The 253,719-nt window shown below is 40.0% G+C and overlaps 4 protein-coding genes and 2 long non-coding RNA genes across 12 annotated transcripts; 3 read left to right on the top strand and 3 right to left on the bottom strand.

Annotated features, from left to right (window-relative positions):
• Window positions 1-24,108: 24,108 nt before the first annotated feature.
• Window positions 24,109-156,740, bottom strand: samd12 (sterile alpha motif domain containing 12). Of its 7 annotated transcripts, none has more exons than XM_068333862.1 (6): window positions 154,118-156,740; window positions 153,414-153,513; window positions 129,747-129,955; window positions 113,335-113,464; window positions 101,034-101,174; window positions 24,109-25,816 (listed from the first exon to the last, which is right to left on the bottom strand). In XM_068333862.1, the coding sequence occupies exons 3-6, from the start codon at window positions 129,912-129,914 to the stop codon at window positions 25,785-25,787; spliced, it is 471 nt and encodes a 156-aa protein (XP_068189963.1). In that variant the 5' UTR covers window positions 129,915-129,955; window positions 153,414-153,513; window positions 154,118-156,740; the 3' UTR covers window positions 24,109-25,784. The 7 variants fall into 7 exon arrangements, with proteins under 7 accessions (XP_068189963.1, XP_068189962.1, XP_068189959.1 ...); XM_068333861.1 differs by lacking the exon at window positions 153,414-153,513 and adding an exon at window positions 137,875-137,925; XM_068333858.1 differs by having other exon boundaries at window positions 153,333-153,513; window positions 154,118-156,739.
• LOC137607845 (uncharacterized) lies at window positions 26,290-50,875 on the top strand. Its single transcript, XR_011038047.1, has 3 exons — window positions 26,290-26,354; window positions 48,027-48,066; window positions 50,742-50,875. It is a non-coding gene; the product is annotated as an uncharacterized lncRNA (long non-coding RNA).
• LOC137607698 (uncharacterized) lies at window positions 67,943-69,529 on the top strand. The gene is made up of 2 exons (XR_011038025.1): window positions 67,943-68,482; window positions 68,651-69,529. It is a non-coding gene; the product is annotated as an uncharacterized lncRNA (long non-coding RNA).
• Window positions 156,741-159,221: 2,481 nt separating the features above from the next.
• On the bottom strand, window positions 159,222-164,009 carry abrab (actin binding Rho activating protein b). Its single transcript, XM_068333339.1, has 2 exons — window positions 163,139-164,009; window positions 159,222-161,460 (listed from the first exon to the last, which is right to left on the bottom strand). The coding sequence occupies exons 1-2, from the start codon at window positions 163,867-163,869 to the stop codon at window positions 160,977-160,979; spliced, it is 1,215 nt and encodes a 404-aa protein (XP_068189440.1). The 5' UTR covers window positions 163,870-164,009; the 3' UTR covers window positions 159,222-160,976.
• Window positions 164,010-179,086: 15,077 nt separating this feature from the next.
• Window positions 179,087-233,381, bottom strand: angpt1 (angiopoietin 1). The gene is made up of 10 exons (XM_068333670.1): window positions 233,271-233,381; window positions 232,540-233,156; window positions 210,129-210,284; window positions 209,348-209,469; window positions 208,289-208,521; window positions 202,685-202,812; window positions 201,438-201,539; window positions 197,863-198,029; window positions 184,915-185,045; window positions 179,087-181,224 (listed from the first exon to the last, which is right to left on the bottom strand). The coding sequence occupies exons 2-10, from the start codon at window positions 232,924-232,926 to the stop codon at window positions 181,061-181,063; spliced, it is 1,590 nt and encodes a 529-aa protein (XP_068189771.1). The 5' UTR covers window positions 232,927-233,156; window positions 233,271-233,381; the 3' UTR covers window positions 179,087-181,060.
• A 2,931-nt stretch (window positions 233,382-236,312) lies between these two features.
• LOC137607682 (kelch-like protein 10) lies at window positions 236,313-248,538 on the top strand. The gene is made up of 5 exons (XM_068333599.1): window positions 236,313-236,413; window positions 243,992-244,472; window positions 244,598-245,212; window positions 246,269-246,418; window positions 246,896-248,538. The coding sequence occupies exons 1-5, from the start codon at window positions 236,394-236,396 to the stop codon at window positions 247,226-247,228; spliced, it is 1,599 nt and encodes a 532-aa protein (XP_068189700.1). The 5' UTR covers window positions 236,313-236,393; the 3' UTR covers window positions 247,229-248,538.
• Window positions 248,539-253,719: the final 5,181 nt, after the last annotated feature.

The following is a 253,719-nucleotide window of genomic DNA, read 5'->3' as shown; positions in this document are numbered from 1 at the left end:
TTCCTGGGACTTCCAGATGCTGTTGATATGACAGTGATTATAATAAACCGAAAGAGGGTCCCAACAATTTCAGTTTCCTGCTTTGTGGAGTGTGAATATCAATACTTAGAATATAGATTGTCATGGCCAAATTTCGTTGCTGCAAATCCATTTTTATAAAGACTAAAAAAGAAAACAATGTAGGCAAGATGGAAGGAAGGGCTGCAAATTCCTGCCTCATTTTATCATCTCCACATTGATATATAGTGCTTTGTATTGAGATGAGTTTATGAACCGCACAGTGCAGTTATTTTTCTTGCTAAAAAACATTGTAGCTAAGCAGTGGTTGAGTCAATCTCTCCTGTGCCTGTCAGATCATACAAACAAGATCTTTAAATAGCATTAAAACGTCAATGTTCAAACCACAAGAAAGACAATTCACAGCAGAAAAATAAACACAATAGATGGGATACAGTGGTTTATTTCTTTATATGTTAGAAATATACTAGAGCAGTGGTCCCCAACCCCCGGGCCGTGGACCGGTACCGGTCCGTGGGTCATTTGGTACCGGGCCGCTCAGAAGGAAGAACTTATTTACATTACTTCTGTGTTATTAATATCGTATTCTGAAAGACGTTAAATTTGAAAAGTGACGTCTGTGTGGAATGACGCACTGACAAATTCATGCGTCTGTCCCGCTTGACGGGTCTCGGTCACGTGACAGGTTATCAACACACACACAATGAAGCGCCCATAAACGCACCAGTGTTCTGGATTAAAGTCAAGGCAGATTATCCTGAGATCGCCCAAAAAGTATAGAAAACCCTGCTTCCATTTCCAACCTCCTGTCTTTGTGAAGCGATTTTCTGCTGTGACCGAAAACCAAACCAAACTGCGGAGTAGACCAGACATATGGTACACACTTCAGGGGTCATTGTCTCCCGTTACCCCTAGATCAGCGGTCCCCATCCACCAATTCTCATTATTGTAATTACTATTATTTGATTGACTTGTTCACCTTTCTATTGGAAATGATCAATATTTCTCCTACGTTGAATGAACTGATTGTAAGTCGCGAAATTTCAAAATAAACCTCATCAGTGCAGTCACTTGAATCGAGTTTTTAATGTAATTATTTCTTATAATTATTTCGTTTACAGAGACGAAATAGAGATGTTGATTATCAATTTATGAAAAAAAGTTTGTTTATTGTCTGTTGATGTCTACATTTTACATAAAACCACTGCGGACGATTTATTATTAGACTACAGCTGTCCTGGCGTCATTAACGATTATCGAGCAAATGAAGACCGGTCCGTGGCGCAAAAAAGGTTGGGGACCACTGTACTAGAGCATAAAGTAATGCTTATGACAAAGGTTATTATAGGGAGTGAGTTCATTGTAAGCTGGCACTTAAACCGACTGATGATGATGTAGTTTTGCAGGATTCCTTATTCAACATGCAGTAAGTTCTGTTTCGTGTGGGTCACCATTTCTTTTGACCAACAAGACATCTGAAGTGCTTCACCTTCAACGTTTCGTTTCAGTTCAGCACATTTGGAACCTTGAACGAGATGAGACCATAAATATATCAGATATTATTAACAACAGAAAAAGGAAAACAATAAATGACTGGGGTACCATTCAGTGAAATCATGACTCTTCTCTCCAACTGCCCTGCTACCAATTCAGCTGCCCTTGATAAGGGATGACTCGAAGCATTTATGCTGAGCACAACACATAAAGTATATAAGAAAGTGAAGGACTGCTGGCCTTGTGACTGCTACCTTGGTTTATTAGAGCCCAGAGGCACACAGATCAGGCTCTTGCTCTTGTGAGTATTTAGTTTCCACTCATTAACACCAAAAGCATTGACATCAAACCAATGGTTGTATTTTCTGTTCCATGAAACAAAAGTAGGGGAAATGTGTATTCCCACTGTAAATCATCTGGCCTTGGACTGCTATAAACTCATCCAACTTAGAGAATTTGGTGTTTCCTTTTATATAAATGCCAGATGAAAATAGAGCAGAAGAAGGGGTGAGAGAAAGCAAAAAATAATAAAGATGAAAGAGGTGAGAAAAGACAGAATAAAAAGGAGAGCGGGAAAAAAAGAGGAGCAGTGAAGTTGGACAAAATTTATCTCCAGCTGTCAGGCCTGAGTTTGAGAGCTGACATCTGTGTACACACACTGTCAAACTGCAATAAATTTACAGTGGAATCTGAACAGTATTCTGCTCTATTAGTGTCATCCAGTGATGCAGAAAGTGGTGATGCAATGCGAGAGAAAGGTTACTCAATCACAGCATGAATACCGCAATGACATAAACTTAAGTGCAAACAGGAGAGAATCTTTGGAAGGGGAAATAAAATGGAACAAAATTTTCAGAATGAAACAAACATGGTATGATGTTCTCAGACCTGTGACACACACATACACACATGTCCAGAGCTGCATTTATATGGCAACTTTGACAGAGTAATACATTTCACTGTAGGCCTCCATGTTTGTTAATCATGCCCCCAAGACATAGGACTGTTCATCTGCCTGTCCAACAGTCAATATAGAAGAAGTCTGACAGGAGGCAAGATCTATTCACATATTTTCATAGCCAGAGGACAGATTTCAATTGAATTTTACTTTAACTTAAGCAGTTTTCATGTCATTCCGCTATGATAGAGGTTAATGTCTACCCACATGAGCACAAATTGTTTTTTTCCAGCAGTAGGGGCTCTGTGTCCTCGGACTCAGAGACTTTTGTTCTCCATCAACGATTTAGTTGTTTGGTTTTTACATCCGTCCATTTGTCTGTTCGTTTGTCCGTCCGTAAGTTAGCCCACCAAATATCTTCACAACCGTTGCTGATAGAAAGATGAAACAAAAAGCACATTACTTGGGCGATAAAGGGGATGAAAACTAGATGATGACCTTGACCTTGAGAAAACTAGGTCAAGGTCAAATTTGAACTTTTGTACACTTAGGAACCGACAGAATGATGAGGGAGAAGTCCAGTGTGAGTAAGACCACAGATAAAAGCTAGTGTTTTGATCTATGAAAGTAGGTCAGAGCACTAGCTTTGATCTTTGACCTATGCAAGTACGTCAGGGTAAAATTTTGAATTCAAGTGTGTTGCATTCTGTGACTGCATTGGTTCTAGTTATTATTAGTGTCAGGTTCAAACAACCTAGAACAGTGAAAACACAGACACAAAAAGGAGAAGACATCAGCTGTATTTTTTACTTGCGAGGAGAACGGACAGAGATATGCTCAGTTACAGATCTCCAGCCCGCTCTGAAGTGTGGCTCTGCCGAATCCTTTTATTTTCTTGGGGCGTTCCCTGTTTACATTATTTTTCTAAAGGATGGGGGATAGAAAACAATGGTAATGCAACACATATGGCATGATGTCATAACAGAGTAATAATTTCTTCTTGTTATGGCATTCACTCATATAAAAGCAAGGCACATGGACATCCTACATCCTTCAGCACTTCAGAGGTGACCTTCTGTTATCACTCTGGTACTCCCATCGTTAATGTCATCTTCCTGAAAAATAACTCAATGCATAGCAAGACACTCACACACACACACATAAACATTTATATGGTCATGCTATGCAGTACAAAGAATAAAGAATGTAAAAGAGTAAATATGGGATAACTTAGAGACATTATTCTAACAATTAGAATTGCTAGTTCATCATTCATTGATTCGTCTTATTTAAGACAAGACAATTATAGTCTTCTTGTCTTCAGCTGTTCCTATCACAGGGACATAGAAAGACAAACAAACATTGTTGATCAATTTATACCCATGATATATATACACACACACACACACACACACACACACACACACACACACACACACACACACACACACACACACACACACACACACACACACACACACACACACACACACACACACACACACACACACACACACACACAGATTAGTGGGTTCAATTCACCTAAGTTCCATGGTTTTGGAGGTGAGGGGCAGCCAGAGAACCTGGAGGGAACCCATAGAGACATTGAGACACTGCACAGTAATGCCCAAGAAGGAACTGAACTCTGAACCTTCTTTTTGTGACAACTCTGCTGCCCACTATGCTACCATGTTATTGCTAGTTAGCTATTATTAATTATTTGGTTGATCATACACTTATTGATAGGTTGGTGTACCCTGGCTTCAGACATCTTCCATCAGTCTGCAAATGATTATGTTAATTTTTATCATTCCACATGAGCATGTGGTCTGTGTGAATACTACCATTATGTATCACATTTCACAGCATATCATATATCACATCACATCAAATCACTCATATCATATACAGTATGTATATTGCAGATTCCAATGCAGTTAACTTACAAGATACAGTAAATTGCGACTGACTGACGACAACACAATAAGAACATGTCTAAAAACAAAACAAAACATGAGCTCCTTTCATGTGAGGGTGCTGCCACTGAATTACTGCAAATTTACTGTGAAAAGATAGAAAGAGAGGAAACTGAAGAGACAACTGGGATATTTTCTGTCAGCTGACAAATTTCTCGACTTTTGGTTGTTAACTGTCTGATCTGGACTATATTTATTTTGCAAATAATAATGCTTATATGAACTTATAGTGTCAGACACAAGTCTGATTCCTCTCTAATTTGAGTTAGCAAGTGTGTTTTGTCCAAACCTTTGGCTTATATTGGATATATTAACATACTACAGTGGTAGAATGCCATCAAAACCTGATGACATAAAACCAAAAAAATCCACAGAGACAAGTCATTTCAAGTCAAGCCAGTTGTTTATTTAAGTAATGCCTACAAGACTCATCCAGATGAGTTTGCTATGTGTGTTAAGGGCTACCTGTAATCCTACTTCCTCTTCCACTTCTACATCAAACGCTCTAGGGGGTGACCTTCAGACTGAAGAGGTTGGAGATCCCCCTGGTTCTTTCCTCGAAAATCATCTCAACTGAATTGGGAGTCCAGCTGTTCGAGCAAATGTGTTGTTCCTGTTTCAGCCACTGGCTGTGACAACAATATCTCAGAACATACCAGTAGTCCTGCTGCTATGAACAATGTCAGCACTATAATCAGGAAATCTTTAAAAGTTTGTGTACCACACACTACTGAGTTTGAAAGTAAGAAAATGTTCTGTAAAGTAAACTCTTTGTGAGCATTCCCATCCACCCTTAATTTTAGACATGTAACTTAATCTAAAGCACATTTGCTGAGGCAAGTCTGTTGGAATTTCTCCATCCTGGTGTTTTTCTGATCCTCTATCCCCTCTGAGTTCCAGCTTGTCTAAACAGCTTGCTAAGTATTGTTATAATACATGACAGCCATCACATTTCAAGGATTTCCAGGCTGAATATTGCAAATGTTTAAAACTGAAGGAATGTAAAGAGGACGCAGATTTCAACTAAATCTTCTCTGTTGATGCAGTGCATCAAATTATGGATATTAGTCATATAGGCTCTCCCTTGGTAGGAAATTTGAATGTGCATGAAATGTGGAGCCCTTTTATTTTTAACTTACACTGGGAGTAATTGGGGGAAACAAGCTGAATCTTTAGGTGAAGGATGAGACTCTTCAAATAAGAGGAACTGAAATGCTGCTTTTCCTGACTATGCGTGACCAGATCAGCTACAAGAATAACAATGGAGAAACTCAAGGTTATAGTTTATAACAGAATCATTGTGTGAAAGTTCAGAGAGTGTGTTTGCCTGAAGCAGGAGGGGGATTCCACCGGAGGAAATGAAGCTGACTCTACTCGCACTCAAGGACACAAACATAATACAAAACCATCATGTAACTGACAGAGGGTGGATTAAATGCAGTGCAGGGATACACTGAAATGGATGCATTAAAAAATGTTCAGTATTTGTTATGTTTTAACATCCCAAATGGAAATCTCATGGCGGTAAAATGGTGAAAATGAAATGTAAATTAAGCTTAGTAATGAGGTTGGAGTGTGAGATGATTATAAAACCGTCCTAGAATTAAATTACATGGTCTTTGCTATAAAAACATCCAGTCTGTGCTTGCATCATAATGCTGTTATTTCTGCCAAAGTCAAATTCTGCTCTCCAGCTGGAACATTTTAAGTCCAAAATAGGATTGATCAGGAGAATTCACAAAGCTCAACCAACATATTTATAGACATATCTTTTTATAACACACTGACATTGCTTCAGCTGAACCCAAGATACTTTAATAAGGTGATCATCTATTATTTAACTTTCTAATATATGCAAATCTTTAAAGGCTTATAACACCGTAGATACATTTTTGTGTCTGGTTAGGCTCTAGGTGTGACATCGCCCCATTATGTCTCACTGTTAGTACCCTCAAAGTAAACTTCTACACATTTTGGACACATCAAGGCTTTTACCACTTAATAGTTAAGCAGGTACAACTTGCCCTACATGCAGTAAATAGAGCAGTTCTTTGTATCTGCAATTAATCAAAGTGAGATGTAACAAAGTGCTGCTGTCCCGGCCACTCAGATAACGGAATGCACAGGCAATTATGAAAGGCGTTGTATGCATCATGACAGGATTATGCTCCCTCTGAGGTTTTCTGCATTTGCATGCTGAAGGTAGGGCGATGTTCACCGTGATTTCACAGTGCAATCGGAGGATAAAGCGATGGGTTAAAAATGGATGTGCCTTCCTGGCAATTTTCATATGGCATCTTTTAGACAGCCTGTCTGTGAGTCTAGCCACCTGCTGTCCTGGCTCAGCTACAGCAGAAGCAGTTTTTCAGAAACTGCATTGCATGTGTTCTCACCTATTGTGCACATTTAACATCAAACTGGCTGACTGTTGCATTACTGTCTTACTGTGTTATTTTTTTTTAGGGCTGCTTTGGAATGGTAGAAATGTTGTCACAAGGCATGAGAGTCACTCAAAGTGAGTGCGTGGGAGGGCGTGTGAAAAATGCATGACTGCTATTTGAGTATGTATGAAGGTCTGAAATGTTGATCTAACCTTGTGCCCCTGCTGTTTTCATCCCATATTCAGTAGACTTTAATATAGACGGGCTCTCTGCTGTCACAAACATATTAGAATGATAATGTATATTATTGTACAATGTGTCCAATTCCCAAATGAATCACCCTTTCTTTATGCTGAGACATAAATTGTTGTTGATATCTCCCACCAGGTGAATATTTGGAAAGATCCAAGGTTAGTTCTATATCTGACCAAACACATGATCACATGTAGCTTTTCTCTTGTTTGTCCTCCTCTTCCTATTTTTAATCACACCCAGCATCTCGATTTCCTGTCTGTATAGAAACTGCCATTGAACATAGACAGGCTTGTAATTTTTCTACTTGTGATACAACTAGACCATCAACATTCAACCTCATGTAGACCTAGTTTTAATTTTCAGACTTCAGCCATCTTGCATCATGCAGATAAGATCAGAGCATTAAAATATCTACCCAACATTTAATAATAATAATATTGCTGGAGTTTTCCTTTAACTGATGACTTCTTAGACGCTCATGTTCAAAACTCTAAAATCAACAATGTCTAGACAATGAAACTAGCTAAAATGAGAGCTGAATGTAAGAATGGAGAACTACTGTATATCAGGTCTTTCCAATTCAAATTGTTGCTGAGGAACCAGCCGTTACTGACAAATAAGTTAAGTTGGACATCCAGCAGAATCGAAGGTTCCACCTCACCTCTACCGTTCACTGATTTACTCATATTATCCTCCCTCCATCCCTCGCTGGCTCGCGGCGGTTTTCAACCTCGATGACTTCTGCCTTCTTCTTTCTAAAAACCATGTCCTCATTTTCAGCTCCCTGATGCCTGGAACCACAACCTGTGAAACTGGTGCCTGTAAGGCAACACATTTCCTTTGTGAGCTTTGACTTACAATATTTAAATGACCACACATTTTAGATTAAAGGAATAACATTGTCATTGTATGTATTTTTGATGTTTGGAAAGCCTTTTTTTTTTTTTTTAATCAGGAACAAATAAGATGCAGAAATAAGTAGTGTTTAATCAAGTGAAAATATAAAGCCTGGACTTTACATTAAACATTAATCTGTGCCTGAGCATAGTTAACACTAAGTAAAGAAAATTGTCTTTTTCCAAAAGGGAATTGAAGTTAATTCCTTTTCTTATTCACACACTTATGCACCACCCACTTACATCAGGGTAGGAGTGCAATAAGGGAGCTGGTTTAACCGCAACAAAATATTAATAACATAGGCTGATTACAAATTTCTCAAAATGCATGACATTTCATGGTATGAAATTGAAGTTTTCCCCATCTGCAGTCCAATCTCTGCACATGAGGGACATGTACAAAAACCACTACCGAACAACAGTGGAAACCATGGACAGTCCAGTTTGTTTCCAGCTCAAATGTCTAAATCTTGAACTTGAGTGAAGTTCTGAAGAAGCAAGTGAAAAAAAATTTGGTGGTTATTTATCTGCATTTTGAAAAACTTACCTTTAAGTCTTTCTGAAGATGCTCACACATTATAAACACATCTGTGTGAAAAGGATAAAAACTTTAAGTGTGAAAACATTTTCTGTATAAGAGTAGAAAAAGTTGCAGATAATTCAAGCCTAATTTAAGGCCATAAAAAGATATGCAACTTCCAATCTGACATCTTTCCCAAAATTACACAACATCATTTTGCTTCCTATCCAATCCTGTGTCATCCTGCTGTGTGTGTGTGTGTGTGTGTGTGTGTGTGTGTGTGTGTGTGTGTGTGTGTGTGTGTGTGTGTGTGTGTGTGTGTGTGTGTGTGTGTGTGTAATTGTGTGTGTGTCACTGGGTGTTTGTTAGTTGTGTCTTGGTTGATACCCACGTTCCAGCTGTCACAGTAGAGTGAATTTGCGCCAAGCTGGATACCCACAGGGCACACTGGAGCCAGAGGCTGCCAGCTGGCCCCGCGCTATCCCCTCGACCTTCTCTGATACACACACACACACACACACACACACACACACACACACACACACACACACACACACACACACACACACACACACACACACACACACACACACACACACACACACACACACACACACACACACACACACACACGCAATCCTGTCTCTATCTCCAAAATTCAACTCTCATATTTGACCCCCCCCCCTACACACATCTAGATACAGTCAGGGTGGGCACACGTCCAAGTCTCGGCATGTCTGAGTTGTAAAGGAGACAGAAGTGTCAACAGCATCACACTGCTGCTACATAATCCATCTCATCCCCAGAGCATGGCAGCACAGACACACGACCTCAATCAATAAATCAGTCCACTCACTCAACATGTCTCAAAACGGAGGCGGGTTGGAGCGTTTTAGTAATTGCTGCATGGAACCAAATGATGCCATCCCTAATTTTAGGGGACTATTTATTATAGTAATGCCGGATTATAAAGTGTGACATTAAGAGGCTGCTTTAAAGATAAATGTTTGAAAAGTAAGGTTGGAGAGAGAATGAAGGCAAAGACATTTCAATGTGGCAGAGGGATTGGAGCTGATAGTGACTTTTGTTTCTTTTGTTTATTCATTGTTTTGCTGCCACAGATCTTAAACTGGCCATTCATGTTGAAACGGTTATTGTTCTGCGTTATTTCAGCCCACACATTATGCAAATCGCATCCAAGTCAATCAGCTGCAAAATGCTCCACTGTGCTGGTTCTTAGAAACAGAAGAATACTTGTCATTCTTTTTTATTGTACTGATGGAACAGAGAAAATCCAGTGTGTCTTATTTTGTTGTTTCTGAGTTCATCCTCAGAAGTTTAGATGAGATGTCAGCTCTTTTGTTGAACTGGTGTCACTTTTCATGCCAGTATATGATCTGAAGGTTACCCATACACATACAGACTCTCACAGTTCAGCTCCAGTGCAACATTAGGTTACTTGCTGCAATGGTCATAGTGGGATCCATTTACTTCATTATGGGACATCACTTTAGCTTCATAAATCAAACATCAATGCCACAAATATGTGTTGGTTGTTGTCACAAACCTGCCTCTATTACTCTGTGTGATGCTGCATGGAGGTAAACTGTTTTAGTACTAAACCTTCTAATAAAGTGCAACAGTCTTAGTTGTTTTTCCAGGACGATTCATGTGAGCAAAGGTTTTGATTTGTTGGTGAAAATTTGGATAATGTCACATTAAATGTTTAAAGCTATTCAACTACAGAGAGGTACAGCTGTACTTGGGGCTCAATGGTGGTAATGTTTAAGAGGTCCAATATTTACCATTGCTCTTGTGTCTTGCAGTTTTAAAGGTAGTTGGTCAAACACTCAAACAACTATAATGAAGGTATGGCCCAATCCGACCCGACCCAAATGTCTGACACTTTCTAATCCGATGGCAAATTCACAGCAGGATGTCGAGGTTTCAACAATTCTTCCTTAATCCATCCATTCACGAAAGATCTGTGATTTATCTAAGCAAATAAAAATGAAACAAAATGCCTGATGGGTAATCAGATTTGCATAATACTGTTTGGAAATGATTGTTGAATAATTGTAAGATTTTTATCAAAGCCCACACACAGGAGGTTGCACACAGGAGTTGGAGATTGGTTCTATTTGTTCCAGCCACCAAGCTATTACCTGCAGCTGTCATGAATTTAGAATAAAACCATTTTGTAAGGGTCCAATTTTCTCTGAAAATAGGATGTAATTGTACAACAGATTACGGAAGGCCCTGGATTAAAAGTTTCTCTCATATTGCTGAGGGTAAACGTTTCTATTGATGATCAAACTATTAGGCAAGCATGACTCGTGGAAAACAAACATCCTCTTTTTCAACATACTTCTTATCAGGGATTTAGGATAATAAGTATTATTTAGATTTAGATTTAGATGTAGGACACTGATGTTAATCATTCACCAAGGCTGTGGAAATACCCTGACATCGAAAATCATCTGACCTGGTGGGGAAATAAAATGAATGAAAAGCTTCTAAATCAATATTGACTCATGCACTGTGTGGATGAAAGTGAGGAGACAATCAAACAGGCCTGTACTTAAACCCCTGTGGGTACCAGTACCACCAAATGTTCTGCTGTCCCAGTTTTGTGCAACAATGAACGAGGCTAGATGATTTCACACCAAAGGCACGGTGTTACATCATTTCTTCTGTTCTTGGTTTTTTTTCATGTTTATTGTCTACATGGTATCATTCTACCATGAAAACATTGAGCCATCACTCACAAACCAGGCAGATCAAGAGCCCAGCAGTGTGAAATGTGTCTGCCATTTTGGCTCTGCTGGAGCTAGCGGCATACAGAGCAACTGCTCATTAGAAGGCAAGTGTGACAGAGGCTTTCTCTCCCTTCCACCAGACTGACTCCCTCACCCAAAGGTTGGGAGGTGAGAGGCAGATGGTGGTGGCAAATGAAACGGTAGAGAAATCAAGAGCGGGACGAAGGCTGGGGTGAGAGTGAAAGTGAAAACAGAGCAGAGATGGGAGTGAGGGTGGGGGATAGAGTACAAGGAAGGTTGAGGAGGGCTGGAGAGAGGAAATGTGGCGTTGGATATCATTAGGGTTGGCACATGGCTTTTTAACGAGCGAGCGCACAGCACCCCTCCATCCTCGGTGGCGCCTGCTGGCTGGAGGCCACCGGGTTCCCACTCCACCGTCAGGCCTACCGTCTGGTCCGTCACCGTTGAGAAGCTGAGGGTGAAGTTTTATTTTCTCACCCTACCTGTAGAGCAATCAGACTTTAAAGCAACCCAAGAAATACTTACTTTAGCCTTAGGGACGAGACGTGTTTCGTTCCCCCTCCTCCTCCTCTCAGAGGTATTATTGAGTCTGCCTGACTCGTAAACACAGAGGTAATAACCTGGCCTCCCCTTCATGTCGAGCTGCGGAGCACAGAGCTGTTCAGAGCGCTGGAGAAAGCTACTGGGCAGAGGCACTGCTGGCTTGTCGCATCCCTAACATTGCATGCCCCACTATGAGCCTGTGCTGATGTCATTTCTCTGGGTTGAAGATTCTTATTTGAATCCATAATTGAACAGAAGGGGACAGACAGAGAGAGAGAGAGGGTGAAATAACAAGGCTGAGAGGTTATATGTGTTTCACAGACAGAAATAACAAGAATTATCAAAAGAATAATGGCTTCACCGCCTTTTTAACTCGTTGCTCACGTGAGAATAACCTGACATATTGTGTCCGTATTAAGCGCAACTGTTCTTAATATATTGTCAAAACAAAGTCTTCTATATATTTTGTAATTATCAAGAAATCACATAAAAAGAGAAAAACATTGTGTGTCCAGTGATTTAACATATTCATCTGAGGAAATGTCCATTCTAGTCCGGAAACTACTAAAACCACATTAAAGGGTCGTGTTTGGCCCTGACTAGTTGTTGGAAACTGAGGTTTATGAGGATCTTCTGCTGTAAATACGCACTTGAACAGTAAGGCTTGAAACTGTTGCCATAAAATGAACAATTTAGTCCTGTTTCTCTTACAGTTGCTGAAAAAGATGATAATGAGATGTTACAGGAAATTATTTCAGCTTCATAAAATATTAACTACACATTTGAAACTTGTTTTAAGGTCATTTTTTCATGCCATGCAATGTCATTCAGTTTCCTCTCATACAGGTCTCTATTTGACCTTGCCCTCTAATACCCCACTACCTCTTTCATTGTGACACTCCCTCACACACTTTTCACTCTACATATTTTGGACTGACCTCTGTCCCCTACACCCAGCTAAAATCCTGCTGACAGAGCCTTGAGTTTAAAGTTTACAGCGGCAAATGTGGATTAATCAGTATGTTTTGCTAAAACAGCAGTTGTCTGTTAAGCCTAGAAAAAAGTCTCAGAGTAGTTAAATGAACCGAAACTTCATGGTCTCAAACGGCAAAGCCAAACCTACGGTAATAAAGACTAAAACAAGGGGAAATGCTGGCTCAGGGGAACGGCTTGGATCATTTTTCATAGATTAATTGGTCCAGCAACAAGTGATGACATCAGGATTATGCATGAAAGGGGCATCAGACAAGACTCGATCATTGACAGAAAGATATTCACCACAGTCCAGCAGCTTAAGTTAATTTGGCGGCCGTGGCATGAGTAACTTGGCACATCTGGGAGGGCACCATTTATTGTACAATAATATAGATAAAGACAGGTTTAGGAACGATCCAAATGATACCTTCTTTGGGGGCGAAAAGCCTATGATGTAACACTATGCAATCAACAAGACTTTAGAATAAAAGAGTCTTGAGATTTCAAGATTAAATGTCCTTACTGTATAAGAAGACAAATGTCTTCACTCTGCATTGACGTTAATTTGGTTTTAAAAGTATTAGCAAATGATTACGTTCTTTTTTTATTGACATTTTACACGATGTGTCAAATTTTCAGGAAATAGCAATGTATAAGGATCATTTTAGGAGAGAGCAGGACCGAATCTGAAAGTTTTCAAACAAATTGTTCCATTTTTCAGACCCATTATCTGGGTCTGCGTTTATCCAATTGAACATTTTTTGCAGCCTTCTCATTTGAGCTGGAAAAAAAAAAAAACCCCGTTAAACTTTGAAAGGTCGCTCCAGTAAATCAGTGTAACAGAAGTGTACATTATCCTGTGCACCGCTGACAGCAGTTGTGACAAAGCTGGTGAGATAAAACCTCGTAAAAAGTGGCTGTTGGAGATGAAAGTGTAGCCGGGCACCCGAGAGCGAGGACTGGGAGTTCACGACTGGATGGTTGTCAGTTTGATCTGTACTGAATCAACACACAGAGACAGTTGATAACAAGGCTTAGCTGCCTCATCTGGTGGAGAGGCTCCCCTGATGGCCATTTACATGCATAAACACTTTTTGGAAAGATAGCATATATACATAACACACAGGAAAGTTTCCACTTGCAGATAGTAATGCATGTAGAGATAGTAACACACACAGCGCACTGAGACCGAATATGATTTGAGGAACATTAGTTACTTTTGAAGCTTCTCTCATCTGTCAGAAAGGTGATATGAAGGGTAGGTTGTAGAAGAGAGACTATAGAATGCTAAAAAAGCAAAAGCTTCAAAGAATCAGGAGTATAAAATAGGTTTGAAAGCAACACATGTTGAGAAATCAAGCAAGATAAGAAAAGAAGGAGACACAAGCGTATGAATAAGTTTGAGAAAAGAAAGCGAAACTTTTTTCCTGTCAAAGTGGTGAAGCTTTTCCACTAAAGAAATCCTCTAGTTCTCCCTCGACAATCAAACATGAAGAGAAACAGATGTGATAACCCCTTGTTGCTGAATGCAATAGTGTCACACACTGAGTAATACACATCTCAAGTACCAACATACACAGAGGGACAAACTGCCACCGTGTGTGTGGCCAGAGTCCCACTCAGAGTTCCAGCGCTCATCCTGACACTCCAAAGGGGCTCAGTATGAGTACTGTCTAAGATGTTTAATTCATACGGCTGCCCGCTTGTGCTTAACATGAATATGTGACGGAGGAGGAAGGGAATGCATCAGCAAGGCTGTGGAGAGGCACAAGAGCCAGGCTATGTAAATATAGACAAGGGAAGAGGTGACTTAAGGAATGAGAACTAAAAGAGTACTGTAGGAGTATCCAAGGCAACGAACAAAACAACAGAGAGAGAAAATGATTGAAGCACCACAGAGCGAGGGAGAAGATGAGAAAACAAATGTTTGAGATGCACAAAATAAGAAATGGATAAAATTAGAGCAAGACATGTGAAAAACAGAAAAGAGGGATGGTGAGAAGTGCAAAAATGGAGGACATTTTCCAGACACACTAAAAACCCCTGCAGATTTCATTCAGTCAGGCAGACAGAGCCCATGCATGGAGGGCGAGTGTTGCAGGCCTCAGGAGAGGCAGACAAGGGACTGTCTGTTAGTGATTTTCTGTCATATCTCTCTTTCTGTTCATCCCTCACACCTGTTTTCCGTCACCTCCACCTCCTCCCTCGCACCACCCTTTACGCTGCAGCACATGTAAAGCAAATGGACTACAGGCTGTGTAGCTTTTCTAGGCATCAATTCCAATTCACCCCGTGATCGATTTTAACGTGGGATTAATTTTTTAATTCGTTTTTCAGAGAATGTCCTTCCTGTCATAAAAAGGACATTGGAGGCAGTCTCCTCCATTTTTTATTTCTGCCAAGAAGTTTATATGTTTTAATTAAAGGTTTTTTTTTAATCATTCACTAATCAATCATTACTTTGAGAGTTTTCTGGGATTTAGCAAAATTTCACTTTATTCGATTTGCATTTATCATAATTAGCCTCTTTGGCTGGATCACGATAACTATTTGTTTTCTTGCTGGGCAGCACAGTGGCACAGTGGGTAGCGCTGTCGCCGCACAACAAAGCCGGCCCGGGTTTAAGTTCTGCGTTTGCATGCTCTCCCCGTGTCTGCATGGGTTCTCTCCGAGTTCTCTGGCTTCCTCCCACCTCCAGAAAAATATGCACTTCAGGTTAAATGGCCGTTCCAAATTGCCCGTGAGTGTGAGTGAGTGTGTGTGTGCATGTTTATATGTCTCGGTGTACTGGCGTCGTGCACGGAGTTTCCCCCGCCTCACGCCCTATCTCAGCTGAGATAGGTAGGTTCCAGCTCTCCGTGAACCTCACAAGCAGATGAAGCGGTCAGGAAAATGAATGAATAAATGAATGAATGTTTACCTGCCAAGGTTTGTTGAAAAAGATAATACTGTGAATGTGGAACCACTAACACCTAAAAATTTTACCGTTTCATATGCAATATCTAAGTTATTTAATTATACAACTGGTAGCAAATGAGTGACAGTGACTAATACTGAGGACATTCCTGTTTATTATGCTTCCACAAACATGTATAATTAGCAAATGTCTTTTTTTAAATTGCAGTTTTAAGTCAAATCCGTTTTCTTCCACTTAACTAGTTGATTTGCCAGATACTGGGAGTATACTGTGTGCCCCTGCGCGGATTTTTGGTTGGCAGTCATGTGATACCGTATGCACATTCTATTGGCTGTTGGCATCCTGAAGTGCGCTTGGTTCCGTCAGTCTCGGACTTAAGTGAGACACAAAAGTGCTTTCAACAGACTATGAGAGTGTGGGAAAAGGTAATATAGATAGAAGGTGGTTTAATATCAATATAGGGATGGTTCATAAATATTTAAATTACCGTAAATAATAAGCTAAATAGTTTGTCGCTCAATCGCGGATTCCTCAATCGCGAGTGGTTCCTGGAACGCATTAATCACAAACAACGAGGGCGCACTGTATGCCAGACTCTCTCCTCAACAACATATTCAAGCTGCACGTGTAGGATCTAGAGGCATTTCCGGTTCAAATGAGATGTGTAATTTATCCCGTTTCAGATCAACTCTAGGCTCTCCTCCCAGTTAGAAAACCTCCACAGGGAAGAACTCTAGAATTATCCCAATCAAATGTGAAAACTATGTCAGCTGGATTCTTTCCTCATGAACTTCTCTCTCTATTCAGCCCCAACCTGGAGGAAGCAAAACACAATTTTTTGGCAGAAAAATGAAATAAATAAATCAATGAAAATAAAAACAAAACAAGGCCTCAGAGTTGAAGGTGAGGATTCTCATGCCGGTCACGTCACATTCTGACACAAACTGCACCAATGAATGGGCAAACTTGCAGGCTGACCCACAGTTGGAGTCTCATATCTGTGGAACTGCACTGTCTGTGGCTGAAAAGTGTGATATATGGACAACTGGAGCACACACTATCGTGTGATAAGGTAGTTATATTAACGCACTAAAACGCTTGCACTAAATTCCCAGTGATAATTTTAACACCACATATTTGGGTAAGTGTATTTGTTTATAATGTACATATGCTCTTGCTAAAATATGGTTCTGAATGCATAATTTCCACTTCTTTTTTAAGTTCAATAACACCTAAAAATTTTACCGTTTCATATGCAATATCTAAGTTATTTAATTATACAACTGGTAGCAAATGAGTGACAGTGACTAATACTGAGGACATTCCTGTTTATTATGCTTCCACAAACATGTATAATTAGCAAATGTCTTTTTTTAAATTGCAGTTTTAAGTGGAGGTGTCAGCTCACCTCCGGGGAACTTCTGAGTCTCACTTGCGTAAGGCACCATCCCCCTCACAAGATGCTCATTTGGGTGCCTCACAAAGGGGCTGCCCACTACTCTACCTCCAATTGCATGTTTACCGGCCCCTTTGTGTGTCTTTGTGTGTATTACACGGGCCTAGACACTAATATGTATGATTGTGATTGACTAACATGCTAGAGTGTGCATTCTTAATTTCTCTTCTGGGATTTTAACAGTATAAAATTAAAAGAAGACAAACTCCTCTGTCACACCTACAGCACACCTCACCACTATCTTACAATCCTCATACATGTCCTGCACCGCTCTAACATATTTCTCTGCCACTCCAGACTTCCTCATACAATACCACAGTTCCTCTCTGGGCACCCTGTCATAAGCTTTCTCCAGATCTACAAAAACACAATGCAGCTCCCTCTGGCCTTCTCGGTTCTTCTCTATCAACATCCTCAGAGCAAATACTGCATCTGTAGTACTCTTTTTTGGCATGAAACCATACTGCTGCTCACAAATGCTCACTTCTGCCCTTAGTCTAGCTTCAACTACTCTCTCCCATAACTTCATTGTATGGCTCATCAGCTTTATTCCTCTGTAGTTGCCACAACTCTGCACATCTCCCTTGTTCTTAAAAATGGGCACCAGCACACTTCTCCTCCATTCCTCAGGCATCTTCTCGCTATCTAAGATCCTGTTGAACAACCCAGTCAGAAACTCTACTGCCACCTCTCCTAGACACTTCCATACCTCTACAGGTATATCATCAGGACCGACTGCCTTTCCACTCTTCATCCTCTTCAATGCCCTCCTCACTTCATCCTGATCTTTGCTACTTCCTGGTCCACAACAGTCACCTTCCCATCACACTACTGGCACCTGTCAATAGACTTCCATCCCTATCCTTAATCAGCCTAACCTGCTGCATGTTCTTCCCATCTCTGTCTCTCTGTCTTGCCAACCTGTGTAGATCAGTCTCTCCCTCCTTACAGTCCAACCTAGCATACAAGTCATCATAAGCCCCTTATTTGGCCTTTGCTACCTCTACCTTCACCTTACGCTGCATCTCCCTGTACTACTGTTGGGTCTAAATCTCGAACATTCACTCAAAAACTGTTCTAAGCTAGACCAGGGTCATCAGACAAAGGCACCCAGAGAGGTTTTAAAGTTTTACCAGCTGCAGCAGGGAGAGACACAGAAGAGATGCACTTGACTTGGTGCAATTCAAAGTAGACTCTGACTCTGTCCCACCCGGCTGCTTTCTTTTATTAAAAAATGGATAGAGCAGGGTTAGATAAAGACGCGCGCAGGCGTCGTAACAGTTTAGATCACACACAAGGTCGAGAACAATAAGACGTTTTTCTACATGTTGGGAGTTAACTTGTGGTTATCTATGTTGGAACATTCTAATCGTCATCAAGGTTGTAGCTGTCTGCAGTAGGTGATTAACTGGAACAGGATGTGTTTGTTAGTACATTCGGGTGCAGCACTTCTAAATGTAGATTATGACATTTTAGAAACACACATATACTTCATTTAAATTTTAGCTTATCTTACAACTACGTTCGACTCTCCTCAGTCCTCTCAGTGTCCCACTTTTTCTTAGATAAACTCTTTCTCTGTATACACTCCTGTACCTCATCATTCCACCACCAAGTCTCCTTATCTACTTTCCTTCCAGATGACACACCAAGTACTCTCCTGCCTGTCTCCCTGATCACATTAGCTGTAGTTGTCCAGTCATCTGAAAGTACCTTCTGACCACCCAGAGCCTGTCTTAACTCCTTCCTAAAAGTCATGCAACACTCTTCCTTTTTCAGCTTCCACCATTTTGTCCTCTGCTCTGTCTTTGTCCTCTTCATCTTCCTCACCACCAGAGTCATCCTACACACCACCATCCTATGCTGTTTGGCTACGCTCTCACCTACCACTACTTTACAGTCACTGGTCTCCTTCAGGTTACACCGTCTACACAAGATGTAGTCTACCTGTGTGCTCCTACCTCTTCTCTTATAGGTCACCCTATGTGCCTGCCTCTTTTGGAAGAAAGTATTCACTACAGCCATTTCCATCCTTTTTGCAAAGTCAACTACCATCTGTCCTTCTGCATTCCTCTCCTGAATACCAAACCTGCCCATCACCTCCTCATCACCTCTGTTTCCTGCACCAACATGTCCATTGGAGTCTGCACCAATGTCAACTCTCTCACTTCTAGGTACGCTCTGCATCACTTCATCAAAGTCCGACCAGAATTTCTCCTTCTCCTCCAGCTCACATCCTACCTGTGGAGCATACCCGCTAACAACATTGAATATCACACCTTCTATTTCTAGCTTCAGACTCATCACTCTGTCTGACACTCTTTTTACCTCCATGACATTTCTAACAAACACCTCCTTCAAGATAACTCCTGCTCCATTTCTCTTCCCATCTACACCATGATAGAACAATCACAACCCTGCACCTAAACTTCTAGCCTTACTAACTCTCCACCTGGTCTCCTGGACACACAGTATGTCTACTTTCCTCCTCTGCATCATGTCAATCAACTCTCTACCTTTTCCTGTCATAGTTCCAACATTCAACGTCCCTATTCTCAGTCCTATACTCTTGGTGTTCCTCTTCTCTCTCTTCCTACGAACATACTTTCCTCCTCTCCTTCTTTGACCAACAGTAGTCGAATTTCCACCTGCACCCTATAGGTGAACAGCACCCAAGGCGGTGGTTGTTAACCCGGGCCTCGACCGATCGTATGGAAGTCATAGATTTGATTTGCATGTTTGATTTAGCAAAAGTGTTACGTCGGATGCCCTTCCTGACACAACCCTCTGTATTTATTCGGGCTTGGCACCGGCACAATAAGACACTGGCTTATGCTGTCTTGCTGCTACGTTAAAGCTACTCAAACATTGTGCTGTGTAAATTTGAGATGTAACTTCCAATCCAATTCAAATCCTGTACAGAGAGCTGAACCATCTTGCATAAGTTTCTTTGTCATGTTTCTACATCGTCATCCACCCCAGAATGCCCAGTCTTAAATTACCTCTGGACAGTCGCCTTAATTGTCAGCTGGATTGGACTCAGCTCAAATGGCTAGAGGAGAATTCATGTGGTGACAATTACATCTTGTGATCCGGAATGTTTTATCAGTCTCTGAGATTTTTACTACTGTAAGAATGACAGATAATTGAACAGACTTGAACCAAGCTCAGATTGCATTAGAAACTGCTGATTTAAATAGATCTTCAAAATCTCAGTAGCTGAAGTAGCTTCGTAGGGTGCAGTCAGCCATCGTCCTGTTGTTGATGACTGTTCAAATCACAGTCCTTCTTTTTGCATAAAAAGGTAAGAGAATGAAACGACAAATAAATAGCAATGATACAACATGTAAGTTACACTTATCTTTATGTGAGCTGCACATAATTATCCATAATTATCCACTAATGCCTGCTGCTAGAGATCATGAGCCACACATGAAAGAGAAAAAGTACATTTTTATCCAATCTAAATAGACATCACTTTGACATGGAAGAGTGACGTGGAGTTGACTGCAGAAAAATAGAGTGACGTCTGCCAGTCTAGTCTCACTGATAAAAAGATCTTTACTGGGTAAAGAACCAGCTGTTCACAGAAAAAGGAAAGGATTAGGGGAGAAAAGGAAGATGTAGACTGATGAGACTTTGTTTACCTGCCTGGGATAGAATACATCACAATACTTATCCCTCACCTTCACAGCATATCTCACCTCATCATAGATGATGCCTAGATGTCCGGGGTTCAGAGCCGGCATGCACACTACTCCCAGGTGAATGCTGAGAGTGGGTGTTAAATGTAAGGTAGGCTGGGACACGAGGGATGGATCTGTCTTCCAACATGTCGCAGATGGATGACTGAGGAATGTAGATTACCGTGATGTTTAATTTTAAGCTGCTTTCCTGGTGAGAGTCTTTATGTTTAAGGGTGTAAATGGAGTATTATTACTTCTACTGAAGTCCCTGACAATTCTTTGCCCACTGCGCCAGTGGTTCTTGACTTTTAAAGATTAAGCCATTAGCCAACATTAGAAATAATGTTCAAACAATTCTTGCAGTTAAAAAGAAAAAGTTCTGAAAAATGTTTTTGCTGGCCTTGAAGCTTCTTAAAATACACTAAAATCAATACAAAAATAAATAAAAATATTTCATTCATTGAACTGTACCCTAAGTTTCAGTATACATGTAACTTGTGAGGTAAAAAATGGAAAGATGTCTTTAAAGTCTTTGTCTTCAGGGTACAAACTGAAAGTCTTATTTAAAGGAATGTTTTTAGTCAGTACGAGCCTTACCCTAACCTTACCCTGCAAAAAAAAATAAAAAAAAATGACATGGCTCAGGTGACAGTTGCCAGGTAACAGCCAATAAAAGATTAGTAATGTCTGTGGCTGCTGTAGAAGCCCCTCACTTTCAGCTGCTTTTGAAAATATTGCTTTTTGAAGAAGTGAAAATGAACAGCAGGATTAAAACATTAATGCTGTGTGTGCATTAGACACGAGAGACGGCCCTAAATGTGTCATTTCCAGTTGCTCTGATACCGAAACTGCAACTCTGCAATTCTCTAACCACAAAATCTGTCACAGCTGTCAGGCCACTCCCCCCCCCCTTTTTTTTTTCAAACTAATATAATAGATGTAGCAATAACATCTCAAATACAGAACAGAGAATGAATGGACAACAAATTGTACATGATTAAGCTGTTTATTACGTATACACTCATCATGATATCAACATCATCATTAATATCCATCATTAGGCACGTTATATGGAGATATCTTGGTCTGCATGCCTGATGGTTGCAAAACACTTAGAATCATTACATGCTGTCAACATGACAGGAAGAACACCCATAGATATGTCATCATCTGTCTGGATTGTGTTTGAGGCATTTAAATGTTTATATAATTTTTTATTTTTAACTGATGGGAAACTTGTGAGAGGCTGTGACTTTGTTTACTGCTAAGTCTTTGCAAAATGTGTGTATATAGTGTCACTGTGTGTGTGTGTGTGTGTGTGTGTGTGTGTGTGTGTGCTTGTACATTTGTACTTTAAACACCATGTCTTGAAGTGTGTACACTTTTATGTGTGTGCATGTGTCCAAGTTGTTGTGCAATAATAACATAAAGTGAGGTTTAGTTTGGTATTTTGTCGCGGTGCACTTTGTCTCAGTGTCTGTGAGCTTGTGCCAGACAGATGCTTGTAGACGACTAACATGAGCCAGTTCAGGCAAGTCCTCGGACACCTTAGGACACCTGCCAGATCCCGGGCTTGTTGAACCGGGATATGAGAGCCAGGCACGCCACGCATGCACACGTGCACGCACATACACATGCACGCGCGCGCACACACACACACACACACACACACACACACACACACACACACACACACACACACACACACACACACACACACACACACACACACACACAGAAACCTGCAAAAGAGGAGCGAAACACTCTGGAGAGTAAAAACAAAGAATCAATATTTTAGTGCCTACACCCAGGGTTACAACAGCTTTGCAGTCTGGGTAGGATCACTAAAAACAGACTGCTGTGTTTGTTAATATTTGACCTAGAGGTTCAGATTGTCTGTATCAGATTGGTAAAAACTAAATTCAATGAGGCACTGAAAGAAAAAAGATCACACTTTCAATATTCCCTCACTGACCTTCTTTACGGGAACATAATCAAAAACATGATGCAATTCAATGCAAGTGTTTTATATATTGTGAGATCACAAGATGGGTGTTTTTTTTCCTCTCTGGATTCGTTTCTTCCAAAGACCTATGGTGAGAAAATACCCCACTGAAGACTGTCAGCAGTAAGGTCTCAGACACCATGGAAACACTCAACGTATGTATAAAATCGGATCTTCCTGCATTTTCCTAATAAACGCCTTAAATCAAATTTGTTATTTACACTCTTACAGGAGTTGCTGTACAGTTCTAGCTGAGTTAATGGGTGGATTTTGTTCCCCTGGATAGCTGATTTTTTCCCCTCTCCAGTTCCACTCTGTATGCTAGTTTAAACTAACTACATGACTATTGGATGCATTTTTACTCTATATGAACATTGGATTGGTAATGCTCATAACTTCTAAATCACTCCAAATAAGGAAAAGAAAGGACTTTTGAGCAATATAATTCTTGTTTGGATATGGTTAGAAACAAAATTCTATATAATAATTTGATTTGATAGCAGTTGTTTCCACTATTTCCAATATTTCTGTTATGATAGGATAATGCCTTAGATAAGTTACATCTTTTTTAGTATTATTAAGTGCATTTTCCCAAATAACATCACTCAATAATAGTAAGTTATGATTTCTTTAATCTATTTAATCAATATCAACTCATGAAATCAATAAAAATAGTTATAGTTAATAGTTAACAGTGGAACTTCCACCAAATGTAATTTTCATAAATTACCCCAGATCACAAGCACATTTCCCCACTAACCAGTCTTCCTAGTTCCAATTTTGATAGTTTTCCAATTGGAAACTGAAGAATGGATGAATTCCAAACTCATTAGAAGCTTCATTGCTCAACTTCCTGCTGTGGCCTTGATGGACATGGACACAACATCTCCATCGGACTGTGAAATAGCCACTTGTGTTTTAACCCGAACGACTGCATTCCTATGTGACTGTCAGCAAGCAAACACACACGCACACACACACACACACACACACACACACACACACACACACACACACACACACACACACACACACACACACACACACACTCCTTGAGACATTTGTAATCCTGGAGGAATGACTGTATGTCCTGAAGACGTGATCAATACTATTCAATCTGCACACGGGTCTTTGCCTCATTAGGCTGAAGCTGCTATCCCAACAATGAATGACTGGACACATGGGGACCCTTGTACAAATGGAATCCCATTAAAACTCAATGACTCTCAGGGGCCAATGTTGACCCCACCCCCCACACCCACATTTTTTTTGTCTCTGCCACTGCAGCTGATATTTTATGCTTCCCTGATTGACAGGTCCTATCCAGGAGAGGAAAGATGTTGTTACCATGACGACCACTCATGCTACACCAGAATAGATAAAGAGCATTTGATAAATCATCACTCGCTAATATTAAGAGGTCATAATTGTGGCTACAGGCTTGTATAATATATTTACACTCATAGACACAGTGGAGGAAACAACAACGGTTCGAGTTACAGATGCTTTGATCGTTGCAGCACATGGTTTTTAAGTGCAGTTGAAATGTGTATAATATCAACAGTGAGTGGCCGTTATTCACACTGACAGATCTGAGTTCCTTACAGGGGGTAAATAAAATACAGCTTCTCTTCCTAATGGGCTGACAGACATGAATTCCATAACGAGCTTTTGCACAGAGCGCTGCTTGTTCTACACTATTTTCAATATATGTCATCTAAAAATATTTTCAAGCAGTGAGATGAAGAGTAGACAGAGCAATAAAAAGTCAGTGAAACAGAGGAGAGGAGATGAAGAAGGCTTTCTTTTTGTTATTTGTGATTCCTCGTTTTTCTTTCCTCATTAGCAAGGAAGAGCTTCAAGTCTCTCAGTTCTCAAAGCCCTTTTTACTATTCCTGGTCCTTCATTTTTTCTCTCAGGCACTCCCTTCCCTTTGTTTTTCTTTACCTACTGGCTCAGGATGCCGAGGGAATCTCCTGCATGCCCGCTTTTCTTTTCCCTCATATCCTGCTTCATCTCCCTTAGAGGGCTCCCCCCCCCCGCTTTTTTCCACGATCGTGTCATTAATTTTCATGGAACCAGCTTAAATGTGCTGAACCAGGTTCAGTTTTTTTATTCCATGCTGTTGATCATTTTGGCAGTGACGTTTCTGTCTGGCTTTCTTTCTATTCTAAGAGAGCGATCAACAAAAACGAGAGGGCAAGAAGTGAAGAGAGATGTGGACACTTCACTCTATGAACAAATTGAGAGAACGACCTCTTTATCAGTCACGGAACTACAAGGAAGAATCAGCGAGGATGTGTATAGTAGTGGTTGTGCAGACAGTCTTTATGTTTCCTTACACAGAGTCTCATGTGTGCTCTCGAAAAGTGCACATGAGAGAAAAATGATATTTAAGTGCTAGGATGCAGGAGCTAATGTGTCACAGAGTATAGGTGTCACACTTTACTGGAAGGGTAGGTGAGATCCCCAACAGCAAATCATCACACACACAGACAGGATAGTCCAATCACAAGGCAATGGTGCAGAGATTATCTTTGTATTCCAATACTTACTCCAATACTGTGGAAACCCGGCTAAGAGAGTGTTAAATTCTGGCCCAATGACAAACAGGAGGGCTTGAGTGTTGGAGCAGTTCTTGGGGGAGAGGGAGTGTAAAGAAACAGAATGAGAGTTGTAGCACAAGGGGTCTGGTGGAGGTTGGGCCAAAATGACAGGAAATGGGCTGCCTGTAATGGAAACTATTGGTCAGATTCCAGGAAACTGCGAGGAATCTTTGGATGGAAAGGAAGCAGCAAGTCAGAACTTGTGGAAGCTTCTCAGGAGTGGCTGGGAAGAGGGTGTTTTTCAGTTCGTTTTCTGGAGAAGGCGAAGAAGGAGACCAGATGTTTGGATGGAGAGTTGAGGTTGCTCGCCTACAGATGATGTTGGAAAGGGTACATCTACATCCTTGTGTGACGATTGGTTAGTCCTGATCCATCAGGCTATGGTGAAGATGGAGCACACTCCAAAGAGGCTGCAGGCATAAAACAGAAGATTGGAAAAAGGTCAATGACAACAAGGTCAGAATGGGGGGAGTGGAGAGTTGTAACACATCTTCTGTTGGCAAGAGGAGGAGGTTGAGGAAAGAATGAGAAAAGATGAAGACATGAGAGCATAAAGACAAACAATGACATCCACAACAGTAAAAGTGAGGAGGAGGGGGGAATACAAATGAAATAGAAGGGAGTGACGCAGATGAGAGAGGAAATTAAGAAGTTGAGATCAAACAGAAAAAAGACAGAAAGGCCTAAGATAACAAGCATGGGCACAGCGAGGCATAAAAATGGATCAGGGGATGGAATTAGAAAAATAGAAGCGCGAGGGTGGAGATAAGAGAGACAGGATAAAGAGAGAAAGACGGAGAGAGGGGGGAAGAATAAAAGGAGGGGAGACATAATTATAAAATGGTATGAAAAAATCAATGCACTGAACCTCTTGTGCTTGCAGGCACCGTACAAAGCAGGAGGTGGAGAAGAGTGGTGTGTCCATCAAATGTATACACACCGCCACATGTCAGTGTGACACACACACACACACACGCACGCACGCACGCACGCACGCACGCACACACACACACACACACACACACACAAACAAAATGAGTCAGGCAGACGAAGGGTAGAGAGAGAAGTGACATTTAGAGTTGATTCAGAGCATGAAATGTGACACTAAGATGCATGCAGGCTCTGTCAACAGTGTGTGTGTGTGTGTGTGTGTGTGTGTGTGTGTGTGTGTGTGTGTGTGTGTGTGTGTTTGTGTGTGTGTGTGTGTGTGTATGTGTGTGTGTTTTGTGTGTGTAAATGCATGATCAAAAGCACTCTCTCTGCTTAAAACTCTTAGAAATCATTCTTATTTACAAAAATTTCTTTTGGTTACACTTTGCCCACCAAAACAACTTGCTTAGACATATAAAAGGTAAATGTAGCATTTGTTTGTTTGTTTGTTGATTAGAAACCATCTGTAATAGTAAACATATCATTCCCTGCATTGTATCCTGAGGCTAGTCCCTGTGACTAGACAGTGGTAGATGAGACAGACAAAGCAGCACAGTGTCACAAAACAACATATAATTATACAACACACACACACACACACACACACACACACACACACACACACACACACACACACACACACACACACACACACACACACACACACACACACACACACACACACACCTGCTTTGAACACGAGCAACGCAGAACCCAGGATATCCCACAGTATCCTCTAACCCCTGGATGAATGAAAGAACACTTTGAAAGTTGGAAATGAGAACCATAACCTTGTGAAACGCTGTATCATATCTAGAAAAAATGTAAGCCTACTTTATTCCTCTGGATTTAATTAACTCTATTAAATGTAAGGTAGCTGTTTCACTGGAGAGACTCTGAGGCCAAACTGCATATGGTCAGCAAAAATGTCCTATACTGAGAGCCCTGCTTAAATGCTTACAGGTCTATCACGGCTGTCATCATTTAAAAAAGGAAGGATGAGGAGGAGGGAGGAGTATTAGTGTCTTTATATTGTTTTTCTCATTGATTAGCATTGTGTCCAACTGAAAACTATCTCTCAATTTAGGACTTCGAAAGCTTGGATGACTTTCTTCACCTGTATTTCACTCTTCTTCTTCTCCTTTCGGCTTTTCCCTTCAGGGGTCGCCAAAGCGAATCAGTTGCCTCCATCTAACCCTGTCTTCTGCATCCTCTTCTCTCACACCAACTACCTTCATGTCCTCTTTCACTACATCCATAAACCTCCACTTTGGTCTTCCTCTAGGCCTCCTGCCTGGCCGTTCAAAACTCAGCATCCTTCTACCAATATATTCACTATCTCTCCTCTGGACATGTCCAAACCATCTCAGTCTGGCCTCTCTGACTTTATCTCCAAAACCTCTAACATGTGCTGTAAATAATAATAATAATAATAATAATTTTATTTTATTGAAAGGCGCCTTTTGACACTCAAGGTCATCGTACAAGAATACACAAAGTCCATTTTACAATCAACAAAATAAAAATAAATTAAATCAATACAAAGAACAATATATTTCAGCTGGAATATGCAGTCTTAAATAAATGTGTTTTCAGTTGTGATTTGAAATGGGCGAGTGAATCGTTGTCCCTCTGATGTACTCATTCCTGATCCTATCCATCCTGGTCACCCCCAAAGAGAACCTCAGCATCTTCATCTCTGCTACCTCCAGCTCTGTCTCCTGTCTTTTCTTCAGTGACACTGTCTCTAGACCAAACAACACCACTGGTCTCACCACAGTTTTGTACACTTTTCCTTTCATTTTAGCTGAAACTCTTGTATCACACATCACACCTGACACTTTTCTCCACCCGATCCATCCTGACAGTATACGCTTCTCCACCTCTTTTTCCCACAATCCTTTACTCTGGACGGTTGACGCTCAGTACTTAAAATCCTCCACCTTCTTGATCTCTTCTCCCTGTAACCTCACTCTCCCACTGGGTCCCTCTCATTCACACACATGTATTCTGTCTTACTGTGGCTAACCTTCATTCCTCTCCTTTCAAGGACAAACCCCCAACTCTGTAGTTTCTCCCCCACCTGTTCCCTACTCTCACTACGGATCACAATGTCATCTGCAAACATCATAGTCCATGAGAGATTCCTGTCTAACCTCGTCTGTCCGCCTGTCCATCACCATAGCGAACAAGAAGGGGCTCAGAGCTGATCCCTGATGCAGTCCCACCTCCACCTTGAACTCCTCTGTCACATCTACAGCACACCTCACTACTGTCTTACAGTCCTTATACATGTCCTGCACCACTCTAACATACTTCTCTGCCACTCCAGACTTCCTCATACAATACCACAGTTCCTCTCTGGGCACCCTGTCATAAGCTTTCTCCAGATCTGCAAAAACACAATGCAGCTCTGTTTGGCCTTCTCTGTACTTCTCTATCAACATCCTCAAAGCAAATACTGCATCTGTAGTACTCTTTTTTGGTGTGAAACCATACTGCTGCTCACAAATGCTCACTTCTGCCCTTAGTCTAACTTCAACTACTCTTTCCTATAACTTCATTGTATGGCTGATCAGCTTTATTCCACTGTAGTTGCCACAACTCTGCACATCTCCCTTGTTCTTAAAAATGGGCACCAGTACACTTCTCCACTCCTCAGGCATCTTCTCACTATGTAAGGTCCTGTTAAACAACCCAGTCAGAAACTCTACTGCCACCTCTCCTAGACACTTCCATACCTCTACAGGTATATCATCAGGACCGACTGCCTTTTCACTCTTCATCCTCTTCAATGCCCTCCTCACTTCATCCTGACTAATCTTTGCTACTTCCTGGTCCACAAAAATCACCTTTTCTAGTCTTTGTTCTCTCTCATTTTCCACATTCATCTTCCCATCACACTACTGGCACCTGTCAATAGACTTCCATCCCTATCCTTTATCACCCTAACCTACTGCTCATCCTTCCCATCTCTGTCTCTTTGTCTTGTCAACCTGTATAGATCAGTCTCTCCCTCCTTACTGTCCAAACTAGCATACAAGTCATCATAAGCCCCTTGTTTGGCCTTTGCTACCTCTAGCTTCACCTTAAGTTGCATCTCCCTGTACTCCTGTCTACTCTCCTCGGTCCTCTCAGTGTCCCACTTTTTCTTAGATAACCTCTTTCTCTGTACCTCCTCATTCCACCACCAAGTCTCCTTATCTTCTTTCCTTCCAGATGACACACCAAGTACTCTCCTACCTGTCTCCCTGATCACATTAGCTGTAGTTGTCCAGTCATCTGAAAGTACCTCCTGACCACCCAGAGCCTGTCTTAACTCCTTCCTAAAAGTCATGCAAAACTCTTCCTTTTTTAGCTTCCACCATTTCTCCCTCTGCTCTGTCTTTGTCCTCTTCATCTTCCTCACCACCAGAGTCATCCTACAAACCACCATCCTATGTCGTTTGGCTACACTATCGCCTACCACTACTTTACAGTCACTGGTCCCCTTCAGATTACACCATCTATACAAGATGTAGTCTACCTGTGTGCTCCTACCTCCACTCTTATAGGTCACTCTATGTACCTGCCTCTTTTGGAAGAAAGTATTCACTATAGCCATTTCTATCCTTCTTGCAAAGTCAACTACCATCTGTCCTTCTGCGTTCCTCTCCTGGATACCAAACCTGCCCATCACCTCCTCATCACCTCTGTTTCCTGCACCAACATGTCCATTGAAGTCTGCTCCAATGACAACTCTCTCACTTCTAGGTATGCTCTGCATTACTTCATCAAAGTCCGACCAGAATTTCTCCTTCTCCTCCAGCTCACATCCTACCTGTGGAGCATACCCACTAACAACATTGAACATCACACCTTCTATTTCTAGCTTCAGACTTTTCACTCTACCTGACACTCTTTTTACCTCCATGACATTTCTAACAAACACTTCCTTTAAGACACACCACAAAAGGCAGATTTCAGTCATCGGAGGACCGATGATTCAAATCAGTATGTTACAAAGATCCCTCTGAGCCCCCCTATCTTGGTCACAGTGGTTAGAAACTCATACACATTTATAAATGTATACATACTCACCAACACACACACACACACACACACACACACACACACACACACACACACACACACACACACACACACACACACACACACACACACACACACACACACACACACACACACACACACACACACACAGACACACACACACACACACACACACTGAGTTATACACACATTCATCCTGAACAATGTCTTATTTTCAAGGACAGTTTGCACACATAGATAGAAACATCCACATTCCTATCGTCACACAGATGACTCTGTCCTGTCTTAATTTCATGGGTAGTTTACATTGAATCTCCCATCACACCCACACACGTACACACACACACACGTACACACACACACACACACACACACACACACACACACACACACACACACACACACACACACACACACACACACACACACACACACACACACACACACACACACACACAGAGTCTGGAAGAGCAGCGTACTCAGAGGTGCGGTTCAATGACAGACTTGGTGTTTCCAATTTATGTCGGTAACATTATGCTCCTCTCGAATGCCATCCACACATACTCTTCAGGGTGGTGTGTTGTTATGGCTGCAGTCGCATCAATAGCGAAAAATTTCCAAGCAATCAAAGAGCTTATTGTCACCATAAGACAATGCAGGATAATAAAACCCAGGAAACCTTCACAAACTTTATGAAAACATATACAGTATTCCAATCTAGTTTTACTGTTTAGTTGGAGGTGAATAGAAGAAACACGTAGGCCCTTCATCCAGTCCTGTTTCAGCCTTCAAGGACAAAAAAAGGGCAAATTACTGTGGAAAATCTTTTATTCAACATAATTACTATAATCTGACAAGCCTAAATTAAACAGACCAGCGTGTGAATGCCTCTCTGACACAAGTGTGGAGTGTGTGCATTAGTGTCTGACAGAGAATTTACAATTTTGACATGTTTCTGTGGATTTTGAGTGTGTGTGTGTGCGCGTGTATGTGTGTGTGTGTGTGTATGTGTGTGTGTGTGTGTGAGAGTCTAAAGCAGAAGCACTCTTTGTCATGAATCTAACCAGGCCCACTCATCATGTTAATGTACTGTTCCACATTATAATTCACATATGGAGTCTCATTCTCACACATGAATGCATCACACACACCCACACACAACAATATTGCTCCTGCAGTAGCTCAGTCTCATGTCTCAGGTATTTACAGATGAGCAGCTTTCCAGAGAGAGGTAGTAAAATGCCTGGATCATCAAAACCTGTCTTTTGGCATGTCCCACACCTGGCCTCAGATCTCTTTATTTCACTCTCTCCCTTTTCATAACTCACCCATGCATTTGTAATCAGACCTGTCTTGCTTGTTTAATATGAGCAAGCTTCACTGTGCAGCAGCATCTGGCTGCTTTCTGCTGTGCACCATGTGTTGTAGTTTCAATGCACCACAGACTATTTGCACTGATTCTGTCCGACCGGCTTATTCAAGAGGCTGCATCCAAGCTTTAACCGTGACAGCACTATCGCAGGATGGAGGGGGGTAGTTGTAGTATACTTTATAAATGAAGAGACTGGTGAAATATATTTATTGTTGCACATGAATTTCATTACAAAAAACCCCACCTCATTTTTTTGGACCCCAGCTGGACCGGACATGAGTTGTGCTAAATGCTAACATTAGGATGCACAATCAATTAATGTATTCAGCTATGGATAACAGGTTTGAAGTTAACGGCAATCCATGTAATAGTCATTGGTAGACATCACCACTTCTAGACCCGTGGCTACTAAAATAATATGACATAATACACACAAAAAATAATAGTGCACACATTTAAGCCTCTAGAGCAGGGGTGTAAAACTAATTTTCACTGAGGGCCACATCAACGGCTGTCCACAAAGGGCCAAATGTAACTAATAAATGTTACTAAATATAACTCAAAAGTAATGTAAAATAAATGTAACTAATCCTCTATGTGAAAAAACTGAATGTATTGCTTATTCATGTTACAAATATAAACATGTTTGCTTGTTGCTCTGTTATAACATAAATTCTTTTAATGGTCAGGTTATGAAACCCACATTACTCCATCAATCAAGGTCAATCAATCAATCAGTCAATCAGTCAATCAATCAATCAACCATCAATCAATCAATCAATCAATCAATCAATCAATCAATCAATCAATCAATCAATCATTCAATCCAAATGAATAAAGAAAAATAACATCAACCACAAGTTTGAACATTAACTTGGTTTATGCGTCAAAGTTAAATTAGGCCTAAATGTCTAGTTTTTTTTATTTTAAGACACTCTGACCTTTGCCCTCGCGGGCCACATAAAATGATGTGGCGGGCCACATTTGGCCCCCGGGCCTTGAGTTTGACACATGTGCTCTACAGGTTTCCTCAAACGAAATTCATGAGGTGCTCATCCCATGCCATCCTATCTCACAAAAGATTCAGACTTGCCCGTAACAGTCAGGTCAATGCTGATTTAATCCAGAAATTCAATGATTCAAAACACTGAGTTTTAGCGAAAAGTTTTCATGGAGAAGCAAGCAGAGCACACTCTTGTCACTCTTGTCCAAATTATTGTACATTCTTTACTTGAGAGGGGATTTCTAGTGAGAGTATGGTATTGGATGGTGGGATACACTCATCATAAAAGAATGCTGTAGAAAGTTAAATATTACAGATTCTCACCAGCATTAATGAGCATATCACTAATCCACAAAATTATAAGAACAAAACAGATGTTGGCAAAAAGTATGTGTTTCCAAAATGTTAAATAAATCATATGACCACAAATTGCAGTCTATTCCATTAGTGCTGACATGAGCTTTCAACATCTCGAATAAAGATGTTGTTTTTCTTGTTGTACCTTTATGTTTTGGAGCCTGTACCATGTGCGTTAGGTTTAACGTGCTACTACTGTTATGCTAATGATAAAGCAACACGCTGCCAAGGAAGATTCACCTTGCTTGTTTTGTATACACAAGTTTGGTTGGCACTCAAATCAGTATTTCCTGCATTACCTATGACATAGATTGCAGTCTTTAAAGTGTGGAATCATTCACTGTAAGAAATCAATCCAGGACTGGCCGTTATAGGTTAAAGATATTCTAGCACAGTCTCATTATTAGACAATACAATTTGTAATTTGGGCTGGATTCGAAAATGTGCGACACCAATTAACTATAATACAAAGTCTAAAGGAATCATTTGGTATTGATGGGTGCCACATCATTGTCCAACAATATGTTATTACTAAACTAACCAGCGTCTGGGAAAGATCTAATTGAATGGGGAATATATTTGTCCAACGGCCTCTTTGCTGGAAAACAAGAATAAACTTTTCTATGAATACTTGTTGCTACTGAAATATTTGCTCTGCACGCACTTGTTAGTTCAGCAACTGACAAACCCATTGGTGTAACACTAAATAAGCAGCCCCAACTTTCAAATTAATAGACACAAATATATTGAAGGAAAAAATCCCAGGAAAAGTGCGCATGCAGCAACAGACTCTTGGAGACCCCAATTTTGGAATAGCGTGAAGCCTAAAAATCTAATAATTGACTAATAATCATGTTTTAGTTTGCTTCATGACTTATGATATACGTAGTCTGTTGGTCTGATTTGCTGCAGACATAACATTAATCTAAATGAGAGTTTTGGTTAGGAGGGGCCACTGATACATGTATGTACACACAAGCATATGTGCCAACTAATTATATACAGTATGTAGACTTTTGAAGCTCTGTCGTGCTCTGATAAGGTTTAGAGAACCCCGTCTTCCAGTGTGTGTTGAAAATAGGTCATCTTTTTCTGTGACTTCTTTCCCTTGCCCTGATTCCAACAACATAAACAACTAATAGGAAGTTTTCAACTCTGCCTCCATCCATCTCTTTAAGAGCCTAGCTCTACATCAGAGTAACACAGCGAGGTTAAGGAACTCAAGTCTATTTTATGCAGAGCAGAAGACACAGCTCGTGTTTTGGTATCCTAACTTGTGTCAAGTCGGATTTGTTTGTTACCGTGCATTTTCCTGTGCCACCTGCCGCTGCCACCGACGGAAACAGAGATGCATATAAATTTTACACACATACACAAACACACACGCACACACACACACACACACACAAGCATCTTGCTTCCATGCCTCAGCTTCCCTTAGTTCCACAGCGGGGGACTGTCAAACGGAGCTTCGCACTGCTTCTTTACTGTGCTGCTCTATCATGCAAGATATCTCTCCTGACACAGAGCTGTCACGGCCTTCAGGGCTTCGAGATGGCAATGTGAAGGAGCAAAAAAGTGGAACAGTAAAAACAAGCCCCTCATTTATCCCACTGCATGTATGCTGATGTGTGCATGCATCTATATTTGTACGTCCGTCGATGTGGGTAAAAGCATGGCTGTGCTTGTTAAATTTCTGTATGTATTCCTTTAAACAATTCAGCCTTTTAAACATATATGGTCTAGCCTATTTTACTCTGTTGCCATTGTAGGTGGCATAGTGGGAAGGACCGTTGCCTCACAACAAGAAGGTTCTGAGTTCGAGTCCTTTCTGTGCAGTTTTTATATTCTGCGTGATGCCTTCAGGCCAACATCACAGTGTGCTCAAAAACACATCTTCACTCTTTCTGCTACTAAAGTGATGAAGGCAGACAAAACTTATTTTAAATGACTGATATTTCTAATTAACTTATTTTTATTGACTTGTTTATTAGATTTGTAAATTCTTTTGATCTATTGCTTTTAATTCATTTTATATTGTCCTTTATGCTGCCCCATACTTGTTAATCCGTCATCTGTGACATTTAAATTTGTCTTGTTGTCTGTTGAGATTGAAGGTACTGTTGAATGGTCTGACTAACCTACAATGAATTGCCCTTTTGGGATAAACAAAGTCATCTGAATCTGAACTATGACTGATGTTAGAGTTACAGCTCCAACACAACGTTTTATATTCAAGCTCTTAAAGTAGTTTGTGAATGAGAGGGACCCAAGTGGAAGAGTGAGGTTACAGGGAGAAGAGATCAAAAAGGTAGAGGATTTTAAGTACTTAGGCTCAACAGTCCAGAGCAATGGAGAGTGTGGAAAAGAGGTGAAGAAGCGTGTCCAGGCAGGATGGAACGGGTGGAGAAAAGTGTCAGGTGTGATGTGCGATAGAAGAGTTTCAGCTAAAATGAAAGGAAAGGTGTACAAAACTGTGGTGAGACCAGCGATGTTGTTTGGTCTAGAGACAGTGTCACTGAGGAAAAGACAGGAGACAGAGCTGGAGGTAGCAGAGATGAAGATGCTGAGGTTCTCTCTGGGAGTGACCAGGATGGATAGGATCAGGAATGAGTACATCAGAGGGACAGCACATGTTAGAGGTTTTGGAGATAAAGTCAGAGAGGCCAGACTGAGATGGTTTGGACATGTCCAGAGGAGAGATAGTGAATATATTGGTAGAAGGATGCTGAGTTTTGAACTGCCAGGCAGGAGGCCTAGAGGAAGACCACAGAGGAGGTTTATGGATGTAGTGAAAGAGGACATGAAGGTAGTTGATGTGAGAGAAGAGGATTCAAAGGACAGGGCTAGATGGAGGAAATTGATTCGCTGTGGCGACCCCTGAAGGGAAAAGCCGAAAGGAAAAGAAGAAGAAGAAAGTAGTTTCTTTGGACTCAATGTACTACTCCACTGTAGTCCAAATTTTGAGGAATGGGTTTTCTTTCTGTGAGTTCACTGACCAGTATCACACCATTAAACAGCTACATGCGATGCAACCACTAATCGTGGAGTTGAGGGATGATAAGTGGATAAGGCTGTTTCTTAGTTTATGATTGTAATGCTACGCCCTGCTAGCAGGCTACTGACCATGGATTCTTTACTGAACTGCAAATGAAACCAACCAAAATTCTAACTTTCCATCAATGTTTCTAGAGAGTAACGGATGATACACATGCAATAATGGCTATGGCTACATGAATATTAATTAAGGAAACTTAAACATGTTATATACGTACTGTGCACTACAGTTAAATGTATTACCTTTACATCTATAATGGCACAAGGACATAACAGTTTATATTCAGATCACTGAGCTACTCTTTCTTATGTCAATGCTGTTTTCAGAGAACTGTTGCATCATGGAAACAGAGTCATGCACTGAAAGTCATTGCCTGCCAGTGGCTTGATATGCAACAATGGAAATGTACGAAGTGCACTGAAGCCATTGTGTCTTCTTCTTCATTTCCTTTCAGTTTCTCCCGTTTGGGGTCGCCACAGCATCTCATCCTTTTTCATGTCAGCCTATCCTCTGCATCCTCCTCTGTAACACCAACTGCCCTCATGTCTTCCCTCACTACATACATCCACCTTGTCTTTGGTCTTCCTCGTGTCCTCTTGCCTGGTAGCTCCATCATCAACACCCTTTTACAAACGTGCTCACCATTTCTCCTTTGGACGTGTCCAAACCATCGAAGTCTGCTCTCTCTAACTTAGTCTCCAGAACATCTCACCTTGGCTGGTCCTCTGATGAGCTCATTTCTGATTCTATCATGGTCAAGTTCATGGTCATGGATGGAAGTCAGTTTTTCAGGATGGTAATCACAAACAGGCAGGGTCAGAACCCAGAAAGCAATCAATCAATGCTGGAAAGTCTTGCATGAGAAATAAAGAGCAATCTGAAATAAAGTATAAATGGAGGGTTAATTGCAAAGCTGAGACGGCTGTGGCAGCAGGTGATTGGAAATGGACCTGATGATTGAAGAGCTAGTAAACAGCTGGGGATGGACACTTGAGAGTGCAGGCTGTAACAATTACAGTTTCTAGTTGAGTTTATTAGAAATCAAAAAGGACATGTATCCAATTTATTCCCAGAAACACATTATAAAAATCTTGTTGAGGGTCCTTTAAGCTAATGGTAGTGCTTCCCATCACACAGCAGCTTTCAGGCATTTTTTTTTATAACCAGAAATAAATGATAAGGAGGAACGTTCATGTGAAAAGTCAATGGATTCAGTTGTTTTCCTCTGTGTTGTGGGTGGTGGGTCACTGTGCTCTATCTAAAATGATAGACATTTTGATTTCCCTCCTACTGAACTGATTCAAAACCAGCGATCCCCAATAGTCATTACTGACCTTGGAAATACTTTGTCAAAACATCCTTCGGCGCAATCCTGGAATAAATTACATCAAGATGTAAACAGTCCATTATTCATCACTTACAAAACTAATGCCACTCTCAGGATAACCCCCCCCCCCGCCCGCTCCTGCCACGCACGCATGCACGCACGCACGCACACACACACACACACACACACACACACACACACACACACACACACACACACACACACACATACACACACACACACACACACACAAAACCTCACATGTCTACACAATAAAGCTAAAATACACATGACAACATCAATAGCTCATGATTGCGCCCCAAAAAATTAGCATGTTCTACTGTTTCCCTGTGTTGCTGTCTTTGTGTGCACTTGCTCTGCAGTCAGACGTGTATTGTTTAAATAAGTGACCTATTTGGGACAATAAATTCTAAATGTAGAGCTCTGATTCATGTTTTGTGAACTTCATGAGTTCTGGTGTATATTCAATTCTACACACAGGTCACAAAAACACATCTATATAGCCTAACAAGTGTCGTGCGAGGTCACAAGACACTGCTGGAAAAAAAAGGCAAATTTACAATAATAGTTTTGAACTGCGCTATATCTCATTTTTCATATTCCCGTGACGCCATGGCGACACATCCTAGGCATACTCCGCCTCTCACCCATAGGCAGCTGGGATAGGCTCCAGCAACACATGTGACCTGCAAGATGAGAAAAACAGCTGAAGATGAGACGATCGCATTCATCTTGTCTTCAAGAAAATGGATGGGTGGATATTTTTGACATTCATATAAACTACAAAACGGTGATGGACAGATGTGACAACTCTTACATTTCTATTACAAAAAGATTATGTTTAAGCCCAAAATATAAAGAATGAAATAATTGTGAATCCCTCACTCTTAACATAAACTCTCAGCTGCTGCACATCTAGAGATCATTAAATAGGTAATAAAAGAGGAGTTGAAATGTTCGTTGTATAAGTGCATTAAATATCCATCGAGGTGAGAGAGCATAGAGGGGTGAAGTAAGACGAATCATTCGGACACAATGAATGGGAAAATCATGAACGGACATCCGCTCCCAGGTTTCTGCTGACCCCACTGACACATACCTGAGGAATTGGACACAGTTGGGAGCCTGGCTACACCATCATTAACCTTGTGAAACCTCAGCCTATGCCAGCGATTAACGACATCCCATTATGTGCTATTAAAAAGCAACGGAGGAGGGTTCTGCTCTCCCACACCAAAACTGCACAATAATGAAACCACAGCTTTCTCAGACAAATCTTCCTTGGGCCTGACAACAGTCTCCCTCAGGGGCTGAAGTATAAAGAAATTCAGACCCTAACATAATACATCCACTGAGAGAGAGATTTGTCCGCAAGTTGTAGAATGACCCACTGTGGCCTAATATACAGTGACTGCTGCTGCTTTCCGTGCCACTTACATGTTTCCCCTCCCTGTCTTGTTCAAAGGTCTGTTATTGTTTATTACAATAGAACCCAGTGGAGTCCCCATAGAGGGCTCAGCGATAAGCAAAGTGCTCCAGCACAGAAAAGGAGGCTTTTACCATATGAAAGGTAGGGGGAGAAAAGAAGACGGCAATGGAAAATGGATAAAGCGAGAAAAATACAGAGGGATACAGCGAGTGGAAGGTGTGTGGGTGAGAGAGAGGGAAGAGGGAAGAGAGGCTGGGGTGGGTAGAAGGGTGAGATAAAGGCAGAGCTGTATTCCCTGATGTGGCTGCTGTGTGTTGGCTCTTCGCAGCTCCTGCTCCAAGGATTACTGCATTTACACTTCAGCTTAAAAATAGCCCCGTGATAATTTATTTAGATGGAGCGCGCCATGCACTATTGTGTTCCCGGAGAATACTTCCCCCCTGTCTAAACTTTCCATATGAATTGTCCCCTCTCTCATTTTCTCTCCACATACTTTATCAGTGATACTCTACTTCTTGGTATCTCATATAGCCCATAATCTCTCAAAGAACCTCGCATTTTCCTGAAAAAAAAACCAACACCAAAAAAAAACGAGCATCTGTGTTTACCTGCACAAACATGGCTGCAGGATATGTTCCTTCCATAATCTCTTTTGTACTTTTAAATAGGTTGCATGAACCGGCAAACCACTTTGACTGTTTCTCATAATCCATAACACAGAACAACCAAAGCATTTCGTTACGATATTGCTTATATATTCTTCGATACATCAGGATTTATGAATTTAACTTTGCACAAGCAGAAAACAACAAAGAGAGCATGACGTCAGTATGATAAAATAATCCCTTTATTAGAATAAAGCAGTCTAATCTCATCCTGCGTGACACACAACCAAAAATAAATGCACAAAGCACACATTTGCATCCACTCTTCTCCATCATATTTATAAACCTATTTGTATTCATGATTCTGTTATAAATATAGATATGAAACTGAATATTCAGTTTCGTGTTGATGGCATGTGGGTGGAAGTGGATTCCTTTGCAGATATGCAAAAAAATCACATATCCTGCATGACCAACAGCCATTTACACAATAGTCTGTTTGCATTCATCCATACCTTTCTCCGCTCCATCCGTATAGAGATGTGAGGAAAAAGAAAAAAATGACGTGCTGACTTGACAGGCTGTCATTATTAATGACTGTTTTTAGTAAAGCTTCTGCACATCAAATTCTGGCCTTGGAAACTCAAAACCACCTCAATTTAAGTGAAGATGCAACACCATTGGCCTTTCTCCAGAGCAAATTGCTTTTTCCTGGAAGCAGGTTTTAAATGCATGGTAGAGTGATAGGGCCACATTGAGAGGGGAAAAAAAGGGTTTAAACATACAAGTTGTAATTTTAAATTGTAATTAATAAAAGTCATAGTGTTACAGAGGAATAATAGTAAGAATAAAATGAGAATTTTTCTCGACAAAGTCTCAATATTGCAAGAATAAGGTAATTTTACACATGTGCAGATACATTGTCAGTGTTCTACTTCCCGGTTCAAAGGTTATTCTCATTGCTTCTTGTGAAACTTCGTATCCCCTCTGACTGGCACACCGATGACAACAATGATAACCCAATCAATTTCCCCAGGCATAGATGGAGCTTTTTTCTTCACCATCCAGGAAAACCTTTACCTACTAAAATACTAATTTTTCTGCTGGGGAAACATTTTGATATTTCCCTTCAAAGCATTTTTTTCACAAGTGTACGGAATTCTTATGACACTATAATTTTATCTCGCTCTATCTTTCAGGAGTTACACACTCATCCACAGTAAGTTAAGACTTTCACAGATAAGACTGTCATAATGTTAAAACTCAACAAATATTCTTAATTTTAAAAGTTTTTCCTTTTAGCATTCTCTCTTTTGGATCCATGACCTGGAATGCTTTTCAAAAAGTCTTGAAGAAGTCTCACACAACACATTCATTCATTCATTCATTTTCCGAACCACTTTTATCTGCCGTAGCAGGTCGCGGGAAGCTGGAGCCTATCCCAGCCGACTGGGGGCGTGAGGCGGGGCAAACTCTGGGCGCACTGCCAGTGCGCCACGGAGCCACACAAAGACAGACAACCATGCATGCTCACACTCACACACAACGGGAAATTTGGAACAGCCTATTAACCCAAAGCGCATGTTTTTGGAGGTGGGAGGAAACCAGAGAGCCAGGAGATAACCCACGCAGACATGGGGAGAACATGCAAACTCCAGCGCTACCCACTGCGCCACTGTGCCACCCTCATACAACACATGTTCGCCATATTTTTATTTCATACCAAGCCATCACAGTCAGGTTTGCGTGGATGGTTATGGAGGTGAGCTTTACTCTCTGTCATGATTAAATGTCCCTTCCATAGCCTGGAGGTGTCTTTTAGATCACTGCCCTTGTGTAAAACAGATGATGGTCAAACTCAACACAGTCCAACTTGGACAGAACGTTGAGGCAGAATGTTGTGGCAGTGATGCTGATTAAGTGTGCCTTCCATTTTGAATAAATCTGTAACAGTGTCACCAGCAAAGCACCACCACACCTCCTCTTCAGTGCTTCATGGATGGAGCCACACACGTTTTCTGTTCCCCTTTTTTTCCCATATCTTGGATCTCTTATTAAGACTCAGATTTCAGTTGGTATACTGTCTGTTTTTTTTAAAAATATTTCTTGGCACTCAGTTCTAGATTCTATGCAGCTATTCAACCATGAAGACCTAACCAGCTGATGTTATTAATATGTGTCTGAATCTTGAACTCTGTGAAGCATTCATGTAGGGTTTGATGTGAGGTGTTACTTGGTAGGGATAGTAAATATGATAAACTTCGCCACAAGATGATCTCCCTCTCATGAAACAGACTCCATTCTAACCATTTTCATCATAATGTTTGATGGTTTTTGTAACTGTACTTGACACTGCATTAAAAGTTCTTACAACTGCCTGGACTGACCTTCACGTCTTGAATGAAGACTGAAATATACTTCCAATGAGAATCCCTGAACACAAGCAGCGGTCTAAATGAGAAATGAAACCCTTCAACAATTATTTCTATATAACTTCAGATTGCTAAACTTTTGGTCTAAATGAGACCCCTGAAGTACAAAAACCATATCTCAGTTATTCTCACAAAAGTTCTCATAGTGGTTTATAGAGTAAAGTACACATAAAGTGTGTAATGATTTAGGGGATAAAATAACGTGTCCCATATTAACATAAATTATATAACTGTGAGAAAAAATGAAGCCTTTGATATATATATATATATATATATATATATATATATATATATATATATATATATATATATATATATATATATTATATATATATATATATATATATATATAATAGAACAGAATAACAAAAAATTCAGATATTAAGTAATATAATGTGTAATTTAAGATATCTCAGTACCAGGGCATGTGTTGAAGGCATTTACTGCGATTGTGTTATCACAGTCAGACATGAAGTGTCCTACATGAATGAAAGTCGCTTTAACCACAACACTCCGGAATTGAGATGAGCTCCTAAGACATTAACGTACAGCTCAAGTGAAGAAAAAACATCTATTAACACAACTCTGTTCAGTTTGATCTTGGGATACACTTGTTGATTGCACTCTGAGGATACTTGAAGTAAACGATTCGCCAACAAAATGTCATTGCTGATTTGTTGAAGTATTGAGATGGGTCACGTTCAAAGGGCAATGTTCAAAGTCAATAGTACTTACATACAAGATATGAGAGGCCTTAGATATGAGAGCGTTTCTTGTGAATCTCATTTTCTGGAGAAATGTGATGACTCAACCACAGTGAGGACAGCAGGATGGTAGACCAAGGTACAGGGGAGTCGGGGATCACAACATGGAATGGATCCCAATGTATTTCACTCAGCTTCTGCCTGTCTCATGCTCCATGTCTCTCACAACAGCCATCCTGATAGCTATTGGTGAATAATAATGACCTCACACGGTGCCGCGGCTCACCAACGCTGACAATTCCTCTTTCCTTTTGCCAGAGTAGTAATGGGATCTTATTCCTCTCTATCAGGTTTGTACCCTTCTACCAACTGTGAACAGTTGTGTGGTGAGGGTGGCACTGCATGGAGTCGTCTGTCCATGCAGTGAGATCATTTACCAAAAAGTTGGTTTTAAAAGAAACCATGAGATTCAGTGGGCCAAAAATGGGGTGTTATTTCAATGATTTAAGAACACTCATGCAGAGTTAAAAGTAACTTGTTAGAGACTGCAGCTAAGCTAATTTTAATGTAGCAATGCATGTAATGATATCTATAGCACATTAAGCACTCAGAAACAATGGGTCAATGATTTAATAATAATTATTGACAGGAAAGCCCCATACTGTATTTCATTTCAAGATCATGGATTTTGTTGCTGAAATAATCGGCTACAAAAGCTCCTTTTTGCTCTATGAGCAGATGGAATAAACTAGGATGGAATTCATTTTTGAGGGGTTGTCTGAGGTCCTAACTAGTGTATGCACATGTATTTTTCTGTACTAAACAGTAAACAGGACTAATTATACAGTTTCTATGCTATGTCTGCTTTATTTACCGTTGACAGCGGCATAATGGAGGCCAATAGGATATTTTCCATTAAAGTGTTGGGCTATTTAGTTCTTAAAGCATTCTTCCTTCTTTTATCCAGCTAGTGCAGCTGTACCCAAATCTACGTCACAGGAAACATCAACAACAAACCATTAGGTTCATGCTGGAAATGGCATGTGATACAGTAGTAACTAGAGTCTAAAAAGCAGTGAGCAGCCTTTTGCATTTCTTGGCCATTTTAATACCAGGGTTGATCTCCTTGGCCAACTTCACTGCTTTCTTGGCTTAGCACCATGACTGGGATTGGTGTGAAGAAATACACAAAGCTAGAATTATGTAATGGGTGAAGGCAGACCTCTCTGCAGTGCTGACACAATACTGTGATGTCCAGCAACAAAGGGCTACCAAGTAAGCGTTTTTAACACTTACACCAGTAGTGGGAATAAAGAGGTACCCGGTTTGTTTTGAAGAGGCAGTAAAAAGAGCCATCTAGAAAAATCACTTAAAAGTACCACAAAACGTATTTGGGCGGTTAAATCTTTATTTAATGTGATTGCAAACTTTTACAGTTGGGAGCACGGTGGCATCTTCAGAAAACAATAAAATGACTTTGGCAGAATCATTATGAGCAAACCACTGGGAAAGAAAACCCAAGATATTTTGTGTTTTCCTCAGTTTCCATTTAAACCGACTCATGGTTTCATTCTGCGCCTCAAGGCATTGTTGCCACTGATAGTATCATTATCCTCTTTCACACAGTAATAACTTAAGGAAGCAGCTCACGGTATTTGAATGTAGTTGCCGATGCTGCAGTATTGAAAATATATCTGTTCTCAATCTAACCTGTGCAAGAGATGCAGGAAGAAGTTATGATGCCCTCACAATGTGTAAAAAATGTGGAAAGCCTTCCTCTCAGGGATATTAGCAATCACTTGAAAAGGAAATATAATTTTCTCCCCTACTGAAAACTTTTTGAAACAATTTATTTTCCATTGAGCGCCAGCGATTTCAACTGTATTTTCTCTCTTGTAATAAAAGTCAACTCAGGAACAAACTGGCTCTGCCAAAGCATGCAGCCCATGTTTGCAGGTGTAATATTAGCCCTGGAAGCCATCCTGTGCGTACATGTAGTGTGCACATGTGATCAGGAACATTGCAGAGTGTGTTTGATATGTGGGTGTGCTTTGGGATGGATTGCAAATATTTTACTTATACTTTAATGTGAAAAACATGGTCTAAAACAAAATGAATCAGGAATAATGAAGAAATATTTGATTATAACATGATCAAGTGAGCTAAATGGATGTTTAGTCCTTATAGAAACTTAAATTAAATAAATTTTACACACACTGCTGCTTTGACATAATTTCCAACCAATTCAGACTGTATTGAGCTACTCTGCAAGTTGAATATATTTTCAAACTAAACTTTAAATTTGGTAGAAGAAAATTCCTCCTTTTTTTTGGTGATAGTATTTTGATAACTTCAAACAGATAAAAATAACTGGAAGTTAAATCTTGAATATTTGTGGTGTTTAAACTCTTCTTACCTTGGACGAACATATTATTTGTGACATTAAATGCAACCTTTTGGTTCTTTGTACAAAGTACGTACATTTATATAATATCCACTTTCAAACCAACCACCTTATCTACCTCTACCCTGCTTTTCCCATAGATTTCCCACAATGCATTAAAAAAACCCCTCAGAGAACACGAGACAACTTGTTGCATTCAATTTGTGTGGGAGGAAAGTGCAATACATTTAATGATGGCAGCAGCAACATACGGTAGAGCGGGTATCCCCGGGCAATAAATGGGGAGAATTATTCCCCTCCCCCAATAACGTTTTGTGACAGCAGTGCTAAAAGATATGTTGTGGATTCTCTGTGTGAAAATTGTTGTCTGCTTATCTTGTAGAGTTCGCCGTGCATGACGGTTGAAATTTGGCACAAAATGCTGACTCTACAACAGTGCTTTTGACCCTAAGGCAGCACGTATTAATACTTTTATATGAAAAATAAAAAAATAACTATCTAATCAAAGGGAAAGAGGATTTATGCAGCGACAAACCCACTCATTAATAAAATACAGACTTTGGAGTCTTTAAGCTCATTGCTTTAGTTTTTAATTGCACACAAGTCACTCGCTGTTCTCATCTGTCATTTCCAGCCACAGCAGATATTAAAAAAAAAATCCACAGTGCTTCCTGTTAAGCTGAAGTGCAGTGACAAGCAGGTGAACTTAATGAAAAATTAAGAATTCATCTGAAGAATGGATTTGATGAAGAACCAAAACAGAAATTAAATGAGGACACAAATCTGAATTATATTCATCAGATGGATTTCTCCATAAAAGTATGTTGCTTTGTCAGCTGGATATCTGAAAAGCCAGCTAAGAATTTAAACTGAAAATAAGTTGCTGTTTACTATACAGTGGTACCTCTACTTACGAATGTCTCTACATACGAAATTTTCTAGTTACGAAAGAAATTTCGAGTTACGAAACGTAAAAATACAGTATGGGCTGCTACTTGCAGCTCTCAAAGGTTCCTGAACGCAACATTCTTATAGCTGCTCTGCCATTGGCTATTACCTAGAATCGTGGCATCCCATTGGCTAAGGGGGAGCTCCGTGTGTAGAAGATAGGTGTCTATGCGGCGACCTCGTCATTCGGCCCTTGGTCCATGACGACAAAACGTCATGCTGCTGTCATGACGTGTTCTGATAGTTTTACGCAAATATATTAACTTTTAGAATATTCACTATGGATCCCAAGAAAGTGACGGAGAAAAGAGGAAAAGAAAAGACAAAGAAAAGAGTTTTTTTGTCCATACAAACAAAGCAAGAGATCATAGAAAAGCATGAAAAAGGGATGCGTTTGGTTGATCTCACCAAAGAATATGGCCGTAATGTATCTACAATCACCACATTATTAAAACAACAGGAAGTTTAAGGAGTTTAAGGCATTGCGTGGGTGGTTGGAGAAGTTCAAAAGGAGGACTGGAATTCACTCTGTTGTTCCACGTGGTGAGGCAAGAGCGCATGAACCAAAGAGGGCAAAAAACAATAGGACAGCAGTTAAAAAGGTAAATGACACATCATTATTATTCTTTACTCTATTCTTTGTTTTTTTTTACATTATTCACAACTCACATTTATTGTGTAATAATCTAATTTTAACATGTATTTGTTACATGTTTTGATGCATTTTTATGCTTTATGAAACATTTATGTTTGAATTTTGGGGGGCTTGGAACGGATTAGGGCATTTGCATGGAAAATGCGTCTCTACTTACAAAATTTTCTACTTTGGAAATTTCTTCCAGAACAATTAATTTCATAAGTAGAGGTACCACTGTATTTTTATATTACTGGACAGTTCATTTAATTTCAGGGCAAAACATGGGCTCTTGTATAGATACCAATGTTGGTTAATTTGTTAATTTGTAATGTATTTGCATTATAATTTTTGCAATATACACTTACAGTATGTCAGAAAATATCCTTGTTATTGCTGTGTACTGGCATTGATTGTGACCCTACATTAATAAAGCATCATTAACATATTATTCATTCGACTGCTTTGGGGAAATTCTTGCAGCCCCCATTGTCTGTGATGCCATAAACATATATTTACCAGCTGGGGGTCTGAATGCAAGAAAAGGCTCTGAATTCCCAGATAGATCATACGTGCTACCTTTGCACTGCATCACCCTTGAGCTAGACACCTCAACCTTACAGCTCACATCTGAATGTGCATTGCGTATGTAAATGGATATAATGTTAGTGTCAGGGTGTGTACGTCCCAGCGGATACACAGAAGGCATCCGCAGGCAATGAAGTAGGATGAATATTAATAATCACATATGCTGAACATCTAGGGAGAAACATGTAGTGAAGCATTTCCAAGGTGGAATCTGCTATATATTCATTAGCAATTGATAGATATCTGCTGCTGTCATAGGGCACCATGTCTCAGCATGCCCTCAAATCGAAGCACTGGTTAGGACTTTATGTGGGTCTACATGTGTGTTTAAATTATACACACATAATTATGTGAACACATATTTTCATACAAGGGCGTGAAGGCAGCTCCTACTGTGACAGAACGATGCTCCTGGGTGTGTATCTTCGCTTGTCTCCCGATAACAAATTGTCAAGTTGCTACATATAGGTGTCTATCGTCTGCTTCAGCAGATATTGGAAACACAGAGGGAGGTTGATGTGAAGAAGATAGTGAGTCTGTATCGCTGCTGGCACGCATCAGTTTTGTTTGCTTGCTGCATTAGGAACACCGCCAGCGAACAACGCTAGCTGCAGAATTGTATTCATTTATTTTCAGATGTCTGACACCACTGAGATGTGATCTGTTTGACTTTTGCATGATATTTCAGGAGACATAATATATTATAATCAAAACCCATTTTTCTGTGTCTTTTCTTGTTTTTCCTCAAATTTCAGGTAATTTGCTAGGTTGCAGCAGCACAGCGGGTTTAACAAGGTAAGTCCACAGCCTGATCTACCTGTGAATTGTGTCCGATGCGTAATACATAATTCTGACTTTGTTCTGGTTAGAGAAGCAATCAACCAAGCAATCAGAAGTGTAATGAGGTGACATGGCACCAGTATGGCAACAGAAGATTTACCAAAATAACAAAAAAAGAAAGAAAGAAAAACAATTGAAATAAGCTAATAAGCAAACAAAAAAATGTTATCTTTTCTCCACGGCAATTTTCAGGAAAAAAAACAAAAAACCTTAATCTGCCAATGCATGGGGAAACTTGTGGACCAACTGGCAGACAGATGGACAGAGCTGATAGCTTATAGAGCTGATGGTCACAGCTATTAAAAGAAAAAAACAATTTCAGTATCTAATGTTTTTCTCAGCTAATTTATCTATAAATGTCACATCAACATTTTAAAGTGCCCATCAAAATTTTCAGAGCTGAAACTCTTTTTAGCCAAGAGCTAGAAGTCCAAACAATGTTCAATTTGCAATCACATAGATCCATCAAAATACAGTATGTGTGTGTGTGTGTGTGTGTGTGTGTGTGTGTGTGTGTGTGTGTGTGTGTGTGTGTGCGTGCGTGTGACGAAAGGTGTAACCGCAACAAAAAGTCTCGCTGCCCGATGCCTTATCCCATATTGTTCGCGTGAATCCTTCTGGCAGATGTGCCGTGATTGGTTGGGCGGTAGTGGGTGGAGTTAAAACGTGACACAGTGAGGTTTTCAAGAGCTTATTCAAATATATAGGTGGGGAGATACAGTAGATCCATAAACGTATATACACAAGTTGCCTTTATTTTAAAACTATTTTTTTAAAGTTTTTCCCTTTTAGAGATAATTTGGTTTTCGTGATGCTCTATAGGAAGGAATAATAAAGAACATCTATTTTACATCAAAAATTAAACGAGGCATAATTACAAGAGAAAATAGTGTTCTGAATAAAAGAAAAAAACCCTGAGATTTTGATTAGACATGCAGACAAAAGGAGTTCTGCAGAAGTATGCCAAAAATAAAGTTCTTATTTGAGGCATGCTGCTAAACTGTAAACATCATATGAAAAATGAATTGAGCCACAAGCTAAAGAAAACTCCATGAAGAACAATTTAACTTTTGAACTGACATAAATCGTTTAACTGCTATTCTTCAATATGCTAAACACCTACCCTCCCCCCAGAACTATTACTGTACTACTGTACATGATATGAAGTTTGTCCAGATCTCTTTTGTATCTCATTCAAGGCAGTATTATTAGAAACATGTTCCCAGTAAATAGTCCCATTCAGATTCACTATTAATGTGGAAGCCATGCATACAGACCACAAAGAAGCAGCAGAAGCACTCTCTCACTGCGTAAATGGGCGCTGCATGGGAGGTATGCCCTATATGTCTTAATGTGATTGCACATTAAGACCTACTCAATGGACCCTTTAAAATAAAGTTTTTCTTTTCAGCATGATCAATATCAGCTGACACACAGAGCTCTGGTAGTTTGTTACGCTCTGAGCCTATGAAATCAATTCATGCCCTTATGGAAGAATAGCATCTGTATTCTTCCCACAAGCAGGTCTGAGATAAGATCGATTTTTATGGCCAATGCATAGATGAGTTTATATTTATTTCATCAGGTACTGAAAAAATAGCATTGGCATTCCATGAATGTTTGAATACTATAAATGATGACCTAAAGGTGAGTTTGCAGGAGGACTTTGAAAAAAATAGATTTTTTGGACCTCACCATAAAAAAAACATTTGGAAAAAACATTTGACATTTTGGATACAATTGGGTTTCAAACTGAAACACATTGCTTCCGGAGTGTAAATAGTAAATAAATTGCCTTTATAGTGCTTTTCTAGTTCGACTGAAAGGAAGTACACAAAACCTGGGGTGACTCTAATAAAATTGTCTATCTTCAAGCTGCATCATCATTATTAGGCTAAAGCCAGTGGGCTGCTGAGTAAAGAAACAACCAGTCTTAGACTTGTGGCACATTGCAATACAAAATAAAATAAAAGAAGGCCAGTGATCATCAATAACTAAAGATTAAAGAATGTTGTCTACATCTGAAAGACACATTTTGCTCTGCACAAGCTGTCACTTTGCTATAGCAGGTAAATTGGTCTATAATCTGTTAGGCTACAAGATGTTATCAAAAACGATGACCACAAAGCTTCTTCTAGCACAGCAAATGTAATCACTGTCATGCCAGAGAGAAACATAGCAACCTGAAGGACGTGCAATCACATAAAAGATATAATAAGACACGATTCATCAATACAACTCACAGAGTGTTCCACCTACTTCACCACCTGCAGCACAATGCTATTTTTATGTGAGGAAAATGAAAAAAGAAAAGGAGAAAAATTATGTGTCTCTTGGAAGTTAAGACACATCCATGGTTAAACATGATGAACAAAACAATTGATGTAATCCATTGTAGCTCTACACAATAAGTGAAGGTCATATACAGTACTGTACCTGTGTAAGCAGGGAGCGGAAAAAGTAAATGAACTACAACAAACAAGAGCATTTTGAATCAAGATAATGAAAGTGAATGAAGGATTGGACTCTTCAATGCCTCCGTTTCTCTTTCCTATTTGCAGGTGCTCAGTCATAGTGAGGAATTGAAGCCAATGCTGAAATATAATCAATATTGTTTTTTGAAATTTCAGACCGAGACATTGATACCTTTCTTGACTGCAATGAGTACCCAGCAACAACCTTAGTATGTCGGTAACCTGCTGTTTTTCTTCGCATGCCTGTGAACACTAAAAGCTTTTATAAACTAAAAGAAATTTAACTATAGTATTATACTGTGTGTGTGTGTGTGTGTGTGTATGTGTGTATGTGTGTATGTGTATATATATATATATAATCATTGATTTTTGACTACGTTTGGTGCGCTTGTTTTATAGTACCAATACATTTGTTTCATATGTTTGGTATGAAGTCTTATATTATTGTTTTATCATGAAACTTACACAAGTTCCCGCTAGTGTGTGTGTATGTGTATATATATATATATATATATATATATATATATATATATATATATATATATATATATATATATATATATATATATATACACAAACACACATACGTATATATATATGTATATATGTGTGTGTGTGTATATATATATATATATATATATATATATATATATATACGTATGTGTGTGTGTGTATATATATATATATATATATATATACACACACACACACACACACACACAACCACATATATATATATATATATATAAATAAAGAGAATAAAGAGGTTTGTTTTATGATTTTTAAAATTACATTTATTAATGAAGGCCAAATTACAAGATAATCACATTGACACAATATTTTTGTGGACAACTCACCGTTCTCCACAATAATCTTTTATAATTTTGTCTAATCAGGAACTCCATTTCAAAAAACAAACCATATGAAATATAGGAACATGAGCAAAAAATATGTGAATTAGATCAACCACTGACTGAACACAAGTTCTTCATTCAACACAGAACATAAGACACCATTGGCACACCATAGGTTTGTAAAAGTGTCTAAATAAATCATAGCTCTGAAATAGTTAAAATCAATTCTTATCCTTGCTTGACACATTATTCTTAAAATAGCTTCTGCACTGTAGTCAGATTAACCTTCAACCTTTTACTTTCTGCTAAGATAAATTCCAACCTTTGCTTGGCCCAGAAGAAAACCTTTTGCGATTCTTCCTATATTTCAAACCTATAATGTATACCTGTTTGTCGAAAATATGACTGAATGAGAGAAAGATACTCTCCCAAAAACGGAAAAGATTGTTGAGTCTCTGACAGTCTAGAAACCAGTGAAAGCAGAATGCGAGAGCAGAATGCACAATTCTTCGATATATTTGGATTCATATTTGTAACAAAAGTGTAGACGGTCACAGCGCCGTGTAAAATTTTCCATTGGAGATCCCCAACTTGTTTTGTTAATGGTGGCTTGTAGAAAGACTCCTAAGAAGGGCTCACACCTGCCGCCAGACCAAGGTGAGACCTCCAAGGTGTGTCCAACGATTCTTAAGTTTATCATTATTTAAAATATTTACCATCAATTTATACAACGTAGCCGCAAGAGGACACAAGCCAGTGTCTTATTGTACTGGTCCCAAGCCCAGATAAATACAGAGGGTTGGAAGGAAGGGCATCCGACGTAAAACGTTTTCCAAATCAAACATGAGAATCAAATCTATGATTGGTCAAGGCCCGGGTTAACACTATCAAGGAATATCACCACAATGCTGTTCATCCAGGAGGCTGACTTTATGCTGCAGTATCCCGACCTTCTCTCCCACCACTTAACTCACCTCTTCCACCGAGCAGCTGACTGCCGGGGAGAGAGAGAGAGAGAGAGAGAGAGAGAGAGAGAGGAGAGAGAGAGAGAGCGAGAGAGAGAGAGAGAGAGAGAGAGAGAGAGAGAGAGAGAGAGAGAGAGAGAGAGAGAGAGAGAGAGAGAGAGAGAGAGAGAGAGAGAGAGAGAGAGAGAGAGAGAGAGAGAGAGAGAGAGAGAGAGAGAGAGAGAGAGAGAGAGAGAGAGAGAGAGAGAGAGAGAGAGAGAGAGAGAGAGAGAGAGAGAGAGAGAGAGAGAGAGGTGACTGAGACTGTCCTCCACAGGTGAAAGCAGCACTGGAGCAGAACAGTTTGCTGTAGTGTTAAATGAGAACACAATGTATTTCCAAATGGTTTTATATTGTAGAGTCAAAAGCATGAAGGAAAATAAATATTCTATCTCCAACGTGACAGGAAGGCTTTATAGATAAAATAACTATGTAGGACAGTCTACTACTGTGAGAGTAACACTGACTTCTTTGGCCAAAATACTTGAATGTAATGTGCAAGCAACAATATTTAGTTTTAACTACAATGATATCTTCCTGAAATGAAAATGAAGAGGGAGAAAATTTGCAGAAAATGATGACTAATTCTCAAAGCTTTCCCCACAAAGCACACCCCACAAATAAACGTGTCACCTGTTTTCACCGCCTACTTGACAATGACTAATCACACAGTGAGAGATATCTGCCATGCTGCTGGATGGCAGCGTTGCTCCTGTAGCCAACAAAGTCAATTGGGAGGGAAGGACCGGAGTGCCACAGGAAGCATTAAAATATCAGGCATGACCCTTGGAAAGCCAAAGAATGAAGACCTGGAACTGAAGTGTTTGTGTGAAGACAGTTGAATAACTTTGCAGTAGAGGTAAAAGTGGCCCATCTATCTTTACTGCAATTGATTAAGCAGCGTAATCCTGAATGGCTGTTAATATAATACAATTAAAGATGGTAACCGTACAGAACACGTAGTCTGGGCATATAGTATCTAACGTGTACAACTGTAAATAAGTAGGAATAGGAGGAGGTTAAAGAAAGACAGAGTAGCCTTTGGACAGAAAAACAGTCATCAGGACAAAGAAACAAAAAGTGCAAAACAGACAGACAGATGGAAGCAAAGGAGGAGAGAAGGACCTTGAGACATGGCGAAATAAAAAGAAGCCTGGATGAAACAAAGTAAAAAACACTGAAGCATCTAAAGCATTAGAAGAGACGTGGGAGACATCCAAAGCATAAGATGAGAGTAGACTCAGTACACAACTGAACATTTGTTTAGTTACTATGAGCTTTGAATGGTTGTAGAAAAAATACACGCATAAAGAGAAGCAAAGAAAAATAGCTTTCAGTGTTGTCACAGCAAACCTGCCCATCTAGTTGTCTATGTCCTTTAAAATAAATACTGATAGTTTACAAGTGCTATTTGACCCTCGTTTTCAGGAGAGTAAGTTATATCAATTATATTGGACGGAATTTAGATACACTGGACATGAGCCAGAGCTATAACGAAGGTCTGTTACATATCCTTCTGTTAACAACTCCAGCTTCCCTGTTTCTCCCACTATAAGGGTGATTCTGGAGAAAGCTGACTGAAATACAGAAAGCACTGCTAATCTTTTTTTTCTTTTTCTCAAGAACCCACTGCAAGAACCAATTGCTGCCAGAAATGAGGTGATTGTAGAAAACCACAGAATGTTTAATTGCTAATCTGAGGAGAAGGAGAAGTAAATTGCAGCAGCCAGAAGCTTATGTATGAAGAGGCACAAATGAACCAGGTTAAATATTTAAATTCCTGTGAAGTCAAAAATGTACAGTGTATATTTTTTGGTAGTGTGAAGAGAGTTTTTTTTTTAATCATTTACTCAGTTTTCATTGTTCCGCATGAGCAATGACAAATACCAAAACCTTGTGGTGAGATGAAGAAAACAGTGTCACTACAAACGAAGCTCATTTGAACTCATTCATTAGTGGTTGTAATTTATTTTCCTCTCCTTGTAAACATAGCAATATTGAAAAGGTACACATGTAATACCCAACCGTGAAGATGTTTTGTCAAAACATTAAAAATGTTTTAATAAATCTACCTCAAAAACAAAAAACCACAAATAGAAATTCTCCCTTAAACACTAGATAGGTAATTTTTTCCCAGAAAACTTCAATAAATATGTGAATGAATATGGTGCTTTGAAGAAGTCTGAACAAATAGCATAGTGCAATTTGCACTGGTTATTACAAGAACAGTGTATTTGAATTATGACTTATTTATTCAACTATTCATTTATATGTATCAAGGAGAGAATGTACATAAAACACGAGTGTACCTGTATGTGAGTGGGATCCACGAGGATGAAAGCTAATAATATACAGTATGTTTGAATGTCTCTTTAAATGAATCATCTGTCTCCGAAAGGGAAACTCAAAATCATCCTGGCCTCCTCTAGGTGGAAACAGAAGCAGAGACAACGATGTGCTAGCCTCTCACTGTTAAATAAAAGGATTTCACTCTTCATTACTAGTGGAATGAGTTTGTCTTCATGGATCAGCGGCTGCAAGGCAAGCAGGTAGCGTGCAAACTGCCTCACACTGGCCTCTGAAAACAAAGTAACCAGAACCGAAGAACTTCATCCTACACAGCTCAAAGCCATCATTGGCAAGCTAATGGTGACTCAGTTAGGGGAGTTGATGGACAAATAAATGTTACAACCTTCGCCTCTTTATGTCCTTGTTAAAGACTTCAGCTGTGTGATTGATGAGTGAACACAAGCCTGGATTTGTAGGAGGGGAAGAGATGGGAGCAACAATGCCGAACAAACCAGGAACAATGGAAGAGGGTGTCGTTAGAAGGGAGGAGGGGAGAGGAGATGTGGGGAGCCATTATACAGTCTTGACAGAGATGTGCTGATATTTCATGGTGTAGCAGCTCGGCATTAACGCTGGTGTCTGCCTGAACACCAAGGGTACAGATGATATTTGACATGATTGAAGACAAAATTGAAGACCGACTGACACGTTCAGATGCTTTGAGTCTTCCACGCAATGAAACACACTTTCAAATCCTTCCTTTAACTTTTAAGAATTTAGTCTAAGCTGCAAGGTAGTTTGAGTTCTCGTTTATGCCTTAAAGTGTGCAGACAATTTTCAGGTCTTCTTCATAACGTGACATCATGGCTTCGTGTGAGACTAACATGTCAAAAGGAACTGCTTGTTTGGCTTCAAGGTCAACACCAAAGTGTGTCTGCACTTCGGATTTCCCCCAGCCCTTGTTTCTACTAACACTCCAGCTGCAATGTAATGCAATGCTGCAATGTTTCCTCTCTCTCTCTCTCTCTCTCTTTCTTTCTTTCTTTCTTTCTTTCTTTCTTTCTTTCCTCCTGAAACTTCCCCTCATCCCTCCCCGGGGTCTGCAGCGTCTTCACAGGTAATTGCTGTCACCGCCTACAGATCTCAATCAAGGTGTGGATGTGATTGAGTCAAAAGGAAGCCTGGCTTTTTAAGCATCATTTATAGCACTGCACCACGAGTATCAATTGCAAGCACTTGAAAGATTATGCACAAGTTGTGTGTACTTAAGTGAAGTCATTAACACATACACAAAATAGTGTGCACTCTGCTTCAACCCACAATTACAGACGCAGACACTTCAGGCAATTTGGAGGCATTTGCTATAAACTGATGTGTTTACACCATCAAAACAGTGCTACATATGCAGTAGAGAAGAAGAGGGGAAATAGCGCTGTTTGTCACATCTCAAGCATAAAGAGTGCTGACTTGAGTAAACCGTCTAATAAATGTGACACTGATGGATCTCCTCTACGGAACAAGGGATGGCTTTGGTTTGCCTTACATGACAGATCAGCTAAGAGAAACAAGATTGGAAGGCTTTGGACAAGCACAGGATTTATGTTTCTTCAGGTCTAAAGTACATCACCTGAGATTCACTGTGAATAAATACATCAAGAACAAAACTGTTTCGTTCATACCATTAACCCTGAATGAATGATGCTTTGTGAGAACCCACTGTTCTGTATCCCTCTGGACCATCTACAACCACATGACCAAAAATCAAAAGTCTAGTGCAGTCTATATACTGTTATGTGACAGACCATTCCTGGTTCCAGAAGACTACTGAAGTTTGAACCAGATTCATTTTTGGCCCCGACCACATCCGTTCACAAAGTTTTGAGGAAATGAGGTCGGTATTTTTAGATTACTTTCAGAACATGTTGACAGATAATCTGACAATGTAAAGAAAGAACCAAAAACAACTGCTGAGTCGGTCTCGTTTTCCTGAATCTCAACCAAACAAACGGGTCCTTTCCTGACCCATGTCTGGTTCTTTTCCTGTGTTAGTAGAAATCTGACCAATAGATTTTGTTTCATGTGACTGAAAAACAAACCCACCAATGGAGGCGCTAACAACATAACCTGTTTCACAGGTTTTATTTGGTTTCTCCCCATTTTGGTTTTGTTTCTCCTCATTTTAAAAATACTGTTGCCTTATAAAGTACTTATTCGTCTATTTCCATTCCTCTTGGCCTTGTAACAAAATACATTTCAGCATCAACAAATGTTGCCTGTTTACACATCCAGGAGATTTATTTTTCTAGCTGTTTTCAGTTTCCATCAACTCCTGAGGGCAATATCTGACTCTTTAGCGGCTAATCGCTCCACTATGTTCACCAGCTATCAGTAATTATGTCTGACTCCTGTCTGGTGCTGAGCAGGTAGCTTACAGTGGCTTTTAATCGTTTCTTCACTGAAAACAACTGCCTGCTGGGGCTGAAAATCACACTGATGAGTGATGAGACTGAGCCAAAACAGTAGAATTGTGAGCTGGAACAAACTGAAAGAATCAGAACACCGAGGTAATAATTCTCTGTTTACTCACCATGATCCTTTATTCCTTCGCTTTGTCTTTCAAATATCATTTGTGATGTCATCATTGTCTTACGTTAGCTACCATATATCTCTGCTCTGTTTGGAGATAATATTGTTAATACAGCTTTTAATAATCAGAAGCTGATGACCACATTGCCTTGACAGCAAAGCCTTGGAACCTGAACTGTAACCCACTGAGACTTATTCCACTTATGTCTTCATGCATAGCCATAAACATTTAGATTCTGCTATTGACCTCAGGAGAGAAAGACTCAGCGTTGCTGCCATGTAAGAGTCGCATACGCTTTCAGCCTAAGCACTTTAATTCCCCAGGAGGTGGTGAGCTGATGTTGTACGACATGGACATGTCGCACACTCTCTGAGGAATAAGTCTATAAAAAATGATATGCCACTATGATAAATAACGATAAAAATATGCACATACACTTGACTTGAAATGACAACAATCTAGTTTCCATGGAGCAAACGATGACAAATTTTAGCAATTTCTGTTCCAGTGGTGCAGACATTCACATCACATGGGGCCGTTTTTTTTTTTTTTTTTTTTTACAGAATGTAATTTTCTGCAGTGTACAATATTCAGGTATCCTGGAGTTCCAGTAATTATGCAGAAAGAATTCTGAAATTTGTGCAAGTGAGTAATTTGTGTCAGTCATTTGTGACTGTGGTGTAGCGCATGCCTGCCTCCTTCACTATTTTCTATCAGGCAGTGTGCTGTCAAGCGGTGTTATATGGCGTGAACCATTCGATCAGTCACAGGGAATAGAGTGTGTGTCTGCAGTATGGCGGCTGGCCACCGCCACTCTCCCAGGAGCCAGTTCACTTTAATTGAAGCTGCACTGAAACACAAGCCCAGACAGTACAGTAAGTCACACAACACTATTATCCCAGCATCTATGTCTGCCACAGAAATGGAATTAGATTGACAGTCAGTGGTGGGACAAGCACACACAAATAGATGTACACATACACAAAAGTTTAAAATAAAGAATAGCACCTCATGAAGGCATTGTCATCGAGAGGCTGTGGCTCTTTATCTACCAAGAAATTTCATGTTGGTTCTCCTTATATTGTCCAGAACTGGTGAAGGATAGACAGACTAAGCTGGTGTGGAAGAATGAGAGGAGGGGAATGAGGAGAATAAAAAGAGGAGTGAGTGAAGAAAATGGGAGAAGCGAAAAAGAGGAAAAACTGTTTGAAAGAGATGGAGAAAAGTGTATGAACAGAAAATGAATAGTTATCCATCCTGGTAGTTATCATTCTCACTTTAAGGTTGATAAGTACATCATTATTTAAGTCTGTTAACGATGGAAGCATCTTCTTGTTTTTTGTTGAAGTGTTTGTGTTGACAGATTAGAGCAGCCGTATCTCTTGTGTTAGCAGAGCGGCTCGAGTGAAGATGAAGATCATCATCATGGTTTCTCATCAAAAACAGACCCAAGATCAATTGGTCTGATGGTCATATCGACTTCACACTCACAGTTCACGGTGGTTTCAGTTGCTTTATCTGCGGCGTATACCACATATGTGGAAAAATCACACGGAAAAATAATGTTGCTTTGCGCCGAACAGAATTTACTGTAATTGGCTTTAAAATGACAAGTAATAAAACTTTCTTGCCACATTTTTTATTTCTCATACTGCTGACATTTTCTAACTGGCTGTCCAAGATCAACACGTGATATGTCTCTTCTGTCTGTCATGTGATTCATTCATTCATTCATTCATTTTCCTTAACTGCTTCATGAAATTACATTTTTTGGATTCCGTCCAATTGCATGTTGCGGAAGTCTCGCTCTGCACTGGGTTTTATGATGGGCAATTTTAATTATTTTCTGAAAGCACGAATGATTAATCAAGAACGAATGTTGACTTGTTGGCTGCTCCTGATAATAGTTGTATCCTTTGATTTTAAGAAGAAAAAGTCGATGAAAGAAGGGTTCTGATAAACGGTAATGTTTCCTGTCTTTGAGGTAACTTCAGTGACATCAGTAATATCTACAGCACTTCAGAGGTCTAACAGCTTTTGGCTCATAACAGACCTGATGCTCCTGATCTGCACACTACCATACGCATCACAAAGATGCACTGAATTATTAAGAGGCCTCCAAACTCTCAATCGTTACCTTTTTTCTAGACCGTGATCTTAGTTCCTGCACACAAAGGTCACCTGGTATTAACCAGCTAAGTAGTAACGTGACATGTTTCATATTCCTCCTGCATATTTAAAATCCCGCATCATTAGCCGATACATTCCCACTATTAAAGTCTGCATAATGAGCAGCATGCACTGTTTAGTATGCAGTAAACATCTGCTCAGCCCCAAGTCATGTTTCAGTCTTTGTTGCCGTCAGCAGGTTTTCCAGTGGATAGTGTAGGAGTTCGGTTGGGCCCAAAAAGGGGCTATTTGTATTCCCCTAATCCTCAAGTACAGTGCTACAAAGGGTAATGGGGGTTAACAGGAGTTTCCCTTAAAGACACGCTGAGCTCCCAGCTTTCAGCAACCCCCCGAGTACGCCCTCTTCCATCAACCCACTCACCCAAGACAGCTTGGGCTCTCTGATGGGGTTATAGAGGTTAGACTGCAGGATGAGGCGAGAGTGAAGATGATGAGGATGATGGTGAGTGAAGATGCAACATTGGTGAAGGGGTACATGTGATTGAGGTAAATCACACTATTGTGTATCACTGCATGTGTACGTGTGTGTGTGGTGCTTTTTGTAAAGACGCTTGAGGGTTCACACACACACACACACACACACACACACACACACACACACACACACACACACACACACACACACACATACTCACTTATACTACCTTACCGGGTCTCACTCATCTTTGCTACTTTGTGGGGTCCACCCTTTCCACTGGTGCTACAACTTTGTAAAAAATCAGGCAAGCTGGAAAAAAAATCTATTTCACAAATATCACTTGAGTTTAACATATTTCCAAACTTTTGTCTCCAAGTAAGTTTTTTGCTACATTGTGAGGCCCAATTTCTAGCATTTACTACCTTAGACGCCCTTTTTTACACACCTGCACACACATTTCTAGCTTTTATATCGTAGCGTGGTACAAGACATGTGACAAAGACATGAATGCTTTACATTAACCCAACTTTATCAACAAACAAGAAAAAACTTAAATAAATATGGCCTCATCACAACAAAATGCAAAATAAAAAACAGGCAGTGACAAAAACATACAAAACCTTACTGCCTTGCTCTCCACTGGGTTTTTTTTCCAAAAAGGCCTTCTTTTGAGCTTAGATCACCATAACTTTATAAAAGAAAAAACAAGTGGGCTTCATTTCAAAAATATAAAATCAAAAACAGGCAGTGAAAAACATAAAACAAAAACTTTCTACCCTGAGGCCTTCTTTTAGCCTTAGTTCAATTAAAAAAAAAAAAAACTTAAAGAAAGATAACTTTATAAAAGAAAAAACTGAAAATAAAGTGGGCCACATCTCCATCCATCCATTTTCTGCCACTGTGTCCACCGTGGCGGGTCACAGGGTGCTGAAGCCTATCCCATGCTGGCGTAGGGCGTGAGGCGGGGGACACTGCGGCTGTTGGAGTGGGAGGCTGCTTGTTTATCACCTATGAATTCAGATCAAAACAATCATTTGCAAGCTGGTAAAGATAAAATCTGCTATTTTTAGATATTTCTGTCTTAAAAGCACTAGTTCAAGTGAAAGCAGCTTCTGAAATGACATGTGAACTCAAAAATAACAGCATTGTTCAGTCTATACTAGAGGAACAAGGAAATAAAACAACAAATGAAAGAGTAACATGGGTTACATTCAACATAGCCATGTCAAACCTCTAATACTTAATAAAGTGCTATTTTATGACAGTAATGACTTGACTTGGTTGTTGACAGGTGTTGCCAATTGTTTATAAAGTAATATATTATAAGTTACAGACGGAAGGGCCCCACAAGGATAAGACTAGAAACGGAGTGTGTAAAGGTTAACTGGCTGCAACAAAAGAGAAAACTGTGTCCAGGATTTCAAGACCCCACAAGGACAAGACCAGGGACACATGAGTGTGTAAATGCATAGAGGTGAATGTAGACAGAACTAGAAATATGACTAAGGTCAAGTCTGTTACTTCAAATAGGACACAAATCCAGGCAGTAACCATTAGTGAAACACAAGCAGCACTAGCCCTTCTTATTCTGGTTAATGTACAAGTTAAAATAACTGGGAATGATGGCTTCAGCATTGCTACTTTACCTGTATGCTGTCACAGGCGCTGATGTAATCAGTCTGAGATTGTAGATCCAAGGGTACCATCTCTGGTGCGGATGTTGGAATGGGAGGCTGCTTGTTTATCACCTGTGAATTCAGATCAAAACAATCGTTTGCAAGCTGGTAAACATAAAACCTGCTATTTGTAGATATTTCTGTCTTAAAAGCACTAGTTCAAGTGAAAGCAGCTTCTGAAATGACATGTAAACTCAAAAATAACAGCATTGTTCAGTCTATACCAGAGGAACAAGGAAATAAAACAACAAATGAAGGAGTAACATGGGTTACATTCAACATAGCCATGTCAAACCTCTAATACTTAATAAAGTGCTATTTTATGACAGTAATGACTTGACTTGGTTGTTGACAGGTGTTGCCAATTGTTTATAAAGTAATATATTATAAGTTACAGACGGAAGGGCCCCACAAGGATAAGACTAGAAACGGAGTGTGTAAAGTTAACTGGCTGCAACAAAAGAGAAAACTGTGTGTCCAGGATTTCAAGACCCCACAAGGACAAGACCAGGGACACATGAGTGTGTAAATGCATAGAGGTGAATGTAGACAGAACTAGAAATATGACTAAGGTCAAGTCTGTTACTTCAAATAGGACACAAATCCAGGCAGTAACCATTAGTGAAACACAAGCAGCACTAGCCCTTCTTATTCTGGTTAATGTACAAGTTAAAATAACTGAGAATGATGGCTTCTGCATTGCTACTTTACCTGTTTGTTGTCACAGGCGCTGATGTAATCAGTCTGAGATTGTAGATCTAAGGTTACCATCTCAGGTGCGGATGTTGGAATGGGAGGCTGCTTGTTTATCACCTGTGAATTCAGATCAAAACAATCGTTTGCAAGCTGGTAAACATAAAACCTGCTATTTGTAGATATGTCTGTCTTAAAAGCACTAGTTCAAGTGAAAGCAGCTTCTGAAATGACATGTAAACTCAAAAATAACAGCATTGTTCAGTCTATACCTGAGGAACAAGGAAATAAAACAACAAATGAAGGAGTAACATGGGTTACATTCAACATAGCCATGTCAAACCTCTAATACTTAATAAAGTGCTATTTTATGACAGTAATGACTTCACTTGGTTGTTGACAGGTGTTGCCAATTGTTTATAAAGTAATATATTATAAGTTACAGACGGAAGGGCCCCACAAGGATAAGACTAGAAACGGAGTGTGTAAAGTTAACTGGCTGCAACAAAAGAGAAAACTGTGTGTCCAGGATTTCAAGACCCCACAAGGACAAGACCAGGGACACATGAGTGTGTAAATGCATAGAGGTGAATGTAGACAGAACTAGAAATATGACTAAGGTCAAGTCTGTTACTTCAAATAGGACACAAATCCAGGCAGTAACCATTAGTGAAACACAAGCAGCACTAGCCCTTCTTATTCTGGTTAATGTACAAGTTAAAATAACTGGGAATGATGGCTTCTGCATTGCTACTTTACCTGTTTGTTGTCACAGGCGCTGATGTAATCAGTCTGAGATTGTAGATCCAAGGGTACCAATTTCAGGTGCGGCTGGTGGAATGGGAGGCTGCTTGTTTATCACCTGTGAATTCAGATCAAAACAATCGTTTGCAAGCTGGTAAAGATAAAACCTGCTATTTGTAGATATTTCTGTGTTAAAAGCACTAGTTCGAGTGAAAGCAGCTTCTGAAATGACATGTGAACTCAAAAATAACAGCATTGTTCAGTCTATGCTAGAGGAACAAGGAAATAAAACAACAAATGAAAGAGTAACATGGGTTACATTCAACATAGCCATGTCAAACCTCTAATACTTAATAAAGTGCTATTTTATGACAGTAATGACTTGACTTGGTTGTTGACAGGTGTTGCCAATTGTTTATAAAGTAATATATTATAAGTTACAGACGGAAGGGCCCCACAAGGATAAGACTAGAAACGGAGTGTGTAAAGGTTAACTGGCTGCAACAAGAGAAAACTGTGTGACCAGGATTTCAAGACCCCACAAGGACAAGACCAGGGACACATGAGTGTGTAAATGCATAGAAGTGAATGTAGACAGAACTAGAAATATGACTAAGGTCAAGTCTGTTACTTCAAATAGGACACAAATCCAGGCAGTAACCATTAGTGAAACACAAGCAGCACTAGCCCTTCTTATTCTGGTTAATGTACAAGTTAAAATAACTGGGAATGATGGCTTCAGCATTGCTACTTTACCTGTATGCTGTCACAGGCGCTGATGTAATCAGTCTGAGATTGTAGATCCAAGGGTACCATCTCTGGTGCGGATGTTGGAATGGGAGGCTGCTTGTTTATCACCTGTGAATTCAGATCAAAACAATCGTTTGCAAGCTGGTAAACATAAAACCTGCTATTTGTAGATATTTCTGTCTTAAAAGCACTAGTTCAAGTGAAAGCAGCTTCTGAAATGACATGTAAACTCAAAAATAACAGCATTGTTCAGTCTATACTAGTGGAACAAGGAAATAAAACAACAAATGAAGGAGTAACATGGGTTACATTCAACATAGCCATGTCAAACCTCTAATACTTAATAAAGTGCTATTTTATGACAGTAATGACTTCACTTGGTTGTTGACAGGTGTTGCCAATTGTTTATAAAGTAATATATTATAAGTTACAGACGGAAGGGCCCCACAAGGATAAGACTAGAAACGGAGTGTGTAAAGGTTAACTGGCTGCAACAAAAGAGAAAACTGTGTCCAGGATTTCAAGACCCCACAAGGACAAGACCAGGGACACATGAGTGTGTAAATGCATAGAGGTGAATGTAGACAGAACTAGAAATATGACTAAGGTCAAGTCTGTTACTTCAAATAGGACACAAATCCAGGCAGTAACCATTAGTGAAACACAAGCAGCACTAGCCCTTCTTATTCTGGTTAATGTACAAGTTAAAATAACTGGGAATGATGGCTTCAGCATTGCTACTTTACCTGTATGCTGTCACAGGCGCTGATGTAATCAGTCTGAGATTGTAGATCCAAGGGTACCAATTTCAGGTGCGGCTGGTGGAATGGGAGGCTGCTTGTTTATCACCTGTGAATTCAGATCAAAACAATCGTTTGCAAGCTGGTAAAGATAAAACCTGCTATTTGTAGATAAATAAAGTAATATATTATAAGTTACAGACGGAAGGGCCCCACAAGGATAAGACTAGAAACGGAGTGTGTAAAGTTAACTGGCTGCAACAAAAGAGAAAACTGTGTGTCCAGGATTTCAAGACCCCACAAGGACAAGACCAGGGACACATGAGTGTGTAAATGCATAGAGGTGAATGTAGACAGAACTAGAAATATGACTGTAAGGTAAAGAACTTAATTATTTTACATTGAATAATTAGCAGTTGAAATGAAGTTTGTTCCCAAAGATATGTTTTTGCTATGCATCCTAAATATCAACTTTATAACAGTGTATTGTGCACCCAAATAATGCCCTGTACCTTTATTGGCGTCAATATGTCATTCAATAAATGCTGGTTTGTCCCTCGCAGACAGAATGTATGATTTTGCATCATCTGCAGGCCCTAATCCTGGTTCTCCTTGTTGACATTAGGCCTCTGTGAAAATATTGTTAAATTGTTTCAAATGTATCCAACAACACAAACAACATCCTTCCAAACTAATAACTGATTTCAAAGACATATTCATAATCATAGTTCATAATCATCTGGAATAGTCATGTTGATGTATACTTGGAAGTTGCACAAATTTTAAGGTACTGTGATAGAGCCAGCCTGTCCTTACCACAATTTTTTCCAATCTCCTACATTCATTACTATTAGTTTAGTGTATTCTAATTCATTTGAACATTTTTTATATCAACATGACCTTGTATTACAACGCGTACACTACAACATCCAATTTAAGTCCTAATTATTTCAGTAGGTTGCTCCACATGGTCAGCACCTCACCAAACATTTGTTTGCTCCACATGGCACACCCTGAACATTTGATGCTGCTAGGCCAGTTATGTATTACATTTTTTTCAGTTTGTCCCAATTTTTATTATGTTACAGGTATACCAAAGTATACCTGGCCCTCATCAAAAGAACTTTACAGGCACTGTCCTTTATAATGGTTAAATATTTGTTTTGTCAAGGTGCAGACACAGGGAGACACAAATGTAAACACATTCCAGCTTCAATAGATCAATATTCAGAACTGGATTCACTCAACCCATAACCAGATATAGTACATTCCCTGATAAACATTTCTACTTATCCCCCAAAAGAGAAGGCAATACATGTTCTTGTTGATTGCTCATATCCATTTTGTCAAGCAAAGATCAATATACTTTTATAGGAATTTCCACCTCAATGCTTCTCACAAGCAAAATGCCACATCATCTACAAATTCTATTGTTGTCACCAGAGCATCTGTATTCACCCAAAACCACAATTTAAAGCAAAATGAATATTTTATTTTTTTCCAAAACTGCACTGTAACTCAAAGTACAGTTAGAGAAAAGTCAGCTATATATATAATCAAATGATGTCATTCAAAAAGCATTCGTAAGTTGAGAAGTGCTCCTTTGGGGTAAAAACATGCATGTAGAAGGGTTGCTGAATCAACCATTCTGAAATCACCACAAACTCAAATTTACATTTCTGCAGTTTGTATGATGGGCTGTATCACACACAAATGGACAGTATCCAAACACCCTGAATGCATCACTAACATTGCATACGGCCTCAAGTCAGTAAATTAAATTACTACAATCACTTTCTGCATATCTCCAAGAAACTACAGATGTATCCAGTAGGATCAGTCACCTGAACATCAGCCTCAGACTCTGGATGAGTGTGAGCTACGTTGACACGCCTTCCAAAACGAGCGTTACATGCATGCTAGCATATACGTGCACGGCACGTGCACGCAGGTTAAATATATAAAAATAGCATTAATATTTGTATTATTCTGGCTATCAGTCAAAAATAATGTGTAATTACACACATATACGACCAAATACCACACACAAAAACTTTTAAAACGTGATTTACGCACACGGGTACATACACTCATCGCGCACAAAAACTAGCATCAGTACTGGTTATTATTCTTGCTGTCAAAAACCGTGCAGTGACGCATCGCCTGTCTGACAACTTTCTGTTAAAGCCATGTTAGATTCGTGACGTATTAACACACTTACCTCGGATTTCACCACAGGAATGTGCTTTCAGCCACAACAGAAACAGAACTTCCGTGTCCGCTGCTCTTCATCCAACTTCTCTCCGTGACTCTAATGAGATGCGGACGTCTGAGGAGTTGACTGGCAGCGCCGGCAGTCGCGCGCGTCTGAGCGTCACGTGCCTGTCACGTGTCAGCGGACTGGCTCCCTGCAGCCACACTGATCACGTGACAGCGGACTGGCTCCCTGCAGCCACACTGATCACGTGACAGCGGACTGGCTCCCTGCAGCCACACTGATCACGTGACAGCGGACTGGCTCCCTGCAGCCACACTGATCACGTGACAGCGGACTGGCTCCCTGCAGCCACACTGACGCCTTGAATACATGAAGGAGTTCAGGAGGGAAACCAGGTCTGGTAGCCCAACAGCTACATGACCTCTGAATGTATGCTCACAAGTTAAACGCGGTCTTGTGGTCTGTGTAATATTGTAAATTCTGTGATTGTATGACAGCAGATAGTAGATAATTTCTGCCCAGGATTAATAAAGTAAATTTATATACTTTATTAATCCCTGTAGGAAAATTATTAGTAGCACAGTATAGACCCCACTATTAGTTCTGGTGTTATGCATACAGGCCCGTAACACTCAGAGACACACAAGGGGCCTTCCTGCATTCAGTGACATCTCCCGCTGTCAGCTCACACTCAGAAGTGACCGCCAGTCTCTCACAGCGGAGGGGGGGGAGCGGGGGTGGGGGAGGGGCGGCGGCAGCTCCACACAGCAGGTCAGGACAGCAGAGTCAGGGGAGGCCAGACAGAGGAGCAACAGGGAGGGACAAGGATATTCCTAAACACGGTAAAAAGTAGTGCTGTCAGGCGATTACAAAAATAATCTCATTAAAACTAGGATTTGTAATTAATCTAATTAATCACATTTTAATCTCATACCTGCTAAAGGCCCCCAAATAAAGAATTTGAATTCTAGGACATTATAAAATTGTAGCGCATGACTAATCAATAGAATACACCAAGAAGAGATCACGTGTACAACATTCCAAGCATGAAAACCCTCTCTCAAAAAAATCATCCCTGCAAGAGAGGGTTAATAAAGCCCTCTCTAACAACCAACAGCTGGACATCCTGAACCCCCACATCCTTCTCGTCAGTTACCTGTCACTTTATTGAAGACGATAAAATGGTGTCCTGCCTTCTGAATTGTTTTGAGTTCAGTGACAGACACACATCTGAGAACTTAGCAGGGGAACTGCTCAGAGTGGCAAAAGAGTGGAATGTTATAAACAAAGTAGGTGGTTGTGTTATTGACAATGCAGCGAACATAACCAAAGCAGTTAAAACCCTGAAATGAACCCAGCACAATTATGAAATGTCTTGCACACACAATTAACCTGATTGTGAGAGATGCTCTGAAGGTGATGAAGCCTGCTGTGGAGAAAGTCAATAGTGGAATATTTCCACAGGAGCACAACAGCCACACACAGGCTCAAAATAACACAACGACAGATGGACATGCCTGAGCTGAAGCTCAGAGAAGATTGTGTGATAAGGTGGAACTCCACCTTTCATATGATAAAACGGATTCTGGAGTCCAAGGATGCAGTCATCTCTAACCTAGCTGTTATCAATGTACCGGTCGATCCTCCGAGCCAAGAGGAATGGGAGGTACTGCAGGAGGCATGCACTGTTCTGGAGCAATTTGAGGAGGTCGCTGTGGAGATCAGTGCAGACAGGTGCAGTATACAAATGTTGTTACATTATTATTAGTATTATTATTATTAGTAGTAGTAATTGTTGTTGCATTACTGGAATAAAAGGCTGAGTAGACATGAAATAATTTTAATACACCTGCACATAAAACAAAGCGTAATATTAACACCCATTGTTTTATTCTTTTTCAGCTATGTTACAGCCTCCAAAATGTTAATCCTGCGCAGGGTTCTGCAGAGAGTGACAGCTCAGAACCAGACCAGCGTAACCACAGCATGTGAAAGAGCTAGTAGCTCCCTGTGCATCCATGGACAGAAAGTTCCATAGAATGGAATATAACACTGTTCTGTCAGAAACCAACATTCTTTATCCAAGATTCAAGAAGCTGACCTTCAATGACACTAAAGCAGTTGATGAAGCTATTCAGAGAATAACTGCAGCAGCAGCAAGGTTCAACCAGCCAACTCCACTTCCAGGGGGCCAAGATGGAGCAGAGGATGAGCAAGAGGGGCCACAAGCATCTGCTGTTTGGAGATTCTTTGAAGAAAGAGCAAGTGAAGACACTACAAGAAGGAAGCCTTCAGCAGATGCAATACTGGACGTGAGACCCTACCTTGAGGAGCCCCTTTGCCAGTTACGTGCAGATCCACTAAACTGGTGGGAAAACAAGGCTTCACTTTGCCCACACCTCACACACGTGATGACATGGAGACTGTGCATTGGTGCAACGTCATTTCCCTCCCAGAGAATTTTCTCCAAAACCAGGCAGATCATGACTGACAGAAGAAGCCGAATCAGTCCCTCAAAGCGGACACACATGGTGTTTCTGAATGCCAATCTTCACTAAACACATTATTTGGATGCTGATCTTTTTCTTTTGTTTTACATATTTTCATTTATATTTTGTTGTGTTACGAGTTTTTAAGGGATTCTGTGTTGTTTGACTGTCGATTTGTTTTATATAAAATAAGTTTTAAGTTTAAATTCATTTAAAGTGCACTGTAGAGTGAAAAAAATAAAGGCATACTTATATAATAAACATATATAAATAAAAAGTATAACGAGATTTTTACATTATTAATTCATTTGTACATAATTTTACATTATAATTTTATATTATTGGTATAATATATTGATGAAAGCAACAAAAAAAGAGCTGGAATTCCCATCACTTAAAGGGACAGTAAAGTTAATTTTAAGTGACATATATGTTATTCATCATTATGAAAAATAGAAGAACATTTTTTATATCTGTATCATCATCCGTTTGGTCAAAAAAAGCTTAAAATCTGCACTGCAGCAGCTTCCGCATTCAGTGGTCACGTGGGCGTCATACGTCACTGGGGCCAAACATAGCTTAGCAGTCATAAGAAACAATGCAATCCACGTCGCAATTAACTCCAAAAATATCATGGTTACCTGCATGGTGAATGGTTGTGTCAACAGACTTGACACAACAGACGCGACTTTCGAATAAATTCACTGTGGAATGAGTAACAACTAGAGTTGTTATTCATTCCACACAGTCCAATAGTAATAAATGCAGTTAGCTCAATGCTATCATAATATGTACAATCTCATTGATGGGCTAGCGCATTAGCATTTTTAGCGCGATACCTTCCCAGAAGGTATTCTAAAGAACGACAGGTCCTTGTCTTCGCGTCTTTTTGCTGTTCTGTTGACACAACTGTTCACTGCGCAGGTAATCATGATATTTTTGGAGTTAACCGCGACGTGGATTGTATTGTTTCTTATGGCCGCTAAGCTATGTTCGGCCCCAGTGACGCCCACGTGACCACTGAATGCGGGAGCTGCTGCGGTGCAGATTTTAAGCTTTTTTGACCAAACTGATGATGCTACACATTTAAAATTTATTTTTTCTTCTATTTTTCATTATGATAAATAACATATATGTCATTTAAAATTAACTTTACTGTCCTTTAATAACTTTCATTTTCTGGCGCTGGTTGTGAGCTCTTATAAGTTGACACTAGTTTAACAAGTTAAGAAAGTTTTAGATATTGAAACAGCAAAATTATAACTTCTAACCATTAATGTACCTGCAGCGTTTGTCTGTCTCCCCATGTCCCCTCTCGCGTTGCCCGACTGACTTTCTGTAACACCACTTTAGGGAGACAGATAGGCTGCGCGCGGTTCACAGATAGGCTGTGCGCCTATTTACAATCAGGTCCTTTCGAAACTCCAAAAAAGATTGTCTCAGCAGATTAACCCAGGTGATGTGTCTCATGCTAATGACCCTCAATAGCATACAAAGGCTCGGTGAAACTAGCATTTCAACATTTTTGTTTATTTATCATCTATCCATCCATCTATCCATCCATTGGTCTGTGTCTGTTTCAACAATGTCTGCATTTTATATAAAACCACTGCGGAGGATTTATTATTAGACAACAGTTGTCCTGGCAACATTAACAATTATCGAGCAAATGAAGACCGGTCTGTGAAAATATTGTCTTAGATGAAACCGGTCAGTGGCGCAAAAAAGGTTGGGGACCGCTGCTCTAAAGCATAAGCAAGAGATCCATGTATTGTGGTTTTGGGGCAGCAGTTGCTCAGTGGTAAAGCAAGCGGTAGAGCGGGTCGTCCAATGTTCTGAGATGGGGGTTCAGATTCCCGCTCGTGCCCAAAAACACCCAAAGTGTGAGCTGATGGTGGGAGGTGTTAGCTCACGTCTGGAGCACTGCCGAGGTGCCTTTGAGCAAGGCGCCATCATCTTAGAAGTTGCGCATTGGATGCGCACCACGACGGAGCTGCCCGCCACTCTACCTCCCTCTCACCTGCATGCCCAAAGGCCCCTTGTGTGTGTTACAGGCCTGTACACACTATTTAGATGCATGTAACTACTAACCTGTGTGTAGAGTGGAGTCTTAATTTCCCTTTGGGGATTAATACACTTAATAAAAACTTCTTTTTTTTTAATTAAAATGAAAACCTTTTCATGAGAGTTCTAATGAAACATTCAACCAGCTATCCACCCATCTATCTATCATCTGCCCATTTATCTATAATCCATTCATCCATCCATGTATTTGTTTTAAAAATCATGATCATCATGCCCGGCAGTTAACAAAAGAAAGCGAGCCAACCTTAGCTTGTAGCTAGCTAAAAAGCTCTGAAGCACAGGCAATAGATCCATTTGAAGTTGTGGTTAAACATGTGCTGCAGAGGTTTATTGAAATATCCATCCATCAATCCATCCATCAGTCTATCATTGTCATTTAACAATCATCATCATGACCAGCAGTTAGCAATACAAGCTAATGCTAACGCTAGCTAACGTTAGTTAACATTAGCTAACATTAACATTTGCTTCAGAGTTGGATTAAACACAATGGCATAGAAAAACTATCAATGTACAAATGTCATCCATCCATTCATCCATCTTCTGTTTATCTATCATCCATCCATCTATCAATCCATCCATCCATTCATCCATCCATCCAATGATCATCAAGACCAGCAGTTAACAATAGAGTGCTAACACTAGCTTGTAGCTAGCTAACATAAAGCATAAACAAGAGATCCATGTATTGTGGTTAAAACATTTGCATGAGAGTTCTATTGAAATCCATCCATCTTTCCACCCATCCATCTCTACATTTCTACTGAAATATCCATCCATCCATCTGTTTATTTTTATGTCATTTAACTATCATCATTATGACCAGCAGTTAGCAATAAAAGCTAATACTAATGTTAGCTATTTCTAGCTAACGCTAACGCTAGCTAACGCTATTTAACGCTAACGCTAGCGCTAGCTAACGCTCGTTAGCTAGCGTTAGCATTAATGTTGGCGTTAGCTACCGTTAGCATTAGCTAACATTATCTAACATTAACATTTGCTGTAGAGTTGGATTAAACACAATGGCATTGAAAAAATATGTCCATATATGCAGCTCAGCAGCACTTCCTGCTTTTCCTGCTCTTGCAGGAAGTTGGGATACACACTTCCTGGAGTGTGTGTGCGATGCAGTACCATTTCCTACCACCAGGGTGAAAATGCACACACACCTGTACCCAACTTTTGCTACCTTATGGGACATGTCAAAAAAAAGGCAGGGGGCATATCAGGAGTGTCCCCTGAGCCTTTTGCAATGAAAAACCTTGTGGGGCCCACCATTTTGGGGTGCCTAAGGTCTTTGGGCCCCACAACGTTGGTCTAATCCAGGTCTGAAATCACCCTAAGGTAATATAAGTTAGTTCACACACACACACACACACACACACACACACACACACACACACACACACACACACACACTCATGTAACTACTTCAATGACCTCAAAGCACAAGTGCCACAAAATTATATCAAGGCAATATACTTAAGAAAAACAACAGCAGATGTTTCAGCAAATGCCCCCAAACCACAAGAGTTTACACTTCTACAGACACTCAGACTTTTGAATTATGAAGGAGGACGTAATGTAAGCTGTAAGTGAATGGACGGGTCAACAAAAAGATGGAGCGGAAAGATGCAGCCCACTGTTGGCTTCTTTTCAAATCCATCAGTATCAGAACAAGTAATTAATACAAATCAAAAAGGTAGTCAAGAACTGCAAAATCCCGCGACGCCCCTGAATTCAAAATTTTACCCTGACCTACTTGCATAGGTCAAAATTCAAAGCTAGTGCTCTGACCTACTTTCATGGATCAAAGCCCTAACTTGACCCACGGTCTTAGATTAGTCTTCTCCCTTGTCTTTCTATCTGAGTGTACAAAAGTTTAAATTTGACCTTGACCCAGTTTACTCAAGGTCAAATTATCTCATTTTCATCCCCTTTGCTGCCCAAGTAATGCGATTTTTGTTTCATCTTTCCATCTGCAACGGTTGCAAAGATATTTGGTGGACTAACGAATGGACGGACGAACACACGAACACCGACAATCACAATACATCACCGCTTTGAAGAGGGATGTAATCAGAATCTCTCCCTAACCACATTTACTTCAACCACACTTTACTCAGATTTGGACCAATAGAAGGTTTCTGAATTGAATTTTCTGATTTCTCTTCTTCTTTTTTTCACCATTAGTCAGGAGCACCTACTCAGTTTAACTCTCTGCCATAGCAACCCTGTGTGAAACTGCAGTGATGCGTGCCAGGAAGTAATATCCAAATGACGCTCAAACTATTCCCTCTGACCAACCAGTGGTTTGGAGGGTTTCAAATGACTTTTCAGTATCTGCTTAGTCCTCTTGGAACTGCAACACACCTGGTACTATGAAAGCTTAGTTACCGAATACTTTTTACCTAATGGAAGACCAAAAAGGGCCAGTTGAGATGACGACACAGCACTTGTGCCGTAGAAATAGAGTGTGGTCTTCTCCTTTCACCGCTGCTAATGTCTAGCCCTTGGTGGCTTCCTCTTCTATTCATACACTCTGCAGTTACACAGTGATTTATGTACTAATTAGTCATTTATTTCACCCTTTCTAAACATACCTGCAGGGACCTACCAGCATGCAGCGTTTACTAATGCGTGTTACACCTCAGACAAGTCACAACATAAAACAGGTTTTTTTCACTTACACAGCACCTAATCTGCTTTGTCCAAGAAGAAACAGTACCAGACAGAGGTTTGGACAACCTTCCAATAATGCATTTTCTCTGTAGCGTACACTGATATGCAGACTAATGCAGACATTAATAAAACCAAACTATACAATAGTGAACACAGCTGCATCTTTTTTGGGGGAAATTATTCATCCTAGATGTATAGAACATCCCTGCTCTAAATCAATTAGTCTTACATTTGCACGTTCTATTTACTGGTCATGTAGTGGATTTGGATTATGAATTAATTGAGGAGAAATGATTTCACCCGAGGCTAGTGATACAGCCATAAGGCCCATAAAGAGAATATTAGCTCTCAGAGAATATGAACTCCTAGAGGCACCAGCGATGCCGCAGTGATAAAAATTGTATATAATTTTTTAACAAGATATCAAAATTAATAAAGTTTTATATTTTGCAATCAAACATTTTTTCTTTGTTATTCAAAATATTTTCAACAAAATCACTTGTAATTTGTATATTATAGTGTGAAAAGAATTTATAGCACCTTGGAAAATAAGCTGCTGTGGTATATGTTTTAAACCTGAGCTCATGTCTAATCCTTTAAACTTTTTTTTCTACTCTTTTACTCTAAGTGGTGGATGGAATGGAAAAAAGACATTCATTTGAAATCCATAGTATCCAGTGTACGTGGGAGGGAATGTGGCACAGCACAAGCCTGCATTGCTCTCAATGATTTAAGCACTGACATTTGTAAGTGATCACCCTGTTGATGTGTGTTTGAGCCAAACAGAATCTGGTTATCAGCTATTTCCTGTTACCCTTGTTATGCTTTCACATTTTTGTCCTCTGGCTGAAATAAATATTACCAATAATAACAACTAAAAACTGTGTGTTTTCTACATTAAATACGTATGCAATTAGATATCCTTCTCATTAGCATAGCTTTTTATAAATGGAAATGTTTGGCTCTTCATTTGTAAAGTTAACCTTTGACCTGGGCAGATGGGGTTGGGTGCACTGGTATATAGTAAAGCATGACAGCTATGTGCTGTAACCCCAGCAAATACAGATAGGTCAACAACTGTGTTTGACTCTACATCCTAAAACACACAGTTAAATGCCTGATTATAGCACCAGGCACAAAATACTTGAACTGATTACACATTATTTGCACAATTCTAATTAGAGTCAAGTTGTCTATTCAGTAATTACTCTTGTTTTCATAAGCATGGAGCTAAACTTAATTCACGTTTCAGATTGCAAAATTGCCACTAGCTCTGAGTAAGAACCCCCTTTTTTTACTTCAGTCTGAAATAACACTCAGAAATTACGAAGAATTTCAAGGCTTAACTCTCCCTATGATACATCTGGGTAGATTCAATTTGAAAACAGAAAGCATCTCTTCAGCACAGGTAATGAGGGGTTGTACTGGAAATAGTTTTAGTCTTGGATCATTTCTTAAACAACGTCTGTTCCTGTAGTTTGTCTGCAAATCTGAGCTTGTTTGCACACACAAAATTACACAGTGATGGGAACACTCAAGTTTTTTAATCATGCCCTCAATTTGGCTCTGCACATCGCTGAATGTCACTGCTGTGAGAGACTCGGGAGTTTGATATTCAGTTCTCTTTGTCTTGGGAGGCACTAATCGACGTTGTACCTGTCACACAAATGGAGATGAAGAACATTTTAAGCTTGTCTCTCAACTCAAAACACAGTGACAAAACTTTTCCCTCTTGACACTGCAGCTATTGCACTTCAGCGTGGAGTAATGATGTTAAATGATCACCTTGCCATGAACTCATTTATAGTATTCCTACTGTATCATTCACTGCTTCAGTCAGGTTGTCAGACATCCCCTTGAAACCACATGGTGGCAACACACACGCGCGCACGCACACACACACACACACACACACAAACCCACACACACGCACAAGCGCAAAAAGACGGAATCCACTGTGTGCATACGTGTGTATGTTTCAGTGTGAATAGACAGAAAGAGCATATGAGCAGAAGTGAGAGAATGCTCTCAAAACATTACATCTAATTGTTCTCTGTGGCAAATAGAAATATCAACTTCATTTTAGTGGTTCAAAGTTGCAGTTGTGGTTTTTGAATGGAAAATACCCCTTCCCCAAAAAGCCCCCAATGCGCTCAATCATCAAAATGATAATGAATTTCAAACAACAGGTGTGTAATTACTTTTTGTACCCCCTAGATCAATCCACATACCCTCAAGGGTACTGTATGTATATCTCATTGGGACACACATGTCCTAGGTAAAAGAGGGCTGTCCACTCGCCAATAGGTAGATCAGGTTAGCCGCAGTCAGTATGACCTATTGGCACATTGAGAGGCACATGGTTACTGAGAGTGTGCGTACAAAGGTAGAAGATAAGTAAACCCATAATTTAAGTGTTGTCAAAAGTAATTCCGCCCTCAACTGATGTATTCTGGTGCTTGATTGCTACTACTGTACTGCGGAAAGTTGAAGTGAAGACAATGGTAAATAACAGACTTTCAAGATGAGTGTAGTGAGGCTTCTCAATATAACATGAGCTGTGGACATTCATTAAAATGAAGGCAATGTCAAATGAACAAGGTAAGTGACATGACTTTCAGAAAGAAACAATTGTTTTTACAGCACCAGGGAGATATACAGTTTAAAAAATATTAAGCTTAAGACTGGTCTACATGTGAAACTCAGAAATCTGTCCCTCTGCTCCCACCGAACAAAGAGAAAATGAAAAAAATAGAGAAAGTTTTTCCTTACAGCTACAGACTGCACATAAGAGACAAGAACCAACATCTCTGATGAATGGCATGAAATTTCAAAAAACATGAACTCCCCATATGGAGCATTTTATTCTCACTGTCTGCCACCTAGAGTGCTGACGCCACCTAAATCCTGCAGGTATTTTCCCCAGTGTTTCATGAGCCTGATTCATTTTACGCACTACAATATTTTATCTCTGTTCTGGTGAAACCCTGAAGGTGCACAAAAGTACTTGTACAGCTTGCTATTTCCCAAAAGTACCCACCCACAGGTACTTTATCTGCAAGACAAAGACTTGATGATAATCTTGCACCTCAGACGCTGCATTTATTATAATCTTTTGAAAGTACTACCCTGTCTTGTTGGTTTGATTGGTGGTAAAATAAGAAAATTTAACTTTGTCAATCCTGAACAGACATACACAGCTTTCAGCAAAAAAACAAACAAGAATGACAAACTCAATTGCAATTTTTCTTTTATATGTATTACAGCTTGGTCTCTTTGTTCCTACTTTCAGAGTTTTTGTCAAACTTAATGTGTTAAAAATAACCAAAAATTACATCATAAAAATATATAAAAGTAAAACGACCATGAAACTGCTCCCTTTTGCTGGCTATATTACCTGAATGTATTTTTTTTTACGTGAAAAACATAACTCCGTGGAGGTCCATGGCAGGAATTGTACACTACAATGATAATTTGAGATTTAAATTCTATTCTATTTTTATTTTATCATTCATTTTTTCTATTCATTGTACATCTGACTATAAAACAAATTGACAATTTATTAAAAATAATGACAAATCTGTTTGTGTTTTTTCAGCTGTATCTAAAAAGAGGAAGGGAGTGAGTGAGACAGATGCAATCCCACAAAGCTGACATAAGTTGGTCCCCTAGATTTAATTTACTGAAAGATCTGAAGAAAGAACATGTTAAAGGCTATGTTACAATTCCTGAACATATTATACACATTGGCTCTCTGTGTGACAAAACAGAGTTAAGGTGCAGGAGACTAACATGAAGAAATGTGTTTTAGAAGTACTGTACAAGTCAGAATCTTACTTTTATAGTCCATAGTCTTACAATTTTTGGCAGAGAACCATCACATCTTGAGGTGACTGTGAGGCCATCTGCCTCACAGTTGGAATCAAACCACTCCAGCATGTTATGAATTTCATGGACCTATGAAGCAGAGCAGGAATTCTGAGGTCCCTAAATGGACACTCCACCTTGAAAACCTGTCCATGAATGTCAACAACAGGAGTGAAAGCAAGGGACAGCATTGATGGAGTCCAATGGCAAAGACTTGTTCCATTGTTTCATGGTCATTGATAGAATCAGCACTGGTCTGTATAAAGTTTGAAAGTCTGAGGCTCCTTGCTGGAGTGAACTTTTACAGAAATGCTGAGCAGCGTGATACCCTGCAATTAGAAAACACCCTACATTTCCAATCACCTAACTGTATCATTTAGTTGAAGAGTCAGTTTACTGCATACAACAAACATCAATTTCTCTTTCAGATCATGAAAAAAAAACAAAAAAAAAACTTTCTTCTGCCATTTAGATGATCAGATCAGTAATTTGTCTTTTCGTCATCCAGCCCTTATTCACTAAAGCAGTTCTTTTCCACCCTATTTAATGTCACCGACAAGCCATTCAAGAGGTTGTATGGAAGTAAAGGTCACCTTTTCAAAATGTGTCCCATCTCAGGTAAGAAAATAAGCCTCTCAGTCACGTCCTATGTTGTCTCTCCTGGACTAAACACATTCTGACTGTTTGCCTGGTCTGTCTGAGTCCATGGCCTCTCTTTTCAATAAGTCAGTGTTAATGCCATTTTTGGTACTTTTATATAAAATCAAGTTCTAGCTGGGTACACACATCTACAGAAATAGCAAGGGATCTGTGCTTAATATCTTTTTCAGATAGTATTGTAATTGTGTGGGGCTGAGGTGGCAGGAGCAGAGCGCCTTGGTTTAGATATTGCCTGGTTAGATTTCCCTCGAGTCTGATGCAGTGCAAGTATTCTCTCTAGGTCTCTGTTTGTCCCCTCCTTTGTCTGAACCTGTCTTTATGACTCTTCCTTGCACTTTTCACAGGAAAACAAATCCCGCCTCCTCACACATATCAGATGAAACATTTTATCATCTGAATATTGATGAGTTAATGCATAGACTTTTGAAGAGGAACATACAGAAACCACATTAAATAATCAGTTCTCAAGTTCTCAACACCCAATGAAAAAATAAAATGTTCACTACTTCCTGTAACTAGACACTATGGTTGACATCTATGAAAAGTATAAATATTGGAAAAGGGAGAAAATAAAATCTTAAAACCTTAATAATTAATTTAGGAGATGCTGGGAGGTGGATTTTGTGATGTTTGTACAGACTCAGACTTGATTTTTCTTCCATTTCAACTCGTTATGCTATGCTAAGCTTACCATCTGCTGCCTGTGGCTACATATACTGTAATTACCTCATGGATAAAAGAAAGGTATTATAGTTCTCATCTAAACTGCAGTATCAGCAATAATCTTTCCTAAAACATTGTGGTCATTGTTAAAACCATGCTGATGTCTAGTAAGGGATCGGATGTGAGCCATTGTCTCAGCTGATCAAGTTAGTTGAAAACACTCAACTACTTATTTGACCTCATTCCATAGATGTTTTAAGGTAATGCAATTACGCTCTTTCCTCTTTTCAGGAAAGTATTCACTCACTCATACGAGGTTCCTTGTCCAAAACAGTTTAAAAAGACATTTGAATAAATAATACATTGGCTTTTGTCCTGATAGGGATGGTCCTCCTTTATACACATCAGATACAGGCACCTCTTAATTCAGGCTTGTAATAACATGTCAGATTGAACAAATGAATTAGACCCCTTGGCCACATGAAATAGAGGCGAGGCATCTGTGGCACATATTAACAATAAGGCCAAAAGAACAAAACAATGACATGCCAAATCTGAATGTTACGAAGCAGGCAGTAGCTATCCAGTCCATTGACAATAATGTCAGCCCTGTAATCAACTTAATTATTCCCTTCTCATACCTTCCTCTTTAATGGTCTTTGCATATTTGGTAGCAGTTTTTCTCCTCCAAACCCTTCCCTCTTTCTCTGCCTGTTCTGTTCAGTTACTCTTGGTTGGAAACCAAACGGCTTTCCTTTAATTCTCCCACTGCAGCTCGGATGTGCTGGCTAAAGACACAAGGCCATTTTAGGAAATAGGATTAAAGGGGGAAAAAGTTCAGGGGAATAAGACAGCAGCAGGGACAGGGAGAGAGGAAAAAAAGCACAGAAAGGATTATGAAAGAGATGGAATGTGTGGGAAGGAGTCTGACACGTCATCTCATGTTCTTTTGCAGAAGGAGAAAAATGTGTGAATATGGTCTCTGTATATGGTCTGGGCTGTAAATATGGAGCTGATGAATAAGTCAGTGTTGTTGCCTGCTTTTAAGAGCCAAGTATGGAGATGCATGATTGCCTGTAAAAGACAGTATATTTTAAAAAGGTCACATCTTGATGGTTGTTTCAAATGACAAATTTGCAAAAGGGCTTTAACCTACCTAATGCATCTTTAAGGCATCAATAAAAGGTTCTGGATGATGTAGTTTCATGCATTTGCACGCAGGGCAGTGTATGTGCCCATACATATAAATGATGGGCTCTTGTCATAAAATGGTCCATTGTGATGAACTTTAAAGCATTTCTGTGACATTTGCCCAGGGTTCCCATGTGATGGTAAACAAGGATTGATAGCATCTAGAGAGGAGAACATAATACAAGCGGATGACCATCATCTTTCTTTGTGTAGTGTGAAAAAATGTGCCTTTCTCTTGTGTAATTTGTTACTCGATAGTGTTGTCTTTCTAAAGGAAGGCACAGAAGAGTTTATGAGGAAAAAAGTTAGTAAATTGTCCTCAGATGTTTATATATATATATGTATATATATATATATATGTATATATATATATATATACTGTATATACTGTATATATAATACACAGTGTGCCGTCGTAATGTAGTTGAGGATAGATAGATAGATAGATAGATAGATAGATAGATAGATAGATAGATAGATAGATAGATAGATAGATAGATAGATAGATAGATAGATAGATAGATAGATAGATAGATAGATAGATAGATAGATAGATAGATATACGACTGGACAAACCACTGAGCTTTCCATATGGTAGTCATCACTCAATATACAAACATACGTTTTAACAAATATGTTTTAAATACCTGTGTAACAGGGTAATGCACCCAAACTGCAAAATATCACTTTTTTTCATTGACTAATTTGGCAAACCACCGAGTGTGTGTGAAGCAAAGCAGAGATAATAGCTCATGCAGCTACTATCATTACATAAGTAATGACAATTACACTGCACACTTTAATTTTGAATAACAATAAACCTGCCAGGGATTCTCACCTTTTGATAACCTGGGAAATTATGACAGAGAAGCATAATCAGCTCTTCAGTCCAATACTTTAATTACACCAGTCTTGATTTGTGTCTGTTAGAACCTCCCAGAGGACGCAAATGAGAGGCAGAACGAAGCCTGTGACTAGACTCCTGGGTGAAGTGTCTAAGAATAGCACCAGGGTTGTGAAATATGCTGCATTGCAGGATGCCTGTTTATCAAATGTGAATGTCATTAAAATAAGAAATCACATGTATACATATGCTACCTATTATCAAGAATGCTAAATTCACAAGGAATTCTCAAGAGAAGCAGCAGCAGCAAACCAGAGTCGGTGCTGACATAATCATATCAATTTAGCAATGCCCCCCCCTACAAAAAAATTACAAAAACCCCCCAAAAAAGAGATTGGATCTTTACATCCAAAACGGTTCTTCTGCAGACCTAAAGTTGACTCATCCTTGTTGTGGGTTTTGCCATTATTTCTGTATCTTTGGAAACTTTTTGTACAGCTCACTCTGCTGATTTGCAGCCATGCTAGTGACAAACAGAAACCGTATATATGAGCAGACAAACTGACGGTGAATCACTTTGTCTTTCATACAGTATTAAGACTCTTTATTGGCAAACAATCAAGCTCACGTTTTGTTCATGATATGGCCAGGTTTTCAGTTTTCAGGTTTCAGACAGGAAACAAACAATAACTGGATTGTAACCATTTACTAAAACAGATGCAAGGCGAAGACAGAGCAAAAAATACATACATAAAATGAAAGTAACAATACAAAAAACAGGTCCAGTATATAAGCCCAGTATATTACTTTTTAAGCAACAGAGCAAAATGTGTTGCTAAATTCTGGTTAGCTTATATTCACTGGATATTTAATGTAGATATGTGTTGAAGATCACATTTCAAATTATAAATCATGATCACCCCTACAAGAGACTTGATATCACCACATGTAGAAGATACTGAGGGAAACAACAAAAACAATATTCACGTTGTCATTCTGGGAAACTAAATGCATCGTCCTGTGGGTCGAACCATCACTGATCAGCCATTCAATCATCTAACAGTGATTCAGCCAAAACTACTTGTCTCTATTACCTTTGTTCTGACAGGTTCAAGGAGTTGTGTGATGGTGAAGAAATGTTCTGCTGTGGCGCCAGAACCTTTAACTCTGAGAACGCCACTCAGTGCAAGTGGAGTATAGATGAGCTGCAGTGCTGAATTCATGTCACACATTTAGCAAACAGGGCATCTCCTATTCATATCAATATCACATGGTACATAGATTAATTTGTTGTTAGGAGATACCTTTGTAATCAAACAAAGAAAACCACTCAACCTGTTTTTCCCATTAAACAGGACTAAGGTATTATTAGAACCAATAAGGAATAACCAATATGGAAACTGCTGGTTAACTGTAAAGACATCCATGTAGATTTTGTTCCTTTCCTATACCCCTCCCAGGTGCATAAGTCACATAAGAAGTAGAACATCCCATAAAAGATCACATAATGACTTTATTCTCAAAGAACTGCTCACTGTCCACTAGGAAACTGGTTAAGTAGCAATCTGTGCTGCATCTATCAGAGTCAGACAGTGTTGGAGTTAAAGGTACTCAAAAGTGAGCTACTTCCACATCACTGCGATAATGGGCAAATAAAATAATAAAATTCTAAACAAAAGGCAATCTTTGCAAATGTTTTTTAAATATCTAGAAAGAGGTCATGCAGAAAAAATCCACTGTGTTAAGGTTGTTTGTGTCTGGACCCCAGGGGGCAGAGACTGAGTCAAATAAAAAAAACAAAAAAGTTTTATTGCTTAGGCTGAAAAACGCAAGTGAGCTAAGATAACCAAAAGCAGCAGAGCAAAAATGACTAAAACTCCACAAACAACTGGTGGCTGAGAGAAAACTAAGAACACTCGCATTACTGGAACAGGACAGAATTATCTGGCACTGTCCTAAGAGACGGCCAGGCCTTTTGAGCAGAGGCTGATGAGCAGTGAGAAGTGGTGTGCCTCGTCAGCTGCTAAGAGCCAGCCACACCCTCTGCCACGGCTTGACCTGTCAGAAGAAAAGGAGTTCAACACAAACACACCTGCCGAGCATACAAAAGAACAGAACCACGGCACATTGTCTACTATTTAAACTGATGATTTAATATGTGCATAATGAAAAATAACATGTCCTTCATAAATATCTAGTGGGTAGATTTCTTGTCATGCGTCCCTAGTGGGCTCTATATAGTGTTATTGCTGTGCCAGGGCAGTAAATGCCTGCAGCAGAGCTTGGCCTGCCTGCCTCATTCTACTTCTTATGGTTTCTCTGTGCCCATTTTATAGTAGCAGCACTTAAAATACTGACATACCATAATTCTACACGTTCTGCAGCCAAATGCTGTAACTTTGATAGTCTAGAATAGATGGAGGTGGAGGTGAAACTGGGAAAAGTTAAAGGAGGGGAGGTAAATTGTGTGAAGAATCAGGGAGACGTCAAATAGAGTTGAGTGTGTGTTTGAATACATGTGTGTTATACATTTGTTTTACAGCCAAATGCCTTTGTTATGAGTCATTGCCTGAGGCGGAACAAATTGCTATAAAATGAAACTATTAGTGAAACATGAAGGGAGAAAGGAGGAATTCAAATTAAAGCCACTTACTTTCTCTTCATCTGCATAATTATGGTTAGGACACCAATAGCTGTGTGTGTGTGTGTGTTTGTGTGTGTGTGTGGGAGTGTATTTGTGTGACTATCCAACTGAATATCAGAGGTCACAGAGGTTCCCTTTGATATGCTGAGGTTATAAACACCAGACATGTTTCCCCAATCAGCATACACACAATGAGCCATTTTAATTTCAGAGAAACACGCACGCATGCACGCATGCACGCACGCACACACACACGCACGCACACACGCACGCACGCACGCACACACACACACAAACGAAAGAACCACGGAATTAAGCACTGATCATATTTAGGTTTGAACTGACTGCAGCTCTAAAGCTTCACGTCTATCATCAGAGGGCAGGTCATTAGCATCACTAGGTGTGTGTACGTGGATCTGTGCTACTGTCTGCTTCAGAGATGTGTGTTGGTGTGCTGCTGTGGTTGTACTGAGAGCCAAAAGGGTCTCATGGTTTATCAGTCCGGTTGACCTTTTCCTTAAAGGCTAATATCTTATAAGTATATCAAGAAAATCACATGAGGGCCGATGTCAGACACATAACCTAACCTATTACTACTTCTACTACTACTATTACTCCTACTTCTACTTCTACTACTACTGTTACTACTACTACTACTACTATTACTCCCACTATGAATACTACTATTACTACTACTACTACCCCCACTAGTACTACTACTACTACTACTACTACTACTATTAGTCCTACTACTACTACTATTACTACTACTGCTACTACTACTACTACTACTACTGTTACTACTATTACTGCTATTACTACTACTATTATTATTGCTACTACTACTACTACTAATACTGCTACTACTACTATTATTAATACTGCCAATACTACTACTACTCTTACTACTACTACCACTGCTACTACTACTACTGCTACCAGTACTATTACTACTACAAATGCTAATACTAATTCTGCTACTACTATGACTACTACTTACACTAAAACGACCACTCACTGCTACTAATACAATTACTATTACTACTACGAATACTAATACTGCTACCACTGCTTCTACTATGACTACTACTAACATTAACACTAATACTACCACTACTACTACTAGTACTATTACTACTACTAATAATGCCACTACTACTGCTACTACTTCTATTACTACTACTACTACTACTATTACTACTACTACTACTACTACTACTACTGCTGCTACTACTACGACAATGACTACTACTAATGCTATCACTACTACTAGTACTACTGCTACTACTATTTCTATTGCTAATACAGTACTAAACTGCCACTACCACTACTACTACTACTACTACTACTACTACTACTACTACTACTACTACGGCTACTGCAAAGTGAGGAAGACATTTTGTCTTTCTGTCTGGTGGTCCTGTGTGAACTACAGGATGAGAAGTTGCAGAAAAGCTATATAATAGCCACAACAACAACAGCAATAACAACAACAACAACAGCAACAACAACAAATTCCATCAATCCATCCATTTTCCTGTGGAGGAGACGAGTATAACGATCTCATCTTAAGCTGCTTTTCTGCTTTGCGGGTCACGGGGGTTGCTGGAGCTAACTCCAGCCGGCTACAGACGACAGGCGGGGTATGCTCTGGACCTGTCACCAGTGCATCGCAACACAACACAAACTACAACAACAACGACAATAAAATAATAACGACAATAAAATCATCAAAAATCGCCTTCTGGGTGAGCATGAACCAACATTACCATCAGGCCAGCTCACTTCATGCTGTCTTGACTGGTAAAGTGGAATCTTTCCATCATGTCAAAAAGCTTCCCGACCAAGATGAACTTCTCTTGTCATAGAGATTTGACCCGCTGGCCACCAGTTTGGTTACTCATCTACTGCATACTTTGATGTTCGAAAAAATGCCTTCTGCACACTCTCAGCTGTTGAAATGTGTGATATCATGAAGGTTACCAGAATATACAGTATACATATTCTGTTAGGAATGGCAGTTATGGCCTTGGGGATGTAAGCATCTGCTTTGTGCAGAATCTGTAAAGAATAATTCATATGACTATTCTTCTGTGAAGCATGTGGGGGTTTCAGTCAGCAGCTTCTGATTAATAAATGTTAATAGACATAAACATACAGCATACACCTCTATTCAACAAAGCCAAAGTTACATCCCGCTTCAAAGCAGTAATGTATTGTAATTGTCAGTGTTCGTCCGTTCATCCTTCCGTCCATTCGTTCATTAGTCCACCAAATATCTTCACAACCGTTGCAGATAGAAAGATAAAACAAAAATCACATTACTCCGGCGGAAAAGGGGATGAAAATAAGATGATGACCTTCACCTTGAGAAAGCTAGGTCAAGGTCAAATTTAAACTTTTGTACTCTCAGGAACCGGATAAGATAGAAAGACGAGGGAGAAGGCTAGCGTGAATAAGACCGTAGATCAAAGCTAGTGTTTTGATCTATGAATGTTGGTCAGACCATTAGCTTTGATCTTTTACCCATGCAAGTAGGTCACGGTAAACTTTTGAATTCAGGGGTGTTGCAGTCTGAGACTGCCTTGGTTTCTAGTTTCAAATTGCTTCCTGTCAAGTGATTACCTGTTCCGCACTAATGTTTTGCACCTACCCTCTTGCTACCTACCCTCTGTGTCAGTTCATGTTTGTCTTTACTGCAAGCAATCCATTATTACTCCTAGTGACAGCTTCCCAATGTTTGATTTGGTTTTTGGACTTACCCTCTGCCTTCTCCCTTTTGGATCTGTTTGCCTCACTGACTGACTTCTTGTGCATCAAATATCTTCCTGAACATTACAGACTGTTTTTTTGGAAATCCAATTTGCCTTAGAGTTGTGTGTTTTGGTGTTTTCCTAGTGCTTGTCAGAAATCTTGAAGTAAGTATTGGCATGTTTCTTCAATACAGTAAAGGAAAGAAAAGAGGAAAATATAGAAAAAAAACATACATTGTTTTGGTGAGTTTTAACCAGTTTACCATCTCAGCCAGTCACTCTAGGAGAGAATATGTGTCCATTGGTGCAGCTGGTGATAAAATGTTTTCTTTAAAATATTACATACAATTTTTATTTATTTACAATAAAAATTTTAAACTCTACCCAACCCAACAACAAGAGATGAGAAATTTCTTTAATGATTATGTTTTGATTGATTGATTGTCTCTATTGTGATGCAGGCCATAAGTTAATTGTATTAGGGTGAATATTACATCAGCGCTTGAAAGAAAAATGGAAACAAAAAACATTTTAAAGTGGCATTGAGATATTTTTGTAAAATTAATATAATTGAATAAATCGGTCCACAAATATGACTATACGATCATATGACTATTATCACATCTTAGCGTAACTTTAAGATAATGATCCAAAGGTCATGGGTATTGAAGTGGGTGCAGGCTGAAATGAGTCCCAGGTTCTAATTATGCGTTATATGCTGTCTGATGTTGCAGTGTGAGAGTGTGGTCATTTCCACAGATATGTGTTATTTACCATCGGCTTACTTGTCTACAAAACGCCACAGACTGGGTACATCTGTCTCAAACTAAATTATTTCATTATTAACTGCTTTCTAATACACAGGAATGCAGCCTCAGATATGAACTGAGTGAAACAATAAATCAAGTAGTCGTGAAGCAATGGAAAACTCTCAGTGTCCCTCATTAGCTATAACAGTGGAGGCAGCTGCCAGACTGGCGCTGCATCAGGGAAAGGCATTCCTGTATTAAATCTTGAGGATAATCAAAAGCTGTAATTATATTAGCAATGTCCCTTAAGCACAGAGACTGGTATGGGCTATCTGACCAGTGTCAGATGCACAACATGGAAAACTTATTGACACAATGAGACAAACATTGAAGGAACGCGAGAAGACACAAAATAAACATGAAAGAAACTATGAAAGACATGCAAACAGATAAAACTGGACACAAACTAGAGGCAAAAGAAAAAATCAAGAGCTAGAGGGATAGTAAAGGAGACCAGTTTGTCATTCCTAACTGGCAAATAAAAGAGGAATGGGGTGGAGGTAGGTAGAAGAAGATCAATTAAGTGGAACAGCAGAAAAAAAAACTTCAACAAAATGGCTTTAATCTTTTGACAAAGCAACAAACTGGTCCTGATGTGAAACTTCTTTGTGAGGAGCAGGGGCCTCTGCCGCTAATAACTCCCCTCTGTGAACAAGGTAAATCTTTAATGGAGGGCAAGTTCAGCCCCAAACTTCTGTCCTGCAGCACGAACATATCAAGTAGAAGTAGAAGGCATGGGAAAGTTAAAGAACAAGGGTAACTATTGTGAATACATTTATACTTGAACATTGCTGATTGGCTGAAACGAAAATCATTCATATTTTAACATTAAACTGTAAAATTTTCATTGGATGAGCTTAGAGCTCAAATAAAACTAAAACTTTATTCAGTAAGACTCACCATAACCACTGTTTATAAAACTAGAAGGTAATCTAAACTGAAAAAAAAAAAAGAAAACAACTACATCAACCATAAAAAGTTGTTAGTCAAAGCTCAATGAAACAAAATATATCGTAGTGTTGGGGAACAGGTAGGTGTGATTTCCAGCATGTCTTGAGCCAATGTTGTGTGAAGACCAATTGCAACGAGGTTGAATTTGTCACATGATCAGTGGAGGAGTAGAGGAGCATTATGCCCAAATAATTTCCTCCAATTCATGTGTTTTGCAAGCCAGTAGGGGCACAACCAGTTTACCTTTCACATTGTTAATCTGGGTTATGATATGCATTCTAGTTGTCTAGAACAGGGTCAGCTGTAGCCGAGTATTCCATGAATTCCTGAGCTTTTTTAAAAAAATATAATGCTTTGATCCCCGTAGGGAAATTAGAGGCACACTCCACTTAGTTGAAACACATCAACTGATGATCATTATTATCAAATAATTATAAAAAAATGCTCCTTTGGTCACCATTCCACTCTACACATTCATTCATTCATTCATTCATTCATTCATTCATTCATTCATTCATTCATCTTCTTATCCACTTCTTCCATAAATCTACACATGAATTTTCTGTAGCCAAACAACAGACTGGAAGAAAGATCGACAGAAAGACAAATACATGCAAGAAAAAAAGTTTTATTTGCATTTTTCAAATATAAGTGTGAGAGTTTACTGCTATATAGTAATTTTCAGAAAACTGCATCCTTTGTTTATTAAAATATTGAACTACTCTTGACATACTGTTGTTCCTCAGATGTGTTTAACTGCTTTCATTTTAAACCAATACATAGTGAGAAAAGCGTTGAATTGCACAAAGAGAAGAATACCTTCGCCAAGTTGGTGCTCTGCAATAACAAGCATTGCTTTCACCAACTTTAACCACAAGTCAACAATGAACATTAAAAAACACATTTTCCTTTTCTGGTTTTAATTTACATTTTATTTCTTAATTTCTGACACCAGAAAAAAAATAATGCAACAAAATAAAAGATATGCATGGACTTACATTGTGGAAATCAATAAAACATTGAAACTAATATTGCCAATTCCAACCGATGTAGGTGGGTTGATCTGTTTTTTGAGCACATCTTACTTTTTAAATTTTCTCTAGATAAAATAGTATTTAGTTAGTCTTTTGTTTAACATGGAATCCCTGCAATGAACTTAATTTAAGAGATGGTGAGAGGGCAGCCATTAAAATGTACAAACGTTTAATCACATTGATTTGTATAGTAATCCATGGATAGTAGAAATGACAAGATTTCCTCATATTCTGTATAACTAAGTGAAAATAAAACTATTATTTATAAGTACTTATAAGCTTTAACCCAAAATGTGTAGCCTAGACTCCATGTCGAACAAGCAAATGAAGAAATGAGAGAAAAAAAATTCTGAGTAAAAAACACTCAAGGGCCACCAAACACATGACATTTGTTGGCCCTCGATATCATACAAAGCCATCAGACCAAGACAAATGCTGTCTCCTTCGTCTGATCTAAATACACACTGCTGAATAAAATCAGATTAAACTGGAGAAGTGAGGGGTGCTAAACAAGCACAAAACCATTTCTTGTCTCAAATGTTTTCGGAAATGCGCTGTTAAGCTGTTATACATTCACAACCTCATATGCTTAAACTTCAAGAAATTGATTGCCGTAAAAATTTAAAGCGGAAGTTTATTAATTATTTAATGTTGGTATCCCCATGGTAGAACACTTAATAATCTCTTTCTTCGTTCTTTGATCTATTTTTTTTCCACACTACTCACTGACAAATAACACACTTTGGTCAATGTACAGTTGCAAATGGTACTTTTTAAAATACTGCGTGACACCTGTGTGATAAGGACAAATTCTAAAGTAATTAACAGCCCCCCATCAATCACACTCAGCTTGATGGTGAGAGATGTTACAATAATAATGGATGATCATGCGTGGTGCTATGCTGTTACTACATACACCCCCATAAATCTCCTAGTACACAAAGCATGATCCTGGACTTGCGTTATATACATCATTTCCTTTTATGTACCCACTCGTTGCACCCCATTTCCCTTAACTGTCCTTGATATCCATCTCTTCTTTCTGCTCAACACCTTTCTCTCACCATCCTTTATGCATCTATGGTTCTCAGCATTCTGAGGTGATTCATTGAGATTCTTTTCTGTTGCTCGGGCCAGTGGCTTAGCCAGTTTAGTGTCTGCATTTACATAAATAACTTAAAAAAGAGTGATTTTTTTATTTTTTATAGTTTTAGTTTTTTTTAAATTTTATTAAGATTGACACATTTATAACTTCTCAGTTTTGGGTTGTATGGTTATGTATATCCAAATGAAAGATTGGTTTTGAAAGTAAATGAGAACCTGCAAAAACATTTTGAAAGTAATCCCTACCTGTTGTTGTCGCAAAAATAAGAGGTGTAATATTAAATTTGGTGGCATCATCTTGCTCTCATTCCAAGTAAGAAGCAGGGTACCATATTAACACACTGCGGTGGGCTGGACATGCATTAACTGATTATGTCAGAACAGTTGTCCTTGTAAAAAAGCTGGCAAAACAACTTCTTGAGTGCCATCTTTCTCCTCTCCATTACTCGTACGTACAAATAGTCTGGAGCCAGTGCTCAGGCATGTTTATGGGGTAATGACTGGCCTTAGAGTGCAATAAGAGTCCTATGGCTATTGATCCAGTTTGGTAAGACCATGAGCGAATGCTGGGAAGCCAGAGTGCTCAGGAGTCTGGCCTGTCCGTTTCGTCTGGGCTCCTGGATGTCCGGAGGTGGTCAGAGACGCTGGAGACGGCAGCAGACTGAGCGGAACCAGCCGTGCTGCCAGGCCACTGGTACAATGACTTTTTAATGGCATCTCATTTCACTATAAATTAATGAATGTGGCTCTGTGCAGCGAAACCTTACCCGCCGTCTCGGATTTAAAAAGCCATAAAAGAGCAAAGTATTGAGTGGTTGGGTTTCATCGACCAGAGGAGTAGTTTTTTCTCACATATTATTCAGGTTGTGATTTCACACCAACATGCCATTTATAGAGCTCTGTTCTGCAAGATGAATGAACTTCATTAAGTTTACATGACTGGCGGGACCCAAGCTCTGCCAACAGTTAGCCTTTGTGGTGAGAGATCAAATCTATATAAACAGTATATTGATTGCTCACTGCAAATTTCTCTGTACAGCAGTCACATAATAGCACACAAGACACTGTACTGCTGCAAAATTTGTTGGACATTTTGCAGCCAAGGACTCTCCAGAGACTCTGATCAGGGGCAGACGATTGCATGTGATGTCAGCAGACCTGTCAAAGCAATCTGCTATCTTCCGCCATGGGTCAGAGACCAGAGCCCTGAGACGATGCTTTGCCTCAAGCTATTCCACCTGTCCAAGTCTTCTTCCCTTGCCTCTTTGTTCATCCTTCTTAATTACCATGCTTTGTTCATTTCCATTTTTCCTCTTTCCGCTCCTGCACATTGTTCTGAATTCAGGTACTGCCCTCTTTTCCTCGGCTTCATTACGAGAACTGCACAGGTTGTTCATCCTACTCCACAATGTCCTTGAGAGCAGGAGTTGGAGGTAAGACTGGGTTTGTTGTATTCATGCATCTGTTGCTTCTCCCCGGGTAAAACTAGATGAAATGTGCTTCGCCTAACCTTGGCATTGCTCATCTCCCTTTCTACTGTTTTTCCCTGAGAGAAAAAAGAAGAAGAATATGGCCGACTAGAAGGCCAGCGTGAAAGTGTTTTGTGAGTGAGGCCAAAATCTGTAATTGGGGGCCCTTAACAGGGAGCATTCATTGCATGTCAAGGAGAATTATAGCTTGAGGTTATAAAACAGTATTTTGGGGAAAAGGGAAATCTTTTCAATATGGTAAATTGCTTGTGCATTCTATTTTCCATTCCTCCCTAATTTCAAAATACAACTGGAGTACATTTGCTGAGTGAATAAGGACAAAGCATCTATGGGGCATCTGCTCTGCCTTCATTACAAAAATCGAATCATGTTTCAATGAAAGGAGCATTTTCTTTCACAACAGGGGGTGCAATTACTCTCAGTATTTCATAGCATTATTATAATCACAGATGCAGCTATATTGTGGTTGTCTGCATTTAGGTGTTCAGTGCCTCAGAGACCAGCGACATTAATGAGGACCTTTACAGCACACTGTGTGGAGCCATTTTCCCCTAAATAACATTTACTTTGTAAGAAAGAGCCCTTATTAGCTCTAAATGTGGAGAGCCATCCAAGACAGCTGCATTGAATTCATATTCAAAGAAGAGTAAAAATGAAACTGCGGGAGACATTATTAAATGACTGTGCATATGACTGTGCGTCATATACAGATATGGATAAGGAAAAAAAAACCATTCACTTTGTCAGTCACAGGTATTCAAAGTCTTCTTCACCTTAATCACATCTTTCAGGCTCTGTTGATGGAGTCTCCAAGGAGGAAAATCTAGCTGATGAGAAATTATGAAAGGAATAATTTGACCTTTGCTTGCAGGGAAAAAGAGCGAAAGGGGAGAGGAGGTAGAGGGGAAGGGAGGCAGAGTCAAGGGAGGTTTAAGGGGGACGCAGAGGGATGGATTCTGAGGACTTGGATAATTCAGATAATGAGACCTCTCAGCTCCCCCCCTCACTGAAGCAAGACATCTGATTGACTGATAAGACCAAAGGAAGGACAGTAGACACCCTGAGCCCCTTTAGTCTTATGAGGGAATAGTTTCAATAAGAACTTTGGAGGAAATATACTCCTTTCACGCATGGCCGTGACAGGAAACATTTTTCTAATTTGCTCAGCAAACAGTAAAAATGGGTGCCTTCCTTCACCAAAAGCCACAGCCACATTGACACTACCTGGCTGAAGCAACTGGATAAAGATAAATTATTTCTACAACAGCGATAGATCAAATAGCATCTGGCCAGCAGAGACCTACAGAGGGGTAAGGTGGTAAAAAAAAAAAGGGGTGAGTGGAACGAGATTTTTTAAAACATCATATGCCAACGTAACTTAACATCTTATCCTGCTGGATTGATACAATCCAAATTCAATAAATAATCACAATCCAAATTCAAACAGTATGTTGTATTTAACAATCACTTTGCAATCATTGTCCTCCACCCAAAGACAAGGGTTTCATATTTAAAAAAAAAATATATAGAGAAGTTGCAAAACTCCACATAGACGAGTCCCTGGTAAATTTGAACCCAGGACCTTCTAGCTGTAATGCAACAATGCTCCCCACTGTGTTACCATGCTGTCCACAATAGTAATTTTGTTTTCTAATCAAGAAATTAAAATGATCAAAGGAAACTTTGACCAAACATGGTGAAGTGGTGGAATAATTCTTCAATATGCACAGAGATCAAATTACTGATAAGTTCTTTCTACAGGCCATTTAAAAGTTACTGTTTTGTGTGCTTGAGATCAGGTGCTAATCTACTAACATCAGTGAGCATTTTTTTTAAAAATTTGTGCTTAGCTCAGTTGAGTTTAAATATTTAATAAAATTTACATGTTGAATTGGTTGAGAACTAAGAGAAAAGACAAAAGAGAACATCTTTTTCATCTCTGACTGATGAGGTTTATTCTATGATGTCATGAAGCAAAGGGAGATCATTCATTACAGCGTCTGGAGCAGAGGAATCGAGTTTCACCAATGCGCAACAGGAAACCTTCCTTTATTTACCGCCGCAGGGACACAGAATCTGTTCTGAACCTCTTCACCCTGGAACCCAAGTGAGCAATTTCGTCTCCTGTATCTGACACACCCTTTGGAAAAGAGGTCAAAGGCCATGTTCATTGATTCAAATCAAGAACATAGACTTTTTAACACACATGTACATACTAAAAGAATGTCTTCTATTTACTTATATTGCATGTTTGGTATGATGTTTAAATAATGGGATGAGGCAAAGAAAATTCTCAAAAACAAAAATACAGTTTCACTTGTTAGATGCTAAGAGTCACAGCTGAAAAAGTGAACCGTCTCAGTCTAATTTCCTCTAAAGTTGCCTTCGTCTCCTCTTTAAAATGAGACTCTGTTACAGTAAATGAAGCATAAACAGCGGGCCTGTGTCTACATTCACAGATTAGCACTGAAATCCACTTTTATACAGCTCTGTCAGCTGTGTAATTCAAGTTTCTTTTGAGTGTGATGATTTCACGAGCCAGTAATAGCATATTTACAGGCACAGGGTTGTTATTAAAAACTCAAAAATGGTTTTAAGCATGAAATTGAATACTGGAGAAGAACTAAAGCAAGATTTCTTTGGAGGATGGGAGAAACATGACAGCTTAATGGTTTCCTATCTTTACATTACAGTTAATTCAGGGAGATCTGATGCAGTCACTTGAGGTTTTTTGTCAAAACAATTAGAACGATTAAATATCATTGTCAACCAAATTAATCATTCTCATTCTCCTCTTCAGTTTTTTGTATATTTTGACTTTTTAGGGTGGCAGAGAGTTTAGTAGAAAGCTATAACTCATTTTCATTGGCCAGTGGAAAGTCAGATGCTGCAGGTTAACACTCTTCTGCTGCAGAAAGATCTTTATTTGCTTTTATGGTTACACACTCTTTCATCTTCTTCAGCAAGACGGGTCTTCAGTCGTTCATTGAAATTAGATCATGGGTCACGCTGGAGCCTATCCCCGCTGGTTATAGGTGAGAGGCGAGGTATACCCTGGTCAACTCGCCAGTTCATCACCCGGCTATGGTTACAGGTGAAATCATTCATCTTATCTGAAGTAAGGGATGTGGATGTCGCTGGAGCCTATCTTAGCTGACTATGGTCGAGTGGCGGGGTTCAATGTGGATCAGATATAGATTAAAGCTAAATATAAATAGAACTCGGCAGCTTCTGAGACAGACCTGAGATGTAGAAAAAGTGAACTGTACAAAAAGTAATTTTGTCCTTGGGGATCCCTAACGTATTATGATTCTGATTCTTATTTTGATTACGTGACTGTGTAGAATCTGTTAGACAAACAAACTTGTCTCATGCTTAAATCACTTTGTAAAAACTGTGTTTTTGATCTTTGGTTAACTTGTCTTTTTTTTCCTCATATTTAACTTGTTTTCTAAAATGTGCTGACACTTCCTCCTCCTTGAAGTACACCTGTAAAAATGTCTTATGACTAACTGACAAAACACATGTTTACATTTTGCATACCTTGTCATTTTCTAGAAAAAAAAGACTAAATATTGATGATTATCAAGTGTCAAGGAGGGCCTCCAGGATTCAGCATGAGCCATAAATTCTGTGAATTACTTATGTTGGGGAGGTCTGTCCTGAAACAAGTCCAGTTAAATAAGGAAGGTGTACTCATTTCCTTTCACTGATATCAGAAATGTTTTGTTGTAAAAATATAAGCTCATTCACAGGTATTAAATTAAATTAAAATTAAATTAAATTAAATTATGTCAAGATCATATGCTGCTTAATTTTTCATTTATTCTGTATCCTGTCTATATTTTTCGGTGCTTGTCTTTGTATTTTCTGCTAGGACTGCATTGATTGGGATATTCTTCAATAATGTATAACCTGGTCTGAGTCTTGAATCTTGGTCTTGGAAATTTGGTTCTGATAATTTGTGGACATTTTGGAGTTGTTTTTCTTTTCCATGGGGTTTGTTTGACCATAACATATTCTCCTGTGTTTTTTTGTTTGTGGTCATTTTTAGTATTCTTATATTCTCTACATCTTCAATCAAATGCACTGCAGCTTCCCTCTCAGGCCTTGAAATCACACTTTACTTTTGCTGAAACATAACAATCTTGTCACTTCCGAATTTGATGACTTTATACAGTAAGTGCATACATTTTCTGCAAGGATCGGGACAAAGTTTGTTGAGTTGACAAAGTCAGCAAGCCTTTCACTTTATTCCATCAAGTTCTCTTTTCATTCTTCTCACAGCATGTGTAGGCGGATGCTGGATGTATGTACCCTTTGTTTTTCACCCTGCAGTGGCTCCAAAGTGCTACAATCAGGCTGTCCACTCAACACTGAGGCAGTTGATGTTTGGGTATCGGTTTCTATTTTGGAGTGTGCCAGTCTGTCTCTGTTGGCTGTAAGCAATAAGTGATGAGCCTCCATTCTCTGCTGTCCCCATGGCAAAGAGAGAGGAGGGAAATCTAATTATTTCTCTCCCATGGCCCAGGAAGCCTTAAAGGTTAATCACTGCCCGTCTAGCTAATTCTGTCTGGGTACACTGCAGTAATTACAACACCTCGCTCCCTCTCCTCTGCTCTCCTGTCTTTCTATTGTGTACATTGCTCGCTCCAGCGCTTTCCTCTGCACCCGCTCTCTTCATAGATAGTTGGTGTCCCTCACTCAGTTTTTTGGTGAGACACTGATATATATATATATATATATATATATATATATATATATATATATATATATATATATATATATATATATATATATATATATATATATATATATGTATTTATACAGTGCGCCCTCGTTCTTTGCGTTCTCTTCATCTTCTTTGCAGACTGCGCTAATGTGCTGTTGAAACTTTTAGATGATGGTCTGAAATCAACATGTGGTTCTAATCCAATGATTAAGCCAAACTTCTTCTGTTCTTTTAAGTTCCACTGTTCAGTCTGACATTGTGTTTGTGCTAGCTGATTTATTGCTGGAAAGATGAAGCCATATTGTTTTCCTTGCCCAAACCAAACAGGAATGGATATCCAACAACCCCTACAGCTGCGACAACGCTGTCACCTGTGATTGTGCCAGTGCCAGTTTACAGTACTTGTCTGCCTGTAAAGAAGATAATCAAAAAACATTATGGACAGATTTTTTGTTTTTGTTTATTTTGGTGCTGATCCAGATCATCACAGGTTCAGAATGTGATGTTCATTATTGGCTGCCTGTTCAAAATGTTCATCAGGGAGATGAGTGAAGAAGCCCTGGACCTGCACCAAGCCCTCATGGAGGCAAGCGCCATTACAGACTGGTTTAGACAAAAAAAAATAAAAAAGATTTAGGTTCAGCAAATTGCATTAATAAATTTGAACTTCCTATGGGGATACTGCACAGCCTATGTTGAAGCAAGCGTTCCTTGACAGCTGTCTAGTATCGGGATACAAGTAAGTGGCCACCAGGTGTAGAAGTTGTCCATAGATATGGAACTAAAAGTCTTCTTTTGGCACTAGAGGACAGATTATCATAAATCTAACACTGTAAGAACCCTGAGGGCAGCCACTGTGATGAACGTGTCTGGACTGTTGGGTTTCCTCGTCCTGTTGTCAACGAATGTGAAACATGGACATGTTTCTTAGTAGTTCATGTGTGATAAAGCCTGATACGCTTTTAATCTGAAGTTACTTTTGGGAAGTGTCCAATTAACTGGTTTCAAGGTCGAGAATTTTTTTGTAAAAGTGAAAAAAGTATTCTGTAAACAGAGGTATACTCTTCAGCAGATTCCTTAGTCCTGTAGTGTGTTGTTATTAATCCTTCTTTTATTTAAAACCAGCCATGAGTTGAATCCTAGATTTTTTATTATATAAATACAAAGACTTTTTATATTTCAAAATTTAAGTTTTCTTCTTCTAGGGAGCAAGGGGTTCCCTTTCTCACCTGCTCTCTTTATCACATTCCTCATTCCCCTTTTCTTTACCTTCTCACTGCTACTCTCTATTTTTGTCCGTCTTCCTACCTTCTTGTCACCTTTCCTCTCCCTTCTCATGTTCCTCTACAGCTTTCTTTTCATCGTCTCATCACCATTCACCACCATCTTCGTATGTCATTTCTTGTTCAGCTCCACAATGGTCACAATTGCATTTCCCTTGAGCAACAGCTTGAGGAGGCCTATAATCACTCACCATCACTTCTCCCACCAATTTTTACCAAGTTACCAGATGCAACTAAAAGAAGCAAAACTTATGAGACTTATGATACTTATGAGGTTTTTTGTCCTTTTCTAGCCATTACAATTTTTTTTTGCCAATCATTCGCAAATAATGCTTTGTTACTCTTTAGACAATGGCTTTATTTCATGATTCTATTATATTGCTGTGTGAAGCTAAACAACTTGTCCTCCCAATTTTTACTAAAATTCTTCTCCACAACTAATTTTTTTTTTTTACAATTCTTCACTTTCTAGATCCACCACTTTTTTTTCATGCTGGTTTGACATTGTCCAGAGAATTCCAAATTGTGGTTTCCACTAAGATGCTTCCTGCTGAGGCAAGTGGTCAGTCACTGATGGGTAAGGTGGGCTGTTGAAGAAGAGAGCGTAGGAGAAGGGAGAGGAGATGAGAACAAAAAACAAGACAGGAACAATGAGGGTGGGAGACTGAGAGTCGCCCTGAGCAAACTGTCATTACTCAGATAAACTATTTCCCTTGGACTTTCTCTTTCTCTTTCTGTTTTCCACTTGATCGTGGATCAGAACAGTAGCAAGGGATGGATGCTGCTTTATTACCCTCCAAATGTTTTCTGAGGGTTTTTCAGAGTGGCAAAGATCCCTAGAATTCATTTCTCAACCCCTCCGGCAAAGCTCTGCTGGAGAGTCTGTGGGCAGATGGGTGCTGATGGGAAGTAGCGGTGGTGATGTGAGGGGCTGCTGCTGTTAGCAGTGAGAGGAGAGAGCAGCTGCTACAATAACTGAGGAAAAGAGAAAGGAAGCTGAATATGATGAGGGAGGAAGAGTAGGCAAGGAGATGATGGAAGACAACAATGCTTGGATGCACTTATGAAACATACAAAGGATGAGACATGCAAGGCGAAACTTGAATTGTGTAGAAGGTAAAGAAAAAAAAGGTTTAAAGTGAGAAACGGCAGGCTGCAGTATGTAGAATAAAGATGAGAAGGAAATGCTGTTGATGGGCATCAGTTGTCTTTGTTCAAATCAATTTCACAAAAAAATAAAAAACTTGATCAGAATGATGGATATACAGTATTTTTATTCATTTGAACGCATTACATCAGCCGTTCTGATTAGTTACCGTGTAGGAATACAGAAATGTGATTAAGGTCACATCTATTTATTTATGCACTTATTTATTTATTTATGTTGAATGCAATTTGAGAAAAATGGAAAATGAGTCATTTTGTTTAGTTAAAATTGAATAGTTAACACACTCGTCTGAAGCTGAGATTTGAAGTGAAAATTAAGCTGAATGTATAATTTGAGAGTGAGCTTAAGTCCCCTCCACCTAATAATTTTATCTTATATAAAATTTGAGTATAGCACTACAACATCTGCTCCACAAATTACTACTATTGTGATTTATTTAAATTGTAAATCATGATGCATTTATCTGATATGAATGAAACATATTTTGGTTGATTAATTAACAGAGCGTACAGCTACATAACTTCTCAACAGCTATGAATCCTCATCTATAGAGGCTGGCACCATCTCTGATCTTACACAATAGTTAATAGTCTTCAAGAGGCTGACTGATTTCTGAATGGTTTCATAAATATGTGTGAAAATGCTTTTGTTTTCTTTCTGAGATGAAAGTTGTGTGAAAATTTGGCTCACAAAATGTGGAGGTAGCTGCTGCCTGGTCACAACAACAGCACTGTTTTCCCTTGTTTTTTTGGCAATGGAGTGAAATATCATTCATTAATAGGGTTCAAATTTGTGTCTTAAATTGTCTCTGGATTCAACAATTGTCCTGAGACAGCTTTACATCATAATTTAAAGGTTTACCACGAGCAGTGCAGACAAACCAACAATGTTGATTGATCATTGAGATTTCAAAAGGCGACTGATGATTACAAAGTGAGGTTTCTTGTAAATGTTTTTCATGACAGCATTGAGGGCTTTCATTAAAACTCAGGGTGCATTGTGGTGACTAACACAGGATGTAAGAATTAGTTTGTTGACATGAAACTCCAAAAAGTCTTAGAGTGGCAATTTCACCAGTGCTCACAAAAAATAAGTGTTCTTGGTGACACAGTGACTAATCACAGCACTCTGAGTGAATAGATGTTGCTGACAGGAATAGTGTGCTAGCTGGCTTGGTTGGGATAGTCATGATAGCTCCAGTAGCTTAATTTCACAAAAACTCATTCAATAGAACAGTGTTGAAAAGAGACAATGACATTATACCCTTGGATCAATGGCTCTTTTATAATAAGGGTCTCCTGACATTTGCACTTTAACAAAGAAAAAAGAAAAAAGAAAGATTTGATGGTGCATCACAACTACTAAGCTGAGAGCTACCTCTAATATGCCTCCAAAAGGTCAGCACTGTCAACTATTAGTTAAGAGCACCAAGCTTAAATCTGCAGGTAACATTTGAGCAAGTATGGTTGACCATCTGATCGTGTTTGTTCCATCAGTATCAACTAATCTGTGATTTAAGTCCTGTCCTTAAAGATGTCACCGTTCGCTTTACAGAAGACAGCAAAATAGAACATTCGAGCATGACTTCTGTTGCATAATCAGTCTCGATTCATCACTTCCTGCCAATTTCAAAATCTGCAGTGATTGCCATGACTACCGATGGTATGCATATAAGTGCTGAGCAATAAATGATTTGAATATTCATCAAAATGTGAGATGTTAAATCTTACCCCGGAGAGATGCAGATACAAGACCTGATGTCTGGGGTATTAGGTTGTGTGTTTTATATGATCAATGTTAGATTCAAAAGGTGACAACAGATGCATGGAAATCTACCTTGTGTGAGCAGTTGAAGGGTCCTGACTTCCTCCCGCACACGAAGCTGCAGGACTTGCTGCAAAATGTGTTGCCTCTGGACTTCATGAATGATACCCATCCTTTCCAGCTTTCTGTCTGTCAATCTCATCAAAGCTCGCCCTAAACAGGAAAAAAAAAGGTAGAAGGATAAGAGGCAGTGGGAAACAATTCAATATGCCCAACATGAGCATATGTGAGGTCGAGCAGGGAACAAACTAATGTTGACAGCAAATTAAATTAATTAAAAAGAGCGTTGGGAGGTTGCCACACCACGTTAAAAATAAAAACTGATTGTTTTTAAGAGCCTTTGTTTTATATGTCAGTGTCAATTAGTCTGCTAATAAGCCGTACGTAACTCACTGTGAAACAGTCTTCTGAAACGCAGGTCACGTTTTTCATGAAAATCAGCCTATATCCCTAGAGCTGGAAACCCTCACCCTTAATTGCAAATCCTTGTATAAAAATCCATAATTTAATCAAACCAACCGGTTTCTATGGAGGGATTTGAGCTGCTGGTAAGACAAGAGCAGAATGTGGTGTAATTATTAATGTTTGTTATGAATGCCTTTGTAGCATGTGGAGCAGTAAAAATGCAGGATGATAATTCACAGTAATTATTCAGCTGGATCCCGAGAGCATCCTTTGCTTTCTGGGTCTGAAAGTGGCTATGACTGGTCAGAGTACTAAAGATCAGTCCTCTGAGGGTTGTGAGGGTTAGACCATCATATTCTACTCCTTGTTTTGTTTCTCGTTTCATCCTCTCTGGTTTTTTAAAATGAGCAGAAATGATGACTTATTCTTCACTGATGTGAGGTTGAATTTTCATTTTAAAATCTTTAGTTTAAAATCTCAAGAAAACAAGAAGCGCAGCACAGCCTCTTTACTACTGTAGCACAGTCGGGAGCATTTTGGAAGTGTAACTTGTCTCAAGTATTAGTGGTGTGATGTTGACTGTTAGGCCAATTTTCTCCTTTCTTAACAAAACAAGCTCTTCCTCCGCATTGTGGCCAGCTGAGAGTAAAATAACACAGATAAGATGCTTCTCTGTGAAATGATGCCACAAGTACCCATTACATAAACACTGGGGAGCTAAGTAGTCCTAGGATATTAGGAGTGAATTAAGCTAAAAGATAGGAAATACAAAGATTAGTGAGGTGGAGAAAAAAATCTGATGAATAAAAGGTGGGGTGCTGACAGGAAGAGGAGGAGGGAGGGATAGGAATAGACAAAAAAAAGTGACATGAACATGAAGCATGCTGTTATGAGTCTATAAATATTGACCAACTACCTTTTGGCAACTCATGATATAATCAAGATGGATCAGCACGGCAACAGAGGCTCTCTGCCTCAAACATGTCTAACTTAAATAATGGCAGATAGAGCACAGCACTCAGCTCAGAATATTTTCTTAAGATTTTTAGTTATTGAAGTTCCACATGTTGACACAAGAGAGGATTTCTTTAAAATTCTGTGTTTTGTTTTCAATGATCACAACCTGTTTGCTATATGTATGAATTATTATTATTATTATTATTATTATTATTATTATTATTATTAATAATAATAATAATAATAACAATAATAATAATAATAATAATAATAATTGCCAGAAGCAAACAAGCTTTATTTTCTCATTTACAATGCGCACTCGCGCATTCGTGCATCAATGCTTGAGACTTCGCCTCATTGCGGATTTTTGGTAGGCAGTCACGTGATACCGTACGCGAATTCTATCGGCTGACGGCATCCGGAAGTGCGCTATTTCCCTTGAGTCTCAGACTTACGTGAGACATAAAAGTGCTTTTAAGTCTAAGTGTGGGAAAAGGTAATACAGATAGAAGGTGGTTTAATATCAGTAAGGGGAGAGTTCATAAACATTTAAATTATCATAAATAATAAGATAAATAGTTTGTCGCCGAATCGCGGAATTGGTTAATTGCGTGTGGTTATTTATTTTACTATTAAAAGATAAAAACCCCACCATTTTCTGAGATAAACCTCTAAAAGATAGCATTTCCAATCCAAAATAAATGTTCTAATAAAATCAGACAAAGTGGTGAAGTAGACCGGTGATAAAACATACTAATTAATAGCTTTTGTCAGTTGTTAATGTGATCTGGGCCTCCAAAACCCAAAACACAACAAAAGGTATCATGAACCTTTGTACTCATGTTTCAGAATTGGCCATTAAAATCATTTAGCATCAATGTATAATTCCAAAAAGGGATTTCTGCTGGGTTTTTAATACATTGTAGGTCTGATTTCCTCTGACACGTCTTTTAACCATAAGTGTATTAATGTCTGCAAGTGGAAGGTTGAATATGTTTGGAATAAGAGAAGCTTCTAGATGAGTTTGAATAAATGACCTGTTCTAGATGGAGAATGCCATTGCGAGACGTTATCAGCAGGAGCAGCTTTTGAGAGGAGCCCAAGCGTTCACTCTCTCACCATGCAGACCTGAGTCATTGGTTTCGATGATCCCACCAAGCCCCAGCTGGGAATTTTTCAAATCACAATTAATGCACTCAGCATGGCCTTCAGAAGAGGAGGACGACAGAAGTGGGAGTGGGCCAAAGCGAAATAAATGAGGTGAAACAGGAACTGATGCATGAATTTGTGGAAGTAATGAAAGAAAACAGATCCTAGAATACAAGGCATCGCAGATGTAAAGGCGGGGAGACAAATACTTTTTGTAGTGATGCAAACAATATCTTGCTGCTGTGTTGCGTGGAGCTTCAGGATGGATGACTATGCACAGTCTCACTTCATTTGGTGGATCCAGATGAAAAGATGAAGGCAAGAATGATGCAAAGGGTCAAAATCCTGAACTCTTGATCCAGAGCATCTTTTTAATGGTCAGACACACAGTAAAAGCATCCGGCACTGAATGACTGAATGGGATAAACTCCAGCAGACTCATGACCCGCGAAGCGTATCTGTCGGTTTCATAGCCTCATTGTGAAAAAGGAAATCCCTCTGGTAAAAATGTGACTGATTGTCACAATTTAAACTGTCTTTACCTCTGGCTGTAAAGTCAGAACCAAACAGAAAGCTCACATCCTCCACAAAGGGATTGATGTATTCCCATGAGGTTGGAGAATTACCAGATGCGGTACAAACTGATACTAGATGCCTGAAATTTTTAAAATAAAGTTTAGTTTAGCCTTTTACACAGCTGTGTAACAGACTGTTCTATGGCTATTGCTTCAGTTATAATTAGAGTGTATGAATATTAATTTTACCTATCTCTTTAATTTTCATTATTGTTCACAGCCAGTTGTCCTTCTTTGGGGCATTGAAAGTTTTTTTTCCCCTCGCCTCTTAATTAATTGAGCACAGAAACTTTCTAATATATTACTGTGTTCACTACTCTTGAACAATTGAAATTAATGCATTTGTAGTCTCTCACCAATATGTACCCCACAGTACTTTTAATTAGGGAACTGAATTCAGACTGTGGACGCTGTAGTTACTATGCTCTTTTATTTCATTTGGATGGTTTTCCATTGAATTGGTGGTGGCTCTGTACAGACGCATGAGCTGAATGCTTATTTGCAGTATTGGGAGCAGCAACCTTATACTGCAATGTCAAGATGTACTATGGAAATCTGTGTGTATCACCTTCATGAAATCTCTTTTTTAATATCTTTTCCAGCTCAGGTTCTATTTTAAAACTTTATGTGGAACTTTTTAAATATGTAGAGAAACTTAATGGTGTAAAACCTCTGTCTTAACTAAACATTTAATTTCTCTCGGCCGGGTGTACTAAACTAAACGCCCCCTCGTCCACATAGCTTTGATGCTTTTTGTTTGGTCATTCGTATCACATTTATCTGTAACTCATCCAGGAGTCTCTATTGCATTACACCACAGCTATGTATATTATAACCAAGTTTTAAAAAATGTATGATGAGCTAAAATGAATTCAGTTTTACACACCAACCAAGTATGGGTGCACCTGTTTACACACAGACATCACAGAAACACACAAACATTGTCCCTGGGAATTAGATTAATGAGTGGTGGCTGAGCAGCAGTATTGGGCAGATTAATCTGCAGCAATAGCCTGGCACATCAACCGTGGCTTAGATGAATGGGAGCTTAAAGTGCATCTGTACACACACACACACACACACACACACACATACACACACACACACACACACACACACACACACACACACACACACACACACACACGGAAAGACGTCTAAAGCATATCTATACGGGGAAGCGTTTGCCAACCACTCACATACACACACACACACACACACACACACACACACACACACACACACACACACACACACACACACACACACACACACACACACACACACGCGCACACACACACACACACACACGGAAAGACGTCTAAAGCATATCTATACGGGGAAGCGTTTGGCAACCACTCACATACACACATACACACACACACACACACACACACACTCACACACACACACACACACACACACACACACACACACACACACACACACACACATTTGCAAACAGAGGATGATCTTGCAGCAGTCTACTTCATTTTAAGCTAAAATGCCATGCTATTTGTGGCAGTGCATGCGTCAGCTAGGGGTGAGGACAGCGGCACAATGGCAGCAAAAATTAACTCTTCCTTCTTACACTTGAAACCTCACATTTCATCCTTAACATGTTTTGGCACCTGTGCAAGATTGTATTCTGGGGGCGACTTCTCTTCAGGTAAATCTTCCACAGCAGTCACACATTTTTTAAAACTACCACGCAGCTGTGTGTCCATATGTATGTCCTCTGGGGATGAATGTCACTGAGCTTCATCTGGCAAACTGCTCTCCAAACTGGCACTACAGTCTATCAAGTGCAGAATAACAAGTGACGTGAGTGTTGTGATCTGGTTAGTAAGTAATGTTTTTGCTACTATTTGATCAACCTTTCTCAAGTGGCATCACTGTTTCTGGATCTAATAAGGGCAAAAAACATAGCAGGACCGGGCAGATTCTTCACTGTTGTTCGCTTTGATGTGTCACAGCTTGAAGTACTTAAATGAAGGCTGATTGTTCCAGTCACAGAGCTGCTTGTAGCCCTGCAGCTAAAAGACGAGTGCAGCCACTAAGCACCTGTGATTCAGTGATAATATCAGTCCTGACTGTGGGAGAGGAGGTCGGTTATGGTCCTGGAGACACAGCGTTCGCTCCATTAATGAAGCTAACAAAGCTGGGCAGAGAAAGAGATAGAGACCCACACAAACACACACCAATGCACAGGTAACATGAGCCACCTCCATTCCCACTTGACAAAACTGCAGGAGCTTCACGTTGACTTGACCACCACTGACCTATTTCACTTTGCTCATCATTATACCAAACTTCTGTTGGGTAAACACAACTAACCACCTGTGGACTGCTCACTAAGACTGCAACACTGTGCAGTTATTATAAATGAATGAGATCACCTTCAGGTTCACTGTGGAGCTAAACAGCTACCCCGGATTACTCTGAATATCACAGTCATTATGGAGGGACTGGTGACTGCTTTGAGAGAGCTAACACCCTGTCACAGGAGAAGGAGATCACAAAGAACTAATGTGTACACTTATTGTGTGCCACAAGATGTCCTGACTAAGTTGTGATGGGAGCGAGCCTACCTTTATAGCACGGGAGACTTGAGTTTCTGTCACTCCCAGATTACATGTCACACCACCCGGCATTAAGTAAGATGTATGGTTGGATGATAATTCAATGTCATGTTATTGTGTCTGTATGTTATGATCCTACTGTGTTATTGATCATGATCATTTTGGGGCGGTAGTGCCTCAGCGGTTGAGTGGACGTCTTATGATGGACATCGCCCAGACATCGACGGTTCGATTCCCGCTCCCGCCAGACATCATCAGAGTGGTTGAGCTGACTGTGGGAGGTGTCAGCTCACCTCCTGGCCACTGCTGAGGCGCCCTTGAGCAAGGCACCATCCCCTTACAAGCTTCACAATTGGGGCGCTGCCTGTCACTCTGCCTCCCCATGCACTGTTGTGTTACTAACTGCATGCTTGCAGGCCCCTTGTGTGTTTTGGTTCAGGGGCCTGTCCAAAAATCCTGTATCTAACACAAAGATATGTAAAGTGTAAAGAGTATTTTCCCTGTTAGGGGATTACAAAAGTGGATCTTCTTCTTCTTCTTCTTCTTCTTCTTCATGTTGTGATTACAAACTCTTCTGTCGTCAGCTGTGCCTTTAGTTGATGGATTTCTCAACTCTCTTATGGGGTTCATTGGCTTCCAGGAATCTAGGAACAACACTGCGAGTTCAATATAACTGTAATTTCTTGTATCTTATTTCATGCGATTGTTTGCCTGGAGCTAAGGCAGTTTTAAAATCTACGATATACAAAAAATACTTCTAGTTTTACACATTTCCTATATAAACAGTATTTAAAACTCGTGTAAGTCAGTCACAAGTTTTGTGTACTATTCATTTAGTTTAACATTCCACTCATTTTAATAAGCAGACACATCCTCCTGGGATTTGTGTTCAGAAAAATAAGAGAATTGCAAAAGAAACATTAAAAATTAATGCTTAAAATGGAAAATATTCCCTGTAAAGCAATTTTCACATTTGAGGCTGACTATGTCGACATGGTGGACAAGGCCGAGCCATGGCCACGTCCAGGAAGGGGTGTGACTAGCTTCAACCCATTCGCATTTTAAGCCATGCTGTCACGGGGAGCAGGAGTAGGACCCAAATGCAGGAAACGGGGAGAGAAGCTTTCTTCCATGGTTTAATCAAAACAAAGCGAACAGCAAGGAAACACAAGAAACGCAAAAGTGCAAAAACAACCTGGCAACAAACCAAAAGAACGAACTGGCTTACAAAGCCTCTGGCAAGTCAGCCCAATCCGGTCCAGGTGTGGAGACAAGCAGCAGGTGTGGAGACGAGGCTCCGCCCACAAGTTCGGCCTCTCTTCCTGCCACGCCCCAGCACAGCGGAGCAGCAACACTGAACCGTGACACAGATGGTCTATCAACAGAGGGTTGACATAGAAATACAAGAATCCTATTATACATGAACCGAGCCATGATTGAGGAGAAGAAACATCGAACATATGTTCTGGGGCCAATAATAATGTATATACAGATACTAAGGATATAAAGGTTGATATAAGGGTATAATTTTGGATATTTAAGTTAAAAAAAACAACCCCAAAACAAAACTGGTAAAAAAATACCCCCTTAACTAGAAAGATGTCCTGAGAATAGAGACACAGCAGGACTGTGAAACAGACCCACTTAAAAATCTTATCATCTCTTCCCCAATCAAGGATCTCTTCTTTACAAAAGTGAAATGGGAAGAATTGTTAAGTAGTCCTCTAATATATAGAACTCATATATATATAATTCAAATATAACAGACATAATAAGCCTACTATATCATGCAAAGTTGAATATTCGCAAATAGTTGTCTGGAGGTAGATTGTGGGTTTTACATAATTTCACTCATTACAGGCCTCACAGAAAAAACACTCGGTTTTAGCTTTTTCTGTACTGCCCAGCCCCACTGGTAGAATTCTGGTGGGAGGCATCGTTAGATTACTGTGATTTAGACTGTAATCATATGACCACTCGCAGTGATAAAATGGATTGTCTTTGTCTAAAGCTGTCATTTCCATCTTCATAAAATTAAAAAAAAATAAAATGAAAATGAAAAATGTGATTACAAAAGATGGAGAGAATGGTGCTTTTGTTTCCTGTACATAAACAGAATCAGTTCTACATTGAAATTATCCTGCATAACATCCCAAATTTTGCTTTTTGGAGTGCTCCCTGAGGATTGATTTCCAAACTCTCCATATGGAAAAGATAAGATAGCATTTACAAAATATACAATTGGCAGAACATTAATTATTTTTATATTACACAATGCCATATAATCATTTTACCAATGGAATCATTAAACACAATTCCTGTGTCTGCAGATCAAATTGTCCCACAAACAGCTACCGAGCTGTTCCAATTAAAATCACACAAAACAATGGCCACCAGTGGAGCCATTGTGTAGCTTGGGCCTTGATAACCGGCCCTGTCGGTACCTTCAACGCATTCCCTCTATTAACCAGCAGCACTTTTATGACAGCAGTCTGTGGTGCCTGCAGGATTCATTATCACATCGCTCAAGTGCAGTTGAGGCCTCTTGCTGAGTGTCCTCATCAGGTTTTAAAATAGCTATTGGCTCCTCTCATCTTTATTTTTTCTTTCTCTTTCCTGTGGCTCATCAAATATACATTGTTTACTCAGTGTGAGACCTTCCAGTGGGCTAAAAGATCCTGACTGGAGTGACTGAAGGCTGCTGTTATTTTCAAAGTGGAGAGATAGATGATGGACGGGAGTGAAAACAGAGCATGTAGTCCAGTTTCAGCTGCTGGAAACAAGCTTCCCTTAATCCAACCACAGATATTATAATCTATTAATTATTCATAGTAAGGCCCTATGACAACATACATCAACTAGAAATTATGAGGCAGCTTTAATTATAGGAATATTCCAGTGAGAGGGAAAAACATTTGATTGGTGATAGGAGTGGTAAACTTTAGGTCCCAAATCACTACTGTTTCTGTTTGCCACTTTTGTGGAGATGCTAGAAACCTACTAACAAATTACATATAGTATGTTTTTTTATGTTAGTGTAGTCATTTATATCATTTTAAGGCATATTCTTCCACAGTGGATATGATAATTTCATCTGCATATTTTTTTGCTGTCACAAGTTCACTGAGCTGAAATACAATAGCCTGAATCTGGTGAGAATGTTGGCCTTCGGCAGAGGTGTGTGCCACAATCGTATTACCATTATAGTGAACATTGGAAGAATAGTGGAGAAAAAGATAAGAAACATAGTTACTAAGAAGAACAAACCTTTAAAAAAGTATCTTTTACCAATGTGACCCACTCAGATGCTTGTGGAGCCAAAAACTACATCTGCTTCTAATTCTCTCTTCATACGCCTTTAGAGAGGTAATGTAATGATCTTCTTTGACAGAAACTATAACTTACAATCGTAACCTATCCTTTCCTCCCCTTCTCCCACCCTCGTGGGTTTGATTATCTATATCATCACACCTTTTGCACTGATCACATCTGAGGTATTGGAGACAGTGTGTCTAACTAATTTATCGTGCCGAGATACTCTCACCAAAAGAGCTTTGTCCTTGTAATTACAACGGATTAGGGACTAATATCTAATTATGCCGTAATATGCTTTAATGCATTTTTAATGGCAGCTGGGTGTTAAAGTCAAACCCAGTGCTGTCTCTGTCGAGGGTGGGAGGTGAAGATTGAGGGAGGCAAAGGGTTTCTTGGCAGTATGGGCTGCAGGGAGGATGAGAAACATTGATTTCTTTGGCTGAGGTTATGGGAGCCTAGCAGGGAGGCGGCTAATGCACACTGAAGCCATTTGACGTTACAAATATTGCACCATCCTCTGGTATGTGGTAAAATGAACTTCCTTTGCTGCTGCTTTACGTCAAGAAAGGGAGGATCTAAATGCCTGCTTTGAAGTATGATCAGAGAGATCATACTCCCTGTTTATTGATTAACGTCAATAAACATGGCCAAAACAAGTGAGATTGAGCACCTCATGACAACATTGAGTGTTCTCCTATAGATGCATTGGACAGAAAATACAGTAAAGAAACACTAAAGTCTGCAGAAACTGATGTTCTCATGATCTGCAATCAGGACAACTCATGCAGACACACACACACACACACACACACACACACACACACACACACACACACACACACACACACACACACACACACACACACACACACCCCCCAGAAAACACACCCAGTCTTTAAGGGTCAAAGCGGGTATGAAAAGCACCCTGCACAAATATTCACAGATGCTCGCTCGCATGCATGAACAAACATATTCAGTCACTGTTTGTTTGTCTGCACATGATTGTTTCCCACAACATATTCCAGTCATCATTTGCTTCCCTCTCATTTATTCTAATAGGATGCAAAAACAGAATAAAATATCTGCATAATATTTCAAGGATTGATTGGAATGCAAATTGCCTTTTGTGCGCAATTGGTGTGACTTGGTGTGTTTTAATTGGATTCTGTTAATTAATGCTTGATGCAAAGACAAACTGAACTTGTTGTGGGTTTCGTGCATGTCATTATCTGTTAATTGTGCTAGTAGTGTGGCATGTGCTCTATCTGATCATGCGTGTTTAGTTGAGCAGTTACTCTTTTGCGTGATACTGTAAAAATCGTTGCACCTTGATGAAAAATAGGTTAATACACTATTATGAAATTAAGATTTAATGTGTTATTCAGTGGAATACTGATGAGAAAATCTATTATCTTTTTACAGGTTACAAAGGGTTGTTATGAACACAGACTTTTATATTTGAACGGAATTCCCTAAATTAGACTTTTTGAGAAATGTCTGGCAAATTAAATAATAAAAACAATTCATCTTTCATGTAATAACAAAGACTTATTTTCCAGACAAACTCTGTTTATAATGGGGATAAAGAAAAAAAACTTTGCTGTACTTGGAAAGAAGTAAAAACAACAATAATATCCAAAATGTTGCATGCTGAAGATGGTTCCACGATATAGCAGCAGTTCAGCAAGCACGCAATGAACCGTGGGTTATCTGTGGGACCTCTGTGTCGCTGGTGAGAAATGTGCATGGTTCCAACCACAGAGCAGAAAGATTCATATCTTCACACCATTAACCAGAGGATGCTAAATCTCGAAACACCCCATGTGCACATATAACAGTCAAAAAGCATCAAAGACTACGATGGGTGTGTGAGTCATTACACCACTCATCACAATTGCTGAGGGATTTATCCTGCCAGAGAGCCCCTGAAACGAGGAGGTGCTTGACGGAAACAAATAAGCATAATAATGTGATCGGCGGGCTCTGAAGGAAGGAGTGCATGCCAATTATCGGTCATCTGAGATGATAGACATGAAAAGACTGATGGTGGAAAGGAAGGGATGGGTGGACGGTCAGGCTGAGGGGCAGGGCTGCAGGTGGAAAACGTCAGGTAGGAGAGTGTCTGTGCTGTTATGAGTGAGGTCAGGTTGTGTTGCTTTCACTGTCCTGTCACGAGAGAAGATGGTTTTGTCTTCCTTGATTGTTTCAATTTTGACTGTTTTTCACAAATTCTTCTATAATTTCAATACGATCGCTTTATTTATGCATCCAATTAATGCAGTTTTTTTTTTCCTTAATTTTGTTCAAAGCGGTCATGGATTGATAACAATGTGAATTGTAGCATCAATCCAAGCAGCAGCTCAAGGACAACATCCAGAGCAATTGGAGACTGTAAAACTTCATCAAGCCTGAGCGTTCCCTCAAATGTCCGTTTTCCTACAAGTTATGTTTCATTACAAAATTTAAACCATGAAATAATCTGGAGTTTGGATCCACATATATAACTGGCCTAGTAATACATGTCCTCCTTGTTTCATATTCAAGTCTGGGGATAATATTTAAATTTAAAGTCATGGTCGATGCTCTGAACCTTTTTTTTCTTCTTTTTTTTAGTTACTGTCTTGACTTGCCTGATTTCTGGATTTAAATTCGGCATTGTGATTTGAATTAGTTTCTTTGTATTTTAATTTGTGAGTCAAGAATTGGACTTGGCTCCACGGTCCACCGGCGTCACACCCGGACTTTGCCCCACCTCACGCCCTAAGACAGCTGGGATAGCCTCCAGTTCCCCGTGACCCGCTCAGGTGGATAAAGCGGTTCGGAAGATGAATGGATGAATGAATGAATGAATGAAGAATTTGGCTTGGAATTATATGTCTTTGTCTTCAACACATTCTGAACTGCTTAGAATGTTATCAAATGACAGCCAGAGTTCTCACAGTGCAAATGAAAGAAATTAAAGAAACAAAATATCATGGTTCAATCCTCTTTTGGGATCTGTTTTAAAATCCAATGTTTCCTTCCATGCCCAGCATAGTTTAAGCACAATTGATCAAAAGATCCTGTCTCTTAATGTTCAAAAAAGTGGAAAATATTCCTGACCAGTGCTTTAAATCTGAATCCACTTTAATGGGCTGTTTTCTGCTACATGTTCAACCCTAATACCAGGTTTCTGACAGTCTGTCCTGTAGTTCTAGTGATATTCTAACAGAAAGACAAGCCAGACTGATCACTTCAACTCCTTGACAGAGGTAATGAAACCAAACTACCGAGCAAATGTGTGACGGATAGATCCTCAACAAGAGGTCAGCACTTGCAGTAGCATAGTACCTGTGATGTCATGCTGTTTGAAGGAGCTGCTGTAGATCTGGTGTTGAGTGGGGCAATGTTTCTTCAGCCATTTGCAAACATCCTGCTGCGTCCACAGGGCCACCGGCTTGGAGAGCTTCACATATCCTGGCTGAAACAAACCAAGATCAACTGTCATTAACATGTCATAACCAATAATCTTGGCTGTACTTTCATGAAGCACTGCCACAAGTCTTTGGGAGCATTTTAACCTGTGACTCTGTGTTTTTAGAGTTCAAAATCCCTTATGTACAGTATGTGAATGGAACAGAGACACAAGTTCTGCTCATTTTTAGAACCCTGTGAACGTTGATACAACCCAGTGACTTTAATCCATGATCATAAATCATCATTAACATGGAAAACATAAAGTGAAGCCCTGTAGATGATGTTTATCTATGAAGTGAAGGTGTCCATATTCAGGCTGATTTAAACTTTTTATGTTACAAATAGGTTAGTGATTTAACTGAAGTGCATTTATTAAATTTAGTCTGATATTAAATTGTATGTAATGGTACATATAGTGTACATTTCAGATACATTTATCTGTATTAAGCTGCACCCTGGTTACAATAAGCCACTCTTAAATACCTTGTAGCTACAATGTACCAAAGGCTCATTCAAGAATGCCTCTGATTTTGATTGAGGGGCTACTATAACTACAAAGAGACAGAGGTGATTAAAATTTCACATTTCACCACCCCCCTCCACTTCAGCAGCCTCCCTGGTTGCTGTGTGGTGTGGCATAGCAATGGAGGCCCCTCTCCCTCCACCCAGGAGGAGCAGAATAACAGGTACTGGCAGCAGATCCGCTTTGCCTCTTCGTTCCTTTTCCCCATCCATCTCTCATCTCTCCCCCGTATCCAGTCTTCCTTCTGGGTCCCTGTCAGATCTATCACGCTGTCTTCCTCACTTCCTCTCCTCGCACACTGCAGCTCTCATCTTTCCCATCTCCCTCTCGCCCATTCCTTATTATATGGTGTTACCTCGCTCTCTCTCTACAGCTCCTTCCCACTCACTCTAAATCTGGCATCCTGGAGAAAAACGAGATATTGGGGGAGATGTACGAGCTGGTTTTGGTAACTAGATCTCCCTGCATGTAGGAGAGATGACAAGATGGCAAGAGCAGGTATGCAGGTATGCAAGGCCACAGCTCTAAATGCAATTACTTGGCAGCCCACTAGGATAGATGCTGAATCTGCAGGAAGGGAAGGGAACGATATCACAAGAAGAAACCACATTAACCACTAAACACAGCTCAACTCAATGCTAATTAAACCTGACAAGGAGCCTGAGGCGACAAGACCCGAATGGAGAAAGTGAGGGAGGGCATTCAAGGAAAAGGGAGAGGAGTGTGTGCCGTAAAACACACGCAAGGAGGGAGACTATGAGAGAGTTGAAGCAGAAGTAGGAGGGGGTGTGGAGGATGGTTAGACTGACAGACGAAGCAGAAAAAAAAAATTCAGTGGATTTTGTGGAACTTGACACAGAAGACTCATTTTCCATGAACCCATTTGTGAGTCAATGGCCATCTGTGTTTTACATTATCCACTGATTTAGCTGGTAGCTGTGTTTTCTAGGTCTGGTACAATAGGTGAGACGGTGTCTTCCTGCCTGCCAGCCAGAGGACAGAAGGAGGTGAGCAGACAGAGAGAGAGAGAGAGAAGGAAAACTGGAGGACAATTGTTATCAAAGAGATGCGTTCAAGGAACTCTGGGCCAATTAGAGATTTGAGTGACAGCGCAGGGGGTGAGAGAAGTCTGATTTATTTCTAACTGCAGTACATCCAGGAGCAGGTATACACAAACATATTGTGTATAAAATCACAGATGTAACATCTATACCAACCATCTGATCATCAAGTTCGCTAAAAATCATTCAGAGATATGCCCTTGACTTTGATTAATAATTGATAGCCTGGTGCAGCTCCCAGTGTTCTTCATGTTACCTTAGCAACAGAGCAAGGACAACCTCAAAAACAAAAAACAATAATTAAGAGTTAAAAAAAAAAACCTTCAGGGAAAACCTGAACTTAAACTAGAGTGTGAGATAAACATCCACACATTAGCAACCACAGTGGAAAACTATTACTTACATAATGAAGCATGTTATCGCAGCAACACTGATATGAATCAGATAAATTAATCAAAAGGCAACCATATGATGGCCGCCTTTTGTGGGGATAATATTAAAATACATAAAGAGCTAAGCATGAAAAGCATCTAGACACAATCATTGTGCAATACAGAATTTGGCAACTGGGTTAGTTGTTTTCGTTCTATGACAATTTCCATTTTTGCTCCACAATCAGAAATGTTGTTTATGGCAGCAATTAGCACGGATAATGGATAATTGTTCTGTCAATAGTCTCTTGTATTTAGTATAAAAATGACCACAAAGACCTGATGTCAAACACATGTCAGTTTTTTAGTTTGTTTACTTCACCAGAATAACTCAAATTGAAGCTCAGCCGTGGATACTTCCCCAGACAAAAGAAGTGGGCAGAGTTCATTTATTGAGCAAACTGCATGCAAGGGCAAAAACAAATATTCAATAGCTCCTTGACAGCACAAGAGTGGGTACTTTTATCCAGAATTATTACAGCTGTCTAACAGTCTTCATTAGTAGCGATATGGTTTGCTGGATGAAGCATAGCTGTGTCCAAAACAACACATTTTCTTTCATTGTCAAATCAGGTTTTGAAAAACACAATATGAAACAACATGCTGCGAATTATGGCCACAACAAAGGGTGGAGAAGCTGAGTGTCCCCATACATGAAACCCAGATCAATTAGGTTTACATTTATGTTTGTATGTTTATTAATTTTATGTCCATAAGAATATTTGTGTTTTCAGACTCTTTTTTTTTTTAATTAGAAGAGGTGAGCCTAATTATGTTAACAATTTGACATTTCAGTCTCTCAGCAGTTTTTTTTCATGCTGTCTTTCATAAGTAACTATTGGGATACAATCTTTTATTTAGCCATCCTGAGTGGTTCTGTACACAATGACAAATACTAAAGTTGTATCCGTATAGACTTCCAAGCTGTACTAATAACCTATCTTTCATAGACTTCACTTCACATTTTAGGGTGGCACAATGGCGCAGTGGGTAGCGCTGTCGCCGTACAACAAGGTGGGTCCGGGTTTGAGTCCTGCTCTGTGCGGAGTTTGCATGTTCTCCCCGTGTCTGCGTGGGTTCTGTCCGAGTTCTCTGGCTTCCTCCCATCTCTAGAACATGTGCTTCAGGTTAATCGGCCGGTCCAAATTGCCCATAGGAGTGAGTGTATGTGTATGTGTGTGTGTGTGTGTGTGTGTGTGTGTGTGTGTGTGTGTGCGTGTGTGTATGTGTGCGTGTTTGTATGTCTTCTGTGTAGCTCCGCTGCACTGGCGTGCACACCCGGAAATTTGCCCCACCTCACGCCCTATGTCAGCTCGGATAGCCTCCAGCACCCCGTGACCCACACAAGAGGATGAAACTGGTAGGAAAATGAATGAACTTCACAATTTTATCTCTCTTTCTCTTTCAACTTGTAATTACATCATAATAAGAATTTATTAAATGTTTATGCTGCTTTTAAATGCTGAATATGGGGGTAGACCTAATATATGTTGCTTGATAATTGTAATGGTTGATTTGACGCACTTATTTGATCAGTTTTTCAGAATTCCCGAATCTACAATGTGGCTTACTTACATTAAACATGCTAAAGTTACACTTGTCTCATCTACTGTTGCATACTGCTCTCTAGCGGTGAAACTGAACCCTGCAGTCACTGCTAAAGTTCAACTACAGAGAAGGTTTGAGCAGGAGGAGGGTTGCTGCCATTAGTGTCATGTAGGATGAGTGAATAGCTGTTTGAGACACAGAGCCCCGTGTCGTCGGCCCTATCTCCACAGCTAATTAACAGCTCTGCCTTGCTCTGCTTCTCCCTGCTTTGCTCCATTTCTCCAGGCCAGGGCTGGCAGGAGATGAAAACCCCCCATATTAATTAATCTCTCACATAGAGGAAAAGAGAGGAAACTATATATTCGTGCGTACCTGTGTGTTCATGTGTGTCCCCTGACACCTGACCACATAACATGCTATTCTAATAATAAGCCTTCATCAGGAACCACTGTTGTTAACAGGCAGTGCCAATTTTACCCCTTTAGATCTTAGAAAGTACACAAGATCCCTTGACAGTGTTTGACCTTGGGATTCGGCAGGGTCTACAAAGCATTTCAAGGCATGTTAATGCCAAACGAGAGACTCACCTTGGGCTTGATATTGATTTCGCCTGATTTGAGCTGATTTGCTATGGATGTTACAACCATCCACTGTGTCTAAATGGCTGTTTGATCCCTCGTGTTTAATCCACTGCTAAGCCTCAGCTCAGTTACAAATACCACCATTTTACAGGATAGAGCGTCAGCCTAAGATTTAAAACAGAACACTGACATGATGAATTTTATAGAATCTACTGGAGGCAACTGGCTATTCAATAATGATTAATGATTATTAAAAATAGTCATTTATAAATCAATAATTCATTATATCTGCTAAATTTAATCATTCTACAGAGCACCAGTACTTGGGCTAAATTAAGGTACTTCTGCTTGCTATTAAGGGTAGCACAGGGAGGCAATGGGTAGCGCAGTCGCCGCATAGCAATGCAGTTCCAGGCTCTAGTCCCGCTCTGTGCTCTGTTTTCCCCGTGTCTGCGTTGGTTCTCTTAGGGTTCTCCGGCTGCCTCCCACCTCTAAAAACATGCACTTCAGGTGAATTGATGATACCAAATTGCCCATAGGTGTGAGTGTGTGCATGTTTGTCTGTCTACATGTGGCTCCATGGTGCACTGGCAATGAACCCGGCGTTTACCATGCCTCACCCGTTTAAGAAATAAGTTTTATTACATCCCCCTTCAAAGTGGTGATGTATTGTAATTGACAGTGTTTGTGTGTTTGTCCGTTGGTCCGTCCGTTCGTTTGTTCGTATGTCCACCAAATATCTTCACAACTGTTGCAGATAGAAAGATGAAACAAAAAGCACATTACTCAGGCGGCAATGGGGATGAAAATGAGATGATGACCTTGACCTTGAGAAAACTAGGTGAAGGTCAAACTTCAACTTTTGTACACCCAGGAACCAGATAAGATAGAAAGACGAGGGAGGAGACCAGTGTGAAAAAGACCATAGATCAAAGCTACTGCTTTGATCTACCTATGCACTTACTTTGATCTATCAGGCTCTTCCCTTCAGGGGTCGCCACAGCGAATCAGTTGCCTCCATCTAACCCTGTCTTCTGCATCCTCTTCTCTCACACCAACTACCTTCATGTCATATTTCACTACATCCATAAACCTCCTCTTTGGTCTTCCTCTAGGTCTCCTGCCTGGCAGTTCAAAATTCAGCATCCTTCTACCAATATATTCACTATCTCTCCTCTGGACATGTCCAAACCATCTTAGCAGGGCTCGAAATTAACTTTTTTTCTTGGTAGCACTGGTGCTCCCAAATTTAGAAGTTAGTAGCACCAGCAAAGACTTTAGGAGCACCTACCCAAAAGTAAGGCAGTGACAGAGCGATAGAGACGCTCTGTCCATCTCCGTTCCGCACGCCTCTCTCCCTCGCCCAGGAGAGCAGCCGCAGTTGCGCTCTCATTGTTTCCTGGCAGGACCGCAGGAGCGCGGTCTCACAAAAAAAGGCGCACCAGATTTTTTTCCCTAGTCGCACCGGTGCTCCCAAATATATTAAATAGTCGCACTGATAAAAGTTTGGGCGCATATGTGACCAAAATGGGCGCAATTTCGAGCCCTGTTTAGTCTGGTTTTTGTAATTTTATCTCCAAAACCTTTAACATGTGCTGTCCCTCAAGATCCTCATATGTGGGGGCGGCAGTGGCTCACCGGTAGAGCAGATGTCTTAAGACCAGACATCGCCCAGACATCGGTGGTTCGATTCCCGCTCCCACCAGACATCCTCGGAGTGTTTGCTGACAGTGTGTCAGCTCACCTCCCGGCCACTGCCGAGGCACCCTTGAGCAAGGCGCTGTCCCCCTTACAAGCTGTTCACTTGGGGCACACCCCTAAGTTGCGACCCTTCACTCTGCCTCCCGGTTGTTGCTGTACTAATTGCATACCTACAGGCCCCTAGTGTGTTGTGTTTGTTCAGGGGCCTGTACACAACATTGTATGCATGGTTTGACATATGTGCATGTACAAGTGTAAAGATAATTTCCCCGTAGGGGATCAATAAAGTTGACTTTCTTCTTTCTTCTTCTTCTTCACTCCTGATCCTATCCATCCTGGTCACTCCCAAAGTGATCCTTAGCATCTCCATCTCTTTTACCTCCAGCTCTGTCGTGTCTTTTCCTCAGTGATACTCTTAATAATTTTAATTACATCCAACACTCATATGCATGTACCAAAAACAGTAGTGTGTGTGTAGGAGGATATGTATTTGTGTGCCCATGCGTGTGAATCGATATATATGTGTGAGGTAGGTAATATAGGTAAAGTGGAATGTCCCACACAAAGGGTAGGGTAAAGGTGTCTCGTGAGAGGTGGGCTCAGAAAGAACTAGTTTTAGACACAGAAAATTGGTGCTGGTCCTCAATATGTACTGTACATGCATATGTTTGCAAGTGTGTGTGTTTACATGTGTGCATTTTTGTATGTGTGGATGTGTGGATGAGTGAGTGAAGAAGAAAATAGGGAAGAGAGAAAGACAAAGAAAGAAGCAAGTGCAAAGAAGAAGACAAGGTATCCCACTAGTTGTTTGGAGTTGTGTGTGTTTGTGATACCAGCAATTGACAGCAATGAATTTAAACACAGCTTACTATTTGGAGGTGGCTGGTGAAACGATTCTTTCATCTTTTATTCTTTCATTCCTTTCCCGAATTAATGTAGTCGCAAGAAGACACAAGCCAGTGTCTTATTGCCTGGATAAATAGAGGGTTGCTTCAGGAAGGGCATCCGGTGTAAAACTTTTTGCCAAATCAAACATGCGCACTTGCTTCTGTAGGTGTTTAAAACTGTGGTGAGACCAGCGATGTTGTTTGGTCTAGAGACAGTGTCACTGAGGAAAAGACAGGTGACAGAGCTGGAGGTAGCAGAGATGAAGATGCTGAGGTTCACTTTGAGAGTGACCAGGAAGGATAGGATCAGGAATGGGTACATCAGAGGGACAGCACATGTTAGAGGTTTTGGAGATAAAGTCAGAGAGGCCAGACTGAGATGGTTTGGACATGTCCAGAGGAGATATAGTGAATATTGGTAGAAGGATGCTGAGTTTTGACTGCCAGGCAGGAGGCCTAGAGGAAGACCAAAGAGGAGGTTTAGGGATGTAATGAAAGAGGACATGAAGGTAGTTGGTGTGAGAGAAGAGGATGCAGAAGACAGGGTTAGATGGAGGCAACTGATTCGCTGTGGCGACCCCTGAAGGGAAAAGGGGGAAAAAAAAGAAGAAGATTATTTTCCCAACTTCATCTTCTGGGTTGTGGTTCTTGAAGAAGTGTGTTGTTGGGTTGATTAGAAAGGAGTTAGTCTATGGCATGCATTGAGAGTGGCGTCGCTAGTTGAATGCTAAAGTTAGTTGGACTGCAGTGAGGGTAGCTGAATTGGAGTGGCGACTTCATATTTTGCCAAGGTGAGGGAATCAGCTGATCCTTGGTGTGCGTTATAAGCACATACATTACTACCTCCAACAGGCTGCAACCATAGTATCAATGCTACTTTGGCCTGAAGACGACAAGCTTATCTGTTAATAAATCAATCAAGTTTTATTTATATAGCGCTTAATCATGGCAACAGACATTTCAAAGCGCTTTAACAGACAGAGAAACCCAACTGAACCCTCCAGAGCAAGCATAAGTGACAGTGGCGGGGAAAAACCCCCTTGATGAGGAAGAACATCGAGGGAGGGCACATTAATATGGCCTTTGTGAAGGACTTTATGGTCACATGACTGAAGTGCAGCTGTGGGACAGACATCTGCTCAAGGGATTAAAGTGGGAAAAAAAGAGGGCATCTTTTAGGGGTCTCCTGTTTTTAAACCCTGGCTGACTCTATCGGGGGGAAGAGGGGACCCTTGTGAATTTGTGTGTTCCTCACCCAAGGAGAGTAGATAATCTGCAAGAGGAATCCATAACCTAGGTGCCAGTCTCCCTGGTACTCGCATTGCTTTCTGGCCTTATTAGATTTTATATCTTACACAAAGGCCTCTAAGGCCCAGTGAAACAGTCTAGGTCTTTCTTTGTTTCAAACCTTGGACCATGTGACACCCCCCCCCCCCCCCCCTTGGTATGAAGATTAGGTGTCAGACAATTTTCTGGGAAACTCTAGTGCAGAACTGTTCTGTCTATTAACTTAAGAATGTCCAAAGGCTTACATGATCCATGGTGTCCTAGAAAGCGAGAGGCAGTTCACAACATCCTTAGGAGTACAGTGAAGATACTTCAATGTCTGGACAGAGAGTAAGGCATAGTCTGGGAGAAAACTGCTAATTCTTAATGGATGATGGATCATTTTGTAATGGAAATTTGTATTGTGTGTGTCCTGATTTGACTCTCATCATGTCATTACTGAGAACATGCTTCAATATATATATATATACTGTATATATATATATATATAGATAGATAGATAGATAGATAGATAGATAGATAGATAGATAGATAGATAGATAGATAGATAGATAGATAGATAGATAGATAGATAGATAGATAGATAGATAGATAGATAGATAGATAGATAGATAGATAGATAGATAGATAGATAGATAGATAGATACTTTATTAATCCCGGAGGAAATTGCATATATCCACTGCTCAGGCATTAAATAACAAATAATACTGGATAAACACCAGGAGAAAAAGGAAACATTGACATCACAGGACATACCACAAGACATACATTACACTAACAGACAGACACATGCAGCACTAACAGGACTTATGTACTTAACTATAACTAAAATATAATCAGTATAAAATAAAATCTAAACAGTATAAAATTGAATTAAAATATAAAACAGTATAAAAAATAAATAAATTATATATATATATATATACAACAGTATAAAATTAAATTTAAATTAAATTAAATTAAATCCATATTCAACCCCGTGCTGACCTCGCCACCTCCCCCCCGCTCCTCCTGAGAGAGTCATTGTACCCCCTGATGGCACGGGGCACGAAGGAGGACCTCAGCCTCTCTGTGGAGGCGCTGTGTGACAGCAGTCTGCCGCTGAAGGTGCTTCTCTGCTGGGAGAAGGTGGTGTGTAGGTGTGTAGGGCATTCACAACAGCATTCCTGTATATACATGGTATGTACTGCAACTATTGTCTCACTACCGAACCATCAAAGAGTAGATTGCAGCCAAATTGACTGACTAGATGTCCATCTTTAAGAATGTCTAGCAAATGTGGTGGATAGCACAGTAGGTTTTAGGATTAACTTTGTAAATTTTGTTCCTTCGGCCAGTCAATGCCCATAACCCTGATGGACGAGTCTGGGTTTTGGCAGTTGCCAAAACTGCGATACTTGTTGGATTACATTGTGCAAAGTGAAAAATTTGGTGGAGGGGAGATTATCGTGTTGGATTGTTTTTGAGGAGCTAAACTTGACCCCTTGATTCCAGTGAAAGGAACTCTGGATGCTTCAGCATAACAAGACATTTTGGAAAACTCTGTCCTCCCAACTTTGTGAGAACAGTTTGGAGCTGGCCCCTTCCTCTTACAACATGGCTGTGCACCAGTGCACAAAGAAAGGCCAATAAAGACATGGACGATAGAGTCGGGTGTGGATGAGCTTGAGTGGCTTGCGGAGTTTTGACCTTAATCCGATAGAACACCTTTGGGATGAATTAGACAGGAGACTGAGAGACAGACCTTGCTGTCCAACATCATAGTGTGACCCCATAAATTTGTTTCTGGAAGAATGGTCAAAGATTCCATAAACATATTCCTAAACTTTGTGGACAGGTATCCCAGAAGTGCTGAAGCTGTTATAGCCATATAGGGTGGGCTGACATCATATTGAACCCTATGGTCTGGGAATGAGATGTCACTCACATTCATATGCAAGTCACGGCAGGTGTGCAAATATTTTTGGCAATATAGTGTACCATTCTTTACTTAAATGCTGAATAATCAGGAAGGTGACCGGCTGGTGACAGGTCTCAATGACAACTTTCTGCAATCTGACACAACAGCAGAATTGTTCCACAGTCCATACAGTGGCACGGAAGACTTTATAGCAATTTGATCATTTTGGCTTAACACTGCTCAGTGGTTGGCTTGCAACAAACCGATGGGCTCTGCCATATTTCTGGGACAGAGCAGTAGTTAGGTAGTTTAATGAAAATTTTGCCCCCAGATAAAACCCTTTGTTCTTGTCTGGGTAGGCCAGGCATGGAGCTGAACATAATTTTCTTTCATGCAGCGGAGTGCCATCACTTGATGTTCTGCACAGTCGAAACACCTGGCAATATACAAGTGTTCTGTGAGGAGTCTGGCTATTTCCATATATTCCTCGACAAAATGCGAGGACTAGTTAATGATCGCAAGGAAGCTCCTGAGCTCTGAAACATTAATTGTAGTTTTGAGATCATGAATGGCTGTGATTCTCCCTGCTTGGGATTCAATGCTCTTAGCACCTAATTGCTACTAATTTACTTTGTAAATGGCCTTTACAAAGTGTAACTTTGGCTATCGCTATTGAAAGTTGGTTGAGCACAAATTTCAAACAGGTATTCATCAAAAGTTTGACTCCTCATATTGATGTCATCCACATAGATGAAGTTTCCACGAGTTTACATGCTCATGGATTTATAGATGAATATAAGAAATTCGGACTGACAGTTTGAATAGCCAAATGGGAAACAATTCCAGGTATACTGACACTTGATAAAGGAAAAGGCTAGCTTTTAATGATCAGATCGGTCAACACTCATAGCCCAGAAACTGTAAAGTACTTAGCTTCTGTTCTACAGATAACATAAGAAGGACTGATGGATTTGTCTTCTCAGACTATGGCAACTGTATTTCCCTTTGTTTTCTATAGCTTGCTTGACTAGTTGCACATACATTTGAGTTCTCTTCTTGCAGTTGGGCAAGTCAAACCACATGCTGTGCATTTTGTAACTCAGTCCTGCATTGGAATAGCAAAACATGTTATCCACAAAAGTTGGAATTGTTTGTTCTAGCTTTCCAGCAGGCTTATGAGCATAGTCAACCAGATCTCGTAGCCTGCTGTCATAGCTGTCAGTATTTCAGCAGTAAATTTTTCTCACCTCCACTATAGAAATACAGAGAAGGCCAGAGACAACATCCTGAATTTCAGTGGTACTTGGCCTTATCGGAGTGGTACTGGCCTTATCGGAGTCACCTGGGGTGTCTGACAAGCTGATGCTAATTACTACTATGAGTGCTCAATGCCTCAGGCCCCATCCACACGATAACGGATATTTTAAAAACGCAACTTTTTTGTTGCGTTTACACCTTCCGTCCACACGACAACGCAGATATCCGGAACGAAAACGCAACTTTTTAAAAACGCTGGCCGAGGTGGATTTTTAAAAAAACGTTGGGTCTGCGTTGTCGTGTGGACGGTGTATCCGCGACTTTTCAAAAACGCTGACGTCTTGCCTGCGACGAAAACCGCTGTGACGTCATATTTATGGGCCTGTGTGTTGTGACAACACAACACGGAGGATTCCTATTGGATAAAAATTTGACTCAATACTGCCACCACATGGTTTGGCATGCTTATAGCGGTCTTCGAAAACGCACTGGTGTGTTTACGTGTGGAAGGAGATTTTTTTAAAAACGCTGTCGTGTGGAGGGGAATCGTTTTTTGATGCGTTTTTAAAAAGTTCCGTTTTTAAAACAATCCGTCATCGTGTGGACGGGGCCTCAGAGTAACAGCTTTGTTATTGGGAAGGAATGTAACGATTGATACTTAGGACTGAGAGCTGAATAAAATAATTGACCAAAACTCCACTGGCAGAAGAAGAAACATCCCTCATCAATCCGCTTGGGGAAAATATTGCATTTTGCCCTGGAACACACATACAAGGGGCCTGTAAGCATGCAAATGGTGCCCAATGAGCAGCTTGTGTGGTGAAAATGCCTTGCTCAAGGGCACATTGGCAGTGCTTGGGAAGTGAACTGGCATCTCTCCACTGCCAGTTCACACTCCAAACCTTTTGGTCTACGTGGGTCATGAGCCAGTCACTCTCCGGTCCCCAGCCCAAAATTCAGTGGACTGAGCAACAGCAGCCCCTAAACACTGTAAATTTTGTCAGCTCACAAGCACAAATGCATATATGCTTTGCATGCAAAAGTAGTGTTAAAAGAAATCAGAAAGACAAAAAGAGAAATATTACTGCAATAGAATTCTAACATACTAATTCCACAATCAAACTTGAATTATTAAACATAAATACTCCAATAAAGCACTTTTATCAGAACCTCACACTGGGCACCAAAATATTGAGTCAATTGGTTATTCAAATATGATTAATGATTAATTATGATTATTAATAATAATCATTTACCATTCAATAATCTAGAATTTGTCTTCAGTTTAATAATTTTACAGTGCACTAATTAGAGGCTTCTGTGTAAGATCAGCTTCAACACCAGACATCTCATTTTCTTGATGTTGCACCTGAAACATGCTGATCAAAATTCTTAGAAACCTGCACCATATCCACTCTGAACACAATTGCGATGTTCAGCTCTTCATCGGTCTTTTTAGGGACCATCAGAACTTTTCTCCTGCCGGCTGCCCAGGACAGCTGGCGGTATGCGGAGGTTGGCTGCCTCTGGTCGGCTTTCCTCTGTGGGCGGCGGCATGGGGGGGCTTGCGGCCCGCAGGGGATCTCTGCCATATCTAGAGGGTTGGTGGGGCCCTTATCTCTGGTCTGCCCGTGCTTGCGGGAGGCATGACGGGCATGTGGGGTTGCAAGACCCCATGCCCAGGGGGTCACATGTCGCCTGGTCACTGCGGCTGACCCCTGGGGCTGCGGGGGGCATTCCTGTCTCCTGGGGTTGGGGGATTGGGCAGGATGTGGGCGTGGTGGATGGGGGTGGGGGGTTGGGGGGTGTGGCGGGGGTAGTGGGGTGGGGGTGGTGGTGGGCCTCCCTGCCCTGTGCCCCTTGGGCCTGTCCCGTGCGCCCTGGCGGTGACGGCTGTTGCCTGTTTTGGGTCCCTGGGTCTACGTGGTTCTCGGTGCCCCCGGTGGCTCTTCGGATGATGGCTTCTGGATGCTCCTGGCTGCCGGGGTTGGGAGTGCTCGGGTGGCGTGGCCCTGTTGAGTTCTGGTAGCCTATCTGGGTGTTGGTTTCATCACACATGCATGTTGGGTCAGGGTTTACCAGCTCCTGTCGAGTCCAATTATTGAGAAGCATTGGGTCCCGTCAGAATGTGATGAGTCTCACTTCAGTCATCACAATCTTATGCCCTCTATCTTCCTCCTACACTGGTTTCCTCTGGTGGCCTATTCTATACTGTCAGGACCTCCACTAATCTGGTGTTTTGTAACATTGGTGTTGAGATATCAGTTCTAAGATAAAATAAAACAACCTAAACATTTTTCACTCCAGCAGCACTGCCTGTCTATCCACTACCTTGTTTGTGTTTTCTCTCCCTGTCTCCTTTTGCTTTCCCCCTTAACTCACAAGGGTGCAGCACTTCCCTCTCTGGTTCACAACAGGAAATTCTAATAAAGACTGACAGATTTAGTTCTCAGAGAGGAGTGGTGACAGTCACATGCATGCATTAAAATGTATAAAAGGTTTTGCTGCAAGAGTAAAGGTTGACCCCCTTTATGGGGTTAAACTATGAGAATACATGCAGACAAGGAAAAGAAAATTAAAAAAAAACAACTTGTTTCCCCAATAAGACAATATGCTTCAAGTGGGGACTTTTGCATCCGAGCGGGATCATTTTGATAGGAGACAGGAGTTGACCATGTCAGGACAAGTCCTTCTCCAGGACCCCGATGCTGATGAATGGTGATGCGTTCGATATAATGACCTTCTTAATGGGGTTCGTTAGGGTGAGGACGGGGCGAAAGTGTTCTGAATCACCACACCGCTCTCAACTACCAGGTTCACCTAAACAACGCTGTCAAGGAATATCACCAGTGAGCTGTTCATCCGGGAGGCTGACTTTTTGCTGCCATACCCGACCGACACTCCCACCACTAAACTGCCTCTTCCACCAAGCACGTGACTGCCGGTGCCAGTTTAATGGTATGCCAACGTGTCAGCTGCTCAAACCTGGAGCTCACCAACATGTGGCCCCGGTGGGCTGCTAGATTGCCCCCTAATCTCCCCAAAACACCCACAAACTCCCAAATGTAACTGTGATCAAACTATATTAACAGAAATGTGAATACACATACGAAATAACAGAATGAAAAACGCACTCAGACGCCACACACTCCTCACACGTCCTTTCCCAACATGCACCGAGAGAGAGACAGAGACAGAGACAGAGGCAGCGAGACAGAGAGAGAATGTGTGATGTCTCCTCCAATAGTCCTGACCACGCTCTATTTTTTTGGGAGGAAATGAGTTTATTCAGCATATCTGATGATGGGTTCTTTGATCTTTTATCACAGATGCTGAGGAAAAGTTGAAGCAGCCTGGAAAAACAGGATAAATGATTTGTAATGATAAGGTGGATGTGTCGAAAGAAGATTATTTTATTTAGATGGGTGGGCAGTTGATTTGTGTGTGGCAAGCACTTACAATACAGCACAAGGCTATTTTTGGGCACAAATATACCTTAACAATGAATAACATCAATTTTGTGTCAAGGAAATGTGCCAGAAAACAGATAAAATAAAATTTTTGTGATATACAAAAATGGCTTATGTCTGGATATGTAGTCCTCAAGATACAAACATTGTAGATACAAACAACAGTGCACCACCATATCCAACTACTATATTTCTCCTTTCCCGCCACAACCCATGCCAGGCAGCTTAACATCCAATAGATTAAGATTTCACAAGCCAAACTAACTCAGACTAAAGTGAACAGTTTTGAAAAACAGGGTAAGTGAACAGACTTAGTGAACAGTTAACTCTGATATCAGACTTTAATGTGGCCTTTTTCGCTTTCCTGTTGGTATGTCATCTGCAGCGTGTCCTCCTTCTTTTATCCACATCTCTGTGAACTTCTGAGCAGGGGGCGAACGCACAAATTATGTTTATGGGGATGTTCACAGGCATTGAGACAGTCGGGTCAGGTTGATGAAGCAACTGCAGGTTCTGCCAGCAATGAAGAGTATAGGCTTCCTGCAAAAAACCTCTTTATTACTGATGGAGTTGTCTCCCTGTAGGAGCTAAATGATGTAGGAACCAATGTTGGCCAGTTGAGGTTTCTGCCTGGCAGAATTAACTGATGGTAACGCTGAATTCTGAATGTTTTACTATTTTGTCTGTTAACTATCAGTTGAGTTAACTGAGAAACTTAATGGAAATAAAACCAGAGTAATCAAGCATAAAGTGGCGTGACTTTTGATTACCAGGAAGTGCATCAATGCATCATTCTCATAAGTGCAGTAGAATATCTCAGTGTATTAAAGCTTGGCTCGGCCTCTGGAGGAAAAAAATAATTCAGACAAGGTAGAGATGTTAAAGTTACATCACGGTACTACAGTATTTTATTTTGTTAATGTCTTGTTTTATTCTTAGGGAATAGTACTTTGTATGTAGAGTAGTAATAGCATTTAAATGACCTCAAACTGAAATTATATTGAAATGTATTTAAAAATGACAGGAACAATTGGGCTTATGAGCAGCCTCTGGAAACCACTTGTGCTTGTAGGTTGAGGACTACCTGTATTGACAGCAGCTCTTCCAGCAGTACCTGAGTTAAGCTCAGCATTAGTACGAAGGCTTTGGATGCTGGATACCTTGTCTGGATGACATGCAGACGAAGTGACAAGCTGGTGGGAGAATGTGCTCCTCCTTATAAACTAATTTCGCTAATGGTCTTGCTTTAATATTTATTCAGTGTCATTTCTAAAATACTGGTGAAATCATATCAAATCAGAGCTAGCGAGCAGGTGCAGAACACAGAGGAGCAAAGAACCAGGTGTTCCTTCAGAGAGTGGTGGAGAGAATCAAGATTATCTGATATTCAGACTAAAATCTTCATTTCCTGTCTGAAAAATAGGGCATGGTCAGTCAGTACTAGTATCACTGGGAGTACTGAAAAGAATGGGTGGATTTGAAAATTTTCAACAAAGTGACATCAAAAAAACTTATATGAATTCTGCATTAAAATGAATAAACAGACATTGTGGCCTTGAGCAGCAACTTGAAGAATTAAACAGCTAAATATTTCTTGATATGTGAGGATTGCACTCATTAAACAGACGCCAACACTTACCCGTGTCAGCTCGGACTCTGAGACAGAGCGATGTGGCGGCGAACGCCGCTGGTAAATGGGAGGTGTGACATCATGATAGCTCGAGCTGTTGTCGTCCAGCAGCACAGCCCCAGCATCCACTAACTCCTCCTCTTCCTCCAGCTGTGACGTCATGTCCTCTTGACACATCTGGTGGTCGATGCCATTTTGGTTCAGATTGCAGTGAACAGCTGTGTGGAAAAGTAAAGGCAAGGATGAGGCTGCAGTCTGGTCTACTGTAGGAAAGTATGACACAAGGGCTACTTAAGGAGTACGCCATCTGTATAGCTAGAAGTATTTGAACTATGAACACAGCTTTAATCGCTGTACTGTAATCAAAGCTATACCTGCTGGTATTTAGCTGCATCTATGTTGATTTCCGTTTTTGTTCTCTGTGTCTATGACCACTGCTGTTATTTAAATTTACGTTAAAAAATGTCAGTCCATCAGTCCATTCACACCATCATATCACCACTAGATGGAAGCAGAGCACTAATGATGACTGGAGATGAGTCAGTTAATTCAACATACTAATGCCACTAAGGTTTTAATTATAGTGTAGCTGCAGATAATATATAAGAATGTATTAAATCACACCAGGAAACAATAAAAAATACTCCACTTCAAACAGGCATGAAAGAAACTGAAATTATAAGGTTTAAATGTAACTTTCGATATTCTTCCTGTTACAAATTAGAGGTTTAATTCAAAAACAATTTAAAAAAACACATTTGAAGGAAAACAATATTACAGATTCAGTTGGGCTCATTACTTTTTTATTTACTTGTGCTACTGTAAACCTGTCTTCTGGTATCTACCTTTATCCAGGCATTGTGACCTATATATAGCCACGTCTATTGCTCTTTGGCTAAACTCCTTCACAACCACAGGTGAGTTGTTGTTTTTTTAATGTTTTTTTTTTTAATCAAAGGCTCTAACAGAAATGTAATTAGAAAATAACCACTCTGTTTTTCAAAATGAACACAATTATTTACTCATAACAGTGTATTTTTATTAAATAATTAGAAAGTCTTGTGATGAGCTCACATTCGCATGGAGCTTTGTGCTGTCACACAATCAGATATCCCGTGTACTCTTTTGACTTCATGCATTGATGCTTCAAACTCAAATTTGACATTCTTTATGGATTTGGGACATACAGTGGCTTGACTTAAACACTAGACATTCCTCCAGTATGTTTAGATGAATGGTGATGATATTAGACTTGTAATGGGCTTCTGATTAATTACTGACCGTGGCAACAGCAGCCAAAGAAGCATCTATTCTGTCAACGTGATTGCTGTTGTATTTTGTTGGAATGAAATTTCATGCAAAAAGAATAACAAAATATAACAAAAAAGCACCCATTAAATTAGTTCCTTTTCATGTAAGATTTTTTTTTTTCAATGCAGGCTGGACATTAAAAACAGGTGTTTTCTGGAAAAAGCCACACATTTCAGTGATTTTATTTAATAAATGTGTATGCTACCACTTTCCTCCCTGACATGTTTATTTTTAGTTTTGTTTTTCTCAGGGTGAGTCAGGCTTAGGGACTATTTTCATCACATCACTCAGTGATGCAGGCGCAGAAGCGACAGCTCGCGGTGAGCTGTGAGGTGTCGCTGAAATAAGCCTTTTGTCATTATGCAATCTGCCCACTTGTTGTAAAAAACAGGCAGCTCATCTCAGTGGAGCTGAAGACCTCCCTGATCACACCCAAAGCCCTGCCTCATGAAGGTCAAAGTTAAGTATTCAGGAAGGCTGTAAATTTTGCTTTTCCTGAATGACGTTAGAGCCGTGACATTTGTAACAGGATGCAGATGATACATACATAGAAAGGCTATGCATCGGGCAGATGGGTGTGTTGAATGACTGTGTTTTGGACAAATTGGTGTTGGCTGGGATTAAAGAGATGACATTTATATGTCAGCCAAAGAAAAATGTCTGTTTGCTGGCAGAAACAAGTCCAGGAAAACAGCCAATTAGCGACCAGTGTCAGAGCGCTGTCACTGAGCAATTACAGCAACTTTGACACAGATGAGGATGATGGGAACAAGACTACAACAGCAGCAACATCTGCCGCTGTCATTCAACATAACAAGAGGCGTATGAAAACTACTGCAGGTGGTCCCCTCCCTGGCCACGTGTGATGTGTAAAAAAAAAGAAGAGAATTTTTAGCGCATCCTCTCAGAATTGCATTAATTAATCCGTTTAAAAAAATATTCTCTAAGCTTTATCAGTAACTGTGTTGTCAGAGAGCATCCTGAATAGGATTCTGTTGGATGACTCACATGGGAGTTGCAGTAAAATATCAAAAATAAAAGAAATATGCAATGAATTGGAGACTACACTGTTTTTTTTTGTTGTTGTCTTAAATTGCTAGTTCTACTATTCCTACTCTGATTATTATTGTTCATGTGAAATATTTCAAAATAAAGTAGTGCACTTTTTACTCCACTGTATTTATTTTAAAGAATTATTTTTTTCACATGAAGATTTTTACCTCATAAAAACATAAAATACATAAAAGCCTTATTATATCATCAGATTATAGGTCTGCGATACTGAAGGAAACAACAGCACATTTTACCAGATCCATAACATTTATAATAAATCTCTCCTTTTCCAACATAACAAACCTGCTTTCAGATTGTTTCCACAGTTGCTACAGTTCTCTGCCACATCTTAACATTCACATGTTCAGTTTGACATTATCAAGCTTGGGGGAAACAGGATTTGGATTTGCACATAAATAAACCTGGACTGGCTACTAGCAGGGTTGTGTCATTGAGACGTATTTTTCCATTCCCAACAGTGTTAACTTTATTTAATTATCAGTGGGAGGTTTTGCCTATCCCTCCATTTTGCCACATAGAGTGGACATCATCAACAGCTACACAGATTTTGATTCTTCATAACCAGAAATAATTGTTTGTCATGGAATAATCAATATCAATACATTAATGCGTTATTATAGGGGACATTAAATCATAAAAAAGAAAAAAAATATACCTTGGAATTTGTTACCTCTTTTTATTAATCAAATCATTGTTAACTAATAATAATAACAACGAAAATAACTAAATAGAACTTTGCAATGTGCTAGAAGTAGTTTGTTTTAACCAGCATCTGTTCATGAATTCATGACAAAAATAAAGACTTGTATTCCATGTTAGTTCTTCTATACTATAATAATATACAGTATAGGACATCATGGATCTGAGCTCTGTGTTTCTCACTGTTGTCCAAGCTCACATCTGATTCACACACTGATTGATGACATCAACAGGAGTCCCAATTCAGATGTACGACTGTAGCCACATGTAGACTGTGAAATGATAGATACACACAATTCTGGTTGATCATATGAAGGCAGAGGTGAGACGATGCAAATCTTCGACATCACTAACATCACATGTACCAATGGAAGAAAACGACCTATAGACGCCATTCAAAACACTGACCATCGGAAGCAGCCTCACTCTTCTGGGTTGTATTGCAATGTCATCACTGAGACATGCATTATGCAACCTTAGAATAGCTGAAAGTTGAAAACAAGTTTTCAATATTACTGATCTTTGGCAAAGGTACTAAACAAAGACGTCAGCTCTGTTACCTGCAGTCGTAATACAATACTGAGCAGATGCTCAGTCTCAGGAGCTATGTTTGGATGAAATGATTTCTTTTACTCTGACACCTACCGTATATTTTGATGAGTCAGATCTGAACTCCAACTTCAAATGGAGTCTAATTCAAAGTGGTTTACTCCGACTTAGAATGAAAATGAGGCATCAGGGACCCAGACAGCAGTTTCTGCAGCCTCGTATTTGTGGCAGTTCTGTATTATATCACACTGTGGTGCATCCATCTACTGTTTCTGACTCTCAACAACTAAACAGTTAAAATTATTCTTTATATTGTTTCCACCTCGCATAGAAACGTCAGATTTGGACCACAGGTGGAACAAGCACGCAGACCATTAAATCTCAGGGAACATACATGAGTGGGCCTCAATTTCAATGAAGCCAACTTAAGATGCGGGGCACGAAGCATTGCTCCCTCTCACTGCCTCCACTCCTCCCTCCTTGCCTCCCAGCCCCCACCCCCCACGCCCTCCTCCTCACCCAGACTCAACACATGACTGCTGTGCAACAACTCTGGAGGAAGAAATGAATTATACATCCTCCACTAAAAGCACATAAACAATAGTGAAAGCAGGCTACAGGGATAGACGGATGACAAGATGATGAGGGGGGTTAGCAAAGTGGAGGAACGCAACACACAGAGGGAGGACAGTTGCATTCCTCCCTGTCCTTTTCAGAGAGAAAGAGTGAGTGGGTAGGGGGCATGGAATGCTTTTTTCTTTTTTTTTAAGGTGACAGTTACTATAAATAGCTCCATTCTCCCCTCTCTCCTCCCTGACATGCGCTGTGCATGCATAGTGAGGGAAGGGAGATAGATGGGGGAGCATGGCTGCCTCCCTTCTCCCCCCTTCTTCTTTCTCTCAATGAGATTCAGTGAAACAGGGAGGGAGAATGAATGGACCACAAGTAAATGTGAAGGAAGGATGTGAAGTTCCATCCCAGCACAAAAGAGGAAGATGAGAGAGGAATTGGATTAGATTTATATAACTCTATTCCTCCTAATCAGATTTTCAAACAGGATCATTATCAATATGTGGTGTTTGAAAAAAATCCGACCAGAATATTGTGCTTAGTCATTTTACCTCAGTGTTATTTCACTGAGATTCTAGACCAGATGAGGGCTGCTGAAGAAATGCACACGCAGTCACATATGCTGATTGGTAGAGATATCTGAAGCCTTTTTATTTATTTATTTTTAAGTGGAAGGTTTATTGAGATGTTTAATTCTCTATTTTCTCACCCTGTCTGTTTGGATTTCCGTTATTCCGCCATGACTGTCAGGATTTTCATCATATCATCACAGAGCAGTCAGATGGAGTTCACATCACAATAACATCCATCCATTCATACACACACACACACACACACACACACACACACACACACACACACACACACACACACACACACACACACACACACACACACACACACACACACACACACACACACACACACACACACACACACTCATAACTATGAACAATTTACAACGACCTCTTCACTAAAATTGCATTTATCGCGTCTGAAGAAATGTAAAACTGAAGAAATGAAAATACAACACAATATTACCACGACAACGGCCTGATCTTCTGACAACAACCTGTTGATGTATTTTGTTTAAAACTATGAATTTGGACTTCTCCCCTGGTGTACTGCATGTGGGTCCTAACCTCACCCGTGACAATATGCCACAATATGCCAATATGCCGTCAGTTTTTCTCTACCATAGAGAAAAACTTTTTGTTTTTATTCAGAAAATGTAATATTATTTTCTAACTTACAGAAAAGAGAAGTCATAAATGTTTTACTACTGACGCATCAATACGTTTCCATTTGGAGTGTTCAAGTCACGTGTGACTGCATGTATGTGTGCTAGATTTCAAGAAAGAACGGTTTTCAACACAGCCGGTCAAAACAACAAGAATTCGACACAACAAAATAATCTGAAAGTTAAGCAGCTGTTAAACAGATCTTGAATGAAGTATTTTCTGGTGCAGAACAAAGATCTTCATCCATCCATCTTCTAATCATCGCTTTATCCGCCATAGCAGGTCAAGGGGAGCTGGAGCCTATCCCAGCTGGCTTAGGGCACAAACAATCACTGATTAACACCTATTAGAACGTTAAATATCTGGTGACGTCTCACTCAGTGTAAGTAAGCAATGATCAAGTAACGCTTTTAATTGAATGCTTCATCAGGAGGGAGATTACTGAAACAGAATAGTTTGGTCATCTCTCATTATCCATGCACTAAGTCCCCTGTGCTGAACGTAAATGTCTCAGATCGGTGCTATTAGAGAAACAACACGTAGTTTAAGCGTACAGAGTCCAAGCCTGCTTCACAGCCTTCACAGCCTGTACTGGTTCAAAGTGAAACCAGCAGTGGGTCTATGATCAAAAGTGAAATTTGCTCTGTGTGTGCAGTCAGGCGTACAGTGATTGCTTTCTCATTGGCTGATTCTCAAACAGGAGCAGAATGAAATGTTTGTGAATAAAATCAACTGTATGACCCAGAAACAAAGGCTGGAGACAGAGGCCATGCTAAGCCAGGTCAGACAAAATTGAAAAATGAAAAAGCACTGAACCCCACCTTTGAAACTGCTGCCTTTTACTGTTTGGATGCTTAGTGAAAAACTGGACACTTCACAATACTCACAATCTTCTATAACAGTCATGTGCATACCCAAAAAATGTGGGTGCTTTCATTCCTAAAGCAACTACTGCAGCAGAGCTGGCCAAGCACCAAACCGGCAGGATCTCATCAAACGAACGGCTCCATCACCCATGCAGCTGCTCTTGTGTTGCATGAATCACAAATCAGTACAACTGGGATAATAGCCATGCAATTCAGTGACTGGCACATATTATCAGAGATTCTCAGCTTCTAACGCTTGTCCCTGCCGGCCACACACACGCACACACACAAAAAGACAGACGTTTGCATGCACCCTAAATTATTTTTAATACAATCCTGCACATGAAAAAGGTACACACACACACACACACACACACACACACACACACACACACACACACCAAATAGCCAAAATATGTTCAGTGTAGAGACAGTTATAGTAATGCTTCATGCATTGCTGATTCTCCACTGGGCTGAACTGGGAAAGCAAACAAACTGTAAATATACATGAGATGTCTGCTCTATGAAACCTTACTTGAGATGCAAGAGTCAGTGAATGTTTGAGGAGAGTGAGCCTCAAGAACCTGGAAAGAGTTTCCTTTGGGGACAGGATCACACTATAGATTCTTGTCACACTTACAAAGATTCCAATTAGAATATCTTTGAAGGATAGAGAGAGAGAGTTGGGCATAGAAGCAAACTGGCATCAGTATCGGATGTTAACGGGCTGGAGGTTGCTACTCAGTGGAATGCAACACAAGACAAAGAGAAGATGTTCATATATAATGATATCTAAACTGGAATGAATGCACATAAAGATCATGACTTTTGAAATTATGTTCTTTGGACAGATGAGTCAAAAATTGATTTAAACATTAGAACAGAGGACATTCCAGTAAAAGAACTTCATACCAATCAACATGAAGGTGGAAGTGCCATGATTAGGGAATGGTTCGCTGCAAGAGAACCCAACCAGCTCACCATCATAGAATCCACCATGAATTCTCCTGTGTATAAGAGGGTGCTTGAGGAACATTTTAGAACATTGAAGTTAAACTTGACCCCACGACATGACAAGGGCCCAAAACCAATAAATCCACCAAGACCTGGTTGAAAACTATGAAATGTAGAGTCCTACTTCGGTTGAAAGCATTTGCAATTGAAATTGAAAGCACAAATCACAATCCTGTTTAGATAATGTGAGGTGACATGTAACAGTCTGTACATGTAAGAAGACCCCTGAAACATCTCACAGTTGACAGAGTTAACAAAATTCTGATTGAGTCATCCTGTTTTGGTGCTCGTTGTGTTTTTAGGGCAAACATAGAAATACATTGTAGTGGACACTTGGGAGAGCTGTCTCACACCAGGCAGGCACAAGGGAGGTGTGACGTCACGGGGTTAAAGGGTGTGACAGGGGAAGCGGGTATAAAAAGGAACTGTGTTGGTTGTTGAGAGACACTTGTGAATAAATACACTGAACTCACCCGTACCCTTGCCTCGTTCCTGCAGACCTCCACAACATAATTAAAGATTTGAAATGTACTCATACAGTAGAGTCTTTCTTGTAAATGAGACAATAGCGATTGCCTTCCACCTACTGACTCACAAACAGACGAGTATTGTTGACTGACTTTTGACTTATGAAACATTTTATTTATGAGACACATTGTACATGTTGCATATATATGCTTTTTCATAAAGAACATCTTGACATGAGAAGATATAGTTTGAACGATTTAGTCTTCAACTACTGCACTGTCACTGATCTGTTTACTCACAATTAAAGTGACCATTCACAGTTTTGTCCTATTTGCTAATAAGTACCTTATTGGACCAATAAAGAGTTGCTTCTGCTGCTCATTGGCACCTCAGTCTCTGATGGAGTTACAGACACAAAAGAGAGAATTAATGACAAGAACGCTCAGTGCTTTTTTCTCTGCAACAATTTTGAAGTGTATTTCAGTGAGAGACACAGAATTGGTGCTTTTAGAGGGATGCTTGTCTATGTAAGCTATCTGATGTATGTATTACACATCAGATGGTGAAAGTGTTTCTAATATACTGTATGTTGGAATACTTGAGGATTTAGTGACCCTCTTGTATTCATAAGTAATTAAAGGACATTTTGTTTCCCCTCTGATACACAGGCAGACTAAGATAACATTCAGTGGGTTGATACTGAACACATATTTGAATTAATCTGCTGTCGTGATGTGCTTCATTGGTGGGCTTTAAATTAAGTAATCCCTGGGTTAAATACACATTATTAGACTTAATTTTAGTTTCCACATGTTTGTATTTGACTGTTTTATGTCAGCGTAACAGGTCAGTGCAGCAAGGGTTAAATCCAAGAGTGTTGCATAAGCGTATCTATGTAATATATATGTAACAATTATCCATTACTAATGAGACATGACATATGAATGAATGAATTATTTTAACGTTTGTGCAGGTTTCAGTGCTCTTATTAGAACTGACACAAGGAGCTCACCAGTCTGAGCTGAGATTCAGGCAAAACTAGCACAATAACCTGATGAATAAAAAGCAATAAAAAGTGAGACATCGTGTTTTGAAATCAGCAACATGCAGCATTCACCTTTTGGTGTTGGTGTGTAGCCCTTTTTTACTGACACACATACACACACACACACACTCCTTAGATACCTTTGTATTCATATGCCAGCTATGAAGACAAGAACAATTGCCTCCATACCTTTGAAAGTGTAGCCATGTGAGAAGTTATCCAGCCAGATAGACTCTTTGTGAGGCTGTTAATTCACCATGACATCCTATCTAAAGTTAACTGCACAAACTTCACAGACGGCCCTCTTCAACCCCGGGGCTAGATTACCTATGATCGCTTGGTCCTGCGTCAGGCAGGAGCAGATGAGCTCGGCTTTGAAACTGTCTCAGCCAGCTGCAGTGAGCGTGGAGAGGGTGAAATAAGAAAAGTGTGGGAGAGATGAAGTGAAAGAGGAAGAAAGTTGTAAGGAGTAACAGAATGTTAGAAAAAGAAAGAAAATGTGTCAGAGAGACGGAGCCGGAAAGAAAAAGACAGAGTAGTGTGACCCAGTTTACAGCAGAAACACATAGAAGCTAAATATAACCATGGTTCACTTTGGCTCACCATGAAGCATGTATCTGAGGCAAAACACCCTCTGGTTCAAAGGCAGGGAGGGAAACGGTGACAAAAATATGTATTGTGTTAATTTAGAGCAAAGTAAACTTTATGAATATTCAATGAGAGATGCAAACTACCTCTTTCTGATGACAGAAGGGACTATTGCAGGGAAGGGAAGTTTTTCTGGGTCATACTTGCAAGACAATGTGCAAAGTTCCCAGAACTCCAAAAACAGCTGCAGACTACCATATATCTATATCTGTATATGTGTATGTGTATGTGTGTGTGTGTACACATACCTGTCTATACACATATATATATATATATATATATATATATATATATATATATATATATATATACAGGTATAAATATACAGTATATGTATATATGTGTGTGTGTGTGTGTGTGTGTGTGTGTGTGTATATATGTATGTATGTATGTATGTATGTATATATATATATATATATATATATATATATATATATATATATATATATATATATATATATATATATATATATACACATATACATATACATATATACACATACACACACACACTGTACATGGTTTTTACATCTCCACCCCTGCTGAATGAACGTTATCCTCGGGGAGATAAAAAAAAAAGTCCAGCTGCCCAGCTGTGACAAAGTTTTCTTGCAAGAACCCTCCAGTCTATAATGCTGTCACAAACTTTCAACCTGAATTGCCTTCAGTCCCGATGTTTGTGAACATCCCCATGCACATAAATGCATTGTGGGTTCTTTTCCTGCTCTGAAGTTCGCAGAAATGTTGATTAAAGAAGGACAAAACACTGTGGATGGTGCGTCAACAGGAAAGAAGAAAAGACCACATGAAGTCTGACATGAGAACGAACTGTTTACTTAATCGTATACAGTATTTGCTGAGTCATTTCAACACGATGTGAAATCTGAATTAAGCAGCGTTAATGTTGGGTTTTACAGAGCACTCATGTTAAGCTAAATCCTCTTTCTATGTTCACGTGTTTGGCCCTTATCCGTGGTCCTAAAGCTTACACACCTTCTTCTACATTGTGCCAGACACAGAAAATTAAATGATTCATGGCTTTTTAAGTCTGTATTAAATATGAATGTTAAACTGGTTGAGCCTCCTTGTCATCACCCTGATCTTTAGCACTCTCCACAGACTATACATTTGGTTCAAGTCAGGATTCTGACTGGGCCACTGTAAAACATTAATGTTTTCATCCACTAACCATTTTGTCACTATTCTTGCTGTGTGTTTTAGTTTGGTGTGTCGAAATGCCCAAGGACAAGTTCCTCTGCTTTTTTCACATGCTGTTTATTGTAATTGGCTTCTCTGGTACATTGGCTGAAACAAGATTCATGAGGATGGCCAAGGTGGTGACTTGATTCTTTTTCACCGCTACAACTATCCTCATCACAAATGTAGCCACAAGAGGACACAAGCCAATGTCTTATTGTGCTGGTCCCAAGCCTGGAGAAATACAGAAGGTTGCATCAGGAAGGGCATCGGGGTAAAACTTTTGCCAAATCAAACATGCAAATCAAACTAATGACTTCCATACCGGATCAGCCGAGGCCCGGGTTAACAACGACCGCCATCTGTGCTGTTGACCTACAGAGTGCCGGTGGAAATTGGACTACTGTAGCTCGAAGAAGGAGAAGAGGAAAGTGTGTTCGTAGGAAGAGAGAGAAGAGGAACGCCAAGAGTATAGGACTGAGAATAGGGACGTTGAATGTTGGAACTATGACAGGAAAAGGTAGAGAGTTGGTTGACATGATGCAGAAGAGGAAGGTAGACATACTGTGTGTCCAGGTGACCAGGTGGAAAGGTAGCAAGGCTAGAAGTTTAGGAGCAGGGTTCAAGTGTAAATAGGGAGAGAAATGGAGTAGGAGTTATGTTGAAGGAGGAGTTTTTTAAGAATGTCCTGGAGGTAAAAAGAGTGCTAGAAATAGAAGGTGTGATGTTCAATGTACAAGGATAAATTCTGGTTGGACTTTGATGAAGTGATGCAGAGCATACCTAGAAGTGAAAGAGTTGTCATTGGTGCAGACTTCAATGGACATGTTGGTGCAGGAAACAGGTGGTGAGGAGGTGATGGGCAGTTTTGGTATCCAGGAGAGGAATGCAGAAGGACGGATGGTGGTTGACTTTGCAAAAAAGGATGGAAATGACTATAGTGAAGACTTTCAAAAGAGGCAGGAACATAGGGTGACCTATAAGGGTGGAGGTAGGAGCACACAGGTAGACTACATCTTGTGTAGATGATGTAATCTGAAGGAGATCGGTGACTGCAAAGTAGTGGTAGGTGAGAGTGTAGCCAAACAGCATAGGATGGTGGTGTGTAGGATTTCACTGGTGGTGAGGAAGATGAAGAGGACAAAGGCAGAGCAGAGGACGCAATGGTGGAAGCTAAAAAAGGAAAAGTGTTGCAGGACTTTTAAGAAGGAGTTAAGACAGGCTCTGGGTGGTCAGGAGGTGCTTCCAGATTGATTGATTGATTTTTATATACTGATTATAATCCCCACAGGGAAATTAGTAGCACACTCTAGTTAGTTCAAATCATGCATATACTGTATATGTGTGTACAGACCCTGAACACACAAACACACACACATGGGGCCTGTACGCATGCAGAGGAGGTAGAGTGGCGGGTAGCTCCTTTGTGGTGCGCTCCAATGAGCAAGTTGTAAGGGGGACGGCACATTGCTCAAGGGTGCCTCGCTCAAGGGCGCCTCGCTCAAGGGCGCCTCGGCAGTGCTCCACAGGGGAGCTGACACCTCCCACTGTCAGCTAACCTCCGGGTGTTGTTTCTTGGCGGGAGTGGGTATCGAACCGCCGATCTTTGAAACATTGGACGACCCGCTCTACTGCACGCTCTAGCACTGAACCACTGCAGCCAGTGGCTGATGTCCAGTTGACTGGACAACTACAGCTAATGTGATCAGGGAGACAGGTAGGAGAGTACTTGGTGTGTCATCTGGAAGGAAAGTAAATAAAGAGACTTGGTGGTGGAATAAGGAGTTACAGGAGTGTATATAGAGTAAGAGGTTAGCTAAGGCAAAGTGGGACACTGAGAGGACTGAGGAGAGTAGACAGGATTACAGGGAGATGCAGCGTAAGGTGAAAGTAGAGGTAGCAAAGGCCAAACAAGGGGCTTATGATGACTTGTACGCTAGGTTGGACAGTAATGAGGGAGAGACTGATCTATACAGGTTGGGAAGATAGAGAGACAGAGAAAGATGGGAAAGATGTGCAGCAGGTTAGGGTGATTAAGGATAGGGATGGAAATAGATTGACAGGGGCCAGTAGTGTAATGGGAAGATGGAAACAGTACTTTGAAGAGTTGATGAACAAGAAAAATGGGAGAGAACAAAGACTAGAAGAGGTGACTGTTGTTGACCACGAAGTAGCAAAGATTAGTCAGGATGAAGTGAGGAGGGCATTGAAGAGGATGAAGAGTGGAAAGGCTGTCGGTATATACCTGTAGAGGTTTGGAAGTGTCTAGGAGAGGTGGCAGTAGAGTTTCTGACTGGGTTGTTCAACAGGTTCTTAGAAAGCGAGAAGATGCCTGAGAAATGGAGGAGAGGTGTGCTGGTATTCATTTTTAAGAACAAAGGAGATGTGCAGAGTTGTGGCAACTACAGAGGAGTAAAGCTGATGAGCCATACAATGAAGCTATGGGAAAGAGCAGTTGAAGCTAGACTAAGAAGAAGTGAGCATTTGTTAGCAGCATTATGGTTTCATGCCTACGGATGCTACAGTACTACAGATGGAATATTTGCTTTGAGGATGTTGATAGAGAAGTACAGAGAAGGCCAGACAGAGCTGCATTGTGTTTTTGTAGATCTGGAGAAAGCTTATGACAGGGTGCCCAGAGAGGAACTGTGGTATTGTATGACGAAGTCTGGAGTGGTAGAGAAGTGTGTTAGAGCAGTGCAGAACATGTAACATGTATGAGGACAGTGGTGAGGTGTGCTGTAGGTGTGACAGATGAGTTCAAGGTGGAGGTGGGACTGCATCAGGGATCAGCTTTGAGCCCCTTCTTGTTTGCTATGGTGATGGACAGGCTGACAGACGAGGTTAGATAGGAATCACCATGGACTATAATGTTTGCAGATGACATTGTGATCTGCAGGGAGAGCAGGGAACAGGTGGAGGAGAAGCTAGAGAGGTGAAGATTTGTCCTTGAAAGGAGAGGAATGAAGGTTAGCCGCAGTAAGACAGAGTACATGTGTGTGAATGAGAGGGACCCAAGTGGAAGAGTGAGGTTACAGGGAGAAGAGATCAAGAAGGTGGAGGATTTTAAGTACTTAGGGTCAACAGTCCAGGGCAACGGAGAGTGTGGAAAAGAGGTGAAGAAGCGTGTACAGGCAGGATGGAACGGGTGGAGAAAAGTGTCAGGTGTGATGTGTGATAGAAGAGTTTCAGCTAAAATGAAAGGAAAGGTGTACAAAACTGTGGTGAGACCAGCGAAGTTGTTTGTTCTAGAGACAGTGTCACTGAGGAAAAGACAGGAGGCAGAGCTGGAGGTAGCAGAGATGAAGATGCTGAGGTTCTCTTTGGGAGTGACCAGGATGGATAGGATCAAGGAATGAGTACATCAGAGGGACAGCACATGTTAGAGGTTTTGGAAATAAAGTCAGAGAGGCCAGACTGAGATGGTTTGGACATGTCCAGAGGAGAGATAGTGAATATATTGGTAGAAGGATGCGGACTTTTGAACTGCCAGGCAGGAGGCCTAGAGGAAGACCAAAGAGGAGGTTTATGGATGTAGTGAAAGAGGACATGAAGTTGGTGTGAGAGAAGAGGATGCAGAAGACAGGGTTAGATGGAGGCAACTGATTTGCTGTGGCGATCCCTGAAGGGAAAAGCCGAAAGGAAAAGAAGAAGAACTATCCTCATGACAACCACATGTCTCACTTTTGACTTCAGAGCATGTCCTTTGATATTTTTTTAAATACAAAATGTCTTGTTTTTGTTCTTTTTTTACAATTTTTTCAGTCGCTAACAAGCGTTTGTCCAAACAGTAGTCACATTTTCTAAAGTCTTAACACAGACTCACACCTTGAAAGCACAATTGTCCAAATGGTTAATTTTCTTCTCAAAACACATCTTGTTAAATAAACACTAACTCTTTATTCCAAAATAGAACACTTCTTTGTCTGCACAGACACTCTACCGAAACACTAGATATTCGACTCAAAATGAAATCACTGTGTCAAACTATAATGCTTGTTTTCATTTCATAAAGTACATGCAGTCAATCAAAGTACACCAGGTTACAAAATACTAGTTATTGTTGACATTACAAAAGTTGCATAGACTTTCATGTTTCAATTTTGCTGGTATTTGCCTGCAAAATGTACACAAAATTTCTTGGTTGGGAGCTTTATGTCCACATGCAATGTTCACATTGAAAAGCATTCTAGTGAAAAGCAAATAATTTTTTCCCTTTACAGTTTATTACAGTAGGTGCAGTAAAAATACTGTTTACAATATGATAGTAATTGTAAACAGTAAAATTGTAAACAGAAAAAGCTTAGTGAACAAAATATTCATGAAAACACACAAGAGCGTTATGAACAACAAAAACAACGACAGCAAAAACCCCAGAAAAAAAAAAAAGGGGGGGGGGGCTTACGTAAAAAAACACAAAATTACTGTCTCTGATCTCTATGATCTCTGATATCATCCAAGGCGATGCACCTGGGATTGAACCGATTGGTACGCCGGATCCACCCTTGGCAATGATCAGCTGCATGTCAATGGGGCAGCAGTGACTCAGTGGTAGACTCAGAGCGGGTCATCCAATGTTCCAAGATCGGCGGTTTGATTCCCACTCTCGCCCAAAAATAACCGAAGTGTGAGATGACAGTGGGAGGTGTCAGCTCACCTCTGGCGCACTGCCAAGGCACCATTGAACCCTTAGAAGTTGCTCATTTGGGCGCACCGTAAATGAGTGGCCTGCCACTCATTTACGGTGGGAGGTATAGTTTGTCTGTTAAGAAAATGAAAGCATTGTGTAAATATGTTCACTGACTGCATATTGTGTGAAAGCAACATGAAATGTGTCAATGGTATGGCCACAAAAGACCGATGCTGTGCTAATTGTGTTTAGAGTTTTGAAAATGTGACTGCTGTTTGGACAAACGCTTGTTAGCGACTGGAAAAAAACTGTAATAATACATCGCACTTGTAGCCACTGAATCTCGAAAACATTCAGATACGGCCTTAAAGCCCTTTCCTGTTTTGTAACTATCCCCAATTTGCAACTAAGGTCCTGAGTAATCTCTAGCCATGACTGTCCTCAAACCAACTGTACGCAGCTGTTGTTTTTCACTTGTTGACTTAATTAAAACAGCTTTCCCCAAAAAAGAAAGTTAATAAGGGTACTTTAAAACAGCTTGGACTATTTAGAATGGTATAACACTTTTCCCCATAGACTAACAGTTTGCGAAGGGTATGAAAAATAATTTTGGACATTCCACTTTTTGTTCAAATATAGATAAAAGCTAAGAATACTCTAATTTCAAATTAAATTTTCCTCCATGTAAGCTACTTAACAGTTAACAAGAAGTCACTATTCACACCCAATGTCATATTTTGGGAGGGTGTAAAGAAGCTTCTCTCCATTTACACAAAACAGACTCTGGAAGATGGCAGAAAATTTGTCGAGTTCCGCACTGTGGTGTGAATCTGGAGCTAGAGATCAGATGATTCAAGTTTGGAGATGATCTGGGTATAGATATAGAGATAAAGCAAATTTAGACTCATTCAAACTGATTTCATGTCTCTGTGACCGGTAAGAAGGCATACTTTTCGGTTCACCTATTATGAAATGTCAGATTTTGTGATAATAGGTTTGGTGGAGGTATGCACTACTTTTCATTTGTTGTTATTCACAGTGATTCTGTTCTTTGCCCGGACACATTCCTTCTCACATAAGGTTTACTTGTCTCCTTTCAATCTAATGGAAATAGAATCTGCTTTTGCCTGGAATCTTTCATCGTTTCCTGTGGGTGGGTACAATCTGATCTGGGGTGCTTTCTTTTACGGTTTTTCTTAAAGCACCAGATTAGAATAAGAGTATTACAATGAGATGTTATGTTCTGTTGCCATGACTTAAAATACTTATGGCGTATGGTCCACATTCTTACATAATTACATCCACCTGCAATGTCACTCTTAGTGGTATTGTTTAACATTTTCATTTTAGATTGCTGTGTCAAAATTGACTTTGCATTCTTTTGATTAAACCCTCTTATTGACTGAATAATACACAAACATATAAAGCATGCATTACTGTCCTATGGAAGAGTATACTTCATAAGTTCCACTTTAAAAGGTGTTAGAAGAACAATCACCGCAGCCCTGCTACACCATGCTAGCTAATGACACTTTTCACCTGACTCCTTCCATCTGCACCCACTCCATGACACACAAACCGTCTGTGATCTGCAACTTCAATCAGTCAGCAGAACACAGAACTTTGTGGTCATCAGGGACTGCAGCTGAACCACAGCCAATGCTTTGCATTTGACATATCAGGGTGCCAAATGCTGCAATATACTGTAGTCACAAAAAAGCAGTCATCGTTTGTGAGACCAGTATATAACGCCAAAAGTGCTCTGTGATGGTGACAAGACTGTTTCCCTTGAGTTTAACGTATTTGACGACTCACTTCACCTATACTTATAATAGACTGCAGACTAGATTTTGTTCTACCCTGTTGACACAGAAAACAACACACATTGCCAGACAGGTTAATGGTACATCATACTGAATAAATACAAGTAGAGGTGCTGGAGAGAATCTGCATGAAGCAAAGATGACATAAATCTTCTCAACTGTGAGTTGATTGCTCAGCTTCAAATTCATCGGCTTAAAATGAAAAGGATCTTCACATGCAAAAATGATGAGCGATTTACAATTCTAACTAAAGTATAGTGTGAAGGGTCTCAAGCCTACAGGTGGAATATGCTGCAAGTGACATGAATATGTAAATTAGGGTTGAGCCGGGTACTTGTTTCAGACAAGTCAATTCCGAGGCTGTTCTGTAAATATTCATTCATACACTTGAGAATATTCATGTTCTGAGTTCATAAAAAAAACTAGTTCTGTAAATAGTTCTCTTACTTTTGTGATCAAAAACATTGATTTGAATCTCAGTTTTGAGGCTGTTCTGTAAATAGTTTTAAAACAAACAATAAAGCAACTTATGATCATTCATTTTCCTCCGCTGTATCTGCCGCATGGATCCTATCCCAGCTGGCATAGGGCGTGAGGTGGGGTAAACTCCGGGCACAACGCCAGTGCCCAGCGGAGCCACACACAATCAATCCATATCAATTTCATACTTAAAATATTGTACTGATGTAAGCCCCACCCATTTCCAGTCAAACCACACCTACTTCTGGTTTAAGTCCCGCCTATTCTGAGTACAGACACCAATGCAGATAATTTAGATAGTTGAACAGATACAGATATAGATAGTGGTGTACTCGCTAATCCCTCATGGAAATAATTACAACTCTCAGTGACTTCCTCTCTATCTAGTATTGTCTGCTGTGCTTATGTAGTATGCAGTGTTTTAAATCCTGATAAAGTTGCTACACTGTAAATTATAACAGGTTTCCAGATCTATTGGGAATTCAATTAGTTTCACTTGGACTGGTTCTTCTGTTTTGGTACTGCATCGGCACAATTCCAGAATAGCAAACATTTTGGTTTCCCTTTAATTAAATAACAGGCACGATAGTGTGGTATGCCTGTAAGCTGAACATAATACCGTAGCATGTAGCCAGTTAGGTTAACTTAGCATGAAGACTAGCTAGCCTGGCAGTACCCAAAAGTAATGAAAAACTGTAACTAGCTAATTTTGAAATCTGTGAAAACTTTGATGTTGTTTGATATTAGGGTAACATTTAAAAAAAAAATCTTCAGGGAATAATATTTTCATTTTGTTGAAAGAAAATTTTAATTCAAAGCAGAGATGGAACAAAATGTATTTTAAAGAAGCATATTCAGCTCCATGTCCACAAAATATGTGCTTCTCTCAGTTTCTTCAACAAGATAAATCAACTTACCCCTTGTTGAAGTGAAGTGCTGCTAAAAAACATTGCTTGGATGCAACAATCCTTGTTAACGTGTCTAGCCCTATATGTTCACGTGGTCTACAACCTCATGCAACCAGACTAAACCAGTAGAAAATGAGACTCTCACATAAAAGCTTAAAAAATAATGGAAATCAATCAAATGCGAGATATTTTCACATTTCACAATCTGCTCTGAAAATCATGAAAGTTATTTCAGGTCTACTTCTGAGATGCCCCATGCCATACCAGAAAATACAACAAAAATTACAATCATTTACTCAGGCGTTACACACATATTAAAATTATTGCTCAATAATTTTAATTCATTGCCTTGGCACCAGCTTTCTTGACATTTTACTTGTGCAAAAGGAACACAGTCCATTCTTGATTTTTCTTGGAAGCAAAACATCAATCAGTTCTATCCACTAGAGCACAACACACTGTTGGCTTTGCCTCCCCTTGAATTCTCACAGCTGACAGTCGGACACAGTGATGCAAGCCAAGTTAGCCTGTAGCATTCAGGCCAGAGACAGATTCAATAAAAGCATAATAAGCACGCTACACTGTGTGTGTGTGTGTGTGTGTGTGTGTGTGTGTGTGTGTGTGTGTGTGTGTGTGTGTGTGTGTGTGTGTGTGTGTGTGTTTGTGTTTGTGTGTGTGTGTGTGTGTGTGCGTATGTATGTATGTGTATATATATATATATATATATATATATATATATATATATATATATACATATATACATATATATATATATATATACACATATACATATATATATATATATATATATATATATATACACAGAGAGAGAGAGAGAGAGAGAGAGAGAGAGAGAGAGAGAGAGAGAGAGAGAGAGAGAGAGAGAGAGAGAGAGAGAGAGAGGCACTACTCTTTACATAAAATATATAAAATTCTTGCAGAGTGAGGTTGGGACAATCCGTCTTCAAAACAGGAACATTTGATTAACGTCATTACAGATGTAATCCAATTTCCCCGGCTCAAATACAGATGTATATTCTAGTAATTCCATTCTTGGGCCTGATCCCAGGATTTGAAATTAGTTTTCTGAATGGCCGCACATGCATGAAGTGCAGGGCAGGACACATCAAGGAGGCTTGATACACAGTAGCAAGAGGGAAGGGATGGAATGAACAAGTTCAGCCACAGGGTAAACACTTCCATGGCTGGACACAGGGTCCAGTTCTTTGCTTTGTCTATGTGCGTATGCATTTACGTCATTTTCTTTCACCAAAGACAAACTGCATGTCATACATCTCTCTTCCCCTTTTCAATTCTCTCAATGGCCTACAGCAAAAGCACTCAACACAAATTAAGGATTTCCCAAATATTGGGCTGATAACTCTTAGTTATGAAGACACACTATCAGCAAAGTCATGGACTTTCCTGATCATGTGAACAGAACCGTTGATAAAGGGCAGCCCTACAGAAGTCCACATGCACCTGGAACAGGTCTGACTTACTGCCAGCAATGCAACAATGCTTTGCCACCAAGGAAATTGTTAGGATTTCATATTGAAGTCTTAGACAGCAAGCAGAAATTAATCATTTCCTACATTAAATGTAATGAGACTGTTGATATAATCAGCATGGAGTGCTGCAGAAATTCAAGGTTCTGAGTTTGTCAAAAACGTCAAAGTGCAACTGAGTTCCCAAAGTAATGCTCAAAATTGGGAGGAGGTACACTCTGAAGTGCTGGTTTCTCAAAGACATTTTTGTCTTCTCATGTGTAATAAATAATTAAATACTTGACCTACATTCTCTGTTTAAAATGGGTTGGTGGAACAATGGAAAAAGAAACCAGTGATACTACAAAGCTGTAATTTTCTTGAAAGTAACATCTGAAATTAAATGTGACAGTTCTCTGGCTCGCCTTCACTGGTCAACGGGGATAATGTCCTTATAACACAGAGAAATAAACAAAAACAATTAGATCTGACTTAATTAGATCCAGGACTTTTTTTTTTTTTGCGGTGTGAATCAAAAATAGAAAGTTTCTTATCTTCCAAGACAGGAGATGAACAAATGAAACATACGTATACATATACTGCATGTATACTCTATGAAAAAAGTTTATTAATGCTAATAGCAATAGTCTTATTAATTTACACTTCTTTTATAATCAGTGAATTAATTATTTAATTTTTAAATGCAATTAAATCATTATGATTTGTAAAAAAGCCACTGTTTAGTTTATAACAGACCCCAGCCATTTCACAAAATACTGTATGTGGAAGTATTATTTCAGCATTACTTTAAACTGTGATATTATATGATAAAAGGATTAATATATTGGTCCGCCAGTCACTTTAGTACCAAAGGGTTTCAGATATATATCAAAATTATATTATTACATGATGTTAAACTCCTTTTAAGACCTATTACTGTAATTAAATTGTAACAAGTCAGTTGAATTTTTTATGCATGTTTCTGTCTACTGGAACCCCCTATAAGTGAGATCCTAACTCTGAAGAGGCTGTCCTTTCAGTACAGATTTAAAAGTGTCAGTATATTTTATTTGCTGAAACACTTTAATTGTGACTGAAATAGTATTATGTTTGAACAGGAAACAGCATAATACCATCTGATAAATTTAGTGGGAGAATATGTCTCTGGCTCAGCTGTTACAACTCACCTGTAGTAAAATGTAACATACATGCATGTTAAAGTTGTGTAGTTTATGAGTTTACTTTATGTTTTTCATGGAAAATAAGAATAAGATTATAAACACTCAAGTGAAATACATCAAAATTGTATCCAAGTACAGTCCTTCAGTAAATGCACTTAATTTATAGAACAAAATCCTAACAAAGTCCCATTCATCTGTCAGGGAGTACTTTAAAGTGGTGTATTTCAGTCACAGCCCAAGGCCACATAAGATGCTTTATCTGCTTTAGCAAAAGGTGATCTGACCTTGAGTATTTTTAAGTGAAGGTTTGGTCCCTCGTTCTGTCAGAAATATTGGTTATAACAGCTTCAGTCGAGAGGACATGAATCGTTTGTCTCCTCCTTCAATGACACAAGTGAGTGAACCGTGACTGAAGGAGCCAAATCATCCTATAGCCGCTCTTGTCTTGAAGTGATGCTGCACTGCACAGTGATGACAAAAGAAACAGGAAGGATTTGTAGTCTACTGGTAAAATATCCAGTAAATGAACTGAACTGCCTCTGGTTTATTACAAAAGTAGTTAAGAGGGGTGTTTTAAAAATATGTATATGATTATGTGAAGTTTTTTAAAAAAATGATAGAGAATCATTATAAGAGTTGTGTAGTGAACGCTCCAAAACATTATTGCCAACAAGACAAGACAGGGAACACTTAGAATAATCATCTGTGCTATTCTGGATATGGAAAAAATAAAAAATAAAATGATAAAACTGGACAAATGAATCAGGTCTGGACAATGTGTCCATGTGCAGCCTGCTTCAGCACCTGCCTTCTTCTTCACTGCTTTGAAAGACAAATCTCAAGAGAATGTGTGAATCAGACTACAGAGGGGATTATGCTGAATGGATGGCGGCGTTACAGATGCTGTTGCACTCACTGCGTATCATAAAAGATGAATTCATTTCAAGCTTAGAGGCAGGTGATGATATCTTCACACCTGTGGGCCAACAACATAAAGAGTCTGTAGCATCAGAGGAACTTCCGCGCAGCATTGGTCAAATTTAGGGGCCAGGATGTTGAAGATGTTGTTGAGGAGGGGGTGGTTAACCTTTGAGGAGAATTTCTTATGGATTTCAAGTAAAACCTTTTTAACTACGAGCTACTGCCTCGGAAGTTAAGAATGAGTGTTGTTGTCCAACAGTTCAGAGCCTCTATCCACAGTAAAAACATTGTACTAATCTCGATAAAATTTCAGGAGAGGGAGACACTGTAATCCAGTAAAATAAACACAACAAAACTGATTGCTGTTTCACATGTTTCTATTTTTGGGACCTCAACAACGCTCAGTATGCAGTTCTTCATGTCTTTAAATTGTGCTATCGATATCAATAGACAACATATCGTATATTGATATTATAAAATGAAAAAGTTCACTTATGTAAATCTTAATGGAAAAAGAGGAAAAAGAGAATTGATTCACTAGATGTGGACATGAATCGGCCTGTAATGACAGAGATGACTCGACTGATCTACGTGTGAGGATTGGGTCATACCAGTCACACCTGAATGGACGAACACAACACACTCACAAGCCTTTTGACGGAACGGTTCAACTCAGTGTGTTTGACAGCCTCCTTCCTCCTCTCCCACATACCTCTCATTGGATTCTGGATCCACAAGATGCCTCCGATAAGGTGAGGAGATTGGCCCAGCATCACGAATTCCTGAATGGCCACACTCAGTTTCCCTCTCCTCAAATGTCCGGATCACCTTACTGACTATCACAAGGAGGAAAAGCACCGACTTCAGCCAATCCACATGTCACACCACCTGCTGTCTGGTGACTGCTTCTTGTGGAAACGGGATGAGCACGCAAACGGCTCTCTGTTGCGCCACAAAAACAAATACTCTAGCAAGAACAAATCAATTCCTCATGAAACAATGCTTGATATAAAACCTCAGCCCCACAGGACGACGGTATCCTCCTCCAGGGAACACAGAGTGTCCTGTATACCGGAGAGGATTTTGCAGGAGAACACCGACGCACCTCTGAGGCAGACCTGTGACCAGTATTGTCTCCAGGCGCGCACGCAGCAGCAGCGAATATAAACGCAAGGGAATAAAAATTGCGCGTGAATTCGAGTGTGAAAGGCAAGTGATCATATAAGACCGGCAAGCAGTTAGTTCACTTAAATCACAGGAGACGACCGGGACAGCGCAAGTGATGCGGGGAGAGAGCAGGGGCTGCTGCATCACCCAATCACAGGCATTCACAGCTGACCCGGCTGGGCTCAGCCATTCACACTATACCGCTCCTGACATCATGGAGCGATAACTGTCTCTTCTGGCATCTCAAACAGGAGATAAAAAAAATAAATAAAACCTGTGTGACACCGGTGGGCAAGCGCAGCTTCCAGAGCCTTACCTTCGACAGCCATGGCGCTATTCCACGGACGTGGACATCACTCGCAGGGGAAATGTAAAAGTCAACGCGCTCTCATTGTACCTTGTTTGGCGTGTTATCATCACTTTGCTGCGGGCAAACCGGAGCGCACAGCTGCTGCCTCGCCCCCAAAGGATCCTGGGAGTTGTAGGCTCAGCGCTTTCTGTAATTATGAAGATTTTATTCGTCTTTTTTTTTTTGCACACCCACTCCCATCCCCACCCATTCCTGTAGGTGAGGCAAGACACGGAAAGAGGTGACAGAAAATTATTTAGAAGTTATTTTTGCGCTTGGATATAATTCATTAAATTGAACTCATCCAGAAAACAGGATCAGCTATCAACTCAAACACACTCAATAATTCTGAACCATATTCTTCACTCGTGGAATACTTTAAAGTTTTAATATACGCTAATTTGTATTTGCTCAATGTGATCCTGTACTCAGCAGCTGGTTAGAGAGTAGACAGGCTACCCTTAACCTCTCATTAAACCTCACATTAACATTTTTGCAAGACAACAAACAGGGTTCTGAAAAGGTCAAAATATTTATTTAGTGCCAAGTCACACATCAATGGGAATATAATACACTACAGAAATAAGAATTAGACAGAGAAAAGCAGTCAATCTGTTCAGGAAAGCAGGTATACTGTATTATCAATGATCGATCAACCAATCCTTTAATAATCCCCGTGGTCCAAATATTTGCACACGTATATAGGCAGCTCTTGCATAGGGATTTGTAAGCAGTTTATAAGGGGATATTACCTTGCTCAAGGGCACCTTGGCAGTGCCTAGGTGGTGAATGGGCACCTCCTGCTACCAGCTCACAAATATTTTTGGTCCACCCAGGTCTTGAACTGGCGATTTCCGGTCCCCAGTCCGCGGCTCGGTGGACTGAGCTACTAAAACCCCAGTAAATAGAGCTGAACTGCCATCACCTGTGTGTCTTCAGGCTAGATAGTCTAGCAGGTTAGTCAGGGTTACACAATGACTGATAAAGGTGACGGCAATGCTGGATGGTTTTGTGTTTGTGTCCACAGAGTGGAAAGCTGTAAAGCCTGTCTGCCACACACCCCCACAGATTCAGGTTTAGCTTTCAGTTTTAGCTTTTTATAATCCCATAACTAACTCCTCCTTCCAATGTCACAACAAAGACTTGGGAATGTTCTTTGGTATCCTAATTAAATCATTTATAACCTGACACAACTACACCCTGAAAGTAGAGAGCAAGAGGAGGGCGTGAATGCATCATCTGTAGCAGTAATATGTCCGAAGAAAGACATTTATATTTCAAGTAGGACAGACAGATAGACATATCACACAGGGCCCAGCCTGTCCGCCTGTGTGCCTGTATGGAAGTTGTTTGTGTAGTTTCTATGATTGATATCATGCAGCGAAAAATCAGACAATGTGACAGCATGAGGAAGTTGTCAGCATGCTTTTGTGTGGTGCGTACCAGGCGTCACGTCATACAGGTTTGACCATCATGTTGTTTTCTTTTGCTTCTCCTTTGTTTCAAGTTCTGCTCATCCTGTCACAGGGGTTTCCCCCTACACTCCCTTCATCTTTGTTCTTGTCACAGATCATTTTTGGCCACGTAAGTGTTTTAACATATGTGCCAGTGAAATGAAACAGAATGGTAAAAAAAGATCAAACCCTTTTTTAGGGGGTGAGTGAGATGGGGTATATACTTCCAGATCAAACAAAAAGATTCTAATGTGCAGGCTTATTTATTTTATTAAATGCCACTAGCGGAAACACATGGAAATTCCATGATAAAACAATAAAATCAGACTTCATACCAAACATATGAAAACAAAAGTATTGGTATTATAAACCAAGCGCACCCAACGCAGTCAAAAATCAACTTGGTGATGTAACAACTTTGTGTTGGCAAATCATGGATTGCGCTGGGCGGGCATTGTGAGGCCATAGATGAATGTTAGCAGGCTAACTGGAGAAAGAAAGCTAACTAATGGTGAGATTGGGAAAGGAGCTAACGTTAAAGGAAAAGGCATGTGTCAAAAGAGCAATTGGAAAAGAAATTTTAGGGAAGTGATAGTTCTGTTAGCTGACTACATGAACAGAACTCGATAGAGTTACTTAAAGATCGATTTTGTCAGATGCCCGAGGAGCATTTTGGAAACTACATCAATTGTCCCATTCCAAATGGAAACCATAGCAGGACAGATTGTTCATGCTAGCCAGCTAGTTGGCCAGAATTTTCGTCCCGGATATCTGAGTTGTTGTGTGGACGAAAGGCGTAACCGCAACAAAAAGCCTCGCTGCCCAATGCCTAACTCCATATTGTTCACGATTCCTTCTGGCAGATATGCTGTGATTGGTTGGGTGTCTGGCAGTGTCAGACTTTTTAAGTGAGCTTATTCAAATATATAGGTAGGGATGTGTTAGGGTTTCCCTCGGCACAAAACCCTCTTCGGTTCTCTAGCTTGGTTGAGAGGTGTATCTGCAATGATGAGACAAATTGTATTCCAAACTAGGTTAACTGAAGAAGTTCCGCAGTTTACGAGTTGCTGACGATACAGCGCTGGGCTTTCCAACAGACGCAGCAACAAACCTCTGGAGAAGAGACTCAAATGTTCATTTACCATGATCTTTATAGTGTTTAGGATATACTCTCCTTGAAGGTTGAGGTCACCATCAGAATATTCATGGACAATGATCTTGATGGTGTCTGGGTACGGTTGTCCTTGGGGGATGAGACTCCCTATAAGAATGTCCCTTGACCATGATCTTGATTGTGTCTGCCATAAGTTCTCTTTGTGAACTTATGAGCTCACCAGCCACCTGACTCAGCCTCTTGTGTGTCAGTTATCTATGCATTGTGCATGCTCTGTACTTCTATGATTAGAAAATTATGTGGTAGAAAGGGGCTAAGTGTTGTGCTATTCAGATTCAGGTCTTTCAGTTCTCTAAAGTTATTTCTGAACTCAGTCTACTGTAATTACCTGAGAGCTATCCTCAAAATGAATTTGCTCATCATTTGAAAACTTTCAGTGTGAAGCGTGGTGAAGCGTACCTACCCACATTCATGCACACAGATCCATCCACAGAATCCATTTCTGTATAATCCATTCACTTATTTGTGGGAGATTGTGTTTTTGTAGGAAAAGGCAGGAGGCAGAGTTGGAGATAGCAGAGATGAAGATGCTGAGGTTCTCTTTGGGAGTGACCAAGAAGGATAGGATCAGGAATGAGTACATCAGAGGGACAGCACATGTTAGAGGTTTTGGAGATAAAGTCAGAGAGGCCAGACTGAGATGGTTTGGACATGTCCAGAGGAGAGATAGTCAGGCAGGAGGCCTAGGGGAAGACCAAAGAGGAGGTTTATGGATGTAATGAAAGAGGACATGAAGGTAGTTGGTGTGAGAGAAGAGGATGTAGAAGACAGGGTTAGATGGAGGCAACTGATTCGCTTTGGCGACCCCTGAAGAGAAAAGCCAAAAGGAAAAGAAGAAGAAGTTGTAGAATAATAACTTCAGTTACTCAACTGAGACATTTCCCAACATTGTGTACCATAATCAGTATTAGAATTGATAAAGTAACACAATAACACAGAATAAACAATATTTTTATGAGGATTCTTAATGTTTTTCTTATGAAAACTTGTCATTTTCATTTCAGTTGAAGTTGCACAGTTATCCTTTGTCAATGGACACAAGGCATACTTCAATATTCTCTTTTTGTTCAGTGAATTTTAATGATGCGGATATATATTTTCAAATGTCCATATGCAGCGGAGTTGTCAAATATTTATTAGAACAAATAAACAATCTGCTTAGCTAATGAAGCAGAGGGAACTGTCTGAGTCCAAAGCTGAGAAGATTACTTCAGCACCTGTTTAGCTCACTTATTAATACAAGTGTTGTTTGTTTCATTATTATATGAACAGATATCATTAAACTCAGATCACAGTTTTATAAGGAGTTACAAGCTGAAACTGGTGTTTTGCCATGCAGCGATTTCATGTATTTTCCATTGCTTTGCAGAATAAGTACTTAGAACAGTGAAACCACTCCAGGTTTGGTGTTCGTTGTGAATCTAGCATATGCTAAGCTAAATGAATCCTCTCATGGCTTAAGTTTATACCGAATGAACACTAATTTCAAAATTCCCCAAAATGCCCCCCAGACTTGAGCCCAGTACTCATTAGTGTTGTGAGCAGATGTGTGAATGACAGCATGCTGACAGCATGCTGTCATTCAGTCGAAGACATCTTCCCCTTCAGTCGAAGACGTTCCCCTCAGTGGCATTACCCTTGGAGACTGAGGGGAACATCTGATGGTCATAATGTTACATTGAATTCTTGCCACCGCTCGGTCATCACAGATGGTTCTGGTGTCGTAAGGAGCCTTTACCCTTTTCATTAAAAGAGAATAAGATTATTTACATATGATGTTTGAAGACAGCATCACACCAACATGTCAGACATGTTACAAGTATGATCCATATAATCCAAATGGACAAGAATCACCTCTCATTTCGTAACACCCAGGATGATTATCCTTCATACCTGCATCATATTCACTTGAGTGATTAATTCAAAATATGATGATGGTCAAGGCACAAAACTCACACCAGAATTCAGGGCTTTATTCCTGTCTGTTTGTTGTCTAAGCAACAAAAGAAAATTGGTTAAAGATACTTGTTTCCAACAGTTAATTTGTGGGATTTAATAATATGTAAAGTTCTATTTTTGTTTTATGTCATCTTTAAACATTTATCATTTTTTGTACTGAGCAGTTTGTTCTCTTATTTGAAGTTGTGTGGATGTGTGTCTTCTATTCCATCAATTTCTTTCCTCGTATATGAGTCAGTCATGGTGTCCACAGACAAAGGTGCGCTCCTGTTGGGATCCCAGGGGGTTCCCAGGCCAGATGAAAAACATGTATGTGTCCCCGGGGTCTCCTCCCTAATTGTAGACACAAGATCCCATGCAAAAACCTGACAGCCAAGATGACAACATAGTAGAATGTTGTCATCTTTGCTTTGCTTGCAACCTCTATTTTAATTGACTTTGACACATGTCCATGCAAAACTTCTTACCTCATGTTAGCAATAAAATGGATACCAAACACAAAGAATGGAAAGATGTGACTCAGAGAAGTATTAACATTGGAAGTCATGCTGTAAAGTGTTATTCATCACGTTTAGTCTTCCCTATAAGATACAGCAACAGGATATCAAACAAAATGCTCTGTTTCTGTCAATAAAATGATGGATTTCTCTAAGTTTGAATGTTGATAGAAAGATTTTTTTACTATTACAGCCTTTACCATTGCAGCTCAGCCGGCATCCATCTATTCTGGGTGTCTGGGAGGGAGGTGGAGAACAATCAGGTCAGTGTTTCATCACTTGGCTGAGACAAAGAAAAACCATCAAGCTGTCTTAGCATGCGTCCCAACTCGTTTGACACAAAGAAAAAGGCAGGGTTTGTATTTATGCAGCCAAACCAAACCAAAGATACGCTACAAATACTGTATTTTTTTCAAATAGTTTCAAAAAAGAAAGCAAACATCATTTTCAACTTGTCTAATTTTAATTAACACTCAATGGTGATGAACTGTCAATTTTGCTTGTATTCAATAACTAGATATGGAAAGCTCCCTCCAGTCAGTCACCCTTTCCATTGATCATACCAGGCTAGCCTAACAGGCCATGATCTGTGATCTGCTCTGTTCCTCTGCATTGTGCCAGCTACAATATAATGAACACTGAGCTGCAGGTCTTCAGGCATTGAAACCCGACCTCTGTTTGAATTACTGTGCTACACTGCTGCAAAGCTGCTAGTGATTTGATGCATTAACAAGTATCTCATTAATATAAATCTCAGAGTGTGCAAGGGAGACATAACAGAAAAACTGCTGGAAACTGAACGTAATCTCAAGCAGTCTAACCTTTTTTTTTTTTTTAAATTTTTTATTTTCTGAGCAGATCTCTCCAAACATGTGAGCTGCAAAGCAAAGTTCCACAGCACAGGAAGAAAGAGAGGGTTTTCCAGCATCTATAACACAGTGGTACCTTGACTGACAAGTGCCCCAACTTACAAGTTTTTCAAGTTACAGGCTGCAAGTTACTAGCTTTGAGTTGTGAGCCAGAGTCAGAGTTGCAAGCAGACAGAAGTGAGGAAAGTGTGGCCAAAAAGGCAAACATCAGTGAAGATGATGGGGCGGTAGTGGCTCAGTGGTAAAGCGGGCGGTAGAGCAGGTCGTCCTATGATTTAAGATCGGCGGTTCGATTCTCGCTCCCGCCCCCCCCAAAATACCCGGAGGTGAGCTGACAGTGGGAGGTGTCAGCTCATCTCCGGAGCACTGCCGAGGCACCGGCCGTCCCCTTTACAAATTGCTCATTTGAGGCGCACCAAGAAGGAGCTGCCTGCCACTCTACCTCCCAGGCCCCCTTGTGTGTGTGTGTGATACAGGGGCCTGTACTCACAAATATATATGTATGCATGCGTTTGTAATCAGTAGCTAGAGTGTGCGTTCTTAATTTCCCTTCGGGGATCAAACCAGTATATAAAATTAAAAAAAATTAAATTAGGTTAAATGAAAAAAAAATGTAGCAATTACCTTCAGGGATAACGTGTAGCATTAAGGAAGTAAGTTAAGTGATGAGACTACAGTATAGACTTCATGACAAACTAAAGTGGAGGAAAAAGCATAAAATGAAGCCCTACAATCTCTTCGGCCTTCTCCAACTTCCCCATCAGCTAGCATTTTCCATTTACTTATGTTGTACTCATTATAAAACCAGTTTGTTTTGTTGCATTATGTTTATTATGTTTGATTATGTTGTAATAACATAGTAAAGTATTGATCACTGTGTGGAAATAATTTTCACACAGCCTACTAGTGAGGAGTACAAGGTCACTTCACCTCTATGGTGCGCCAACACTAAAGAGGGGGTAGAAAAAAGAGAGGCCAAGAGAGGATAGGTCAGTGGGGGAGGGAAAGGGTGAAAAAAAAGAAACTCTTCACCATTAATTCAAACAGGAAGCATAAAAAAACTGCAAAAACACTCCAAACAGGCCCGTATTGCTAAAAATATTTCCACAGAAATAACCCCAATCACATGACGAGTAAAGCAGAGAGCAGATGTGGGTGAAAGTTATTTCTATAGTCCTGTGTTTATGTATGTGTGTTCTGTTTGAAGTCCTTGTTCAAGATGTCTTTACCAAAGAGTCAACAACAGGTGTCAGAGAAGGAATAGAACTCCAGTTCGGCCTTGTATACCTTATTTATTCATTTTGAATACATTTATCTTAATTATAAACACACTACAAAAAATAGAAGTGGATGTTTTGGGGCCTGGAATGGATTAATGGGATTTCAATTCATTTCAAATGGATTGGATATACGAGCAAACAGTCATACAACGACTTAAACTTGTACGTCAAGGTACCACTGTTTTAATTTGATGATTATTACTGACTCATCTTCATCCCGCCTACCCTTGAGACTTTTCTGCTCATGTCCAGCAAATAGACCAAGGTCAAACCACACCTTAAATCCTCTCCTTAGCCCTTTTTGTTGAGGTTATCTTCTACTCTCCAGCCTCTCACGGTAAGAGGATTTCCAGTATGGCTTTGACCCAGGTATTAACATCACACCAGAAGAGTTATGACTGCTCCATCATCCCGGCCTTGCCACAGCATCTCGCCATCAAATGCCACCTTTCCATGTTTCCTGGCTCTCATCAGAATCCCCACCACCTTATCAGAGATCCGAACATATCTTTCAAACAGTTCTCCAAATGTAATTCGAGTCTTTCCATCCGGGTCAGGATAAGCCATAGTCCTGATCACGTAGCACATGTCATCTATCTCTCGGTGGATGTGTTTCTCGGCCCGTTGAGCTCTCTCTGCCGTTTTGGTACCTTCCTTGGGGCGGCCATATCCCTCTTGGCCTTTTTGGAGGCGTAGGGACATGGAGTAATCATGGTCAAAATATTCACTGAAGGGGTTTAATTTCTGGTTGACTGTGTGCTCCGAGGCCCAGGTCTGCCAGTGGCTCTTGAGGCTCCCCACAGCACTGCTTTTCTTTGACACAACATTCATCTTGTTGGCATCCCCAGCCTCTTTTTTGTACCTGGGAGGGATGTCAGATTGTATTGCAAAGAAATCAGTATGTACAATTAAATGAGTCTCAAGCAGAAATAAACACATGCACTCCCTCACTCTTATTTTGGTTGTACACATTGATTTCTGAACTCTGTCATGTATCTTTTCCTGATTTTAGGTTTGACCAAATTGTTGGGAATATCAAGCTCGCAATTAAAGTGTTTGTGTACTTGTGTTAAAGTTTGAAGAGCATCAGAAATTAATTATTTTTAATTTTATTGATTTTGTATCATTGTAATAATTGTATTATTTTGTCTTCTAAAAATATAATGGGTTAATTGAGCTGAAACCCCTTTGATGATACTGGACGTCCCCTGGCAGTGGATCACTGTCAGTGTCGGTGGTGTCAGAAATTGAAGCCCTGGGGAGGCGTCACTGTCAAGTCTAGTGTGTGAATAGACACCTGTCACAGACACCTCTCCAATTATTCCTTCTACAAGAAAGAACTCCACGGAAGGAGTTGGAGGAATTTGTTTGGGCTATTTTTCCAGTACTTTTTACACAACATTTACACAATAGCTATTCACCATAGTGTTCTTGTTCATTTTCTTTATTTAGCTGTATCTCATTTCAGTCCAGCCTGAACAAATGCCTCATTTGGAGGCTCTAGTTCTTCAGATCAATTGAATAACACAGAGTGACACAAGAGTGAAAACCAGATGAACATTGCAATTCATCTGCTGATTCATATGTCAAAGTTAAACATGTATAGTTGTCATGTGCAAAAAAGAATTGTTAATAAGTTGATCAAGTGAGTTGGACCACTTCATTTATTTCACAGGATATGCTCTTAAAAATTTTCATTTTTTTAGGGATTCATTGTCCTTGTGTCTTGCAGGCACAGAGCTCTAGGGACTTATACTGGGGTAGTAATCTATAATGATGCATTTGCTGGCCCCTGCAGGGTACAGCAGCTCTCCTCACCTTGTGCATATTATTAGGAATCAGTGGTTTGTTCCTGCTCCACCTGCACACTTGAATAGAACCATTTCTCTATAATCTGAGGATAACGAACAGTGTGCGTAGGTTGATTCTGGAATGAAAATGCAAAGTAGCTACGCTTGATAAAGCTAACATTCAAAGAAAGTGTGTGAGGAAGAGTACCTCATGAACATTTAGCTCTGAAAAGCAGTTTTAGTGGTTTCCAATGAGTTCATTTGAAAACACTCACATTGCACTCAAATTGTTTTCTATCCCTCAGCTGTACAAGTATTACTGAATAGCTTAAAATTGGAAAAAGCCGTCTTTAGTGTCATGGACCATATAACCTGCCTCTTCAAAAATATTGGACTGAAAGTGATTTTACAATAAACTATTAAACGAAACATTTGAAATATCATCCTATGAAATGTTTCTGAAATAGGAAATTGAAAACACTGCTTTCTGTTGTGTTTTACCTCCAACTCTGACCTGTGTACAACTGGGTGTACAGTAAATAAAAAGAGTCATCATTTGATTTCTTTCTGTCTACAACTAACTTTGGTTTGCATTCAGAGTTGATCCTCGTCACCAGAAGTCTTACCTCAATATCTGGTGTCAAAAGGAATCATCTCATTTAGCAGTTAGAGATGTTTCATTTGACTCGTATAAAATGAATCTCTCTACCGGAAATAAAATGTAAAAAAAATAGCACTGTCCATACTTACTGTTGGACTGTGGGTCTTTTAATCTTCACTGCTGACTCAGAGTCAGAGTCTTTTTCTTCTGTTCCTTTAACAAAACTTCTGGCGTGTGTTTGATTCTCCTCTATGCTCACTGTGTCATCTTCCTCACCTACACAGGTATTTTCCTCATGGATTCCTCCTTCGTTGCCATACTCTTGACCTTTTTCCACTTGTTTCCAACTCTTGGTGAGAGAAGATACCATGTTGGAGCACTTTCTGCGCCGTGTAGGAGAGCTTTTCTTCTTCAGAAGCCTGTCAATTTCCTCATTTGAAGGTAGAGACTCTTTATTGAGCTTCTCGGCCAGGAGTCCTACACCAGCTCCCTTCTCCTGTACTCCACTGGTCACTGTCTTCACCACTTGCTTAACCTTGATGGGAGATGCAATCAGCAGCTCAGCTGAAGTTCCAAACTCTTCAGTTTCAGAGTCTTTGGTCTCCTTGTGAGGAGTTACAGATTGTTGACCCTCTGTTGGCTGTGTTTGGGTGAGAGGTGCCTTTTTTGGAGTCCATGTCTGTCTGGATTTCTCTGTTGGTTCTCCCAGTGATGATGGGGTCCAACCACTGGGTTCATTGGCCTGCTTTTCCTCATTCTCCTTCGCCCACTGCTGCCAGCTGCTTGTCAAACTGCACACCATGCTTGTGCGAAGCTTCTTGATATTCCTGTTGACGGATGGTTTCCGATGGGAAGCTTGACCGGTCGGTTTGCCAGACATACTTAGAAGTATAATCTCTAAACTCAGGCACAATTAATCCTGCTAAGTGATCTTCTTATACGGCTGTCAGATTATCTTGAACATATTAATCTCTTTGTTTTCTGGCACTCTTCTGCTCTCTGTTGCTTCCCACCCTCACTCTCGCGGTTACAGGGCTATAATGGTGAGAGCAAACCCTAACATGACGGTGGAAAGTATTCCAGTCATCCCAGGCTACCAAACTGATCATCTTTCCCTGACACCAGTCACCCCTAGTGTTCTCCAGTTTCATCACAGATTGTGATGCTTGTAAGGAGAGTTAAAAAGGGCAGTAGAGCAGAGGGAGCTAAATTTGATTAGTGAGTGTACAGACACAAGGATCATTCAAGGCATGCTACTAAATATTCACTCACATTATCACCTGTTAAACCCATATTAAACATTTCCAAGGAAAATACAAATTAAAAATTCACAGTCCCAGAGTACTGAAGGGAAATTAATTTAAACCTTTTGGTTTATTTGTTTTTAGACATTATATAAAAAAACACACCACACAAAATAACATCTTTTAAAACAATACAACCACTAATTCTTCTTCATAGAAAAAAAAATATTAAGAGTAATAAATTACCCTGGCCCATAGGAGTAAAAGTATGTTACAATAAAGATCATTCATACGACATATCAAACTGACTAAATAGAAACTGATGCTGTGCAGAAATGCTTGGAAAGCCTAAATAAGTTTTGACCCGGTATCTGTTTTTGTCTTTCTATTAGATATACTCAGTTATCCGCCTTCCCTTAAATCTATTAATGGTTTTCTTAAAATAGTTGTGGGTAGTAATTGATGAAAGGTTGTCGGTGGTTTTCTCATGTCTTTTTCCATTAAACTCCAAAAACCAACAGCAAATGAAGATCACATCTTGGATGGATAGAAACAGCGAACGAGGGAGTTAGCAATGTAGCCTGCTCCGTCAGAAGCTTTTAATATATAGAGAGGGCCTCAAAATCAATTTTAGATGTAACAGGAAGCCATTGCAGAACAGCTAAATCTGGATTAATGTTCTCTCCCTCCTCTTGGCTCCTGGATGCCTAAATATGGATGCTAGAATAATGTGTGTGTTTCTCTTTAAAATGTAGTGGTGTCTAATTTTATCCTTATGGCATTGCACAAAAGTGTAATATAGGAGATGTCTACACACACACACACACACACACGCACGCACGCACGCACGCACGCACACACGTACGCACGCACGCACATACACACACACACACACACACACACACACACACACACGCACACACACACACAAGCACACACGCACACGAACGTCTGCCTGTTGCTGTGACCAAAAGGACTGCTGTTCAGCACAAAACAACACAATACAACTTGCACTGCTCTGCAAACATTAGTGCGCCCTCGTTCCTCGCGTTTAATGCATTCCAGGAACAACACGCGATTAATGAATTCCGCGATAGAGCGACAGACTATTTATCTTATTATTTACAGTATTTTAAATGTTTATGGACCCTCCCCATAGTGATATTAAACCACTTTCTATCTGTATAACCTCTTCCCACACTCTTATCGACTGTTTAAAACACTTTTGATGCGCTAATGCACAAGGGCGCACTGTTATACAAACATTTATGTATGCATGTATCTATGTATGTTGATATACGTATACATACAATAATTGTGCACTATTATTTATTGCGTGTTGTAAGATAGGGCATGAAAAAAAACCCAGAATGAAACTCAAATTCACTTCCTGATAAAAAGCTTTCGCTGTCATGCTATTATCATCTTACACTCAGAACCGACAGTAAGGTGACTAAAAGCTGACCCTAAGTTTTATTTAAGTGTTCATGAAATGAAGCCTCGGCTGCTATTGCTCTGACTCTTAGGCAGTTAACTCCAATTTATTTCTGGAGGCTTCGTATGGAAAGAAAAACTCTGATCATCAAAACAGATTGAGGCCTGAAACCTATTCAAGTGCATGTCTCTAAATTTTCTTTGACATAGAGACTTAAATAAAAGACCAGCAATTTGAGGCTGAAGCAAAGTCTGATTTTTTTTAATGATAAGAAACCAGCACTTAACTGGAGAATATAGAAGAATATACAACCATACAAAGATAATCTTATAACAATTCAACCTTTGACGTCACGTTGTTAATACGGACAAGGGCTTCTTTTGTTGGATGAAAGCAAAATTATTAAATAAATATGCATTGGAAATGATATTGAAAAAACAGCACATGGGTTGCACGCTCTCGCCGCAATGTATTTTAGGACATTCAAACAAAATTAATTCATAAACAATATTCCCCTTTTCTTCCAGTTTATGCTGCAACCGCTGTGCGCAACAACGTCCACACTGAGAGACGCAACTGACGGTCGCGTCGCTGGGTAGTTCATCCGTGGGGAAAAACAAATAACAAAAAAAACGTATAATCCTCAAAAGTGTCGTCAACGGAAAACCCACAGTCCCCATAAAAAGTCTCTTTAAAACAAAAAAAAAGTTTAATCTCAGCAGAGAGGGAGAGGTATCCAATGTTTAGGCACCCACTTCCTGGTTTGTTCATCTCCTCGTTTCACCTGGGAGTCTCGATAATAAAGCCTCTGGCCACTGGCAGTCAGGTTTGTAGTCATGGCAGACATGCTTCAACACATCCTTCCGAAAGGATGGCCACTAGGCCACTTCAAGGACTTACAAAAGTGTTCCCAGTCACCCCAGATGTCCACTTAATTAATCGTCATGGAAGTATTTAAGAAAATTACTCACAAGCTCTTTGGGGACCACAAGTCAGTACGTGTTTCCTCTTTCTTTTACAGGTGACCGCTGGTACAGAAACCCCTGCAAAAGGAGAATCCCACTCGGTCTAGCCTGGATCCAGAATTGCTGGGAATGGCCTCTTTGGCCCATTCCCTGACCTCTGCATCCTTTCCCTGCAAATCTCCTATTTCAGATAAAGAAATGGGCAGATCCGCGGAACAGTTAGATGGGTTCAGGGAAACATAAGATGCTACCAAGGAGATTGGAGGGACAAGTCTAGAAAGAGCATCAGGCACGATGTTTTGTAAACCTTTACGATAGTGGACTTTAAAAGAATTGCTGAAATCACAGTATCCAACGGGTCAAATGGGAAGAGGTCTTAAGACAATTGAATGCCCAGGCTAAGGCTGCGTGGTCGGTATGTACTGTGAATTCAACCGCCTCAAGGTAGTTTCTTCACTTTTCAACTGCCCACACAACTGCAAGACACTCTTTTTCCAAGGTGGAGTAATTACATTTAGCTTTGTTTAACCGTTTGGAGGCGTAAACAATGACCTTCTCTTCTTCATTAGTCCTTTGGATGAGTACAGCCCCTAAACCTAGACCGCTTGCATCTGTGTGGATTTGAAAGGGAACAGCATGATCAGGTTGGGACAGGATGGGAGCATTAACAAGTGCCATTTTTAGTTGGCCATTTTTAGTTGACACTTTTCATTCCATTTCCAATGCGCATCCTTCTTCTTACCCAACAAGACCAAGGAACCGCTGCAAGGACTTGGTGAGGGTCAGATAACTGCTCACTGCCCTTGTCTTCTCAGGGTTTACATGCACCCCTTTCTCTGAGACCACATGACCCAAGTTCACGTTGAAAGAAGAGACATTTCTTTAAATTTGCTTCATGTAGCTTCTTCACAACAGCATTTAGATCCTTAATATGTTGCTGAGCAGTGGCTGAGTATACTATAACATCATCAATGTATACACAGCAAATGTGACCCCTTAACTCGCCAAAGACCTTCTCCATTAGCCTTTGAAATGTGGCCTCAGCATTTTTGAGACCAAAAGGCATGGTTTAGAATTGGTAAAGACCCATGGGTGTGGTTACAGCTGTCTTGGCCCTACTTTCTGGTGACATGGCCACCTGCCAATAATCTGATTTTGGGTGAAGTGTGCTGAAGAAGGCTGCTCCATGCATGGACTCCAACAGTTTGTGAATAAGAGGCATGGGGTAAGTGTCTGAGTGTGTCTTGGCATTCAGTCTTTTATTGTCCTGCAAGTTTCTCCCATGGCGCCATGTGATACCTGGTTTGTTTCTCCTCATTTCACCTGGGAGTCTTAATAATAAAGCCTCTGGTCCACACCTCCCTGACAGGTGCATCCAATGACCTGGCCATTAGTCCACCCATTATTTCTAATTTCAGAGGAAAAATTACAGTTTACAAAAACTTACAAACTTCTTACAAACTTTACACTCATCTGATATGTATTCATATAACCCGTCATTGCCATGACACCATATACTTTATTAATGTGATGTGTCATAATCTGAGGTGTGAAAAGAACCAAGAAAGAATATGATCCCTGGGAGATATCTGCTGCCCAACCATTATGGCAATGGTTCTTAACCTTGTTGGAGGTACTGAACCCTGCCGGTTTCATATGCTCACTCACCGAACCCTTCTTTAATTTAATAAAAAAAAATTTTTTTTTCAAAATTAAGACATAAGTATATATTTTACTGGTGTATTTATTGAATTGTGCATTAATGTCACCTTTTTCAAAGAACAAAACTAAGACAGTGCAGAAACTCACATGAAATGACCTGCCTGCAAATCAGTGTGACTTCTGCTGTTGATATTGAGAGACCAGTTCAGATTTGTTTGGCTTCACCTTGGCAAGTGCTACTCTTCTGTCATTTTCAGACCAAAGTCTGTTTCTTTTGTTTTCCATGCAGCAGGAAAGCAGGAAGTGTTCCTTTATTTTTTGCCAGTGCGAGACTACAATGGCTCAAATTGACATTGCAAATCATGCAGAACGCTGACTCCCATCACGTTCCGTTATACAATACATGTAAATTCAGGTTGCACATATTCGTCCGACCACTTTTTTTTGTTCAACATAGTTACTTGTCATGGGGTTGAACACAACTGACAAGGGGAACCCAAAAGCACGACAGAGTAGTGGGCAGTTTTAGAACAGGTTTAATTATTCAGGCAGAGGTCAGGTACCGGGTAATCATCCAACATCCAAACGACAGATGAACAGGCAGAGTCCAAAAACCAGATGAGGTCGTTCAAAGGAAGGCAATCCAAAACCAGGCAGACAAATCCAAGGAGGGGTCGACGAAAGGCAGGGTCCGGGCAACAGGCTCTCTCTCACTGGTTTGATCGTAGACACATAAAATGTGGGGTGTATCCTCATGGAATGTGGCAGTCGCAGATGAACGGCCACTGGGTTGATGATTTTAGAGATAGGGAACTGCCCCAAGAACGGAAGGGCCAGCTTCCTAGATTCAACATGTAGAGGAAGATCACGTGTTGACAACCAGACCCGTTGACCCTGTGTGTATAGTGGAGCAGGGGTGTGTCCTGGGTTGGCAGACCGTCTGTACCGATCCGATGAACGGAGTAAGGTGGCCCGGGCCTGCATCCAGGTGCGGTGGCATCGTCAAATAAACATCTGGACTGAAGGGACACCGACCTCCCGTTCCTGCTCTGGAAAAAGTGGAGGTTGAAAGCCTGTGAGCACTGGAAGGGTGAGAGACCGGTGGCAGAGCTGGGCAGGGTGTTGTGGGCGTACTCCACCCAGAGTAATTGTCTTGACCAGGATGACAGGTTGCGAGATGCCAGACAACGCAACGCTGTCTCCATCTCCCAGTTCATATGTTCCACTTGGCCGTTGGATTGTGGGTGAAAGCCGGGGGTCACACTGACCTTGGCCCCCAGCAGACTGCAGAACTCCTGCCAAAAGTGTGATGCAAATTGCGGCCCCCGATCAGAGACCACATCACTGGGGAGCCGGAAAACGTGGAGAAGCAGCAGCTCAGCAGTATCCTTGGCAGAAGGCAACTTGGGTAATGGTATCAAATGCACACTTAGAAAAACAGTCAAGGACAGTGAGAATCACTGTGTTACCCTCAGAGGTCAGCAGTCCTGTAACAAAATCCAGGGAGATATGTGACTAGGATCTTGTGATCCTCGGCTGACCGCTGAGAAAGCACCACTCCTACTGCTGAGTGGTGTCTGGAAGAGTCAAAATATGAGCAAAGGCAAATCTGGCCTTCAACTCCCCAAAAGCCTCCTCTGTGGCTTGAGACCACCTGAAGAGGGCCTTCTGGGAGGTGAGGGCTGTAAGCGGGGCAGCTACCAAACTGTAGTTTCGAATGAATCTTCGATAAAAGTTAGCAAACCCTAGGAACTGTTGTAGATCCTTCCGGGAAGCAGGAGTGGGCCAGGCAGTAACCACTGAGGTCTTGGCTGGGTCCATGGAAATTTTCCCGATACCGATGATGAATCCCAGGAATGAGAGCTCAGAGATATGGAACTTGCACTTCTCAGCTGATTGTCCAACAGACTTAGCAATACCTGCCTTATGTGAACAACATGATCCTGTCTGGACTTAAAAAAAATGAGAATGTCATCCAGATACACAAATACACAGACATTAAGAAAATCCTGCAACACATCGTTAACAGGACATTGAAATACAGCAGGTGCATTAGTAAACCAAAAGGCATGACCAAATACTCATATTATCCACTTGGAGTATTGAAGGCCGTCTTCCACTCATCCCCTTCCCTGATACGAACATGATGATAAGGATTCCTTAAATCCAACTTAGTGAAAATGGTTGTCTCCTGCAATACCTCATGAGCAGACGAGATCAGTGGAAGTTCTTCACAGTTATTTTGTTGAGACCCCTGCAATCAATACAGGGTCGTAAAGTTTTATCCTTCTTCTCAACAAAGAAAAATCCTGCACCAGCTGGTGAGGATGAGGGGTGAATGAGATCTGCAGTCAATGAGTCCTGGATGTACGTGTCCATGGCCTTCATCTCTGGGGCTGATAGGGAGTACAGTCTACCCCTAGGGGGGGTTGTACCAGGGAGAAGATCGATTGCACAGTCATAAGGTCAATGAGGAGGAAGCGACGTAGCCCGCGCCTTACTAAAATCCTCCTTCAGTTCAGCGCACTCCTCAGGAACTCCCATTAGGTCAGACTTCTCGGCTGTCCGACCGAGATTAACTGTTAATGGGACAGATTTTAAACAGACGGAGTGACATTGTGCACTTCACTGCCGGATTGTTCCAGAAACCCAGTCTATGTGTGGGTTATGTTTAAACAGCCATGGGTACCCCAAAATCACCGGTTGTTGTGGAGAGTGAATGAGGTAAAAAGAGAGGATCTCTCTATGACTCCCCGACAAACATATTGACAAAGGAACAGTTTGGTGTGTGACCCGGCAGAGTATACTGCCATCCAGGACAGTGGCATCAATAGGCTTGGTCAAAGGTTCCTTACTGATCCCTAATTGTGTGACTAGAGAAATGTCAATCAGATTAGAGTCAGCACCAGAATCAATTAGCACACCTATATCGATCTCTTGTCCGACGCAGCGAAGTAGGGCGTGCAGCACTGGTCGAGGGCACACTGAAGTTTGTTGTCCGGCTCACCAGCGCCCTTTGTTTAACTGGTGAGCCCTGCTTTTTACCAGACAGATAGAAGGAAAATGGCCGGACTGACCACAGTAGAGGTCAGGTACCGGGTAATCAGTCCAACATCCAAACGACAGACGAACAGGCAGAGTCCAAAAACCAGATGAGGTCGTTCAAAGGAAGGCAATCCAAAACCAGGCAGACAAATCCAAGGAGGGGTCGACGAATGGCAGGGTCCGGGAAACAGGCTGCGTCAGTAACAGGAATCGGAACAACAGGCAGGAATCAAAGGCTGAGAAGGCTGAGCTGGCATTTGTAGGTGTGTGGAGAAATGGCAGGTGCAGGGAATGAACTGATTGAAGATGAGACAGGATCTGGAATGATATAATATGTTAACAGAAAGAAAACAAACAGAAACTATTAGACCTGAGATGTGACAGTTGCTATGAATTCAAATATTAAGAAAGCAATCAGATGATGTACCATCACGACAGGAATAAATTGACTACTGAGTGCGCAAAATCCCTTGTAGCACAGGTAGGCGAATCAATGCAGTGTGATCACCTGCGGCCAGTGATGGCTAAGGGGGGGTGTCATCACTAATTGACACGATGTGTCAAACGTACACAGTGATTTGTGTATGTTCGACAAAAACACACACCAAGATGTGTCGGGTGTTTAGTCTTGACCCCCGTCTCTGCTGAACCCCTGAGACCGACTCACCGAACCCCTGGGGTTCGATCGAACCCAGGTTAAGAACCACTGCATTATGGGGTTTAGTCTTACCCTTAGCTGGTATTGAGATCCAAATTCACCCACTCACTCATGAGAGCAGAGAGCAGCATTTGTCCTCACATCAGTGCTAATGGCATCATTTTTTTGCAGCTACGACATGTGTGCTCAACATTGTTTTCAGAGCTGCGGTTTTGGAAAGCTGATGTGTGACTAAAGTATTTGTTTTTTTATATCAATGTGCAGAGGAGGGTAGTTTAAAAATAGACTAGGGCACACACACACACACACACACACACACACACACACACACACACACACACACACACACACACACAGAAACATAAAGTTGCAGCTGTTGGCAGTCTGTCACAGAGAGTGGAAGTGACTCATGGAGTATCAACACAGGTTAGCATGAAAATATGGTTTCACATGCATGTCAGTGGGGAGGAGTAGTGCACCGCCAAGAGGACAAGAATGGTTCTCCTCCTCATCTACGTCGTGAAATTACGAGCTGTATCTTCTCTTGAGCATTTTATACAACGGCCACACTAATATAAAACTGTATATACATGGGATTTCATGTCTCTTTGCAGAAATCACATGAACAAACCCACTCCCTCTGAATTATGTGAAAACCTTGTGTTTGTAAGATGACCCTGCACATGTTGTAACATCTTGTGACCATAAACAACACACAAGTCTTTTTGCTTTTGTTGGATGTTGAATGCAGCGGAGTCAAGAACAAGAATGATTTCTTCACTGTATGTGTTGCCTTCAGTTACATTAAGGATATGCAATTCATCTGCAAATCCTCTGAAGTACCCTTTGAAACCTGTCTCTTTCACGGAACACTGCTTAAATTTGGGCAGTTAACGTGAAAGGATTGTCATGTGACATCAACACAAGATCATTCAAACTTCCATCAGATTATTAACCCAGAGGAAGAAATAATAGCTAAATTTGAGTTTTAATTGGTGTTATTTATAAACAGAGTTACAGTTAGAAGACAGTGCTAATATTACTATTAGAAACAGTTCCAGGTAAATGTGAGAATGTCTGCCCACCAGTAGAGGCTGCTATCATCTCACTGTTAAAGTTCTCCAACACGATGTGAACACCAATAGATCTGATCCACTGTGGAATGTTGCCACTCATAACCTCACCATGAGAATCTATACATTTCAGCAAATCATGTGCACACTCTACAACATAATCCATAATCTGCAGTTAAAATAAAAACTAACAATAAGAAGAAAGATAGGAAAAGCTTGATCAACCTCAATAATTGGAAATTGGACACACAGACACACATGCGTGCACACACATATGCACGTGCACACACGCAGACACACACACAGGGTGGCTGACAGAAGCCTGATGATCACCTACGAATGTCACAAAATCTCTAAAATAGCCACCTGCCAAGGACAAGTGTGTGTGCAGGTCACAGGTTAAGTTTTACATAACACATACAGTACGTAATATGTACGTATATCAAGTCAGCCTGGACTTTTGCTTGGCTAACATCTTCTTAGATATTTTTAAATGAAAGCAATAAATAACTGTTTGGGAAATTGTGTGAAGAACTTGCCTTAGCTCACAATGGTAAAAAAGAAAAAAGAAAAATTTCAATTCAAGATGTTCACCTTTATCTGGTTTATCACAAAAGTTTAATGAGTGTAAATTGACCCAGGACTCATCCTCCAAACCAAGTTTTACAGAATTTTCTTTTTTCCATAATTTTGCTGAATATCGAATCCAAAAAAATAAGTACACACAGGGGAAGACATAACCTATTTGTAGAGGTGAGAGTTAGTGCAACATAATATAAATTAAACTGAATGAAAAAGATGATGATTGTGTACATGCTGTTAACCATCTGGAAAAATGGACCAGTGTTTTCACTAAGAAAGAGAAAAACATGCAACAAGAGGGGACTTCCTAAATTAAAGGCTTCTCTGGGGCTTTGGGCCAAATAGGCCGGGTGGTCTACCCCACTTAAGGCAGTGGAGGCCCAGCCATGGAGACAACACACCTGTGTTTGGTGGTTATCAACATCTGCTGGTGTTTCTTTGTTAAGCGTTCCGTTTTGCCGTGAGATTGTTTTCTTTGGCCATCGTCATAGTTGTGCATTAATTGTGCAGGAATGCTTGTGTGTACCTGACCTCTGTACATGATGCTGGTGTGGTATATTTAGGTACGTCATGAGTGCGAATCCACTCATACGGGAACAGAGATCAGACCAACGGCTCACCAAAATTTATGTTTGAAACTGTGGCTGTGATTGCAGTGGCGTAAATTCAGTCAGTTTATTTGCAGAACCCATTAAAATAACTGAATGGAACAGCTGCAGCCAGGGCATGAGGTTTTTCTTGTCATGTGCAGAGTTTGAAGGACTTGTCATTTCTTTTCCAAACGAATCAACAATCACTTCTGAAACTGTCAAACATATGGGTCTTGACAAATCATCTGAAATAACCACACTACACTGCAGTTATGATCCAATAGCAGGGGACTCTTCTGACAATGCTGACGTCAACAAAGAAGCCAGCCACACAAATCTGTCCTGGACCTGGAAGAGTAAACCACCAAGTAATGCACTAATACTTCCTTCCGAAGAGGCTGTATGTTATTGTTTGGCTCTACTATTTGGCCCTAAAGAAATAAAGATGGAGAAGACAGTAAATTAAAGTGAGCTCTAAACAGGGGTTAGTTAGTCACAGCCAGAAGGCTGAGAGGAAACGCTGTCCCCTGCAGAGGGATCGACAGGATGACAGAGAGCACTGCTGGGGCCAGACGGTCATTAGAGGCCATGAGAGAACCTGAGGTTCTTGGTTTGGATTTACGTGACAGGTTTCAGGATGCTGTTTTATACAATAAAGAAGATGGAAGCAGCAGAGAACAGAATATGATTAACAAAACGAATAGGAGCTCTCTGAACTGATGGGTGTTTATGACTGTAGAAGCTTTAAAGACTGTTCTTTGTTAAAGATGTATTTTCTGTGTCACTGATAACTCCTAATGGTTTCAAATAAGCTGAAATATCTCCACTCACACTATGCTCTCTGTGAGGTACAGGAAATTAATCTGCCTGCTCACTTTTTTGGGGGGGGATGCTCCTCATTAGGCTTTTTGCTTCAGTATTCTAAAATGTGCTTCTTAGCAATTAAGAAGCAGGCTTGCATAATAACACATACGGAAACATTTACTGGATGTGAAAAGTTCTTTTTTAATTAGGGATCAAATCCATTCAGGTCGGAAATCACTCAAATTACAAAATCAGCGTATTTTCAATGTCACGGTTGCTTTTTAGATATTACTTTATTATATTGTGAAGTAACAACTTTGTGATATACTTTTTCATGTAGAGTCTACAGCCACAAAGCTGCAAAGGTTCAGGAAGTCATGCAACACAGTACAAAAACCGAAGTCCAAATAGTACGTTTAGTTACTCTTGTTTCCAGAGATCTTGCAAAAACATGTTGCTTTTGGCTTGCAATCACATCACTCAGCAATCACACTTCATTTGTTCTGACCGCTGCAGACTTTGGAGCAATAATCATGCACACACTTCTCACTTGTTAAATCAACGTTTACAAAGTCAAATGCGCACAGGTCTGAAATCAATTGCTAAAAATAGGAGCGATACATTTGTACATTGTTTTTTTAATATCCAACTTGCTGCAATCTGGTCTCAGTATGTTTTAGTCGATTTTTCCACTATGTTGTAATAAACAAATGAAACTTTATTTTAACTTTTATCTCAAATCAATTAAACATAGCTAGATAATTAAGTTTTTAATATAATTGGACGTAACTTCACGTTTTTCTGTAGGTGATTTAGCCTAAATGTAAGAAAAGGAGAGGAGAATGAAATTTAAAGTCTCTACTTTAAAGCTACTGTTGTCAAAATCCAGACGCCGTTATGCTATTCTCAGTTTGAACGGCTGCTTCCGGGGCCTGCAGCCTTTCTTTGCTCACAGTGTCTGTGTACAACAAATGTCAATCTCTCCCCCACAGACCATCAATCATGTCAAGTTCCTTTTCATTTTTTCTGCGTGAGGGAGTCCCTCACCTCAACCCATGTATTCATTTGTATTGTACTTCATTTATTTTCATGAACCGCTGGACTTTCCACTGAAAACAAGTATCACACAATCCTACATCACCTTACAGTTACCACCACAATAATCTTAAGCTTTTCTCCACACAACTGCACAGAATAAATGAATAAAAACCAATAAACAAGATAATCAAATTTCGCATTATGTAATCCTGAGAGATCAGATAACTTTCTGCCTTAGATTTTGGAGTGTATCTTGAACTGGATATAGTTTCAGTTTGAAACACCAAATCTATATTTATCTGGAGGGACCACACAGAAAACGTGGGTTTATAACGTACGGTGAAAAGACGTGTATTGGATTCGTTGATGTCAGCATTTACTGTCATGATTATAGGTTGATTTATATCTGATCTGGTTTATGAGCTCATTCCCCAGTGTCCCTTTACCACCACATTCTTTCTGTGGCAGCGCTGTTAAAATGTTTGCTTTTAATCTGCAAGCATTCTCTGCCAGTTGTGTGGGTGAACAGATGACTTGATGATCACCCCATCACCATGAAAACATTTAAGACCCAGTCATTAATTCAAACACAAACAGCAAAATGATGTCACTGTAACAGAAAGCCAAAACATGGACATTTCTTCCCCCCATAATGGAAAAGATATGCAGCAAGCTGTACACTCTTAAGATTAACAGGGGTTTGAGGCAAAAAAGGAAACTGGTTTCATGATGGCCAACTATGTTGCAGAATTTATGCAATGTGAGCTGCTTGGGTACCATCCTTGAAGATACACCATTTAGCATAGCTGAGAAATGAATCAGGTCACACAGGGAATGCAGAGGGTTATGCCAGGAAGCAAAGGTCTAGCAATTTTAATTTACCCAGAAGTACAGTACAATGACTTAATCTGTGGAAGTTGTATTGGTGACATACAAGGTTCTGACAGCTGGTATGGTAGCTAGCTTGATTACCTCATAGACAAAAAACTAACACAGCAAATAATATAAAAGCCTTGTTAATTCCAATTTTTTTGTCTGTATTTGACAAGCCATAACTCCAGGAAACACCCGAGAGCTTGACTAATACCTGGAGCATTACCATTACTATTCCATTCAATTCAATGGGAAAAGCCCTCATTCAGTACATTACTATATTATTAAAACCTGACAGCAGGAAATATTTCCTATCTATTCATGAAGCCACAAAGCCAACATTTTCCAGCAAGTAGCCATCACAAATGCACCTCAGATTGAAGACACATCCGTGGCTGTCAGTTCCTGTTCACTGCCGTCAATGTCTGCTCTTTGCTAACTCGGGTAGCCACTGAACAATGGTCTGTTGCTGATGCTTTTGTTTTGATTCAAGGATTTCTTGTGCGCTACACTGTTACCTGTTTTTGTTTTGCTGATATGCAAATATCTGTCAAAAATCAATCTTAAAACCAAAACATCAGGAACTTTTTAAAGTCATGCTTTCAGCACACAAGCCAAGTCCACAAGCTTGTAGGCTGCAACACATGAAAGGTCACAGGTAGTACACCCAATCCTTTCATGTGATTGGACAATCTTGTTGCAGGCCTCTAATGGCCTCAGTCAACTAGTAATCTTTTTTTTTTTTAAATCAAAGAATTTAATTTGTAGAATAATGACATAATGTAGAGATTTTCATGAAATGCATCAAAATGCAGGTGTCATAACATACAAATGGAGTCTTCAGTGTCCCATATACACTAATGAGATTGGGCATAGATTGGGCATTATCTTCGGTTATATGAATACATATAAATGCAAGAACAGTCCTAATTATTTAAAGAAGCAAAATATAACTCATTTTCACTCACCATCTGCCAATCTTTACCACGCTCGCTGGCTGACCACTGATATTAGGCGAATAAAGAAAACAACAGAGAGAATTGATAGTAATCTATCAGTGCAAGACAAATGCCCTTTTAAAAAACAACTTTCCTTTTACATTGATAATTTAATCCCTAATTCTTACACCGGGGCATCGCCACCCCGTCAGTCTGGCTGCTTTTGTCTGAGTCTTAGTTCTTCTTGGATTGAAGGAATGACTGAGATCTCTCTGAATGCTGATCACCATGTAGATGATTTTTCCATGCCTCTTCTGCTTACCAATTATATACTGTAAATGTCGTAAAAGTTTACATCTTCATACCGGACTAATAACAGGGCACTTTAAAACACATTGTAAAGTAATTTTATGAGGCAAATGAGGGATATAGACAGATGTTCTATATTTGCTTCTACTTCACTTCCTATCTATCCTATCAGTGTTTTCACTCATTGCCATGTGTGGTCTCTTTAGGGGGCTCAGTGGCTATGACCGTTCATACTGCAGGTACTGTAATATCTGATTTGGTTGGGGTCCAATGCTGTCCATCTGCACGCAGCTTTGGAACTCACTTCGTTGGCCCCTCAGCTCCAACTAAGTTAACGTAAAGGGATCGACTTTCAGCAGCGCGACTTGGGTGTGCTGGCAGCAAGCACGTGTACGCAAATGTGTGTTGCTGACAAGTGGAACAACCACTTTACGTGATATCCTGAAAGTCTGCTGAAGACAAAACTTCCCCAGCTTCTGTCCGAGCACCAACAAAGGACAATGCTTAAGACCCACATAGATGTTTGCCAGCTTGTGTGGACTCTCTTCACACTTGGCTGCTTCAGACACTATAGATCACATTCTGGTGAGGGTGTCGGGTCAGTGCAGGCGCTGAAGGACAAGGAGTGGTTTGCAGGCGGTAGTAATTTGTTTAACCTCTGATTAGGGCCAGGAATGCCAACTATGAAGAGACGCAACAAGTCCCAACAGAATCGTTTGACACTTGGCAATCTGTCATTGCAGCCACCGGACAAGCAAGCGAGTTACCACTTGAGACAATAGTTCCTCAAATGCCAGGGCAGACAGGAAGTTTTATGTTTGCACCATCTGGTTGAGCCCCGACAAAGGCAAAAGAAAGCATGTCTGTCTTTCAGTTGGATTTATCTCACATCTTTACGTCAAATAAGTTTCCTTTGCATGATACACACTACGGCCTTTGTATCAGAAGATTTAAACCGATGGTAAAGATCCTATCATGGATATGAGGCTTTTTGAAGCTGAAGCACGCAGGCTTGAAGAAAAAGGTAATGAGGGCCAAATTGTGGAGCCCTGACTTTAAACCTACTTCTATCATCACATTGCTTTGGCACAAATAGTGCTGCCTAAGGTCAGAATGAAAACAGTAGTGCGTCACATGCGCTTTTATTTAACCTAGCAACACAACATTGACCACATGTTACAAAAAATGTTTAAATAAATCAGCAAATCTGGAATTTAATGAGGTAAAAGCAGAGTTATCAAAAGGCACATTTATCCAGGGTTATTATCTCAACTTCAAACTTGCTTAGCTTCAAAACATTTCTGGTAGATTAAAAAAATAACAAAAAAAGAAAAGTTTTCCACAAGCAAGCCGCTCTACATTCACACACATTAAATTATACAATTTTTGTATGCTAATAAACATGTCAGATCTAGTTTTACAAGTTCCAGATATGCTTTATCTTCTTACCATATGTTATCCTTAGTAAATATTACACCGTAGATTCTGTTGTTTTTAGTTGGAAATTATGAAACGTGTTTTCACAAGGATCACTTAGTGAAATCAGTCATTTCATGATTCATATCCGACTCTTGCTCCTTGTTTTCAAAGCTGCATTGAGGAGAAACAGAAGGATTGTTGGGACTATGAGGTTGTATAATGTTGATGTCTGCAAAAGATATTTTGGATGTAACTTATAGCAATCTGATCTTTGTCTTGGTAAATAAGATATTAGAACATTATAAAACAGACAGGAATGGTCTCCAAGCAGTGTTAAAACATCCTCTTTAGATACAGTTCAGTAATATATGATACTAGCTCCAGATAAGCTTTTGCACATCTGTGCATGTGACTGATTGTTATGTGGCACTTTCTTATTGCGGTCACGAATAAACTCCATACTAGATGTGCATTGCTTGTCTATGTGAATTTTCTTCCACTGGGACCACACAGCTGTAAGATTTCTATATGAGTAATTATCAACGTCAGTAATAACATCTTTGTTTTTCATATTGAGCAAAACTAAGGTGACCACTCGCAGTCTGAATCTTGGAAGGTGTAAGCCCTTTTGCGGCCAATGACAAAAGGAAATGGATCACAGTCCAGACAATAATCCAATAATAACATCTCACATCTCGAACTTAAGTGTAATCACACACTGTCACGGGAGTGAGAGTGTAGTTGCCAGCAGATACTGCAATTGACTCAATGTAACCAAACTCTTGCATTTTAATGTCACCTTAAAAGTGAATGTGTTTTATACACAGACATTCGGTATACCTTGTACAGTACAATAAAGCATTTCATCTCAGTTTGGATATATTGCAGATGACACAAATAATATAGAAAACACAACATACAATACAGTCACAATATTATAAGCTGCGGTCTTTTCATAAAAAAGCCACTTTTCTCATTTGTGTGCTCAGAGCGGTCCAGATTAGTTCTGTCCTGCAGTGCTGCTCTGTCATAGCTGCTTTCCATCAGAAGAGCTCAAGTCCTTCTTATTATCAACATAGGTCCTCAGGAAACTTATGTTTTCACATCATGCTTCAAGTTCAAGCTAAATATGTGAGGAAATTCCAGATGTGATATAATACACCTGGACACAAATGTCCTCAAGGCCAAAGTTCGCAAATCCACTCAGGAACAGACATCAGTTCAGGTGAGTCGTGTCTTACTTTGTCATCCCCCTCATGACTGCTTTTCAGTTCACTTTAGGGGGAAAGAATATGAGGGAAGACAGCAACAGCAGTTTCTCGGTAGTTTATGGATGACTCTCGAGGACTGCCAAATGAGATGAGACACGAGGATAAAATACGAAGCATCCCCCCTAATGTGTTACAAAGTCATGAGGAAGTGAAAAGTTCATGGGACTAGGAGAAGTCCAGGGGGCGGATCATCATGATGGTGGCTCGTAAGGAGTAGCTGGGCCCTTTGAAGTAGTGCCACTTGATACCGTTCAGCTTCCCTATGTGCTGTCCTTGAGTAAAGTACATGCCGTTAAGGTTGGACGGGCCACAAGCATCAAACCACCAACCTGTAAAGAGAAGGAAAGAGGAAGGAAACAATTATTTATACCAACAACTTTTAAGAGGACCATCTGTACTCGTTATAGGTCAGGTTATTGATGAAATGTCATCTGTCATAACATTTGATCGAAAGAAAGGTTGAATGTTTCCCATGGCTTCTCCCACAGGGATACCATCACCCTGCTATCTGCTCTGTGTTGCAGTCACAAGGTCCACTAGCATGCCAATACCTGTTTCTATTTAAAACGGAGGTTGGGTGTGCCTGAGCTCAAACTTGGATAACATTTATTCTGCTCCCAAGGTGACACATTTCAAAAGTTCCCTCGAGGACATTTTGTATTTAAGGAAAAGGTTAACATGCTTGTACCTAGAGAGGTATTGGTTTTATGACTGAAAACACAAATAGTATTTTCAAATTTGTTTTAAAATACTGTTATTAAAATTTTAGGTTTAAATGGTTTAGTTTCATAGGTCAAAGTCAAGTTTCAACTTCTGTACATTGTTTGCACATATCTCAGGAACCAGATAAGATAGAAAGATGAAACAAAAAGCATTATATTCAGGGAGACAAAGGGATGAAAATTTGGTTCACAACATTGACCTTGAAAAACTTGGTCAAGATTTCAACTTTTATACCTTTTTAGGTACACATCTCTGGAAAACTGATGAAATGTAATCACAAAACAAAAAGCAACATTTTCAGAAGGAGGGACAAAAATGTGTAGGTCAGGGTAAAATCTTGAATTCAGGGGTGTCGCGGGATGTTTCAGGCTCTGACTCCCTTGTTACTGTTGGAATTATACATTTTGGATTGCAGAGATTTAGTGAAGAGAACACCAGCTGGATCCAAGTCATTTGTGAAGCGCTGTATCTGAACTAAACACAACGTCACTGATACGGTCAGATATGGAACATATGTGAGGAATGGCATGTGTCACTCACACAGTCACAAATGGCAGCACTGCTCTTTCCTGTCAGAGCAGAATACCACTGCGGCATACTGAAGTATGACATTTCAAGAGACCTGATGGTAATCAGGAGCAATGTTCCGCCCTCGGTGCTGGCATGCATCACGCATATGAATTTCACATTGATTGCTGCTTCATGACAACACAAACACACAGATGACATAGCATGGAAACTGGTGGACACTTCTTCACACAGCTGCAAAAAATTTCAGGATGTTGGCGCTGGCGTGAATAAAATATGAAATTTCATTTGCTCTGCTATAATTTTTTTTTTTTTTTTAACAAGAAATTCAATAAGGAATCAATCTCAAGCTGGACAGCCTGACGAGTGTCCTGACATCCTTGCAAAAGGACCGCATTTGTGAAGCCGCTATATTCAATGTTTACAGATTAACGTTGGATCAAATGTTCATTTTTAATTTGGTTTACTTGGAGAGAAAAACCAGATGGAAACAACCAACTTGGCAGTTTCCCTCAACTCCACTGCACACTTTAATGCCTCTAAGATAATCTTTTGTTTTAATGGAACACAACTGTTTCAGGGATTGTGCACTAAAAAATCATTTTATGCTGATCAGCAAAAAATGTCAACAGATAAGGTTGCCAGCTAGTTGGTGAACACTGTGGAGTCTGGAGCAGCTACTATTTTTTAAAGGCCTTCGAAAACTGAGCTAAAAAGCATGAGAATATTGACAAATATTTTTATCTGCTCGTGATGTCAGTACTGTGGTGCAGCTCGTTCCAACTGCCCTGAAGTGGCAGAAACACACTACTGCAGCATTAAATTGGATATTTCATTTTTTTGGAAGTCTGTGGTTAATGCACTTGACAACAAAATAACATGAGAATGAAAAGGCAAGTTGACATTTCCAGAAGAAAAACTGGTAGTATTGTCTTTAGGAATTGGTAATAACGTATCAAGTTGTGCATTGTCCAGCACACTGCCTCATTTAAGGAACAGTCATTTTCTTTGTAAACCACAAAACAGGATATAAAAATTTGCTCCCTCACATGGTGATAAACCACAGACCATGACTGCCCTCACACACACTGCAGAAACACTTAGTGTGGATGGCAGCAATGGATTTATGATCATATATTCTCGGTCTTTAGGCCAGAGGCTATTACTGACTTGTAAAAGGAGTAGAGATGACTTCTGAGAAAAAACAAACAACACGCCTTGTACCATTCATTCTCGTGATTTACCTACCTACTACTGTCAGCATCTTATCCCTACTGCAAATTCAGCTTTTACTTAAATATATACAATACATTATGCATGTCTAAATGCAATATCCTCTCCCATAATCTTGATACGGAACGCTGCGGTTGTCCTCATAAATGGGCCAGAGAAGTATTTCCCCCTTGCACATTCCAGACACTTACGTCATTTGATGTCAGCCCAGCTCTTGTGTATGCAGCAAATAAATCAAATGATACACTGCATATACTATAGCTGGAACAGTCTTGGGTTCAGACCAACCTTGATGGAGGTTATGAGTTGTCATGCTTCTCCTTTGTAGCTGGCAATAGACAGGCTATGAATCAAGCAAAGCTGGGGTGTTGATCACTGATCACATGCCAGTTCCCTTTAACCCACTGCATTCACAATGATCCAAGAGCGAGAGCTGATCTTAAATCTGTACTTAGAAATGCTTGATAAATACCAGGTCAGTAACAGAGCTGCCATGAGTTGACAGCAAGGGTCACCGGTCTCCACTTTTGTTGTAGAAGAAGTAGAGCCATTTTAAATCTCTCTGACATTTGGTCCTGTGCCCAGGGAGTTTTATAATGTGCTTGTTTCCAACAACAGTGAAATTAGTCAAGGATACATAAAATAGCCATATGCCAAATAGGTCCAGATAGACGTACATGTGGTCATGCACGTCTTACATGAGCATGCTGTGAACTAATGACTGGGCAATGAATGTTTTAGTATTGGTAATTAAGACCAAATAGCTTTTGTAATGGCCATTATTTTGTAACTTTCTCATTAAAATCACTAAGTGTGGTCCCTTGTGTCCAATGAGACAAAAGCTAAAGGAACCATTCCAAATTATTACATCAGTCTTATTTCTAGTTTTATCCATGATTTATTTTTATAATGATAAAATTGCACAGCCAAGTAAACTGTTACAGCAAGAACAGGGATGGAGCGTGAAACACTTCAAGGTAGTGAAATATATTTAGTAATAAAAGCACAAACACATGGTTAATCTGTCATTTACTGCTATAATTATACTTTTAGATCATTACTCCATATTGTATTAAAATTGTCATATGTTTTGAAAAATACACAGTTAATGTCCTGTTATCTCCTTCGGGTCAGGACCAGCCATCGGTGGTTCGAATCCCGCTCCCGCCGGACATCTTCGGAGTGTGAGCTGACAGTGGGGGCTTCAGCTCACCTCCCAGCCGAGGCGCCCTTGAGAAAGGCGCTGTCTCCCCCACAAGCTGCTCATTGGGGTGCACCCGAAGTCGCGACCCATCACTCCGCCTCCCCCAGTCATGTGTGGTTATTAATCGTGTGTGATTAACTGCATGCCAGCAGGCCCCTAGTGTGTGTTGTGTTTATAGGGGCCTGTATACAGTGTTTGTGCTACTAACACGTATACAGTATATGTATATGCATGTACAACAAGGAGTGTAAAAGATCATTTCCCCATTTGTGTGGACAATAAAGTGTGTTTAATCTTTAATCTTAAATCTTTAATGTGCGACTGCACTTACCACCAGTGAGCATAAGGGCACACTTGCACATGCAGTTGTCATTGTCCATGTCCTTGGTGCTGAAGTCTGCTCCATGGATTACTAGACTGCTTTGTCTCCCTGCGGTCCCACTGTGGCTTTTCAGGAACAGTCTGAAACACATCAAGGAGAAGGAAGAGAAGGGAGTTAGGACATGGAAACACATCAGGAGGAGGTAGGGGGGTGGTATGGGGGGCAGAGCGAGCAATAAAGCTAGCAAGAAGACATAACATGTGCAAGAAATGTGTCCTCAGTGATATTTATTTTTTGTTGTGATTGAGTGCATGTAGAGCACCTGAAACAACATGACAAGGGTAGAGAGAATCTGTAAAGAAAGAAAGCCAGCAAATAAAAGACATGCAGAGAGAGAGAGAGAGAGAGAGAGAGAGAGAGAGAGAGAGAGAGAGAGAGAGAGAGAGAGAGAGAGAGAGAGAGAGAGAGAGAGAGATGAAGAGAAAAGAGCCTGTGTAGTAAGGAATGTCCAGGAGGCACATTTCAATCTGCAGGCCCACAGCGCCTTAATGAACACTACAACAACTAAAAACGGAGTCATAAATACTGACCTGTAACAACTGTGCATGGCAAAAGAGAAATAAGCACCCTGTTTAACTTCCCATCCATCCACTGCTGGACAGCTAGAGTACACCCGCTCTATTTGGTATGTGTGCAGTAATTCTCCCTGTCTTCTTGTGTTTAAGCACAAGGCTCTCTCCCGCACACAGCTACTACTGCTCTCTGCTGCATTGTTACCTGCGTATTTTGCAGAAGTTGAATATTGTATTCCTGTTTTGTGTTATGTTTATGCATGACCTTTATAAAACACGGTTCAGAGAAAACAGCATTTAACAATCACTCAATCAAATTCAAGTGTAAAGCCCAAATTCACACACGACAATTTGCCCCTGATGACTTTGAAGTTGGTACAGACTCAAACCCTCGAATGTTAGTACGTCAAGCTCCACACCAAGTAATTAACATCTGTGATGAAAGTCTTAGTTGAAAAGTTATTTTTTGTGTAATTCAGGGGTCCTATAATGAAATCTAATGCCACTGATTGGCTGACGCATGTTACTTGGAAGTAGATGTTATCTGTTTTTAAAAATCATTTCCAAGTCTGAATCAGCTTGCTAAATGGAAGAAAACCAAAATCTAATCACTATTTCCAGCTCACGCAGCAATGAAAAATGAGCCATTATCTATTCATCCTCATGTCAGGGGAATTTTACGGTCCTGGAGTCTAAATCTGCAAAATGTTTGTGGAGCCTCACAGCCAGTTTGTTGGCTTAGAGAAAATTATTCTTCCTATAATGGTATAAGGATGGATTTCAGGGCTTCTGAAGACTTAAATTAGACCACATGATCTGCATGGAGCAATTATAAGTTTGTTTGCTTTTACATTTTTCAAACAATGTTTTTTTTAATCTTTTAAAGAAATTTTTTTTTTTTTAACCATTTTTATCAATTGTTCAGGAGAAAACTGAAAAGATGTTATGTTTGGAAGAAACTTATTACTGGCAACAAAACTTATCCTGAATTACAAGTGTGGAGTTGAATATTTGGCCTCCTCAAACTGCTATTACAGGAATTAGTACATCTTTGCATTTTGTGGTTTAGAGTTACATTAGTTGCCTGACAGAATCCATATATAGTTCTAGTTGTTTCCTTTTGATTATTAATGTCTGAGTTTCTGTAGGTGAACTCAGAAATTATTCAGCTATGATAAAATACTGCCTCAGTTTATCTTCTACTCAGGCAGGTCAGAAGTGTGTAATTACTGTAACATGCAAAATTTCTCAAAGATATTCTCTCAGCATGTATGAACAATAATAAGGTGAATAAATATGTATTGCAGAAATGTCATGTTAAGCGGAATGTATGGTGGATACATCTGTAAAGCTATATAATTAAAGGAGGTGCTGTATTTAAATGACCACTGAGCATCAATCCTACAGGAAGTCAGAGACTTTTCAGTCTGAGAATTGTCACAACAAACAGCTGAAAAGTCATCCCACCTAAGCTAAGTTCCTTCTCAAAACTCTTGGCTTGAACAATCAAGTGAAATAGTAAGACTAAGCTTGGAAGCAGATTTCTTTATGCTGTGTCCCACTGTGACCTCATCCATGGTGTGAATGGGGAACGGCTGCATGTGAATCTGACACTCGTTTCATGGCTTTGACAGCTTTACCATTACTATCACAGCACACCTTCCCCACATCCAATACATCAAATGCTCTTGGTCTCGTTGTGTTTCTCTCACGCTCTCTCAGATTGTCCTCCTCTCAGCAGATCCAAAGCACTCGACTGCAGCACCACGCCAATGAGGTATCTGCTATAAAATATATTTCACTGTCCTTGAAAGCAATATCCTGAATTTGTTTCAACAAAAGACAATCTTGGCGCGTGTTGTGAACCTTCCTCCCTATGAGAAGGTGACAACAAGAGAAACAATACTTTAGGTGTTCGGAAGATGTTGATCACTCTGAATCCTCGGTGGAGCCACTGGCTCTGAGGGATCAGGTTGAATATCTCAAAGAAAGGAACTAGTAGACTCCACAGGAAAGAAAGTCATTTAACGTGAAAGACTTCTGTATTTGGACAGCTGTTTAAATGACTGCAGTCTGAGTGCAGGTCACAGCAGGGAATTCACAAAGCAACAAAACCAATATGACTAACCCTACAGAGTAAGAATGAGTCATGTGTCTCATCAGTGGCACCAAACGGCCACCAGACTTGGCACATTTGTATATAAGGCTTGCACATACAGCATATTATGGGGCTGTGAGTGTGCAGGTTCTTGTGGTTGGTGAGTGTTAGCTGTCCAAAACAGATGTTTGTGGAGATATTTTCCAGTTAATAACCACTTCTTAGGAAATGTAAGACTTCTCTCAACTATTTCCTGAATCTGAGGAATAAAACATACAGTGTCAATGATGGGATCTGCTGCTGCCCTGATAAAAAACAGACTTAACGCCACATCCACTCTCCATTTCTCAGAACTCTGTCTTGCTGATGAATCATCCGAGGCACATCATGAACAAGGATTTCTAGTTTGACACAATGACAGACTGCTTTAAATAGTCAGCGGCTGTGTTTACTTGGTTGTGTGCATATTTATAAGACCAACAATCACCAACTCAACTGACATCTGCAAGCCTTCCTGTCAGGATCCATTATAGGCTCAAATTTTATGTACGTTAATCCACAGATTTGCCATGTAATGAACTCAAGCGGGAGAAATGCTCAAAGACAGACATGGTGTCTCAAAACTTAAGTCAATGAAATGCACTGGACAGCTCAGCCAGAGGACTTTAAATGCAGAGACAGATCATGTAATTACTCCTGTTACATAAACTTGCAAAATACAAATATTAGGAATAATATAAAAATATTGAGTTGAGGGGGAACTTTGGTTTCGCTCAATCACGTTTAGGGAGGAAGATGAGAGATGCCGACTTACTTGCGCCCTTTCGTGACATTTAGGAAGTGAAAGAATTTGCAGAGCATTCCATCATTAATGAGTCATTTCACTCAAATCAAAACAAAGCTTATTTCCCAGTTTCCCTTGGTCTTATCTTGTCATGGAGAAAGATTTTTTTGTTTTTGTTTCTAAAGCTTTTCAGACATCTGAGAAGAGACTCCTGCTCCTGATCACAAATACCACCCAAGTCAAGTTAGACGCTGAAGTTTACTGGACTCATTCAAGAGGAACAGCTAAACCCAGCCTGACTCCCCTCTGTTTAATATAGAATAGGGACATTACTCAGTGGAAGTGGAAGCTTGTTAGCCTAGCCTTCACACTTGAGCAATGATAAGTGTTTCCAAATTGTGAATGGAAAGAGCGCTTAAACATATGACAGCCACCCCTCAGTGGAAAATAGGAGTAAAATGACCTCTTCTAAAAATATCAGAGTAGGTGAAGATTAGCAGATACCCAGTTATGTCAGGCTATGATGGTAAAAAGTCTGCACCCTTTTTTTTTTAACCAAAAAAACATTAAAAGTAATAAAAGTAATAAAAAATATGCATGTAGCCCAAGTACCATTTTAACGTTTCCTTGAGCAAATAATTATCCTTCAAATTCAATTCAAGTTGGACACAATAAAGACTGGGTCAACTCGGGTAATACTGAAATGGTGCATGGGCAAAAATGCTCATGACAAAATTCTTAACATTCAGTTTCAGTCCCTTCCAGTCTACAGTATTCCCAAACATTAACGGTGGCACACCGTGTATGTGGAGAATAGAAAGTCAGGTGAGGAATCAGATTGCTGTGACATATTTAGCTGACAACACAAGTTTTACTAGGTTTTCAGGATTGACATTTGATCACACTGTGTATTAAAAGCATTGCAAGCAATGAAGCCTTCACACAGTTAAAGTGTTAAAACTTATTTCTGTTGTACATTTAATATTTCAAAAGACTAGATTTTTACTAGATCTGATACATTAGATGAAAAGTTATTTGTTCGTACTATCTAAAGCACACTTAATTCACTGAATTACCCTTTGTAGTCGTAGGTTTGCCTTTCATTAAAATTGAAAACACGATCATAGAGGATACGTCTCCTCTCCCCACACACACATACGAGACATTGTGTTCAGTTACAGCTAAGCAGGTTGTGATTGACATGGGGCCCCGGGTTTGCTAACACGACACCTGTTAGCAGTCTTACTTTTGTCTCATATTTCCATTTCACAATGTGCTGTGCTAATCCGAACAGAGAATACTACTGCCGTCCATTTATTTAAAAAAAAAAAAAATTTATTCAGGCAGTTAAAGAAAGGCCACACATCTAGGTGGCTATGGAATATATATTCCATTTGAAAAATGAAAACAAAGTCTGAAATGGTGTAAATGATTAGTACTTAGTACAACAATCTCTTATATGTCATTTAAGTAAAACTGCTTTCCACAGTTTTTTAAAAAAAAGAAGTCTCTTTTAATCTTACGACTGGCAGAGTCAAGTTTAACTTGCCTGGTTTTTTTTAAAATCTCCATTCGTGAGGATGAGGACCCACTCAGCATAGGGTCCAGCGCATGCTGTTCCACACCTGGCAGTCATTAGCCTCCTGAGCTCTCTGATTGGCCCATTGCAGAGGTTAATCACCCTGACCAATGGTTAGCTTCCGACTGCAAGGCCAAAGAGGTGGTTTGCTGGCCAAGGCATACCATGACTGTTCTCTTGAAAACATTCTTCATCAATCTACTGTATATAGTTCAGAGGTGGAGATACAGAACTGCACAAACAGCTTTGCATTGCATGAAATATAAAGTAGTTTCACAACTTTCATTACAGATGAATTAGAGATACACTGCTCACACCGGTTTGAAGCTTTGTATGTGCACCATTGAAAACTGTGAAATGTAATACTTCCAGGGATGAAGTTCAGACAGACATAACTTGAGATATCCAAAATAATCACAGTGTGAGTCTTGGAAAATAGAGTGGTCACCATGTATGGAACTCTAATTTTGCCAGTTCTGTTTGGTTCCACAAGGAATATTGGGCCACTACCACATGCAGAAATCACTTGATTTATGAGCTTGTCCAAACAAGGAAAGATATTGAATAAAGATGTAACGAGTCATTTAAAAATAAACATATACATTTTTTCAACCAGCAGGGTGGATTTAAAAATGCAGACGTGACTTTTCCAGGCAAACCTCAACTTGTGTTTGTGCATATATTTAACTGCTGCGAATTTATACCGCAGACAATTTTGGACATGGTGGTTCTCTCTCTCAGAGTATTTCACCTCACATATATAGTGAAGTTTGATTTCAACTTAGTGAGCTTTGTCACATGGAAAATTAAAATGAAACCTGAACACATCATTGAAATATTTTCAGGCTTTTGGTGTCTTTGTAGTGCATTTCATAGTAGTTGAAATAGTGGTGTGTAGTATCACGCATTGCAAACAGTTTTAGATTAATCACATACATGTATTGCAATTAAATGAAAAATTGTAAAAGGGTTGCACACAGCATCTTATGGTCAATTTATAGTTAAATCCATTGGCTTCCTAGAGGTTAGTGTCTATATTCAAGTCATTTCTCTCAGTTTCTTCTGGATTTTATGTCCTCCAGTTCTACTTGTAATTTTGACTTTCAATTCCACAGAAGATTATCAAACAGATTATTTGTTATAATGTTTTGAACTTGCATGCCTAATTAGCCTGTGTATTTGCTGTTTTGTATGGTGTTTTTTCCATTATTAATTGTTTGGGCGTTATTTGGTTTGTTCAATATGTGGTAGAACCCAAAGACAGAACAACAAGTAAATCACACTTTATAAATTTCAAATGAGCTATTTTGTATTTGTTACATGCGGTCACAATTACCGCATTTTTACATGCCAGTTGTTGTCGGCTACACATTCTTGCCTTGGGACTTATTTTTGTACTTGTCCATGCTTGTAGTTATGGGTGTGGATCATATTCTGTAGTTACTGTGGCTCTTTTCTCTTTGTTTTCTTCTTTCTTGGGTTTATTATCCTCATCCTGCTGAAACATTAATGATATCTTTCAGGGCAAACTCAAATCTTGTATTACTTACAGTATAAGAGCAATCACACTAAATCCCACTTAAGTTTTCCTACCCTAAGTCTATTATGAATACATGATTATGAATAATAACAACTTAAATGGGCCTCTCATCCAGTTAAATTACAAAAACTGCTGGAGGATTTGCCAAAAGTTTGCTTGCTTTGAGTATCGTGTATTTTCATTTTTTTTTCTTTTATAACGCTAATTGTCCTTTCCATACATAACTGACATGTTGTACCTCGTACATTTAATACTTTATACATTATACATAGTTTATTCAGACATAGGTAAATCTGCACCTCTCTTGTGATGCACAGGAGGATGCATGCTGCCTTCACCTTTCTCAAATTAATTTTAGATCAGTTGCTGGAAATAATCAAAATATCCACCACCAAACTGAATAAATGAGGTTCATTTGGTTTTTCTTGACGAAGAGACGATAATAGTAATAATTTGTACACAAAAGCATTATTTTTGTGCTGTATCCTGGAAAACATAGCCACACATAAACAAATGAATGTACACCCTTTAATCAGAGTATCATCGTCTTGAACCTCTGTTTATCCACAGGAACCAGTTTATCTAAACTGGTGCAGTGTATAATTTATTTACTTGTGCCTCCTACATTCTACAATTTAACTTTGTGCTGCAATGTGTAAATCATCTGCTATTTCTGTGCAATAATTTCCCCTCTGACTCAGCTCTATAACGCGTTTCTTTTCTTCTGATTTTTTCTAATTATAATGCTATCTTTTTTGTACGTGCAATTTTGGATGTTTTATCACACTGCTTGACTTTTCATTTAACCTTTTAGTCCATTATAACATTATGATGGCCATTTTTGAGGCAAATAGACCTTGATAAATGAGGGTGATTAACTGGATGTCTTGATCTGATGGTTATCATTACAACAATATTTGCAGGTCATCAAATTATATGTGAATTCATTGTTTTCCTTTATGTACCCTAGTTCTATCGCTGCAACTGGGATCTTTTCTGTTTATAAAGACAGTAACCTCTACAATTACAGTGATCCCACACATAATGATGATGATGTTGAAATCAACCCTCATTTCATATTATAAGGTTGTGTTTCAGTGGGAACTCTGCTGCTCTGGTGAACACAAATTTATTATTCTGTTGTGAGACGATGTAATTTTTTTGGTTGAAGATTAAAATAACATTGCAAATGCCAGTTTATGTAATGTGGCTGTTGCCAGTTATTTGATTTCTTCTTTTATTTGATCGTTTTTGCGTGTATGTAGCTGCTATGATGTGCTCCTGGTTTAATGCTTTACTTGTGGAAGAATTTCAATGACCAATTCTCAATAGACACTGCAAAGTTAATGCTTATTTTTCTGTTCTCAACACTTCACTGAAGAATAAAGTCAAACGAGTTACAGGAATCATCAATATGAACTTAATTCTGTCTATTAGGTTCTCATTTATGCATTTGGTATACATAATAAAATAAAACACTCTTCACATATAACAAAGTCAAAGTGGAAAAATTTAAATTTCTTGGTTATCTTATAGAAAATTCAAAACTCGTAAATCTTTAGTATATAGAGTTCATAGTCAAAAAATGGTGAAGATTCAGCTTGAGAAGCTGAATCAGCCAATTTAATTGAACTGAATAGTTTTAAACCACATTAGTTCTACTGTGATAACAGACGTGACTTCTCATTTATGATTGATGGAAGTACTCTCTTTGTCTGGGGATTGGGTCGTCGAGCCCCATGCTGACGACTGCTACACAATCCAAACTGCACCCGTCCCCTACGGTTTCCTTGGTGGGTGGCGAGTCCACCAGAGGTTGAGCCCCATGGGCAGAGGCCCGGCCACTAGGTGCTCGCATACGAGCCCCAACCTGGCCCCAGGGTGGGGCCAGAGTTGTGCCATACTGGGCGACATCATGGTCGTTGATGTTTTTCTTGTCATAGGGGTTTTTGCTTTTGCTGACCTCAACTGAGGATATTGTCAGGCGGTGGAAAGAATGCTTCGAGGATCTCCTCAATCCCGCTATCATGTTTTTCACAGAGGAAGCAGAGGCTGAGGTCTCAGAGGTGGACTCATTCATCATCACCCAAACTGAAGTCGCAGAGGTGGTTGCCAAACTCCGGGATGGAAAAGCACTGGGGGTGGATGAGATTCGCCCTGAGTACCTCAAGTCTCTGTGCAGGGACAATCATGGTTGACACGTCTCTGTAACATTGCATGGCAGCTGGGAACAGTACCTCTGGATTGGCAGACCGGGGCAGTGGTCCCTCTTTTCAAAAAGGGGGACCAGAGGGTGTGTTCCAACTATAGAGGGATCACACTCCTGAGCCTCCCGGGGAAAGTCTATTCCAGGGTACTGGAGAGGATGTCAGGATTTTCATGGGAGTTTGCCCAACCAGTCCACATGTGTTTGTGGGTCTGGAGAAGAACTTTGATTGTGTCCCTCGTGGTATCTTGTGGGGAGTGCTTCGGGAGTATGGGGATTTCAGCCCTTTGCTGAGGGCTGTCCGGTCCCTGTATGACCGAAGCCAGAGCTTGGTTCGCATTGCAGGCAGTAAGTCAGACCTGTTCCAGGTGCATGTTGGACTTCGGCAGGACTGCCCTCTATCACCGGTTCTGTTCATAATTTTTATGGACAGAATTTCTAGGCGCAGCCAGGATCCGGAGGGAGTCCGATTTGGGGACCAAAGGATTTAATCTCTGCCTTTACCAGATGATGTTGTCCTGTTGGCCTCATCAAACCTGGACCTTCAGTGTGCACTGGGACGGCTTGCAGCTGAGTGTCACGCGAGTGGGATGAGGCTCAGCACCTCTAAATCTGAGGTCATGGTTCTTGACCGGAAAAGGTTGTGTGCCCTCTTCAGGTCGGTGGAGAGTCTTTGCCCCAAGTGGAGGAGTTTAAGTATCTTGGGGTCTTGTTCACGAGTGAGGAAAGGATGGAACGTGAGATTGACAGACGGATCGGTGCAGCTTCCTCAGTGATGCAGTCGCTGTATAAGTCTGTCGTGGTGAAGAAGGAGCTGAGTCGTAAAACGAAGCTCTCGATTTACCGGTCAATCTATGTTCCTACTCTCACCAATGGTCATGAGCTTTGGGTCATGACCGAAAGGACAAGATCCCGGATACAAGCGGCTGAAATGAGTTTCCTCCTATCTCACCTTAGAGATAGGGTGAGCTCAGTCACCAGGGAGGAGCTCGGAGTAGAACCGCTGCTCCTCCGCCTCGAGTGGAGCCAGCTGAGGTGGCTCGGGCATCTCTTCTGGATGCCTCCTGGACGCCTCCCTGGGGAGGTGTTCTGGGCATGTCCTACCGGGAAGGAGACCTCGGGGAAGACCTAGGACGCGCTGGAGGGACTATGTCTCTTGACTAGCCTGGGAACGCCTCGGGCTCCCCCCGGAGGAGCTGGAGGAGGTGTCTGGGGAGAGGGAAGTAAGTCTGGGCATCCCTGCTGAGACTATTGCCCCCGCGACCCGGCCCCAGATAAGCGGTAGATGATGGATGGATGGATGGATGGATGGATGGAAGCACTGTGATGGGAGGAGGGATCTGGTTGTAAAATTGCAAACAAAACTTTGCAGTGAAATGATGAGCAAAACAACCATTTTCTGGCTGATAATGCACAATAAAATCCAAGGGTCAAGTGTGAATTGTTTAATTTAGTGTGAAACATAATAATAATGATAATAATAATAATAATAATAATAATAATAATAATAATAATAATAATAATAATAATAATAATAATAATAATAATAATGTATTAGATTTATGTAGCACTTTTCTGGACACTCAAAGTCACTCTACAGTGGATCCATTATTCATTCACTCCTTATTCATACTTGGTGATGGGAAGCTACATCAGTAGCCACAGCTGCCCTGGGGCAAACTGACGGAGGTGTGACTGCCAATCCACACCCACGGCCCCTCCGTCCACCACCGGAACAACCACACACATTCACACACCAGCGAGTGCCTCACTGGAGGCAAGGAGTGTAAAGTGTCTTGCCAAATGACTAGGCACAAGTGGGAATCAAACGGCCAATCCTTCAATCATTGGATGACCTGCTCTACCACTGAGCCACTGTCGCTCAGAAACCAAGTACAGTACAAGAAAGAGTAAAACTGTATATTTTGTACTCAAGGGTTACAGGATGAATTTAATTTGGAAGCTGAATCTGCATAACTTCATGATGAAGTAATTTCTCTTAGATTCAGTAAGTTCTGCATTAGGATGCTTTACAGATTGATGCAGGTATCATTTTACATGTCTAATTGTTGGGTTGACAAGCCTGACGTCATATCCTGTGCTTTCAAACCAGAGCCATACATGAAGACTAGCTGTAACGAGGCTGAGTTTCCTACAGTTGTCACACTGCAGACAAACTGAGCCTCAATTTTCTGTTAAATTTAAAGCAAGAAACAAAACTTCCACTTGATTGAAATCTATTTCTCCGGTCCTCTGAGAAAACCCACCACAGGTACATGCTCCCCAAAGAATGACACAAACATCTGTCATTTTAAGACTATTCCTAAGATTAGATATGGTAACAAGCCAAATTCCTCCTGCTATAGAAACACTTAAAATCTGATCTTTTCTGGAGTTTAGGTTTGGGAATAGACTATTTGAAGTTAAGGCGCAAAGCACTGCATAAGAGGTTTCACATCTGAAAGGATCTCTTTGCAAAGACAACTGTCCATCCAGTAAAAACTGCAGTATTTGGAGATATCATTCTCCTCTGAAGCCAGCAATTCCTTTGAACGTGTTGGAATTCTAGGTAGTTTTCCACAGCTGACAGGGCCAAATATCTGCCATGGCCTGTTATCATTAACCCCCTCAAAGGAAAACAGAAACCTTTAACATTGTAACACACTAGAACAAAGCATCAATCAACATGAAGTTTCAATGAGAATATGATGACAAGTTATGCATTTGTTTTGGAAGGACTTCTCAATTAATAAAACCTTCGCCACAGACTTGCATAACAGAATCAACAGTTTAAAATTCCAAAGAGCTGTCCATACATACAATCTTTGGACACTTTTGAATATTTTGCAATATTTTTTAGTAATTGTACTATTATTTCCTGAAGATTTCTTTCCTCATCCCAGCTTTCCATTAATGACACTCACCAAAGCAGCAGTTTAACTTCTTCAGTTTAATCTTCTAATTTTTCAAGAGGAGAATAAGAAGACGAAACACCTGCGCAGGGATGCATGTCAGCCACATTTTAGATACTGGTGTCTGTGAGCTGTTTTATCTCCACTCTGATGGGGTAATCTCAATCTCAAGTCTTAAAAATTGTGCTCTGAGTGCAACGAAACACAAACCACTGTACAGGGTTGCAGCACACTGGTGGTGTCATATGTCGTGAACATACAGATATCCTGCTGTGTGCTAGAAGTGTTTTTGGGGGACATGTGCATGTTTGACTCTTTTGGTTAACTTTTGCTCATATGCCTTCATAAGAGGAATAAACATTCATTGACATTTCCCCTTTTGTCAGTCTCAGCACCTTTGTCTTTCACTACACAGGTTGTGTTCACAAGTTTCAGGGTTTACAGCTATTGTAGCAGTGCTACCAGTTAGTAGAGAGGTGATTGCAGAGATATGCCACACAATATCATGTTTTTTCCTTGCCTTGCCTGAAATAAATGACTTTGACTTTGATAAATGAATAACTACCTAACTAACTAATTAACTAACTAACTACTTAACTAACATGTTCACAATGACAAGTTAGTATGATGTTTAGGAAAATGTGTAATGTGATGCTGTATTGTGAATAAGTGTTAAAATTGAAAGATTATGATGAAACAAAAAGAGCAACCGAGGTTGATTATAAGTTTTATAGTCAATTTGTTCATACCCAAAAGTGTTGGACATGGAAGGTTTTAAGCAGGCAATGGTGTTCATCTAAATGGTTATTAAATATGATTTCATACAGAAGTGGCACACGACATGTAAATTCCTCAACGCTATTGGAAATTTTGTAGTCTGTACAAAGTGCTGACCAGCATTACCATTGTTTGCGCTAGTAGCATGGACCAAATTATCATGCATCAAGGAGGAACCACATCAATTTTTAGAGTGGATCTGAATTTAGGGGTGAATTTTATTCAATTTTCCAAGGCTTATTTTTAATTAATACTTGCTAAATGACATCAAATTTGAGAGAAGAGCCACCATTGCCCAAAAGAAGAAACTACTGATTTGTGAAACCCAATAAATATTTTTCTTCTGAATTTTTTAAGATTGCAAGTTCGCTGAGGAGCACATCTTTACTGTTGGGTCTCAGTAGAGGAATGTGGTCCTGTATTTATTCCATAGACTGAAAAGGACGTTTCACCCCTGTCTGACAATGTTGGTGATGGTAGCAGGATTACCTGTAGTTTTGTTTCTCACTGCCAATTTGGAAGCGGTCATAAAGTGAGAAAGCCTGGTGTCCATCCCAGTCTGTCAGCTGAACACGGAGGGCATACTGTCTGTGACTGGTCAATTGGTAAACATACTCATTTCCCAACCAGTGCTCTGTAGACACACTTCCAAAGCCCTGCATTAAGGGAAGAAAACAATAATTGGCATTGGAACAGCAATCAAAATACAATTTGGTAAAGATTGTTATCAATTCTTTTTTCCTAGAACAAGAAGATGGTGAAATGAATGTTAAGTATAGTAGTTTTAAAATACATTTACTGATTTATTTTTTGTTGAACCAAGAATGTATCCTAAAATGTTCTTCATCATGAATGATGCGTTCTTATTTCTATCAGCAGTAGAATTTGTTACTCATGACATCCCTGCATTCTTTTGTTTTTTGTCAAGACACTGGTGAAAAACCCACAGATGTTACTCACATTTTATGATTTTTCATAAAGCTTTTAAAAACATGTTTAAGGCTTGATCCTGCAGATGGATGGACTTACATATCTATAAAATGGCTAAATTAGTTACAGCTGAAATAGAGAAACCCCTTTTTCCATTTCTGCCGTACACACAAGTCACACATGTTAAACTCATTATTATCTTAAGACTAGTTTACCAAAATATATGCTGCTGGCATGGACACTCCTTCAAACAACTGTAAAAGTTTGCATTTGATTAGAGCAGGTCCTGGTCACAGGCAAAGTGCTTCTGACAGCAGTGAGAGCAGTGGATTGCAAAAAGGAATATCATAACGCAGGATGACATTACACCTCTGACAGGACAGTTGGGACTGATTCATTAAAGATTAGGAAAGAGGGGGATGGAGTTGGCAAGGGAGGAACAGTCAGGGAGAGTCTATACTGGTGCTGAGCGAGCATGGTGATGACAAATGTGAAGGAAGGAAAGAAAATATGGGGCATTCCATGGGCCTTAGACATGTCCTGCCATGTGGGTGGATGAAAAAGTGATTTGGGTCCATTACAGCGTTCGCTCCCTTTTCTCTCTCTCTCTCTGTTTCCACACTTGATCTCACCCTTGATGAGATGTTCCTTCTTGTTCTCAGTTGCTTCCAATTGCCTCCTACTGTGGCTTTATCACAAAAAGAAAAGCCTCAACTCTGCACGACCCTTCACATGAAAAACTTGATCTTCACCACTCAGATATAGACGATGAAAATGATGGAGAGCTTGTCACACATAGGAGGATAGCATTTTAGTTACACCTCTAAAATTCCTTTGTATTGGTACAGTTGATATAAATCGATCACTTTTCTCTCTTCAATAACTAATTATCTGTCTTACGGGTCATGGGTCTGCTGGTGTCAATCTCAGCTCGCTACGGGCGAGAAGTGGGGGACACCCAAATGAGAACCCACCCTTTGTAAAACTGAAATTAATTTATTACATTAATTGTGGTTCTTGTTCCAAAATTTTATTACCGACCAAATACTAATCAGTCAGGAGGTGCAGCATTGCCACTTAATTTACATCGCCCAGGGATCAAAAGTATTGACAAAAGTCAATACTGCAAGAAAGCAAAGCCCAAACTCTTCAAGCTGTTTTCCCTAATGACATCCCTGATAGCTGCCTCTCCCAATATTTTCAGATCTACTGGTGAATTCAATTTCATTTCAACTAAATCAGAGTTGTTGAATAGTTGTCACAGTGTGACGAACCATGTGTTGAGTTTTGACAGAAACAAAACTCAATGTGTTGAGTTTTGTGTCCGTCAGCTTTGAATAATACGTTTTTAAAGGTCTTTTTTAAACTGTAAAGGTATGACTTTTTGATGACTGTCTTGTGAAACAAAAACAAAAAACAGTCTGTTTAGAGATTCTTTCATTATGTTGCCAGATAAATTGAAAAAAAAAAGCATGTATTTGTCCCTAAGGATATTTTGTAGTCACTGTTGCATAACTATTTTTTTATCGTTGTTATTATTATTCACAAGTTATTCACACATTGAAACCAGGCAACATATTGTCCTTGCTGGGTTTCTGAATTTTGAAATGTTCAGTTAATCTGTTCTTGTACCTGTCTATTACATAAAACCAACAGTTCCTTCAAATAAATTTAAATAAGTAACTAAAATGTGTTTTTTTTTTACCCCCATAGGTCTAATTACAGGTAATGAGTTAAACTGCTAATTTCTATGCTTCACTAAATTTTTAGCAGTAATGATCGGGAATGTTTGCTCTCCAGGCATCATTTTCACATGCCAACAAATTAAAGGTGTGGGTTGTGAAAATAACTTAGAATATTGCCTGTGATGTGTTATGACATGTTGATTTTCCTGCATCAGTAGATGTTCTCATGATAACATTTTAATGGGAACACAATGTTCCTTTTGCTAAACTTCTTCATGGGCTCAGAATAAAATAAAATGTAAGATATGATTAATTTCCAAGTGTCACATTACATTTGTGTGCACATACAAGTTGATCAAAAGCGAAAAAAACTGACTAACACAATAAAGAATGATTATACAATAAAACCATCTTCAGTATGTTTCAGGATAAATTTGTTTACCAAGAAGCCATTCGATCGTTTTATGAATATCAAGCCAAGGTTCATGAGTGTACTCATGCAATATAATGCAACCTGTAACACCTGCTTAAAAATGAAGGGCTTCCATTTCCGTCTTACTGATGCTTAATTTTTAGGTTTCACATATTTTTTTTTTTGAAATCTTTTTGGTTTATTTCAGCATTCAATGTCAGTTAAGCACTTTTAGTTGATCGAGCTTTGGAGTTCCCCCATTTATAAGTCTTTCTCTCCCATTTACTGGTACATTGTACATTAAGAGTGAAAGAAATAATTCATGTGGAACCCATAGGCCGATTACAGCAGACAGAGTGATAGTCCATTTGACAACAAGCTGACAGCTAGTTCAGGGTATACACAGGTGACTTACATGGCAAACATATCCAACACCAGTGCCAGCAATAACAAATCCAATTTACTGTCTAAACACAACTTACGTTAAAAATGTTAACACTCGCAGTAAAAAAAACACCCACATAGATCTCTCCTTGATGACAAACAGATGAAAGAGTTGGCTCAGCGCTATAGAGACTAAACAAATGTATTGTTTTTACATTTAGGTAATAATTTCCTGTTAGAAAAGAAGGAAAATAACTGCGTGTCACTGAGACCTCAGCTGAGGAGCAGAGCAACTCGCAGATATCCTTGACGATATTTCATGTGTAAAGACAGACAAGGAGAGGGGACTCCTGAGGATGAATGATATTTGGCTGAAACATTTAAAATGGTCTTGGATCAGTGGACCCTGATGGGTCTTAATTTTCAACATGTTCAATCAGACCAAAAATCACACACATCTATTATGACCTCTCTGTTGAAATGTGTTTTTTTCAAAAAAGGATGCTGAACTCATTGCACATTTTTGCAATTTATGCTTAATGTATATGCATTTTCTGACTTTTGATGTGTGCAAGCCCGCATACGTTGCTTTCACAGGATTATTTATTACTATCGTGTTGCTTTTCATCGAGAGTAATTTGTTTTTTTCGCACCATCTTGTACTCCTTCCATGTTCTTTGGAAGTCCACACTGCCGTCTTGTCTGTGTTGGATGACCGTCCATCCACCGCCGGCTGTTTCCATGTCACAATACACCTACACAAATGATGAGAGAAAGCAGAGGAGGGTGGGAAAACATATTTATGAGTGTAAAGGAATGCTTACAGCACCCCTAGGTCTCTGCACATATTTTCAGGGTGCAGAAGATGCATTCTAACGATTCCAACATCCAAAGTAACTCTCAGCCGGGATTAAAAAACAATTGAAGGCTATTAGGACAATGCTTTGGTATCAGACACTCCTTTTTTTCCCATCTTGCATGATGAATCATCTTTGGGAATGCAACATATCTGTGTCCTCCTCTCGCTTAATCAGTGTCTCCTTGTCCCTCACCAGCTCCCAGGAGATATTCCTCATCAGACTGTCTCAATACCTCAGGATCAAAGGCGAGGTCCTCGGTGTAACGTGGCCCTTAACCTCGGACCGCTGTGTGCGTAAGCTGATAATGCAAGGCTGGTGCTCTGTCCAAGTGTTCCTCTTTGTTTTTAGGAGGAGACCCCAGGGTGGACTGGAGAGGGTCTCTCACCTCAGCTAGCCCACACAGCTGAACATACATGGATGCAGCCTGGGTATGATTAACAAAGTATTCCTGACAGAATCACTTATCCCAAAACTGACCTTTAAGTTCATCTGAACTTGATTTTTAAAAAGAAATCTAATCCTAATATTTCTTTTACAAATACATACATAGAGTATATATTCATCTATCTTTCACTGAGTGCAAGTCATTCTTTAAATAAATGTAATTCATAGACTTTGTCAATATTTTAAGCTTCTATCAACCTTTTCTGATACAATACTTGATGGAAACACTAATTACTCTGCACTTTATTTACTCCCAACAATCAAGAAGTGTGAGGCTTGCATAAAGGTTAAACACACAAATACCCGCATCTACACAAATGTCAACGGCCTAATCAGTTCAGTGTTGCCCCATTTTCACACCTCTCCCCCTGCTAAATCCCTGAGAAGCTGCCAAGTGTATTTTCAGCTCTCAATATCCCTACAGCAGTTAGCACCCATCATTGTCACTCATCAGTCCAGCGGTGGCCTATTAACTTAGAGGTGAGTCTCAAATTCAACTGAGAGAAAGTGTGTGAAACCCATTATGAAAAAGTGATAAAAGGCAGATATCTTTACATTGCAGTCTACTGCTGTCTGTATAAAGTGTGGTTTCATACCTTTTTGGTGTCCTGGGGGTTTATGTGGATAGTGAAAACTCCACTCTTGTGGAAACCAGCCTGGTACAGTTCAGCACAGTCCCGGAAATTGTTCTCCTCATCAACGACCTTTGTACTGTTAGGCACAGCTGTGGGTAGGAAGGAAAAAAATAGATGGCGTGATTCTAAAGTTCTACTAAGAGGAATCCAACACATCTAATAAACCTGCATGGAGACCCGGAGTTCCAAATAGCATTGCTAAAAAAAAAAAAGATTGGTAGTGGTCTCAGGTGTATGACTTGAGGTTTGACCTGGGGCCAGCTGACAATTATGTTAACATAAAGTGTACAGCAGGTTAAAACAGGTAGCATACCCTTGTGCCTCGTTAATTAATATACTTTATTTTGTATCCTTTTTTTTGACATGATACCTTGTTTAGGAACCGTTTGCAAGTACTAGTCATTTTTTGTGGAATTACTTTTTTTGAAATACTAAGACCATGTCACTGAAAATCAAAAGTCATAATTTAATTTTTACTCTTGACTCTTTAATCTTGACTAATAGGAACATTTTATCTGGAGGAAATTCACATAAGTTATTTATTTTATTTACTTATTTTATTTTTTTCGGACATGTTAATATAACAGACTTCACACCTTCATCACATTTACAACATCAACAACAACATCCAAAAAAAAAAAAAGGGATGAAGGGTAGAAGTCAATATCCTTGTGAAATTCCCGTCCCCCAGGATCAACAAACATCTCTCTCATTACAATATGTAATCAACAAACTCAGACATTAAATACATTCAACTGTTTCATCCATTGTATATTCACAAATGTTCATACTGTACTCTTATCCATCTAAGTTCCATGAGAATTGGATTGAACTTGATTCAAGTTGTCTGTCAGAAGCATTACAGGTAAATGAGCTGTATGGACAGGATGACAAAGTCCAGGTGACCAATGAAACACCTGATATACCAGAAAAATAGAGCTTTTAAAGACATGGATGACAGTTTAAGGGTGTGGTGTAACAGTCCATGCTATTAATTGATTACCCTCCACGTAACCTCTTGTGCCAGAAAACTATGGAAATTATCAAACAAACAAATCTTTAACAAGATTATTTATCCCTTTTATGAATCAGTACATGTCAGGGGAGAGAGTATATACGTAGTCTCAGGCAGAAGCTGGTGGGTGAGGTCTCACTGTGAGTATACTATAACGACCAGATAAAATCTGGGGGTGACTAACTCATTAGCCAGTGGAAACCAGTTTATTGATTGGAAGGTCTCCCACTTTGAGAGAAGCCCTCAGACTTTGACAGACCAGCTGCATCCATTTCCATCTGTAGATAATTATGGCAGCACTATTTTGAAACTAAGCAAGGGGCTAAGAACAAAATACTACAAGCTATAAATTTCAAGTTCCTGTTATAACAAGTGGTTTATATTTACCTTCCAAGCCCTTGTTATAGTGATGGAAATTCCATCTGATTTTCTTTTTTTTCCTACTCTCTATTTTCCTCCCATATAAGGGGTTTATCTCCGTTTTCACACCGTTGGTTTTTGTTATTGGAATTGTTGCGTCAAAGAGGATGTCAAGAAAAAGTTAAATGTGTCAGTGATCCTTGGCCTTCACTTCTGTGCACAGAACTTCCCTGTGGACACACAACGCTTATTTAGGTATACTATCTGAGCATTTTGACAAAGTATTGAGTGTCAGTGACAAGAATCTCCTGCTGTCACAGGTTGACAGAGCAAGCCCGTGCACTCCAGATTCTAATACAACAAAGAGTGGTCCTGTCAGGCGGTAATTTACCCCAAGCCGAGAGACAGCGGCGCACATTTTAGAGGCCAGATCATTGTCAGAGGGGAACTTTCTGGTATTCAATCTGTAAGCGTGTGAACAATTATTTCACAATCTCATTTGAAATCTCCCATTGTGGCAAAAGTTTATTTGGTGAGGGACCTGATGCTCTAGTGTTAGTGTTGCTCCCTTGAACAGCTTGCTGCCCAGCTCAAAAAATATTTATGTCATATTATTTGTTTACAGACAAATATTTTGTGGTTCAGCAGGGACTCGTATTCAGTAGGGGGTTCATGTGAAAAGATCAGCAGGGCTTGGGTGTTTGCATAAATCAGTACCCTTGCCAAATGAGCCCGAATACTTGAACTAAAGAGAGTGAGTAATGGAGCTAAATGGACTTCCATAGACATCACAGTTCCCATGTGACTATAATCAGTCTCTGAAAGCCACCGAGAGTTTAAATGATTCCATACAAAATCCAACGCTTTTCTCTGGTGTATTAATATAAGAAGGATGCATATAGCACCATAAAATAATACCCATTTCCCACAGTTTCAAACGATGACATGCAGTTCCTGCTGAACAAGTGAAAGGAATTATGGTTATTGTGTGAAGTGTTCAGAGTAATGCATTCCAAACAGAAAGAGCAATAAATTTAGTATGAATTACATTCAACATAGAGCATATGCTGTGTGTGAAACACATCTGTGAAAATTGTTTCCCCTCAATGCATTTTACCTAAATTATACACAATTTAAATTTTGTGGTTACAGAAAGAGTACGACAAATCTAGGAAAAGTAACACATTCTACGAAAATCAACACTGAGTTGAATTATGCAAGCAAAGCTGCATCATAGCTGCATATTCTTCCAAAACCACTATATTCTCACATATTTAACCAAAGTATTTAGTTGCCTAAACTGGCAAAATCCAGCATCTTGTGGCCTGTGATTTGTATCCCCAACAACGCATTCCAGTAACCCAGTGATCAGAATGTCGTAAGTGAACATTAGGAGAAAATGTGCATCTTTAAAGCAGAACTAGAAAAGCAAATGAAAAAAAAGCATACTCGTGTTACTTGCAAACAGCTGCTGTGGGCAGTCTCAACATGTAACTGCGAGAAGGTAGCGTGAATGCAACTTAGGACTGGAAAACATTTGCACCACAAATGTTTGCAAGCTCCACATGTAATAAAAGAGTCAAGGTCTTTGTGTAGAAATATTTTCAGAAAGGTCTCATAAGTGACTTCCAATGAAATTGCACACATTACAATTAATGACGATAGTATTGCAGAGATCTGTTGATCAGTGACCATAAATAATAAATAATAATAAATGAATAATACTTTTGCAGAACTTTGATTGTGACAGCAATGAAATGAGAGCATTATATTCTGTAAAATCCAGACTACTGTTATTTAAATAGTAAAGTATTAACTATTAACATAGTTTTCTACACAGTGCACTGGCGTTGTGCTAAGAGCGTCCCCACCTCTCTCCTGTAAGTCAGCTGGGATACGCACCAGTGACCCCCGTGACCCACGAACGCGGTATAAGTGGTCCAGAGGATAAATGAATGAATGAGTAGGTTTTTTTTTCTCTCTTTAAATAAATTAGCAGCTGTAAAAATGATAAATGTCCTTGATTTTGTTGGATTACAGAACAACATAAAACATATAAAACATCATATTTGACAGGTTTTTTTTTTTTGGACCTGAGTTCCAAACCTGATGCCAATTACTGCTAATAACACTTTGTGGCTCATTGCACCCCAATGAGGTTTGGGTAAAGATTGCAAAGTAAACAAGCGTCTACTGTTGCATCTGGCCACATGAAAAAGTTTTGAGTAAGTCTGCAGTGGTTAAAAACAAGCTACAAACTATTATTTCTAGAACATTTGTGGTAAAATGGGAAAATATAAGGTTTAAGATATGTTATACTTATGAAAGCTAAATTCAGTTTTCTCTAAATTTGTCATCATTCATTTGTCAGCATATTAGAAAGTCCATTCAGTCCATGTTTTCAAAAGACTGCCTGAAGCAGATACAAATACAGTATATGACATGAAATCCTAAGCATTTCTTCACATGAAAACACTAATCCCCTCCCTCAAAAAAAAAAGAAAAAACTTTCTAAAAAATAGCTCTCACTTCTGTGTTTTAAATGCTGTCAATAAAAAGTTGCTGTGCGTCATTATCATTGATATCTATGTCCTCTTTCACCCCCTCTGGACGAGTCTTCCCCCAGGAGCTATTGCTGTTTGACGTATTTAGGTAGGAGTGAAGAAAAGGGAGACCTCTGACCTGCGTGGCCACCACAACCTTCAACACCAACGTTAAAGAGGAAAGGACCAACCACAGAGCAAAAGAGACCACAATGTATTTCTATCACCTCTCATTAGGACATCCACCAATCACAGACAGGGGGACTGGTGCTGCTATCCTGCTTTATCAACACCGAGACTGTAAAAGTATAACATACAGAAAGTTTTGTCACACTTACCAAATAGCAGTCAGTAAAATACGGGATAAAAATTTGGCCTATTTGATTTCCTGCATGTGCTTATGCAGGCCAAAAAGTTCTCAAAAAGATCTGTTGGGTTCAAGAGGGCTTGATATATAAATGGTTGAGAGAGGAAAATGAGTTAACTCGGTTTGACCAGACAGGAAAGGTTACAGGCCTACTACTTCATAACTAATTTTATTTGATGTCCCATTTAAGCTGGGTGCACAGGCTTTAGGAAAGGAAAATAGTACATCATGCTGTTTTATAAGCGGCACAAACGGCCTTTATCAGGATCACACCGGGTTACAATGAGAACCATGTTTCTTTCTTCATGTTGCACTTAATGGTGTGTCCCTGTGTCTCTCTGTATGGGGTGAGGTTTCTAGAACTGTTGTCATTATAATTTCATGAGGGTTGTAAAATCAAAAATGTTGACGCTCTAACATCTGACCAGAACAAATCCAAAACAACTTGACTGTGCCTCCCACTTCTTCGAATCACGCAGCCAGTTTGAAGACTTTCTTTTTTAGCATTTGTGGTTTGGCAAGTTTAGAAGACATTTTCTACAGTTAGGGTCATTGCAAGTTGGGGTGGACACATTCTGGACCATGTCTATAAGCAAACAAAAAATGATGACAAGTGTTCTCCACTGAATGATAAATATAAAACTTTCTTCAGTTAGTTGGATTGAGCTGAACTGTTGATTTAGTCTCAGGGTTTGAAAATAAAAGAAATGTAAATGTATACATCGGCTGATGGTTTTGTGATGATATGAAAATTACTAAACTAATTTCTCGTGATATTTTGACTCATTTATTCTCCCTGTGACCCTGATACTCAGTGTTACAACATTATGCTGTTAGTGTGCAAGGGTTCAGTAATTGGAATGGAACAGGACTAAACTCGAGCCAACAAGATAGCCGATATTCTTCATTTTAATACTGATTTTAATACCTGCATCCACTAAAACTCTTTGCCTAAAATTACAAGTTTAAGAGCAGTCAGTAAACACTTTGAATACTTGTAGTATCTTTTTCTTTCTAAACAAAGCTACAAATGTCAACTTCATGGTGTTTCCTGGGGAGTTCTACAGTATGATGTACAGTATGTTTTTAGTAGCTAACAGCAGTTAGGTGATTGCAGTAAAAGTTTCCATCTAACATTGATTATCAAACAAGTGTTCCCATCTCCTTTAAACAAATGCTTAATTATAAAGGACAAAAAGCACTTCAAGCTGGTATGACACTTTTTTTTGAAATTTAATTAAGTCTCTTGTTCTGTCAGGCTTTGATTGCATTGACCTTACCTCCATCTTTGGAGCAGAGATTGAGCAGGTTATGGACGGTATCCATCATCTCCTGCTGCTGCCTCTGTAGCGCTGAGCTGTTTCCTGTGGTCCGGCTCAGCTGGGCTTCCAGCTCTCTGATCACTCCACTCTGACTTCCCACCAGGGCCTGGAGACTTCCCTTCTCCTGCTTTAGAGTCTCCAGTTCTTCACGGTGTCGCATCTCCATTTCTACCATCTTCTTTTCCAAAAGGCTGAAGGGTAGGATAAGATGAAGAGCATTTACATCTATCTATCATCATTATTTTGCGTCAATCAATCTAGTTTATTTATTACAATCATTCATCATAAATTAATGATTTCAATGGATATCTGTTGCTGTTTTATTTTTCTGGTTAGTCATTGCCTACCTCTGAAAATGCCTTTTTACAAATAAGGATCAATGAATTAAATCTAAATGACTAAATTTTCCCCGATGGTGGACATTTTGTTTTTGTACAAGAAGCGATAATATCAAATCTGCTAAAGCTTAAGAAAATTGACCTCAGGAATATATTCCCCTACGCCTTGACAATAGCTTAAAAGTCAAAGTACAGCCATTAAAATTGTGTTTGCTTCTTTCCCAGTGAGTTTCCAGAGTTGGTATGGATATTGTAATGAGAAATGTGGAGCAAATGCTTTAAAACACTACATCAAGTAACCGTCTCACGGGACCAGTCACCATATAAAACAAGCTTTGGAGACAAAAATGGATCCAAAAGCCACATTTTGATTGCCTGATTACGCAACAAATGTGCACAGTGGTCCAAAGTGGAAAGTCTCATACGTCTGGGACCTTTTAACTTAACATCACAGAAAAATACAAGCTTCCTATGTAGTGCTTTTTGTATATTCAACTGCATACTGCTTTGGAAAATGGTCAGTGGCAGCTGGTAGCAAGGTTTGGATATTTTACACAACCTCTCAGAGATCAGCAGAACTCTCAGTAGTTTGATTTATTTGAATTATCTTTATTTATTTCAGTTCATTTTTGCAGTATGGATGATATCAAGTGTGCTTCTGTTTCGTTTGAAGTTGTACCTGTTTTTGTCATGCAGCTTGTTTATCTCGTTGGTCTGGACCATTAGCTCTTTTTCCAGCTTGTTGGTAGAAAGAGAGTTTTCCAGAAGTTGAATCTCAAGCCTGGACGTCTGATTCAGAACCTGCCACCATAAGGAATAGAGTAGAAAAGTAACAGATGATATTCATTCATTCATTCAGATGATATTATATCTTGTAATATGCATTCTTTACTGAAGTAATACTGGCTATGTGTTTGTGCACTATCAAGACTAACAAGTAAAAAAAGAGAAAATTACTGACTGTAATGCTTTTAGAGTGTGGAAGAAAAATCCACATAACCCCCCCCCCAAAAAAAAAACAAAACACTTGATATTTGAGGAACACAACAACCACCAACTGTTTTCATTTTGTCAAGTGTTCACTCAACACATGTTGATATTTAGATATTTAAAGGCTGATACCCATTTCTTATGTTTGCAAACACTTATTTATTTTGGTGCTTAGCAAAAATAGCAGCTGCTAAGTTAAGAACTTTCATCACTTCCATCTTGTCAACATGACAAATAAACCAAGCAGAAGAATGGATAGGCATATATTTATCACCAGTAGTGTCTTTGTTCAATCCTCTTTTAACTATTTTTTTTTCCCTTTTGGAGCAGTTAAATGTGAAAAAACTTATTTATGGTTATTTATGGTCATTTAGTGGTCATAATGGACCAAAGGATTGATGGACGTGAATGCAATGCATATACCTTTAGTATGCTTGAGAGCATTAGTGTGTGTCTGTTTGCAATCTTACCTGTGTCTCAACGACAGTTAGCTTGCGTGTTTGTTCAGCCGTCTGAGAAAGAAGGTTGGTGCCCATTTCCAACATGGCAGCCGTGTGATTGTGAACAGCACTCTGTTGTAACTGAGCCATCTCTGTCTTCATGCTCTCTTTGATGTAGTTCTCAATCTGCGTCAAATGAGAGGTCACAATAAAATAAATTAGACTAACAAGAAACTTCCAACGCTACAGGATCAACAATTACAGTTGTGTATTGCATGAGTTGAATATATTTCAAATTAATATGCCTACATGTGTGTTTAATATTTTTTAATAATAATTCCCCCACTGTGAATTAACAAACTCCATCAAAATCTTAAAAAAAAAAAAAAAAGTCTTCACATGGTGAAAGCAGTTTTAAATGATACCATATCATGTAACTCAATCAGAATGGATGACGGTTTTACTCTTTAAAAAAACAAAACAAAAAACATCCCATGGGTGGAACACTGGTATGGGTTTCTGAAGAAATCACAAACAAAGCTTTTTTTTTTTTTTTTTTCCATCACTGGAGAGGAACTCAAGTGAAGAATTGGTTTACCCAACATAGACACAGCCAGATGTAGGTGGTTAGCTCATTTTGGAAGAGGCTGAGATGAACAGATATTCACTGAAGCCTTTCTGAAGATATTCCTTTAATCTTGATTTCTGAACACACACAATGACAAAAGGGAGATAGAGGTCCATGTTGGATCAGATGTCTCATATGGATTGTCTATATTGACCATCTTTCTGTTGTGCTATTCTTTTTTTATCCAATTTTTCATGGGATGATGCATTAAGTCTAACTTCATGTACCTTGTGTCTCATTCGTACAATATTTACCTCACATTGTATCTGATAAGATTATTTAATGTGACAGGGCTCATCTGTTTATTGTTGGAGACCTTGTAAGTTTTACAACTAAATCTAGCTTGATTGGATTTTAAGTGCTAACATAATACACTGATTTACTTTCAGTCTGAACACAAACTGAGATGATTTAATATTATCTGGCCAGTGGGGTGATTCTCGTCCGCTTGATCTTTAAAATATGTTGGTCAAGATTCGCCTTGATTAAAAGATACGCAAGCAAAAACTAACAAATAGAAATTCCGCCTTTTCTCAGGGAAACAGACCTCATATTTTCTTCCTTGTCACAAGTTGCCAGACTTCAGAGTGATCCTTTTGCTAGAAGGGATAGAAACAGCCAATTCTTGATCATTTGCTCAGTTATGCCAAGTCAAACGAGCTTTCTCATGATATGATATCATTTCTTGTTCAATAATTTAATGTATTTAGGTTGATTTCAGGCATTAAACTGCCTCTCCTAACTGAACTACATACAGTGTTACTTTTCCAGACGACCTCCAATGGTCTGGCCAGAGGAATCAGAAACTAAACAGTGAGTCTGGAATCCATTATCAAGTAATGATAAATGACAGCGACTATTAATGAACCATAGATTTGACCGCTTTTGGAAATGGTTCTCAGCCATCAATTTGACCTTGCTGTTTTGCATTGCAGTCTCCTCAACAAACGAAATCGCAGTAGGCACCTTTGGAGGGGAAAGACAAACTGCACGGTGTAAATCACCAAGGTATTGAGATCTGGAGATCATTTTGCTGTTTGTCTCTTTGGTAATGTGGCCCACTCATGGTTTCCTCTAGAAGGATTCTTAAATGGAAAGGGCTAAGGTGAGACAGGACTACACAAACATACCCAATCATTTAAAATTACAACCCTGAAAGCTGTAAAATACAACTATGTGTTATTAATATGGTTTCTAACCTCAGCAAGTTGAATGTTGTGCTTTTTGCAGTCAGCAACCACCAATCGTAAGTGCTGTCAGCAATGAAAGCAAACAATCTTTATCACTACCCACTAAAATAAAAATCTGTGTTGATACAAAATGGGGATTGAAATGTTGAGGTAAATATGAGAACAGGTTTCTGGCAAAACTTCACCTACTTCCATGATACATGGAGAGGGTATAAATTATTTAAAGAGGTAGAAACTCCAGGTCATCCTCCAGGGTCGTCTGACACTGATGAAGGCCACATGCCAAAACCTGTTGGTCTATTAATAAAGTTGTTCCTGATACTCTAAGTGTTACTGGAGGATGTAACTGTTCTGTGTAATGAGAGCACAAAGGTTGTCTTGCTTTTGGAGACTCTTACGCCAATGACTGATGTGTTAACTTACCCCAACAGGTGTATTAAATTTATTGAACAAAAGATTTATGTATTTTATTATTGCTGATTTCAGCATATTTCGCAGGTTTCATTTTATGAATTTATAAACTTTTTACACTCTAGAATAAAGAGAGAAAGTTAAATGAATCTTATCTTCCTTCAACATAAAATAAATCTGTATTTTAGTAGGGGAATTCTTTAGGGTACAATAACAGTTGGCTGCTTTCAGAAACTATTAAATCTCTCCTCAAGTTTCAGAAAATTGCTGTTTGCTAAAGGACAGACCCATAAACACAAGTTTATTTTTCCTTAATTGCTTCTTCAGACCAAGGCATTAAAGGTTTTAAAGTTGTGTGTTTGGCACAGCCTGGTTTTGTGATCTCATGAGGACAATCTGTAACCATAATAATGAAACTGCCATTACTGCATTTTCACAATGCAGCATACGTGCATGTGCAAACTGCTCCTTTTAGATTACATTTTTAGATTTAGTTTCTGCGGCACATTTGGCTGCTAATTACTATAGCTGCTTTAGGCCTTGTAGAACAAACATGGTGAGCAGTGGGCCATAAAGCAGGATACAAATTTAAAGAGCATAGGGACCGTTCATCAAGCAGAGGGACAGCTGTTTAGATTACTGAATTAACTGTGCAGCATGCGCACATTTTCATGGAAAGCACCACAGGCAAAAAGCCACCAAATCCATCAGCTGAGATCGCCATCATACATATTCCATGCATTATCATGGCCAGGCTGTTAACTCGCCATTGCTTGAGAGCCAAGAACAAGATAATCCCCTAAGATGCTACTCCCCACTATCATTGTTACAGATTACTGCAAATGTTTACCACTTTTCTGACATTTCCCATTCAGCTATTCTTGAAAGCGGTCTTTATCTTATTCTAAACAGCCATGGTTTTACTGAGACACTGAGATCCAGAAAAGCCATGGGCCTGGACTGTATTAAAACACTTACTGCTCAAGCTCTTTCAAATCTTTTGCTTATCTCTGGCTTGTGTGTGTGTGTGTGTGTGTGTGTGTGTGTGTGTGTGTGTGTGTGTGTGTGTGTGTGTGTGTGTGTGTGTGTGTGTGTGTGTGTGTGTGTGTGTGTGTGTGTGTGTGTGTGTGTGTGTGTGTGTGTGTGTGTGTGTGAGTCTGCGTGAGTCTGTGTGTGTCTGTGTGTGTGTCTGTGTGCAGGGAGGTGATGGTGACGGTGTTACTGAGGAGATCTGGAAACTGGAATGCCTCCCTTACGTTCAGGTCTTAATCCGTTTTAAAGCATGGGGGCTTTTATCCACCACCATCTGGTTGTAACATCAGCACCTCCTGGTGCTTAACATACCATCGAAGAACCTGCACCAGCAAGCATCCTTACACCATCTTATCGCCCATCAACAATGACAGGTGAGGATGACAAAGCTGTTTTATACCTGGACTTATACTTCACTCTGGCAGAGCTTCAGGAGGTGTTACCTTGACTCACTGCCCTGTCAACCTACGCTGGTTTGTAATACAGATATGGGCAAGGGCTGCACATCTTTTAGAAAGGAGCCTCCCTTAGTCACTGACTTGTTTGTTTTCAAATTCACCTTGAAACTGTTTTAAAGCACTCTGTCTTAAACTCTGTCAAGATTAGTTGAGTAACAACTCTTTTCTTTGACCTCTTTGACCTTCACCCCAGTGGTCAACATCCAAGCATTTACTCAATTGCTGCCACATTTTTTTTCTTGCATAGAATGTCAATAGAGGGAGAGAACAAGGATGGGGGGGTGGGGTTGGCAAAACCATAAAAAACACACAGATGTCCAGCATACCTTTGTGAACTAATCGCAATTCGCCTTGACACTGAAATGTGGGCTTGATCAATTAACCATCTGATAAACTGCCTCCAAACAAAAATGCTCATATCAAGGCCTGACATACTGAGACAACCGTTATCTATCAACATGTTAAAGTTACATTGGACATCTTATCTCATTAATTGAATTTAGGAGGTATGGTTCCCCTTATGTTGACCTATCCAAAGTCACTAATGGAGTGCAAAAATGTATGGAATTAATTAATCCGTGTATAATCTGTTTTTATAAATGCTAAAGGTTAGCATGTAGCTAACTAGCTACTATATACAAAAACTGGTATTTCTGGAGTCAAAGTATACATCATTAAACTAGGATATAGATTTTGTTTTAGAAAATGCATTTTTGGATTTTTGCCAGCATTTATCATTTCTGACCGTTGCAGGATTTGCCAGTTTTACATTCCAACATTTTTATTGCAACAATGAAGTAAACATTTCAATCCTGGTGTAATTACAGACTTTAATGCCATGTATTACATTTAAACATATTTAGATTGATCATAACGAAGTACCATATCATTTACTATCTGTAGACATCAATGAGCCAGTGGGAAACACTGTACCAACTCATGGAGCTTATTATGCTTTAAGTATTAAAGCATCTAATATGGCTGATATGAATTTGCTTTCCTTTCATTAAAACAACACATTGATTCCTACCTAGATGTTACTAGCAATCTTCCAAATCTGTCTGTCTCTGACCCATTGAAATTTAAAAAAGTATTAAAGTGGAAACTGTCATCATCAGTGAAGATTCATACTATGCCCTGTAAGACTGGTGAGCCAACAGGCACTTCTCTCACACCAACTTCCTTCATGTCCTCCCTCATTACATTCATAAACTTCCTCTTTGGTCTTCCTCTAGGCCTCCTGCCTGGCAGTTCAAAACTCAGCATCCTTCTACCAATATATTCACTATCTCTCCTCTGGACATGTCCAAACCATCTCAGTCTGACCTCTCTGACTTTATTTCCAAAACCTCTAACATGTGCTGTCCCTCTGATGTACTCATTCCTGATCCTATCCTTCCTGGTCACTCCCAAAGAGAACCTCAGCATCTTCATCTCTGCTACCTCCAGCTCTGTCTCCTGTCTTTTCCTCAGTGACACTGTCTCTAGACCAAACAACATCACTGGTCTCACCACAGTTTTGTACACCTTTCCTTTCATTTTAGCTGAAAATCTTCTATCACACATCACACCTGACACTTTTCTCCACCCATTCCATCCTGCCTTTACATGCTTCTTCACCTATTTTCCAGACTCTCCATTTCTCTGAACTGTTGACAGTAAGTACTTGAAATCCTCCACCTTCTTGATCTCTTCTCCCTGTAACCTCACTCTTCCACTTGGGTGCCTCTCATTCACACACATGTACTCTGTCTTAACTGCGGCTAACCTTCATTCCTCTCCTTTCCAGGACAAACCTCCACCTCTCTAGCTTCTCCTCCACCTGTTCCCTGCTCTCACTGCACATCACAATGTCAACTGCAAACATCATAGTTCATGGAGATTCCTATCTAACCTCGTCTGTCAGCCTGTCCATCACCATAGCGAACAAGAAGGGGCTCAGAGCTGATCCTTGATGCCGTCCCACCACCACATTGAACTCCTCTGTCACACCTACAGCACACCTCACCACTGTCTTACAGTCCTCATACATGTCCTGCAACGCTCTGACATACTTCTCTGCCACTCCAGACTTCCTCATACAATACCACAGTTCCTCTCTGGGCACCCTGTCATAAGCTTTCTCCAGATCTACAAAAACACAATGCAGCTCCCTCTGGCCTTCTCTGTACTTCTCTATCAACATCCTCAAAGCAAATACATCTGTAGTACTCTTTTTTGGCACGAAACCATTTTGTTGCTCACAAATGTTCACTTCTGCCCTTAGTCTAGCTTCTGCTACTCTTTCCCATAACTTCATTGTATGGCTCATCAGCTTTATTCCTCTGTAGTTGCCACAACTCTGCACATCTCCCTTTTTCTTAAAAATGGGCACCAGCACACTTCTCCACTCCTCAGGCATCTTCTCGCTATCTAAGATCCTGTTGAACAACCCAGTCAGAAACTCTACCGCCACCTCTCCTAGACACTTCCAAACCTCTACAAGTATATCATCAGGACCGACTGCCTTTCCACTCTTCATCCTCTTCAGTGCCCTCCTCACTTCATCCTGACTAATCTTTGCTACATCCTGGTCCACAACAGTCACCTCTTCTAGTCTTTGTTCTCTCTCATTTTCCACGTTCATCAACTCTTCAAAGTACTCTTTCCATCTTCCCATCACACTACTGGCACCTGTCAATAGACTTCCATCCCTATCCTTAATCACCCTAACCTGCTGCACGTTCTTCCCATCTCTATCTCTCTGTCTTGCCAACCTGTATAGATCAGTCTCTCCCTACTTACTGTCCAACCTAGCATACAAGTCATCATAAGCCCCTTGTTTGGCCTTTGCTACCTCTACCTTCACCTTCACCTTGCATCTCCACTGTACTCCTGTCTACTCTCCTCAGTCCTCTCAGTGTCCCACTTCTTCTTAGCTAACCTCTTTCTCTGTATACACTCCTGTACCTCCTCATTCCACCACCAAGCCTCCTTATCTACTTTCCTTCCAGTTGACACACCAAATACTCTCCTACCCGTCTCCCTGATCACATTAGCTGTAGTTTTCCAGTCATCTGGAAGCACCTCCTGACCACCCAGAGCAAACTGTGAATAGCATCATTTAGTGTAAAGAAAGAACTCTGCAGTGAGGTGTGTGGTACACATTTCTTTCTGATCCTGATGAAGATGTTGTTACTTTGATTTCAACTATGTTTGGGTCGTTCATTTCCAAGAATATACCTGTATACACAGCCTGAAAACAGACCATCCAATCCTCTGTATAACTACTGGCCACATTTTACAAACTCCTTTGGCCGGTTAAGAAGCATGTTGGTTTGCAACACAATCACAAAATAAAATAACATGAAATGATACTTTTTCCCGTTGAAGGTTGAGTGATTTCTTCAACACATTTTAAGCATACTGAATATTCTTGTGGGTCATTATTTACTTTTCGGGATTCTCAGAAACCCCAAATTGTTTAAACTGAATGGAAAATGTGATGTCTATTGTTAATGAGTTCATTTTTAAATGACTCACTTACTTCATCTTATAACAATAGACAATAGACAATGAAAGTCAAAAAGTTTCAAGAAAGTCTGAGTTAAAGGTGAAGAATGTTACACTGACTCATGATCATGAAACGCCATCTGGTTTAACCATGTTTTTGAATGAGGTCAAACATCCAACAACACAAAAAAGTCTGGAGAGGGGACTTCATTGACTTTTAGCGTCAACATAATATTATCATGACTTAATCACCTGTAATCTACATTTAACTTTTTTTTTTACTCAATCACTAATATACTATGAACTGAGTGGCACTACATAGTTCTAGCTTTTAGCTAAACATACTCTTGAATTAAGAATTCTGAATGTTGCATCGATAAGACATACAGTCAGTGATTTACTATGAGCCTCAGATGAAAACTGATGTAAGATTAAAAAAATAATGATTTAAAGGCCAAATGAGGATTACAAATTGAGTTTTAAAATTAATTTCTTTCTCTCAGTACTTTTTAAATACACAAATTAGGTTTTTATAGTTATGTCAAGAAAAAAAGAACTTTCTCCTATAATTTGAACAGAGATGAACAAAAGTTTGTCTCGAGCTTCAGTTCTTAAACAATCTGCACTTGGTGCGAGCACGTCCAACAGAAATGTTTGGGCTTCTTGTGTTAATATTAGTATGGAGGTGTAGACACAAGCTTGTTTTAATGTTCAAAAATCCATTCCATAAACGAATTTTCAGAGTTGATCTTGACTTCTGACCAAACTCCAGGAGAAGTACTTATGACTTTAAAAATTGCTTGGCTGTGAAGGGGTCTTTAAAACCTCTGTGGATCTTGACAGAGAGATAAATCGGTCAAGAATTCATCTCATTTTTTCTAAGCACCTTATTTTCCTGTTCAGTATCAACTGTACCGGTCAACAGCTAATCCTTCAATCTAACAACAAATTGTGTGGCATGTCTTAATTATACTAAATAATTTGATAAAGAAGTCAAAGATATACCTCTGAGCAGTAGCTCGATCTTGTCTGTGAAGCAACTGTTAGATATCATGCAGCTAAACAGGTGAGATTGAGACATGTTTCTTGAATCATTTTAAAGATCTGATAACTTCATCTTTATTTCATGGTCACTCACCATACATCTGTCATAGAGTCGAGAAATTACAGCAATCATCATTGAGTATTCCATCATTCCAGCAGTTTAGTACCAATGATACGGGGAACATTATCAGAGAAAATAAAATAAGTAATATATCAAACATCAGTTCTTGTAGAAATCTGTATTACTGTCAGATGTACAGCTTCACTGATATCAGCGAATTGAATGATGTAGTAGAAAAGTTGCACAATCATTGCACGTTTGACTCATGAATCAAACATGTTTTCTCTTCTTTTAATCTATATTAAATTAAAAACAGTGCAAAGAAAGGTGAACTTGGATGTATACAAATATACTTACAGTTGCAATCCTGCTCTTGAATGTCACACAGGCCCAAGAATTACTCCAATTAATTATGCTTATCTGGGCGTATGGGAGCGGAAGTACTGTGTTCACCAAAGACATGGGAATGTGAAACGGAAACCAAACAACCAAACAAACTCAGACCTGCTCATTCATCCAAGATGCCTTGAACACTGAGTGCCAACAGAGAGACACTTTTTTAATATTGTGACGCAAATTATCCAAAATGAGAATCATTCCTCTGGGACACATCCTCTGGGCAAGAATGTCCCCAATGCTGGGATTTCTTTTGCTGCAGCAAACAGGAATACAGAAAATCCAAAGCACGCAACTATTTCAGACAGCATTTTAGTGTAACCTGTAAACACCACAGGATATTTTTCTGCCAAAACACTGAATAAATAAATGCAAGAGGACATGTGTTGCTTTAAGCTCAGCCAGGACTGAAACATGAGTACACATGTTAAAGCTTCTAGCTGGGAAGATCTTTTGGGGGAAAAAATGGCTCCAATGTTCATGACTGTGTGCCAGCATTGCTATCTATCAAGCTGGGTGTCTCTTGTAATCAAAATGAATGGGTATTTAATGACAGCCCTGTTTCCTTCAATGTCACATGGGTGTTTACCTTTCATCCGAACATCCCATTAAGCAAGGAGTGTGGAATTTATAAACCAGTGCTGTGGTCATCCATGGTTACAATCACCACACAGCCTTAAAGCTTTTGTCAATTTTTTCTCTTTACCACTCTTTGTATCTCACTGTCTCCTTGTGTTTTTCTCCCCCTTCTTTTTTTTTTTACAATCTCTGCTTTGCTTTGCTTCTATCACCAAAGATAGATTGACTCTATCTCGTTCTGTCCAGATAAAGTTACTTATGAGTCATTTTCTCTCATCCTACTGTTACTTTCGCTAGTGAGAGCTGCGTATACTATCACTGGCTGCATGAAGCAAGCACAAGTGTGGAGATACATTAAGGTAGTATGGAGTGTGTGTGATTCCAATGAGTGATGATAAACTGATGCTCCATCTAAACAAAAGAGATGAACAGGAAGACGGGGTGCAGTTGTCTGACCTGTGGTTCACCACGACTGTTTCAATGGGGAAAAAAATGGATGTTGGTGTTAATGATAATGTGCAGCCCATTGCCAGCAGTGCATGGTGCCTTTCTGTAATACTAGAAACATTCACCGTGGCCAAACCTTCAACTGGATGAATGTTGCAAATAGCATGTATATTTGTGCAGCAATGTAGTGTGTTTCTGTTTTTGGAAAAAATATAAACATTTTTGTGAGTCATGCAACTAAGATTAGCTGACACAAACATAGATAACCACAAATTTAGTCAGTCTATATTTCTACATGGCTAAGATGCTAAAAAAGACAGAGTAGAAAGTTCGGGTAGCCCAGGCTTCTCATATGCCCAGGTTCCTGTTTATTTTTCCATTTCCTAAAATGAAGTGCACAAGATGTGTGTATAAACACAGTCAAGAGCGGACGTTCGATCAAAAGATCAAAACCAGCTCAACTAAATAAGGATCACTTGATCCAAACAACAAAACAAAGCACCATCACAGAGAACACCAGAATTCCCATGGACGGCCTCATCATCAGCCTTCTATAAGAAGAAAGTAACAGTGGCTAAAAATGTCTTCGCATTTTTCTATTAAATAGAGTAGTGCGATACAATACTATATCGCATACAATACTATAGGCTACAAATATCTTCACATTTTCCTATATGAATATATATATATATATATATATATATATATATATATATATATATATATATATATATATATATATATGTATGTATTTTTTTATTTTTTTACGGGGGGGAGGGGCAGCTGGTTGATCTCAAGGGGTTACAACAATGGGTAAAGGCATTTTTCAGGCTGTGCCAGATGCTATCAAGATGAAACTTAAATGGGACAAGCTGTGTGGAATTAGAATGAATGGGTCTTGGACTATGACAGGAGAAAGAGAGAGAGAGAGAGAGTGAAAGAGAGAGGGGGGGGGCAGAGAGCGAGCGAGCAAAGGAATAGCTTAAATGATGTGTGTCAATGTGTGACAAAGTGGAGGTGAAGATGTTAAAATGCACTACCTCATCCACCATGAAACTCCAAGCACCAACACTGTCGGCTTAATACTGTAATCAATCAATCAACTTTTATTTATATAGCGCTTAATCATAACTGAAGACAAGTTAATGAATGATTAACTCACATGAACACAGATGTGACAACTTTTAATGTAATTCAATCAAGGATCTACAGAGAATTGCAAGCTTTCCTCTCTGAATATGGGGATGCACCTTAACATTCTTAAATGCGCTGGCTCAGTCATGGCTTTGTGCTGAAGTAGTTTTATTCCCTGAGGTAAAAAATTGATGAGTTTTTGAAAGAGGACTGACTTGTTCATGAACTAAGTAACCCTTTATGGTTGGCGTACCTGGCATTTCTTGTTGATTTTAATGATGATCTTAATATACAAGAGCAATACATAGCAATAGCCTACTTAGAGTTAAAACTGTTTGAAAGACAATTACTGTACATAGCTTCAATGTTGCAGACTACCTGTACTCGCCATTCTCCAAAGCCAAGGGGTTCCTTTCCAGAGGGCAAATTTTCCTCTAAAAAGGGAAAATATCTTGTTGGTAACATAATTAAGTAAGATCTTCCAAGAATTGTCTGTCATTGAGAAAGAAATCAGATTGTTCTCAACTCTGTTCCTTATGGATGCACAAATAGTATGCAATTACAACTTATTGGGATGCAGTGTGATGATTCTCTGAGGGCGCAACATCAGCTTCTGACCTTACCAGACTTGAACCGGAGTTTGGAAAAGAAACGTTTCCTCTGATGTGACGCCAAGCAAAAAGAATGAAGAGACTTTTCTGCTCAATGTACATATATGAGCAAACATTTTTTCTGTGAACTTGGAACAAAAAAGCGTGAGAATCAAAATGTCCCACAGTCATTTCTGTGATATCTCTTGCATCTCAACCACAAATCTGACTCTAGGCCAGCCATCTTTCAGTCCAAAGTCAAAAATATATTGCTCATCTTTTTTATTTGGGAATATCGAATTACCAGGTGTAAATTTACGTGCATCTGACTGATTCTTTTAACATTTACTCTGATAGTGGCCCTGACTTTTGTATATTTTTTGTATTGGGTCATCAGCGAAAGACATTTGAACACCCCTGACTTTAAATAATATAACTGTAAGTGTAAAAGCATTGTCCACTTGTCAGGTCAGTGTTAAAGCCTCTGTTTCACCAGCTTATATGCAGATGTATTCTTTAACAAGTTACTCAACCACAACTTGCTCCCTGGGAATGAGAATGGGAGGGCTGCCTACCAAAATGCAGAGGGGACATTGTACCATTGTTAATTGCATGTTATTCTTTATGTATGATTATATTATGTTTAATCGTGTGTGACAATACAGCTTTTTCCTCTTCTTATATGATCAAAAACTCCAGAGTAGAGACTAAATGGACCATGTAGTCAGATTTTTGTTAACCATTAGTAAGTTATTGTCATTCCAGGACCTATAACATTTTTCTATTTTACAATGAGGGAATTACGACTGAAGAGACAGGACAGGAGTCAGATGGACCTTGTCGATGAAATGATTTCCCTGGCCATAGTGGCATGACCTGAGCTATTCTAAACATCATGTATCACTAAGATGTATGCGTCCACAACATGAGTGCTGCTTGACAGTCAATGAGAAAATATGACAGTCTCTTTTCTTTCGAAATATCTCCGTCAACTGTATCCGGTCCAGAAAAGTGATCTCTCAATTGATCCTTTACAGCCCATCAGTTAAGCTGAAAATCCTCTCATCCTTCTCAAACACACATCAATATCACACACATAAAAAACAACAACATTGAAATAGACAGACTTTAGTGTGATACAGAGTCAGTTATACTGTTGCATTTTCAGAAGGATAGAGACACACAGGCCCCTGTAAGTTTAATGTCTCAGACCCCAAACACTACAAACATGTCAATTTAAATAAACATCAAGAACGATTTGTAAGCGTTTTATGTTTTGGTTGTAAACTCAGACCAAAAAGACCATCCATTGTTGGATCGATGACAGATTTATGAGAGCATTCCTGTTGGGTTAAACCACACAGCAGCACAATTTCTGACTCCTCCCCTGGCTACTGTGTTATGCTTGCACTTTGGTGAATCATTGTCACAGTGAATAACGTGAAAATAATATCAGAATACTGTCAAATTTGTCAGCCAACCTTTGGTCCTATAATGGTGAATGTTTGTTACCATTTCTACAACTTTTGAATTCAATATTGAGAAATTAACGCAGTCCATTCAGAGGAAAAATGATGATTGCAGGTTTACTAGCATCTAGAAATTTGAGGCAGGATGTGTTTAAGATTGGATATATCACACAGCCAATTAGAAACACAGCCTCTGATTGATCAACTCAGGCAACATAGGATGAATGAGAAACACGTTAACAACAATCGACGCTTTTATGACAGAAAAACATACAAATGATCACAGGAGACACAAAATAGACAGCAAATTCAGCAACATTTATCTGCTTAAGAGCTGGATAAACTTGTAGCCCTGCCCAAATTTCAGAGTTAAACCAATCAAACCATGGTGTGTGGGATCAACATCAAGCAAGTTCCAAATTCAGAGATCAATAAATCCTGCAAATCAAGATTCTAAAATCTGTACTGATCTGCATAAAATAGTGCCGGTGTATGAATTTGTCTTTCTGATAAATATTCTTTCGTCATCCCTGAATAAGAAGCACTTCTTCTGTCCCAGCCAAAGAAGAACAGAGTGGACTGTGGTTTTGTTTCATTTTTTAATGACAACATGTCAGCTACATTGCTTCTATACATAAGCCCATGCTACCGTTAGCCACATCCTTTCAGTGAGAGGGGTGTGTAACAGGAAAGGAAGACATTGGCAAATGGAGCTCATTAGCATTTAAACGTGAAATCACAGAAGCAGCCTGTTCTTAGTAGAGCTCATTTGAACAACTTTTAGGCAGCTGATTCAGGACCCCAAATCAGTTTGGAGCAATACATTTCGAATACAGTGCAGTTTGATGTCTGACAACTGTGTAGAATTGATTAAAAAGTGCAGAATATGGAGCCTTCAAATTGGAATGTGACAGATAGTGTCCTGGCTTTATTTATAAAACTTAAAATGAAGAAAGAAAAAAATATTCTTATCAAAGCATGCAGCAGAAATGAACAGTAGCAGACATTATGAGATTTCCATCAAGTTAATCTTCTCTGACTTTTGGGTGAGGGTGTCACAGAAAGTGCTACAAGCTCAAAAGATGATGTGAAAAAATTCTTACTAAGGTCAAAGAGGTAATCATTTTTATTAGGACGTGTACAGTGCTATGTTTAGTTGGTGATATTTTCAGGAGGTAGGGAATATCTCTGTTGTCCCTGTGCCAATTTAAAGCGTGGCCAACAAGGCCAACAGCTCTGGATGAGGTGCCTCTACATTACTCCAACCACTGACAGTAACATATTGGTGTAGATTACACAGACAATACTTACACACAACAATACCTCAGGAGAAAAACCTGGCTTCATCATGTCCTGCTCATCCTGCTAAAATTGCTAAACAGTTTCAAATTACAGTAATCCCTGACTTATTTCAAGATGCAAAGCTTCAGTACATCGCAGATTTTTAGTAGGTAGTCACGTGATACTCTACGTGCCTGCTATTGGCTGAAACACAAAAGTGCTTTAACTAGTCTATAAGAGTGTGGGAAAATGCAATACAGATATGAAGTGGTTTAATATCAGTATGGGGAGGGTTCATAAACATTTAAATTACCATAAATAATAAAATAAAGTTTGTCGCTATATTGCGGAATTTCGGTTTTTTGCGGGTGGTCCTGGAACGCATCAACCGTGAGGAACGAGGGATTACACCCGGGTCCTGTACGCATGCAACATACAGTGGGAGGTAGAGCGTCAGGCAGCTACTTCTAGGTGCACCGCAAATGACCAGCTTTTAGGGGGCCGGTGCCTTCCTCAAGGGCACCATGGCACTGCTCAGGAGGTCAACTGGTACTTCCCACTGCCAGCACACACTCCAAATGTTTTTGGTCCACACAGGCCAATATACTGCATATAGTCAGTCCCCAGTCCAAGACTTATTGAACTGAGATACTGCTGCCCCAATTCCATTATCACAGTCAATAGATATATACATATTATTTTTTGGACTAACAAGAAATCACTAGTGAGGTGACGTAAAACTATAATAGCAATCATGAGTTTTAATTTATATCAAACTAGTTTAAAAGGCCAGATCTACCCAACTAAAGTGTATCCCACACAGAATTTAAAAAAAAGAGAGCAATTGTTGTATACTAAGCAGTAGAAGAGGAAAAAAGATTATCAAATATAATTATGACAAATTAAGATCCAAACTATGAAGAACATAAGTTGTTTTTCTGTCATTTAGTATCTTGTACTCTGCCCTCATCACTTTCATTCAGTTTTCACCTTCAACTCACTGTCAGTTTTTTTTTGTTTTTTGTTTTTTTGTGCAGTTGTGAGTTTCTTTTCAGACTCAAGCATCTTTTTTCATATTGAAACCATAGCAACACTCATTCCACAGGGCTGAACTGTAGTAAAGGTGAAACAGTTGTGTCTTCTGGAAGACTTCTTCATGTTGAGTGACAAAGGCAACCTCCCGAAAGGCCACATCTGTCAGGGAGAGTTGCTGCATGGAGAGAAAGTCTTGGAGGCAGCATGTGGGGAACCTTCAGGATTTTTTCTCAAACTTTCACAGATTTAAAGAATCAACTTTTGGACAAACAATTTTCAGCTAAAAGGGGATCAAACAGCTGAACTTCAAAATGGGATTAACATAAAATCAGGCAAGTACTGACAATATTTCAGCTAGCAGTGTTTTACGATTTTTCATTCTTTTGCGCACTGCCAGAACCAGTAATGCAAGACAAGCATGTTTGTTCAGTGCTATCTTTTCCTGGAAGTAAAGTATTAAAAAAAAAAGAAATTCTGACAGGTTATTATAAATTCACACTGGGTAGATGTTATGCAAGCTCCACTAAGAATGGCTAAAAATTCTCCAACACAGTTTTATTGTTCAAAGAGTGCTTGAGTTCCCTTAACCTTCATCAGAACTTGATTTACCGGGCACAACCTAGCTGAACCTGTAGTCTGGAGGGAAAAACAAATAGCAGCAGATATCAGCAGTAATATTATCATCGACTCTGTTTATCAAGAGTCATTATAAAACAAAAATAAACACAGATAACAGCCTGCTCTCAGACTGAAATAAGTTCAAACAGAGTTGTGATTTGCTGCAGGCTGCAATAACACCATGTTCCTTGCCCACTGACTGTGCATGTAGATTGACTACAATGTCTAAGGTTTCGATCTAAGCTATTACTATCTCATTTTGGCTCATAATCACTCAACCTTAGCAGTGGCAGAGATACAGCCATGAAAATTGTGGTTTTGGCAAGTCCTCTGACAATAACTTACTCGCAATACTAATGACTTCCACTTGCCTGCCCAAAAAAATATTATTTATGCTTATTCTCTTGAAGGAAGATTTTTCTCATGTTTCAGCCATTCTAAAATAACAGATTTATATACCACAGTGGAATAACATACATACTAAAGAACACTCACATTCATAACACATTGCTGCAATTAAACTACAGTATTTATATTAACAGTGATGAAATGTCCATTTTATATATATGTATATATAGGTGAGTGTGTGTGTGTGTGGTGTGTGTGTGTGTATACCGTATATATATATATATATATATATATATATATATATATATATATATATATATAGACACACACACACACACACACACACACACACACACACACACACACACACACACACACACACACACACACACACACATATATATATATGACACTGAGACACTGATGGAACAGAGAGCACTTCTGGATGCCTTTAGCCAATAGAATGTGCGTACGGTATCATGTAACTGCATACCAAAAATCCGCGATGAGGTGGAGTTGTGAGCGTTGATGTACGAATGCACAAGGGCACACTGTATATATGTTTTATACGCACACACACACACACACACACACACACACACACACACACACACACACACACACACACACACACACACACACACACAGACACACACACACACGTACACACACACACACACACACACACACATACACATACACACACACTAGTATTTATCTTGTCGCACCTAGTTATAGGTTTTTATTTGGGGTGAATCACACTGGAGACCTTTTTAACTATAAACTTCTCTTTTCTTGTAGAAAATCCTGTCACTTTGAGGAGTATCGACAAATATCTCTGTGGTTGACAGACATTGTTATGTTTGTCTTAAATAATATTAGAGTTGGTTCCTAAAGATATTTTCTCTTGAGCTGAATGAATGAATTACTTTGTTGTTTCTGTTCCAATATCCAAAAACTAGAGACTAGAGATACAGAGAATGATGGACTCATTCAACAATCTTTAGAGACAAAATAATGCTAAAATTGCCTTGTATCAACTATAAAGCAAATATCTGTCACGTTCAAGTTTGTATCTTGTTTGTCTGCTTAGTATATCAATTTCATACTTCATGAGTGACAAACCGCAGAGCACTCACAACCTCCACCAAACAAATGAAGAAAAATTAGTGTCACTACTGGAAATGAATATACTTGAAGGCAAAGGAAAACACAAACCTATCAGAGAAAGCTCACACCTAATGCTTTACAGGCATCAGTGGGTGCCAAGCTACACCTATAGCTACAATGTTTTGAAAAGGGATATCATAAATCGCATTCAGCCAAATATATATCATGGTAATTATATCAAAATAAATCTCTCATACAGAACTCTTCAGAGACTGATTCACTCGAATGACTAATGAAAAAGAAACCACATCCTTGTATTATAGCCGTGGTAAGGTAAACCAGACGGGTTCATGGTACACAGTTAAATTACCATTAAACAATACTTTGTTGAGACATTTGGAGAGCATGGTGTAAAGTACGTCTGTCGAATATCAAAACATCCAGGCTCTTTGAGGCCACCAGCTTAAAGAGATGATTTCATGAAGGAGGGAGTCTCAAAACAAAGTAGCTGCCATATTGAGCATGACAAAACTACTCATTGCCCCTTTTCCTGAAATTCAGAAACATTAATAATGTTGACCCCAAATTCCTGTGATATTCGACAAAGAACATGTTTCCCTTTCACTCTCAGTGAAACAACTATTAGTGGAAGCTTTTGTGTCTTTCAGCAATTTCTTTGACTTCCTTTTTATAAATTTCAGAGACAGAAAAGGAAGAGCTTTTAATTCCTCTGGGCATTTCCTAGCCCCTCTGCATCGTCAGTGTTGTTAGTTTTGGCCCACCATACAAGTGAAAATAAACTCATAGAGGCAGCCACCCCTAAAATAGATAGATTTCTCCTTGCATCCCCAGGCATGCTGTGTGGCCCTCTGATAATACTAAGCAGAGAAACGTATTCATTCTTTCTCACATGAATCTCTAGCATAGAAGAGAAACAAGCTGGTCCTCACAAGTCAGAATAAAATCCTTTTAAACCACTGTTTATTTAACACAGCCGTGTTCACCAAGAGGCAGAATGATGGATATTACACACCATGGTTTCTCGTTCCTTTTGCTCAACAGTTTAGCTTGGTTTGGGCTGTCCTACGAAGACACACTGCTCTCAACCACCAGGGAAGTACTTCCATGAGCGGAAACAATACTTGCCCAGCTGAACTTATGTATATGATGGATGGGAAATGTATATTAAAAATAGGAGTAAAGGACAGTAACATTTAGTGGCCTGATAATTGAATTTGGTTTTCACATTTTGTTACATTATATGCTATATGTTACAGTACTTGAGAAAGTGTTTTATTTTTAAGTATAGTTTTTTGCTTCATGTTCGAATTGCATTTATGTTTTCAGCAGTAAGAATTAGTTGTAGAGTAATTACAGGGTGACTTAAGCTGAAGAGTGTAAGGCTACCAAACATGTACCATATGCTTCTATGTGCAACTCCTGCCCCATCAGTCATTGAATGCATCCTCAGAAAAACATAAGTTTATATCCCCATTTTGGGCGTGCATCCCTGAATTTAAGAGGTTTTATTTAGGACTGTTAGATTAATATGTGCATGTGCTTGAAAGACCATTTTTAATGGAGTTTTTGTGAACTGAAAGTTTAGTTTCTGAAAACTAACTAGTGGTGATGAGTCTATCCATATTCACTAACACTTGGCTTTTGCTGACAGCTGGTTACAGTTGTACTTTTAAAGCACAAGAGAACTGAGTGTTGTAGCACATAGGGTACAAATTGGGTATTTATTGGAACATGGTTGTTTAATTATAGTGTTTTTATATTTATTTATTTTTATTTCTTTTACATACATTTTGCTTGACATACCCATCCTTAACCTAGACTGAATTACTCTCCTTTTCAGGAATTTTACGTCTGCATCTCTCAAAGAACATCAACACCAAAATTTTAAAATGAAAGTTCTGTTGTTTCTATTGGAACAGTGAATAAAGTGCTCAGAAAACTGGTGATGATGTTGTCATAGAAGCAATTGTACTTGAACTCCACTTTCATATTTAACAGACAGATTTGAGGGTGGTACCAATCATTTTAATCAACTCTTGTATTACCCACACTTAATGAAATCACATTTGAAACTTTTTCAAAGTTACACCATTGATGTTATCGATCTTTTGGTTCAGGACTGTATCCCTAAGATGCAACCAAAGTCGAGACCTTGATCCCTTTGGATTAAGTGTGAATAACTTTTTTAACATTTCTTGCTTGTCATTCTGTACCAGATGGAACTGATGGAGTTGTTTGCCATGTCTGTTAGAGTTTATCACATCCATTGTCAGATGTGTCAGATGATGATTTATTCTGTGAACATTAGCACATCGAATTATCCAGACAAAAAAATAACGATTGGCAAACAGCAGCTATACAACTCACATCTGTTCAAGTCTCTGGAAATGTAGCTAAAAAAAACCTTGCGTATTAAGCTAGTACAGATTTTGTCAAACGGGATAGAGGTAAATATTTCATCAAGCCATTTTAAAAAGTTTGATTTTGCAATGTGCCATGCATATTCTCTCACTAATCAAAGTTTTATGCATTAAGCAGCTTGTTTTCTGTTGAATTGTTTTCTTAGACCAGAGTCAAACTTGTCCTGTCCTTGCTGGCAGGCTGGGTAACTAATCCCTGGACAAACACAGGCCACCTTTGACTGGCCAGGAATGTTATCAGGGTCCATATACTCTTCCTCGGTTGAGGAAGCAAAGATCTCAGACTTAAAATGCTTTCCCGGCAGCTGTTTGCTGCATCACCCACTGCCGTCTACCCCCCACACTGGACTGAACTCCCAAGAACAGGGCTGCTATCTGGAACGGTGTCCTCTGTCTGCCTCTTTCATCAGACCTGGCTAGACCAACGTCAGGGTGAGCTTTCACTAAGACAAGCACTAAAAACGCTGGTGTGATTAAGATAGATAATCTGGCCAGGACACTTAATCTTCTGTCCATTGAAAAATGTTAACTGCATCCCGATGTTCCCTCTATGCTATATAATTAGGCAACATTACTGTTGTGTGTTTAAGGTTCCCATCTGAAATGCCCAGTTCAGTCCTTTTCTTTTGTTAATCCTTTACTTGCTTGTTGCTTGTGCTCTTAGGTCTAATATGTCTTGTCAGCTGAGCATGAGATCCATATAATGGGGGTCAGCTCTCATGGCAGACACTTTTACTCCCTGTCTCTGTGGCTGAAGAGAAAGTTACTTTTGAGGTGGAATTTGTCAAACTTTCCTTTTACTGACAATGCTGTTGTGTGTTCATTCTATCACTTGTGCTATCACATGAATGAAGTCCACTTAGCAGAGCTATATGTGATATTGTTTCACCCCTGGCCTTTGCTGATCACATGATGCATCACTTTTTGGGCCTATTTCGAGAACAAAGTCATCAATAAAAGTTCTCATGTAATAAAAAATTGTCTCAAGCTGTCTGCAGTGAAAAACAATTTGAGGGCTTGGTAATTTTTCAGCTTGTTTTTCTTATTTCCATGACATATTTTGACATGTACCATATCCAGCAAATTCCTCCAAAAGAAAGATAAAGGAAGTGATATATTGTCCATTGATAGGATGATATTTCACAGATTCTATCCTGTAAGCTCATAATCCCTCTCATACAGTATATAATATATACAATATTTTTACTGGTTTAGTAAGCTATAATATGAGACTGTAGGAGGCTCCAACATTACACCTCCCTGACTACCAACTCAGTCAACATCTCGCTGTGATAAACTGGGACCAACATCTGGTTAATTGATGAGAAATTACTATTTCCTCTGATCTGAGGTGGAGTTTACTTGCTGAAAGTCAATCAAAAGCAGACAGACAGAAGAGAACCCCAGACACTTTAGGGAGGACACGCTGCCTGCTAATGAATATTCTCAAGTTATATTTAAGCTCAGGTTGATTAATTCTTAACTCCCATTGCAATCCATCAAATACATCAGGTGTTATCATCTAGCCAGGATACTTTATGCTATGCTTAGATGGCCAAGATGAGCTGTTAGCCATCGGCAGACAATCAGAAATGTAACCTATTAATCTTAATTCTGAGCGGCAATACTTTGGAAAGTTGAGGTACAAAAGGTACAGACGTTGTTGATACATTTTTTTTTAAACTTGTTGCCTTGTTGACCAAGCTGAGACTCAAAGCTAAGAAAAGAGATCTTTCCAACCACAGGACAACCTTAGAGACAGCTTCACAACTTGTAAATCAGTTACAATACAGTAGAACCAAATTTGAACTACCAAGTCAGTGGTTCCATAAATAATCTGTAATTATTATTATATTGTAATTTATATCTTAGATACTGGATAAAAATTTACATTCTCGAAAGTCAAACAGATTGTTGTAGTGTGAAGTTTGAGTTGTGTAATTTGGAAGTTATGCTCACTAATCATTGACTTTTATAAATCTTTATGTCAGTCCCTCCTCTGAGTGTCTCTGGGGGCTCTCTCTGACACCCTGCCCTTAAAGAGACAGCCCACCAGACAGCCGGAGGTGACTGACACATTACCTTTGCTCTATGACTGACGCACTGCACAACTCAATCGGACATCTATGGAATTAACTCAAAAGGGTAGTATAGGCAGGAAAATCCAGATAAGACTGTCACAGAGTGATATACAGAGGCCCAGCAGTGCAAGCCTTCGATGGATGGCTACATCAGACAGCTGTATAACATCTGGAACAACAATATTACTTCAGAAAATCTTCAAAGTTGCATGAGAGCATAGCAGACTCTAATGCATTATAGATTATTTATTAAGATATCCACGTTTTGCTATTTTAAAGCCTTAGTGTAGAAACAACGGTCTTGTCATATTAATCACATAGACGAACACTTAACAAACATGTTTACAACCAGAAAAGAGCCATTATCCTAGTCTTAGTCACGGGGGCACACTGCAAAAACTAAAAAGAAGTCATCTTATGACACTTTGGACAGACCACACACCCCACAGACACATATATACCACAATGCACGTAAGATAGCAAGTCCACTTTAAAACACACTCATCAGTGTAATGCAGTATTTCTCTAGTTTAGTTTTAAATACAAACTAATCCAAACTCCAAATTTCACAATGTTGCACTGAAGCTACCCCTTACCTTCTGTAACCACAGGGTGTAATTGTCCATTATCTGCTCAAGGTGTTGAATTTTCTGGTTGGAATATTCAGAATCAGCTGATGGAGCGTCTTTCTGAAGAGTGTTGCCATTATACTGGCTGCTGCCGGCTCTTGCCTCCCTGCAGGGACCCCCTCTGGCTCCATCTCCCTCAGGGAGGATAAATGTGTAGGTGCACTGACCGTGCTGGATCTTATGAAATCGTCTGTTGCTGTAATTGTTGCTACTGCTTCCCCCACTACTGCTGCTACTGCTGCCTCCACCTGTGCCACTGGTGCTGCTCCTCTGCTCCCCTCTTCCAGAGCTCACGATCACCAGAAGTGCTGCCAGAGAGAGCCAATGATGGCCAATTTCGTACCACAGCATCATATCAGTCTGAAGTAAAAATTGCTGGTGAGCTAAGTTCTTGAGTTTTTAGCTGCTCCTTCTCCGTCTGGCTGGATTGTCTCTTTAGATCTGACTCAGACAATGGTGAAGAACACCAAACAGGTGCCATCCATTTTTACATTTGACCACCAGCAGTGAAAAGTACTCATGGCACTTATGTTTCCAAAGCTCCTTTGAGATTTTGTCCTGGTTTGAACAGCTACACACATTTCCTGCAGAATGACAACTTGTGAAACTTGTTACTCCAGTCAGATGCAGAGCATGCATTTGTTTAAATCTGGGCATTCAAAATATGTGCCAGATAAGCTGGGATAGTGTCGACAGACCTCCCCTGGTCGTTCTGCCTTCCCTTCCTCCTGTGCTCGCTGACTGAACGCTCATGAGAGTGAGAAAAAGAAGCTCACTCTGAAGAACAGTTCCAAGCTTCCAGCACACTCTGTGCCTGCCCCTTGAAGAGCCTGTAGTGGAATGTGTGTGTGTGTGTGTGTGTGTGTGTGTGTGTGTGTGTGTGTGTGTGTGTGTGTGTGTGTGTGTGTGTGTGTGTGTGTGTGTGTGTGTGTGTGTGTGTGTGTGTGTGTGTGTGTGTGTGTGTGTGTGTGTGTGTGTGTGTGTGCTTGACTGGATGCAGCGTCTGGGAGAAAAGGGAACCCGGCACAGAGGATGTGCTTAGACTATGAGGATCGTCTTACAAGCACTCTGACTGCAGGCAGTTGTGGTCAACTGCCTTTTGCCATTGTATGCCATTGTATTAATATACTCCTGAGATATTACTTTTAATGAGCTTTTAATGAGTTATTTTACATCTAAACCCAACATGGTATATATTTAAATATTACTTCCTCATCAATATTCATTTTTCATCCATCTGCTTCTCTCTTCCACTGCATGACATATTGTTGCTCACGAATACTCCTGTCCTGAGTGTAGCCTCTACTACTCGTTCCCACAAATTCATTGTGTGACTCATCAACGTTATCCCTCTATAGTTCCCAAAAATGGACACAATTCCTCTCTTCCTGTAACATCTTCTCACCCGCTATAATTCTGTTGAATAACCTGGTCAAAAACTCCACAGCCACCTCTCCTAGATGCTTCCATGCCTCCACAAGAATGTCATCCGGACCAGGTCTCTTCCTGTTCTTCATCCTCTTTAGTGTCATTCTAATTTCACCCTGTATAATCACTGCTACTTCCTGCTCCACTATACTTACATCTTCTACTCTACCTTGTCTCACATTTTTCCTCATTCATCAACTCCTCCAAGCATAGTATTCCTTCCACCTACCCAGTACACTGCTGGCACCAGTTAACACACTTCTTTGTCTATCATTAATTACCCCAACCTGCTGTAGATCACTTCCCAACTCAATCCCTCTGTCTGGTCAACCTGTAGAGATTTTTCTCTCTTCCCAATGTTCAACCTGGCACACATGTCCTCATGCCTCTTGTTTTGCCTCCGCTTTGGCACTACATTGCAGTTCAATTTATTTTAGTCTCCTCTCCTCAGTTCTCTCAGTATGGGCTGATCCTATTGAGACCACCGGTAAACATCGCAAAGAATTTAAAACACAGTGTTGCAAATGAGACAAAAATCAGTGGCAAGGACAACAGATGATTACAGACAGGACATAATTAACGCTATTTATTGACCATCGTCAAAGACGATGAGTATTGCAGGGAGGGAAACGCTTCTTTTTCTTCCCCTTTCAGCTTTTCCCTTCAGGGATCGGTACAGTGAATCAGTTGCCTCCACCTAACCCTGTCTTCTGCATCCTCTTCTCTCACACCAACTACATCCATGTCCTCTTTCACTTCATCCATAAACCTCTTCTTTGGTCTTCCTCTGGGCCTCCTGCCTGGCAGTTCAAAATACAGCATGCTTCTACCAATATATTCACTATCTCTCCTCTGGACGTGTCAAAATCTCTGTCACACCTACAGCACACCTCACCACTGTCTTACAGTCCTCATACATGTCCTGCGCCGCTCTAACATACTTCTCTGCCAGTCCAGACTTCCTCATACAATACCACAGTTCCTCTCTGGACACCCTGTCATAAGCTTTCTCCAGATATACAAAAGCACAATGCAGCTCCTTCTGGGCTTCTCTATACTTCTTTATCAACATTTTCAAAGCAAATTCTGCATCTATAGTGCTCTTTTTTTGGCATGAAACCATACTACTGCTCACAAATGCTCACTTCTGCCCTTAATCTAGCTTCAACTACTCTTTCCCATAACTTTATTGTATGGCTCATCAGCTTTATTCCTCTGTAGTTGCCACAACTTTGCACATCTCCCTTGTTCTTAAAAATGGGCACCAGCACACTTCTCCATTCCTCAGGCATCTTCTCACTATCTATGATCCTGTTGAACAACCCAGTCAGAAACTCTACTGCCTCCTCTCCTAGATACTTCCATACCTCCACAGGTATATCATCAGGACAGAGTGCCTTTCCACTCTTCATCCTCTTCAATGCCCTCCTCACTTCATCCTGACTTATCTTTGCTACTTCCTGGTCCACAACAGCCACCTCTTCTAGTCTATGTTCTCTCTCATTTTCCTTGTTCATCAACTCTTTAAACTACTCTTTCCATCTTCCCATCACACTACTGGCACCTGCCAATAGACTCCCATCCCTATTATGAATCACCCTAACCTGCTGCACGTCCTTCCCATCTCTGTCTCTCTGTCTTTTCAACCTGTATATATCAGTCTCTCCCTCCTTACTGTTGAAACTAGTATACAAGTCATCATAAGCCCCTTGTTTGGCCTTTGCTACCTCTACTTTCACCTTATGCAGCATCTCCCTGTTCTCCAGTCTACTCTCCTCAGTCCTCTCAGTGTCCCACTTCTACTTAGCTAACCTCTTCCTCTGTATACACTCCTGTACCACCTCATTCCACCACCAAGTCTCCTTATCTGCTTTCCTTCCAGGTGACACACCAAGTACTCTCCTACATGTCTCCTTGATCACATTAGCTGTAGTTTACCAGTCATCTAGAAAGCACCTCCTGGCCACCTGGCCTGTCTTAACTCCTGCCTAAAAGTCATGCAACACTCTTCCTTTATGAGCTTCCACCATTTCATCCTCTGCTCTGCCTTTGCCCTCTTCATGTTCCTCACCACCAGAGTCATCCTACACACCACCATCCTATGCTGTTTGGCTGCACTCTCGCCTACCAGTACTTTGCAATCACTGATCTCCTTCAGATTACACCGTCTACACAATATGTAGTCTAACTGTGTGCTCCTACCTCCACTCTAATCGGTCACCCTATGTTCCTGCCTCTTGTGGAAGAAAGCATTCACTATAGCCGTTTCCATTCTCTTTTCAAAGTCAACTACCATCTGTCCTTCTGCATTCCTCTCCTGGATACCAAACCTGCCCATCAACTCCTCATCACCTCTGTTTCCTGCACCAACATGTCCATTGAAGTCTGCACCAATGACAACTCTTACTTTTAGGTATGCTCTGCATCACTTCATCAAAGTCCGACCAGAATTTCTCCTTATTCTCCAGCTCACATCCTACCTATGGAGCATACCCACTAAGAACATTAAACATTAAACCTTAGAATATCAAGCCTTTGTATACTAACAAGGGTCATTAGCATGATGTGTCTCATGCTAATGTGATTTGTATAAAAAGGCTTGGTGAAACCCGCATTTCAATGAGTCCCCTTTGACACCCCCTGCTACCCCCATCAACGATTATTGAGGAGGTTTCACTACAGTTATTGAAATGTGAATAGCACTGACGACACCCCACATGGTTAATAAGCTGGGACAAGACCAGCCACCTCCAGAACTGATGAAGCCTCTCGGATGATAGGCAAAACATCTAAAAGAAACTTTCTCTAAGTCCAATGGATTGATTTAAACAGCTATGGAGGACCACTATGTATACAGTATTTTGAGTCCTGAAAAAATGTGATTTTCATAACAGGACCCTCTATTATGGAAGTGGGATACCTTTGTACAGAATTATCTCTACTTTAATTTGGAAGTCTGACTCAGTTAAAATCACTCAAGGAAGTTATGCAGGTTTCACAAAATCAAACTGTTGAGAGTTAGGAGCTTGCCATAACAGTTGAACCTGACACAGAAGAGTTTTTTTTCAACTAGATTCTTAAATGAATAAAAATACATTGTCAGTAACAATTATTCTCTTCTTCCTGTCTATTATATTTTATGAGCATTTTGTTTCTGTCACACACGCCCTCTGCTGTTTTCAAAGCAACAATGAAATGCAAAAAGGAGCGGTGCTAAAAAGAATGTGGGAGACAAGAAGAAGGAGCAGAACAAAGAAAGAAAAAAATGCAGTGCTGAAACTTACTTGGCCATAGGTCAATCCTTGTTATGGACAGTACATTTGAAAAGCTGTGATTCTGGGAAGCTGTCTAAATTTTGGCTGGGTTTCAACATCCCTCGGTGATCCAAAGTTGCATGACATTATCATTGCTGAGTGTGCATGTCCTATTTATTTGTTATGTATGTGCATGCATGCTTTCATTGAGCATGCCATGTTATTCTGTGAATATCCACATGACCCTGCATGTGCGTGTTTGATAGAGTGTATACACTCAGTTATATCAAGGGACTACAAAAAAGTCTGGCTCTCTGTGTAGGAGCAGAGGGGCAATGTGAATTTCATCTGACAGAGACTCAAGACAACAAACCCCTTGAAAAACCCAGACTGGCCAAGATTCAAAACATGTACAAATAACTCTTGGATAACTTCTGTTTGGTTGACATATTTTGCTGGGAAACTAAGTATGAGATCATCTGCATCGCAAGGGAACTTTTATAAAGCAAAGTCAATTTTTTCTATTACCCTCCTCACTCAGACCCACACACACACACACACACACACACACACACACACACACACACACACACACACACACACACACACACACACACACACACACACAACACACACACACACACACACACACACACACACACACACACACACACACACACACACATACACACACACACACACACACACACACACACACACACACACACACACACACACACACACACATACAGTGTGACGGTGCAGTGTCCATAGGAGAATACATAGTTAAGGGCAAAGAAAACTATTGAGTGAAAAGCAAAAGTGAAAAAGAAAACCTAACCTTCATTACATCTTTATTTGTTTCTAAAACTTTTTTTTACTGACTACCGGGCTTTAACATTTTGATAAAACTAATATATAATTTTGCTCTTTGTTTCTTTTTACTTCAACAGTTATGACACCATTTTAAATAAAATCAATAAATTAACAATTTGTTTAGTGTAATATACTGTATATTGTACTATTGGCAAAATTCAATTTTTGCATACGCTTCTACCGTATATTCTGTTTTCACTCAGGTATGCATAAACGTCATGTTGGATGCACCAATTTTTCTTGAAGTGCATCCCAGGCATGAACTACTTTTTTGAGGTAAAAGGAACTCTGTAGAGACTTCTATGCTGCCCGCAATGATGTCGTTGGGTAGAAGAATCAATACAGTAAAGGTGAATACTTTGGCCACATTTTTATACATTTTCCAAAGCCTTCTTTTTTTAACAAAGTCTTTTTTTTACCAAGATAAACAACCAAATATCAAGCTTTATTTGGAATTAAAAACACCCTGATTGAAAAGAAGTGTATTCCACAGGCCTTGCTCAATGGGTGAGATGGAGCATTCCAAGTTTCCTGCATTATTACTGAGCGGTCAATATTAGAAATTTTTTATATTGGTTGGGTAAAGATAATGACATTTCTGACCTTGGATGGACAACTATGGAGGGAGTATCTGTATGTTTAATTTCCTTAAAAGCCTTACTGCCTTTTACATAACCCCTGTCTGCTTACACTTTTAATCCCGTTGTCAAACATTCAATCAAAATTTGAAATCAGTTTAGAAGATCCTTTTCAATACAGATATCATAGGCTTCACATATTACTAAAAACCATGTGTTTGCCACTTTAGTTATGGACATCTTTGAAATATGGTGTAAAGGTGGTATTATTACACTCTGATTGCTATACTGATGGGAAGTTTTCCACTTTCAAGCAGTTGGTACAAAAACTTCAGATTTCCAAAATACACTTTTATAGATATTTGCAACTTTTGGACTTTTGTAATCTCAGGAGGCAGTCTGTCAAAGCAGCTACAATCATTACGATGCCCAAAAAAATCAGTCATCACATGCCTTAATGACCTTCATCGTGTTGCACTCACTTTGTCCATTATGAAGTGCTTTGAGAGGGTGGTTAAGAACCACATCTCCATACTCCCTCCATCATTTGACCCATTCCAGTTTGCACACCAGCTCAACCGCTCCACTGAGGATACCATTTACACTGCGCTCCACCTGAGCCTGGAGCACCTGGGGTAGAAGAAGTCGAACAATATAACACTGCTAGGGTTTAGATCAGGAGGGTCATTCCTACAAATCACACCACTCCAGGTGTCTCCATCATTACTGATGTGTGTACTGAAGTCCCAGAGGAAAACCACGGAGACCCCCTGTCTTCATTTCCTCCCATACGGTAGCGCATCCAAATCCATCGGTTTGCTCTATGGGTGGTGGGTCCACGGGGGTATGAGTACTAACAACAAAAGTTATTACTCATAGTTAGTACTTCAATAATTTTCCCTACAGGGGACTATTGAAGGGATCTTTAATCTAAAATCTTTTTAATCTTTATTGTTGCCATCTTGGAAAAGGCATCTGAGAGGACTCGAGGCCTTCCACCAGAGATACCTCCCCAGAATCCTTAGAATAATCTGGAAGGATCAACAGATCATCATCAGAACCCTGGAGGATTGTCTAAACCTGCAGCAGATTTAGTTAGTTATTAGTGAGAATTGTATTAGTATTTGGCAGTTCACCAACTTCTGCTTCGTCCTGAATTGAGGAAAACATCTTTCTACTATACAGTATATTGCATAACTCAAGTATGCCATTATGCATGTAATGAGTACTAACAGGAGAGGAAACATAATTTTCCCTACAGGGCACTAATTGTTAGGGCTTGCTGGAGACTGTTGTGGACCCAAATTGCAAGAGACAGGCGGATAAATGTACTTTTTTCATAACAAATGAGTTTATTATGAAAAAGCGTGCAAGAACACAAAAACAGTTGCAGGTAGCCTGGTATTGGCAGGAGGCTGGGACTCCAAGAAGGGAAGGCAATGAGGCGCCAAAACACAATCGACAAAAGATGAAATACATAACAGTACCCCATCCCCCATCCCCCCTCCCCCCTCCCGACGGATGCCACCTGGCATCCGACCAGGCTTGTTGGGAAACATTGCATAAAAATCAGGCAACAACTTAGAGTCCACAATCAGAGACCTCGACAACCAGGAGTGCTCCTCGGGGCCGAGCCCCTCCCAGTACACAAGATACTGGTAGCATCCAAAACCATCTGCTCCACCTCCCACTGGATCACTCCTACCATGCAGGATGGGGTAAGGATGGTCTCTGGCTCCCCTTCCTCTGTGGGGGCGAGCTAACGTGAGAATGTGTCTGGTTTCTGGTTTTTTGACCCCGACCGATAAGTGAGGGTGTAGTTAAACCTGCTCAGGAAGAGAGCCCACCGAGCCTGACGTGTGTTCAGCTGACAAGCAGAGCGAAGGTACGACAGATTTTTGTGGTCAGTCCAGACAATGAAAGGATGAACGGTCCCCTCCAGCCAGTGTCGCCACCCCTGAAAAGCCAGGACCACCACCAGCAACTCTCGATTCCCCACTTTATAGTTGTGTTCCGCTGGGGTGAGGAGACAGGAGAAAAAGCCACATGGGTGTTTTTGGTCCATAGGTGAGCGTTGGGAGAGAACAGCCCCAACCACTTTCGTAAACTTTTTTTTTTACTTATTAAAAGCACTCTGTGCGGCACTAAACCATTCAAAAGGTTTTTTGACAGAGGTTAACTGGGTGAGAGGGACAGCAATGTGGCTATAGTTCCTCATGAATCATCTGTGAAAGTTTGCGAAACCAAAAAACCTCTGTAGCCACTGTTGTGTGGAAGGAACTGGCCATTCCTCCACAGCTTTATTCTGAGCTGTGTCTGGTTTGAGCTGCACTTTCCCTACTACATAGCCTAGAAACGTCATTGAGGTGACATGAAATTCACATGAAATTCACATTCACTGTTGTCCGGCAGCCGTTTGGGAACCTCCCGAACATGTTTAACATGCTCCTCAGGAGTCCATAAGAAAATCAGTATATCGTCAAGATCCACGAAAAGTTTTGTTCAGCAGGTCTCTCAAAATATCATAAATGAAAGCCTGAAAAAACCCAGGTGCATTAGTTAAGCCAAATGTGTGATAAAAGCAATTTTCTACTTGTCACCTTCTCAGATTCTGATCAGGTGATATGTGTTTCTCAAGTACAGTTTTGAAAAGATGGTCACTGTGTGGAGTGGGCCAAAAGCCGAGTCTATGAGAGGAAGTGGATATTTGTTTTTTACAGTGATTTCATTCAAACGTGTGTAATCAATGCAAGGTCGTAGTGTTTTGTCTTTCTTCTCTATAAAGAAGAAACCAGCTCCCACCGGAGATGTGGAGGAGTGGAAGAGGCCTGCAGCCAGTTGTTAATATATTTTTCCATGCTCTCTTTTTCTGGTTTTGAGATATTGTATAGTCTTTTGGTGGGGAGAGGAGCTCCAGGGAGCAAGTCTATACCACAATCTTAGTGTCTGTGTGGTGTTAGTGACAGGGCTCGGTCCTTACTGAATACCTCCTGCAAGTCATGAAGTAACTGGGGACAGAGGTCAAGTCAATGTTGCCCAGTCTATGTGTGGATTGTGTAGTTATAGCCAGGGTAAGCCAAGCACAATGGGAGTTAAAGGAGAAGAGATGACATACAGTTCAATTCATGGTGGTTTCCAAAAAAATGTTAATTTCATTAGCTCAGTCTTGTGAGTAATGACAGCCAGGAGCTTGCCATCAATGGCACGGACCTCTTGTGGCGTATTTAGCTCTACCAGAGGAAGTCCATTGCTGGTAGAGTGTAGTAAGACTTTATTGGTCCCTTCAGGAGGTTCCAGCAGGCTGTATCGATAAAATTGTCATCTGCACCACAAAAATCCACAAAAATCTGCACTGGACTAGTCTGTTGAGAGTGGTGCAATGTACCCTTAACTTGTAGTTGGCTCTGAGAGGTTGTAGATGTGGTTTGGCTCATCATTGCCCCCTTGCCTACTGTTGAGATGGGTCTTTTGGGACCTTCGGACACCCAGCCAAAAAATGGCCCTCCTGACCACAGTACAGGCAGAGCAAGTTGTGCAGATGTCCCTCCGCTGGAATCAGCTGTAATCATCCCAGATGCATGGGTTCCTCTTTGGACTCAGGGACTGGAGCTCCTGGGCAAGGCATGTTGGAGGCTGGCAGGGGTGTTCCTGAGGAGGGACTAATGGGATTGAAAGCACGGGGCGTCTGTCTGTCTGTTCTCTCCCTGTGTGTTTCCCTCATTCTGTTGTCTATGCAGATGGTTAAGGCAATGAGTTCATTCAACGAAGTAGCTTCATCACGCACTGCCAACTAGATCCCAGATAGACTTTTACGAAAAATGGCCTGTAGAGCTGAGGCATACCACCCACTTTCTACAGCAAGAATACAAAATGAAATCACATATTGAGACACAGACTGGTTCCCCTGACGTAATTCTAATAACTTACTATCAGCCTCTCTGCCTTTAACGGGATGATCAAAAACTTTCTTCATTTCATCAGAAAATTTGGCATAATCAGAACAAATATCTGGGTGATGACTGGAGACAGCTAGGGCCCATGCAGAAGCTTGTCCCTAGAGTAACCTAATAACAAAAGCTACCTTAGAGGCATGTGTGGCATAAGTCGCAGGTTGCTGACTGAAAACTAGTGAGCACTGGTGAAGAAACTGAGGACATGTCCCTAAATTTCCTTAACACCTGGCTGGGATGGGAATGTATGGTTCTCGGGGCTGGAGGGTAGGGCCGCTGGGTGGCAGTGTTGGTAGAGCAGGTTGCTGGGTGGAACTTCCAGGAGAGGAGAGCTGATCCGCGATTGCTCCCAAGCGTCCTCCAATCTCAGTGTTCACCAGCTGGTTCATGTCGTCAGCAATCTTCTTTAGCATGGTGTCGTGTCTGCCTACCATGGCTCCTTGGTTAACGAGTACTTGTCTCAAATGCTCTGTCTCCGCTGGGTCCACTTTGCCAGATAATTCTGTTAGGGCTGGCTGGAGACTGTTGTGGAACCAAATTGCAGGAGCCAGGCGGATAAATGTACAGAGTTTATTATGAAAAAGTGTGCAAGAACATGAAAAGAGCTGCTGTTTGAAAAGGGGCTGCACAATATAATGAGGATTGGCCTCCTTATGCACCCGATGACCCTCTGAACCAAGGACGAGCTTACTTGAACACGAGTGTCCGTCAATGATGACGATAATAAACCTGCAGGAACTTTGCAAGTCACTTACATATTTATTTCAAAGGAATTATTCTCTCCTAACAAAATAAACGATGCTGTCCACTTTGATGTCTTTCAAGTGTTTGAAGTTCGCACTATATAAATCAGCTGACAATTAAAAAGGAACGAGTATATTCAAATATGTCAAACATAGCATATCAAAATGACTTTTTAAGGAGAAAGTTCTACGATGCCATCATTATAACTGGGGGTGTTGAATTTTATGTTCAAAAATTTATCCTCTGCAACTGCAGTCAGTACTTCGGGTCAGTTGTGATTATGGTGTTATCCATTTTATATATTACTTAACACAAACATACTTAACACAGTATCTTTGGGTTAGTTGACCTAAAAACACAGCAATGACAAAACCATGAATCTTCTTCTTCTACTACTTCTTCTTCTAATCATGTGGAACTATCACCACACAATTTGCTTTTGAGTTTACAGTGACATTTTCATGTCATTGTGCACACTATAAAAACACTTGATTTTTTAAATGTAAATTAGAACATACAAAAAAGTAATTATAGTTAACATCGGTGGCTCAATATTATTAACTTTTGTGATGTGTTCTTTTTTTCATAGAGCTCTTTTCATGCATGCAGTTCCAGAGAGAAAGGTTTTTGAGATATCAAACCTATCTGCAGAAATGATGCAGCTCATCATTAACTTTGCATACACAGGTTCTGTCTCTGTGACGGAGGACAATGTACAGCAGCTGTTTGAAGCAGCTGACCAGTTTCTTGTAACAGGCATTGTTCAAGCCTGCTGCAGCTTTCTGGAGAAAAATCTCACCAGTGAGAACTGTATTGGTATTTGGCAGTTCACCAACTTCTGCTTTGGTCCTGAACTGAGAGAAACGGCTTTCTACTATATATTGCATAACTTCAATGAGGTTATGTACACTCAAGAGTTCTTGCAGCTGTCAGGGGAGGAACTCCAGTATATCCTTGATAGAGACGACCTCAATGTTGTAAAGGAGAAAAGCGTGTGTGAGGCCATCCTTAGGTGGATTGATGTTAACCCTGAAGAAAGAAACAAATACTTTGCTGGACTCCTTTCTAAGGTGTGACAACATTCTATCGCTATGCTTGGTTTAGATATAAATGTTCACCAGTTATCTTATGTCATCTTGTAGCAATAATCAAAACTAGCAGGACCCCTCTTGACCATCTTCTGTTTCCTTTGTAGGTTCGACTGGCTTTGACAAGTTTACGTTACATCAGGACTTTGATGTCAAGTTCAGCTGTGAGACGAGATGTTGAGTGTGCGAAAGTTGTTAGACATGCTAGGAAGATCAAACTACAAATGGGCAAGGAAAGCCCCACTCTGCTTTTTTGCTCTAACCACATGGGTCGTCCTCGTCTACCCAGTGCCATCCTTTTTGCCTGTGGAAGCTTGCCTGGCAGAAATCTTGCTAACGTTACTGAGGTTTATGATATGCGTATTAACAGCTGGACTAATGTCACAATCCCTCAGGAGACTCCTTTTTGCTATCATAGCACTGTCTTCTACAACGGGTTTATCTACTGGGTTGGTGGTTTTAATGGCGAAAAATCAAACAACAGTGTATATAGATTTGATGTGAAAAACCACACATTCCTTGAAGTAGGACCCATGCACCACTGTCGCTGCTTTTTGAGTGCTGCTGTGTTGGATGGATACATTTATGCAATTGGAGGCCGCGACGGGACGGAACGACTCAAGACTGCAGAGCGCTACAGTCCCAAGACCAACCAATGGAGTTTCATTGCATCTATGCATGATCGAAGAAGTGATGCTGGTTGTGCAGTACTTCATAACAGGGTGAGTGAAGTTACATAGCATTCGGAAATAGTCCTTGAGTTACTAAAATGGTGATAGGAACATGGAGGTGCATTTGTCTACCTTTTGTGTTCAAGGAGTATACATGTTTTATATGTTAGATTGTCAAAGTTTTAGCAAATAATATCGGAAGAATTAATTTCTGTGTATCAAAAGTTTAAAAGTTGTGGAACTGTCAGGACTAAAGGATTGCTTTAAAAATTACAGAATGACAGTAGGAAATTTAAGTTGCCTTAATAGCAATAATAGAAGTCAATGTCAGCGAATAGAAATTACAGAAATACAGTGCGCCCCGTTGATGCATTCCAGGAACCACACGCGATTAATGAATTCTGTGATAGAGCATGATAGAACTATTTATCTTATTTACAATAATTTAAACGTTTATGACCCTCCCCATACTGATATTAAACCAACTTCTGTCTGTATTACCTTTTCCCACACTCTTATTGACTGTTTAAAGCATTTTTGTGTCTCACGTAAGTCCGAGACTCACAGAACCGAGCACATTTCTGGATGCTGTCAGCCAATAGAATGCGCGTAAGGTATCACGTGACTGCCTACCAAAAATCTGCGATGAGGTAAAGTCGTGAGCTTTGAAGCGTGAATTCGCGAGGGCGCACTGTATATTTTATACTTAAATGGATTATCTAAAGTAACAGAAAAATGTCATTAATATGTGTAAAGCAAATAGGGAATTATTTAATTTAAAGAAAAAATTAAAGAAAAAAACTTTCTATCAATAAATTTCAGACAGTATTGTAGATGCGGGTTGCAGCAGTTGTCAATACTTTTGTAAGATATGGTGTTATCATGTTATGAAGAGTTGCTTATTGCAGGTGCTTTTACAACAAATTGTAAATCTTGGACTTGCTTCTCTATTACTCCCCAACCCCTGAAAGTCAGGATTTTTTAAAACTGTCTTGTTTATGGCAAACCGAATACCTGTAAAAAAAAATTGAGAACAAATTTATGCAAAACAAGAGAAATTAATTTACCTAATGCTCAGGTCAAGAATTGCTTTTCTCTTTTCCCCAGATTTATATTTGTGGTGGATCCGATGGACATCAGTTCCATCGACATTGTGAATATTATTGTCCAGATATGAACCTCTGGACATGGTTTACTTCCATGAATTTGCGACGCAGTGGACTTAGCATTGTTGCTTATGAAGACCAGATTTTTGCGGTAAGTAAATGAAACACTTAACAACTGAAGGGACTAAACATGATTTAAAGTAGTGAATAATAACAAGTAATTAAACAATAAGTCATGCTGACAAGATGATTATGTGGAAAATCACAATCAGTATGTCAGTATCACAATGTTTAACATGCATTATGTCTGCCATATTAACATTATTAGCAGACTTCTGCTTGCATTAAATTTATTGCAATCATTCAATTACTTTGTTGGACTCTTATGTTTACCTAAATCCAAATGTCTAAATCATGCAACCATTAATGTTTATCAGACTTTGTGCCAACTTGTCCAGTAGAATAACTTAATACATTATAAGGAAAAACAGGGTCAGCAAAATCTAAACTGAATAGATAACCCTCTAATTCAACATGCATTTGTCAATCTCTTGATGCCTTCTACTTAATGAATAGCCTTTTCCAACACAAAACCCCCTGATTCTGTATTCTACTTTTGTTCTGGTAGGTTGGCGGTTTTAGTGGCTCAGTGTGTATAAGAAGTGTTGAAGCCTACAACCCACATGATGATGCCTGGCATGAAAAACCCGATACGTTGTTCCCTCACAGCGGCTCTGGCATTGGAGTGATTGACAACAAGATCATCGTTGTTGGAGGCTTCAATGGCACTGAAACTTCCAATAAAGCTGAGTACTATGATTTAAACACTCATCGGTGGCATGAGGCCTGTCAGATGAAGAACAGTTGCACTGTTCTGAGCTGCTGTGTAGTGCCTGGAATCCCTAACATAGCAGAATACACCATCAGTCGTGACACCCTGCCACTATTAAAGGTGTTGTAGGGTTATAATGAAATATTTTATTCACCCCCTGTAGGGGAAATTAGTTTTCTATTCGAGTTTTCACATGTCATTGTTATGGCTATCTACATCTGGGTATGACGATAAACGGCATCCAACCTGGAGATGGATGGGCGTCGCCAGGTTCACTTGTAGAAGCCTACAACCCACATGATGATGCCTGGCATGAAGAACTTGATACGTTGTTCTCTCACAATGGCTCTGGCATTGGAGCGATTGACAACAAGGTCATCATTGTTGGGAGCTTCAATGGCATTGAAACCTTCACTAAAGTTGAGTATTATGATCCAAACACTCATCAGTGGCATGAGGCCTGTCAGATGAAGAATAGTTGCACGATTAAAGGTGTTGTAGGGTTATGATGAAATCCTGTATTCGTCCCCCAAAGGGGAAAGTAGTTGTCCACTCCAGTGAGTTTCACACATCATTGTTATGGCTATCTACATATCACCTAGGATGGACCCTGAGAGCGCGAGACCGTCTGTACCCCCACCTCTGCTCTTCGTACCCAGCACCTGGAGGCTCTCATCCTCATCTCAGGTGACTTCAACCACGTCAGTCTGGACTCAACACTATCATCAAATGGTCCAGTGTGTTGACTGCCCCACATGGAAGAACAGAACCATTAATTTGTTATACACCAATGCTACTTCGGTTGTTTTACCAGTCCATTGTGTCCAGTGTGCCACTGGGTGTTTGAGTAGTGGTGCCAGGAAAAGGGACAGTGAGTGGCCTGGAAAGACTAATCAGAGGGCTGTGATTTTTCGGAGCCTGGACTCTGTGGAGATGATTCTAGACAGGACTATGTCCAAGTTAAGAGCAATCCTGGGGAACACAGTCACCCCCTGCACCTGCCTTCTCCCAGCAGTAGTCTTGGTCATGATAGTCTGCCTCAAAGGAGGTCGTCCTTTGTGTCGCATGCCAACTGGGGGTTACAATGATTCTTTCAGGAGGAGGGAAGGGAAGTGGCAAAGTCAACTAGGGCAGCAGTCAGTTGATGAGCAGCGGGCTGGAGAAGGACAACGATACACTGTTGGGGTCCTGGGTGTATGTGTCAAATGATGTTATCTGTGAAGGATTATGATGATGATGATAATGATGATGATGATGATGATGATGATGATTTATGATGATTATTTTTATGCTTTCTGCATCTGCTGCTTTTCCTTGTACTTTTATGTTCAGATGTAAACTGTATGACTAATTATTTCTGAGTGATTGTTTTTAACCAGTGCTTTTAAGTCTTACATCATCATAGTGTCCATGTCCAGGTTTGTATACATTCAGTCAGGGGAATCATCGCTGTTGTTTTGGTGAACAAAAACACATTTTTTCCCCTGCTAAAATAACACTGTGGACTGTCTTATTTTAAAAAGAATCAAATATTTAATAAATGTATTTTTGAAATGAAACCACATCTGTATTCTGTTATAGGTGTTAGTTCAAACCTGTGTCCTTTTTTATAGATTTCCTGGGAGAGATTCCCTCACCATCTCTTCTTGTTCACCAAGACTTTGTGTTTGTTTGTGGTGGTTTTCATAGCAGTTGCCTTTTCTCTTGTGAATAATGACCAATGGACAAAGTTCATGGCTGTGACCTTCCAGCAAAATGGACTTAGTGACGTACAGACCAGACCTTTGCAGTGAGTAAATTAAACACTAACAAAGCTAAAGTCATCAAGTGTTTTTAACTGGTGGAGTAAAATACTGATATTGGCATGCTTGCTTCCTGTAAGTGACAATGTCAGGACATAATATACGATATGTTTACAGTCTAATATCAATAACTTTCATCAATCCATTTTTCTATACCCACTTCTTCCAAACCTGTTAAGATGCCATATGATTTAAGTTCATTGTATCATATTATTTTGACAAGCATATGTAAAGGAGCACTATGTAGATATGGCCACATGTATGTGTGCTAACAAAAGAGTTAATGTCACTAAGAAAATGCATTTATGCCAAAGAGCGGATGTTATTTCTTCTATATTTCTATTGTCAAAGATAAAATGAAGGTGGGGTTCTGTGTGATTTAAAAGTTATACAAATACTTAATATTATAAAATTAACTCTCACGCCCTAAGACAGCTGGGATAGGCTCCTGCTCCCTGTGACCCACTACGGCGGATAAAGCGGTTCGGAAGATGAATGAATTAATGAATAACTCTGACAGCACTTTTTCATTTTTATAAGACCCTATGATGGCAAACATTCCTAAAAGGAAACCTTGTCAACTGGAAAATATCAACATATAAAAAGAGAATTGGGAAGCTGAGGACTGATGTGTGCAGGATCTCTGAATATGGAAGCAATCTGTTAGGCATCACTACTTATGTGAGTATCAACACTTGCTTCAAATATTAGAAACACAATGAGGTCAAGAGAGTCTTTTCAGCCACAGCCTTTTCGGCCTGCTGCCATCAGGTAGGAGACTGCAGAGTCTGCGGGCCTGAACCAGCAGGCTCAAGGACAGTTTCTGTCACCAGGCATTCAGGAGGCTCAACTCCCTCCCTTCTCTGCCCCCTGCCACAGCTCTGAACTCTACCCTCACCCTGCTCTGCCACCTCCCCATCACCCGACTACCTATCTCTCCCTCCCCCCGTCAACTCAGGGACTGCGCACACGTCATTTCCCCTATGAGATTAGAGTGTCTAGAGATGTTAACCATCCCTTGTGTTTCATCTAATACTTTGTGCTGTACTGTCTGTTGTACTGTCTGTGTTGTACTGCTTGTTGTACTGCCTGTGTTGTACTGTCTGTGTTGTACTGCCTGTGTTGTTCTGCCTGTGTTGTCCTGCCTGTGTTGTTCTGCCTGTGTTGTACTGTCTGTGTTGTACTGTCTGTGTTATCCCGTGTTGTACTGCCTGTGTTGTACTGTCTGTGTTGTATTGCCTGTGTTGTTCTGCCTGTGTTGTTCTGCCTGTGTTGTCCTGCCTATGTTGTACTGTCTGTGTTGTCCCGTGTTGTACTACCTGTGTTGTACTGCCTGTTGTACTGTCTGTGTTGTACTGCCTGTGTTGTTCTGCCTGTGTTGTTCTGCCTGTGTTGTCCTGCCTGTGCTGTACTGTCTGTGTTGTCTCGTGTTGTACTACCTGTGTTGTACTGCCTGTGTTGTACTGCCTGTGTTGTACTGCCTGTGTTGTACTGCCTGTGTTGTACTGCCTGTGTTGTCCTGCCTGTGTTGTACTGTCTGTGTTGTCCCGTGTTGTACTGCCTGTGTTGTACCGTCTGTTGTACTGTCTGTGTTGTACTGCCTGTTGTACTGTCTACCGTGGGTCAGAGAAGACTGCAATTTCATCTGCGCTGTATGTTGTGCATATATGATACATTTGACAATAAAGCTAACTTTGACTTTGAGAGTCAGTGATATTGTGGCCCCTAATCTCCCACTGATAGCTATTCTATAAGCTGTCTATTAAAATTCAAATAGCTAGAGACCATGTCCAACATGTCTCATTGGAAAATGGCAGTTATTCACCTGGTAATTTGAGCATGTACGTTTCACAGATCTGTTACAAGCACTGTCTATACTACTACTTCATGTTGTGAAACTTTTGAGTTGGAAGCAAATTCTTTGGAAAAACAAATGCTCCATGATATCTTCATGATTGATGAGCTGATTTCTACAAAATGGAGTAATTTGGATTCACATAGTTTATAATTTGACCTGATTATTTTCATGTCACAGAATTGCTTAGAAGGTGCAGTAGTAGTAATAGTGCGGACAAGTAATCTTGCCCGCACTATGTACGTGTTTACCAGAGATCTGTCACATCAAATAAAACCAGAAGTGCACGAATGGTTTACATCATGTCACTTTGTTGTATAGGTCAGCTGGTCAACATTAAACACAATCAATGACTAGCCTTTTTTCCTCACCTCCAGGACACACCAGCGAGGGACTTTAGCTCTTATTTGAGTATACATCTGTGAACTTGTCATGCACAAAGGCCACTATTGCCAAGTAAAAATAAATGAAAACTAATTTTACAAATGGGGAGCAAAAGCACAACCACATGGTGTGTGACCTCTGTGACACTGGGATCTGACCAACTTGCTGATCTCTCTGGCTCTGTTTGTTTCCCATACCAGTCTAACAGTTGACAGAACTGGGACCTGGAGGGGTGCAGTGCTTCTCTTTTTTGTCAGACTGGCAGGCAGCCGTGGCTCATTCCCAGCAGTTGCTACTGTGTCCCAGTCATAGGTAAATGAGAACAATATTCCAAATCTATCATAGCATTTTAACAGACATTTCAAGACCTACAGAATATTGTGTTCTATAACTATGTAAACACTGAAACAACAAAAACACTGAAACACCGAAACTACAAAAGAAAGCTCTGCAGCAGTCTCTTCCTTCATTATGAAAATAGTTTCTTTCTAGCTTTTTCCATTCTTTAGTAATTTGCAGTAGAACTTAGCCTGTTTTCACCAGAAACTCCAATTCTTGATCAAAGAAACTAAGAAAACAAGCATGTGGTGTAAAGCTGTGTCAAGCAGAACACTGACGGATATGTTTTTGCTTTAGTCACACCTCAAATATATTTCCTTCTACAAAACAACAAGAACAACATTAAAAAATAAGTTTTGATTGTAAAATAACATATTTTTGTTGTTGTTGTTGCTGCTGTAACAAATCTAGTGAGCTCTGCAGCCGTCTCTGGGGTACAGGGGTTACAGTCAAGAAAAACACATTAGACATCAATGGCAGATGTCAATGGCAGACTATTGTCAGGGTAGCAAAAAATGACTTTAAAAAGGGGTTAATATGAAGCTGTCACATGTTGGGTATAGTTAGGCAACAAAAAACTATCTGGTTAATGCTTCTGACGAGCTTGTGATAATGACATTTTTGTATAAGTTACAGTATGTCAGGAAGACTAAAGTTGAGCTTTGCCTGCCAGTTTCCCCCACTGGATGATCCACCTTTACACCTGATGTTGAGGCTGTTTTTCAGATTAAGACAGAGAAGAAGACTCACAGACATTTGAAGAGTGTCTATTGCCTTTCCTGGAGTTGAGAATGGTGGAAGCAAATGACTGACAGAATGCTTTCTGGGAGTCCAGTTGAATCAAAAAAATTCAACTGGAGCTGATATCCTGCACACAAGAGGATTGCATGTGAAAATATAAAACCACTTTTGAAACACTAGAAGGAAAAGTAAGCAAAGTCAATGTAGCCACCACATAATTAGCTGAATAATCTGGCAATGAGCAGAAGCAGTCAGGATTCTTATACTGATGCTGAAGAGGCAACTGCAATGAGGTGCGGCAGGAGCCAGGTGTAAATATACATCTACACCACATACAGACGCAGAACCAGAAATACAGGAGGAGAAGATATAAGGAGAAAAAAAGACTGTAAGATGTTTTATGTGTCACAATAAACACACTTACTTTCGTTTGTATTTAAGAAATCTATTAGGAGTAGTGTGCAGCAATTATGAGGCCCAGGGAGCCAGTTAGGATCCAGTATCTTACTTGAGGATACTGTTGAGTTGGAGGAGTAAATGTGGACTAACCCACAGACCTTCCAATAAGTGTATGAATACTTTTACTATCATTGGACACAGCCTCATGAAAAGAAAGCACACAGAAAGAGAAAATCTAGGGAAACACTATAGAATAGTGGGAACTGTGTCAAGTTGTGGCACCTGGATCTGATCATCTTATCATGTCAACAAGCTGCTGCAGTGTTCTTCACTCTTAGCCAGATATCAGTTCACCTATAAGATACAGTACTTCAGCCAACACCTGGTGTTTTAGCCTCTATAATCTAGAGTGCTTTTTGGATCTCAGTTTATGTTTGTCTGAGTTTCAAGTTTACCCCTGCTTGCATTTCTGGGCTCCTACCTCGCTGATCTCCAGATCATTTCTATAAATGCTGGCTGCCTGTCCTGCTTCACAGCCACTTCAACCCATTCCCCAACCCATGTACACTTTGTACAATAAACAACGTTTTCGAACTGTGGTTTGCAATCTTACTGATTCTCTGGCATGTCAAAACTCCTCCGTCAGAGTGCAGGGATGCTTATGGTTGTTTTTAAAAACTAAGCCCTAGGATCTGAAATGACCTCATCTTTTATGCATTTCTATCACAAGCTTTTGTTACGTTAAAAGATGGATTTGGAGAGCCGTTCACTATTATTTGTTAAATATTGTATGTTACTTGGATACAAAATGTTTGTCATAAGTCTTCTTAATGATGCACGACCTCTGTGGTCTTCAAGTGAGCATAGAGGACATAAAAATCCACCTGGACACTAGGTAATTGGTAATAAACAGCAAATGTGAGATGGATCCTTTTAAATCATTCATGTCTTATCACACATACCACCAAGCCAAGCATCTGTTCAACTCTCCATCTAGCACTGACTACTTTTAATAAGCTAGGGCTTTCTCTTACTCTATACTGTTTCCTTTGCCATGGAGACATTTTGTACTAAACACCATACTGCTGAGAATGGCCACA

This window comes from Antennarius striatus, chromosome 14 (genome assembly GCF_040054535.1).
Source record: "Antennarius striatus isolate MH-2024 chromosome 14, ASM4005453v1, whole genome shotgun sequence".
Classification (NCBI taxonomy): domain Eukaryota; kingdom Metazoa; phylum Chordata; class Actinopteri; order Lophiiformes; family Antennariidae; genus Antennarius; species Antennarius striatus.
The sequence above is the reverse complement of the archived record's forward strand: the minus strand, read 5'-3'. Positions and strand labels throughout refer to the sequence as shown.

Coding starts and splice junctions, on each gene's coding strand:
- LOC137607682 (XM_068333599.1), top strand. CDS start 236,394: ATGACAACTCTTACTTTTAG. Junction 236,414..243,991: donor ATGACAACTCTTACTTTTAG/GTATGCTCTGCA, acceptor TTTTTTTCATAG/AGCTCTTTTCATGCATGCAG. Junction 244,473..244,597: donor TTGCTGGACTCCTTTCTAAG/GTGTGACAACAT, acceptor TTTCCTTTGTAG/GTTCGACTGGCTTTGACAAG.
- angpt1 (XM_068333670.1), bottom strand. CDS start 232,926: ATGATGCTGTGGTACGAAATTGGCCATCATTGGCTCTCTCTGGCAGCA. Junction 208,522..209,347: donor AAGCTGCATGACAAAAACAG/GTACAACTTCAA, acceptor CCTACCCTTCAG/CCTTTTGGAAAAGAAGATGG. Junction 198,030..201,437: donor CATGGAAGGAGTACAAGATG/GTGCGAAAAAAA, acceptor CCCTTAATGCAG/GGCTTTGGAAGTGTGTCTAC.
- samd12 (XM_068333856.1), bottom strand. CDS start 152,622: ATGCTGGGCCAATCTCCTCACCTTATCGGAGGCATCTTGTGGATCCAG. Junction 113,465..129,746: donor CAGAGTCCGAGCTGACACGG/GTAAGTGTTGGC, acceptor GGTTTGTTTCAG/CCAGGATATGTGAAGCTCTC. Junction 25,817..101,033: donor CCTTCAACTGCTCACACAAG/GTAGATTTCCAT, acceptor TTATGCCTGCAG/CCTCTTTGGAGTGTGCTCCA.
- abrab (XM_068333339.1), bottom strand. CDS start 163,869: ATGTCTGGCAAACCGACCGGTCAAGCTTCCCATCGGAAACCATCCGTC. Junction 161,461..163,138: donor AAAAGACCCACAGTCCAACA/GTAAGTATGGAC, acceptor CATCCCTCCCAG/GTACAAAAAAGAGGCTGGGG.